At 33.9% G+C, this 279,088-nt stretch overlaps 1 protein-coding gene and 4 pseudogenes across 1 annotated transcript; 3 read left to right on the top strand and 2 right to left on the bottom strand.

Moving 5' to 3' along the window:
- Positions 1 to 53,987: 53,987 nt before the first annotated feature.
- On the bottom strand, positions 53,988 to 202,265 carry LOC149534435 (cytochrome P450 94A2 pseudogene; annotated as a pseudogene).
- LOC149534436 (cytochrome P450 94A2 pseudogene) lies at positions 135,379 to 141,789 on the top strand (annotated as a pseudogene).
- A 15,429-nt stretch (positions 202,266 to 217,694) lies between the features above and the next one.
- Positions 217,695 to 219,061, bottom strand: LOC149534434 (DELLA protein RGL3-like). Its single transcript, XM_089806025.1, has 2 exons — positions 218,830 to 219,061; positions 217,695 to 218,743 (listed from the first exon to the last, which is right to left on the bottom strand). Exons 1-2 carry the CDS (start codon positions 219,059 to 219,061, stop codon positions 217,695 to 217,697), a joined length of 1,281 nt encoding a protein of 426 aa, XP_089662151.1.
- Positions 219,062 to 259,085: 40,024 nt separating this feature from the next.
- On the top strand, positions 259,086 to 274,310 carry LOC149534433 (cytochrome P450 94A2-like; annotated as a pseudogene).
- Positions 274,311 to 277,997: 3,687 nt separating this feature from the next.
- Positions 277,998 to 279,088, top strand: part of LOC149534432 (cytochrome P450 94A2 pseudogene) — a 1,687-nt pseudogene continuing 596 nt past the window's right edge.

The following is a 279,088-nucleotide window of genomic DNA, read 5'->3' as shown; positions in this document are numbered from 1 at the left end:
TACTTTTTGAAATTTGCTTTCAACTTCAAGCTTACACATAAAAATGTGTCTTCACACGCATCTTTCGAGTGAAACAAATGGTTCAAGTAAAATCCCAGAAATCAAAATGAAGATTCACAAAACCTTGATTTAGCTAAACCAAGGTTTGTAGAAATCCCGGTTTTCTAAATTCCACAAACCAAATAGACCCTTAGAGAATGCCTTCAAACTTACCTCCCCTCACGCTTCTAGTTTTTTCCTACATACATCTATGCATTCTTTGTTGAGCATCTAGCAATAGTGTAATATATTCTATATGGAACAGATTAGATGGTCCATCTTCTTTTTACCTTAATAAGTGTACTGAATGCAAGTCCTTTCTCTTTTTTTCCCAAGGTTTTTTTTTTTTTTTTTAAATAGAATTCTTTATTTATTTATTCTTTTGGTTTTATCTATATAAAAATATTTTGTACATTGACTAGTTACGATGTGTGCATCTTTTATTATTTTTCATTCTCTCCAAATTCAACATAATAGGAGTATTGGTATGAATAAGATTGTCTATTTATCTAGTTTAATTTGAAGAATTATACATGATAGTCTAATTAATTTTATCTATGAAATTTTATTTTGGTTTCTCAAATTATATGATTACAACATTACGTGCAACTACCTTAAATTTTTCTTGATTCTCACCCTTACGACTATATACCAAGGATTGTCTCATTGTACATATGATATATTATATGATCATAACCAATTTTCAAGGATAACTTTAGTGGCTAATATTCACCAATTGAGTAATCTCACTCATCAGGGATCTTGAATTTGGCAATTTTTTTTGCACTTTTGGGGTCTCCATGTCACCTACACTTTACCAAAATTAGGTCCCAAGCTTACACTAATTGCTAATAGTAGTACAAAACTATTTATATTTTAGTGATGACTTCGCCAATGGAATCTAATTTTTCTACATAGTAATTTAAATATATTCGCCTATAATTCTCAAAGCTTATCTTAATTGATGGTCATATTCACCAACATTTGGAAAACATTTAAGTTACACTACAAATTAAGTATGTATATTTGACATGTGTCTCTATTCAAAAGACTTTTCATGAAACTTTTTATCCTTTCTCACTTTTTCATGAAATAGATTTGATTGGGGACACATGTCTTTACATTGGGAAGTTTCTTTAAAACTTGGTATCCATTTAAAAGTTTGACTTGAAATAGAATTTAGGCCATTATTCTAGGATCATCCAATGGTTAAACATAATAGAGGTGCTTCCACCAAACCATCATTCAATAATTTGAAGGAAAACTGTAATGATAAAAGTGGGCTAAATTTAATCTTAAATTTTGATAATTAATTAGGCTCCATATAATAATAATAATAATAATAAAATCATTGTTTGTGTACTTTTTCCCATGATTTTCATCAATAATAAAAAGATTTACAAGGATTGTATAGAATTTTCATATGATTGAAAAATAATAGCCAATAAAATTTTAAAAATTACTAATTAAAAATAAAAATTTTCCCATAGAAATTATTTTTTCCCCCTTGAACTAATGTTCGATTCACCAAAGTTTTATACTTTTTTCTCAAGGGGGTTTCTTAAAGTTATGCTTGCCAATTTTGCATCATTTAAGTTTTTAATAATGTTGCTTAATCCTTACTTCTCTAGAAGTAGAGTGGAAGTTTTAATAGATGACATAAATGGTTCTAGAATCTTATGAACTTTTATCATTTTTGTTCATTTTCTCCAAACCATAATCTATTTCTCAATTGGTAATGAATAGTAAGTTGCAATATATATATATATATATAAGGTCCAAAGGACAAGTTATTCATTTTACACTTTATGTAATAAATAACAACAAACAAACTAGGGAATGGGAAATTAACAATAATATGGACATCATTTCACTATGCAATCATCATTTCATTACCCTAAATTGATAATAATGGGATATCCTAAATTTTCTCATGACTATATAGGGACTACCATTCAACATGATTTGTTAGATACAAAAAAAATATGAATAATCAATTGTAGCTTATATAAGTCAATAATTAGAATATTAGTACCTTGATCCAAATATTCACATTGACAATTATTGTGTCAAAATAATCTTATAATGATTATGAGAAATAAACATTCAATGAAACATTACAATCATCTATTATTTCTACGACGTATAATTCCATTTATTTATTCAATGACAGAGAAGCTTACCTAGTATATTTCAACAATCAAGTCCTTAGAAGAACCTAATTAAAATATTATCTAATTTGAACTTAGGGATTGCAACATATATTTTTATCAATGTTCAATTTTATTTAGTTAAGGTAGTTACAAAGTTCCATAATGTTAATTATTGTTAGTTGGACAACTATTATTTCTAACTTGGAAATAGCAGTAGTATTTATGGGTAGCTTGGATAGCTGTTCGTCCTTATCTATATATAGCAGCATTAGTTATAGGTAGTTTGGACAGTTATTTGTCCACTTGTCAAGAATTAGTAAATGGTTGTTGTAAGCATAATTATTTGTTAATTTAGTGATTCCCTTTTGGACACCTTGCAACCAATTCTGTTATTGTCTATTGAGTTGTCTTAATCCCATTTATTGGTTTGATTTAATCTTGTCCATTGGTTTTCCAATAGAGTAGTATAAAAAGGGGTCATTGGGTCATTTGAAAAGACAAGTTTTTTTTGGAGAAGCATTTTGTAGTGATAAGAAATTTTCTTGCAATGTTAGTAAGGGCACAATGTTAGCATGGGAATAATAGTGGGGAATATTAGCAAGAGAAATTAGGAGGTTTTCAAAGTTCTGCTAGTGAAAGGCAAGGAATTTTCTATCTCTTGATTTACTGAAGTTTAATATAATTCCTCATCTGTAGAATTAGTTTTCCCTTAGGGGTTTTTCTAGGGACAATTTGTCCAAAAATATTGTGTTCATTATGTTGTGAATTTATTTCTATATTTTTATTGGTGAAGTTGTTGTTGTATCATTTTTTGATATTAGTTGGGAATTTATTTCTAGCAGTTTAATAATTGTTTATGATAGGAGATTAATAAACAATGACTACAATAGTGTTAATTTTTACATGGTATCAGAGTAGTGTTGAGGGTAGAAGAGTTTTTCCCTAGAAAAGAAATTTTCATCTCTTTAGATTTATTATTGCTTTAATCCCTTAAGATGGCTTCAACTAGTTTGAGAGATCAGGATAGATTGGATGGTGCCTCAAATTTTGGTGTCTATAAGGCCATAATTTCTTTATTGTTGGAAGAGAATGGTATCAAGGATCATGCTACTAGTGTTGTACCTATACCAATGGATGCAACACAACTTACAAAACATAAGTAGGATGATGCCAAGGTGAGGAGGATTATCCTTGATGGTGTCAAGGATCATATTGTTCCACATATCATAGAGCTAGATATAACAAATAAGATGTGGGACACCATTCTGAATCTATACCAGAATACAACCACCAATAGGAAGTTGATTCTCAAAGAGAAGCTAAAGAATACCTAAATGAACCAAGGAGAAGATGTTACAAGTTACCTAACTAGGCTTGGACTTTTCAAGGATGAGTTAGCAGCTATTGGAGATAGTCCCAGTGATGATGAGCTAGTGAGAATAGCCCTAACTGGGTTTTCTAGTTGTTAGTCAACAAGATACTTTATCAAGTTGGGATTGACTATGGACCAATTTTACTTAGGAGGAATTTAGACTAAGTCTCATCAATGGGGCCAACAAGAGTAAAAAAAGTGAGGTGGAACATCAAAATGTTGCCCTAGCAGGTAAACGGAAAGCAAAGAAGGGATCTAGCAAAGGATCGAATTCACAAAGTGAGAAGAAGAAGAAGGACCTTTCTAAGGTCAAGTGCTTTGGATGTCACAAGTTTGGCAACTATGTTGGTGATTTCCTAGAGAGGAAGAAGGGTAAGAAGTAGGTGGCAACTTTAGTAAGTGCTAAAGAACTCTCAAGTAGAATAGAAGATGAGTTTGCACTCATAGCTTGTATGGTTAGCTCAACCTCATTGTGTGTTTGGTATATAGATAGTGAGGCGTCATTTCATATGATATAAGTTAGAGATTACTTCTAGAGTTACAAGGAGGAGGAAACCAACATCCAGTTATCTATGGGAAACTTGTCCAAACTCAACCCAATTGGGAAAGGGACTGTTCAGTTTTAGAGGGAGAATGAAAAGATAATTCCACTTCATGATGTGTTGCATGTGCCAGGCTTAGGTATGGATTTGATTTCTATATCTATTCTTTAGAATAGGGGGTATAATATACTCTTTAGGGTGAGAAATTATTGGCATTATGTTGCATTTGTCATTAATGACAACACTTATTCAATTATGTATGATTACCAAGCTTATCACTCAGTCTATAGTTTATACTGAGCATTCAGTGGTTGCCAAGTAAGATCATCAGTTAAGCAGTTCACATCAAGCATTCTTGAAGCTACTGAGTGAGTGTGCAGTCCAATAGTGTTTACCAAACCTAAAGTGTTCACTGAGCAGATAGTGGTCACTGAGCTTCATAGTGTCTATCGAGTGATGGATGTATATTGTTTATTGAGTGAAAGCAAGGTAAACAAATGATTCAATATCTACTGAGTAACACTATATATATCAAGTCTCCAATGGTTACATAGTTTGAAGCTATGTTGTGTGATTAGTATGGACTGAGCTTCTACTTTTACCAAGTGCATGATGATGCCGAGTAATACAGTGGATGTCGAGTATTAGAAGTTTACCAGTCAGCTTACAGAACCTAAGTTTCTACTATTTGGCTGACTCAGTAATATTTTGTTTACTTGTGTTTTAGCCGACCTTGTAATTATAAATATTGGAATGGTATATATGTAGTGTATTGTATCATTTGCAATATATGGATAAGTGTATCAAGGAATGGATATGTAATGCTTTGAGAAGAGTGAATGCGAATCAGCAATAGAGTATAGTATTCAGCAAGGTCTACAAGGAGTAGTAAAGTTATATCAATCACAAGAGGTGATCTATACTTCAAGGATCTAATCAACAATAAAGTTGTAAGTTAGATCTACTATTTCATCTTGACAGGTGAATCCATTTTCTAAATTCTTTAACAGGGTAGACTGAATGGTTTTCTTGTAAATCTCTTAATAGAGTGCATACTTCATTGTATGTTTGTAAAACCTCTAATAAGGTGGATCTAGTAGTCCAAATTTCTCTTAACAGGGAAGATCATCAGAAGTGGTCAATGTAAGCCCTAACAGGCCAACTTTATATTGTAGTAGTGAAGTTTTGTGGGTATCATCCCTACCCTAGTTTTACTTTCTATTTGGAAGGTTTCTGGGTCACCAAAATATTGTGTTCATGTGTTATGAATGTTTATCTTTTCTTATGCATGTAGTAGATTAGATGAATGAATGATGAATGGATTAAGTGCTAAATTAATTTAAAGTTTTTGAGGTTACTGATTCACCCCTCCTCTCTTAGTAGCCTAGCTAGTCTTGATTATTTCCAACAATTGGTATCAGAGTTTTGTGGTTCTTAGGATAAAGTTTGATAGCTTGATCAAAGGTCAAGGACAATGGAGATATTCAAACTTAACAAAGCTATTGATAATAAGAAGCTAGATCTGGAAATGGCCATAGCCCAACTCAAGGAAGAAAAAGAGCATTTTTCCCAATCCCTAAAAAGAAGGAAGGAACTTACAAAACAAATGAATGACCACTAGTATGTTGAAGAAAATATTGAAGACTTTTTCCCTTCAAGTAGTTCAAATGAAGCAAATGAGGCAATCAAAGAACTCCTAGAAAAGAATGGCTCTCTACAAGAAGAGATAAGAAAATTGAAAAGAGAACAAGAAATTCAATCAATAAGACTGTGTGAAATCTTGGAGAAAAGGAATAAGGCAAGTGAAGACTTGGAGACAAGAAATAATGAAACTCAAAGTCAATCCCTTCAGCAAGAAATTCTTATCAATGAACTCTCTAATGCAAATGAGGAAATCATGAATCTGAGATCTGAAAATGAAAGCTTAAGGAATGATTTAATCACTGAAAGACTGAAAACTGATCTAATTTCTGAAAAGCAACTCAATGAAAAGATAAGAAATCTCAAGCAGACATGGATCAATTGAATCAACAAAGTGAGCAGAATCTCTATAGGCAAAAAGGTAAAGCAGGACTTGCATACAAAGAAGAAGGTGAATCTTCAAAACAAGGTGCCCAACGAAATCAAAGACCTATTTGCAATCATTGTGGTAAGTTAGGTCATACATCAAACAAATGTTGGAGCAATGGAAAGGAAAAATTCAATGGAAAATGTTACAATTGTAGTCAGTATGGTCATATGGGGACTACCATTCAACATGATTCGTTAGATCTAAAAGAAGTATGAATAATCAATTGTAGCTTATATAAGTCAATAATTAGAATATTAGTACCTTGATCCAACTATTCACACTCATAATTATTGTGTCAAAATAATCTTACAATGATTATGAGAAATAAACATTCAATGAAACATTACAACCATCTATTATTTCTATAGCGTATAATTTCATTTATTTATTCAATGATGGAGAAGCTTACCTAGTATATCTCAACAATCAAGTCCTTAGAAGAACCTAATTAAAATATTCTCTAATTTTAACTTAGGGATTGCAACATATATTTTTATCAGTGTTCAATTTTTTTTAGTTAAGGTAGTTAAAAAGTTCCATAATGTTAATTATTATTAGTTGGACAGCTATTATTTCTGACCTAGAAATAACAGTAGTATCTATGGGTAGCTTGGATAGCTATTTGTCCTTATCTATATATAGCAACATTAGTTATGGGTAGTTTGGACAATTGTTTGTCCACTTGCTGAGAATTAGTAGATGGTTGTTGCAAGGATAATTATATACTAATTTAGTGATTCCCTTTTGGACACCTTGCAACCAATTCTATTATTGGTTGTTTAGTTGTCTTAATCTCATTCGTTGGTTTGATATAATCTTGGAAATTGGTTCTCCAATAGAGTAGTATAAAAAGGGGTCATTGGGTCATTTGGAAAGACAAGTTTTTTTTGGAGAAAATTTTTGTAGTGATAACAAATTGTCTTGCAGTGTTAGCAAGGGCACAATGTTAGCATGGGAATAACAATAGGGAATATCAGTGGGAAAAATTAGGAGGTTGTCAGAGTTCTGCCGATAAGAGGCAAGGAATTTTGTATATCTTGATTCTATGAAGTTTAATATAATTCCTCATTTGTAGAATTGGTTTTTTCTTAGGGGCTTTTCTAGGGACAATTTGTCCAAAAATATTGTGTTCATTATGTTGTGAATTTCTTTCTATATTTTTATTGGTGAAGTTATAGTTGTATTATTTTTTGGTATTAGTTGGGAATTTATTTCTAACAATTTAATAATCATTTACAATAGGAGATTAATAACCATTCACTGTAATAGTGCTAATTTTTACATGGTATCAGAGCAGTGTTGAGGGTAGAACAGTTTTTCCCTGGGAAAGAAATTTTGATCTCTTTAGATTTATGATTTCTTTAGTCCTTTAAGATGGCTTCAACTAGTTTGAGAGAATAGGACAGATTGGATGGTGCATCAAATTTTGGTGTCTAGAAGGCCAGAATTTCTTTATTGTTGGAAGAGAATGGTATCAAGGATCATGCTACCAGTGTTGTACTTGTACCAATGAATGCAACACAACTTGCAACACATAAGAAGGATGATGCCAAGGTGAGGAGGATTATCCTTGATGGCGTCAATGATCATATTCTTCCAAATATCGCGTAGCTAGATATAACGAAAAAGATGTGGGATGCCATTCTGAATATGTACTAGAACGCTACCACCAACAGGAAGATGATTCTCAAAGAGACACTAAATAATAACTAAATGAACTAGGGAGAAGACATTACAAGTTATCTAACCAGGCTTGGACTTGTCAAGGATGAGTAAGTAGCTATTGGAGATAGTCCTAGTGATGACGAGCTAGTGAGAATAGCCCTGAATGGGTTTTCTAAACAATGGAGTGTCTCTGTTCAAGTTGTTAGTGGACAAGATACTTTATTGAGTTTGGATCAACTATGGATTGATTTCACTTAGAAGGAGTTTAGACTAAATGTCATCAATGGGGCCAACAAGAGTAAAAAAAGTGAGGTGGAACATGAAAATGTTGCCCTAGCAGGTAAAGGGAAAGCAATGAAGGGATCTAGCAAAGGATCAAATTCAAAAAGTGAGAAGAAGAAGAAGGACCTTTCTAAGGTCAAGTGCTTTGTATGTCACGAGTTTGGCCACTATGTTAGTGATTTCCCAGAGAGGAAGAAGGGTAAGAAGTAGCTAGCAGCTTTAGCAAGTGTAGAAGAACTCTCCAGTAGAATGGAAAATGAGTTTGCACTCATAGCTTGTATGGTTAGCTCAACCTCACAGTGTATTTGGTATATAGATAGCAAGGCATCATTTTATATGATAGGAGTTAGAGAGTACTTCTCCAGTTACAAGGAGGAAACCAAAATCCAATTATCTATGGGAAACTTTTCCAAACTCAACCCAATCAGGAAAGGGACTATTCAATTTTATAGGGAGAATGGAAAGATAATTCTACTTCATGATGTGTTGCATGTGCCAAGATTAGGTATGAATTTTATTTCTATATCTGTTCTTCAGGATAGGGGGTATAATGTACTCTTTGATGTAGAGCCACACCTTGGAAAACTTAGGAGGAATCAGTCACTCAACTAAGTTACTTCAAGGGGCATCTACAACCTTCAGGATCACACACTAAAATCAGATTCAATAAACAAAACTTTGAAAATAAAATCTCCCAAAATATCTTCTTGCTGCCTTCGGACAGACCAGCACTCAGACATTAATAACTTTTGAACCAAACAATATTTTCTCAATCTAACCATTGATATTTTGCATAACTAGGTTTCAAACAACATATAAAAATTTGAGAGAAATCCAACAGTGCATTTGGGAGATATTACCCATGCACTGAGACTAATTTTCTGCAAACATACTGAATTCGACCCAAAACTAAAACTTTTTAATCTTCTGCAAACTATCAACTTGTTTCCAGTGAGAAGATAAGAAAAATTCGTTCAAAACTCAGACCATCGAAAACTTGCACAAAGACAAAATAAAAAAACATTCCATATCTCTCCAAATTCGATTCTTTTCTTACATAGCTGACTGGCTCTCATTTTAAAACTGACTTTCTTTTTCCTAATTAAAGGATGTGAAACGTTTTCTTCTTATTTAGAAAAGAACGTCTTCTATCCAAAAAAAGGATAAGAATCTGAAACTTTTTTTTGACCAATATTAGACAGTCATTTTTTAAGTCAGGAATATTCGAAAAATTGCCTACTACCTATTATTGGATTTTAAAAATCATTAAACACTCCACCTACGAACTAAAAAAAAACTATTCTAATTTAAGATCCACACACCTGGTCCTAGGTGGCTATATCTGGAGAGCTTATCGAACTGCTACTCTAGGTATGCCACCACATGTAGGATGTTATTACAAACTTCAAAAACTGAAAGCATTTAAAACATAACATTAAATTCCCTATTACATTTTCAACAATGTTGCCTCCTATAGCGTTTCTCTTCTCTTCCACTGCAGCACTCTTTAGAGGGACAAATGTGTTGATTAAGCACAAGGATTGGAAATCACCCATAACTATTGGAGTTAGGAGTGGTTACCTTTATAGGTTGTAGTTTGATACTCCTCTGGTATTCATAAGAAACAATAATCCTAGAGATCTTGGAGAGCTATGGCATAGGAGGATGAACCATATTCATCATGGAGCACTTAAATTGCTTAATAAGACAGTGACATGTGTGCCAAAAGTGAGCACAGAGCATGATGATGTATGTAAGGGATGTGTGTTGGGGAAGTTTGCAACATCATCATTTCCAAGGAGTGACACCATATCTAAGGGTGTTCTTGATCTAGTACATTTAGAGGTTTGTGGACTAATGTTGATGAAATCTCTCAAAGGATATGAGTACTATGTTACTTTTATTGATGATTTCTCTAGAAAGACCCGGATATACTTCTTGAAGACCAAGGATGAAATTTTCAGTCAATTCCAAGAGTTCAAAGCTCTTGTGGAGAATTCGATAGGAAAGAAGATAAAGGTTCTTCAGTCAGAAAATGGAGGTGAGTACAAAGGGAATGTCTTCTAGGAGCTATGTACTAGAGAAGGAATCAAGAGAGAATGGACTATTCCTTACAATCTACAACAAAATAGAGTTTTTGAGAGGAAGAACCGTTCTATATCGGTGGCAACAAGGGCTCTGTTACATGACCAAGACATGCCCCATTACCATGTAGTATAGTAGTCTACATTCAAAATAGACTTCCACACAAGGTGCTAGGGAAGATGACACCAGAGGAGGCTTTCACAGGGACGAAGCCATATGCTGGTCAAATTGGGATATTTGGGAGTTTGGCATATTGTCATATTCCTAGAGACACATGTAAAAAGTTAGATTAGACTATAGAGAGGGGGTACTTTTTTGGGTACAGTGAGACCTCAAAGGCATATAGGATTTTCATTCTAGGGACTAAAAGAATTATTGTCAAATGTGATGTCAAGTTCATGGAGGACAAGGCACTCAAGAGTTCTAGAGATTTTCCTATAGATGATTAGAGTGAGTAGCCAACAAAAGCTCCAAAGCCAAGCCAAGGGCAACAAAGCTCAAGTATAATTACCAATACAAGTGTAGGCTTAGGTAGTGAAGATTCACAAATTATGGAGTAATAGGTGCAATAGGAAATACATCTAAAGAATTTAGAGGTTGACATTTGACCATTTATAGCTGGCAGATGAAACCATGAGGTTCCAGATACACAAAGGGAGACTCAGGAGTTTGTGGGAGCTCTTAGGAAGAGTATTAGATAGTGTAGACAACCAACCAAGTTCAATGACTATGTGTCATTAGTTAGTCAGTTGGTAGATAGTGAGCCTTCTAGCTATTAGGAGGCTATAGAGCATCAGGTATGGCAAGATGATATGGTTGAGGAGTATTCCTCAATAATGTAGAATGATGTGTGGGAGGTAGTTCCTAGACCAACAGATAGAGTAGTAGTTGGATCATGCTAGATCTATAAGATAAAGCATTGTGCAGATGGTAGCATTGATAACTACAAGGCGAGGTTCATGGCCAAGGGGTTCTCTCAAAAGGAGGGAATAGACTATGAGGAAACATTTGCTCCAGTGGCTAGGTACACCTCTATAAGAGTTGTGATCTCGTTTGTAGCATAGATGAGATGTCAAATCCATCAACTGGATGTCAAGACAACATTCCTTAATGGTGAGTTAAAATAGGAGGTATACATAGAGCAACCAGAAGGTTTTGTAGCACATAACAAAGAGAACCACATGTGTAGATCAAAGAAATCTTTGTATGGACTCAAGCAAGCTCTTAGAGCATGGTATGAGCGCATTGATACATACTTGTAGGGAATGGGCTTTGTGAAGATTGAAGTAGATGCTAACCTCTACTACTTGGTGGTTAGGGGTAAGATTCTCATTCTTGTTCTTTATGTGAACGACTTGTTTCTTACAAGTTTACTAGGGCTCATAGAGGATTGCAAGAGGGACCTTGCTGAAGAGTTTGAGATGAATGATTTTGGACTTATGTATTAATTTCTAGGCATGGGGCTGTGGTAGACTGATGGAGAGATTTTCCTAAGTCAGGGAAATATTGCATTAAAATCTTGAAGGGATTTGGGATGGAGGATTGCAAAGCCATGTCTACACCCATGATCATGAATTGGAAGAAGGAAAATACAACTAAGGAGAAGGATGTAGATCCCACCTTATATAGATAGTTGATTGGTTCACTTATGTATTTGATCAAAACTAGGAAAAATATAGCATTTGCAGTAAACTCTCTTAGTTAGTTCATGGTAGAACCAAAGAGAATGCATTAGACAGTGAGAAGCATGTATTGCATTACTTGCATGGTACACTTGAGCATGGGATCAAATATGTTCGAGGTGAAGGTATCAAGTTGATAGGCTATACTGATGCAGATTGGGTAGGAAGTACAATAGACAAAAGGAGCACTTTAGGGTGTTATTTCAATTTGGGATCAGGAGTTGTATCTTGGTTCAATAGGAAGTAGAAGTTTGTGGCTCTGAGTTTAGTAGAAGCAGAATACATAGTAGCTAGAATAGAAACATGTGAAGCTATATGGATTTGAAAGTTATTAGTAGCCTTGTTTGGTCAGAAGGTTGAGAATACTATGATACATTGTGACAATCAGAGTTGGATCAAGTTGTCTAAGAATCCAGTGTTTCATGATAGGTCTAAACATATAGATATTAGGTATCATTTCATCAAGGATTGTTTACAATGAGATATTTTTTAGCTACAATACATACCTACAGAGGAGAAGGTAGCAAACATTCTAACAAAGGCTTTTTGAAAGGCCAAATTTATCTTCTTTAGAGATAAGATGGGTGTCATGTAGAATAGCTTCCTCACTAAGAGGGAGTGTTAATTATTGTTAGTTGGACAGCTATCATTTCTGACCTGAAAATAGTAGTAGTATTTATGGGTAGCTTGGACAACTTTTTGTCCTTATCTATATATAGAAACATTAGTTATGGGTAGTTTGGAAAACTATTTGTCCACTTGCCAAGAATTAGTAAATGGTTGTTGCAAGGATAATTATTTACTAATTTAGTGATTCCCTTTTAGACACCTTGCAACCAATTCTATTGGTTGTTGAGTGATCTTAATCTCAGCCATTGGTTTGATTTAATCTCGACCATTGGTTTTCCAATAGGGTAGTATAAAAAGGGGTTATTGGGTCATTTGGAAAGACAAGTTTTTTTTGGAGAAGCATTTTGCAGTGATAGAAAATTGTCTTGTAGTGTTACCAAGAGTACAATGTTAGTGTGGGAATAGTAGTGGGGAATATTAGTGGGAGAAATTAGGAGGTTGTTAGAGTTATACCAATGAGAGGCAAGGAATTTTGTATCTCTTGATTTGCTAAAGTTTAATATAATTCCTCATCTGTAGAACTAGTTTTCCCTTAGGGGTTTTTCTAGGGACAATTTGTTCAAAAATATTGTGTTTATTGTGTTGTGAATTATTGTCCATATTTTTATTGGTGAAGTTGGAATCGTATTACTTTTCAATAAATTTATTTCCAATAGTTTAATAATCATTTACGATAGGAGATTAATAATCAGTGACTGCAATAGTGTTAATTTTCACACATAAATTGTGTGATCTTGTATCTTATATAAATCAAGTCATTCATTAATAATCACCATCGATATATTCTTTTCTTATAATTTAGTATTAGAACCATTTCTTCCTATTAGACATGTGCATTAAAGAACATAAGAATAAAGTCCCTCATATAATGAAAAATGATGTTAAGAACATAGGTGAAATGTCTAGCAAGATTTTAAATATCCATTCATCTTCTTTAAGAAATTAAAATCAAACTTCCACTGTACTTTTTTATAAAATGATAAAATAAAATAATTCAAATGTAAACGTTTAATTTAATCTAATTAAAAATATGAAACAAAAGATATATCAATAAAGTAAAATAAAATAAAATAAAGTAATACTTAAATATTTATAAACTAAAACTAATATAGATCATTGAACTATACAAAATTATTCCTTGCCATCAATATTGCATCCAAAAATCATTCCCTAATTCTATTAAAATACCCATTTCCCATTTTCCACTATTGTTTTAAAAAATAATTTATATTATTTAGTAAAGTAATCTACTACTTATGTAGTTATTAAAAAATAAATAAATAGGGTTACTTTTTACTTTTCATAAATAAAATAAATAAGAATATAAACAAATATTTCATGGAAATCATTCATTATATCTTTTTTTACTCATTTGTTAATATTCAAATATAATATTTAAACTTCAAAGACTAGTTATCATCACTCTCTAAATCATTTTTTGATTATTTGTAGTTGGAGAAGGTTGTTATCACCTTAGTGAATATTAACTATCCTCTATGATCAAATCCTCATCATTTGCATCTTCATCGAACTAGTCATCCTCCATAAAAACATTAATAAGTTCCAAATTCATAAGTAAACATTGTGGATTTTAATAGTTATCATATGTTCACATGTATACCAAAAGTTAAGACATTGATACAAAACCAACATACAACATAGTTTTCGTATAACATACAAAGAAAATCATGATGTTTGATTTTTACATATGATAACAAGACTTGAAAGCAAAAATTTTCTTATTATTAACTTATTTAATATTGTTTAACACTCAAAAATATTTTAGATATTAGAAATAAGTCAAGAATGGGTGCAATAGTAGAATTTTGGCAAATAAATGAATATGTGACTAAAATAATTAGTCACATGACTAAAATAATTAGTCACATGACTAAAACTAATCAAATTATACTTTTTAAAAATAATTCACAAGTATAAATAATCAAATAAATGACTAATTTGGCCATCAAACAAAATCACAAGGCTAGATAAATAAAAATGACTAGATAGATGATCAAATAAATGACTAAAAATTAGTCACACAAACAAATATAAATAAATAAATAATTATTACTCTTTTATACTAACATCTAATAATATCATAGGCTTATATTAATGCCATCAAATTTCCACAATTTATGAATTAATTGCTCATGTTTCTATATTTGATTATGTATAAGTTTTTGTATAAACATTTTGGGTCACACATTATGATCTATCATTAGGATGAGAAAGAGAGCACAAAGATAATGAAAGATAGTTTTATTGCAACTCTAATAGGATATAAAGAAAGGTGAGAATATGTAAGTCATAGGGACACAAAGTGAGAAAAGAACAAAGAGTAAAAGTTGACTAAGATAAATGAGAGGAATAACGCTAAAAATTAGAAAATAAAAACAAGTGCATGAAAAATCAAGAAAATAGAAGGAGGAAAGGTTCAAAAGAAAAAGGAAGAAAACCATATAAGTAAACAATCAATAAAAATGAGAAATAAAACAAAACGGAAAGAGACAAGTGAAAGGAAAACATAAAAAGTAAAAAGTAAATAATGATAACAATAACAAACAATGAAAACAAATTAACAAAATAAAAGTTCCAAAAATAAAATAAACACAATTAATAAAAATAAAATAACCTTCAAAATAATAATTTTAAAATGAGATTAATACATGCAAAACTAAAGCCCCCTTCTATCAAAACAAAAATCTTACAACATGACAACTACCTATTTGTATATCAATGTATTTTAAAGATTTAATATGTAATAGAATAGTTAATTATGTAATATTATAATAGATAATAAAATCTTTAAAATTTAACACTAATGCAATTAAAAATAGAAATAATATAATCATATTATCATTCAATTGATATATATATATATATATATATATATATATATATAATTTATCAAATATTATTCTTTGGAAATATATTTGACAATTCATGTATAACATATATATCTTAAATAGACGATAATGTGATTAAATTATTTGAATATTTAAATAAATGCAAAGTAAAAAAATTGTTATTGCATGTACCATCTCTTTTCCAAACAAGGTAAAATTTAGTACATATCTTATGCAATTATGCATAGGGTAGTAGATAAAATCAATGTTTGAATCCGAATAATAATATATAATACAAATTTAAATGAGAATAGCTTTTGGTTAATGTATTTTTGTGTTTTTTATTTCTTTCTAATGCTTCCTCTTCATTATTATGATAGATCAAAAAGTTTAATCAAATATTTACACAATTGAATCTAGAAGGAACATTTTCTTTTATAATAAAGTTTTGAATTTTAATAGGGATTTGGTGATCTTATTTCAACAATTTAAAAAAGAAATATGAGGTGTAGTAAACAAGTTAATAAAAAATTCACAAATCAAGTTAAAGGAGAGATTGATTGCAATCTATGCAATTTCAAATTCAAAGATTTGTGACATGCAAAAAACTCGTCCAACATAGGATGAATTTGTTAACCTCATAATGGCTTTTGACACTTGAGTTCCAATACACTTAACCACTTTTTATATTGAAGCCAAGTACACCATGTATGTTGAGCCACAACATGTGTCGAGTTAGGAAAGACTTCAAGTGCCGAGTAGCCTCCCAGTGCCGAGTGAAGATCAGTTGCCGAGCAAAGTTCAAGTGCCAAATGACTTTAGGTGTTGAGCATGATACAAGTGCTAAGTGATATTTAAGTGCTGAGTCATAGATGATGCTGAGCAATACAAAAATGCAACAGGAGTTGAGTAAGCCAGTTTATTATTAGTGCCGACCATCTGAAATTAGCAAGTGCCGAGTAACACAGAATGTACATATGAGTTTGTAACTTCATTGATCCATATGTAAACCATTTTCATGGCCGACATATGACAAATCTTGAAGGATTAAATGATAAGATCGAATATTCTGTATTTCCTATGCAATTTACATGCAGCCAATTAGAAAAATGGAGAAGGCATGCAACCAATAAGAAAAGTGCAAGGAATGAGTGGGAAGCAAAGATTCAATATGGATTGTAGATCCATAGCTAACCCTAAGTCTTTGAATATCTTTATAAGGAAGACAAAATATCATTAGAAAGAGAAGTGGATGTACAAGGGTGTGGAAGGAACACTATTTCAGAGTAAAGAGTATCAGATCTCAGAAGATCAAGATTAGAGAAAGTATATCAAGTGCCTGTATTCAACAATCAAAGGATTGCAAGCTATCAGGTTTATTGTACCTAATACTCTCTAGCAATTGTATTAGAATGAAAAACCCTATGGTGATAGGTTAACTTAACAACTATTTTATAGATCCTTTAAATAAGTGATTAAATCCTTTAATAGGGTGACACTTCATGTAAAGTGCTTGTAAATCCTTTAACCAGGTCACTATTGATATAGTGTAAAGCCTTTAATAGGGCAGACCATCAGAAGTGGTTAAATATTATTACTGCAGTGATTTTGTGGGTATCATCCCCACCCTAGTTTTACCTTCTTATTTCTAGAGGGTTTCTAGGTTACCAAAATCTCAAGTGTTATGTGGTGATGCTTATGTGCTTTTCATAACTGTCTGATATGTTCATATGCATGCAATCTACTTTTAGTTAAAAGGTTTTAATGGTTAAAATATAGTACCTCTAATTCACCCACCCACCCACCCCCCCCTCTTAGAAGCATTCTTCCTATTTGAATATTACAAAAATTGGTATTAGAGCAAGGTTCTCACAAGAAGAAGTTTAACAACTTGGAAAAAAAGATCTAAAGATGGAAGTCTTCAAACTTGGGAAGATTATTGACATTCAAGTGATTGATGTGCAACTGGCTTTACAAAAAGTAGAGGAAGCAAGGGAGGAATTGAGAAAATCCTTGAAGAAAAGAAAGGATATAGCCATAGCTAAAAATGATATAAACTACAAAGATATTGATACCAAAAAACCGTGTGCCAATGGAGACACCAAAGAGTTTGATGCAGCAATAGTAGAACTGATGGAGAAAAACAAAGTTCAAGCAGAAGAGATAAGATCTCTCAAGATGGAACATGAATCACAGGCCATAATGTTATGTGAAATCACTGAACAAAAGAAAAGAGTAGTTGAGGACAAATTCATGATGGAAAATGACAAAAGAAATCTTGCAAACAGACTTGAAAAAAAATGTACTGAATTATCAAGGATCTCAAACATGCAGATGGATACACTTGCCCAAATGATGAACCTTCATCATGAACTCAATATGAAAGATATTGAGATTTCTACTTTGAAGATGCAAAATGAACAACTAAAGAATGAATTAAACAGAGAAAAAGAGGTAGCAGAGAATCTCAACAAGTCAAGTGAAGCCATCAAGTATTTTGAACAGTTGCTGAAATCCCCAAAATCTACCCATGATACATGAAGACTTGGATACAACAACACTAAAGTTGGAGAATCGTCAAAGAGTGTTGAGCAAATAAATGACAAAGGTAAGGATTCTAAACCCACTTGTCATTATTGTAATAAAAAGGGACATAATACTAATATTTGCAGGAGTAGGAGATTCAATCAGACAAATACACCCAAAAGAAAGAGTTACTATCACAAGTGCAACATGCAAGGACATATAACACAAGATTGCAGATCCAATGCCACAAGGACTCAAATATTTGAAGGACATTGTAATAATTGCAAAAAGTATGGACATAGAGAATTTGAATGCAGATCAAAGCCTATGTGGACATCAAATCAACCAGCAAAATCAAAAGGAAATGAAAGTCACTATCATGGATTACAACACTAGGTATAGCTATCATTATTGTCAGGAATATGGATATACACCACAGAATTGCATAAGAACACATTTCAAGGGAAATTATAAAAGATGGTTGAGCCAAACTACATGTTTTAGTTGTTTGAAAATTGAGCATACCAGCAAAAACTGTCCTACAAGGTCAAAGGCACCCAAGACTGAAGAAAATAAGGGCAAAGAAAAGATTGATGTTGAAAAGGTAAGGGGGAAAATGAATAAGATTTGGAAAAAGAAAGATGAGTATAACATATCAAGTGGAGGGATCACTTCACCCGATGGAACAAGTTATCACCCTTCATCAAACTAAGCATGAGAAGTATATGGGACTGATATACAAAGTTATATCACACATTGGTCCCAAGACAAAGAAGCAATGCAAAGTATAAATCTGCATGAGACAATATGTCAAGACAAAATCTAAATGATGTTGCCGAGCTGTCTTTGGATGCTGAGCTAAACTCCAACACATGTCGAGTTCCTAATAGCGATCGAGTTGATAACTGATGCCGAGTTGGTTAACTCCAATGCAAGCCAAGTAATGTTAAAATCCATCAGAAGCCAAGTTGGCAGTTGAGCATTTAATGCGATGAAAATAGGGTATATTATCATGATTCCAATTAGTTTTCCTCATCACAATCAAGAAGAAAAGAAGAGAGAGAGAGCAGAGCGACTTCATAGTAGAAGATTCAACATTTCAAACAACATCTCTCAATGCATTTTCATAGATCTTGAGGTATTTTCATTTGTGCCGAGTTACGCAATTTCATATTTCATAAAAAAGGGGAACCCTAGTTTGCATAAATGGCATTAAGTTCCAAGAAAATTGAGGAGAAAGATTTGTTTGAAGTTCAGTTAGTGTCAAATGAAGTCAAGCAACCTGAGTTTCATCCCATCCCTGAAGTTGCATACAAAAATGACCCAGCCAGAGCTCTCTCCCAAATACCCCCAAAATTTATAATGGTTCAAGACATAAGAAGATGCTACAATTGTAAGATAGGAGCCCTAGGCGATATGGAGATAAGACAAGCCTATGAAAAATTGTGCATAGATGGAGTCTTAAAAGATGAATTCAAAATTGTTGAAAGGAAGGGTTTGACCCGAGTTTTGAGCTTTCCCACCATATTCAAGACATAATGGGTTAAACTTGTGTTAAGTAGAATTCATGGTGGAAGTCTTTGGTTGGAAGATATTCCCATAAAATTAACCAAAGGAATCATACATAGGGTAACTAGGTATCCTACCCTAGATCAGTTCAAAACCTTGAAAAGTGAATCGAAGGAGGTTATTGAAAAGAACACTGGTGCTCAGTGGAATAAAAGAGGAATGACAATTCACACCATCCAAGATCCTCTAGTTGAGTTTACTGTTAGCGTCATAGCCAATAAGTTCTATCAATCTAGTAGACTCAACAGTGTGTCATGTATTGCAATAGATGTAGGTTACAAATTGGTGAAAAAGGATCATACTTATGATCTTGCAGAAATGCAACTACAATAGATTACTGAAAACTTAGCTGCCATAAGAAGGACAAAGGGTGCTCAATGCAAATTTGGAGCAATTCTAGTTTGTATATTCTTTTATGTTCAGAATGAGTTTCCCTCTTTCGTAAAAGTTACATGGAGGAATGATAAGACTATCATTGCCCAAATCAATGAATATATAGAATAGATGGGAGAAAATTTTGATACACTGATGATAAGTTATTTTGAGGATTTCAAGAAATCCATGAAGCAAATTTCAAGAATACATGTTTCCTTAGTGGAAAAACATACTAATGATTTGTGCTTCTTAGTTGACATTGATTTTACCTATATTCAAGCAGTAATTCCAAGAGTGAGATAGCTAAGGCCATTTGAATATGAAATCAATATAGATGAAGCTTCTGCAGCAATAATTGCATTATTGGCAGAAGAGATAGATAAAAGTGCTCTACACTTTGGCACTTATGATGTGGTAAGATCAAAGATAAATATGGAGCTAAAGACTGCCTCCACATTAAAGAAGAAAGACAAATTGTTAAAGAAGATTAAGAAGAAATTTGGTGAAGGAATTGAGGTTGAAGTAGAAGAAGATGAAGATGACAATGATGATGATGAAGATGAACAAGAACAAGGCCCAATGAAATTGACCCAAGGCCTAGGTGAAGACAAGGAGGAAGGTGCAGAGGAAGAAGAAGCCAAGGAAGCACCAACTGATGATAAGTCAAAGAAAAGGAAGGCAACAGAACAGCCTCCAGCTCAGCAAAAATCAAAGAAATCTACTATGCCATCACCTCAAAAGCCAACAACTTGAGCTACAACAAGGGCCTCCACAAAAAGGGCTACAGAGGAAGCTACAAAGAAGAAACCAATCAAGGAAACATAGGAAGAGCCAAGGAAAAGAAGAAGATATGTGGCTCAACCTGATACTGATGAAGAAGATCAATCTGAAAAGGTAAGCCATTTTTTAGTCGATACTTTATGTAAAAAGATTGGAAATGGTGATTTAAGCAACTTAAATAAAGTTGATTTCAATAAGTTTACTAAAGAATAACATAATAGGATAGAGGAAATAGTTTATGGAATGATGGCATAGTTCAAATACACTCTTGAACTAGATGGACAATTTCCAAAAGAACTGTCTAAAATTGTAGAAGACAGATGGCATTTTCATTTGAAAATGGAGAAGGAGATGAGGGAATCAACCCTAGCAAGTGTGTTTCCTGATTTGACCTAATACTCTCTAGCAATTGTATTAGAATGAAAAACCCTATGGTGATAGGTTAGCTTAACAGCTATTTTGTAGATACTTTAAATAGGTGATTAAATCCTATAACAGAGTGACACTTCATGTAAAGTGTTTGTAAATCCTTTAACCAGGTCACTATTGATACAGTGTAAAGCCTTTAACAAGGCAGACCATAAAAATAAAAAGCAGGTGTATGTCTAACCACCTTAATAAAGATCAAATGAAAATATTTTTAAATATAATATAGATATAAAAATTAGAGTCATTCCTGAATGTGATGCATAATTTTGGGTATTTTTAGTCTCATTTAGTGGGTTAAAAGGGGTCATAGGGAACCCTCTGAGCCCATTCAACCCATTCAAGCACATGATGTATGTCCCTAGGATTTCTAGAACCCCTAGAAATATATGTTGTCATATAATGGGTCAAGATAGGTCAGAGCATACCCAATGGACCCTTTTTATCCTTTCAAACACATGATATATGTCCCTAGGGGACCTAGTAACCCTAGTAACATATGTTCTCATATAATGGAATGGAAGACCCTATGACCCCTTTTGGTGCATTTAAACACTCAAAAATCTCCCTAGGAATCCTAGTACTCCTAGGAACATATGTTGTCATATAATTAGTTGAAAGGGGTCATAGGATGCTCTATGACCCCTTTCAACTCATTCAAACAAATGCTATATGGTTATAGGGATCCTAGAACTCTAGGAGCATATCTTATAATTTAATGTGTCAAAAGGGGTTATAGGATACCCTATGACCCCTTTCAACTCATTCAAACACATGATTTATGTCCCTAGGGGTCAAAAGGGATCATAGGGTACTCTATGTCCCCTTTTGACTCATTTGAACACATAATATATGTTTCTAGGGGTCCTAGGATCACTAGGAACATATGTTAATCATTTAATGGGTCAAAATGCCATATGACCCTATTCAACTCATTCAAAGGAATAATCTATGTCACTTGGGGTGTTAGGATCCCTACAAACATATGTTATCATATATTGGTTTGGGAGGGTTCATAGCATATGCTATGATCCCTTTCAATCCATTTAGACACACGATGCATGTCCCTAGGGGTCCTAGTACTCCTAGGAACATATGTTGCCATATAATGGGTTGAAAGAAGTCATAGGGTACCTTATGATCCCTTTATATCCTTTAAAACACATGATGTATGCCCCTAGGGGTCCTAATACCACTAGGAATATATGTTGTCATATAATAAGTTAAAAGGGGTCATAAGGTAATCAATGACCCCTTTCAACTCATTTGAACTCATGATAAATGTTCCTAGGGGTCTTTTGACCCCTTTGAACATATGTTATTATATAATGGGCCAAAAGGGGTCATAGTATACCCTATGAACCCTTTCAACCTGTTCTATGACAACATATATTCCTAGAGATCATAGGAATCCTAGGGACATATGTGTTGTGCTTGAATGGGTAGAAAGGGGCCATAGGGTATCCCATGACCCGTTTCAACACATTACATGAAAAAATTATTTCATAGGGGTACTAGGACTCCTAAAGACATACACGTTATGTTCCAATGAGTCCAGTGTGGTTAAAGTATATCCTATGACCCCTTTCAACCCATTGGATGACAAAATATGTTTGTATGGGTCCTAGGACCGCTAGTCCAACAAAACTATTTTGTTTGGGTGGGTGCACCAAGATAGTGTACAATTTAGTGGACACCATAGAAAATAAAAATAAAAATAAAAATGTGAATAACCTAATTCGGTTATATGAAATTTTGAAATGTGGCTAGGCTTGGTTGCATTAAAAAAAAACCTAGAAAAAGTACCTTAAAAACAAAACCCAATCAATCTTTGAAACCCAATTGGGTTATTCAAAACCCGATCAAGTTGTTTTGAGGAAATAAAAATAGGCTTCACTACAGAAGCCATAAATTTCACATGAAAAATTTGATTGACTCTATTTGAAATGCGTTGGAAAGATATTGAAGAGATCTATAATATAATACAACTAAAATAATAGAAGGAAATCACAATTTTATTTTCCATCCATTATAATCAATCACAGTCTAAAATAAAAAATTATTATTTTCCAAACATGGAGTGAATAGGTAGGTAAGAGTATTATCATAGTTTTTATGTTTCCATCATCTTTCTCACTCCCTTTATCTCCACCTGACACATAGAATCACTCACTCATTCACACTGACTCCTAATCTCTCTCTCTCTCTCTCTCTCTCTCTCTCTCTCTCTCTCTCTCACACACACACACACACACACACACACACACACACACACACACACACACACACACACACAAAATCTTAACCTCTCTCATTCTCGCACAAACTACCTCTCTCTCTCTCTCTCTCTCTCTCTCTCTCTCTCTCCATCCTATCCCATTCTCTCCATATTTCTCACTCTCTCTTTCCATGTCCAATCCCCTCTCACACTCTTCATCCTATCCCCGTATCTCTCTCCCTCTCTCTCTCTCTCTCTCTCTCTCTCTCTCTCTCTCTCTCTCTCTCTCTCTCTCTCTCTCTCTCTCTCATCCTATCCCCTCTCTCTCTGACCCCTAATCCCTAACCACCACCCCCTCTCTCTCCCTCTGACCTATGATCCTTGAAATGGGAACTTAATGTACAGAGAGAGAGAGAGAGAGAGAGAGAGAGAGAGAGAGAGAGAGAGAGAGAGAGAGAGAGAGAGTAGAGGGGATTAGGGATTACTCAAAGGGAGACAATGCTTAAGGGTAACAAGTGAGATAGAGAGAGAGGTTGGGAGTTAGTAAGAGAGATATCTTGGGAGATAGTAAGAGAGATATCTTAGGATTTATTTAGTTAGTTTGTGAGTGTTTTTATGTGTGTTTGAGAGGGATATAATTAACAATATGTTAGCTTTCGTGTTTATGTATTGATTACACATTTAGAAAATAATGATTACTTATTTTAGATTATAATTATTTCAAATTGAGGTAAAATTAATATTTTTATGGTGTATGATTGATTTATTTACATGATGTTATAGATCTCTTCAACAACTTTCCAATGCATTTTGAATGGAGTCAATCATACTCCGTATGTGAAATTTATGGCCTTCAAATTAGACCCTACTTTTAGTTCTTCAAAACTTGATTGGGTTTTCAATAACCTGATAAGATTATTTGAATCCTAGAAACCCGATTGGGTTATGGCTTGGTGATAGCATATGGAAATGACCCAAATGCTTGGGAGACTATTTTTCCTCCAATTTTTTTTCCTTTAGACATTTTTCGATTTTCTCAATTGAATTCTCATCTTTGCCCTCATTAGGTTTGCTAATGGTGAATTGGGTATCTCTAAAATTACTACCATAATATTACATGTCTTCTTAGCTTTCTAACCATATAATTTTTTTTTCTATTTCTGGAAAATATTAACAATCCAAACTTTAATTACTTTTACACATGCCTTAACATTCCACACAGATATATGTCTACCACTTTTTTATAACTTTTGATATGATTAACCAAATTCTAAATAAATTATATAGTATTTTTCTACACTTGATTCTATACACTTTAAAAAAAATAAGTTTCCATTTGCGATTGTTTTGGTGCAAGTTATGCCCAACACACAAATATGTACCAAAAGTTTAGGATGTAGTCAACACAATAATTCATAAAACAATAAAGTACCTCATCAGAAAATTACAAAAAGGTACAAAACTTCTAGATACAACTCTTAAATATCATCCTACCAAAGGGTTATACAAAATACTAAATATAAATATGTTTTTTGTGTTGCACACGAAAAAAACTTTGCTATGTTTTCTAAAAAATTCAAGAACTATTTTTCGTGTGTACAGGGTTTGACCCACCTAATATTATCCATTTTGTACAAAATATAGTAGTTTAGAAAGTAGATTCAAGGCACTACAATTTATATATTTTATACATATTATCATTTTGAGTGGATGAACTTGAAATGTCTCGTCCAAGTTTAGATTTACCTAATTTCAGAAAAAGGTCCACTTATACCCCCCTTCTTGTACACCATCTTGGTGCACTCACCCATTTCAATGAGTTGAAAGACCTGTTATAGGATAACATATGACCCACTTCAACCAAATACATGACAATATATGTTCCTATGAGTCCTATGACCCCTAGGGACATACATGTATTCTAATGGGTAGAAAGGGGTCATAAGGTATCCTATGACCCCTTTGGACCCATTACATGAGAAGATATGTTCCTAGGGCTCCTAGGACTGCTAGGGACATGCCTATTTTATTTTAATGGATAGAAAGAGGTCACAGGGTATTACATGACCTCTTTTGATCCATTACATGACAACATATGTTCCTAGGGGTCCTAGGATCCATATGACCATACATGTTGTGTTCCAATGGGTCGAAAGTCTCTGACCTCTTTTGACTCATTAAATGATAACATATGTTACTAGGGGTCCTAGGAGCCCTAGGGCCATGCATGTTGTGTTCCAATGGGTCAAAAGGGGTCATTAGATACCCTATAACCCATTTTGACCCATTACATGACTATATATGTTCCTAGGGGTAAATATCATTTAATTCCTAGGGAACATATGTTGTCATGTAATAGGTCGAAGGGGTTATAAGACACTCTATGACCCCTTTCAACCCATTAGAACACATGTATGTCCATAGGGGTCCTAGGACCCATCAAAACATATGTTATCATTTAATGGGTTGAAAGGGGTCATAGGGTACTCTATGACCCATTTTTACCAAATGGAACACAAGATGCATGTCCTTAGGTGTCATAGGACCCCTAAGAACATATTTTGTCATACAATGGGTCAAGAGGTGTCATAGGGTATCCCATTACCCCTTTTGACCCATTGAAATGCAACATGTACATGTAAACCTACTTTTTAGAGTCAAGGTTAAAGAGACACTTGACTCTCTAGAGAAATAAAATGCTTTATATAAATATTTAAAAGCTTAACAAATCAAATGCTATAGATAAATATATCAAAGCTTAAAAAATTGAATGCTATATAAAAATATATCAAAGCTCAAAATTCTGGCATTGTCAAATCATATTTTAATCCATCTCCCTTCCTCAATCTTTTGTTTCCTTCCCTATTTGAGGGTCTAGTTCCTTTGGTTCAAGGTATTTTCCCTTTTTGTAGATAATGTTCATGGAGATTCTAGGGATTTATTACCTAAGTGACTCTAACCTTGCTTGTGTTATTTTGTTTTGCTAGGTGACTTGGTTGGTAGTTGAAAAGGGGATTGCTTTGATTGTACAATATTCATGTTCAAAGGTTTATCTTGGTAGTGCCACCTCCAATTTGTTCATAGATGGGCATTTTTTTTCTTATCTCTCTTTTGGTATCTATAGTGGCCTTGTTATTTCTTTTTTTGAGGGGATCATTCTATTTTAGTCTTCCTTTTTCATGAATTCTATTAAAGTGGAGTTATCCTTAAAAGAGATTAGGATATTCTTGCTGTGTGAGATTGAATGGTTCTCTATGCTTCCAAATGTTGGTTTTGACTACTTGAAGATGTGATTGGTTTGTGAGTATTTTTTCTAACCTTTATTTATCTTCCTTACCTATTTCTATTAAGGTGGGATTATTTTCTACTAGTGCATAGATAAGTGGGTAAGTACACCAAGTTGTGGAGCCAAAAGGGGGGTATAAGTGGACACCTTTTTCCTGAAATCAAAAAATTTTGGACTTCAACAAGAATTTGAAGATAGTTACGCTCATAATTTTAAGATATGACAAAAAACAAAAGTCATAGTCCTTTGAATCTAGTTTCTAAACTACTATTTTTTTTTCAAATGGTTTAGTTTTAGGTCCTCAAAAAAGAGGGCCACAGAAAGTGGTATTGTTTATTCCAAAAAAACATAACATAGTACAAAGTGTGGCCCCCCTAAAATTTTAACTTTTTTTTTTGAAATTCTTTAATCACTCTAGTCAAAAGTTACCTAACAATATGTAGTTTATGCCAGATTTTTCGAGTAATTTTATAATGTGTATTTTTTTAAAATAAATTTTTTAATTAGACCCATCCCAAAAATGTGAAATATCTGTGTGCTCCCCCTAGAAATGATTGAAAACTAATATAAAATCAAAACTTCATTTTTTCAAAGTGTGTAGAATGGAGTCTAGTTTTTAAAAACTAAGTTGTTACAAAATTCGATGAATGAGCTAAAATCTACAGCCCAATTAGTACATAGTGGTTTTTGACAAAAAATGAACATACATTCAAAAGAAATTATAGATGAAAGACTTAAAATATTTCAAATTAAAAATAAATTATATGGTTAGATAGCTAACACAGAGACCTATAATGTTATGTAACCTGATCTTATCGATACCCAACCACGAGGAATCTTGAAGGAGAGCCCATAAGAAAAATCAATCATTTTTTGTATGTTTGCTGGAAAAAATGTCTTAGACCTATTTATAAACTCCAAACCTTTGGGTTGGATCTCCAAGGAAAAACCAAGCCTTAGGCTTGGTTTTAATGCAAAGTTTTGAATAGCACATGCGCCCTATAGCGCGCACGCACTATTAAAACACTATTGAATTCGAGGTAGTGCGCATGCGCTATAGTGCACACACACTATTGAGACCTAAATTACAAACCAAAGCCAAGAGAGAGCTAGGGGGGTGGGGCGAGGGAATGGCTATTTGTGTGTGTGAGAGAGATAGAGAGAAAGTAGCGGATGGGAGAGGGGAGAGAGGAAGTGAGAAAGAGTAGGGGTGGCAGAGAGAGTATAGGATGGGAGATAAAGGAAATGTGAGAGAGTAGGGGTGGCAAAGAGAGTACAAGATGCAAGAGAGAGGAAGTGTGAGAGAGAGAGTAGAGGTGGCAAAGAGAGAGTACGGGATGGGGGAGAGAGATTGAAAGTAGGGGATGGGAGAGAGAGGAAGCGTGAGAGAGAGTACAAGTTGGGAGAGAGAGATTGAGAGTAGGGGATGGGGGGGAGAGAGAGTAGGTGGTGGGAGATGAAGTGGGAGAGGAAGAACGAGAGAGAGGAGGATGGGAGTGCATGTGTGTGAAAGAGAGAGAGTAGGGAATGCGAGAGGGGGAAGATAGAGTAGCTTGAGAGAGAGTAGGGGATGGAAGAGAGAGTAGGGGATGGAAGAGAGAGTAGGCAATGGGAGAGGGAGTGGGAGAGGGAGAGAGAGAGGGGGGATGGAAATGTGTGTAAGAGAGAAAGAGAGAGAGTGTGAAAATGTGAGAGAGGGTAGTGGGTAGCAGAGAGAGAGTAGAGAGGGAGAGAGAGAGAGAGAGAGAGTGAGAGAGAGTGAGAGTACGCAGTGGGAGAGGGAGAGTGAGTGAGAGAAAAAGTAGAGGATGGGAGAGGAGAGAGGGGGATGGGTGTGTGTGAAAGAGAGAGAATAGGGGATGGGATAGAAACAGAGTAGGCAATGGCAGAGGGAGTGGGAGAGGGAGAGAGAGGGTGGATGGAAGAGAAAGAGATTAGGCAATGGTAGAGGGAGTGGGAGAGGGAGAGAGAGGGGGGATGGAAGTGTGTGTAAGAGAGAAAGGAGGGGATGGGAGAGAGTGTGAGAGTGTGAGAGAGAGTAGGGGTGGCAAAGAGAGAGAGTGAGAGTAGGGGATGGGAGAGAGAGGGAGAGAGTGAGAGAGAGAGAGATAGTAGGCGATGGGAGAGGGAGTGGGAGGGAGAGAGAGGGGGAATGGAAGTGTGTAAGAGAGATGGAGTTGGGGATGGGAGAGAGTAGGCAATGGGAGAGGGAGTGAGAGAGAGAGAGGGGGGGGAATGGGAATGTGTATAAGAGAGATAGAGTAGGGGATGGGAGAGAGTGTGAGAGTTTGAGATCGAGTAGGGGGTGGTAGAGAGAGCTTGTACAGGATGGGGGTGTGTGTGTGTGTGTGTGAGAGAGAGAGAGAGAGAGAGAGAGAGAGAGTAGGGGATGGGAGAGAGTGTGTGAGAGAGTAGGGGATGGGAGAGAGAAAGTAAAGAGGGAAAGAGAGTACTTGAGAGAGAGAGAGAGATAGTAGGTGGTGTAAGAGGGAGTGGGAGAGGGAGAGAGAGGGGGGATGGGAGTGTGTGTGGCAAATCTAGAGAGTAGGGGATGGGAGAGGAGAGAGAGAGGGGGCGATGGGAGTGTGTGTCTATGAAAGAGAGAGAGTAGTGGATGAGAGAGGGGAGAGAGAGAGTAGGGGATGGGGGAGAGAAAGTAGGAAGTGGGAGAGGGAGTGGGAGAGGGAGAGAGAGAGAGAGGGGGAATGGGAATGTGTGTAAGAGAGATAGAGTAGGGGATGGGAGAGAGTGTGAGAGTGTGAGAGAGAGTAGGTGGTGGCGGAGAGAGCTCGTACGGGATGGGAGAGAGAGAGTGAGATTAGGGGATGGGAGTGTGAGAGAGAGTAGGGGATGGGAGAGAGAGAGAGTGAGAGTAAGGGATGGGATGGGAGAGAGAGAGAGTAGAGAGGGAGAGAGAGAACTTGTGAGAGAGAGATCTAGTAGGCGGTAGGGGAGGGAGAGGGAGAGACATAGGGGATGGGAGTGTGCATGAAAGATGTAGAGAGTAGGGGATGGGAGAGAAGAGAGTGGTGGGATAAGAGTGTGTGTGTCTGTGAAAGAGAGAGAGTAGGGGATGGGAGAGAGCGTGAGAGTGTGAGAGAGAGTAGGGGGTGGCAGAGAGAGAGTGCGGGATGGGAGAGACAGAGTGAAAGGATGGGATAGATAGAGTGAAAGGATGGGAGAGAGTGAGAGAGAGAGTAGGGGGCAGCAGAGAGAGAGAGTACAGGATGGGAGAGGCAGAGTGAAAGGATGGGAGAGAGTGGGAGAGAGTGTGAGAGAGAGTAGGGGATGGGAGAGAGTGTGAGAGAGAGTAAGAGTAGGGGATGGGAGAGAGAAAGTAGAGAGGGAGAGAGAGAACTTGAGAGAGAGAGAGATAGTAGGTGACCTGGGAGAGGGAGTGGGAGAGGAGGAGAGAGAGGATGGGAGTGTGTGTAAAATCTCTAGAGAGTAGGGGATGGGAGAGAAGAGAGAGGGGGGATGGGAGTGTGTGTGTGTGTGTCTATGAAAGAGAGAGAGTATGGGATGGGAGAGAGTGTGAGAGTGTGAGAGAGAGTAGGGGGTGGCAAAGAGAGAGTACGAGATGGGAGAGACAAAGTGAAAGGACGGAAAAGAGTGAGAGAGAGAGAGAGTAAGAGGTGGCAGAGAGAGAGAGAGAGTACGAGATGAGAGAGATAGAGTGAAAGGATGAGAGAGAGTGTGAGAGAGAGTTGGGGATGGGAGAGAGTGTGAGAGAGAGTTGGGGATTGGAGAGAGAGAGAGAGTAAGAGTAGGGGATGGGAGAGAGAGAGTAGAGAGGGAGAGAGAGAGAGATAGTAGGTGGTGGGAGAGGGGAGAGAGAGAGAGAGCAGCCCAAGAGAGAGAGAGAGAGTAGTGGATGGGAGAGAGGGGTGGATGGGAGTGTGTGTAAGAGAGAGTAGGGGATGGGAGAGAGTGTGAGAGAGAGTAGGAGGTGGTAGAGAGAGAGAATGGGATGGGAGAGAGAGAGAGAGTGAGAGTAGGGAATGGGAGAGAGAGTGTGTGAGAGAGAGTAGGGGATGGGAGAGAGAGAGTAGAGAGTAGGGGATGGGAGAGGAGAGAGAGATGGGGATGGGAGTGTGTATTTGTAAAAGAGAGAGTTTAGGGGATGGGAGAGAGAGAGTAGCAGATGTGAGAGTGTGAGAGAGAGTAGGGAGATGGGGGAGAGAGAGAGAGAGAGTAAGAAGTGGGAGAGGGAGGATGGGAGTGTGTGTGAGAGATCTAAAGAGTAGGGGATGGGAGAGGAGAGAGGGTGAGAGAGATAGAGAGAGTAGGCAGTGGGAGAGGGAGAGCGAGAGAGAGTAAAGGATGGGAGAGGGGAGAGAGAGAGAGTGTAGGGGATGAGAGAGGGGAGAGAGAGTAGGAAGAGAGAGAGAGTAGGGAGAGAGAGAGAGAGAGAGAGTAGGGAGGGTGGAGAGTGATGTGTTCTCACATAGTGAGTACGCGCTATAGCATGTACGCACTATGTGAAATCACCTAAAAGTGGTCAAAAAGAAACTTTGGAGCCTGTTTCATTAATTCTCTGCTTTTGTTCTATTCTACACTCTATTATCTTGACAGAAATCACGGGTTTCAACACAACAAACACTCTTTCAAGGTGGCAAACACTATTTCAAGCTAACAAACACTATTGGAAGCTAGCAAACACCAAATTCAATCATTGGATACACAATTCGAAGACTTTTTGAATATTCCTTGTATAGAAAAGGTTAGTGCAATCTATTTTAAATATTGTTTTTTGATATATAGATACAAATTTGATTATAATTTGACATGTTGTTTAATATATAGTGAATTCATTGAAATTTGTATGTTTCAATGAAATGTTATTTTGAAATGGTTAGAAATTTGACAAATCATTTTATATATATATTGTGTATTCATTAAAATAATTATAATTTTTATATGTATTTGAATAATTTGTAATTTACACATTTTAAATAATTCAAATGTTTGAATAATTTGACATGTAGAAATCATCATCATGCCAAGGAAGAAACCAAAAAATCGAACAAATGAAGATAGGGAGAGAGATTTGGAAATTAAAAGAGATAAAATGAAATTACTACGTGAGCAAAGAAAATTGCAAAGCAATAACGAAGAATTAATTTTCGAAGACGATCAAGAACCATCGGTATCAAGAAACAAAGAGGAAGAATTGGAAAGACAAAGAGAACGAATGAGACTATTACGCTCAAGAAGACAATTGAATTGTGAAGCTACACCATCTTCTAATGTTGGAGTCATATCGTCCGCTACACCATCTTCCAATGTTGAAGTCATATCGTCCTCTCATGTTGAAGAGACACTGATTTGTAGATCCGACGATATACACACTCCATCATGTCATGTTGAAGGCACAACATCAACACATCAAGTAGGTGATATTCCATCTCTTGCATCTTATTGCCAAGGCACATCATCTTCGATTCAAGGTACGCAATACACTCAACCTTATGTTGATGTTCAAAATGTTGAGAGAATTGAAGAGATTATAACACCTTCTAGAATTCATTTTAGAAGACCAAAATATTTGATTGATATTGATAGTAACATTTTGAAATCAATGCCTGACAAGATTAGCAAACGTACTTGTCAAAGAAAAGTTAATTGTATGTGGAGATTATTTTTTGATGAATTAAATATTACAGGTCAATGCCAATTATTTGTTGAAATGATGAGGAATTTAAAATTTAGGCCTATCATGAAGATTCTTGGGCTAATAACGATGGATGATTCAAATGAAAAAAATATTGTAAAGAATCTAATGAATTCTTATGACAAAGTGGGTTCTAAATCATGCACCAAAGATAGTAATATCGAGATGAGTACTTACATCGACAATAGTAAGTAGCCAAATGAAGAAAGCTCGACTCATGAGAAAGACAAGTAAAACATTAAAAATTGGTAGAGGTACTCTAAGGAGAGCCATGCTAAGGTGTGAGAGATTGGAAGATCCAACAAAAAATGAGTTATGGACATTTAGCGGTAGACTACCACGAAAGGATAAAGAAATTAGTGAAGCCTTGAAATCATTGATCAAAGATTTTTGGAAAAATAACACACATGTTTCCCCTAATCAAAGAGATGTTGTAAGAAGGAGGATTGGTAGCCAAAATCGCGAGCCACATGCGAAACATTTTTTGGACACAACTCAGACACAATTTTTTGCAAAATTTATTGGTATGTATCCTCAAATTTGAATAAGTCAAATATTTTTTGAGATGGGTAAACCTTTTTATGTGAAGATAAATCACACACGCTCAACTTGTTGTTGTAGGATAAATATTGAATTTTTTAAACATTTTGATATTTTTAGGCATATATGCGTAATTTTGCATTCTCAGTTTGTTTTGCAGGATTGTGACATAAATGAGCCACCAAGATCTTCAAGGGAATTCATATCCAACATTTTATGTGAAATAAGGGATGGCCAACAATTTTACAAGACATCGTGCTTGGATGGTACATGCTTATTTTGTGGTTCTTTGCAACTTTTATCAACTTGTCAACATATGGATAGTACACATGCAATTGGAAATGAAATAGTAGATTACGGAAAATTTAAGACAGTTACATATGCTCTAAAAGATGGGAAACATGGTAAAAGATGTGATTTAGTCATTGAAAAGATTCCAGTGTATGAGTTTATGAATATTTTTCGTGAAAACATTATTTACGAGTATGCAAGGCATACCCATAGAGCTCGATGGCTGAATTTGCTATTCAAGTTGTGCAAGGATTCGTTTCCAATGGATACCATTGTTTTGGTTGTAGATTTCTCAAAGAACTACACACTACAACCACAAAATGAGGTGCAAGCAAAGTATTATACTTCTCAACAGGTTTCCATATTTTTTCACATAACGTTCATGCATTCAGCTACAAGTACAGAGGATGACAGGGAGATTTTGAGGGATTACCATTTTTACATCAGCGATGATCGATCACATTCTATAGAGTTTGTACATGGTTGTTTCAAACTATTTTATGGAGATTAGGCTAACAGGGGCATCAAATATCGTCAGCACATTATTTGGTCAGACAATTGTGCATCTCAATTCAAGAATGCACGGATGTTCTATTGGTTGAGCAGGATGCACAAGTTGTGTAGAATTCAATACATGTGAAATTTCATGGAGCTTGGTCATGGAAAGGGAGAGCACGATGGTGTAGGCGCATGCATCAAAAGAGCCTTAGCTCATAAAGAACAAAAGTAAAAAGATAGAGCAATATTGACAGATGCAAAATCCATCGTCTAGTGGTGTAACGCTACAATGGGTCCAGGTAAGGAAGGTGAGTCTACAGTTTGTAGATTTTTTTGGTTGATAGATAATACTAACATTGCACCATATCAGGATTGTTGCACACTAACAGGATCCAGTGAGTTGCACTCTTTTAGAAGCTCTGATGAAGGTTCATGGAGTATCCACACATGAAAAATGGCATGCTATTGTCCATCATGTGCAGAGGAAAATTGGGATGACTGTGAGTCGACTGAATGTGTGGACAAATGGGATATACGAATTTTGTACCAAATTAACACCTATCATCCCCCACAAGCACTGGAAATGGTACAGATGGAATCGTCTATTGACTTTGACCGCTTGTCTTATCTAGTGCAACCTGGTAATATATATATTTATATATCTTTGTAATTTCAATATGTAACTTTATAACTTTTACGCAAGTATTTTATGAATTAATGATTGCATTTTGTACATTTGTCACTATAGGCCATGTTTTTTGATGTTATTGTACCTGAAGACAATGAAGAAGGGACAGATTATTATTTGTGTTGTTATGTTCAAGCCAAACAAAAATTGGATCACTCGGTTATAGATGGTCAAGGTTTAGAGTACCATGTCGGTGCGGTGGTTGTAACCGGCACATGGCTTAGACAATATTCTATGAAGAACCCTAACTTGTGGTTATTCGAGGATTGGAAAACAGAGAGGAAGATTCTTCATTATTCAAATCTTGTTGTCGCATCAAATGTCCACTTGATAAAATATGTTGGAAAACCACATAATAAGAATCTTTGGAAAGTTCGCGAGTCAGACCATGAGGCAATACTTGAGACATTAAAATGTCGAGAAGATCCAATTGGCTCATTAGATTGAATACAGAGAGAGGGAGAGAGAGAAAGAGTGATCAACTGGATCCAAATACATTGTTGCAGCCTCTTCCCCAAGACTGTCCACATGACTAAGGTGGACCGTATTGTTATGATGCGTAAGTGATGAGATTTAGTTTAAATCATAGATTTTATGTTTTGATTTGTTTAGAATCTAGATTTTATGTTTTGATGTCTCCAATTTTTTTAAAGCTAGAACTATATTTTTCATATTTTCTTATTGTGATGATATTTTTCTTTCATTGCATGTTCTCTTGGATGACAGGAGGGAGAGAAGAAAAATAAGTAGATTTCCAAACAGCCAGCCACCCTTCTTCATGTAATTTATTCATTTAAGGTAAAAGTCCCATTTCCTTTGTTTGGCTTTGGTATTTGGTTATTTAAAGTCATTATTCTAGTTGGACCTTCGTATGTTTGAATTTGGGATTGTTTAGTGTCTATTTGTTATGATTATACTAAATTATTAATTCTATGATGTTTCTATTATTTAATTATTTAAAATAAATTAAAACTTTTTGTATAAAATTATTATTATTTATTTCTATCTATTTGTTATGATTATTTCTATTATTTAAAATAAATTAATTCTATAATATCTCTATGATGAACTATTTATATTTCTAAACTTTACATATTTTAAATTAGATATCTCTCGACTTAATTTACCAAAAAAATTAATTAAAATTTTAGGTATGCTAGTAGTACACCATGACCAACAATCAAACTATTATAACAATACAAATACATTTAAATAGTAATGTACGAATGGTTTAGTTCACATAAAAAATAAGTCTATCTTAGATATTCTAAATACATCACAAAACTTTATCGCTTCAAAAAAATTGGAATTTCTCCAATCTACTTGAGTTCCCATCAATTGTCCATAAAACTGGGAAAGGGAATAGGTGCTATGCTCCCAATCCCAACATCCTCCTGTCCACTACTAGGAGATGTGTGTAATGTAGGATTCAGCTCCATCAACTTAGTCATTTTTTCACTAGTTGATTGGGACTCTCACCATTTGTTGCCAACTATGGTGACAATGCTTGGGGTTATATTTATTAAGTAAGAATATTTCCTAATCTAGGGATTAGAGCATTGAACATATCAGAATGTGATTTATGCTATGGGAGAAGAGGTATTTTGGGCATACTAATTGATTCTAGGGCTAGTGCAATTACATCTCCTTCCACTAGTGTTGTAAATATAATCTCTATAGTTTTTGAAGGTGCACCTCCAATATTTGGTTTATATCTCTTTCAAACATTTAGATTATCCTCTCTTTCTTTCCTCTTCTATTCCTTTAGTGCAACCTTCTCCGCAACTCATTTTCCCCTCTCTATAGCATCTAAGATCTCATTTCTTGCAATCTTTTCCTCTCTCCCATCTTTCCTATCCCTGATCTTCTCCTTCATGTAAAGTGCATTAGCCTCAAATAACTTCTTAGTCTCTCTTGTTCCTTAGAATTTTGTATTCTTTTCTTTGGTAGCTATAGGAATCTACTGGGTAAATCATTATGTTGTTTTCTATCTAGTGGCATGTAACGTATAAAATCAACATCTCCATCATAGTCATTTTGGGCCTGGGTATCAAAAAATTGTTAACTATTTATTTCATCATGGTTGCCACCATTTGCAAAGCATTAGATGACATCCTTGGGGTCAACATGTGGTGGGGATGGAATTAAAAGGGAAACATTTTCATCCCCACAAGTATTTGGTTACCCAAGGTTTGTGACAACCTCCTACAACCAATCTAGTTGTGAATCTTGCATTAGCAAGCTTAATCTAATATCAATGTTTGTTGTATGCTCAAGGTTTTATCTCCTATAATAGTACACTAGCTGGTTTAGGTTTTCTGGTTGGGTATTTTTAGGTGCAATTGTACCTAGTCCCTTCATATTTTGTCCATAACTCCTCAACAAAGTGTTAATTGGTTCATCTAATAAGCCATTGATTTTTAGGAAGGATTCAATAGTGATTTCCTCCACCTCGCTTTACAATTCATCAATATTTGCATCATCTACAGTAGTTGTTTCTTCTGATCCATTACTTGTGGTTTGTGGTTTAGATCCCTATTTCCCATCCTCATCAACAATGAAGCACTTTCTTGGGCCTATATCATTCACAAAAACCTCCCTATTCAAAGACCATATCCCTATCCTATGGAAACCACTCATTATATTATTGGGTGTAAGTGCCAAATTGGAGGCTTTGCTAGATAACATTCCTAACTCCTCATGACCAATATTGATTTGAGGGTTCCCAGCCAACCACACATTCCAAATATGTTTTAAGTAAGATTTTAATGGTGAGAAAAAACTAACATCCAATGATTGACACCTATAGATGGTATACGCTACAAGTGACACACAATCTATTCCCAACTTCTTTGCTTTATCAATTATTTTCCATGTCATATGGATTCCATGATCATCAAATACTAGAAGACATCTTTTTGAGAGAAACACCCCACATGGAATTGTTCTTACAAAGTGGTCTAGCCAATTCAAGAATAATTATTTCATCATCCATCCATGTACTTGGACTGATATGCAGGCCTTGAGATCATAATTGAAAATGTAGTTTTTTATATGTCTCTTAGCCTTGAACAAATAAAAATTAGAATTCTCTAACCAACAGTAATGTAAGGAGACCCACCGTGCTAGTTTGGGCCACTATGCCCAAACTAACCAATGACTTCTTCTGATCCTATAGGGTTTCTTCCTAACCCTATTCCCAAGAGGATATCTCCCAACTATCCCCTTCCCTAGGATCTATGCACACCAATTGACTATGTCAACTTCAATCACCCCAATATTCAAATGAAGGCATTTTCTCTCTACTAGGAAAAATTGGGCACAAACCCCAATGCAATATCTAGGGTTATTATATGGTCCTCAACTTGATATTTCCAAACTCTCCTAATCATCACAAGACTCTACTCACCAACCCAAATCATAGATGTCCTTTTCTTTCTTACTTGACCTACTAGGCCTAGAGCCCCAATTAGGCCAAAATTTTCAAACTCACTAGGTGCTCTTGCACCATTCTCCCCATGTGACAAAGAACTCATGGTGGATAAATCTGAAGCAATTTCGTAGGGATACCTTTCTTTCCAAAATCACTCTCATCTATCCATGTTACTTAAGATTCTAGTTGATCCTTCCATTTGATAAGATGCTCCATATAGGTGCCATGACAAGTCTTCTTCTTGATTCTTGAATCCATAACCTTTTCAGCTTTTGGCTGAGATTATAATGGGATAATGACTTCTTCAACCTTTAATTTTGTTTGTCCTTCTATGAATGTAGGCCCTTTATATTGAACTTAGTCCTTGACATTTAAGATAAGGTAAATTTCCAAGTTTGGTGGGAGTTCTATTTTGTCGGCATTAGAACCATAATTTGCAAGTATCTTACAAGGTCCTATCCTATGCATTTGTAGCTTGGTTGGAACACCCTATGCAAGTACCAGAACTCGTCCTTGGAATCATATCATGGCCTCAACACCTTGGATCATCTCAAAACATCTCATCTAACATGTTCCAACTCCTTGCACACTCTCAGCAACTCATCTCTTACACTTTCTCAATTTTGCCACTTCTAGGCTTGTTCCAACTAGCCCTTGCCAGTAACTAATTTGTTGTTTTCTCCAAAATTTTCCATAGAAATTCCTAAACTATTGGGTGATTAAAATACCCTTTTTCTCACTCTAAAACATACTCCAAAACCAACTACACTTGTTTTGTAAAATATCACTCAAAACTGGCTATTTCAGTCTGCCAACTAGGCCTAGTTTGAAGCCATTTACAAAGCAACTCACAATCCCTTGAATTTTGGAACTCCCATGCCCCAAAAAGTCTCAAGACACGACTCAAATGCAAGGATTCTTCTATTTTTTTGGTCTCATGATCAACTTTACAATGGTTTTTACAAAACCCTCCTTTCTAGCTCCTTAACCCTAGGGCTTTCTAGAACTCTTACTTTGCAACATCTCTAGAACCCCAAAATGGTTCAAACACCTTCACTTTGGTTATATTAGATGACTTCAAACATAAAATGCAACTCTTGTTTGGAGAAAACACTAAATCCACCTTGGGAGCAATCACATACCCCTTTTTATGCACTCAAATTTTAGGGAAAACTATGCAAATACTTCTTAAATGGTTTCAACACTTGAATTTTAAGTTGGAAATGGTTATTATAGACTCAAAACAACAAGAAAAATCCCAAACTTGAGGTTTCACAACACTCAACAATCAAATTTCAAAACTGTTACCAGCACTTACTACTAGGACAATTTCTAGTTTTAATGGTCAAACTCCCAAACCATACAAAGGACCCCCCACTATTTTTGCATTTTTAAACACTCTTTTTGGAGAACTATAATAACCTCTCTCACTTTTTGGAGATCACACTCCATTTTCATTTTACGATGCCATCTCGGTTGATGCTGAAACTTGCAATGTCGGCTAGTACAAAGTTGCCAACTGCCAAATCTCTCTCACCTTTCCTTGTGGGATCAAACTGTCTGCTCCATTAGCTCCACTTGGCTGAGTAAACCCTATCCCCAACCTCATCCTATCCCCTTCAGTGCTTGAACGTTCTCAGGCACGCCAATCCAGAATGTCCCCAAGGGTCACTAAATGCCATAGGGCTGCGATCTTTGACGGGGCATATCTCAGAGCTCGTGTGAGGTATGGAAGCAATTCTAGTTCCTACAGGACCTTTTTTTAGAGACCTACAATAACCTCTCACAATTTTTGGAGACCACACTCCATTTTTGTTTTACAACGCCATCTCGGGTGATGCTAAAACTTGCAGTGTGGGCCAGTACAAAGTTGCCAACTGCCAAATCTCTCTCACCTTTCATTGTGGGATCAAACTGTCTGCTCCATTAGCTCTGAGTGGTCGGGTAAACTCTATCCCCAACCTCATCCTATCCCCTTCAGTCCTCGAATGTTCTCAGGCATGCCAATCCGAAATGTCCCCAAGGGTCACTAAATGCCATAGGGCTGCAATTTTTGACGGGGCATATCTCAGAGCTCATGCGAGGTATGGATACAATTCTAGTTCCTACAGGACCATGTTGCAGAGACCTACAATAACCTCTCTCACTTTTTGAAGATCACATTCTATTTTCATTTTACAATGCCATCTCGAGTGATGCTGAAACTTGTAGTGTTGGCCAGTACAAAGTTGCCAACTGCCAAATCTCTCTCATCTTTCGTCATGGGATCAAACTGTCTGCTCCACTAGCTCCGAGTGGCCGAGTAAACCCTATCCCCAACCTTGTCTTGTCCCCTTCAATGCTTGAACATTCTCATGCACGCCAAACCCCAATGTCCGTAAGGGTCACTAAATGCCACAGGGCTGCGATCTTTGACGGGGCATATCTCAAAGCTTGTTCAAGATATGGATGAGATTCTAATTCCTATAGGACCGTGTTGCAGAGACCTACAATAACCTCTCTCACTTTTTGGAGATCACATTTCATTTTCATTCTACAATGCCATCTCAGGTGATGTTGAAACTTGTAGTGTTGGCCAGTACAAAGTTGCCAACTGCCAAATCTCTCTCATCTTTCGTCATGGGATAAAACTGTCTGCTCCATTAGCTCCAAGTGGCCGGGTAAACCCTATCACCAACCTCTTCCTATCCCCTTCAGTGCTCGAATGTTCTCAAGCACGCTGAACCAGAATGTCCCTAAGGGTCACTAAATGCCATAGGGCTGCGATCTTTGATGGGGCATATCTTGGAGCTCGTGTGAGGTATCAATGCAATTCTAGTTCCTACAGGACCATGTTGCAGAGACCTACAATAACCTCTCTCACTTTTTGGAGATCACATTCCATTTTCATTTTACAACGCCATCTCGGGTGATGCTGAAACTTGTAGTGTTGGCCAGTACAAAGATGCCAACTGCCAAATCTCTCTCATCTTTCATCGTGGGATCAAACTGTCTGCTCCATTAGCTCTAGGTGGCTGGGTAAACCCTATCCCCAACCTTGTCTTGTCCCCTTTAGTGCTCGAACATTCTCAGGCATGCTGAACCAAAATGTCCCTAAGGGTCACTAAATGCCACAGGGCTGTGGTCTTTGACAGGGCATATCTTGGAGCTCGTGTGAAATATGGATGAGATTACAATTCCTACAAGACTATGTTGCAGAGACCTACAATAACCTCTCTCTCTTTTTGGAGATCACATTCTATTTTCATTCTACAATGCCATCTCGGGTGATGCTAAAACTTGTAGTGTTGGCTAGTACAAAGTTGCCAACTGCCAAATCTCTCTTATCTTTCATCATGGGATCAAACTGTCTGCTCCATTAGCTCCGCATGGCCGGGTAAACCCTATCCCCAACCTCTTCCTGTCCCCTTCAGTGCTCAAACATTCTCAGGAACGCTCAACCAAAATTTCCCCAAGGGTCACTAAATGCCATAGGGTTACGATCTTTGACGAGGCATATCTATGGGCTATCAATACTTTGACTATACGTTAAGTCAATGATTATCAATATGTGAAAAAATAGAACTCTTTGTATTTTGAAGTACTGAGAAGATGGCCTTGCCCTTCCCCAGGAGTTTTAGAAATGGGAGACATTAGGTAAGAGAGTGAAAATGTTACTATCGCTTCAACGCACATGACGCAATTGGAAATGAAAATTTTGATGGTAATCATTTTGTGATAAGGAAGAGACTAGGGATGATCATTGTTTCTATCTCTTTAGTAGTGGAATTTTTTTTTCTCTTGAATTTGGTGGTGGGGGATCAGTGGTAAGTCTCCTTGGATATTCCTTCTTATGATGTTAGTGACAAGTGTTGCTCTTTGAAAACACTTGTACAATCTTTTTTAAATTATTAGATAAAAATAGAGAATTGTAAGTATTAAAAAACACATAATATATTATGATAACCAATAATGTCGTATATGAACAAACATATCATATATTAACCAATAATGTCATACATCAAATATGTCATACATCAAATATAGAATGTCATATGTACATCAAATGTGTATCGAATATGTCTCTCAGATGCCTATATATATACATGGGGAAGGAAACAAGTCTATATATATATATATATATATATATATATATATATATATATATATATATATATATATATATATATATATATATATATATATGTATCAAATATCTCAATTACATCTTTTCCTTCCCACGAGGGGAAGGAAACAAGTCTCTCAACGTCCTCTGTTGTCGTGTGGAGTGAGACAGTGGAGATGACGGGGCCCTCCTGATACGCTCACTTGACCTCTTGTTGAGGCTCTTCTCTAGGTCCAACTGATACAAAGAAAGTAGATATGAATAAATATTTATTATACATTGAAATCAAATATATGTACTCACAAAATCAATTATTTTCTTACCGCCAACAAATAGTCACTCTGTAAGTCCACCTCAAATGCTCGTGGACGATCAGGTGTGACAAGACCCTATAATAATTCAATAAATATAATCACTTATAAATAACATTAGAAATTTTGAGATTAACTATTATAAACAACAACTAAAATGAAGAAAATTCTTTCATACCTCCATTAGTGGCTGTGAGCTAGCCACAGCTGCGGCCACTCCACTATCAACAGACTGTCGCAGATGAGGAGGTGTGTCCGACATCATGAGCTGCATGTCATACAATACACGTTATATCTAACATGAAACATGGAATAAATATAATCAAATGAAAAATATTTACATGAAACAACTGTACCTATGTGAAGCTTGTATGATGTCTCTACTCTGCGTCTGTGGTAAAGGTTGAGGGTCCTGTGGAGAACTGATGCACATGCATATTTTTTTTGGTCAATCCTTAATATGATTACATAATAAATATATGTATTAATTAAAATGATTAAATTGATACATACCTTAGGACTCGTCGAAGGGACAAAAAATGGTCCTGGAGGATCGCTACTAGGCCCAGGAACACTTTGACCCTAAATTTTGAACAATGTCAATAAATCCTAATTAATTAATCATTCACTATACGTATGAAATGTGATCAAATTAGTAATTTACCTGTGTGTCAATGCTAAATGTCTCGTTCAGGAATTGATCGGTGACAAGCCCATCATCTGCACCATCTCCGACATGAGTGCCAAATATGCATAGGGATCCGCATGAAGTGCACATGTGACCACGACGTATAGAAGGATCCCCCTCAACTAATTGGCTCATGGAATGGATGAGGGTCTGTGTCAAAGCATTAATGGTCCCTAGAGTGCTGGCGTCTACATGTTCTCCACAACTGAAGGAATAATCACATGCTCGTGTTGTGGATGGACCACAGCTGCCCTAACTACATTAGGGTCACAACATGCTCCTGGCCTCTCAAATGATGACCCCCCACCTCTACCCTGGGAGTCTAACCTATCAAAATAATTGGGGATCTCCCCAAGGACAAACTCACAATATAATTTTTTCAAAAAATACATGGGGACCTCGTGATTGTTGCAAGGAGGGGCATCAAAAACCATCCACCATCTATCCCAAAAATTATTTCTAATAGCATCATGTATGCACCAATGGATGGGGAATCATTTAGTACCCTCTCTAACAGTATTTTTCTCACTGGGTTTTCTAAATAATGCACATATACTACCTTTTGGTATTTCCATTTTTCTAACATCTTCATATGACAATTTATTTGTATAAAATCTTTTTTGTTCATCCCTCTTAGCCCGCCAAATATCTAACTAACCACTAACTGAGGCTATCTGAGTGTTAATGGATTCGAGTGATGATGCCAATTGAGCCCTCATTGGATTGGTTTGTCTGGATTCTTTCAACTGAGCAATGATTCCTTCTAATTCAGTTTTGCCTCTCTCTATTTCATTTCTTATATTTTCTTGTGTGCCTGGTGGAGGTCTTGCAATTGGTTCAGGTTGTGGAATTTGTTCTTCTTCTTGAGGAGGGATTTGGTTTTGGGGTTCTTGAGGGTTTTGATGTTCTTGTGGATTTTCTGGTTGATTATGAACATTTCCTAATAAAAAATCAATTGAAATTCAAATAAATAAACAAATCTAAATGAAATTTGTAAAAACCCTACAAAAGAATATAAAAAACTTACAAAAAAATATGAAAAATATATCAAACAATGTAAGGTTAGGTTTATATCACTTACGGCGTCGTCGTGGGTGCGCTTGTGGTCTTGGATTTCGTCGACGAGGAGGCATTTTGGCAAATGGTGGTGCAAATGTTGAGTCTTCAACTTGCGTACGCCCTGCTTGTTGTAGGAGTAGAAGAAAATGCTGATGAAAATGATGCGATGCAGGTTTGTAGCCCATCATATATACTTTTTATTTTTTTTAAAGCGTGTATGTGCTATATAATAAGAAAATAAAATTTCCTTGTCACCTTTTTGGCACCACAACTCGGTGCATATGTCGAAGTATTGCAACTCAGGAGGGTTATTTCTATTTGGAAGATCTTGTTGGCCATTGCCACTTTATATTGAGTTTCTATTTAAAGCTTAAAAAGGTTATGGGATCCTTATTAAAAAACAAGTGCAAACACAAAGTAACTAATTTTAAACAATCTATACTATAAAATTTATTAAACTCCCATTACAATTTTGAATAGTCTTAAAACATTTTTGGGTAAGAGGTTGAAGCCAAGATTAATTATTATAATGTGTTGTGATTAATTATTATTTATTAAGATCAAATAGATTCAAACCAAAAACCTTTCAGATAAAAGGCTCACAATTTACCATTGTATTGTAGGCTCTTATGTTATATTTACATTACCTTTTCTTTTAGATAGAAGGCCCTTTTACGACATGCACATTAATCATTTTGTCATGATCCCCCTAAAATGGAAACCCATAATAAATAATGATGCGTATACTAATTAAATATCTAGTAAAACTATAAATTACACACACACACACACACACACACATTCTATTAGAAGATGATAACAATAATAATAATATTACATACATATTGAACTCTATCTAAATATACCTCTCTAATATTACTAATATATATTTTTCTCTCAACAAATGCTTACTATATCCCCATGATTGGTGGGACCATATAAATTAAGATAATGCCACCTCACTTATACAGTTGCCAATTCCCAAGAGGGACCCACATGAGGAGGCATGGCATTACACAACATACGCTACCATACTTATAGTCTTGTGGGTCTTAATCAATTATATTGGGAGGAAATAACATATGAATCTTACTAAAGATAAAATAGTTCATAGTGGAAGGGCTATCTATGACATCTTAGACCATGTAACCCCAAACAAAAATAGAGGAAAGAGTACATTGGGAAGACCTACCATGTGATAAGACCCCACCTTTTTATATGTATGGGTCAAACACATTAGATGAAGAGATAAAGTGATTGGATGTAGGGGTAAGGTATGTGTGAAGAAGAATTAGGGGTTCTTTAATTATATAAGTAGGGTAACTAAAAATTAAGGAAGTAAAAAGAGGGTTCACTAATAAAGTAAGACCCATTCTTTCATAAGAGGGGTGTTTAAAGGAATTGTGAGGAGAAGAATAAAGTAAGAGGGTGTTTATAGAGGACATACCAAAAATATTGTCATGGTAAACATAGAAAATATTTATGATATTACAATTATTTTTCATATACATATATATGTGTTATTTAAGAACTAATATATCTTCAGAGTGAGCATAGAATTCATATATTTTCAAAGTATAAATATGTTCAAAATAATTCATAGTATAAATAAGATCCACCTTCTTAGAAATTTAAAGTGATTGAAGGGGAATTTAGAAGGTATTATTACTAGTCATCAGAGCATTATCCTTCCATCCTATGAGTATATGATTATGGAAACTCAATAGGGAAGAAAAAAAAGAACTACCATGAATAACCTAGAAAATGAAATGAGATCCTACATGGAACAAAACAATCAAACATTGATTAATCAAATGGAAAAATCTAACCAAGCACATCTCCAAGCATTGCAAAGTATGGGAAATTTAATTAGTATTAATATGAAAGGAGAAAACCTACTCATATAAGAGATACTAGCTCAAATCACTTAGAGATATTTAATTATATGTCTTCCAGGGCCGAGGTACCACAACTTGCTTTCTTACTTAGGGGACACTAATTTTGAGAGGAAGAAGGATAGAACAACCCTTGAATCAAATGGAGGATATAGCAAAATAATATGTCAAACTAGAACCACATATTAGGGTAGTGGTATCATTTTGGGAATTTTATGAAGATAAGAGAAAGGGAACACCTAGGAAACATGTTAACAAGGATCTTAAGTAGAAAGAAAAAGAGGTGGATGTTCCAAATTATGATGGATCAGAAAAGATCATGACATATGTGATTGGCTACAAAGATTAAACACTTACCTAACATTTGACACCATGATTGAAGAAGATGCACTCCAATTTGGTATTCTCCATCTAGCTGGCATAGCACAAGAATGGTGGTACCATGGGAAAAACACATAGGGCCATGATAATATCACCTCATATAAATAATTCACCCAAAAATTTATGAAAATATTTGATAGCAAAAACTCTTCAAAAATATTTCAAAAGACTAACACATATTAAACAATATGGGACAGTGGAAAGTTACATTAATGGGTTTGATAGAATATCAATATGAGTGACGAGAATGGATGAAGATGGAATCACTTACATATTCCTAGATAGGTTGAAAGAACCGCTTAAAGGGTCAATTAGTGCCCTCAAACCAAAAAGTATTGAAGATTCCTTTGAAGCAACACTAAATCTAGAACCTTCAGCAAATAATACAACAACAAGCCACATAGAACAATCTCATGATAGAGATAAACAACATACAAAGGAGTTTCCAAAAAGAAAATATTTTCATTGTAACGAGAACTTTGTACATGGAAACATATATTGAGATGAAAAATCATAAAAGAAATGAAAATAATTGAGAAAGAGAAAGTTATGTTTCGATGTAAAGAATCTCGGGAACCAGGACATCAATGCATAAAAGAAGTCAAATTCATGCAATATAAGAAGTACTTGAAATAGAAGATAAATGAACACCATCAAAGAGAATAGGGTATGATCAAGTGAATCTCAACAATAGTGAAGGAACAAACATATAAGGAAGCCAATGAATTTTCAAGGAAGTTCATCATGATTTACAATAGTAAGTCAAACCATTATTATTGGTAGTGTATTAATAACTTATTAATGTATCCTAATTTTTATCTTGTTATATTTGTGAAATAAGTAAATTGAGCTAAAGAGATTCAATCAAGGAAGAATTTCTTTGGCACCCTATTGTTGTGGAAGATAAGGGAGGACTATTGTAAAGACATTGTGTTGTTACACAATCAAGGGAGAATGGCTAGGGAACCCTGTTACATGTAACTTTCCTATGAAGTATACAATTAAGGGAGAATTGTGAGGGAATCCTATCACATAATAGTTAGGGGAGAATTCCTAATGCACCTTGCTACTTTGTGATTAAGGGAGAATGGCTAGGTTGCCCTATTGTAGTACTAGCTAAAGGAAAGACAACCTAATGTACCCTAATGCAAGCTATCCTATGGAGTCTAAAAAGGGGAGTACAACTATGGCACCCTATTGTAGTACTAGTTAAGGGAATGATGCTAAGAGAATATTTCAAAGAGGATATAAGACCCAAATAGAAATAAGTAATAGACTAAGTAGACCACTCATGTGGATGCCTAACACCTACCATCGGGGCTAAGGGGGCCAAATTTATGCCCTTGGGATCAGTATGAGATTGACTTAAACTAACTTATCATGAATCAATTTGTATTCTTCCTTTAAAGATTAAATATGTGTATTTATTGATGTTCACCTTGTGATGCTAGGAGTCATAATAAAATGCATAAAAAAAGAAGAGAGTTAAATATAAATAGGATGATCATATTTTGTGTTTACTTTATATGTTTATCTCTATATGCTTGCATTTCTTGATGTCACAATATAAATCCTTGTATACAATATAATTGCTCAAGGACAAGTGATCTTGGGAAGGTCGGACTATCATGACCCCCCATAAAATTGAAACCCATAATAAACAATGATTAGTATACTAAATAAATATCTAGTAAAATTATAAATTACATATATGAATGATAATTATTCAAGCATTTGAAAGAATCATTGATATATATATATATATATATATACACACACACACACACATATACATACATACATACACAATGATAATAATAATATTATATACATATTAAACTCTATCTAAATATACCTCATTAATATTACTAATATATGACATGCTCTCAAAGAATACTTATTATATCCCCATGATGATGGGACCATGTAAATTAAGCTAACGTTGCCTCACTTATAGAGTCCCTGATTCCCAAGAGGGACCCACATGAAGAGGCATGGTGTTATACATCATACAATACCATACTTATAGCCTTGTGGGTCTTAATGAACAACATTAGGAGGAAATAGCTTATGAACATTACCAAAGATAAAATAGTTCATAGTGGAAGGGCTATATACAACTTCTTAGGCCACTTAACCCCAAACACAAATAGAGAGAAAGAGTACATTGAGAAGACCTACCATGTGATCAGACCTCACCTTTGCATATGTACAGGTCAAACATGTTAGATGAAGAGATAAAGTGATTGGAAGTAGTGGTAAGGTATGTGTGAAGAAGAATCAGAAGTTCTTTAATTTTATAAATAGGGTGACCAAAAATTAAGGAAGTAAAAATATGGTTGGGTAATCAAGTAAGATCCATTCTTTCATAAGAGGGGTGGGAAGAATAAAGTAAAAGGGAGTTTATAAAGGACATATAAAAAATATTGTCACATTGTTAGAAAATATTTATGATATTACAATTATTTTTCATATACATACATATAAGCATCATTCAAGAAATAATATATCTTTAAAGTGATGAACATCTAGTTCATACATTTTCAAAATATAAATTAATTCGAAATCATTCATAGTATAAATAAGATCCACCTCATTAGAAATTTGAAGTGATTGAAAAGGAAATAAATTTGAAATGATTGAAAAGGAAGTAAGATGGGATCATTACATATTTATATTAAAAAAAAAGATCATTATAATTCTTAATAAGTTCATATTTGTTTATTAAAATGAAGTTTTTTTTTTTTTTCTTTTTCTTTCTTTCTATTTAAGACATTTATGTCACATTGCTTTTAAGAATAAGAGACTTGATTGAACTAAATGTTGCCTTCGTTAAATGATTTGAATGATGTTGACAAAGCCACATAATCATTTTTAGATGTATGAATGCCTTAAGAAATCATCTACAATTTTCCAATAGAATGATCAAATTTAATCAATTCATAATGGGCTATGACAATAGGCATCAACTTAAGGAACACCACTCACAAATTGGGTACAAACTTGGATAACATGATTTTTTTTAGATAAACAATATAAAATCCTGCCAACATATTCCACCACAAGTTTGAACAATTCTTCAAATATTTGGATGAAGGGCGTGAACCATAAAATTTTACATTTAAGTTGATAGGCTTCACTCCTTGTGAATCCTTCACCAATTTGTTTAGATTTCCCAGCTATCTTACATCAAAAAAGAAGACTTGTACAACCACTGAAAAACTTTGTTGTATGTATAGAAAAGAAACACAATGTCAGACTAATAGAATAGAATAGAAAATCTAGTTCCAGCTAGGATGACAATTATGAGTGTCAGAAACGGTGATTCTAATTGGTGGATTTTCAGGCAGTTTGTTTGGGCCTATCTACACATATCTGATTGTTAGATGTCTCTGCCCATTAAAGCATGACAAGTTAGGGAAGATCGGTAAATAATGTATTTAGATCACCAAGCTCTTGAGTGATAGTCTTTGTCACATAGACATTCAAAGAAAAGGTTGGAACTTATGCAGAAGGGAAGACTAGGAAAATCGTCAGCCTGGGTGATCAAACGTTCAAATTTTGGTAAAGATGACAACATATTAGAGGGCGATCTTTCTATGCTCAAATGAAAGGGAATGACTTTTGAATATGATGGCTGATGTTCATTGACAAGAACATTACTTTTCAAAAGTCCATTGCATAACAATTCACTAGAAGGGATTGGAAAAATGGGTAAACTAGCCTCATAAGGAGTTCTGAAAATGACACCAAAATATAAAGTGAAAAAGAAGGGAAAAATTGAAAAGCATCTTGAAAGTGATCAGATGACATCATTTTTTGAAATAAAGGATTCTAAGATAGATTATAAATTCTCATCTACATTCACACATATCAACAAATGGGAAGTAGATGATCCTATTGAAGAGGCACCATATACCACATGGAAAACTAGAAGTAGGACAAGAGTCAGTGGCTTTGAAACATCTTTCAGTAACACTAAAGAACATGGATTATAGTATTATAGGGTTTCCATTTGTGCAAGGGGTCAGGATCTATGTGAAGTGTTATTTGCAAACATAGACGTGACAAAATGCTAGCAATACTGTCTCTTCGATTCATCTTCTCTCCAATAAAAAACATGTCTATACTAATACATTTGCTCATGTAATATATCATTCTTAACTCTTCCCAACTAATCATAATACTCTTGTATCTCATGATGTATCACACTTACCTCATAAAAATAATAATGGGCTACTGGAGGCTAGAGAAAAATGTTAGATAATTCCATGAAGCACATTTACCTAGCAAATTTTGTGGCAGAATGGATGGTAAAGTTATGGAAAGCTAATGTTGAGATATTGCACTTTTCTATGAATGTTTAATTTTTTTTTTTATCATGCATCAATCAATATCACAATCAAGGGAATATAAATGGTTGTCAGTTCATCCATGAGGTATTTTGCCATTAAAATATTCAAATTTGGCTCAAAATAACTACAAAGAATGAAATAATAAAGAAAACCAATTTTGGAGGATAGAAATAATGTAATGTAATGATTGGTATCATTGTTCCAATCTATATACAATGTAATTTCTCGACTTCCTATTAAACCCTGATTTTCCAAGTTCTATTACAATAAAATAAATATATAAACCTAAAAACACACCTTAAAGCATCAAGGTTCTAAAAACTAGAGATCATATTTTTTTAATCCTTGGTCAATCTAATGATTTTTAAAAACCTTGGTCAACCTAATTTAATTAAAACTTGTACAGGTAAGTGCATCATAGCAAGGTTACTTGTAACATTGGTAACTGTAGCATCTACCATTGTCTTAAAATAGACATTTTATTAAGTTTATTTTATTATTATTGTTCATCAAATAAATATTCTTATTAGAATACTTATATATAAATGGTGTTTTTAAAGATTTTTTTGGTATATAACTTTGAAGTGTTTTATAGAAAATTATGTTTTAATAATTAGTAGTATCTTGATTAGATAAAATAGAAAAAGAAAGTTTCTTAAATATATACTTAATATCTAAATTATTTGCTTGTCATTTAACTTTATTAATACTACATCTTTAAGAAAAAAACTAGTTGATAATTAGGAGAAATTTTCTACAACTTGAGTTAAATTATGTTTTTGATATTAGGATTCAAATATCATATATCATGAATAGGGGTTCATAATATCCAAGCTCTCATTAGAATGAATGGAGTAGTCAATACTCATTCCACTCATGTTCAATGTTCATAAAGGTGAAGCACCCATCTAATATTTTTTGAATGCATTTATAATGGAACCATTGAAGATTTCACACAATTTTCCATGATTTTCCCTAATTTTATCTATGACATCAAATAATGAGATAGAGACAAAGGGATATACCAAGAGGAAATATGGATAAATCAACATAGAGATGCAAATATATATACATAGAGAGAGAGAGAGAGAGAGAGAGAGAGAGAGATTTTAAAATACTAGGAATATAGTAAATATAAGAAAGGATAAGAGGAGATGGGGGAGAATGACTAAAATGAATAATAGAAATAGAAAAGAGAGATAAAGAGGCAGAGAGAATGGTAGAGATAAAAATAGGGATGGTAACATAAGGAGGGAGGATATGTAAACAGATGAACCAAAATCGAATATAAAAGTTAGGGGTAATCATAAAATGAGATGAAGAGGGTCGAAAGGAAAATGTAGAATGATATAGATCTATGCACATTATATTTAACTCATTCAACACTATTATCGTAAAAGACCCATGCTTACTGGGAAAGTAAAGTGTAAACATATATAGAAAGGAAATGATAACAATAATGAAAGAAAATGGAGGAGAAAAACAAACTATTCTAACTATGTTGTTGGTTCATATATTATCAGTTTTGAAGAGATTGTGAAGATGTTATCCAAGAACAAGCTACGAGAAATAGTGCAAGAGTACAGAAGCTTGTACACTTCTTAGGAATGCCATCCTATTATGAATTATGTCTATTTGTATGTCTTATTCATTTCATGATAGCCAAGGTTAATCTTAGGAATGCCATCCTACTATGAATTATGTCTATTTGTATGTCTTGTTTATTTGACGATAGTTGAGGTTATAAGGGTTCAAAAAATGTAAATTATGTACTTAGTGCATCTGCATTTTCCATTTTCAGTCAAGAGAAATCATAAGAACAATGCACACAGGTGAATTTCACTTGCAAATGCCTCCATTTCAGTGTTATTGATGGTAGCCAAAGAAATTTGCATAAAACCCACAATACGTTTTCATCTCTAATTTTACAACCAAACTAGCCCCCATAAAAATAGAGTAAAGATGAAGCAAAAGTATCATGAGCAGTGAGGATAACGATATCAATGCAAAGTGACTCCTAGACAAAGTTGTTCAAGACAGGTTGAATGACAAATATTGTGACTGTCTAATTTCTCTATTGTTCATTTATTGGTGCCATACAAGCAACAAAGTTGTCACCATCTCTTTGTTTTTCTGATGGACAAGAATTTTTCTTAATACTATTGTATGGAACATGGTAGGCTAGCAACCAATCCAAATTGAGAACTGTTGAGCAGCTACCCCACTAATTTGATGTGCTGAATCAAATTTTCAATTTATAGAAAAAGAAAGTTAAAATATTTTTAATATATAATTATAAATCATATTTTTTTTGATCGGAAAATAGCCAAAGCCATATGTTATATTGAATAAATTAAAATTGAATTTATAGAATTCTCCATTCAAATGGGCACTGGTAGGAAAGAACAAAGCAAGGAAATCTCTAGTCTTTCCTAGGGCCTAGGTATTATATGATATATTTAATATTATAACTATCCATATATCTAAAAATATTAAAATTAATTGGTTTGTAAACTTTGGAAGACAATTTCTTATAACCCAAATAAAAACAAAAACATCGATAAACAAATCTAGTGACAAGTGTAATTTCAACAAATCACAAAAATAATTCAAATTCTAAAATATTCAAGGAATGAAGATTTAAATTAATTCAATAATCTTTGGCTTCTCATACACCAGTTTCATGATTCTTATATACTTACTTTTGATTTTGATATATTTGTTTATTTTGGATAAGATTACATGTGCCTTAATAATCCAATTCTATATTTATTAAATGACATTTTATAGGGCTGAGACAGAAGGCGTGCCCATTCATTCCCATGCGGAAGGAGTGATTGCAATGAAAATGGAAGGGTAGATATAAAAGTGTTAGGCATCTGGCCTCATATTTTTGCTCATCCTGTTGCATGAAGAGAAACACACATTTTGCGTAAGCTTACATTAACACTTCTATATTATTGTTTGTTTATGCAGAAAAATGGTGTGTGGAGCTCTCTTTACCACCTACCTCTTCTATCTTTTCTTGCATTTACCTCTTCCCTTGTTCACATAGTGCAACTAAATTACATTTCAATGATTCCAATGGAAAGGGAGAAACAACAATCATCATTTGTTATATAATTTCCCTTTATCTCTTAGATTTGTTTCCCTTTATCTCTGAGGTTTTTTTTATGTGTATTGGTTTTAATAATGTTACTACAAATTTTTAAAATTTAAGATTCAACAATTTGGGAGTTTTATGTGGAGGAAAGTAATTAAAAGATGTAATTATTTCGCATTCATGAAGCAAAACTAAATAAATATATCACTATCAACATAACCCTATAAGAATTAGTGAAAAATCACCTTATAGTAAATAATGTAACATCATCTTACTTATCAAACTATCAGCATTATCCTTGCACCCTTCAAAGGTACAACTGCTAGCATATCTATATCCACTAAACCATCGTGTGTATCACAAAGCAAACAAATAAGTCATAGGTAAAGATGAATGAGATCTATTCTACTGTCAAATCATGGGTGTCGTGGAAAAACAGTAACCAGCATTCCTCCCTTCATGCGCATGTTAAAGTCGAGCGTATAACTGGGGACAAAACTTTTATCGACCTGCAGAGTAAAAGTATGAAGAATAGAAGCCACAGTTGACTTCATTTGAATGAAGGCCATTTCTTTCCCCAAGCAAATGCGAGGCCCGGCGTGGAAAGCAGTGAACTTGTGCGCACTTTCTCCTACAAATTTCCCATCCACCAACCATCTCTCGGGCTTAAACTCGAGGCAATCTGTTCCCCAGATGCTTTCCATCCTGCACATGGCATAGATGCTGTAGTCCATACTCCACCTTTTTCCCACATAACTACCGTCCGGTAAAACATCATCTTCCACCGCTGCTTTGGAATCAAATGGCACTGGAGGATACAAGCGGGGGGACTCAGATACAGCAGCATGAAGGTATTGCATGTCCCTCAATTCCTCGTATGTGAAAGCAGTCCCTTTTAATGCTTCTGCTTCTTTTCTGTCTGAAAGAATCTGCGTAATCTCATGGCGGATGGCCGATTCCACTAGCGGATGTAATGAAAGCACCCAGAAGAACCACGTCAGAGCAGTCGATGGCGTGTCTCTTCCAGCTAGCATGAAATTCACTATCATTTCTCTCAGAAAAACATCGGATTTGTTTTTCTCCTCACTTTCAAAGTCAGCAGCAGCTGCCATCAATCTGGAAAGGAGATCGTTTCTTCCCTTGAGTTGATTCTTGCAGGCGATCTGTTTCCTTCTCGAGCGAATTATATTCATGGCAAACTCATCCACCATGTCAATCGCCTCGCGCAGCCGCCTTTCAGAGCCGAGGTTAAAAAGACGCTTGAATCTCCAGAGAAAGGGGAGGCTGTAAAGAAACCTCCCGAAGCTTAACTCTGTGGCGTTGCTGAATTGTGTTGCAAGAGGTAACTGGGGAAGAGAGGGATGGAGATAAGCCGGATCTGCAGCGAAGCCAACTCTGCAAATGTTGTGAAAGGTGAATCTCTGCAAAACATCTTGCAAGTCAATGGAGAGCCCTTCATCCGAGGCCTTGGAGAGCACAGGAATGAGGCGCTCAAGAATCTCTGATTGCACCGTCTGCACTACGAAGTTTCTGAGGGACCTGGTGTTGAATTCATAGCTGGCAACCTTCCTCTGCCTCTTCCATGCCTCCCCGTTAGCATTGAAAATCCCCCTGCCCAGAACGTCGTGAAGAATGAGGTTGAACTGCTCTCCCTTCCTGTAATTCTCGAAATTGGTTTTGATCACATTTTCCACAGTTGCAGGATTGGCTGTGAAATACCCTTTCAATCCTCCTGGCAGATGGTACTTGAATGTATTGCTAGGACAACTTAATAGCAACTCAGTAATCCAGTCATGGAACCTGTGGCGGTTTTTTATCAAAGGAAAGAGGATGCCGAGGATTGGGAGGACAGTGGGGCCTTCACTGTTAATTATTGTTAGTTGGACAGTTGTTATTTCTGACCCGGAAATAGGAGTAGTATTTATGGGTAGCTTGGACAGCTGTTTGTAAGCTACCTGGGTATGCTAACGAATTCTGGGTATTTGCAGATATTTTAAGAGCCGTCCATAAAAGTTCTGAACATAGCATTGCACACTTATTTCCATACACAGGTATTTTTAGAAACCCTCTTTGTTTCCCTGCATAGATTGCTTGTATGTGCATATTTTTATTTATGGTAAACAGTACAATTCATTTTGATGATGTTTATATGCTTCATTATAGCTTCGCTGCCGATACATCTCCATTTGGTAAAACCCCCAAACTAATTCCGTGTATTTAATATATGACCGGCCTTTTGTTATTGAAAATTTCATTAGTTTTGATTGCTTCATTACACTTGTAAAGGAAGAAGATACAGTAATGGCTTATGCAATCTTTTCATGATTGTTACTGCAAACATATGATCTTGGCAGCATTTGGGGATGATGGTATCTGTCTCTTTTTTTGTTTTTTTCTGTTATTTGATGCTTGAAAGGCTAACGTACTGATGGTTGATAGAATAGGCATAGCTAACATCTATATTTGGTACTTGTTCGGCCTGTGATTGTTGTTTATTGTGGGGCCTAGAGACACCTGCCAAACTAGTCACTCAGCGAGCCAAGTATTTAGTTTTGCAGCTTTAAATAATTGACTATCAACTTCGTCCCATGTGCTCAACTTTAATAGCTTCCTACCCCAAAAGAGATGCAAACACCTTCTATCTATACTCCCAATAATTTCGGTGTTAAAATAGATTGGTGCATGATCAATACTACCCACCTATGACTGGGCCCTTTCTTTGTTATGTGCTTACTTTTGGTATTAAATGGATCCTTAGCTGAGATTCAATTTTAAATGAGAAGCTTGTCCATCATATGTATCTTGCTCCCAAATATTAATGTTGCTCATGTATATACCTATCTCGGTTATGTCCACACGATTTGATGACTGCCTGCACATCTAGATTATGTAAGCAATTTGCTCCTGATTAGTGAAACAACTAGCTATCAAGACTTCATCAGCATTATGTCAAACACTTTGACACCTTCCCTCTTAAATTCATTCAGTATCTCTAAGTAAGAGGTACATTTAACCACAAATGCAATTGATTGATATAGCTCAAATAACTCATTACCCAGTTCATCTGTTTAGCCTGCTTCTTATACACAAATCCATATGTTCTCATCTCAGTGGTAGTAGCAACATCTTCTAGGGCCTCCCACATTTAATTTTAATTAGACCATGACATTCCATACATCATAGAATATTCCTAAGAGTAGTAGCAAGTCCATGTTCATATTCATATATAGGTTTGAACTTTTGAAATGTAATACCATCACTTCTATTGCTATAGTTAAATGCACCTGACAAGTAATCTATTGGGCTAAATGAATGCATACTTAATTAGTAAAATCATACTTATTATATTTTATTGAGAATTTTAAAGCTTCAGACCTGATAGATAGTAACTTTATTATGGTTACTATAGCCACATATTATATTTTATTTACCTAAACCAGAATATATGCAACCCACTAAGATGGGACAAAGGTGCCCAGAAAAGTCTCAATAGGAGTAAATTTACGCAATTAATGTCATTGTGTACTTTATTGAGTTTAATTGTTTTATGCTCCTCTGATTTGAAAACAGTGACAAGATATGCTTTTACAATCAGAACTCTGTTCATAGTAGCAATATCATTTTCATTCTCTGTCAACTCTATTATGCTTCTTATATTTTCTTCCACTCTTGCCAAAACATTGTTAACTTGTAGCAAAGATCAAATTTTTGAGACAAGGGCTCTTAAGTGTGTTTTGAATTATAAAGTGTCATTGTGTAAGTGTCTGCACTAATTACAGTTTATTGCATTTATCAATATGAATAACATATATGAGCTTTAACTAAGTACTTTGAGTTAGGAGAAGAAAAAGTGATAGAAAGTTGAAATTGTCATGGACCTAACCCCTGAATTGTGCTTTTGATGTCTAGGTTTTGCTATCAATTTGTAATAGTTGTTACTTGTTAGTGTCTTGTACTCGTGTTGCTTTAAATTTATGGGAATCTTTGCTTGGATCTGTTGATGTTCATGGTGGTTGTAGACTTCAAGTCCAATTCTGCTATGCAAAAATATTTGGGTTAAATGTTTTTTGAGAACAAGAAAAATGGTTATGACTGCTTTGTAGATTGCCTTGTTTAGTGCCCTAGATTGTGCTTGGTTGGTGGATGTAAGCATCTCTCACAGGAATTTATCCTCCATGCCTTGTTTCTTCACAAGAATTCAGTTTGCCATGAATATTTATCAATCTTTATGCCTAGGCAGCTCCCACCTCCAAGCTAAAGTTAAGTGACCTTGCAAATTTGATTATTCTGGTTTGTAACTTCAAAAGGCTCCCTAGAAATATGACCATGCTCAACCAAGATTGAAGTGATCACCATTCTTATAAATGTTCATGTCTAGCTTGTGCGATCACTTTCAAGTGGTTCAACCCCCTTTAAATGCTCCAATCTAATCATACTCAGTTGCTTAGTCCAATGATTTAAAGCTTACACCCTATAGACTTAAATGAAATAAATATCCAAGTAAAACAGTTGTTCCCATGCTTAGGTCCCAGTTGAGAGTGACCAACGCAAAATATTTTATATAATATTGCCATTGCAATGGAAAATAGTCTCAATTTTATTCCTTTGAATCATGCTGGCTGAAAATCTCTTCTTACATATTTCTTTTGTTTTGAATTGCTCTGGAACATATTCAAGACAAAAATAATAAAGAAAAAGAGGCTCTGATAGAGGGATCTGTTTAAAATAATGTGAAAGGTTAAATTAAATGTCTTTATATTAGTGCTTGAACAAGTGATCTTGACCATGGTAGCATTTCACTTACACAACATGGAGTGTCCAAAATGTGAATAGAATTTAGTTTGAAGTTTGAAATGAGAAAACCCCTCAAGAAACTAAAGAAAACAAAAACTAAAAAAATATTTGTAAGAATACAGGAATTAAAACTAAATGATATTTCGTGCCAATTAGAGCACACCCAGAGTAATATGAACATATTATATATATAAGTCTGATATAAAAAGACAATTGGGCTTTATGTTAAAAAAATGTTGTGCTGGTCTAAAATGGCAAGCTGTGTTATTAATCGCAAATATATTAGAGGCAGCCCTCTGATTTTCTTCCTTAAAACCTTACTAGAGTCTAAATTTAGAAACCCCTTAAAACCCCCTCGTCAAGTGTAAAATTTGACTTCGAGAGTAATTTTTTGATTTTCTTGTCCTCTATATTTTTCTAGATCTTCAAGTTTTCAGTAAACTAATTCAGATTTTTTTTGAGAGACTTAGGAAACAACACAACAAGTACTTGATATCAATTTTAAGATTTTTGATGCGAACTACTATGACTTGAAATTTCAACAACCCTCCTACTAATGAATTTAATAATATAGCATATCTTAACATCACAAAAAATTGCACCTACTGATTATTTCAGAACGTCAATCATAATATAATATTTCAGGGCTAGCCCCATGTTTTCTAGATTTACTATGTAAAACCTATTAGATTATAAATTTTGAATTCGCCTTTAGGAGTTTAAAATTAAAACTTTGACCTTGGACGTAAGTTTTCAGTCTGCTTCTGCTCTATATTTTTCTGCTCCTCTAGGCTTATAGTGTGAAGAATGCAGAAATATCCAAAATCATTTTTGAGAAACTATGGAATACGAAACAACAAATGTGACAAAGCAATAACTTGTGATCAATTATCAATTTTTTAAAAGCTCTACTATCATGATTTCATCAACCCTCCTGCCAATCAGATCACATCTAAAATCATAACAAATAAATATGAAGCTTGATTGACTCTAAATTTCAAATGATTTTCATATAGGCAAAAAGCCAAAATCTTGACTTTTGTCTATTCCCAGACTCTATGGTATTTCTTTGAAGGTATTACATCTTGTAACAATGTGAAAAGTTTTGAAACAGATGCAAGAGAAATTCAGAATTCTTTATTTTGTCTATTGGCCAGCATTCTACTAAATTCATTTCAAGATAATATAATCTTATATGATTGCGGTTGCCTATAAATATTTTTAGCATATGTATGAATGTAATACTTCTTTAGTCAATGTATATGGTTGCACATCTATTGAAGCATATTTTTCAATCAAACATTCAACTAAAACATGTCTAAAATATGTTAAAATATGTGTAAAGTATTTTAACTCTCAAAATTTGTTCATCATAGGATTATTTGTATTTTACTAATTTCATTGATCTAATAAAATCTGTCTCTACAATGATTTTAGGTTGATGATGGATTTAATGAAAGACAAAAACATTCTAGGTCACATTGCTAGGAAGAGAAGAGTCAATTGTGCTCTTGTAGTTGCTCTGGCTGCCTTTGCTACATCTATAGCAGCGTTTGTGAAAGAAGGTAGAAGATCAATATGTAAGCGCAAACGAGGTGAGATTCCCTTTTATAAACGCATTGTCTATTCTAATGAGACTGATTGTCATGATCAAATTCGAATGAGTAGAGGAGAATTTTCTCACCTAGCAACTATTCTTAGAGAAAAAGGTAGCATCACAACTACAGTGCATTTGACATTGGAAGAACAACTAGTGATGTTCTTGCACACCCTTGGCCATAATTTGAGGAATCGTAAGATTGCCCATAACTTTGGTCACTCAGGAGAGACAATCAGCCGATACTTCTACAAGGTTTTGACAGCAATCTTGGCACTCCATGGTGATTATCTTTTGCCACCTGATCCAACCACTCCTCTAGAAATTAGTGGCAATGATTGTTTTGATCTGTACTTCAAGGTAGATATCATGTTTGTACAATTTGATTTCTAGACTCTAAATCCTATTATTGCATGTTTGTTTGATTATAAATTTGCATACTATAGGATTGTGTGGGAGCAATTGATGGAACACATATTCCAGTCACTATTGATGTTGACATTCAAGCTCCATATCGTGATAGAAAGGGAAACTTGTCATAGAATGTAATGGGTGTCTCTTCATTTGATTATAAGTTTCAATACATTCTTGTTGGATGGGAAGGATCAGCAGTAGATAGTCGTGTTCTAGCATCAGCTTTGTCAAGAGCTGATCCATTAGTAGTTCCCCCAGGTATGTCAAATATGTTTATATAGTGATGCATGTTATAGTTGTTATAAAGTTATATTTTAATATATTTTTATTGTATGTAGATAAATATTATTTGGTTGATGCTGGATATCCCAATGTGCCTAGATTTCTTGCGCCTTATCGATGCACACATTACCACCTAAAAGAGTTCTCAAGAGCAAAGCCCATAAACAGTCCTGAAGAGTTGTTTAACCACCGCCACTCATCACTTAGGAATGTAATAGAATTCACATTTGGTATTTTGAAGCAACGTTTTCCTATCTTGAGGCATGCAACTTCATATCAAATCATGACCCAAACAAAGATAGTTTTGGCGTGTTGCATATTGCACAACTTCATTACCATTGAAGATGGCATTCCTTCCGAAGTAGAGGTTGATGAGGAAGATGATCATGAGGGGATACATGTACCAATACTTGTGACATGTGGGAAGGCTCAGCATGATAGAGAGGATTGGAGGAAGTTTAGGGATGAAATAGCAAAAATGATGTGGGATGATTACACATCTCGATCTTAGTTGTCAAGGCATACTATTTAGGATTAGCTATAAACTCCACTTTCTTTATGTGCATCTTGTTAAAAAAATCAGCTATCCTCCTCTTTGTTGGGATATTACATCTTTCTTTGTATTATTCCTTGGGTTTCCAATTGTATTTGACTGAATCAATCCCTATTGTATTTGACTGCATTTATCTTCACTTAATCATAAAGTAGTTTTTTGGACATATGAATTTATTTGAATTTTTGGACAAATGAATTCTAAATTTTGAATGTCATTATAACTCAGGGAGGTCCAAATGGCAGCCCCCACCTCATGATTGCTTACATTGGTGTATGCCTGTTCTAGCCCACACATGAAATGAGCTTGTCTTTGAAATTGTGAAAAGGAATCCAAATGCCAATGATGTGTGAATAATTGAAATGCCCCCTATTTGTGATATTGACTTCCATATATAATTTGATGTGTATGTCATTGATCATTGCTTTGTATTCGTGACCAAGGTTTAATAAATTTATAATTGTTTCTATCCTTTAACCTAGATAGTTTTCTTTGCGTGTGTTAGTGAACAACCATAATGGATAATCTAGTTTACCATTTTATTTGTATAAAAAATTAATTCTTGAAGTGTTTTTGTTTATTCTATGCCACTTGAAGCATACAACCATATCTATCTATGACATTTTAAACAAGTACCTCTAATGACCTTGAGCATTATATCATTATTTCTGGGTAAAATCGTTGATTTCTTATAATTATTGTCTACTCATGTTGTTGTGTATTATCTTCGTATGCCACTATTATTTAACTTCATAATGTATTCCCATCAAACTGTTCAATACTGTCACCTTCATCCATTTTCATAATCTGTGCACTTGTGGATCATTTTATAATTAATATTTTTGTTTTTAATTCTAGTAACCATTATTTGTATGTTTCTTTTGTATTTAACATCTGTAGACCTTCATTTTCTCATTTCATTTAACTTATAAGTTGCATTTCAAACGTGGAAGTATATGATAAATTTAATAAAGTGTGGTGGCTGCAACATTTTTATCAAGATTTGGGGTTAGAGTGAAACTTTGCATTGCATTGAATATGACAGCAAGTTTTGTAATGATACTTAGGAAATGCCTTGCAAATCATGTTGTTAATAGATGATTCTTATTGTCCATTTGGATTTTTTTTTTCCTAAGTACAGCTGAAGACATCAAAATAAAAAATAAATCCTTTGAGTTGAGAGGAGGAGATAGAATGCTGAAAGACAAGTCACCAGTTTTGATCTTGTTTTTAAATATTTTTGTCAACTGGACCAGCAAGTTCACAACCCATTTTATATCATAGCCATTTTTCATATTCATAGACTTGAATGGTTTGTTTCTTTCCATTATTTTGGCAAGTATACTTTATGATTTATTGAATTGCTTGCATAGTACTATTTTTCTTATTTCATTGTATTTTGAGGCATTCGCTTTTATGTAGGAGGTTGTAGGCTGCAAGATCTGTATGTTTTGTTTTTGCTTAGTTGAGGATTGATTTGGGCATTATTTCCATATGAGCAAGCATTTTATGCATTTCTTTTGTATTTGAACAAATAAAACATTGTTTCAGCTCATACTATTTTCATTGCGATTGTTTGTGAATAGATTAAACATGGTTCAACATTGTTGATGTCTTTGTTCCATTGTTTTAGCTCATGCTATTTTCATGTCTTTGTTCCATTTTCTGTAGTATTGTTGATGCCATCTACAACATTGTTGATGAGCATGGACAATGACGATGTTCATTTCGCTGAAACACCTTCTATGAATCAAGTTGCTCAAACACCTTCTAGCAAGAAAGTGTTTTGGAAGCCACTGATGGAGCGTAAGTTTTTAGACTTGCTTCATGAACAAGTCACTCTCGGGAGGAAAGAGGAGGGAGGATTGAAAAAAGAAGCGTGGACGGCCATTGAACAAAAGTTCAATGCAGATTTGAACATGAACTTGTCTAAGGACAATTTTAAGAACAAGCTAAAAACTTGGAAGCAAGGCTACAGAATAATGAAGGAGCTGAGAAATACTAGTGGGTTTTCTTGGAACGAGGCAACACAATCAATGGATGCTGATAATAGTGTTTCAGAAGAGTTGTTGAAGGTAACATGCACATTCAATTTTTTTGGTACTTATTTAAGTTATTAGCAGTGATAGCCAAATAAGTAATTCAGTCTTTATGCCAACATGCAGAGGAAAGAGTTTTAAAATGCCAAAGTATTTAAGAGGCAATCATTTCAGTACTATAACGACTTAGCCTCAATTGTGGGGAATGACATGGCTAAGGGTGCTACTGCTGCAACAGCACAAGAAACAGAAGAAGGGCACACTATGGATGAGACTGTGGATCTTGATGATGATTATGAAGATATGCATACACCTATTCGGGCTGCTATTGATTTGGATGATGAAGATATGGATATTCCTATGTCAAATCAGTGTAGTGTGGCAAGTGGAAAACATACCCGATCAACAACTTCATCAAGGAAGCCGAAGAGGAAGAAGGCAAGTATGGCTAGTTCTATGGATGGGATGTCTCATTCAACTGATAAGCTAAATGAGACCCTCCTCAAGCCTCAAGTTATAGAATTGGGTGAAGAACATAAGCTAAAAGATTTACAAGATGTCTATGATGCACTAAAAGTGACTGGTGAACTTGGTCTTACTACTTTGATTAGAGCATTTGACACCTTTGTAGCTGATCTCGATAAAGCCAAAGGGTTCTTGATAATGAACCAAGAGGAGAGAGTGGAATATGTTCGAATAAAGTTTCTAGGGATTTAGTTCCTTTAATTATTGTTGTTCACATACTTTTGAGTTCACTTTTATTGTTGCTTATTTTGGTGGATATGAGCAAGGTTTCATATTTTTGGCAATCATTTGTCAGAATTTTTGGATCTAAATATAGAACATATATTTCTGTAAACATTGTTAAGATTTAATGATTTGAATAGTCGTACTATTTGAATATATTCATATGCTATCTGTGCATACATATTTTGTATCTACACTACATACATTGCTATTAGTGTTATTTATGAAATGACATATGACCTTCTCAAATATCCTTCATCTTATTTTTACTTACTTACAGTTGACTTTTAGTTACAGTTGGCAGCTAAATGGGAAAATCCTTTTTCATATTATATTATTTTGACTTAGTTCAATTTCTCTTCTAGCTCTTCTAACAACTCCTACAGATGCTTACTTCGTATCAGTTTTACTAGTATTGTAGTTTTAGGAATGGATACATGTATCTTTCTATCACTATGTATATGTGTATTTATGAGCAGTCCTTCAAAAATCAAGATCTATTTGGGGATTTGACGTGTTCTGGAGTTTGCTTTTTGATTTCTTATTCAGAATGGTTATAAGGCTACTTATGCATGACTACAAATGGATGATGTAAATGGAATAAAAACAAAAAATAGTCTTCATTGGAATGGATGGATTAGATTATGTAGTATAATTAGATTTTATACTTTTTTTATAAATGGATTTGGTTGTAGATATATTAGTTTGATTCCATATTGTGAGCACAAAATCATTTAATAGACTGATAATGATTGTTAGCTGTAGATTAGTGTTATAGAAGTCATTTTTAGTTCTCTCTCTACTTTATTTGTTACATAGTTTCAGTTCATTTAGCTAGAGCCAATAAGTCAATGCTTAGTCTACTCTTAAATTGTAGTAATTTTTTTTTATCAAGTTGTAGTATTTTTTGGTAAAGTATAGCCATTAATATAAATCTGAAAGTTATATGCTACTTGTTTTTTTATCTCTTATCTTCATGTGAATGCAATTACTTTAATATCAGTCTAAAATTTAGATGCTACTCATTTTCTATATCAAGTGTCTTTGATGAAGGCTGAAAACACAATTTTTACAACTATTAATGCATTATGAAAATGGATGGCTGTATACATTTATCCATGAAAATGGTTGGCTGTATAAATTTCTACATGAATCTTTTCAATCCATGTACTTTATGTGAATATTAATGCATTTTGAAAATGGCTGGCTGTATAAATTTATCCATGAAAATGGCTGGCTGTATACATGTAGTTGATGGTATTTTTGTAAGTATAGTAGCCAATCACATACTTACAATATCAGTTTAAATCCAGAATTTGAAATTTCATTTTTGATTCTACAAGTTCAAAATTGTTATTCATGAACATTTATGCTATCTTTATTGATCTAATTACAATGGCGGGCAATCATGACAATGATGTCTTGAAGCTATTGACTGGTTTTATTTAAAAGTTGATTATCACAAATGAATAGTGCTTTTTTTTTCATATATCCACTATCAATTGAGATTATACAAGATTCATTCTTTGTTGATACAAGATCCATTCTTTACAAGATTCATGGCTTTGAGAGTTGCGTCAAATCATGATTGTCCATGTGGTGCTAGGCCGTGCATATTAAAAGTGTCGTACACAAAGAAAAATTCTGGGCGTCAGTTTTGGAGTTGTTCCATGAGTAAAAAGGTTATTAATGACTTGTTATATTTTGTATGTAACTTCAAATTAATGACATGTAAATCTCTATGAACTAATTTATATTTTGTATTAGGGGAATGGTGGTTGTAGATACTTCAAGTGGGTTGATGAGGTCTACTCTACAACAACACATAATGAAGAAAATGAGTGGAAAATGTGTAAGACATGAGAGGTGGCCACAACTGGCATTGCTTCAACAACCAAATATGAAATGTATGCTGAAGGACAGAAGTGTAAAATGTGTGAGGCATGGGAGGCTAAATTAATATTTTTACGCTGCCTTCTATGCATAATTATTGGCCTCTTATTTGGCCTTGTATTTTGGAACCTTATGCGACAATGACCTTATTACATTAGTTACCTCAACATGTTTATTTTGTAATGTCACGATGTTTAATTATTGGCCTCTTATTTGGCTTTGTCTATTGGAACCTTATGCAACCAGGAACCTCGACATGTTTATTTTGTAATGTCATGACAATATATATATTAATGTAGTTATCTTTTTTTGAGGTGCATATTTTCCATGTCTACCACAATATTAATGAAAATAAATTAAATGGCTTTAAAATCATATAATGTGTAAGGTAAATTTTAATCACATTTTAAATCATGCTAAAATGATGTAAAAAAAATAGGTTTCATTCATCTTTAAAAAATTATTAACAAAAAAATTCTTCTTCACATTGTTATTCCAATTCCAAATCCAAAAATGTGCAACCAAACGGAGGAATGTGTATTCTCATAATGAATTCTTGGTGAACCAAATAGTCCCAAATCAAATTCTCAAAACCATAATCTGGATTTGGAGTTCCAGAATCCCAAATCAAGGATTCTGAATGCTAATTTTGAAATGATATTCTAGCAACCAATCGGGCCCTTAGGATATGAAAAACAATGTTTTCGTCTTTTGCTTGGTATAAAATAAACAAAATATTGTGATAGAAACAATGTTTTCATCCTTTCCTTCAAAGGAAATAAACAAAATAGTCAGATGAGATAAATTTGATATCAGCTGGTTTATGGTTGGTTTAAACATCACATACTAAGTTTCATTTTAAAACTAAAAGTGTTAAGTAGTCAAATTTAACTTATTTTTCGGAAGCTTAATTTCTTCTTAGTGTATGATGTTTAAGAATAGTCCTCGTTTGTTCACTGGCCTGCATAGCTACATAATTAAGACCCAATTTTTATGGAGGGTATTTATTTAAAAAAACCTACGATGTCTACAATTGAATTGAATTTTGTAATGGTATTGATCTTATGAGTATAATACCAAATTTGAATATACATGATTGTTGAGTTAGAGATATTGTTTTTAAATGTTAAGACAACTTCTAGCATTATAGTAAAATTCGATTCTTTGTGGGACTTCTTGATGTTCAAAATTAGAAGCATAAATATTACTTAAGATTGCAAAAGTAAATATTCAAATTGTTAATATTTTTCACTCTAACTAACATGAATTTATTATTTATAGTGCACTCAGAAAATATAGGACTAAAAAATGCATAGTCTATAATCCATTTCTACTTAGATTTTAGATCCTTCTATTTTAATGTCCTAATTATGTATTTCTATTTATCTAAATTTTGAAGAATAATTTGAGATTTTTACAAATATTCTTTAAAATTAATTAATCTTAAAGTAGTAATTCTTATGACATTTAAAAATAACAATAGAACTAATAATACATTTTTAAAAATAAATAGTGAATTACTCGAATTAATTTTAAATTCAACTATTATAATTATTTGCTATAAAATTCATAACTCTTAATTATACTAATTAGGTTATAGTATTTTGTCTCCTCACAAGAATAAACAAATTTATTTTACTTTTCTTTACAATGTCAAATTGAGATTTTCGCACTTCAAGATGTTAACTTTCTCGAATTATATTATTTGTATTTAATATTCAATGGTCATTTGAATTCAGCCTTGAACACCTTAGATAAAGTAAATACAACATATAAAAACCTACAACATCCATTAAGAATGTTGGTTACTTCAATTGCTAGTGTTCCCTATAAACAAGGCCTAGACTCTAGTTGACGCAACCAAGGATAGTTAAGCTCCAAAGAAGATGTCCAAGCTTGTGACTAGAGTAAGAAACCATGGAAATGTACCAACAAACTTACAAGAAATGAACATAGTTGAGGTAAATATCATTGGATTATTTTCAAGTTCACATGCAAATATAGATCTTACATTGCCATTATTATTATTGAATAGCTAACTAACAATATACATTAACTATCCTCATTAACAAGTTCACAGTCGACCATCCATTAATTTTTTGTAATAGACCTGAGTTATTCTAGTTGCTTGCTAGACTAATCTACCTCCTAATCATGTAGCATGAGTTTCATTTCTTGTAATACCTCTCACTGCCTAAAACTAGAACCTATATGCTAATTACATACAACATCATCAACCACATGTCAACTTATCCAATGATTAAATTCCAAGATTAAAAAATAATATAGGTTAGGATAAAAATAATAAGAATGGCCCAAATGAATATTCCATGTTGTATAAACATATATGAGGGTCGAAGAAACTTATTATATCATAGAACAATGTTCCATTACATGTTACATGTGATGAATCTCCATCACAAGTTGCAACTTGTCATGTTGAACCTTAGAACAAGTAATCTAGTATAGGACCGAACCAATCTTAACATTACTTCATTTGAAAACATTAGTACACCATGCCATGCTAGACACATGATCACTATGATACCTAGACCATGCCATAAGGATCTCATCACAAAATGAGCCTGCTGGATCTATCATAACGTAAACAATAGGAGAATTGCTCAAATGAATATTAAACATATAAACTAAAATTGAATTTCTTTTGGGTAATGCAATATTTCCAACAACACAATGATTCTTGTGCATTAGACACCTTCAGTAAATAGAAGATGCCCCATAAAAGGAATTTAACAACATCTAACAAGATTCAAAATGTAGAGGCCAAGTTCAATCTTCACCCACTTGTCTTCTCTATATGAAGAACTAGTACTAATCTAATTCTTGCCATGACAATTTATAATATTATTGATGCAAGTATTCCTAAAATTTTCAATATATTAGTTCCCTCTCCATTAGATATCCCACCATTACTATCACTGCAGTGACCTCTACTATTAATTGTTCCATTTTCCTCTACCTCTTCTATCACTACAATAAGCATCTTGTATCTATATTATTTTTGGTTGTTTGGCTCAACCTTTGAAATTATTCAACTTTTTCTTAGCCTTCAATCCACACTCAAGGTTATGGTACTCACATAATGTAAAACCCTTTTAACCCTAATAGATTATTGGTAGTGCCAAGACTTGAAGTTTGAGACATGATAGGTTTTCTTGTTATTGTTGTTCCTAAATTTTATGTTCCTTGGTTTAACTTGATAGTGATATTTATAAAAGAGAAAGAGAATGTGCTACTATAAGATTGATTTTAGGTTTACTTATTTGGACCCCCAAATATTCTTGGCACAAAATAATCTCTTGTAGTATATACAGATTCTCGTATCTACTTGGTAACATTCTATATCGATGAAAGTATCTACAATGAGATAAAAAATCATATTATTTTGTTAGGATTGATGAAATGAATAATAAATTAGAGATATGATCAGATAGTACACTCATATTCTTGTGATATAACATGCTAATAATTTAGGCATATCCCTTTCATTGATGCCACCTTTGTGCCACTACTATGTGATTTGAATTTGCATATGATGTTTGGATCTTCTTTTGTATTGTGCATTAGATAATGTTTTATATAATGCTTCTATGATGCTCTAATGATACTCTAATGAGCTAGTTATCTCATCATGCCTTATATCTGTATTCTCTTCTTGGTATGCCTTTGAGATGAGGGGAGGCCATTATAGTCGATCTAACAGTAGATCTAGATGATGTCACACTCCTCCTTCCTTTCCTATCATTGTTTATGTGTCTGTGTGTGTGTGCGCGCACACACACACATATATGTATATATTCATATATGTAAATATGTATATATTTATATATACATGTATATATACATATACATATATGTATATATATGTACATACACACACATGTATGTATCTATGTGTATCTAAAAATAAATATATTAGTGTATGTGTGTATATACATATATGTGTGTGTGTGGTATAAGTTGTTGGTTGGAATGGAGGTGTGTGAAGGTACTAGACATCAACTCCACTTATCTATACAGGTTTAGGATCTTCTTAAAATCCTTGCATAAGTTATTGTTGATAAGGAGATGGCATCAAGATCCATATAGGCATCTTTGTATCCTTAGAAATCTTATAGAAGTTGAATCAACTCATCTAGGGGAATATGTGTTATCATCTTGTTTGATGGTTTCATTAGTGGAAGTTAGTGTCTAGGATCATGTGTTCATTATTATGACCATGGTAATTAGTTAATTTTATTATGATTTTTTGTGTGAAAAAGTGTGTTAAATACTAAAATAATAAAAAATAATTTATAAGATAATTATTAAAATAGCTCATTATCCTACCCCTACAAGACTTCCATCACTAACCTCCAGATTGTCAAGCTATTAAACTATTAACATGATACTTGTACACTTTGATATTAGAAGTAAGAAAAGCTAGTTTTGGAGTAGGTATAGGGTAAAAGCACAAACCTATGCCACCTTTTATAAAGAAAAATGATCTCAGAACTTCAACTCTTCAACTTTAATGACATAAAAGTGACATTTGTCTTTAGAATTTGAAGATGATGTAAATTGATGAAATGTGTAAAATTAGATGAAGTCTTCATCTTTAATTTTTTAATAAAAAAATAGAGTAATTTTTTTTATTTAAATTTTTTTTAAAGACTACATATTAATTATTTAAAAATATTTAAAATATAGAGGTTGTTCCTACCAAACAAATATATACAAATGATTTTTTGCTCCAATTTTGTAACATGTTATAGTTGACATGTATAGCTAGTGGTTAAAAAAAATTGATTTTTGATATATACTTATCATTACAAGTGTTCAAAGTCGAACTTATTAGAAATTGGCAGTATTTTTTCCTACTTAACTTTTCCTATCAAATCTACATATTTTTAAAATCAAATTTTATATACTTGAAGAGGACTCTCTTCCCTAGAGGTATGTATAAATCTTAAATTGTTTGGACATGTTTTACTATTTTTTCCATTTTTTAAGTGACAACTTCTTGAATGTTAAAATACCTACTTCAAATATTTTAAAATTATAATATATTATAACTACATATTATAACTATAGATATTATAACTACATAATTTATAAATACATCTATTATAAGTAAATAAATATCAATGAAATAAAATAACTAGACATTCTCACTTTGCAACTTGGCCCTTTAGCACCCATATTGCCTTACCCTTCAGCCCTCATTGTCTCTTGACCTTTTGACCCTCCTTACATTCTTCTTTTGATGTCCCTTCAGTTTGGCTGCCTCTCCTTGTCAGTCATGGGAATTTCCCAGACTATCCTTTGGTTTCTAGAGACCTAGTTATTTCTGAGCTGACTTTTAATGCTCACCCTTCTTGCAAGTCACTGCTGAAGAGAGATAATGTCTCTATTGGTGGTCAGTCTTTTGGTATTTCCTTTGTGGTTAAAGTTTCAAAGGTTGGCACCTCTCCCCTGACCCCCTCAAGGAAAAAGGTTCCTATGTTGTTAAGGGAAGTACTATGTACTATTCTTGATGGTATTATTGAGGAATCAGTGAATGATATTAAGCTCTCCCTAGTTTGCAGTTTCCTCATGTTTAGGTCATCCATCATTATACCCTTGTTTTTGTCCCCCTTTTGAGCTTGAATCTTGGAGTTTAATCTATGCAAATGGTTCTAATGTTTGAGTTTAGGTTCCCTCTTATGATGATTTCTTCTCATCAACCTTGTCCAACACTTCATGTAGGACTTATACAAATCAATTGCACCAAGGCCCTTAGTTGTCATAGGTTGGCTAGGATTGTTGTAGAGTATGTTCCCCGATGAGAAGAAAATCTAAAATTCATTTTTAACATTAGAATTTTCCTATTTTTGCATCAAATCAGAACTTCCCCTATTCATCTCCTCTTTTTCCAGAAGCAAAGCTTGCCTAAGGAGTTTTTGACATGTGAAGAAAGGTCACCTCCAAAAGAAGAGTTTCTAAGGAATATGAATGGAAATGTTAAAGAGTGCCATTTTTGAAGAAAATGAGTCCCTTAATCTTCCCAAAAATGAAGAAGGACTTAGCATTTACACTGAGTCATAATTGCATCGCTATCATTGCTCCCCCACCTAGATGAGTAACCTCTAAGACACTTTTTCAATACAGGAAATAGAAGCACATTTTTGTGATAGAATGAAGGAATATGCTTATCAAGGATTCCATATAGTGCTCCTTTAAGAAGGGAAGAGTTTCTGAGGCTTCCCAAGGTGAAGAAGATACTAAGTGGTTGACAGTGTCGAAAAGAAACTATTTTTGGTTGCCCTAGCTTCAAGCAAGGTGATTCTCCCATTTTCCAAAAGTACAAATTTGGAAGAATGCATGCAGCGTACATATAAATATTTCACCTTTGAAAGGTACTTAGAGGATTCTTGACATAAGGTTCATCTAGATCAGAGAAATTTCATCTACATGTATGCCTTTTCAGAGTTTCGCTTCTCTGGCTATGCCTCTAACTGGAAATGCACCCTAAGTGTTTCCTCTGTGATAAATGAAGATAAATTATTCTTTTGGGTAGTAACTCAATTGTGAAAAGGGATATTCTTGTGGAGATAATTATGTGATGCTTCCCAAGAGGAAAAGTAACCAACTATAAAAGAAGTGTGGAAAACAAGAAGGAAAGCTTCTCTAGTGCCAAAGTAGAAGCCTAAGTGCCACGATCCTAACAAAGGTAAAATAGATAAGTTCTTCAACTTGTCAAAAGTGTAAAGGTGACACTACTCCCATGACTTAACCAAAAGCATGTATATTTCTCCATAAGCCAAATTGTCCCATGAAGTGGATCTCCTCTAAGGATCAAAATACAAAAGAATTAGACAAGTGAATTCCTTGCTACTACGAAACTTAAAAGGCAAATCTCATAAAATCTATTGTATGACCTAATAGGAGTAAGTTTAATATGAATGAAACCAAAAGGAGTCATTAAGCTACCATCTTAATGGTAAATCCAATCATTACACCATTAAAGGGGATTTCTATGTTAATGGCTCACTCCTCACTCATGTGATCTAGGAAATTTGAAACCCAATGATTAGATTTGAAATCAATAAGACCAAATTCTTGGTGAAAGAAATTTTCAGTTTACAATAGGAAATTTTATATTGAGTGTGAATTGTTTCTTTTTCTGTCCATTATATAGTGATGGCTATTAGAACTGGTATGCACAATCATCTGCCTAGTCTTGAAATAAAATTAAAGGATTTCATTCTTTTAGGTTTTATGATCTCCTTGACTTGCATAGGAGATTGGATGTGCAACCCATCCACCCCATCACATAGAAGCTTAAGGAAAGTGGATTGGTTGAAGCTTCAAGGTTCCCAATGGTGGTTTAGGCACTAGAGTTAGTCCATGAATTCATTGAAAGATATGATCTAAAGACATTGAAAATTAAAATGCCAGATGATTTTGTCTTGCTCACTTTTGACAAAGGTGTCATACAAAATGCCTTTGGGCTCAAGGCCAAAGATGAATATTGCGAGATAGAATTTGGATCGTCTACCTCCATGTATAATGAAAAGAATACCTTACAACAAGAAAACATCATAGGGACTTGGTTCTAGAGCCTTAGAAGCAAAAAAAGAAAAACTGTAAAGACTCTCTTTGGAACTAGATTAAAGATGGAGATCATACATATTATGGCCCTACTACTGAGATTGAAAGGAGAAGAAGTCATAAATTTTGTTGAGTTCCATTTCTTTTTGTTGCATACAGTATGTGTAATGTATAGATGGGAAATACATTGGTTGGCCCCAGATTATCTATGAATGAATTTGGCCAAAGTATTCAAGCAATTTTACATGTCCTCATACCTAATATATGTTCTAGAAAACCAACATTTGTGGTTAGGACTACCTTTCATAATAGATTTTGATGAGACAATGAAGGTTTATGATTTCTATCCCTTTTGTCAGCTCAAGAGGAGCTTTGGGGATTTCATAAAGGTTAATGATAGCTTCACTATGAGATTGTGTATAGAGTTATAAAGTTGCCTAGAGAGGAGATTCTCACCAAAGGATATTTTCATGGTGACCTATTTTCGAAGTTTCTTCATCCAATTCCATTCCTTTGAATATATTAGAATTTTTGGTTTTGACAACTTCTTGTGGAGGTTACAATGGTATCTTGATGATAAAATTGTATCATTTGAGATTTGTATGAAGATATTGGAAGTAAACACCTTGTGGGAAGCTATTAGAACGGCTAGAATTGTCAAAAACAATATTCCACCAAGATAACTAAGAACTGGGGGGTGGCGTGTGTGGGCGTGTTTGAATCAATTATCCAATAATTAAATCATTTATCCACCTTAAATAATCTTAACCATTCAACCAAAGTAAATAGCAACCATAACAAGATGCTATTACACCTTCTCAATTAATTATTATAGGGCCCCATTAAGAATGCATTACACTTAGCGATAACATTAATCTTTCACCTTGTAACTTGAATAACTTTCTATACATGTAACATTATGACCAGTGAGCTTAGCTACACCATCTTTAGAATTTCTTTTTCACATTTTAACTTCGGCTTCTTAGAATAACAAATTTTCTTAGAGATATAACAAGTTTACCAAAACATGCTTCTGTAAACTCTATCTGAGAATAGTCTTCACCAAAACTTACATAACTTCTTCTAGACTTAATATCTTATGCTTCCAAGGTTAGCTAAATATACTAGACACTCAGTATTATCTCCCTTTAATCTCACTTAGTCAAAGCGCTCAACAATTTGTCTATACCAACTTGATCTTTTTCATTGTTCTTCTATTAGATACCATAGAAAACTACTATGTTGGCATCAATAGAAAACATAGTCATGAATGTAACATATCATCATGATAATGATCTAATCATGTTTCTAAAGTACTCCCCCCAAGAAGTATCATTAGCATTCATGCTTCCAACAGGAATTCCTTTCATAGTCACTATTGGACCATATTCATGCACATCTAGGTTAGATACCAAGAACTTGATCAAATCCTTTGAAAGAAAATACAAAATGGAGGATTATGAAGTGATACAGCCCCAATTTGATGTAGTGGATTATGTGAAGAACAATTTTTAGCTTTGTTTGAGCTATAAGAATGTGCCTAACATTAAAGATTATTGGGCTGACTATTATGCCGAAGTCTAGACTAGGGATAAATTCTAGTCTAGGCTCACTATTTAAAAAATCAAATTGTATAAGGTGATTATCAATGTTGAGGACATAAAAAATGATGGTTCTTATTTGAGGTACTCTTCTTATGAAAGGAAATTAAAGACACACCTATTGTGTCTATTCCACTAAAAGGCCCTACAATTGACAAGATGGAGATCCTAATCGATAGTATCATAAAAAGGGCTAACAAGTGGGTGGAATGGATGAGAGAAAGGAGGAGGAGAATTGGAGCTAGTGGTTCTTCTATAGAGTAGCCTCTGGAGCAACTCAAACATCATGTGTGGCCACTTTCAGCACTATAGCAACTACATCTACCTCTATGGGCCCCTCTCAATTAGTGGGTGGAGGAGGAGGTTACAAGCCTCTAGAAAATAATGTTGAAGTCACTCCTACATGTGGAGGAGGCTCTCTCCTAGATAATAGAAATGTTGGAGAGATGGAGAAAGTGAAGGAGAAAGAAAGGGAATAGTAAGAGGATCAATCAATCAAGAAGGACTCCTCAACAATTCCAATAATTAACCTAGATGGATATAGTAATTAGGTGGAGAAGAACCTACCAAGTGATGGCCCTAATAGTGATGATCAAGATCAAGGAACACCATTGCTTCAACGAAGAGGAAGTGACCAAGGTAATCCCCCTTCTCATTCAGTGACTAAAACTATGTCTTTTCCATTCACAAACAAGAATAAGGTGACTTCTTCAATCATGAGGAAGTTATTTGATGCCTCTGCATTATAATCCACATCAAAATTTCCTCACAACCAAATCCTGGTTGGAAGACACCACTGAAAGGAAGAGGAGAAGAGTGGATCAGAGTGTACCTCCAAAGAATCAAATTTTTGAGGCCATACAAAAACAACCCCTTCCTATGAGACAAATAAGTTGAGAACTCTAGCAACTTTGGCTATAGATATGAACAAAGGATGATTGGTGATGGAGATTGAAGAGCCACAAAAGGAGGGGGAAATTCAATGAAGGTCTACGGTCCTCCCTTGATTGAGAACCTAGGAAACTTGATAGTGGATGTAACAAATTTGAGAGAGACCATGTCTACTCATTGGGTCTATATGGAAATAGAGTCTGAGACGCTAACAGAGTTGTTATCTCTATTATAGGAGGTAATTGAAATGAAGAGTGATGTTTCCATTAGTCATAGAATTTTGAGGACAGGAAATGAGTCATTGCTTCATTGGAAGAAATCTATGGAATTCAAGAAGGAGATGTTAGTGAAGTCAGAGAAAGAGTTGAGATATGTATATAAATCTATGAGGAAACTATACCTAAAGGATTTTCATACTCAATCGCACGTGGCTCCAAAAAAGAAGTTGGTAGATATTGAGCTAATAAAGACAAAATTCCTAGGATTCATTGAGGAAATGACTAGTCCATCCAACTACTAGGAATCAAAGATTTAGGAGCTTACTACTATTGATGGCATTCTATTGAAGGCATTAGAGAAAATCCAATCCAAGGTAGCCACAGTGCAAGAATTGATAGAGGACCATGATTACTAGGTCGTTAGAGCTAATATTTTATACATCCAAGGTTTCAAGGAGCTTAGAATGGCTCTTGATTCTATTTAAAGGTGCATAAGGCCAAGTTAGTGACCCCAAAGAAGAAAAATAGATAGAAGCCAAAGCATTACATTCTCATCATGATGATTCCTCAACTGAATTTTGACAAAATCCCTGTAATGTTCCCTTTTAGGACATTTGGTTTAAAAACCCTAATTGCATAAAAATTTCTATTTATTCTCCCATGCCTCTTACCAATATTTTTTTCAGTTTATATTTTAATAGCAAGAGTTACAACCTTTCATAATAATAATATATAATTATATTAATAATAATATAAGAGTACTTATAAAATGTTATTATTTTAATATTATAATAAGTATGATTATAATATAATCTATAATTATATGATTACAATATAGTATATAATATTACTTATAAATATTATTTTTATATAATATTATTATAATATAATATCATTATTTTAATTATTAGTATTACTTTATATAATACTTATTTGAATTATATGTCAAAATGGAAACATCACATCCTCCCCTCTCAAAATTTGCTTGTCCTCAAGCAAAATAATTCATACACAACTCCTTCATAGACACAAACATATTTTCATATAAAGCCTAAAAGATTTATGAGATATACATCTTAATAAATGAAAACATGATGTAGACAAAAAGTAAACACAAGGCAAACACTTGAATGCATGAAGACACGAAGTAAACACAATGCAGATAGTTGAAGAGAGGAAGTAAACATGATGCCGATAGTTGAAGGCATGAAGTAAATATGATGCAGACAGATGAAGACACATGTTATACAATTCTTTGATTGTGAACCTGCAACCACAAAATATTATTAGTACACATTATATATATAAATTTTCCTTTTTAGGATTTTCTTATATCAATCCTTGACAAGGTATTTATGGTCTCAATTTAGTGACTTGTCAATTAAAAGTATAGTTCATTTATTAACTTGTCATTTCCCAAGGGAGGAGAAACTATAATAGGGTGCCCTGCTACCCAATCATGGGCCTCATCGTTCTCCCTCATTATTGTTATCTCTCTCCAATCATCATCTCCAAAATAGTGCCTTTGTATGATGTACCCTAGGGTATTGTCTCCACTATAGACCTTACCTAGTACCTTTGGATGATGCAGCCCAACGCCCATCTTACCACATGCCTTACCTAGTATTTCTGAGTGGTGTCACCCAACCCATTCCACCACAAGCCTTATGTTATCTTGGAAGATGATAACCTTATTGATTTTACCTAATAATATTATTTGTGATAATGATTACAAACTAATCTCACTTAGATTTAAAATTTAATTATATTCAATCATTATTTAATGGTAAATATATAATTCGATTATAATTTGATCATTACCTATCAACTTTAAAAATCAATTTCATTTCATTGTAACTATTAATTAAAATCATTGATAAGAGATATTAGACTATTCAATATCATAATAATAATATAATATGTCAATAATAAGAAAGTTACTAATAATTATATTTCATATTAATAATTTTTCAAAATAACAATATAAAGAAAATATCTAACTTACCTCATACCTTGTGTGATAGGGTGATGATTTAGAAATGGATGATGGTCTTGCTCTCTCTTTCCACATTGAGGTGTTTATCCCTTAATCATATACCATTTTACCATTTTTTATATTAATATGATTTTTATTTCCTCACAAAAGATAATATGTTGTTCACAAATAGGATCTTCTCTCAATCTTCTTTTTCTCTCTCAAATTGAAATATGGTAGATGACTTATGAATGTGTTCAAAAATTCTTATATTCCTTCTTAGCTTTGCAGAGGTTAGCTTCCTCGCATTTTCCTTTATATTAAAGTTTTTGATGTAATTGTTGCTTAATAAATTTTGGTGGTGTTGAGTATATTCCCTCCACAAGACTTTCATTACTTTATTTGGTCCCATGTCATTCAAATTTTTATATCCATGATACTTTGATATAATCAAACAAATATTTGGGATAATATAAATAATTTTAATTTCCTATATGTTGTGTTAGTTGTTTTAACTCTTGGTACACCTCACGTCATATCCAACTAAGGGGTTGGCTAGTTAATTTTTAATATGTTTCACACTCTATAAGCCACATATGATAGTATGAGAGGTCTAGGGTTAATCTATCTTCATTGGCTGGTTTGAGGAATAGGGTTAATCTATCTTTATTAGCTCATTTGAAGAAGAGGAATATTGAGAAAATCTTTATTACTTGGCAACTGACTCCACTGTGAAAACTATGTATAGTGCAAAGATTTTACTGCCATGGACACTGTATATGTAATGGGTTGCACATCTGTGTGTTGCGAACGATGTTATCTTATGTAATAGTTATTAAGAGGTAGACAAGTTTTTGTATAGAGTCATATTATTATTATTATCATGTTCACCTCTATTTTGTGCTATACATTAGAAGAGTTTAGCTATATCAATGTCCAGTGAAGCTTCTATTGATGTGCACCCCACTGAAGTTTAGAAGGCTACACCAAGGTAGTGTTTTATAACTTTGACATTATAGATTTCACAATTCTAGATTTATAGCTTTCACATTAATGATCATAAACTCATTTTTGTAAGGGATACTATGCATAACAAATTCAATTTCCTAATGGGTTTTTCTTCCTAAATGAATTTGTATTTGTAACTATTATGCAGAAGTTTGGAATTGTTCAAAATGGGAAGGTGATGCCAGTGTTCGGATATAGGGTTCCTTTTTTAATTTTTTTTTTCAAAGGTGAAACCATGCAATTCTAAATTGAAAGTTACCTTTCATTTGGCCACAGATGTTGTAGTTATTGACAATTGTTAAAAATCATGATGGCCCCTTTAAAATATTGTACAAGCCAGTAGTCATATCTGCAATTCATTATTGCCTTTCCAAGATTTATAGTGTTGATACTTGCAGACCCCTCTTAATGAGATATGTTATTCCAATCTTCGAAACACAAGAAGAAAGTGTCACTTCGTCCTTCTTTACTTCAATATTCTCTGAATATAGAATCACATTCCCATCATTTTATGTCAGATATGTTAGGAGTTACTGTGTGCTCTGCACATTTATACTCCTCAAGGATGAACTTTTGATCAAAATTTATCATTATTAAGTCATATGGTAAAATCGCTATGGTTTAGGCCTTTCTTTTATATGGTTCTTGTTCTTCAATTTTCCTTAAATACTTAATTCACTGTGCATAACCATGGGTCTACTATCAATATATTCTTCTTCATAAGAGTGTCAACCTTGTGTTTTATTTCTCGTTGGAGCATTGGAGATGCTACCTTTTCCCTTTATTACGACAAGATGCCAACAAAGTGAGATTCTTCATGTCATATGATGATATTTTTGATAACCAGAACTCTTCCATTGGTATGTTTTGAAGGTTAAGTGAATGAGAAATCCGTTAGTTCTTCATATATTGTCACAAACTCTTGTAGTCTTATGTTGATACAAATTCTTGTAGTCTTCACAAGTTGGCAATATCGAATGCTCTGATACTTATACTTGTAATGTCCCCTTTTAGGACATTAGGTTTAAAATCCCCGAGTTCATAAAAATTTATATTTATTCTCCCATGTCTCCTACCAATGTTATTATTCAACATATATTTTAATAGCAAGAGTTACAACCTTTCATAATAATAATATAGAATTATATTAATAATATAATTATATTAATAATAATATAAGAGTACTTATAAAATGTTATTATTTTAATATTATAATAAATATGATTATAATATAATATATATATATATATAATTATATGATTATAATATAGTGTATATTATACTTATAAATACAATTTGATTATAAAAGATTATATGATTGTAATAAATATAATATGATTAAAATATTATATGATTATAATATAGTATTTATAAATCTAATATGATTATAAAATATTATATGATTATATTAGTATTACTTATAAATATTATTTTAATATAATATCATTATTTTAATTATTAGTATTACTTTATATATAATACTTATTTTAATTATATGTCAAAACAGGGACATCACAATCTCTCTCTCTCTCTCTCTCTCACTCACTCACTCACTGTGTGTGTGTGTGTGTGTGTGTGTGTGTGTGTGTGTGTGTGTAGCATATGGGCATTCCCCTTGAATGTAATATTTTAATGGATGAATCCTCTCCTTATTCTTGCTATTGCTCTTCACCTTCTCTGCAATGATCAAGGTAATAGCCATACTCAAAAAAGGGTCTAAATATGTAATTTTGAAAGTTAATACAAGGACTGACAACCTTTGTCGTGAATTCACCCATGTAGCTGAGACTATTGAGTGAGACACTGAGTTTACTTTGAAGTTTTCTTGTTTAATTAGTTTTGATATACATGGAAATGAAAGACATTTTATTGTGAAAATTTTAATGTCATGATGACCTAAGTGTTATTTTTGTATTAGCAACTTAGGAGTAATCTAAGTGTTGTTCTCATTTTCAATTATGCTTCTTTTCCCCCATTTCATTGCATTCGGTAGATTAGTTTGCATGCTAATTTATTAATGACTAGAATGGAATATATTTAATGGTAAACTAATTAAGTTAGGGTGATCTAAGTGTTATTGTTTCTTGGTAGGGTAATTTGAGTGTTACAATCCTTTAGTATATATATTTTTCTTTATTGTTGTTTACATCTTTGTAGTGTAGCCATGCATATAAAAGTAGTGGATTAAATTCATTGTAGGTGTTAGACTAAGAGTTGGAAATTGGTTTGCATGTATTTATAATTGTGGTGTTGTGGGCTATCATTTCCATTAATCTCCCTGGGTTACTTTTGGCTATGGGTAGTCTAGTAAATACCTTTTCTTCTCTTTGGTTAAGAGAATATCCCCATTTATAATTAGGATCTATTTAAAACATCATCCATTGTAAATATTTGCAAATAGGGGGGTTGTACCCTTCTAATCAGAGGGCAGTCATAGGGTCAATACACCAACCCATCTACTATTAATAGTCTATTTTCCTCACCACATCAAAAAACTTAAGAAACAGGCCTCCTCCACTTAGGCCTCAAAAGGTAGTGCTTAGATCACTACTCTTGTCAATGGGTTGTTTGTTTTCTCCTTTGTTATTAAGGAAGATCTCACTTCTCTCCTTACTCATGGACCTTTGTCTTTGGGATCCAACACTTAAAATATTCTTAATGTTCACAAATAGAAACCTAAGCTAGACCCATGAATGAATTTAGGAGTAGTATCCCCCATGTGGGTTAGACTCCCAGGTTTTCCCCTAGAGTTATAGAATAACAAGGTTTTGAAAGGTATTGTAGATTATTTTGGTTCCCTATTGTCAATGGGTAAATTTACCAAGGAAAATTCCCTCCTTATTTTCTTCAAGATCTATGTTAGTGTAAAAGTGAACAAAGTTCTTCCTACTTTTCTTACTTTATGCTCCAAACTTGGCTCTTATGTTCAACCCTTGATCTATGGAAAAGGAGAATTATTCTGTATAAGGTGTAGGAGATTTGGACATGTGGATCTATCTAAACCTATTATTTATGACTAGAAGGAGGATGTCTCAAATAGTTTAGAGAAGATCACTTAATGTGTTGTCCCTCTCCCTCTTTAGTTGGTAAAAAACTATTTGGTTTTTCCCAAGTCTCACATCGAGAAAGGGAAGCCCCATGTTCAATAGCCCCATCTTAATATTGGTAAAAACTCACTACTTAACCCTACTCATAAATTTTTTTTGATGAGATTGTCTTTAGCTCTATTTTTGCCTTTGTAAAATAGTTATAGGCCTCCCATAATATTCCCACTATTTTTGGTACTAGGGTTAATCTGGCCCATAAATCTAAGTCTAGGAATGTTGTGCAATCTAACCAACAAGAATACATTGTGTAAATTTTAGATTACTCAACTTTTGGCTCTTCTTGATCTACTAATTTGTCTTGAGCCCCTAAGAACTCCACCCCCTATTATGTCCCAACATACGCTCCACTTCCTTTTTATTACCCTTCCCTAAAACCCATCTTAGTTAACATGATGATCCCCATATTCCTTGGTCTTCTTCTCCAAATTTTTTTCCCAAGGATGTTGATTGATATATTGATCTTGAGGCTCTAGCCCTCAAGTCATGAATTGTGCATTTATCATAATAGACTCAAAGTTATTTCCAAGTGGCTTATGTTTTAGCTTCAAATAGAATGAAAACATATTATCAATTTGAAGGTTCTTAGTGAAGCTAAACAAAATGTAGATGACTAGACCAAAGCGAAGAGGGATGAGGCATTATGGGAAATGATAATATGTTTTGGGGAGAAGTTGCATACCTAGAAAATTTTAGAGTAGAAGAATTTGGAGATCCTATATTTCACTTTGCCTTTAGAGGAAGAGAAGAATGAGATCCACATTACACTAGTGTCTATGAAGGAGTCCCATGTTTATGTAATCAAGGATTTGACTATTGAGTGGAGAGAGGACTAGGAAAAAGTGGAAAAGGTCATTGGTGGGATTCAAGGTGAGCTAGAGGAAAGGAAACCATAAAGGAAAGGGAGGTAAAAATTATGTGACAAAGAGTAGGGTCTTCAAATAGTTCCTATCGATGCAACTTTTTCTAGATCTTCTAAGTAGCCGTCCTTCCTAGAAAACATCAAGGAGTTTAGCAAGTAGTAGACATGTGTTGTAGTGTTTTTATAGTGTAGGGGATCGCTTTTTTTGTGTGCCTATTGGTTTTGATTTGTGTTGGTTGTTGATTTTTCTTCTAGTCCATTTATGTTAGTAATTTAATTTAGGGTTTCTAGTATATTTTGTAGGGTCTCTCTTCTTCTAAACCTTTATCTTAATCTCCACTAGAATTGGTGTTTATTTTTTCTTTAGGATTTAGTCCTTATGCCTCTTTATATAATCAAAACATCAACTTTTTTCTATTAATAATTAATTATATTTATCAAGTAATTCATATTGATTAGTTATTCTCTACTATATATCACTTAATGATTAATGTGGATTATTATTGGTGTAGAAATTATAAAATGCTACACTTTCATTGAATATTATTACTGATTAGACAATGCATGTTGTGGATTAAAATATCTATTATTTGACGTCTTTGAATATCTATAGTATTTATCTTTATTCATTAATATTTTTATGACCTTTGACATCATTATTATTATCTATGATTATTATTATTATCAATAATATTCACATCTTTATTTGTATTACTTGATTAATATTGCTGGCAAATTCATTTAGATAAGGAATTAATTCATGTTTCATATTACCATATTTTAACATATGGTCATTATATTATATGACAAGTGCAAGGATAATTATGAGGGTCCAAAAATTGGGAAAAAGAGTTTGGACATGAGACACTATTTTAAACCTTATTGATGCTTACCTTGGGAAACATAAGTCGTGTATGTGTAACACATGGAAATGATACATTTTGTATGGTATTAGGAAACCATAAGTCATTCCCAAGTTGTGAGAAACCTATAAAATGAGGACTTGTTGAGGTGGCTAAGAATCGAGTTTTGTTTCCAAGATCAAGTGTATAGTTTAGGGTTACTGTAAAGTTTATCCAAGTTTGAGTTGAGATGATACTCTTGTAAGAACATGCATTACAAAAATTTTGTAATCTTCATTGATTTGATAATACATTATATAGTTCTTATAGTATGGGTTTTCCTATTGTAAGGGATTCACCATGATAAATCATTTTGTCATATGTTCATTTTTGTCTCATTTGTGCACTTGTTTAACTCTTGAAATATTTGTAATAGATAAGTTGAAATTTGCATTATTGCCTTCTTAAGATGAGTGTATAAAGTGATCTCACATATATTTTAATCATTACAATCAAGACTGTGATCACAAAAAGTGATTCTCATTTTATAATATGTGAGATCTGCATCATGAATAAAGTCACGGTACAATCCATTGTATAGTTGTTTTGGTTAGTATACATAATTATGCATCATGTGAAAAGGTTATCATCGCATATCATAGATGGACAAAAACCTTACCTAATCTATATGGACTCATTCTTAATACCAAGTCCATGTTGAAAAGTTAGCTTAGTGTCAATGAAATTTACATGCCTTGGGATTTATTTCATAACATGGATACTTTATTTTGTAAAGTAAAATCTAATTTTAAGGGTATTATGTTTCGACACACATGATGGATCATTATTCAGGAATAATTTCTACATCCATGTATTCTTCTAATCCTATAAGATCTAGATTTAGTTTATCTCATTCTACTTAATGATGTGGATTATATTTCTTACAATGACCCTAACATGTAGAAGATTAAAAATCTTGCATTCCTTGAGAGCTATGATCATTTAATTTCTCAACATGTTGTAGCTTCTATTGGAATTCTTTAGAATAAGTTGGGGTGGAGGGGGGGGTTTGTGAATCTGTTATCTAAGGTCTAGATGTGCAAATAAAACTTTTCCCAGCTTAGTGAACCCATATCCATAAAACATTTTCATCATGCATGCATCAATTAGATTATGCAATCACTTAAACTTGTAGGTTAATGTCAAATCAATTTCTAGAAATTTAAACATGAATCATAAAAAATTCAATAACACATTTGACACAATGATTTAACATGGAAACCCAATTTGGGAAAAACCACCAGTAGCATGCTACTCATTCTCACTCTTCTAAAGTCATTCCCTATGAAAGGACAACCCTGTTAAAGGTTACAATGCACACTATTAAATGTGACCTAGTTAAAAGATTTCGATAACCCTGTTAGGAGTGAGCCTTGTTAGAGGACTTCAGATCATTCACTTGGAATGTCACCTAGTTAAAGGATTTACAAATGACTATTAGGTCAACCTTAATCCAAATGATTTACCCAAGACTGATATAATGATTACAGAGTAACAGTAAGGCTTGATCTGATAACAACTTACAAGACACTTGCATATTACAAATCTCTATTTTAGTCCTCCATTTTTCTTTCATTTCACACTTTTTAGCTTTGATAGCTTGTGCACCCTTCAAACATCCATACCCTTGATCCTTCTTGCTTTGTTTTCCAATGCAGTCTCCTTACTTAGGTCACTAAATGAAGCAGTACCCTACGCTCATTGTTTTCTTTAGGTTCTCACACATAACAACCCTTACTTCTGTCTAGCCATCTCTATAAATAGAGTCTAATTCAAATATTTTTCTATTCAACCTCTATCGTTCATTTTAGAGTTAGGTTAGATTAGGTAGGATTCAATGATTCTACCCCTCATTTCATTTTATTCCCTTCTAGAAGCTTCTCCTTCAATCCTCTTTGAATTTTCCTCAAAACGGTTCACCAAGAATTCTATGCCACCAGCTCATCAACCTTATCTTCCACATGGTTTGTATAATGCAAGAAATTAAACTTGTTGGTTCAGATTCATTGAATTCTTGATCTTTCGCATAATGTTGACACTTAGCATTAACTAGATTCTGATGCTCAGCACAAAGTGTGTTTCTTGACATCCTTTATCAAATCACTTGGCATGAATTAAAATTTACTGGTGCTCAGCATCAACTAAACTTTACTCAACTTACATTGTTTCACTTGGCTTACACTAAAATTGACTTTGCTCGACTCCAACCAATTTTCTACTTGGGTTGCACTAACTTTTCTTGTCACCCACTATGTAGAATGTTAAGCTTGGAAGACAAACTTCATTTAATTTGTTCTTCTAAACTTAATCAGTGTAACCAACCTTTGTGATCTTAAGTAGAGTATTAATGCACTATAATATCACTATCTCAACTAATTCTTGTACTCCTTTTTATCTCATAACTCAATCTTTCCTCTAGGGGCTATTGTTACATCATTTGATCAAATCCTCTTCATCAATAAAATAAATGATAGTACTTAAATCATGTAAGCAATTGTCTTACTAGCAACTAGTAGGTTTGAGATCAGTGACAAAACAATGATTGAAACATATTTATCATACTTGTATCAATCTATTTTCAACAATCTCCCTCTTTGGTATTGATGTTAAAACCAACTGACCAGACTTAGTCAATAAGACCAACAAAATACCAAAAAGAAAATAATTTCTTGTATTGAAATCTCTCCCTCTATTAGCAACTATCATCTCCTGAATAGGTTACAAAATTTTGTTCTGACCAATAGACAATCAATCCGCTCATCCTTATGACTCCCTCTTGATTAGTTCTTATATCTCTACCAACATTATCTCCCTCTTACTAGGTAGATGTAATCAATTGGTACACTTTATCCCTCAACACACTTACTCCCTCAATAGTCAGGATTAGGCAGATCGGGATTTCTCCTTCATCTCCTTCAACTTTCAGTACACTTTAAGTCTAGGTACGCTTTCTCCCCCTTTGACAAAAATGCCAAAGACTTCTCATCTTTATATGTAGATATGAATATTTTTAGTTTCTCCCTCCATCACCTTGCTTGTGATTGATTTTTAGCTCTAGTTCTTTGATTACTTTTGGCAGCTCCTAAAGTAAGATCCATTTTATCAATGTGTAGCATATGTCAATCAACTTGTTTGATGTAGGAAACTTCTCATGCTTCTTGGATATTCTTTGATAAGGGTATCACCCCTATTTTACCTCTTAGATACTCATGAGCATCATTAGGTAATGCTTTTGTCAGCTATTTTCTCTTTTGTGTTAACATATTCCATCTCTCACCTCTTTAGCTTGAACTAATTCTCTCAAGTAATGATACTTGATTGCAATGTGCTTAGTCTTTGTACACATAACATGACTCTTTGATGTAATTATAGCACTTGTATTATCACAATAAAGTATCATAGGTTTAGTGATTTCCTCCTTTATACCTTTCAGTAGTTGTTTGATCCATACAATGTTTGTACAATTTACCGTAGCAACAACATATTCAACTTTAGCAGTAGATTGAGAAATGTAGTTTTGTTTCTTGTGAGTCCATGTAACCAACCTTTTTCCTAATAAAAATGCTCCTCCACTCGTTCTCTTTCTGTCATCAATATTTCTAGCCCAATCAGCATCAGTATAGACTCTCAATTCAAATTTCTCATTTTTCTTGTAGTATAGACCATAGTCGTCTATTCCTTTTAGATATCTCATTATTCTCTTAATAACCATCAGTATAGAATCTTGCAACTATCCCTATACATAATGTAATATCATGTCTGATATGTACTATACATTGTAATTTTCCAATCATAGACCTATATAATGTTTGATTCACCTCAACTGAATCATCATTCTTTGACAATTTATGTCATATCACCATAGGTTTACTTACTAGCTTGAAATCCTTCAGTCCTAAAGGCTTTAGTATCTCCTTTACATACTTTGACTAAGTGATATATATACCATATTTCATCAAATGTACTTGCAAAACCCACAAAGAACTTGATCTCTCCAAACATAGACATCTCAAATTCTTTTTTCATTTCATTTGAAAAAGCATTACATAAAGTATCTTGACCTCCAAATATGATATCATCAACAAAATTTTTAGATAACAAAATGTCTTTCTCTATCTTTAAGTACAAATTGTATTTTTATCATCAGTCCTCTCAAATCCAATCTTTAGAAGATAATTATGAAGCCTTTCATACCATGCTCTTGGTGCTTATTTCAAACCATAAAGAGTTTTCTATAGTCTACATACCATGTTTTTGTTGTTAGCATCAAAAAATCCTTCTAGTTGTTCTATATAAATCTCTTCCTCCAATATACCATTTAGAAATATAGACTTAACATCTATTTGATAAACTTTGAAACCATTGTATGTAAAGTAAGGAAGCAAAGTTCTTACTTCTTCCATTCTTGAAATAGGGGAAAATGTCTCTACATAGTCTATCCCTTCTTCTTGTGCACATCCTTTGCAGACTAGTGTTGTCTTATTCCTTATCACTTCACCATTTTTATCTAACTTGTTTCTGTAGACCCACTTGGTACCAATCACATTTTTTTCTTATGGTTTAGGAACTAGAGTCCATGTCTTATTTTTCTCAATTTGTTCAATCTCTTCTTCCATTTCTTTACTCCAGTTCACATCTTCTAAGGCATCTTTCACTATTTTGGGTTCTTGCATACTCAGCAAACAGCTATCATTTCTCAACTTGTTCCTTGTCATTGGTCTAGTGTTTTTATCTCCAATGATTTGTGCACCAGGGTGATGTCTCTTGGCATACTTAGACAATCTTGGTTCAACTTTGGCTTCTACATTTGCTCTCTCAACTTTTGAATCACTATGTACCTCTTTGTCAAGTAGTTTAGCATCTCTTTCATATACACTAATCTCAAAATCAGAATGTGCCTCAACTTCATCTATAACTCAGCACCTAAATGTAGGTCAGTTCTTGAATGCAACTCGACATTCATAGTATGTGACTCGGTAGTCACTGAGACTTGATGTTACTTTGCAACTTGATTTACAACATCTTAATCAGTAATCATACCTTCATAAAAGTATACAAATGATTTGTATTTTGCTGGTTCCTTCATAGGTTCAACTTCATATACTTCTGTATATTCATCAAATTTCACATTTGCAATTTCCACAACTTTGTTGGTGTTAGTATTTAAATAGTTATAAGCTTTACTTCTTATGGAATAACCAAGAAATATACCTTCACTTTATGTATCTAGTTTACCATTGCTGAAATCTTTGAGTATATAGCATTTTCTTTCAATACCTTAAAATATTTTACATTGAGTAAGTATGCATACCAAAGTTCAAAAGGTGTTGAATGAGTACCTTTCTTACTTGTACATGGTTCAAGGTATAGACAATTGTACTTATAACTTTTCTCCAGTATTTCAAAGCAACAATTTTCTCCATCATGAGTGTCCTAGCACAATCCATTACAAATCTATTCCTCCTTTCAGTAATTTCATTTTGTGGAGGGGTTATGTCTATCTTTTGATTCCTCCTCATTACAAAACATCTCAAACTTATTTGATGTAAATTCTCCTCCTCTATCAAATCTCAAATATTTCAAACTTTTACCTATTTCCATCTCAAATCTTTCTAAGTACCACTTAAACATTTGGAGAGCATCAGATTTCTATTTTAGAAACATAGCAGTCATCATTCTAGAATAATCATCAACAAGAAACATAATGTACTTATATCCTTTATAGCTTTGCACTTTAATTGGTCCACATAAGTTAGTATGAACAATCTCTAATATTCCTTTATAGGTGTGCATCTTACTCTTAAAATTTCACTTTGTCATTTTGCCTAACCGACATTGTTTGCAAATTATATTGTCAAGCTTCTTCAACTTAGGTAAACCTTTGTCTCTTCTCATGTTACTTATACTAACCAAGCTATCAAAATTAACATGACATAACCTCTTGTGTCATAGCCACACATCATCAAATTCTATAACTAAACAAGTAGCATCCTCTATATCAAGGTAGAATAGATTGCCTCTAGTTTGATCACCCTTTCCAATTAGTTTTCTATCAGTGTCATATATCTTAGTTTTGGTCTCAGATTGGTTTTGATAGTCAAGTGTCAACACACTTAATAAATTTCTAAGTTGATGTCAAGTATAATATAGAAGTTGAGCTATAGTATGTGCCAAGCAAAAAATTCAACAAGTGCCGACCAAGTTTCAAGTGTTGAGCAAGTTTCAAGTGTCGAGTGACAATTGATGCTGAGCTATTAGACGTGCTAAGTAAAGTATATAGGTGCCAAGAAAGATAGAGTTACTATAGGAGCCAAGCAAGATAGAATTCCTATGTGTGTTGAGCATCAACAATCAATAAGTGTCAAGTAACATAGAATCAACATAAGAGTGTGTGCCCTCACAAACTTAGATGTAAACCATTTTTGAGCTGACTCACGATGAATGTTGAAGAATCTAAAAGATAAGATTGAATCTATTACATTCCCTATGCAATCAACATGAAACCAATCAAAAAAATGGAAAGAATTAAGTAGGAAAAGATGGATGAATCTCAATCATAGTTCATACCTAACCCTAAGTCTTGAAACCTTTTAAGGAGGTTGAAACTGCATAATTCAATGTCATATAGAGTCATGTAGATTGTATGGAATGCAAGGAGAGAATGATAGCAAAGTTTTAAGGGGTGTAAAGACTTAGAAGAGGAACAACATTGTAGAATCAAGTTGATCAGAACAAAGTATTAGCACTTCGAGCAAAATTATATCAAATCAAGAGGTATTACATTAGATTGGATAGAACAAGGATCTAGAATCAGAAATTGAAGATTTTAAGTCATTAGGTCAATACATTCTACTATACTTTCTAGCCATTATATTAAGAGAATGAAAATCCTATGATGATAGGTTGGTTTAGCAACCATATTGTAAATCCTTAATAGGATGATAGATCATTTAATAGGGTGACATTCCAAGTGAATGTTTCTAAATCCTTTAGACAGGTCACTTTTAATAGGGTCTAGAACCTTTAATAGGGTAGGCCTTTCACAGGGTAGACCATTGATGGTGGTCAAACTTTGTAACCTTGACAATTTACATATTGTTGCAGTGATAAGTTGTGGGTGTCATCCCCACCTCAGTTTTACCTTCTCATTTTGGAGGGTTTCTAGGTGATCAAATCTTGTGTTATCTATTTTCATGCATGTCTTTACTTTCATGTCGATTAGATGTGTTAGATGCATGTGATTGATTTCAGTTAAATAAGTTTTAGAGGTTAAAGCTTGGTACTTTTGATTCACCCCTCCCTCTCAGAAGTATTCTTCCCACTTGTAAATTCCAACAACTAGTATTAGACCTAAGTTCTCACAAGGAGAAGCCTTACATCTTAGAGAAAAAGATCTAGAAATAGAAATCTACAAACTTGGGAAGATAATAGAGAATCGAGAAATTAAGATACATCTAATTCTACATTCTCTGGAAGAAGCCAGGGAAGAATTGAGGATCACTTCACCTAAAGGTTCAAGTGGTCACACTACAACCAACTAAGAAAAAGAAGGTATGTGGAACTAATATACAATACCTTATCATACATCAGTTCCAAGACAAGTTAGTATTGGAAAGGAGAGATCAGCATGAATAAAGATGAAAATTTAAAACTTCAAGTTTTTACAAGTTTGTCGAGTAAGGAAAGTTGCCTTCAGATGCCCAGTAAAATCCTAGTATATGCTGAGTTGTCTATCAAAGTCAGTAGAAGCTTAGTAATTAGTTGTAGCCAAGTTAGTAGTCGATGTCGAGTGAAAGGAAATTTGTATTGAAGCTAAGTAAGGGAAACTACAGTGTATGTCGAGTGTTGGAAAGATAATGGAAATCTAGTAAAGCATAATTGCTTAAGGAGCCGAGTAGACAGCTATAAACTTACTAAGCATTAAATGCTATAAAATAAGGGTATTTGATCACATTTTGAATCATTTTTCACCATTGTGAGCAAAGAGAAAAAGATGAGAAGAGAGCATAATGATTTCCAAGTAGAGTTTGAAGCATTTGAGCAAATTTCAATAGAGATTCAACATATTTTCTTCGAATTCAAGGTATGTTAGTTGTGTCAAGCTATGTAGTTTCAAAATTACTTTGTGTTGAAACCCTAGATTGCACAAATGGCCTCTAGTTCTAGAAAACTCCAAGAAAAAGAGTTGTTTGAAGTTCAATTAGTGTTAAATGAAGTTAAGCAACTTGATTTTAGACCTATCCCTGAAGTTGCATATAAAAATGACCCTATCAGAGCCTTGTTCATAATTCTTCCTAAAGTTATAATGGTTCAAGATGTTAGGAGATTCTACAACTGCAAAATTGGTGCTATAGGAGACCTGAAAATCAAGGAAGTGTATGATAAATTGTGCGAGAATGAAGTCTCAAAAGAAGAGTTCCAAATCATTGAGAAGAAGGGCTTAACCCATGCCCTAGATTTTCCTACCGTGTTTAAGACCAAATGGATTAGAATTGTGCTAAGTAGGATACATGATGGTAGTTTTTGGTTAGAAGATGAGCCAGTCAAAATATCAAAGAGGATTATTCATAGAATAACAGGGTATCCAACCCTAGAATTGCCTAAAACCCTAAGGAGTGACTCAAAAGAAGCAATTGAGAAGAATATTGCAGCTAAGTGGAACAAGAGAGCCATGACAATTGATAACATTAAGGATCCTCTTGTTGATTTTGTTCTCAGAGTCATATCCCACAAATTCTACCAATCTAGTAGACTCGACAGTGTTCCATATATTGTAGTGGATGTTAGTTATAAACTTGTTAAAAAGGATCATACTTATGATCTAGTTGAACTGCAATTACAAAAAATCAATGAGAATTTTGGAGCTATAAGAAGAAAAAAGGGAGCCCAATGCAAATTTGGAGCAATTTTGATATGTATATTCTTTTATGTACAAAATGAATTCCCTTCTTATGGAAAGATAAGATGGGAAACTAATGGGTCTATAGTAGCCGAGGTGAATGAATACATAGAACAAATGGGAGCCAATTTTGAGACTATCCTGACTAGATATTTTGAAGACTCCAAGAAATCAATAAAATAGAGTCTTACAATTCTAGTCTCACTTATGGAACAACATATAAATGATATTTGTTTTCTTGTTGATATTGATTACACCTACATCCAAGCAGTCATACCAAGGGTAAGATGGCTTAGGCCACTTAGTTATGAGATAAATATTGATGAGCCATTTGTAGCAATTACAACACTGCTTGCAGAAGAAGTAGATAAAAGTTCCCAACACTTTGGCACTTATGATGTAGTAAGATCCAAAGTAGATATGGAATTGAAGACTGCTTCTACACTCAAGAAAAAGGACAAATTAGTCAAAAAGCTTAAGGCTAAATTTGGAGAAGGCACAACAGGAGCAGAGGAAGAAGAAGATGATGTTGAGGAAGGTGAAGATGAAGAGAATAGGGGCAAGGACCACTAGCACTAACTCAAGGCATGGGTGAAGATGCTAAAGAACAAGAAGGTGTCGAGGAAGAAGAGGAAGCACCTAAGCCACAACCCAAGAAGAGGAAAGCATAGAAACAACCTACTACATAGCCTAAAGGAAAGAAGAAAGCTAAGCCAAGCCCAGCAAAACTTACCACTAGGGCAGATACAAGGGCTACAACAAAGGTGGCCAAAGAACTAGAACAAAAGAAAGCCATAGAGCAGGGAGGAACAAAAAAGAAGAAGCAAATGAGAAAATATATGGCACCTCCAAAGTCAGATGAGGAGAGAATTGAGTCTGATATTAACAACTAGTTTAGAGTGGTAAGTCACAGCACTAAATCTAATTTGGAAAAAAATTGTGACAAAATTAGGGACAATGTAGATTTTTTAGGACTCAAAGGTATTGATTCCAATAAGTTTACAAGAGAGGAGCAAAGCATGGTGGAAGAATCAATATACACCATGATGGAAAAGGTCAAGAATACTCCACTTGAACTTGATAACACTATGCCTAAGGAGTTATACTCTATTATAGAAAATAAATGGCATTATTGTGTAAATATAGAGAAGGAAATAAGAGAGTCAACATTGGCTTGTGTGATGCTTGAACTCACAAAAGGTCAAATAATCAAGGCTAATAAAAAGCATGGGAGAAAATTTGCACCCAAATATAGAGCCCTTGGCATATTGCAAAATAAAATTGAGGATGTTGTGAAGAAGTCCACACAAATGTGGAAATTGATTTATGGGCTATCTATAGTGAAAGAAGGATAAGAAAACCCCTTTGATTGTAGAAATAATGAAGAGGAAGAAGACAATGATAAGGGGGAGGAAACAAAGAAAGACAACGAAGAAGTTATAGTGGAGAAAGACACATAAGAGAGTGAAAAGGCAACTGCTAAGGAGCAGCAATAGGAACAGAGTGTGCAAGACACACAAATGCCACCACCAAGTCCTCCACATGTAACACACACACACCTGTAGAGACAATAATTGTGAAGGATGTTCTTGACAACTCTTGTCAAAACATCAACCCATTGAATATAGAGGATCTTAAAAATATCCTTCACCAAACTACTTTACAATCATAGATGTGTACCAATCTAGTTTTGGTGAGTGTGGAGGAACTTTAAAAAGTTGTAGCTAAGATAACAATGGAGAAGGTGAATCCACAAGTACCACCTTTAAAATTTCCAATAGCTACAAGTGGACAACCAAAAGAGAAAGAAGCATAAGATGCATCAGCGATGGTTGATTCCACAGTTACAGTCAAATGACTTCAACTACCAAGGAGTCAGAAAAGGAAAAAATAGGACTGAAGGATACCTCTATCATTACAGCACAAGGACAAGGTGCACCTCCTTAGGTCACAATTATTGATCAAGGCAAAACTAAAGAAAACAAGGAAGAGAGCCCTAAGGAGAAAGAACAAGAGGCAATTCCAACATTGATAAACATTCCTACAATAGGGAATCCTATAGGAACAACAAAACAACCCAGCACTGGGGTAGTACCATTTCAAATATCAAGCTCAGACTCTACCAAGGTTGCAAGGGTACTTCACTATGGACACCCTACTCTTGATGAGGAGATAGTCATTCCAAGGTATGACTATAAAACTATGAATATTGATCAGATTAATGAAGTGTAAGAGGCACTAGAGAGGAAGAAGAAACAAGAGATACTCAGGAATGAGTATAGGCAAAGGAAAGCATTGATAGAAATTAAGGACATCTTTCTTGATGCATTCATCTTGCAAGTGCCTAATGAGACAAAGCCCATAATAAGAAATTATCCAACATAGTGGACCAGGTATAGAATGAAGACCGAGACACTAATGTCAAATTTCTTGAATGGTCTAAAAAGAAATTCCAGATGAAGGTGAATGAGAAAATATCTGGTGAGATGGCACTTTCTCAAGTAGAGCTAGCAATGAAGATAGAGAAGGTAAAAGCAGTACTTGAGAATTTATTCTCACTGTATTCCAAACTGTGTGATTCCTTGTACTTCACACAATAGACCAGCTAGAGGATATTGAGCTTGGAGAGGAACCTTAAAGTATCTAGCATGTAGCTACCAAAGGATCCAACTCAAAGTGAGAAGCATTTTCCTACAATGCTTCACACACAAAAGGAATTAGTTGTACTCATAGAAGATGAGGAAAACACCAAGGCCAAGCTAATACAAATTTAGTCTACTATAACCCCTCACATGGAAGTTTTGTACAAAGAGCTGGCCTATGTAGAGAATGTCTTGAAGAAAGATCCCAATCTTTCTACATTAGAAAGCCCAGTACACCTTGTAGTAGAGACAGCCATCCAACTCAAAGCACTGGAAATTGCATTAAACAATTGGGATGTTGCTTTGAAGATCATAATGGAGGTAAACAAATCCTTTTTGGCTAAGTATTCAATTAATACATAGAACCCTTTGATATAAGTATCAAAAAGGGGGAGATAATAAATAAGGAGACCCAAAAAGGGGGAGATACCAAAAGTGGGAGATATAAAAAATTGGGGGAGATAATAAAATTTTGGGTTTTGAGGAGATAAGGAGATAAAGCCAAAAGGATATAAAAACTACAAGGGAAGATGTGTGAAAGGGGGAGTAGAAATAGAGAAGAGTAGAATGATAAGGTAGAGCATGGAAATAGCATGAGTCAAATCTAGCATAAGGAGTTTTGAATATAGAAATGGCACATTAGCTCAAGGGAAGTTACAAGTTTTGAGGTATATAGTCTTCTACAAAATTTTGAACAATTTTTTGAAGTTTTGTACATATGTGAAACAAGATGTATATTATACTCATAAAGATCATATTCATAATGTTTAGTTAAGTGTTTTTGACACTCATGTCAAAGGGGGAGAGTGTTAGTCTCAGATTGGTTTTGACAATTGAGTGTCAACACACTTAAGAAATTTCTAAGTTGATGCCGAGCTACAATATGTGCCGAGCTAGAAATTCAACAAGTGCTAAGCAAGTTTCAAGTGTTGAGCAAGTTTCAAGTGCCAAGTGACAATTGATGCTAAGCTAGCATATGTGCCAAGTAAAGTATAGGTGTTGAGCAAGATAGAGTTACTATAGGAGCTGAGCAAGATAGAATTCCTATGTGTGTAGAGCATCAGCAATCACTAAGTGCCAAGTAACACAAAATTAATATAAGAGTATATGCGCTCACAAACTCAAATGTAAACTATTTTTGAGCCAACTCAAGATGAATCTCGAAGGATCTAAAAAATAAGATCGAATCTATTACATTCCCTATGCAATCAACATGCAACCAATCAAAAAAATGGAAAGAATTGAGCGAGAAAAGATGGATGAATCTCGATCATAGATTCATACCTAACCCTAAGTCTTGAAACCTTTTTAAGAAGGTCAAAACCCCATAATTCAATTTCATATAGAGTCGTGTGGATTGTAAGGAATGCAAGGAGAGAATGCTAGCAAATTTTTAAGGGGTGTAAAGAAATAGAAGAGGAACAACATTGTAGAATCAAGTTGATCAAAACAAAGTATCAGAACTTCAAGCAGAGTTATATTAGATCAAGAGGGATTAGATTAGATTGGACAAAACAAGGATCTTGAATCAGAAATTGAAGATTGCAAATCATCAGGTCAATAAATTCTAGTATACTTTCTAGACATTTTATTAGGAGAATGAAAATCCTATGATGATAGGTTGGTTTAGAAGTCATATTGTAAATCCTTAACACGATGTTAAATCCTTTAACAAGGTGACATTCCAAGTGAATATTTGTAAATCCCTTAGATAGGTCACTTTTAACAAGGTGTAGAGCCTTTAATAAGGTAGGCCTTTCACAAGGTATACCATTGATGGTGGTCAAACTGTGTAGCCTTGACAAGTTACATATTGCTGTAGTGATAAGTTGTGGGTGTCATCCCCACCCAAGTTTTACCTTCTCATTTTGGAGGGTTTTTGGGTGATCAAATATTGTGTTATCTATTTTCATGCATGTTTTTACTTTCATGTTGATTAGATTTGTTATATGCATGTGATTGATTTTAGTTAAATAAGTTTTAGAGGTTAAAGCTTGGTACTTCTGATTCACCCCCCCTCTCAGAAGTATTCTTCCCACTTGTAAATTCCAACACTTAGCAATCTTGTTTTCAAACTCAAGCTTACATCCTAAATTATTCAACTGTGACACACTCAACAAATTATAGTTAAGTCCTTCAAAATAGAAAGCATTGTCACATAAAATCTTTTCTATGAGCTTGATAGAACATTGTCCTTTTATCAGACATGGTGCATCATTACCAAAACTTACACTATTTTCATTATAATAATTTAGGGTAACAAACTTACTTTTATCTCAAATCATGTGATGTGAAAACCCACTGTTAATGATCCATCTATCTTTCTTGTTCACAAAAGATACTAATGCAATTGCCTCATCCTCATCAAATTTATCCTTCATTGGAGCATACACCACTTCATCATCATGATCATCAAATCCATCTTTTGTTTCATTACCAAACCTTACACTATTTCCATCATAATAATTCAAGGTAATGAACTTAGTTTTATCTCAAGTCATGTGATGTGAACACCCACTATCAATGATCCATCTATAATTCTTGTTCACACAAGACACTAATGCAATTGCCTCATCCTCATCAAATTTATCCTTCATTGGAATATACACCTCTTCATCATCATGATCGCCAAATCCATGTTTTGTTTCCTCTTCAAAAATGTAGCAAGACTTCTTGCCTTTATCTTTGTAGTCATTGTTGTCTTCACCTGTTCTACTTTTGTACTTGTCACCACCCATGAAATTCTTCTTCTCTAGACATCTAGTAGCAATATGACCAACTTCATTGCAATTGAAACACATGATAGGTAACTTACCTTTAAGCTTATCTTTACCTTTATGAAATCTCCTTGCTAATAATGCTTCAAGTTGATCTACATCTTCCTCATCTGTATCACTGTCACTGGACACATATTTTGTCTTTTTTCTTCTTCTTCTTCTCATTGGGTTCCTTTATTGATAGCTTAGCTTTGAAAGTAGATTCAATATTTTCAAGTTTGTAATTATCAAAGTTGGATAGCTCAAAAGTATTGATCCTACCTACCATACCTTCAAGAGTTAGATCATTCCTTGGCATACATCTGAATTCTTGTATTGCAGAAACTTTAATAGCATAAATGGGTAGCAGTATTCTCAAAAAATTACTTAATACAGTATCATCATATTTTACTAGTAGCTCCTCTTATTCCATTAACAACATCTTTTATCCTAGAGCAATATTGAGCAATATTTTCACATTCATGCATTCTCATATTATCAAATGCACCTATGAGACTTTCAGCTTTGGCTCTTAGAACATTCTTGTCACCCCATAGATAGTGTGTAAATCATCTCACAATTTCATCGCACTGACACAACCTTTGATATCATCAAACTCAACATAGCTTAGGGTAGAGGAAATATCCAACATTGCCTAGTTGTTTTCTTTCTTCTTTTTCAGATCTTTAGCAGTTAGGGCTCCAGCATGATCAGCATGCTCAATAGCAATGGTAGATTGTGTATGATCTCAAAGACCTCCTAGGTGTAGCTTCATCAAACTTTTCCTTGCAAGAAATTTATCTCTATTAAGCTTGGGTACTTTTATTTTTGACTTCTTGATCTTTTTGCTTCTAGTACCTTCAAACTAGTCCTCTTAAAAAGATTGCTCTTATACCAATTTTTGGAATTCTTTAGAATAATTGAGAGTGGGGGTGATTCATTTAACCAAGGTACAAATATAAAAATAAAACCTTTCATAGAGTAGTGAACTCATATCCATAAAACATTTTAATTATGCATGCATCCATTAGATTATGCAATCACTTAAACTTGTAGGTTATTATCAGATCAATTTGCAAAAATGTAAACATGAAACATAATAGATTCAATAACACATTTGACACAATAATTTAACATGGAAACCCAATTTGAGAAAAACCACCAGTAACATGTTACTCATTCTCACTCTTCTAAAGTGATGCCATGTGAAAGGCCAACCCTGTTAAAGGTTACAATGCACATTGTTAAATGTGACTTGGTTAAAGGATTTCAATCACCCTATTAGAAGTGAGCCTTGTTAGAGGACTTTAGATCAATCCCTTGGAATGTCACCTAGTTAGAGGATTTACAAATGATTTTTAGGTCAACCTTAATCTAAAGGATTTATCCTAGACTGATACAATGATTAGAGAGTAACAGTAAGGCTTGATCTGATAACAACTTGCAACACACTTGCAGATTATAGATCTTTCTTTTAGTCCTCCATTTTTCTTGGCTTTCACACTCTTTAGCTTTGATAGCTTGTTCACCCTTCAAGCATCCATACCCTTAAGTCTTCTTGCTTTTCTTGCCAATGTAGTCTCTTTACTTAGGTTACTAAATGAAGTAATACCCTAGACTCCTTGTCTTCCTTAGGTTCTCACACATGACAACCCTTGCTTCTGACGAGCCATCTCTATAAATAGAATAAAGATATTTTTTAGTTCAACCTCTATCGTCCATTTTAGGGTTAGGTTAGATTAGGTAGGATTCAATGAATCTAACCCTTATTTCATTTTATTCTCTTCTAGAAACTTCACCTTCAATCCTCTTTGAATTCACCTCAAAATAGTTCACCATGAATTTTGTGCCACCAGCTCATCAACCTTATCTTTCACATGGTTCACACAATCCAAGAAATCAAACTCGTCAGCTCAAATTCATCTTATTTTTTTTATCTTTCTGATAATCCTAACACTAAGCACTAACTGGCTTTTGATGCTCAACACAAATTGTGTTGCTCAACATCCTCTATCAAATCACTCAGCATGAACTAAAGTTTACTAGTGCTCAACATCAACTAAACTTTACTTAGCTTATACTAAAATTAGATTTTCTCAGCTCCAACTAATTTTTTGCTTAGCTTGCACAAACTTTTCTCATCACCCACTATGTAGAATGTTAAGCTTGGTAGACAAACTTCATTTAATTTTTTCTTCTAAACTTAATCAGTGTAACCAACCATTACAACCTTAAGTAGATTATCAATGCACTATAATATAATTCTCTTAACTTATTCCTATACTCCTTTTCATATCATAAGTCAACCTTTCCTCTAGGTGCTATTGTTAACTCATTTGATCAAATCCTCTTCATCAGTCAAATAAATGATAGTACTTAAATCATATAAGCAATTGTCTTACCAGCACCTAGTAGGTTTGACATCAGTGAAAAAATAATGATTGAAACACATTTATCATACTTGTATCAATTTTTTTTCAATAGATTCTATTTCTCCAATAGAGATCACTCTTATAGTTTATCTTGATGATGCTAGTACTACTACAACCATAGTTTGTTGTGATTCAGTGAAGTAGGATACTCCTTGTGATTTAATACAAAAGGCTAATCTTTTTCTTTCATTTATATTTCCTCGGGGTGACTTCTTGATATATATTGTAGGTTTATTTGTGTAGCCCTATATTAAGTATTTTGGAGATATCATGGATGATATTTATCCTCTCTTTGTTGAGGATGATCTTTGGAAAATCTATGTAAAAACTAATTTCTTTGACACCCATGTTTTGGCAATATTATAAATTTTATTTTAACCTTTTATTATTTTTCTTGTAATTTTTATCACCAACATTAAATACATTTAGATTTTTTATTTAATAACTTAGGGGATAATAACTCCATGAGTAAGGCTATCACTAGCTTTAAGAAGAAACCCATTGTCAACCCTGCTCTACGTGAGGGATTGTTGCTGCTACTACACAAGTACTTCAAATCTCAGATGATTAGCAACAATCCTTCACTGGATGTAGAAGAGGAAAATGGTAGCTCTAGCTACTCTTTTGACTTTGATGAAATTCAAAGCATAAGCTTGGATGAGGTGGGGAATGTTTCTTTTGGAAAGAAAATTAAGGGTCATGTTAAGAAGCAATCCTCTAATTTAACCCCTAGAAGAAAGAGCCCAAGGGACCACAACCAAACCTTTGGTAAAGATGATATGGATTATAATGAGGATAAGGAGGACATGGCTTCTGATGATGAAGACAAGGAGATGGAAGAGGAGATTAAAGAGGAACATGTTGGGAAAAAATAGAAGAGGGATGATGTAGATAATGAGAGGGTTTCAAACCAGGGACTAGATGTTTCAATTCTCCCCTTTCCCCTGTTCATCCCCATCCTCAATCTCACTCTAAGGAGAAGGAAAAGGATAATATTGGTGCTCAAGAGGGGGAAGTACTTTTCAAAAATAGGAGAAAAGCTTGGAAGAATTTCAATGTTAGGACTGCAACATTGGGAATTTAATGAGAAGCTATGAATCCTCGGATTCTAGTGGAAAATTAGGAAGAGCCCTAGCTTGAAGAGCTCATTGATCTAGCCATTATGGCCATATCTAATAATGCAAGGGAGGTGGGTATGAACCTTCTAAAGAACACTCGTAATAGCATGATTGATGATTTTAGATCAATCAAGTGGCTATAACATGAGCTGGAAGAGGTCAGAGAGAAGATTTGTCAGTTGGAGGATGACAACAGGAAGAGTAAAAATGAGATAGGAGGATCAGAGCGATAGAACCAGTCTAGTTGAGAGGAAAATTAAGAACCTTGAAAACTACAATCATAATTTGGCTAGTCAGATGATCTCTCTCCTCAATTTGATCAATGAAAATATTCTCTCTTTAACTAGTTTTTTCAAAGACAAAAGCCTACTGGTAGGTGAGGATGGAAAGGATAGAGAAAGAGTCAGGTCTGATGATGATATGGCCACTGACATCACCTTTACTAGTTTGGAACAAGAAACAAAGAAAGTATAGGAGCAAAAGGCCGAGGAGCAACAAAAGATTACAAGGCTACCCAAACCATGCAGGGCTTCAAGAAGAAGAATGAAAAGTAGCCCTCTTGTTCTATCTTTTTGTGTTTTTGTTGTTTCTCTTTTGGCTTTACGTTCTGGCTTTTGCTTAGTTATGTTAAAGATAGTTTGATCTGGCCGTTTTGTTGGCATTTTTTGTTGGCTAGGCCTCATGCTTATTATCAGCCAATAGACTCATTTTTTTTGGTTGGGCTTATTTTCTTATTATCAACCTTGGTTTGTAGCTACTTTTGGGTTTCAAGGTCCCTATAAAACCTGTTTATCTTATCAAAAACTTAGAGGATAATATAGGAAATATGAAGATAATGAGAGTTACCAATAGTTAATCATAGTTGGATAATGTTTATTATTATGTAATAATCATAACCAGTCATACATATTATACCAATATTCCCCCTATAATACCTTGACCTTATCGTCATAAAACTCACCTTGTCCTAGGAACCCCCCCTTATGGGTAACAGAAAATGAATAAAATTATTGATTACATAATATGAATATAGGTATTGAGAAACTATGGCATGGAAGGAACTAATAAAAATCAAGTGGATTGCCACATCTCCAAAATATCATAAAGATGACGCCTCAAGATGAATCATTGATCTCTCATTCAATATCATCAAATCATAGACTTTTAGTTAGTCTTGACCAAATAATTGACACTAAAATCCTCACACAGAAAGCTCCATCATGGTCTCCCTAACCTCATTAGTGTGCCAATTTTTTTAATATCATAATCTACTATTCTCTAGAAAATAATTCACACTCAATCTCTTTGTTGAACCCCAAACCTATATCCAAATATAATATATTCATAAGACATATAGTTTTCAAATAATTCAACATCAACAAAGAAAGAAAAGATGGAAAACAAATCTCAATAAAGAATTATGTCTTGAAGAGAGAAGCTAACTTGATATGGTTGGAATTTATCTATCCTCTAGTGTTATCAGCCTCCAATACAATTTTTTCAACCTCAAATTTATCCCTATTACTAGAGGAAGTGATGTAGTGTCAAATAATCCAATAAAAGAAAATCATAGGACTCTTCCCTTAAATAACCTTAGTGACAATATTAAATTAGGTCTGAATAAAAAATATAATAATTTCTTGATATTTATCAATATTTAAAACTTTAATTTGAACTAAGAAATATCCTTGTCCATTTTATAAAGTATAGATGTGTTAATATTCAGATTTTACAATTCAATTTTCATATATATTATCTCCCCAATCCATATTATATTTAAAAACATGACTAATTGTTGAAGATGTTTTAAAAGTTTCTCCTTAAGTATTGAAGGATATTCAATTCCATATGCAGTATTAGGACCTTTCAAATGACACATTGATATATTCCCATTATTACCAAAGATTTAAAATAAATGATACCTTCCATGTTTTCCCTAGCTAAAATATTCAGGCATTTCCAAGAAGGGTTTACCAATTCATGAACAATATCACCTCACTCCTTGGTAAATTGACTAACTCCAAAGGATAAGTCTAGAATATATGAAGCCTTGTGAGGAATGGAAAAAAGAGTGAGAGTCACCTTCCTATGAAATGAATCCTCATAATTATTTCTCATGCCCATATCTTGGCATTCTTGACTGGAGAGAAGTGACCAATCCAATGCATTAATAAAGCTTGCAAGTGAAAAATGAGTCATGTGAGGGAACACTATTATTATATTATAAGTTTTGAATTAACAAGTATAGAAAAATATTTTTAATGATGTCCTTGATATTATATACAAAATGTCTCAAATGAAATAAAATATTTTTTTGTTACCCACATAAATAGTCTCCATGAATGATTTGCGGTCTTATATATAGTTTTCCATGCTAACCTTATATAATATTGTTTTAGCTCACCATTTTTTGGTCAACCAATTCTCTTATTGTAGCTTGTATGTTTTGATTTTTTCTCCATTTTTGAAAAGTTCTTTTTATATGGAGCCTAATTGATATCAAAGGTTTTGTCTTCTCTACTTTTATTTGCTTAGTTTGGGTTTTGGTCAGCATCCCTTATAGGGTCAAGATTCTTTGTTTAGTGGATGTAGCATCAAATTGGGTGAACCATGTTAAATTTTGGTATCCTCTTGTTGAATTTTTGTGTATTTTTTATTCCTCTACTCTATTCGTTAAATTTTCATTTAACTATTAGATATTCTGTGTGATAATATTTGATGACAAAGGGAAAAAAATTCACTTTTTATCTACATCAGTGAATAAAAAGGTTAGCCTATATCTAAAAATTTCTAGGCTATTCTCCTAAATAGATTCAAAATTGTTTACGGAACTAGGATTTTCTTTAAAGAAAAAAAATATGATTCTTGATTTTGTTTCTAACATTCTTGAGATAACTTGTAACATAGCTTTCATATCATTAACAAGTTAAATGATAATATTAGTCTCAATATTTGTGTCAACAAAGGATACACTATCACTCAGCATTCTATGTTTTTGATTAGAGGAGAAGAAAAATATTTAAAGGGACATGAAAACCCTTACAAAAAGATTTTAAAAGGGATCAAGAACCCCATAAAGATGAAACTCTAGTGTCAAGTAAATAAAAAAGGTGTAGCAACCTAAAATAGATAAACACACAATAACCAAGAAAGATAAGATAGTAGAAGAGCTAGCTTCTAAAGAGAAGACAACATCCAACGTTGGCCTCACTATAAGAAACAATTCTCTACACAAGAGAGATCATTGGAATTTTGAGGTTCCCAAAACCATAACTCAGAATGATCATGGATCATTGAGACATTATAAAAAGTTATGAGAGTCCCACAAATAGGTTATGTCAGAAGAACTAGACTGCCACTTGGAGATAGAACATCCTAAAACTTTCCAACAAAAAATAAAATAAAATAAACATCCTACAAAATGGGTCCTTCAAAAATATCAGCAACCATTTGGTTAAAAAAAAGGAGCTTAAATAGGCTCCAAACTAGAGAGTAGAAATAGAAGAGGAGTAAAGATCAGAACTCTTGATCAATGAAACCTTTCAACTATCTAGAAGGTAGATGGTTCTATCATTAAAGGATGGATGAGGAGAGAAAAGAATAACCTAGGAAAAATCAAGATCTCACTCAACCTCCATCAAATACAATATGCTAAAATAAATAGGATTAAAATCACCAACATAGAACTTAGGTTAGTAAGAAATACCCAAAACCAAATCAAGGTCAAGAATGACACCCCAAACTAGCACATAGGTAGTCACAAGATATTGTTTAGAAAAAATAATACAATGCTAGCCTCCAAACCAAGGAAGAGGGCAACCACCAGTAGCTAACAACCACCACATTCCTTGTGTAACAAGCCTTATAGGATATAAGAGGGGTCTCCAAACCAAACCTTTAGGTTATACCATTGGACCCAAAAGATGAACCCATAACTACCTCAAAATAATGATCATCAAAGAACCTAAAGAACTTTAGTGGAAAGAGAGACTCCCTAAATCAAACTAGGTATTTTTCAACACTAAGTCATGTCCAAGATGAAACAAAGTTTATCACATAAAATCTTTAATCTTCACTTTCCAAATATCCACAACGTCCTCAATAGGAATGGATGTCATCTCTAAAAGATTAAAAAGAAAGAGTAATCGAAGATCAGTGGAATAACCCCCAAAAGTAAGAAAGACAACTACCCTGACCTCAATAGGGACCAAATCCCTTATATTAGAAACCCAAAGAGGCTAAGACTAACCCTAACCAAACAATTTGACAAAGTCAAATTTATCAAAAAATTTGGCATTAGCCTTTAATAGAAAACAAAATGATTGAAGGCATCAAAAATTATCACTGAGGATAACAAAAAAGATTGTCAAAAGGAGAGAAATCATAAAAATCCTAGAAGGAGACAAACCCTTAGCACAAAGGGACACCCAAAAGAAATAAAATCCAACTAAAGTACAAGGCCTAGAAGTAGAAATCACCCACAAATCATCCCCAACAAGAGATGAGGAAAGTTTAATCACAATCATAATCACTAAAAATCTAAAATTGAAGGTCTTCTAAGGGAGGAGAGACCCAACATGACCTAAAAACATAGAGACCCACACCATCCAACAACACCACTACAAACTAGAAGGGGCACAAAGTACCTCCAACACCCACCATAAATGTGGATACCACAACATATAAGAGGTGTAGACAAAGTAATACCCCATGGGGAATTGTCTTGAGAGGACAAAGACATTAGCAAAGAGAAGACACACCAATAACCCACCCCACTAAAGGCCCCAACATTGCAATAAGGACATCAATAGAAGATCCAATAGATATGCCCATAAAACCCATCTAGATCTTTTTCATTGTCATATTTTTCCTTCAATTCCCCATTGAAACTTGAAACCCTGTCCGCTCACCCACACCTTATAGAAGCCATTATCAAACATACTCAACATTCTATGGTCCAACCATTGTGAAACATACTCAATATTCTATGTTGAGTGACATAATTTTATAAATTGTTATTGAAAGAATATAGCTTTCTCAATAATCCTTGACATTTGATTCTTTAAATAAATCAAACTCATTATGATGCTTGTCTAAGCCTTTATCCCTCACTAGTTTAGATTTTATTTCTTTCTTCTTAATATTTAATTTTATGTCAAGTCCCATGGTTTTTCATTAGATAACTAATGCATAAATATATAGATTTTTCTATGAGCATTGAATTGAATTTTCCTGCACATTTTATGTGAAATTTAGTTTTAGATGCTAATTAAATAAAAAATTATCTTTGGATAGATGATCTTTTATTGAAATATAATGTCAAGTGTGTAGCACTTCTTTCTAAATCATTAGTTTTGGATCACAGACATACAAACCAATGTCAACCACTTATAAGAAAACATACATATAATCTATTGTGTTATAATTTGAGAGATACATTGTTCAATTTTAAATAAATCCCTTTAGTACTTATTGACTTTGAACAATTAATAAATACTTCAAAACAAGAATGTAAATTTATGTGATTTTGGATTAAGGTAAAAATTGGTTTTTAGGGAAGCCAAAACCTCAATCCATAAATTACAAATACAAAATATTAAATAGAGTCCAAGTTGAAGAACTATGTGGGAAAAGATAAAACCTACTAAGCTATCCAGTAACCAAAAAAACTAAAACCAGCACTACAATGAACCAAACCCAACAAAAAACGTAGAAGACAAAAAGACAATACAAAGGAAGGTCAACCCAAAACTAGACAAGCTCCTTAAGATCTTTAGCCGCCTATATCTTTGACATGTTAGGATTGTATCTAGTATTTTTTTGAGCACCAAAGATGGTATCTTTCTTCCTACTGAGTTTAACTCTGGTCCTCTTGCTCAACCCCTCTATGATCTCCATCTCTTTTGCTTTGCCTCTCAGATGAACATCAAGCTCAATACCTTCCCTGTTTGATTTTCCTTTGTCATTCATCATTTTCAAGAAAGAAGTATGGATTCTATCATCTCTATTCTAAAGGATTTTGTGAATCCTTTCCTTGAAATCCTTAAGTTGAGATGATGTGTCCTCATTTTTTCCTTTCATCTTCCTTCTTACATCACTTTCTTCATTGAGTCATTTCTCCAAATAGAAAACTATGTTTATTAGATAATAGATTTTATTGTAAGTCCAATTCTCAATGACCAAAGAAAGGTCTTCTTTGTCCTTGGCTTTGCTAAGAAACTCCAAGGAAGTAAAGGAAATGTTAAAATCATAAGTCACATAATGCTTTTTTATCTTTCCTTATTTGAACAACCTCAAAGTTTGAGGTAAGATAAACAACTTTCTTGACTAGAGAAGTTTCCTTGCTGATATCGGTCTACTTTTGCTTTTTCCCATGGGTATCTTCATCTTTCTTTAATTTCTTTGCAGGGGAAGGGGAAACAAAATCCTTGTGAGATTTAGCAAGAGGAATGTTCTAGTGCATATGGGAAGGATTCTTCCTATCATCGTCTATTTCCATGTCATCCAATTTGTTGTCCCAACAATCCTCTATAGCCCTATCATCCATAGATTCTTCTTCTTAGGGGTTTTCTTCATCACCCATATCCATCCCACTTTTGTCAAGCTCTTTCATATTCCTTTAGTACCTTTAACACTCCAATAGGGTTTCCTCTTTTTCCCACTACCATCTTCCTTCTTAATGTTCTTCAAGGCATATTTGGGATTCCAAACATTACACTAATCCCCAAACCAAAGAGTGAGACCTTCATGGAGAATGGGCAACAAGGACTTAATGACTTTTTTTTGTGCAAATTTATACAATTAACCAATAAGAAATCATTTAATTTTTTAAAATAATAGAAAATTAAAAAATATATTTTCAAATTCACAAAAGATATAACTTAATAAAACAATAATAAATTGACTAGAAACAATATTATTATAATTGGTTGAATGTGTCATACTTGAAATGTCATTATATGTAAAAGTAAGAAAGAAACAATAAAATGAAAGAAAATAAATCAAATTGTTTAAAAACTATTAAAATGGCCAATAAAAATTAAAAATATAGCATTTGCCCCTCGCTGCTACAGTTCCCGTTACGAAAGCGAGCATTTAATAAGGTTGATTGATTGGAAAGATTCGCGTTTTTATAGAAGATGCCTCTAACGGGTTGGTAGCTGTTAAGATCAAGCCGGCCATGGAGAGAAATAGAGATACACTCAATAATTAGATCAAGTAAATTGTTGAACGCGTTCATACGGTAGATCTAGAGCAATTACATCTGCAAGAGATATGATGTCTCTCCTTATATTTATTGTATATTATTAGTTTTGACTCTTGAGTCGAAATGTATGGCAACCTTCTAAAATTCAAATAATTGTTTACACGCAATCTAACAAATCTCTCATCCGTTCACAACAGGCAATCTCACATATACCCCACCTCTCGGATCCTTTCATGTTATTTTACCTCGCCATTTCATGGCCGGCCAGTCACTACGGGATTCCTGGTCCACTAAAAATGCTCAGTCTAGATACCCTCTCACAATGAGTTATACTTTCATTTGGAACATCCATGAATAAGCTACTAGCTGTACGCTATCTACCTTCCCGTCTTAGCTATCGTGTCTTTGTCATCTCCTCGGTGGCTGCTTTACGTTGTTTAAAAAGCTGTCTTCAGCGGATTCCATGAGCCGACTGGATTCCCCGGATGTGAAATAATTACATCATTCAATTAAGTAATAAATTACAAGACAACTGTATTGTTATCAAGTTAGGACACAACTCCATCTTTATTATAAACTGGTCTGAGTTTTAAATTAATTAATAAATTAAAATGAGGGTCACATCGGGTGCATTTCTTCGGCTATTTAGCCACGGGCATTTCGGAAAGCCATTGCATCGAGTTGAGAAAGAATGAGTGCATTTAATGATGGGAATCCACGAGCTCTGTCAGATTGCTCAGTTAATCCATTTCTGGTGGAAAGAGATGGTCGTGAATTTGCTCTGCCAGACGATCAAATGCTTTCTTTCGGAGAGGATCCCATGGAGGATTTTTTATTTCAAACATTTCATTCGAACAATGAAATTGTAAATAGTGATATCTTGCCTTTGAAGGTAGAAGATTTTTGTGCAGTAGATAATTCCAGTGATGCGCCTGAAAATTCCTTCCATGAAACACAAATTTTTAATGAGATGGTACCAAACTGGACTGATCAAATGATGAATTCGCACGGGGCTGTTGAAGGTGGAAAATGGTTGGGGGGCGAAGAGAAAAAGAGGCTGGAATTAGTTCAGCTTATGTTAGCATCCGGTGAATTGATAGGCAACGGGGAATATGAACACGCTGCCCTGCTTGTGAGTAAATGCAAGAAGTTGTCTTCCCAGTTAGGAAATCCTACGGAAAGGCTCGCCTATTATGTCTCAGATGCTCTACACCAGAGAATCCTGCTTATCTCCACGAACGCAGCTCTATCAGATCCAAATCGTTTTGGATTCTGCGATATCGACTCTCAATTTGACAGAAAGTGTATTGTTAGTCTCGCTGCTTGCTATATTAGTGCTCTGCCGTATACCAGACTGCTGCAGTTCACTGCAGTGCAGGCAATAATAGACGCAGTGGGGAATGAGAAGATAATCCATGTAATTGATCTGGGTATACGAACTGGGTCACAATGGACAGTTTTAATGCAATATCTTGCACTCAGAGCAGGTGGTTATAATATTACATGTAGGCCTCAGATTCTGAAGATTACAGCAGTGGGAATGAATGGCGAAGAGCTTAGGAAAATTGGGAATACACTTAAAGAGCTGGCGATGTCATTGGGTATTCGCTTCTTCTACAAAATGTTGGAGATCCAAAACATGGAGGAAATCAAGCCAGGTATATTTTCTGTACAGGCAAACGAAGTGGTTGCCGTTTATGCTCCACTCATCCTGAGAAATTTGTTGTATAGCCCAGTTCTGCTGGTAGAAGTTCTATCTGTTATCAAGCAACTAAGGCCTCGGATTATGGTGACTGTCGAAGGAGAAGCGAAGCTTAATTCTCCATCATTTGTGAATAGATTGAGTGAGGTGATCTACAAATACAGTGCCTTGTTTGATTTGTTAGATGTTACTATTCCAGACAGAAATGATAATAGGAGGGTACGGAATGAAGAATTAATCGAAGGAAATGAGATAAGAAATATCATAGTCTATGAAGGGAATGAGAGGAGAGTTAGGACTGTTACAACTGGGTGTGGAGGGTTTTCTTCAATGAAGCGGGGTTCACGCAAATGAACTTCAGCTTTCAGGCCTTGTACCAGGTGAGATTGTTGATGGAATATGCTTCCGGAAATTATTATACTCTTGAACCTGCTGGCCATGCCATCGTTGTAAGGTAGAAAGGAACGCCGTTATTTGCACTTTCGGCCTGGACTGTTGGTAAAACTAGAAAGAGAATAGAGTTTTAAAAGAGTGTCGTGCTCACAGAAGGCGAATAGATGCTAGAATTAGAGTGTTCTAGCATTCATGCACAGGTTTTAATTTCTATTTCCTGAGTAAGTAACATTCCAAGCTGTTCTTATATATAAGATTGTATGGTTACATAATATCTACGGTTCCAATAATTAGGGTTTGTGCTTTGGTCTCATTTTTGCTCCTTAATTTCTGATGGCTCCCCTGTCACAACTTGACGTGGTTTTTAAAGAACTTTAAGTCCCACAATATTAAGTAATTACACTGTTAGTTCTGATCAATTCTTCCTTGTCATCGGACTGTATGCGTATAATCTGAACTTCTGTTTTGATTGTGAAATCAGAGCACCTTTAAATAGTAATATATATATATAAATATATAGATACCAAATACTAATTCTCGATGCTTTTACTCTTCAATACATCCAGACTGATTGAAGCGCTGCTAATATTTCTACTACCTAATGGTGCAATATGCAACGGGGACAATATTTTGCGTTGGCTTCTGAATCGACAAAAATGTTACAATTGCGTAACTTTGTACAGCAAAATTTACACTTAATTCGCAAACAATGACATCCCATTGACAGATTGAATGATAGTAGAAAAGGTATGAAGTCGGTACAGTAATCATATAATCTCCATGAAACAATATTTTGCTGATTAAATAGTATTTCTACTGTCCTTACCCACTCTTCGGGCTTCGGTCAGCATGGTCTTCATTTATTCGGACATAGCTTCCTCCTAAACTTTTTCATATTGTGTACCTGTTCCAAACCACTCCTCACGTTTTAATTACATAGTCCAACAATTCTCCAACCCTATCTTGTTCGCTGTTTGAGATTGCCATTTTCAGTTGCTTTAATCTCGCTGAAATTTTCAAACTTGTTTCCATGATTTTTAACTGCCCATCAGATGTCCAACTCAAACAAAAAGATTTCCTAACATTTTTCATTTGGAGTGGCCTGTATTAAAATGGGAGCTTCGGAATAGAGTGCATGGACGTTTGTCATTTCTACTGGAAATACATTGGCAGACACGCATGCAAACTGTGGAAGGGTAGACAAGGCATGAGAAATGTTTGACAGGGTGTTGTTTTTACTACTATTATTGCGAACGGCTTAAACATCACACACTAAGATTTGATTCCTAGAGTAAAAGTGTTAAATAGTTAAAGTTTGACTTATTTTTTTAAGATTAATTTCTTCCTTGGTTTGTGATGTTTAAGGCTGGCTGATTGTAGTTTATGCCCAAAATGTGTTGTGGACAAGGATTCATAAACTCTCTCTCTAATCTAATTGGCAGGTGTTAATCCAGAGGTCACAATCTTAGCTAGGATCCTCTCTCCATATATCAAAATGGAAGCTTTTGAATGTTGCATAGACTTCTACGAAAAGAAGGGATTTTCCCAGATGCTACAGACATGTAACAAAATGTGGAAGCATAGACAAGACACTTGATCTAACTAATATTTAATGTCTCGAATAATTATTTACATAATACCATTACAGTACCATATGCAAAATACGTGCACCTGAACTGTTTGGCACACTATTGTAGTGGAACATATGTTTGTAGGATATTAGCAAAAAATTGGTTTGCTGAAAAAGATTTAAAAACTTTCTTTGGTGAGCCACATTGGGAAGCCAAGACACTTCTAGGGGTGATTATAGACACTGAAGAGATGTCCTTAGCCAAAAATAATTTTTAGCTAATATCAACTTTTTATCGAACCATTTAATACCTCATGTACCCTGTGTTTTGCCAAAATGGATGATTTTTTATGTTCCGTATGTCATACATTTTATCAAACAAAAATGCAGAATGTTGAATGAACAAAAAGGACTTCCTACAATGTGCCAAACTTATTCAGCCAACTCTTATGATGCCTAAAAATGCATGATAATAGTTAAGTGTGGTTGGAAATGCTATTACATCATCGTAACAAGATTCCTCTTCTTTCTCACAGCTTTGTGGTCATGCACAAAAGGTCATAATTTTGACTTTTGCATCATCACACTAAACTAGTCATCCCTTCAAGTTGACCTTGCGATGTCATGCAAGCACATAAAGGAACTGGTGCAACATTGCAACATGATTTTTCATCCTTCACAATTGACTTGCAATCCTATGTAGACACAAAAATACAATGGCACAACTTTGCAAGGAGAAAGCTCTTCTTGCACAAAAGACTTGTGATATCGTGTAGAGTAGGAAAATACACTTCAATTTTGGGCATCATATGAGTTTACTTGTCATATGAGTCCTTTCTTTCTCATTTGACATCAGCAAGTCAAAACCACAGTGCATTTTAATGTCTACGCATGATCATAGGTCAAATTGCTAGAGGAGCTTTCTTAGTGTGATGTCATGCAAGTTAGAATAGTTGTGCATTTTTGTGCATTGAATGAGTTTGGGCATTGTAGGAAGATAATTATGCTCATTTGACATATTTTTCTTATTCAATGCATGCGTAGGTCAAAACTATAGGATATTTTTGTGCTTTCTTGCATGATTGCATGCATGTGTTCAAGAAGGAAATTTATGTTGTGATGTTGCATTATAGTGTAGTTTTGTGCTGTACGACATCGCAAGGCCTATGAGAGGAAAGATAAGTCTTCTTGGGATGTCATGCTAAAGTGCATTTTTGTGTTTGCACATGATCAAAGGTATGTTGTGAACAAGGGGATTCATCTTGTGATCTCTCATCAAAGTGCATTTTTGTGATTCCACAACATCACAGGTCTTTTGTGTAGAAGGAAAAATGTAGTGCGATGGTGCATAGGGCAAAAAAGTTGTGTGGTTTCATGCCTACATTATTCTTTTATTCACATAAAATGAGAAAAAGAGACTTCCTTTTAGAGTCAAACTCATTCTGTGCTAGCTTTTATGATTTCCGCAAGTCAAAATTATTATGTATTTTCATAAAAAAATTCTCGACTTAGTAAAAAATTCCTATCTTATATGATTTAAAGGATGGTTAATTTTTTAATAATGTGACACAATTTTCATTAGAATTGCTCACAAATCTAGTGACATTGATTGCATACCATAAAAATTTCTTATTTTGCTGCCTCTTATATAAAAATATTATGTAGATCATGGTTATTTAACTTATATAGTAACAGTTAAATGTGATTGTAAAGGGGAACAAAATAACTAATAAAAAAGTACAAAAGACTAAATGGGAGTGAGAGGGTAAATAGAACTGGGCCCACATCCACCATAACAGTCAAAGCTTAGTGTGTGATGTTTAACAACAGCCAATGTCTACGGACCTACTTGAAAACTATGTTTTACGCAATCCCCCTCAAGATGTTGCATTTGGTGCCCTTTACATTCCCATTTCGATGAAACATAATGGCAAAAATATTGAGGAATTTTCTTTGGAATTGAAGGCTACAATCTCTCTCTCTCTCTCTCTCTCTCTCTCTCTCTCTCTCTCTCTCTCTCTCTCTCTCTCTCTCTCTCTCTCTCTCTGTCTATCTCTATGTACATGTACAAAAAGTGTGCACATCACATATTATGTAGTTCATTTTATTTTGCATGTCATTTATAATTTTTTTATGTTTAGCATGTTAGGATTTTTTGAATTTCATGTATCTTATAGAACAATAAATTGGTATTTTATTTATGGATTTTATGAAGAATGATATTAATAAATAATATTAAAATAACAAGAGTTGTCTACAATAGCCACCCTTAAACATCACACTAAGGAAGAAATTAAGCTTGGAAACATAAGTCAACTTTGACTATTTAAGACTTTTAGCCTTAATGTGTGATGCTTAAGCAATCATGTGTGCAATAGAACCCTTGCCTAATTTAAAGAAATAAGAGAAAGTGTAAATTGGTTAGGGACTTTGGAGTTGGTTCAAAGTTCCATCCCATGGAAAAAAATATCTAATGGCCAATAGTGATAAAAGAATAGTTGAAACATAAAATTTGATATTCGACATTTCTCTCAGTATTTGGCCATCTCCTTTAAAAGGAAGCCAAAACATTGATTTTTACTATCTTCCTTTTCATTTTATTGAAGTAATAAGACAAGCCTTTTTTCTTTAATTGTTAATAAAAAATTAAAAAATTAGGTATTTTAGTGCAAGTATGATCTAGGGCAATATATACACTGTGTTCTTAGCCCTAGACATGTCTCTTAAAAAGAGTTCATGGACCTCTTCCAACAAGTATTTAGTTGTAAGTATAATATCATGATTTGTAAAGATATGTACATCTTGCATGCCTAACTCTCACACACATTAGTACTGCAAGATTCAATATTGAGTTTAAAATAGAAAAGATATTTCTATTTTCTAATTTTGATATGGGTATCTTTCTAGAACTTCTATGACTAGATGACTTTCTATGACCAGATGACTCTCTATTCCATAAGCGTGTGTTAATATTGTTAATGTTTTATTTGTGTTTATGCAATCAAATAATGTTATATTCCATATGAAAAAGGAATCCTACAGATTAACCTTCTCCATGGTTCTTTTACATTATTGACACATTTGTTTGACATATGAGATCATATACTTTTTCTTTTCATCAACTCACAAAATATTCTACTTTATATTCATATTGTAGTTATCGTGATCAACCAATAACTTTCTAAATGCATGATTTACTTGTCTTAAGCAATGAATGAACCTTTACATTTTGAAGCTCTATTTCATATGGTATCACTATTATCATCATTCTTGTTTTTTTATTGCACTTCTTAGATCATGAACAATCTGCTCTAAGTAATTGTATAGAAGCACAAAATTGGTTAAATATTACTCAATGTTTTGGAAAACATTATCATTTGACATGCTTAATGATTTGAGTAACAATAATATAATCAACAAAAATTGATAATTTTAGCATTGATATCTTTGTATCTTCACAATAGACTAAACTCAATAAAGAAACCATGGGACCTTGATATATCTTTTTGATATGTTTTTCTATTTAAAATCCACATGTTGATCATTTATTTCTCATGAGTATTTGATGCTAACAATTTCTTGGAATTAGATCTAGTTCATCTTCATAATTCTTAAAATAGTGCAAGGAAATAATAGTATAAGTGCATCCAATCTTTCATTTTCTACCGCATATTCATGGTTCTCACTATACTTTAGAAAATGTATGTTCACTTATTATATGGGTTACTACAAGAAGTGTGGTCTCACTTTTGGATAATCAGGTAAGAATTATACTGAGCATAGTACAAAGTGAATATATGTGGCTTGAAAGACCCTATAAACTCACAAAGAAAGTCATCCAAAGGATAAATGGATTTAATGACTCTGGAACAAAACTAACAATAGGTAAGGTTTTGCTTGATGAAGCTATGAAAGTCACTAGAGAAAGAAAGGAAGGATGATCAATTTCCATCAATGACATACCACACTGTAAATTTGAGTTTTTATATAATGGTGATAGCCTATCAAATCTACTGCTCCAACAAGGAGAACAATGTACCTAGTGGAGAATTCTTTGGCACATACCAAATTATCTACAACCGTGCCCTATTTTATATAAGTGAATAGATGTACAAATATATGATGATTAACCTAGTACTGAAGAGGAAATAATACTACAAGTTACATCCATTCAAGTTGTTGGAAATATAAGAGGAGTAACTGAGAGGGGAGGGTGAATCAATTACCACCAAAACAAATTCTAGATCCCTCAGATGACAATACAAATAAAAACTCTATGAAAAATGAACTTTATTGTAACTCAACAAACACACATGGAAAATGTTGTAACTTGATAAACATTGAAATAACTCAACAAATGTTTAATATGAAAATCTTAAGATATTATCTATGGTTAATCTTACTTTAACTCAGTTACATACACATAAAAGAAATAGAAAGAACACAATTGACACCAAGATTTAACATGGAAACTCAAGTTGGAAAAAACCACCAATTGCAACTAATTATTGATTTCCACTCTTCTAAAGTGAGCCATGTTAGGAGCCAACCCTATTAAAGGTTAGAAAACACATTATTAGGTGTGACCCTATTAGAGGATTTAATCACCCTATTAGGAGTGGCCTTGTTAGAGGTCTTTAGATACTTCAATAGAAATGCCACCTTGTTAGAGGATTTACAAATAGCTACTTAAGCCACCTCTGTTAAGATATTTAAATCACTGATACAATAGTTAGAGAGTAACAATAAGATGACTTGATTTTTGATGAAACTAAATTGCTGATTATGGATCTAAATTCTAGTTTTTGTACTTGATCCTTACTAATCGAATGTATCCATGCAGTTCAACAAGGATATTATACTCATCCTTCTTATTCACTTGCTCTAAGTATCATCAAATCTTCAATTATGTTCCTCACATTCAATCATACCTTGACCTTATATTTATATCTTACCCATTGTCAAGTCAGCTTGAATACAACTTATAATAATTAATATTCATCTTCTCAGTCGACTAGAACCAACAAAAAATTCAATTGAACTCAATATGCCAAAACAAGAAAATCCTTTGTTAGCCAACCTTGCTCGATAGATACTAAGTCAATGTGATTTTCCTGTGTTAACCAAGTGAACTTGGTTAACACTACACATTCACAAAGTTCCTTTGATAACTAAGTGAGCTTGATTAATAGTGGTTCTATCCAATATTTCCTTCATTAATCGAGTGAGCTCAGTTAACACTCAACTTTTGCAAACTTTCCTTTGTTGCATGAGTGAACTTGGTAGACACTGTCCTCTAAACTAGGAAAAATTGTGAATGTTTGGTAGACACATGAAACTATCTTCAATGCCTGAGTTGATATATACTAACTAGAAATGATATGACATTTTTTGTAACATCAAAGACAATACACAATTAATTAATTGTTTCCAACAATCTCCCTATTTCATTTTGATGGAAACACACCATGTCATAATGCAATGAAATTTTAGACCAAGAATAAAATAAGGAACATATTCTCAGTTTCATTCTAATTCTCATCCATGAGAACTCCCTCTATCAGTGTGAACTCTATCTTCCTTCAATTTCTCCCTCTGTCAACAAACTTTGCCTTCAATATCTTCTTTTGATAGGAAACTTTGTCTTTGATATCAGACCAAGTTCATTCTCCCTTTTTGACGTCTCTTTCTCTTTATCTTTATAAAATTTCTATAAGATATGATTGCAAACTTCTCCCTCTTTCACATCTCATGCCAAAGACACTATTTAGTGAACATCTAATGTACCTATACCAATTCATTTGCAATGTTCCCTTGTCAATACTACATCAACCAACTTATCTTCAACATGCTCTGGTTGATGAATCATTAAACTACATTTAGTGAACTTTAGACAAGGGGATGACCCATAACTTACCTCTTAGATACAGAATTTCATCCTTAGGTAATGGCTTAGTGAATATATCTACAATTTGTTTTTTAGTATTCACATATTTCAATCCTACCTCTGAATCTCTCAAAAAATGACATTTTATAGCAATATGTTTTGTTTTGGTATGCATCACAGGATTCTTTGATATATTAATTACAATCCTGTTATCAAAATTTATAACCACTAGATCCTTGATCTCTATCTTCATACTTGCCAACAGTTACTTGAACCAAACAATATTAGAACAATTAACTACTACTGCCACATATTCTGCCCCTATTGTGGACTAAGAAATACAATTCTAATTCTTGCTTGTCCAAGAGACTAGTCTTTTACCAAGAAATAATGCTCCACCACTTTTGTTCTTTCTGTCATCAACACTTCCTGCCCAATCAGCATCTATGAATACTTTCAAATTCAAATTGCCTCCCTTTTTGTACCATAAACCATATTCTTTAGTACCTTTCAGATAAGTCTCATGATTTTGTTGATTTCCACCATATGATTTTCCTTGGGATTTGCTAAGAATCTTGCCACTATTTTGACTGCTAATACAATATCAAGCTTTGTATGCACTACATACTACAATTTTCCAATCATTGACCTGTATGTGGTCTAATCTACCTCCTTGGAATCATCATTTTTGGAAAGATAATGTCTTGTAGATATAGGATTTCCAACTGGTCTTGAATCTTCCATTCCAAACTTCTTTAGTATCTCCTTGATATATTTAGATTAAGTAATGTAGATACCATCTTTCTTCTATTGGATCTGCAATCTAACAAAGAATTTTATCCTTGGACAAACATAGACATCTCAAATTCTTTACTCATTTCTTCTAAAAATGCTTTGCATAAGTCATCATTTCCTATGAATAAAGTGTCATCTACAAATATTTCTACCAACACAATCTTCTTATTTGGTCCTTCTTCAAGATATATAGACTGATGTTATCATTTGTTCTTTGAAAACCAATCTTTATCAAGTAGTTATGAAGTCTTTCATACCAAGCTTTGGGAAGTTGCTTGAGACTATACAATTTTTTGTGTGATTTGCAGACCATATCTCTTTTGCTAGGATCTACAAAACCTTTAGGTTGCTCTATGTAGACTTCCTCATCAAGAATTTCATTCAAAAATACAAATTTTGCATCCTTTTGATGAACTTTAAATCTTTTGTGAGTTGCATAAGCTAGTAAAGTTCTAACACCTTCTAATCTTGTAACAGGAGAAAAAGTTTCACCATAATCAATACCTTCTTCTTGAGAATAACCTTTACATACTAACCTTTCTTTGTTTCTAGAAACTTCTCCATCTTCATTTAGCTTATTTCTGAATACCCACTTTGTGCCAATTACATTTTTATCCTTGGGTCTTGGAACAAGAGTCCAAATCTTATTCTTCTCTATTTATTCTATTTATTCATTTATAACTTCAATCCACCTTTCATTATCCAAAAGATCTTTAACATTTTTAGGTTCAAATTCAGCAAGCAAACATGCACCTTTCAATTTTTTTCTTGTCATTGTTCCATCTAACTTGTCTCCAATGATTTGGTTAGGTGCATGATGTCTTCTAACATATCTTTCTAACACATGTACTTGGGTTTTGGAGTTTGTTCTACTGAACTCTTCATGATCTTCTATATTAAGCTTGGGTCACACCATCTATAACTTGGGTCCATCAAACTTAGTTTTCTCTAGCAATAGCTTAGTAGCTTCTGATTGTGACTTAGTTCCTTCAAACTGTGACTTAGGCTACATTGGTTGCTAATCAATAGCCTTTGGAGATTTTGGGGACTTAGGAGGTTGAGCCTCCTGACTTCTAAATAGATTAGGTACTATATTAGGTTCAAAGTAAATAAATCTTTTGTAATCCTTAGGTTCTTTGTTCCTTGCTTCTTCATTCTTTTATGAAAACTCATCAATTCTCACATGTGCACTTTCTATAATTTTATGAGTAGAAAAATTCAAGCATTTGTATGCTTTACTTCTACAGGAGTGTTCTAGTAATATACCTTCATCACCTTTGACATCAAATTTACCTTTTTGAAATTCTTTCAAGATATAACGTTTGTTAGCAAATGCCTTCAAGTAACTTACATTAGGTTTGTAACCATACCATAGTTCATAAGGAGTTTGATTTGAGTCTTTCTTCAACTATACTTTGTTCAAGGTATACACTGTAGTACTGATTGTTTCCTTCTATCATTTGATTGAAATATTCTTTTCTATAATCAATGTTCTTGCACAATCCACAATGGATCTATTCCTTCTTTCAGCTATATGACTCTGTTGTGATATACTAGGGGCTAATACTTGTTTTTTAATTCCTTTTTCAACGTAGAATTCATTGAACTCATTGGAAATTAATTTAGCATCTCTGTCTAATCTCAAACATTTTAGTTTCTTACCTATTTCCTTCTCTACTCTTGCTAGATACCACTTAAATTTTGAAATGCTCTAAATTTTTTTTTAAGATACATTACAATCATCATTCTAGAATAATCATCAACAAAAGAATGAAAATCTTATCTCTAGAATAAATTTTTATTCCAATAGACCCACATAAGTTTGTATGTACAAGCTCTAAGGCTTCTTTAGAATGATAGTTCTTGCTTTTGAAATTACTTTTTCCCATCTTATCAATTTGAAAATTTTTGCATAGACCCATATCAAGTTTCCTTAGATTAGGAATACCTCTTACTCTTTTGTTTTTTCTTATCTTGACTAGATTTGCATAGTTCACATGAAATAATATTTTGTTCCATAACAATTTTTCTTCTACTTGAGCAATAAAATATGAACTCTCACTGAGATCTAGATAGAATAGATTACCTTTAGTTTGTTTGCTAGACCTAACCAGATTTTCTTTTCCATCCAGTAGTTTGGCCTTCCCATCCATGAATTCTACCTTGAATCTAATACTATTCAAATATGTCACACTCAGCAAATTATGCTTTAGTTCTTTAACCCAATAAGCATTGTGACATCTAAGTTCATTATTTAGTGAGATGCAACCTTTTCCCTTTATGCAACAAGGTTCATTATTTCCAAATCTCACACTAACACCATCATAATGTTCCATGTGTTTAAATTTTGTTTTATCACCAGTCATATAATGTGATCAGCCACTATCAATAATCTATGTATCATTTTTTCTAAAATGAGAGATAAGTACCATTTTATCTCCTTCATCATCAAATTCATCTTTAACAACAATATATACCATTTCATCTTCACTGTTATCAAAATCTTTTGTTGTAACACAAGATTTCTTACCTTTTTCCTTGTAGTCCTTGTAGTTTTTGAATTCCTTCTTGCATTTGAACTTTTTGAGCTTCTTTCTATCTTTACATTTTCTCTATTTGGGTACCTAGCAGCAATGTGTCCAACTTCTTCACAAGAGAAACAAATTAAAGGAATCTTACCTCTATACTTTCCTTATCCTTTGGAATATTTCCTTGTGAGTAGGGCCTCAACAACTTCAAGATCACTGTTTGAACTTTCTTCCTCTTCTTCACTTTTTGATTGATTGCATTTTGATTTCTTACCCTTTTTTTAACTGAAAGCTTGGCTTCAAATGCAAACTCAATACCTTTGGAACAAGGGACATAGTTATCATAGTTATCCAACTCAAAAGTTGTCAATCTTCCAACTACAACATCCAAAGTTATATTTCTATTTGGATCACATCTCATCTCTTGAATAGAAAATACTTTAATTGCATAGATAGTAAAAAGGGTTCTGAGTACCTTTCTTACAACTATTTTGTCATCAATGTCTCCTCTAGATGCTTTGATTGCGCTCACACTTGCTTTAATTAGCTCAACATATTTTGCAATGATTTCATCTTTTCTTATGTTCATCTGATCAAATTGTCCACTAAGACTTTCAACTTTATCTATTCTTACATTATCGTCTCCTCCATAGATGGCTTTTAGTTTGACCCACATATCAAAAGTTGTAGTGCAACTTTTGACTTCATCAAATTCAACATAATCAAGAGTAGAAGCAATTTCAATCATCGTGATGTTATGATTTTTCTTTTCAGAAATTTTTTCAATTGATAATGTTCCTATAGGAGTCTTTTATTCACTTTCAAGATATTTACAACCTGAATCACTAGTAGTTGCTAGATGTAACCTCATATTTCCTCGTCATGCTGCAAAATTGTCTCTGTTCAACTTGGGAATCTCTCTTTTGTAAGACATCCTAATCTTTAGCTTCGGTTCTTGAAACCTTCTCTGCAAGCACCAAAAACCTATGATACCAATTGTTGAAAATATAAGAGGAGTAACTAAGAGGGGAGAGATGAATCAGTTACCACTAAAATAAATCCTAGATCCCTTAGATGTCAATACAAATCAAAACTCTATGAAAAATGAACTCTACTATATCTCAACAAATACATAGGCAGATTGTTGTAACTCAGTAAATATTGATGTAAAATGTTTAACATGAAAATATTAAGATTTTATATGTGGTTAATCTTAATTTAACTTAGCTGCATACATATAAAAGAAATAGCATGAACACAATTAACACCGAGATTTAACATGGCAACACAACTTGGGAAAAATCACAAATTGCAACTAGTTACTAATTTGCATACTTCTGAAGTGAGCCCTATTAGGATCCAACCCTATTAAAGGTTACAAAATACACTATTAGGTGTGACCCTTTTAGAGGATTTAATCACCTTATTAGGAGTGGCCTTGTTAGAGGTCTTTAGACACTTTAATAGAAATGTCACCTTGTTAGAGGATTTACAAATAGCTGTTTAAGCCAACTCTGGTAAGAGGTTTAAATCACCACTACAATGGTTAGAGAGTAACAATAAGATGATCTAATTTTTGATGCAACTAAATTGTTGATTATATATCTCAATCCTGGCTTGTGTCCTTGATCCTTCTTGATCGAATGTATCTTTGAAGTTCAACAAGGATATTCTTCTTATCCTTTTTACTCGCTTCCTCTAAGCATCATCAAATCTTCAATTATGTTCCTCACAGTCAATCCTTAGCTTGACCTTATATTTATATTTTATACATTGTCAAGTTGTCTTGAATACAACTTAGAATAAGTAATATTCATCTTCATAGTTGGCTAGAACCAAAAAACAATTCAATTGAACTCAATATGTCAAAACAAAAAAATATTTTTATAATTCAAAGTGATTTTCTTGTGTTAACCAAGTTAACTTGGTCAACACTACATATTCACAAAGTTCCTTTGGTAATCAAGTGAGTTTAGTTAATAGTGGTTTCATCCAACATTTCCTTCATTAACCGAGTAAGCTCGATTAACACTTAGCTTCTGCAAAATTTCCTTTGTTTCCCAAATGAAATTGGTAGACACTGTCTTTTGAACTAGGCAAACTTTGGAATATTCGAAAAACACAGGAAATTGTCTTCAATACCCAAGTGAGCTCGACATACACTAATTGGCAATAATATGATATTTTGTGTAACATCAAAGACAACACACAATCAATAAATTGTTTCCAACACAATTATGGATCCATTTTGCTATGTGTTTTATTTAATTTCAAAAGATAATATCATGGATGGACATTAATCCACTATTTTAAGGATATTCCAATCTATAAATTTTTTTGAAAAAATGTATATGTCACAAGGAGAAAATAGAGATGATTTTTTAAGTCACATTTTAATGGATTCCAAAGGGTTATGTAGAGAAGGGAAAGGATAATCTTTACCCTAGTGGGATAATATAAGAATGAATTATGTTTTCTAGCATATACAAAATATTGGATGATACAAGTAGTAAAGCCATGACACATTGTCTCAGGATATTATAGTATGAATTGAAAGAGAAAGAGGCAAGGCCCTCTATTGAGTTACTTATGTCAATGCATGTTGACCCTAAGCTACCAAAAAATTACATAAGAACAATGAGAAGGAGTGTGGTCATCAAACTTGAGAAAGATAAGGATCAAGCCATGAAGGAGGAAAGAAAATCAAGCACAAAGAAAGGTTAAACAAATCAAAAACTGGTGCAAGAAAAATGATGAAGGTCATCAGTAGAGAGACAACAAGCCTACAAAGACAGGGAGAAGTTGAGATGAATATTAACTTAGGATGAGAATCATCCTCCCCTAAACTTGAGAGGATCATAGAGGAAATAAATCCAACAGAAGAAGAATGAGAATGAAGCAAAGAAGAAACAACCACCTCTAGCCTCTAAGAGATCTAACCCATGGTCTATGAGAGAATGATAATCAAGGACAAATAGACTTGTGAAAAGAGGTACAAATTCACCCTCTCTACTCTCAATTGAAGATATTACAAATGATATAGTGCATAGTAGTAATTATAATAGAATAAAGGATAGATATCTACTCATGAGTGAGAAATTAAAAAATATTATTATTAGTGTTGTTCTACTTAGAATGAGAACTTATCTAGTACAGGACACCAACAAATATAAAAGATGAATTACCAAAGGAATTAGTGCCTATGATACTAAAAAGATGGAAAGTTGGATTTTGTAGACTAAAATGAATTCTAGATGATGCACTAACCAAGGCTAGAACAGAATATGCACCATCAAAGAGAAGAACATATGTAGAAGCCTACATTAATGAATTTTCTATTTAGCAAGACATTGCATTGGTTGCCACTATGAGAGAGAAAGGATAATTTAAATAAGAAATAAGGTGACTAAAAATTATAACACAACAAATGGAAATAACCTATGCAAGGAGGATGAGAGAGAAAGACAAAGCTCATACACAGATTGATCCAAAAGGAAAATGAATTTAGATACAAGAAAAGAAAAAGATAATTAAGCTAACTAGATCCAACAGAGCACTTGAAAATGAGGGATACATTGAAGAATTCTCAAACATACATGTTAACTTCAACCCTCTCACATAACCAAGGAGATATCAATATGAAATTTTTCCTAGTAGAGTTTTACTAGAGAGGAATAAATCACTTGAGCTAATCAATCTGCTATTTATTTTAGTAGTAATTGAACAAACATATAATAGGAAATAAAATATAGGTCACTCAAAAGGGACTACTGATCACTTAAAGAAGGAAAACTTGCATGTTTGGAAGGAACATAGGTTCACTCCATAAATTCATAGGCACAAGAAATTGTACTACAACAAGTAGTTAGTGCATATGCTATTGTTACTAAAGACAAGAAGAATTCAAAATAAGAAACGATAGATACAGTGGAATAGGATCTTGTAGAAGGTGTTATACAACAAGAAGATGATCCACTAGTAAATCATGTTACTTAGGACAAGTCAAGATGACTACTAGCAGCACCCAAAGGTCTCAAAAATTGATAAAGCTAACATATAGATAACATAAAATCTATCTTGATAAGGGTAAAATAGATAAAAGAAAGGAGAAAAGGAGGAAAAGACAAAGATTGTGACCTTCAAGATCTAAATATGAAGGATCATTATTTGAGAGAGATACATAGGAAGCAAAAGACCTCAAAATCCAATAAGAAATAGACAAGAATGCTAAAAGACTAAAGGAGATTAAAGCAATAAAGAACTTGATTGCCATTACAAGATGGTTCAAAGATTCAAGACATTAAGGCTTTTGAACAAGAAACAAAAATCATGAGTTCAAATGGTGATAAAATTATGAGAAGTTGTCAAAGGACTGGTTATTATAGCCAAGTAGAATACTAATGCAAATCTCATAAAACAACTTGAGCAATTACTTAATAATACAAATATTGATGAATCAACTAGTGACATTGGTATAAAAAAAGAAAACCCAAAGAAGCTCACACAATTGATTGAGAAACACATAAAGAAATTTGTTAAAAAAAAGGTATGGTAGTATAATTGCTAAAAGGTGTTCCAAAACTCTATAGAAGATATCAAACTCCTGAAAAGTTACATGACATATTTGGATAATAGTTTGAAGATAGAATGTAAAGAGCTATAGGTTACACAAACCTTGTTTGACATCATTACAAGCTTGAAAACTTTGTATATAGGTAAAATATAGGAAAAGCTCAATATGATTAATTGAATCAAGGATGACCAACATAAGAGAACTTGTATGCACTCTGAATTGTGATGCTTCTTATCTAAAATGATAAGAAGTATCCAAGAGCATATAAAAGAAGCTCAAATCTTACTATCCATTGAGCTCATAGACACCATAAAAGAATTGGAGACTAGACTACCAATGGTAACAAGCCTTACCTTGTAACTCAAAAATCCAAAGCTCATGGAAGGAACATTTTGGCTATTACAAAGACAAGGTACCCAAACATCCTGTGACCTTTTTTAATTGATGATAAAAGGGGGAGAATACTTAGAAAAAAGGGGAAGATATTCAAAAGAAAAAGAGATTAATTATCAAAAAATACATTGGAAGAGAATAAGCATGAGGGGAGAAGGAAATGGATAAAGTGGAGTGAATAAAGTACAAAAAGAAGTCAATAAGGGGGTAGTATATAAATACAGAGAAAAGAGAGAGTATATGGGCAAGACAAAAAGGGAAACAAAAATGACTAAAAGAACACAGGAAGAGATGAACAAACATATGAGGAGTCACAAGGACAAGAGTGATGATAATAAAATATTCTATAATTTTGGTTAAGTCCATCTTGTTAGGATAAACCACGGACAGAAATAAAAAAAAACTACATGCAAATATAACCAATAACAAAATAATAGAACACACAGAAATGAACACAAGGCACCAAGATTTAACGTGGTTCACCCAATCCCTGGGCTACATCCACCAAATAGCAAGTCCGATCTTATTACAATCCAGTGATTACAACCTGATTACAATCTGTAATCCCTTACAGCTCAATACCACCGCAAGAACCAATTTCGTATCACCACACATAAAAAATACCCAACCAACAGTACTTTCCTGATCAGTCACCACAATCTAACAATCTCCCACTTGGGGACTGATCAGGCTCCACACTAAACAACAATCTCCCACTTGGAGACTGATCCTATAGCAATACAACTACCACATGGGGCTCCCACTGGATCAAACCACCCTGGACTCTGCTGTTCTTTTATTCACATTTAGTCTAAAAGACCAACTGAAGCTGAAGAGGAGTTCAGCTTCTCCCTTGTGACAACCTTTGTCAACATATCTGCTGGATTTTCATTGGTATGTATCTTCTCTAGCTTTAACTGTCCATCCTCCAAAACGGACCGAATGAAATGGTACCGCAACTGTATGTGTTTGGTCTTAGAATGCAGAGCTGAATTCTTAGCAAGATGAATGGCACTCTGACTATCTGTGAACAAATAATTATCCTTTTGAGGATGTCCCAATTCTTCCAAGAAGAACTGAAGCCATATCATCTCTTTGGCTGCCTCTGTAGCAGCAACATACTCTGCCTCTGTAGTGGAGAGAGCATTAATCTTCTGTAGTCTAGAAACCCAGCTCACGGCTGCCCCACCAACAGTAAAGACATAACCTGTAGTACTCCGCCTGGTATCAATATCCCCAGCCAAATCTGAGTCAACATAGCCCTGTAAATCAGTAGTAGAGCCCCCAAAGTGTAAACACTTATTGGATGTTCCTCTCAAATATCTGAGAATCCACTTGACAGCATTCCAATGCTCAAAACCTGGATGACTCATATACCTGCTAACGACTCCTACTGCATGTGCAATATCTGGCCTAGTGCATACCATAGCATACATCAAACTTCCTACAGCTGAAGCATAGGGTACCTTGGACATCTTATCCTCTTCTTCCTGTGTCTTGGGACACATCTCCTTAGTCAATTTCAAATGACCAGGTAAAGGTGTGCTAACAGCTTTAGCATTCTCCATAGAGAAACGTTGCAACACCTTCTCAACATAATCAGCTTGAGATAGCGTCAATATTCTGTTCTTCCTATCTCTGCAAATCTTCATACCAAGGATTTGTTTTGCTGCCCCCAAATCCTTCATAGCAAATGCTTGTGCTAACTGGCATTTTAGCCCCTTAATATGATGCATGTTAGACCCAACTATAAGCATATCATCAACATATAGACATAAAATAATGTAGCTATCATCATCCAACCTCTTAAAATAAACACAATAATCTAAATGACACCTGTTATATCCATGCTCATGCATAAAACTGTCAAATTTCAGATACCATTGCCGAGGTGCTTGCTTCAGGCCATATAAACTTTTCTTCAATTTGCACACTAAGTTCTCCTTACCTTTGACCTCAAAACCCTGTGGCTGAGCCATATATATTTCTTCATCCAAATCACCATGAAGAAAGGCTGTTTTAACATCCATCTGCTCTAAATGCAAATCTTCAGTAGCCACAAGACTTAAAACAGTACGAATAGAAGTCATTTTAACAACAGGAGAAAATATCTCATCAAAATCAATTCCCTTTTTCTGTGCAAATCCTTTTACAACTAACCTGGCCTTAAATCTTTTCTTACCTCCTTCCTCTTCTTTCAACCTATAAACCCATTTATTTTGTAAAGCCTTTTTACCTGCAGGCAACTTGCACAAATCCCATGTCTTATTTTTCAGCAAAGAGTCCATTTCATCTTTCATTGCAGACTCCCACTGAATCTTAGTATCCACCTGCACAGCTTCATCATAACTTTCAGGTTCACCAGCATCAGTAAGTAAAATAGAATACAAAGAGGGAGAAAACCTTTGTGGAGGTCTAATTGGCCTTGTTGACCGTCTAACATTCACAGGTGTGTGTGGTATTTGTTGTTGCAGTTGTTGCACATCATGAGTAATGGCTAGAACATCAGCTTTTGGAGTATCATCCAGCACTACATAATCATCTTCTTTCTTCTCATGTTGCTGCAACAGATCTTTGTACAACACTTTTTCATTGAATATGACATCCCGGCTTCTTATAATTTTATGATTTTCAAAATCCCAAAGCCTATAGCCAAATTCATTAATGCCATATCCAACAAAGACACATTTCTTTGATTTTTCTTCTAGCTTGGTTCTATTTTCAGAGTCTATATGAGCAAAAGCTTCACAACCGAAGGTCTTGAGAAAAGAATAACTCACCTTCTTACCAGTCCATGCTTCCTCTGGAATACCACAGCCCAAAGGAGTAGAGGGACCTCTATTAATCAAATATACTGCAGTATTGACAGCCTCTGCCCACATGTGTAAGGGCAACCCAGCATGCAACCTCATGCTCCTTGTGCGCTCCATTATAGTCCTGTTCATGCGTTCAGCCACTCCATTTTCCTGTGGAGTCCTTGGAACAATTTTTTTTCTATGAATACCATTAGTGGAGCAATAATCTTCAAATTCATGACTGCAATACTCACCACCATTATCAGATCTGAGACATTTTAATTTCTTACCAGTCTCATTTTCAACCAAGCATTTCCATTTCTTAAAAGTTTGAAATACATCAGATTTCTGTCTAAGGAAATAAACCCATACTTTTCTAGTTGCGTCATCAATAAATGTAACATAATAATGAGAGCCACCAAGGGAAGATACCTGAGCCGGTCCCCATACATCTGTATGCACAAGCTCTAATTTCTCCTTTTTGTTTTCCTTCCCTGTCTTTACAAAACTCACTCTCTTTTGTTTTCCATACACACAACTTTCACAGAAATCCATATTCACACATTTTAGACCTGGTAAAACTTTCCTTGAATGAAGTACTTTCATACCTTTCTCACTCATGTGCCCAAGTCTATTGTGCCACAGCGCTGTATCAGAATCTACAGTAGCTATTTGTTCTCCCTGCTCAACTGCAGTAATTGTTCCTGAATATTCATTTTTCTCTGAAACAATCAAAGTAGAAGGAACAATATGACCTGTACAAAGATATAAGGTGCCTACTTTCACACCTTTTGCTACTACAAGGGAACCTTTTGAAACCTTCCAATTTTTATCATTAAAAGTAATTACACAACCCTCATCACCGAGTTGCCCTGCTGAAATTAAATTCCTACTCAGCTTTGGAACATGTCTTACCTCATGTAGTAGCCAATGATTCCCATTCTGCAACTTAATCTTAATTTTTCCCTTTCCAACAATCTGACAGGGTTCATTATCCCCCAAATAAACAAGCCCAAAATCCCTTTGGACATAATCAATGAAATAACCTCTATGAGGTGTAGCATGAAAAGATGCACCAGAATCTAAAACCCATGAATCATCAACACTCTCTAAAGACAGAAGCAAAGCATCCTCTTCGGATTTATTACTTACCACATTTGCCTCTTTGTCTCCATCTGATTTATCTCCTTCATTTTTCTTTCGAGTCCAGCAATCTTTCTTTTTGTGCCCTGGTTTCCCACAGTACCAGCAATCATTTGGTCCTCTCGATTGAGACCTCCTCCCCTTTGACTTTCCTCTTGATTTCCCATGATTTCCAGAGTTACTTCCTCTTTCAGTCGTTCTACCCCTGCTTTGTGCATTTAAAGCACTTCCTGATGTTGATCCACCTGAGGATTTTCTACGAGTTTCCTCACTTAAAATAACACCGATCACATCATCATATTTTAGGGTACTTGATCCAGGAACAGAATTACTCACCGCCATTACCAAGCCATTCCAGCTTTCAGGCAAAGAACACAAAATCAAGAGAGCCCTAATTTCTTCATCAAAATTGATACCCACAGAAGATAATTGACTAGTAATAGTATTAAACTCATTTAAATGATCTGCAACAGATCCACCTTCTGCCATTTTCATATTAAATAAACGCTTCATGAGAAATACCTTATTTGAAGCGGAGGGCTTTTCATACAATGTCTCTAGGGTTTTCATCAAATCTTCTGTCGTCTTTGCTTTTGTAATATTAAATGCCACCGATGGTGCCAAGCATAACCGAATGCTTCCGAGTGCCTTTCTGTCCAAAAGATCCCATTCAGCCTCTGACATAGTTCCCTGATTCTTGGCTTTTCCTTCCAACGGCTTCCATAAATCCTTCTGATATAAATAGTCTTCCATTTGCATCTTCCATAACTGGAAGTTCTGCCCATTAAACCTATCAACCCTCATCTTACCATCATCTGCCATTGCTCCCACTCAACCGTGAGACTCCCACTTAACCGTGAGACTTTCCTGCAGAGGATAACTGAGAAACAACTTGGCTCCGATACCACTTGTTAGGATAAACCACGGACAGAAATAAAAAAAAACTACATGCAAATATAACCAATAACAAAATAATAGAACACACAAAAATGAACACAAGGCACCAAGATTTAACGTGGTTCACCCAATCCCTGGGCTACATCCACCAAATAGCAAGTCCGATCTTATTACAATCCAGTGATTACAACCTGATTACAATCTGTAATCCCTTACAGCTCAATACCGCCGAAAGAACCAATTTCGTATCACCACACATAAAAAATACCCAACCCTAAGCCCTTTTTATACAAGTATTAAACCACTTTAGGGTTATAACATGTCGGCCATATGTCAAGTATGTACAGTACTTTCCTGATCAGTCACCACAATCTAACACATCTACTAGTATAAATCTAAAAATGTTAAAACACAAAGGTGAACATAAGTTGAAGGATCATAAGTTTTCCTATCACTACCAAAGGGGGAGATTGTTGATCCTACAAGTCTCATTGTCATAAGAAAGGCAGTTGATGTTGTAAATATCTAGCACACCAAAGTGTTGTCATTGACTAGAACCTAATTGTAAATGAAGTATACCATTTCATTAATCTTTGACCTAGATATCCTCACTGTTCTACATGGAGATGAGGAATGTTACAATCAGCATGATGATTCATCACTATGACATGGCAGAAGTAGACATGGTATGCATTGCAATCAAATTAGTATTCTAAAAAAATAATGAAAAGAAGAAAGGAAAGAGAGCCTAGGGTTATACTTAGACCACACTAGTAGGGCTACTAGTCTAGACCCTATAGTATAGGTGTCACAAGTTATCCATGGACTACCAATACATGCAATTCAAATTTTGAATTCATTGTTTTGGGTGAGATTTTTTTTTAGGGTTTCGACATCCTAAAATGTAAGGATGCATATAATCAAAAAGTGTTTAACAATATGTGAATGGAAAAGAGAAAAAAATGGAGGAGAGATGAAAAGAGAGAAAGAAGAAAGACTTGTTGATCTGAGAAAGAATGAAGATGAATATTAAGATAACACAGCTTGTTCCACTACAGGCAAGGGCCAAGGAGAGAAAGAATGTGGTGATATGGAAGCTATCAAGAAGATCAGCTAACATCTTATATCAACTAACATTTTATTTCATTTTGGTTTCAATTTGTAACATCTTATATGAGATAGTAGTGGACCTAAAGAAATTTATTTTGGATCTTTAAATACTTCTTTTTAACCTTGGCATATAAGTAAATATCAAAGAAAATTATTTTTCAATCTTGTGACTAGTATTATCACCTCGATTTCAATTCTATTGTATCACACAATACATTTCCATTCAAAATCTAGTTCTCACCTCTTACACAATGTAGGTACTCCAACTCAACTAGAGCTCTTGTTTCAGTCAAGTTTATATAGTTAGCCATTTAATATCAATTTACTTGTTTATATATATTGAATAGTTTTGACTTGAGATGATATTTTGGTTAGTAAATATGTTATTTATTTGTAAGCTTAATTTATGTCTCCAACTCAAACTCAATCAAATTTCTCTTCCAAATTCTTCCTAGTATCTAGTAAAGAGACACTTTTTTTATGGCTTCACACTCATCCTTTTTAAGGAGGAAAATAATATCAAACAAGCTATCTAATATGTAGACAATTTTTCTAGGTTTCTATCTTCAAATTCTAGTGGAATAAGGAATTGTCTTATAAAGAATATTTCTTTCCCAACTTGAATAATATTGATAACCTTGATTAGAATAAGATTGATCATATGGGCAGATTTATATTTTCTAGGAATCTCTTTTTCATCCCATGTCGTTGCTTCAAAATATTGGTGGACTAGATTCTAACAATTGAGAGTAAACTAAACACTAGACTTCCAAGGCTCATCCTTTGACAATAAAATTTTAAGAATTTCGCTAATATCATGACATCAACTTCAATGAATCATTCTTCATGTGGGATTCCTTCCAAGACTTCTTATTTAAGGGTTGAGAATCTTCTTTGAGTTTTTATGGGCTTGTAATAATCCACACCAATGATTCCATTGTGTCATCTTTCAGATCTCTCAAACCTACCCCCATTTCTTGACACACAATTTTGAGATTCGTCTCATCTTCCATTGATCTAGCACACTTTCATGTTGGAAATATTTTTCTATATTTGAGAAAATCAAAACAATGTTATCTTTCATCATTGTGTTTTTAATTAGCGTTTTTTCTTTTACAGTGAAGCTATAATTTTCTGTAATGCTAAATTTAGGTGGAAGCTAAAAAATGCTACGGTTGAAGCTATTCATCTAGCGAAGGAAATAAACTCATCAGGAAATGCTACCTACATTATTTCTCAGAATCATCCAATATGCACCTTCTCTCGAGGAGGTTCGTGTGTACTTAGGGATTGAACTAGGTGTGCCAAGGTGCTTGTAGAAGTCATCGAGATTTTCATTTTGATTCTTGTGGATCCTTTCTTCAAACTTCAATGGAATTTGATGCTCTTGGACTATAGTTGGAAACTTTCTGTTGGCCATCTTGGAAGTTAGTTTCTGACTAATTACACATTGGTGACTTTACGAGTCTATAGCTTGTCAATTTTGTAGTCTATTTCAATAAGCTTATGAGGAGAATGGAGACGACATAGATGCTATCACTAAATTGGAGTTTATTTGCTTTTTTTTAAACTTGACATTTAAAACTTTACAGGTGTTGCCAAACATTGTAAATAGAGAGTCTTCATAATACTTCTTTTTTAAGAATGTTATACTATCTCTTATCAATTAATATTTAACATTGAATTAAAAATGCTGAGTTTATCTTTTCTAATCTTAAAGTCTAAATATAATTTATAATATAAATTAAAATTTTATTTAAAATAAAATTCATTCTTAATTTCCATCCAAACAGTTGCAATGAAGTCATTAATTCCTTCAGAGTACCTATAACTAGAAAATGATTGCCTCATACAATATTAACAATATTTATTGTGTTGTCCATAGCTATACCTCCTAAGGGAAATGACAAGTTTCTCAACATAAACATCTATGCAACAACAAATATGCATCTGATTTTATTGTTTTGTAAATTTCTTAATTTAATTAAAAATCTTAGTAATTTTCAAATTAATTTAATAAAGTAAAGAAATGGTCAAATGAAATAAGTGTATATTTTGGACTGTTTAGCCAAAAGTTTTCTGGACGGCCAATGTTGATGGTCCAATCAAACTCAAATTTCTAGTTTTAGGTGAAATGTATCACTCACATTTAGTCACCTTTACCACCAAGCTCACTATATGACTGAGAGCTTGTATAATCACGGAAAGATCTCTGTCTCTCCACTGTAAACGCGCGATTCTTATTCCAATAAATTGCATCTGATCGAACCATCGAGTATCCGTATGCATTGCCAAGACCACAAATAAGTCATTTTTTTCCCTTGTACAATCCAATTAAAATATCTATGGCGCCGTTGATTTCTAGTTATGTATTATTAACGTCGCTTCTGTAATTGCGGGACCCCCAAACTCGATATAACCGTAAGACGTCAAATAATCACTCAAAGCATCTCTCGACTGTAAAACGCCATTGCCTTTGCAAACACTCTGCTAAATGGATGACAGCATGCTTTCTCTTGCTCTCCTCTTGTTTATAGTTGGCTATATTTTGCTGTGTTCTCTGAAAGGGAAAATATTAAACAGATCCTATAAAGGCCCTGCTATCTATCCCATTGTTGGTTATGCCTTGGAGGTCGCTGCAAATCGCCACAGGTTTCTGCAGTGGCTCACACAAACACTCCAAAAAATGCCATCCAAGACCTTTCTGACCAAACGACCCGGCGGACTAACGGATGTCTGCACTGCGGATCCTGCAAATGTGGAGTACATGCTTAAAACCAACTTTAAAAACTATCCAAAGGGTGAACGCTTCACAACTCTTCTCCATGATTTCTTGGGCCGAGGTATTTTCAATGCCGACGGAGAGCTGTGGAAGATGCAGAGGAAGACCGCCAGCTTCGAATTCAACACAAAATCCCTCAGATATTTCGTAGTCGAGACGGTGCAGTGGGAGATTCGGAACCGGCTGGTGCCAGTCCTCAGAAACGCAGCCGAAACGGGTGAGTCTTTAGATTTGCAAGACGTTTTGCAGAGATTTGGATTTGACAATATTTGCAGGGTTGCTTTTGGGATGGATCCAGCCTGCCTACTGCCCTGATGAATTAAAACAGCAGCACAAAGAATGAAAACAGAGCATAAAAAACAGAGCAGCAAAAAACAAGACTCAAATATATCAAAGAGCTATAAAGTTTCTTCATATTATTACAGCTGAAAGGAATGCTCTATTTATAGAGCTCATACATATTTCTAGAGGGTTCTTAAGAAGCTTCAAGAAAGGAAGCAATTTAGAGATTTCTACATAATTTTAAATTCACATTTTGCACAAAGAGAGAAGCTCCAAAAAGCAAGTAGAAAGTTCTGGACTGTGCATTAAATGCCCAACTACTATAATAAACATTATTTTTAACACCCCCCCATAATGTTTATTTAGAAAGTGTAGGAACATCTTTGAGCTGCAATAGATCTCTAAATTTCGTAGATTTTACAATAGACAATGCTTTTGTAAATATATCAGCAAGTTGATCTTTTGTTCCGCAAAATTGAAGCTCCACCTCTTGACTTTCAATTAGATCTCGAACAAAATGATGATGCACTTCTATATGCTTGGACCTTGCATGATATACCGTATTTTTTGCTAGCTTGATAGTACTTTGATTACCACAAAATATTGTTGTTGGAGAGACTTGTGGATGATGCAATTCTTCAAGTAACCTCCTAAGCCATAATGCTTCTTGAGATGCCTTGGATAAACAAATATATTCAGCTTCTGTAGATGAGAGTGACAATGTTGATTGCTTCTTGCTACTCCACGAAATCGGTCTTGATCCAAGATGAAAGATATATCCTGAAGTTGACTTTCTATCATCAATGTCATCTGCATGATCAGAATCCGTATATCCAACTAAGGTAGGTTCTCCTCCATATTTGTATTCAATGCCAAGCTAGTAAGTACCCTTAATCTATCTTAATATTCTTTTAGCCGCTTTCCAATGTTCAATGTGTGAATCTGTCATGTATCTCGATACAATACCAACTGCATATGCAATATCTGGTCTAGTTATAGTAAGATACAAAAGATTTCCAACAAGCTGCCAATATAATTTTCCATCCACTTTCTTTTGAGTAGAGTTAGCACCTAACTTCACTCCTATTTCACATGGTGTATTACATGGTTTACAATCACTCATATTGAATTTTTTAAGTACATCAAGAGCATATTTAGTTTGAGAGAGCATGATTCTTCCTTATTCTTGCCATACTTGCATACCCAAAAAATAGTGCATTAGTCCTAAATCAGTTATTTCGAAAGCTTGTTTGAGTTGATTTTTAGTTATCTCAATATCATGTGTGTGATCTCCTGTAATAATCAAGTCATCCACATACAATACAATGATAACAACCTTATTATCACAATATTTTACATACACATTTGGATCAGCACTACTTCTTTTAAATCCAACTTCTAGGAAGTACTTATTAATTTTTGAGTATCATTCTTTTGGTGCTTGTTTGAGACCATAGAGTGATTTTCTTAATCTACACACCAAATTTTCTTCTCCATACTTAATAAATCCTGGTGATTGTTGCATATAAATTTCTTCTTTTAAGTCACCATGCAAAAATGCACTTTTTACATCCATTTGAAAAATTTTCCAACCAAACTTTGCAGCTAAAGCAACTATTGTACGAATGGAAGTCATCTTAGCTACTGGGGCAAAGGTTTCAGTATAGTCTATACCTTCTTCTTGTGAGAAACCTTTAGCCACTACCCTTGCTTTGTATTTTTCAATAGCTCCATCTGATGTGAATTTGGTTCTATAGGTCCACTTGCAACCAACCACATTTTTGCCTTCTAGAAGTGTTGTTAGTTCCCATGTTCCATTCTTCATCAAAAAATTGTATTCTTCCTGCATAGCTACTTCCCATTCTTCTTTTCTTTTTGCTTCTTCATATGTGTTTGGAGTGTCAACCTGCATCACCTTAGTCATAAGAGCATAATTAGCAAATATATATCTAGGACCTTCTTGATAAATTTCTTTGATGCTTCTAAATTTCTTTGGATTTTCATTATCACTTTCTTGAGTCTCATCCCATGTAGTGGTTTGCACACCTTGACTTTGAGTATTGGTAGAAGTAGAATTTTCTTCATCAATCAAAATTGGAAAGAAAGATAATATTGGAGAATTATCATTCTTAACATCTTCATCAAACCATACATTTTTTTTAATATAGATTTCATTAGTTCTAGGATTGTATAACCTATATCCTTTCGATTCCTAACTATATCCAACCATTATGTACTTCTTGCTTTTCCTTTCAAGTTTGCTCCTCCTTTCATCAGGAATGTGAGCATATGCTTTACAACCAAAAATTCTAAAATGAGATACTGTAGGCTTTCTTCCACTCCATGCCTCTTCTGGTGTTATGTTCAAAACTGCCTTAGTAGGTGTTCTATTCAAGATATATACGGTAGTATGAACTACTTCAGCCAAAAATTTAGCTTCTAGATTTCTAGAATGAAGCATGCACCTAGCCATTTCTATTATAGTTCTATTTTTCCTTTCAGCAACACCATTTTGTTGGGGTGAATAAGAGACAGTTGATTCCTTTTTAATGCCATGTTCTTTACAAAAATCTAAAAGAGCTTTATTCATGTATTCAGTCCCTCTATCAATTCTTAGTATCTTTAAGTACTTTCCACTTTGTTTTTCAGTCAAAGCTTTAAACTCTTTAAACTTTTGAAACACTTCATCTTTCTTTTGTAGAAAATACACCCAAATTCTTCTACTATAATCATCTATAAAAGTGAGGGCATACCTTGATCCTCCAATTGATGATCTTTTGAAAGGACCCATTACATCACTATGGACTAAATGTAGAGGAGTTTTTGCTCTCCATGATTTACCGTGAGGGAAACTTTCCCCATGTTGTTTTCCCATTGCACATCCTTCACACACCTTAGGGCTTAATGATATCTTTGGCAGCCCATGCACCATTTGTAATTTCTCCATAAGCTTGAGACTTTGAAAATTGATGTGCCCCAAATGCTCATGCCATAACCTGCTCATATCATCATATTGGGCAATAGCACACATATGTTTATCTCCACATTTAGAAGTAAATTCTTGAAATTTATATAATCCATTCTCCATTTTACCAATTGCAATGACTCTATAATTATCATTGACATCCTTGATTAAGCACTTATCATTGTAGAATTCTATTTTATGTCCTTGACTTGCAATTTGAGATACTAAAAGCGGATTTGTTTTTAATTCGGGGACTAATTTCACATTGTTGACCAAACCATTATCAACTTTGACATTACCAATCCCTTTAACTTCTAAAGCACTATTATCCCCCAAATATATTTTCTCTATATTATTTTCACTTATTGATTCAAATTGATTCTCATTATGAGATGTGTTGTGTAGCACCAGAATCAATAACCCAATCTTTTTTGAAAGTATTTTTTTTTAAGTGCAACACAAAATGCATTTCTTTTAGAATCTCCTAATTTTGGATAATTATTTACTTTCTTTTCTACATCTCTTTTCTTCTTGAAACATTCATTTGCCTTATGACCCATTTTACAACAATAATGACATTTCCATTTACTTCTATTATGATCTATATATGAAATATTCTTATTTTCATTTTTCCAATTTCTTTCTTTAGATTGATTTTCTTGTGACTTCTTATAATATTGTTTTCCTTTTATTACAAATGCTTGAGATTCACCATCAAATGATTCTTTTTCTTTAACTTGTCTTTTCTCTTCTTGAACCAACTTAGCACACAATTCTTCTGATTTAATACTTTTTAATTTATCTGATGTATCTAAACCCCTTATAAATGATTGATAAGATCCTGGAAGACTTTGTAATATAATTTGCACAAAATCTTTATCATCTATATCTTTTCCAAGAGAAGCAAGCTCATTTTTCTTTTCCTTTAACTTACTTAAATGTGGGACTATCTCTTGTGAGCTTGATAATTTCAAATTGTATAATTCAGTTGTGAGAGATAAGATCCATACATCACCTGAATTTTGATATAAATCTTTCAAAATCTCCCAAACTTTGACTCCACTTCTCTCATTACGAACTTCTGAAAAAACTTCTTCTGAAAGTGTAAGCTTGATTAGTGCTGCTGCCCTCTTGTCTCTTTTATCCCAATTATCTTGATCATTTCTTGGATTTGTAGGCCTTTGTTCACTACCAGTCACAATATCATAACAATTTTGAAGGGTTAGAGTGATTTCAACATGAGATACCCAATCATAATAATTTTTTCCATTTAATTTAACTGTAGGAAAAGTCACACCAAGTGATTCCATTGTTAAATTCTTTCCTTTTTTTGGATGAGAATGAAAGATATTTAAAAACTTGAACACCCAAGCTTGAAACTGAAAAAATCTCACCAATTTGTTGAAGAAAAAACTTTTTCTTTTGCTGCAATATCCTTCCTTTGATGTAGTTTTTTTGTCCCAAACCAAACTGCTGTTCACTCCTTAGTTATAGCCTGCAAATGTAAAGATTCACACAAGAAAAACACATATATTCATTCCAAAAGCATCATATTTTCACAACCCAAAGAACTGAAAATGCTCTGATACCATGATGAATTAAAACAACAGCACAAAGAATGAAAACAGAGCAGCAAAAAACAATACTCAAATATATCAAAGAGCTATAAAGTTTCTTCATGTTATTACAGTTGAGAGGAATGCTCTATTTATAGAGCTCATACATATTTCTAGAGGGTTTTTGAGAAGTTTCAAGAATGGAAGCATTCTAGAGATTTTTACATAATTTTAAATTCACAATTTGTACAAAGAGAGAGGCTCCAAGAAACAAGTAGAAAGTTCTGGACTGTGCATTAAATGCCCAGCTACTATAATATACATTAATTTTAACATGCCCTCCATGCCCACGACTTCACCTTTTGCAAAGGCTTTTCACAACGCCACAGAGCTTAGCGCCGGCAGATTCTTCTATGCTGTTCCCTTTCTGTGGAGAGTCAAGCGCATGCTAAACATCGGCTCCGAAAGGCGCTTACGTAGAGCACTTCAAGTAGTCCACGAGTTTGCTTCTCAGGTGGTAAGTTGTAGAAGGGAACAGATCTCCGTGGAAGGTCCTCAAAGAAATGATCTTCTTTCCAGGTTCATCGCACTTCTTTCAGATAATTCAAATCGAATCCACGGAGATGTTCATTTTGAAGGTGATAAAGAGTTCAGTGGCAGGATAGATATATTTTTGAAGGAAATGGTGGTGAACTTTATTTTAGCAGGCGGGGATACTACTTCCGTTGCTCTCACATGGTTTTTCTGGCTGCTATCTTCTCATCCGACCGTGGAGGATGCCATTCACACTGAAATCTTACATATATTGGGTAAGAGATCATCGCAACCCACAAGTGCTAATGAAGAAGGGGTTAGTTTCCGCTTTGAAGAGTTGAAAGATATGAAATATCTGCATGCTGCTCTGTGTGAGTCAATGCGGCTTTATCCTCCTGTGCCCGTGGATACTAAATGTGTCAAAAGAGATGATGTTTTACCAGATGGGAGTTGTTTGAGAAAAGATGGAATTTGAGTTACAGTAGCTATGCGATGGGCAGGATGGAAAGTATTTGGGGTCCTGACTGCTTGCACTTCAGGCCTGAGAGATGGTTGAAAGAAGGGGAATTTGTGAATTACAACCCATACAAGTTTCCAGTATTCCACGCCGGGCCTCGAGTATGTCTCGGTAAAGAGATGGCATTCATACAGATGAAATCAGTTGTGGCGTCTGTTGTTCATGGCTTCAGTTTTAAGGTAGATGGTGGGATTACATCTCCAGATTACGTGGTGTCTCTGACCATCCGCATGAGAGGAGGGCTACCTGTTGCAGTAGAATGTCGGTGACCTACCAAGTCTGGTGGATTACTGATCAGTAATGTTTAGTAAACCTATCAACAACCTACCTATATTTATTATTTATTTGTGTTTTTAGTAATTGTAATATATTGGCTTATCAATTAATGTATCAATGTATCAAGCAACGAGGTCGGATCTAAATTTGTGTTGTCATAATTGTAATATATTGGCTTATAACTTAATGTATCAAGCAACGAGGTTGGATCTATAGTTAAAGCAGGATGTATAGTGTCACAAATCTGCTCATCGGAGTGGTGACTTGTTTTGAAGTAAAATGATTTTATTTTTCTTTGTTATGATATTTGAATTATGTTAATAGTATACGTTTCATTAAATTCATTCTCAAGTTTAGTTAAAAAATATAGTTCTATTAATTAAAGTAGAACATGAGTCTCAAGTTTAGTTACTTTTTTTTTTTTTTGGTATTGATTAAAGTTGAACATGAGTCTATGGTAGTTAATATTTAAATAGAAATAAAATAAAAGGTATTGTAATTTCTTTTTAAAATGGTATTGTAATTTCATTGTTCATATTTTAAAAATATTAGAAAATTTGAAAAGGAGCAAATATTGTTTTGAAAATTACAAGTAAAATTTATATTATTTTGCATAATTTTATTGTATTTTAAAGTTCTTTTTATATGCAATTATTATAGTCCATGAGACATCTCTTTCAAGCATTCTATTGAATTTTCTATTGTATCTTTTATACATTGATGGATGTTTAGAGGCATTGAGGATGCTGGAAAAGGTCGTGAAATTTAAATTCACACTTGCCAATTACACTTGCTTGCATGCTTCTATAGCATCCTCAACAAATCAATTTTTTGAAAAACATGAAATAATTTTAGTTTGTGAGGACACATCTCTTTGAGACATCATGCCAAATAGTGTATGTTCCTCCTCTATGTTTCTACATGTTTTGTACTTGTTCAACCCAACATTTCTAGTCAAAATATCCAAACACAACTTAGGACCGCAGTTTATGGCCTCTTCCTATCAAAGCGCTCACCCAAATCAGTCAAAGTTTTGTTTGGGTTTCCAAATTAGTCCACGACATTTCTATTTTGGGATGAAGAGGTTATAAGCTACCTTAACTACATATTAGTGCATATTTCAATGCATATGTTTGTATAAATTTTTAGTTATATATGTTTTTAATATGATGATACATACAAAAGAATTCAATTTCAATAAAGACATTAATATGATTAAAATTCAAACCAAATTATTTAATATATTATAAATTTGATGCTCAAATTTTAGAAAGCTTGGTGATATTTAATCAACTAAGCAATTGTAAATATTCCATTGTAGGTAGATATACTTTTTGAATTGATTAATTTTGTCACTTCAATATATCATCATATCTATAACAACATTAATAGGGTTGAAAATTTTACCAAAAAACTATTTGATAACAAAGCCAAAAAATATTAAAATTGGATGACGGTTCATTTTTTGAATGGTTACTTCTCAAAATAACCAATCTAATATTACATAGAAAACCCAAATTAAATGACAATTCCAAAATAGATGACATATACAATTGTTTCAAGTTTGAACCAATTAATGAAGTTGACATTCAATGCAATGAATTAAATGAATGAAGACATCTCATTTATATAAAAAAATTGAGAGCTTATTTTTTTTTCTTTTTTGAATTTCTAATTATAACCAATACAAAGACAAATGACTAACATTATTAAAACTATCGAAACTATAAACTTAATCAAAAAGATATTTTTTTAATGGAGAATAACAAGATGATTTTAGATCCCCACTACTAGCTTTGTTATCAATTCCTTGATAATGGAGGTAGGTGTAGGAGATATTAAGTGTCAAAAGAATAGGTGTTATAAGAATGGTAGTTGGGAGTAAATTTGGAGGATGGTAAGATTTTGTGTCCCTTGCAGATGGTCTAGGTGGACCTAGGAGGTAATATTTCTATTAATACTTGTCTAAATTAAAATCATGTCTCTGCTTTTAATGAGGGGTGTTAGGTTTCTTATATTATTCCCACTTATTACTTTGTTAAGTTTATACTAAGGTTAGGTAAGAGGAGAAGAATACTATTAATAATTGGGCATATCTCTTTTGAGTTAAGCCAACTACTAGATTTACTTTCCCTTCTATGGAACAAATCACTAAACTAGATTAAAAAAATGATCCCGTATCAAGTTATTGACCACAATATTTTCTTTATGAATTTCTTCCTTATGGAGAAATTTATTGGCTCTAGACTAAATATAGAGACTATCGAGGATTTTATTCTTAAGAAATGGAAGCTTAAGGAGAAGGTGAAGATTGCAACCCTTACAATATGGGTGCTTTTCCATCACCTTCTTGTGTAAGGAAGATCCTACTGGTGCAATTTGTAGCAATCCATCTTTAAGTTATAAATAATTTTTCATCTTAAAAATCAACGTACAACTTTTTGGCTTGCCATTAGAATATTGGCATGGGGATAACTTTAGAAGTATTTTGATTTCTTTTGGGGATCTTCATTCTATAGATGCTATCACAACCATGAGGAAACATCCAATGTATGAAAGGATCTATGTAGGGGTGGTAAACTCTACAAATATTCCTATCTCTATTGAGATATTACCTAATCTAGAAATATGGCACCAATTTGGTGAGTAAAAAATTTATCCCCTTTGTCTATTTTTCATGTAAGAAATTAGGTCACTAGGTTAATGATTACATATATGAATCTTGTAAGTCTAAGCAATCTAAAGTTGTGGAAAACAAGAGGTGGGTAGAGAGGATGATGCTCAAGGTAAGGACATTTTTTTCCCTCGTCCATAGGAGTAGATCAAAGAGGTGAATAAGGAAAACATACCTTGTGATTCTCTCCCTAATGCTAAATAAAAGAAATAGATTCCTTGACAAGTCCTAACGCAAGATTTTCTTCTAAAGGCCCCTCCTAATATTGAACGGACTAACTTGAGTCCCCTAGTCATTGAAAAAGTTGTAGAATCTACCTTCCCAAAGTTTGAGGAAGAGCACATAATTTTTGATAATATTTTTTATAGTTTTAGATCAAAATAGTGTTGTAGATGCTTGGGTGGGATGTAAAATCTAGAGTGTTAGGAAATATTCTCAAAAGGAAAAGGAGAGGTGGGTAGAGAGGGTGATTCTCAAGGTAAGGATCAAGTTTGTTTAGGTGTTCAACAATGTCCTTCACTATCCCTTGGTACCTTTTGGTCATATCATCAGTAATCTTTTATACTTTATCAATTCTCTTTAGGCTAAGAATAACATTATTCTTTTCACTGGGCTCCCCTATTTTTTCTATCTCAATAACATCCTACAATTTACTCACAAGTTATTTCATCTTTGCATTCAAGGATCAACAGTTAATGTTTACAATTTTAATAGAGTTGAAGGACTACTTTTCCATATGGAAAGTATATAGATAATTGGCTTTCATACTCTGCAAAACACCAAGGGTAGGTTCAACACTCAAATCCTTAAGGTCATATTACAAATTAGCTTTACATTGACCTCATCCACATCAATAGTAATGGTCATGGTATAATTCCTTTTGTTGTTTTCCTTTTCATCACTGTCAAGCTCTTCATTCATCTCTTTCAAAGCCAATACATTAGGAGAAATATAAACATCATGATCTATCATCTCAAAAATGTCTTCAAGGAAAGGAACTTCTTTATCAAATTCATCCACATCCTCCTCTTCATTTACCTTTTTTTTCTCCTCACTCTTATCATTGTATGAAAGGCCTTTATTCTTGTAAGAGTGAATTAAAATAGGGGATATCCAATTATTGTGAGAGCTATACATATTCTCCACTAAGCCACATGAATAATGACTTTCCCTTTGTTTTTCCATCTCCAAACTCTTCAGTTCATCCTCACTCTTTCGTTTCGACTCCATTTCAATCTCCTTGTAATTCACAATTTTCTTATTCCTCTTAATCAAAATAGTCTTAGCTTCACCAATATAAGTAATAATGCATTTTCCCTTTCCTTTTCTATTTCCAAGACTCTTAGAGATATTTTCCTTATTGATCACCATAGTCCTTGGGAATGACTCTTTCACATTATCCATCATATACTTAAAAATTAAACATATCATCCCTTCATGTAGAATGAGTTTATTGTGCTTCTATATATAAACCTTGATACTATTAGGGAAATAACAAAGAAAATAGAAGGAAAAAAACACTTTTTTTAAAAAATACATAAAGTGATTCAGAAAGGCAAAATGATAATTATAGGCTCTATCATAATGTCCATCTAGAGTAATAAACTAAATCACAACCTCAAGTACCTTCTTCCATAGGGTTTTAATCAACGAAATCGCATAAGAGCCTCCTTTTTCTTTAATTAGTACCCAATCATTTTTCTTTGTAATTTTTTTAACTTCTTTAAAAAATTATTTGTTATGGTAAAAATGCATAACTTTAGTTTTAAGACAAGTGATGAATGGCATAATTTTAATGTTTAGCTTTAGAAATCTTCCTACTACTTTCACATTCCTCACCTCCCAATCATGGATAAATTATTCCAAAATTTAGGCTTTAAATACTTCATCCTCTCCATAAATGGCACCTTTGGTTCCTCACTCCCTTTGTTATGTAATTCCTTGGTTCTCTCCTCTTCAAAACACCACTGCTGTAGGAGCATCTAGTAGTGTAAGGGCAATCCTATATCACCCCAAAAAAAAATGCTTAGTGTTAGTTTCTATTTAATGTGTCTTTATTTTTGTATACCCATTTGGGTCAAATAGACATTCCAACTCTCATAGTTCCACTATTGGTCTTTTGCGTTAGAGTTTTTTAGGGCCTTGGGATACATGCCAATGTTGAAAATAGGTTGTTTTTGTAATTGAGCCATAACTATGATGATTTGGAGGGTTTAAGTTTGAGAGATGATTATAATTGTAATTTAAAGCACTCTAGAAAAAAGAATTAGGTCAAAAGGCTTTATGGTTTGAAATTTATTGCAGTTTTAAGTTGCCTGGAGACCTCCTAAGAATGCTTCAAAGTCAGATTTGAGGCATTAAATGGCCTTGTATAGGCATGAAAAATGGAGAATCAAAAAAATTGGTCCATAGGGCTATAGAGCACTTGGAGACGTTTCAAGAAATGTAAACAATTCATCACTTGGAGTTTCGGATAAAAAGTTATGCCTCCCGGGAGTTGGACTACCATTTCTAGATTCTTCTAATTTTACACCAAATTTTGACATGTTTTCCTAACCCTATGGAATATTTTAAAATGTATTCCTAACCCCAAACCTAATTTAGGTTACTTAAGACCATTTTTGGCATTGTAAATACAATTCTTTTGGTGGGGTTTGGGAGAAGGTACTTTGAGAAAGGTTTTTCTCCAGAATCTAATAACATTCTAAGCCATAGGACATGTCATTGAGTCTATTTTCATTTTACTTAATGCCATAGCATATCACTTTTGATAATAATATTCCCCTTTTCTTGTTGTGTTCATTTTGTCTTGGGTTGTGCCCTCATTAACCACCCATGATTTTAACACTAAAAATAACCCTTTGAAAAATATCACTTAACACAAAATACACATCACACAATAGAAAGCCAAGAAGAAGTAGTTGCAAATATAATGCCCACAAAGCTTGGTAATAAATTTGATTATTACACTTCACACTTATGAAAGCACCACAATTATTAAAAATCATGTCCCCTATACTACCTTTCATAATTAGAAAGATTTTTAATATAATTAAATTTACTAAGAATCTTGTCATGATTAATGAGTTAGTGTCATCAAATGAATGGAAGAGGTGTCAACAACCACCATGTTGGCCAACATGCTAGTGACCTTATTGGATTCTCTATACAGGTGGTTGTTATGGGCCTTTTCAAGATTGTTAATAAATATGTTTGCCTCTTGATTTATATTGTCTATAGTGAAAGATAAAATTTACCTATTATAAATATAATTGAGAATATTCTAGGAGTCTCTCTTAGTCCATAACCATCTACTACTACATTTATCCATCAGTCTTAAACCCTAGAGTAAAACAATCACCTTAGCCAAGTGGTTGATCTTGATCCCAAGAGGGACAAAAATGACATTAATTATATTACGTCTTTTATTTCTAACAATCGTACCACAACTAACAAGACAAGGGCCCCCTTTGACTACCTCATCAAAATTCTTATTAAGCCAACCCTAAGGTGGGAAATTCCATCTTGCACTATCCTATTTCTCTTTATTTAGCACTTTTTTATTCACCCTGACTCATTCATGTTTACCATCATAAAAATGAAGTTTCTCCTAAAGGCAACTATGGAGATTGTCAACAACATTGGTTTTTATCCTTTCAGCTAGCAATGGTAGAAAGATGGAAGAGTCCCTAAACACCCTATTATTTCTTGACTTCCATAGATTCCACATAACATGAGAGATGAGAAAAATCCACAAGTCGCTATTCATGACAAGGTTTATGACCTTTTGACATCATCCAAAAATCCATTATCTTCTCCATAATAGGCTAGCACAGATTCCACCTCTATGGAATATACATCTAAGTTTCCCATGCAAAAGGGCATTGCAAGAGAATGAGGTCCACAAATTTGAAATGGCCTTCACAGAGAAAATACATGTTTTCTTAATAAGTAATTGATAGCAACCAACAAGACAAGGGGCTGGCGCTGAAGTACAAAAAGGCTAAAAAAAATAGTTGGAGGTATCCTCCATAATAGGCTATCCTCATTAATAGTCACATCCTTGTCCCCGTCCTCACCTTTCTCTTTAATCAGTTTGTCTAGGATGGTTTTTAACCAATCCTTAGCTAAGAACCTATAGATGGAATGAGTTTTCTTAGTGATTTTTCCCAAGTCCATTTCCTCTTTGTTGTCCTGCAAAAAATAAAGCATGGTGGCCATGGAGTGCATGACCTTGGTGGAAAACTCGACCAAGGTTTTGAACCTCTAGTAGATAGTAGTTTGGTTGTTGGCCAGGTCCCTCATGAGATTCTCTAGCCTTTCTAGTCTCACCTTGCTATGGCTATGCTTTCCCTTCTTCCTTGCACCTTTGGGAGTTTATTTTCTCAGCGAGGTAATATCATCCCCCAACTCCTAGCCAAGGTACACTCAAGAATGTCAAAGACATGGGAGGGACCTATAGGGCTTGGGGTAGGTTTTTTCCTAAGGCATTCTCTTCTTTTTAATAGGTATAAGATAAATTCTAAAGGAATCATAACTAGAATTATGCATTGGGAGGGACTTAAATTTTTCCATCTGGAGGCATTTTCTGGACCTCCTAGTGCTTTGCTTACCCTGCCTAGTGTTTGACTCCTACTCAATTAGGCTTATTTTAAACTCTAGGTTAATTTTAAAATCAGGGGCAGGGGTTTTCTTGAACTTCTCATGGCCTAAAATGTGGGCACACTTCTATGAGTCATTATATGCAAGATTTCTCAAGAATGAGATCTCAAATGGTGGCTCATAACTCTCTATTCATGGAGTGCATGGGTTTGTAATGGAGGCCCTCAGTTTGACCTAGTTTATGCAAATGCAAGTACACCATGAAACAAGAGATTCAAGGATCCAAAATGCATGCAAATGGAGATTAAAACTAATATATATGATAACAACATAAAAAAATACAAGAAAGAAAATGTAATAACAATGCAATACTAATCTATGAAAACAAATATGACTCTAAGATAATATGAAAATGCAAGGATGGACCATGATGATGGAAGCCATGTATGCATGAGAGAAGAAGACAAGAAGATATAAGTTCTGCACAAATAGCTTTAGTATTCAAACTCAAAAAATCGCTCTCCAAACCTATAGCATAACAATAGTATAATAATGGATGTCAAAAATGAGGAGAGGACTCTCCCTTATAAAGAAAAATGTGGATGTTGGAAGCTTCTCATAACCAATATGGGATAATAGAGTTTGATCCATGTGAGACAAAATTCCACCAATGAGAAAAGAGGAGAAAAATTAAATGAGGGAAGGAAAAAGAAATTTATTTAATTGTTACTTATTTCATTTCCTTTTTCATGTGGAATTTATTTAATTAAAAGTGGGCAAGTTCTTTTAATTAAATAGGAAATATTTAATTAAATTAAAAGAGGGGTTTTTCTCTTAATTAGTTAAATGTAGATGAATTTAATTAAAGGAGAGGTTTTCTTTTAATTAAACGAGGACTTATTTTATTTAATTAAAAGGGAGATTTTCTTTTAATTAAACAAGACTTAGGATAAAATGATCAACCTTAGAAAAAAAAAATTGAATTTGACCAAGGAAATTGGTTTAATAAAATATTGCAAAACATTGATTCAAGAAAATTGATAAATTGATAAATTGAATAATGGGGGCCCATAGTCTAGGCAACCAATTTAGGGTGCATACATTTGCCCCTCTTTGACTAATGTGTGATCGATTTGGGAACACATGTAGTCAAAGAAAGAAATTGAAGTGTGAGATTGATTTGGGATCACAAAACAACCTAGATGTGTGGTCGATTTGGGAACACATGAGGACAAAGAATATAAATAAATTTTGACTTAAAAAAGTTCAGGATAAAATTGATAAAACTAACTCAAGGATTGAATTTGATAGGTATTTCCCCCTCATGATTGAAATCAAAATGAGATAGAGGAGAAACAAAAAATTGATAAATTTGATCAAATTGAAAAAAAGATAAAGTTTTTGATGTAAGATGAAAGATATAAGAATCACAGAACCAAGGTAGATCATCAAGAATGAAATATTATGCCTCAAAGTTGAATTAGAAGAAAAGAAGCAAGGTAAAAGAAAACGGAAGAGATGAAAAAAAATAGAAAGAAGAAAACAATTTTTTTCATAAGAAATAGAATGCTCCTGATGAAAGAGCATCTTGGGTTTGGTCAATGACTATTTTGGAGTTCATGGGAGGAGGCTTGGTAGTTGCTTTGGTGGGTGCTTGGAATGGTACTTAGTCAACAAAGGACTAGTGCTCAACATCCTTTGGGAGCTCAGCATGGTCTATGGAGCTCAACATGGTCTTGGAGCTTGGCATGGTCTAGGAGCTTGACATGCTCTAGGTGCGTGACATTTTTTATCGAGCTCAGCATGGTCTTGGAGCTCAGTATGTTCTATGGAGCTCAAAATTTTCTATGGAGCTCGACATGGTCTTGGAGATCAACATGGTTTGTGGGACTTAGTGATGCTTGGAATTACTAGTGCTCGGCTTGGTTTTGCTGACACTTGGCTTGGTCTTGGTTTATGTTGGTGCCGAGTTGTCTATGAGCTGACTTATGGCATTTAATTTGTGTATGGGTTATTTAATTAGTGTTTTAGTCGAGTTGTGGCTCGACCTATATTTAATGTGAGGGGTTTATTTTAATTTGTAATTTCTAGGCTGACTTGTGGCTTAGTTGGGTATAAGTAGGGGGTCTTGTGGAGTCTTTTAGTCATTCATTTAGAGTGATTATTCATCCATTATGGAGAAGAGGAACACTTGAAGAGCGAGTTTTCCTATGTCTATGGATAGAGCACTAGATGTGAGGCAATTTACAAGAGGATTGTGATGGAGTTGTGAATGTGTGGATAGAGCGCCGAACATGAGGTAATTTACACTTGGATCTTGAAGAGAAAATTTAGAGAAGACCTAGTAGCTGCGGCTTGGAAAGCAAGGAGATTTCTTGGAGGCTTGCGAGCACAAGTTGAGATCTTCCTTGGGGGTTTCTACTAGAGTGTGGATCTAGACTAGTTAGGTTTGGATTGGATCTTGAGGGATCTTGTAGAACTATTATTATAATTGCTCTTGTATTTGGCCATAACTGGGAAGGCCTTATAGCTCAACACATTGCATGTAATAGTTATATTTTATAAATAAAGAATTGTGATTTGGTATCTAATCTTGTGTTATTGCTTCTTGCTATTGTGTTTCCACTGCGTGGTTATTTTCTAGGGGCTAGGACATCTCCTTTGGGGATTCTCCTACCTTGCACTGTGTCAGCTCCAAAATCAATCAACTATTTAAGATAGAAATTTTGATTGGGATCACGAAAGAAGATAAGGAAATGAAGATCAAAACATGACCATAGTTGATTAAAATTCCACAAGAAACTTGAAGGGAGAACCCTCTCAAATTCATAATATAGCCTAAAAATGCAAACTAAATGAAGTCTAATAATGCAAGCTACATAAAAATGCAAAGGTGTACTTGCAAAAGAGCAACTGTAACATAGGATTTTGTGTTCATCATTCATTAGAGAATGTAAAAGAACTTATTTTCATCATTGGGCCATTATTAATGGACATCGAAAAATCACACAATCATCACTAGCTAGTCACAAGCGCGACTATGAAAATATGTTTGTGATTTATATTGGATCACAATGTGAAAAGATTCTAACATAACCATCAAAGACATAAAGGTCAAGATGGCTATGATGTTAGCTTACCCAATTTAATGTAACAAAACCATGCTCACATCAAGGCATAGATGCTAGGATGACCATAAGAATGGTTGTACAAAAGTAGTCAAGGATGATACCTCAAATGTCCTAAGTGTTTTAAGGAGACAACAAGAGACACTCTAGAGTTTTAAGACCACACCCACAAGTAGAAAATAAATAAAACATTTCCCATGCCCCAAGTCCTCTAGCTATGCATCCTAGAGAGACTTATTAAACAAGGAAACTCAATGAAAAACAATAATAGTCAGTACACAAAGAAAAGATATTGACATAAGTAAAGCATTAAGTGTTTGTGTTAAAAAAATTTAAGTGTGTTAATTGATACCGATTTCCAAGGATAAGGATCAAATGCTTGCAAGTAGGGAAGATTACATGACAAAATTGGGTAAGACCAAACCAATAGGTGTTGAAAAACACTCAACGTCAGGGGTTGTATTGAAAAAAATATAATTGGGGTGGTGTTGGAAAACACCATTTGCAAGGTGTCCTAAAGACTAATGCAGCCAAGAGACCAAAGCTAACATAGTTATGCCCCCTGGACAAAGACCAATTCCAAACCAAGGCAACAAGAACAAGGCATGATGGAGAAAGGCTAAGTGTCGAGGACACACACTAAGAAACAGGGGTGCAAAGGTCTCAAGTAGTGCCCATTTCAAGGTTTTCACCACTTGAAATTTTTTTTTTTTAGGACTATTTTTTTATAGTTTTGCTACCAAGGCGCTTGTTTCTAGGTTTCGCCGAGGCACTTTTATTTTTATTTTTTTGAATTTTTGAATTTTCTGAATTTTTTTGTATTTTTGGAATATATAAATTTTTTTTTGGATATAAATCAAAGTGCTTATTACTAAGATGGTCTTTTTTTTAGGACATTTTTCAATTTTTAAAATTTTCACAATAAATTATTTTTTTGAATTTTTGAAATATATCATTTTTTATATTTTTCATGATCAATAAATATATACAAATGATATACAATGCCCCTAGAAAAAAAACAAGGACCAAACTCTCAAGCAAAATCACATTGTGCAGTCCCAATGTCTAGGAAGGTGGAGGACAAGAGTGATTAGCAAATTGGTGGAACAAATGAAAGATAAGAGAATGAAGGAGAATAAAGGGAAGAAATCCTCAAGGGAAAACTCCTCAACAGTACATAAGCTAGGAAAAAATTATCAGGTAAAGCACATTTGGACAAGAAATGAAACACCAACATAAGATAATTCACAAAAGAATAATGTAAAAGTGGAAAAGATGAAATCCAAAGGAGTAGACATGTCAAGAGGCTTCATAGCATCATATTTTACTCTTTTTTTATTAGATCAAGACCAAAGGGTTAAATGAGAAAAGATTAGCAAAAGACTAGAATGAAACGACGAAAATAAATATGAAGGCTAACATGAAAAGAATGAAAACAAGATCATCATAAGATAGCTCACAAGATAGCCAAATGTCTGTGTATAGGTCAACATTGTCAAGATCAAAGAGAGAAGACAGAATGGATGAAAGATGTAGAAGAACTATGCATGATGCCTGATTGTCAAGTTTTCATCATAGTATTTATCCAAGGTGCCACAAGGGAGTGGTTTTCACCATAGGACAAATTTATTTCTCTTTACTTTTGCTACCAAGGTGCCTGATTATCAAGTTTTCACCAAGGCACATTTTTAAATTTTTCATTTTTTTCTTTCTTTATTTTTTTTTCAAATATTTTTTTTTTCAATTTTTTTGAATTTTATTGGAAGAAGTCAAACTTTTTAGATAATGCTCCTTGAAATTTTAAACCATGACATGCAAAGGAGTTGAAATGTTATGCTCAAAGATGTTGATAGGGAAAGGAAGATGGAAGACAAAAATTGAGGGTATGGCTTTATGAAAAGAAAGTGACATTGGAAGAAGGAAATAAGGGCAAGATCAATGTCAACGCACAACTTAAAGGGTGGTGAGAGGATGGAGAAAAAATGAATGAAGGAATACATGAAAGAACATGGTGAGTCAATAGAAGAGGTTTCAGTTTAGGTGCATGGAATGGAAGAATACTTTCGGAAGAAGATGAAGTGAAATTCTTTGGAAGCTTGAATGTCAACTTAAATTATTGTTCAACATTAGACTCTCTCAAGAGAGACTTTGGAATCCATACAGCTATAGGTCTCTTTTCATTTCTTTTTGATGATCTAAAGCTAATATCTTCAATGATGGATTTTGGAACCCGTACTTGTCTTATAATTTTTTTCTTAGATATCTCTTTTGACTTTATGCCCCCATGTCAATTAGAGGAGACATGGTGGTCTTATTTTTTATATGGATTTTTGAATTGTTTCTTTTTCTTATATTGAACATTCAAGTTACTTCCAAAAGACTTGGGACTTGTGAAAAAAGAAGGATGATATGACTAGTTTAGGTGATTGGGTGGATGAAAAGGATTCAAAGATATGCATCTATGTTGATCTTGAGGAAAGATAGGAGAGGGAGCGATGTAAGGACCCAAGATGGATGATGAATTAGAAGAGTTGCGAGGGGAAATTGAAGGGGCATAAGGACCCAAGATAGAAAGAAAATGTGAAGCATTTAGTATTGGTGGGGGAGGTCCAAGGATGGATGTGGAAGATGCAAAAGGGTAATCAATAAGCTCATCAACATCTATATGAAAATCAAAGAAATCAACATCTTTAGAGTGAGCGTCAGGATTTTCAATAGGATCATGAAGATCTTGAATAGGAACAACTTCTTTGATAGGAGTACTTGAAGCTTGAGAAGACTTAGGAAGAGTAGAAAGTGGAAGGGAACATGGAGTGGTAGAACAAGAAGATGGAAGATTTTGATCTTGACAAGGATCTTTGGATAGCATAAGTGTAGAGTTTTTCTCTGGATTTTCAATAGGCTAAGCATTGGAAGTAACAAAACTATTTTTAATAATATTAATGGAAGTATCATATTTGGAAGGTGCAACTATATTAAGGTCATTTGGATTGTCAATAAGCTCAGTGGTGTAAATAATAGCTTGATCTTGCTTAGGAGAAGACTTAAGACATGGGGGAATAAATGAGAAAGGGCCTAGAGGATCAAAAGAGCCATGACATGGATCAGAGACATCGTGAAAATAATTGGATGACATGGAGGGTTCTTGATCTTGATCTTTCTTTATATTCTTTTATTTATCATTTTTAGAGTCCTCTTGACATGAAGCCACTCCTAACGAGAGGGAAGCATGTTGGAATTATATGGAAGACTTTGGAATAGAGGATGAAGGACTAGTTGGAGTAGGAATTATAGTTCATGAAGGCTTAGGTTCTTTAGGTTTAGCATTATCAAAAGTATTCGTAGTGAGGTGAAGGTTAGCTTGAGTTTCTTTAAGAGGTAGCCTTTGAGGATAACTATAGGGAATCACATGAAAACAATTAGGATCTACGTTGGATGAAGGATTGGTAGAAGATTTGAGAGACTCAAAATCTTTAGGGGATGTATGGATAGTGGAGGAAGTAGAAGATGGAAGGTGAGCATCAGAAGACAAAGGTTCAAAATTAACATGATCTTGCTCAAGAGTGTAATCTTTATTTTCAGCATGAAGGTTCTTAGAAGAGGAACTCTTATGCCATTGATGTTTTATTTCAGTGCAAAAAAAATGCTTTCTCTTGCTCAAAAAATACAAATTTATCATTTAGGTATTGTTCACAAAATTTATCAATGTTGTTTTCAATATTTGACATATGGATTACCATCAATATCTATTTGTGACTCATCCCCTTTAAGCACAAGCATAGGACTAGGATGAATTTTAGGACTCATAGGAATATAATAGCCATCGTCATCATAATCATTGTCATTATAGGCATTATAGATAGGCATATCACAAGACTTTTCATGTTGTTCATTATGGTATGTCTCAATAAGAGGAATAAGACTCTTGGTAGAAGTAGAAAAAGAATGATATTGTGACGAAGAGGTAGGTAAAGACCTACATGAATGATATTTAGAAGAATCATGGTAAGACTTGGAGTATGAAGAATGTAAATGATATTTAGAGGAATCATCATAAGACTTAGAAGATGAAGAATGTGAATGATATTTAGAAGAATCGTGATAAGCCTTTGAAGATGAAGAATGCGAATGATATTTAGAAGAATCATGATAAGACTTAAAAGATGAAGAATCTAAACAATATTTAGAAGAATCATGATAAGACTTAGAAGATGAAGAATCTGAATGATATTTAGAAGAATCATGATAAGACTTAGAAAGATAAAGAATTTGAACAATATTTAGAAGAATCATCATAAGACTTGGAAGATAAGAAATATTTGGAAGAGAGATATTGTGATATGATATTGCGTATGATCTTATCAAGAACATTTGATTTCTTCCCTTTTTCCATGATTTTTGTCACAAGGTTGGCATCCGTATATCTATTGGAGTAACAACACTTTTCAAATTCAATAAGGAGGTCAAGTTCATCTATGCTCAAACAATGGTCCTTAAGAAGATATTCAAGATCCATGGTTATAGAAGAAGAAGAATCAAGAATGGAAGAAGAGAAAGGATGAATAGAAGAAGGTAGACTATATGATAATGGGAGGAAAAGAATAAAAAAGACAGCAAGAAGAGGAAGAATGGAAATGGGAGACTAGAGAGACATGGAAGATGAAGAAGAAAGAAGACCAGGGGTCATTTTGTGAAATTTGATACCATTTGAGTTCATTTGAGTGTTGAGCAACATGTAATAGCACTTGTAACCAACACGAAAGAAAAGGTACTAGTTGATAGGATAACCCTAAGTAACGTTGGGACCAAACTAGGATAGAAAAAGCACACTTGTCCAAGAGAGAAATGATAAGATAAAATATTGCAATAGGCATAAACCAACACTACCATAGAGGTGCCCACAACTATGGGTGAATACCATAGCACATATGGACCAGGAGGATGATTTACCCAAATTTTAATTAATTAAAATTGAATTTTGATCAAAGTGGATGGACAAGAGATTACTAAGACTCTCCAAGAGTAATATCAAAGAATCCAAGGTATATCTTTCTCAACAAGGATGGTCTCTAACTTACCAAACCAAAACAAGTTCTCTTGTGAAATCAATTATTACTAATTAAAGAGGTCAAAGCACAATAACCTGAGGTGGAAACAAGCTTTTAACGATGGGCTAATTAGCATAATCTGAACTAGATCAACCTAGGGAGAATGAAAATAATAAGACAACAAAGCAATTTGATTGTAAAATCTCTACTCAAGAACTCAAATTTTATTCATTTTAAATGTCTAACTAGGTGTATCAATAGGTTTTTAATTGTGAACTAGGCATGCAAGAAAAAAATCAGGGATTTCAAGAAAATGTCTTCAAACAATGAGCAAGGGACAAAGAAACATTGCACATGAACATGAATTGTGTCATAGTATCAATCTAATCCCTAGAACCACTACTATGTATGTTCTCAAAATGATTTTCAATCACGCACATAGTCCTAGAAAAGATAATTTGGCATCACTATGGTTCTTAGTAATGTTCAACTCTATAGCTTTTGCAATCTAGAGCGGGTGAAATCCAATCTCGGTGCACTAGGGTTTTGACATATTCTAAGAATTTAATCAATCAGAGATACTGAGGAGATTGTACAACCTAACAAAATACTACACACATGAAGATTTCCTCCACATGGACATTTATATGGTTGTCTTCTTTTTTATATGGATTCTTGAATTGCTTCTTTTTCTTGTATTGAAAATTCAGGCTACTTCCAAAAGACTTGGGACTTGTGGAAGAAGAGGGATGATATGACTAGTTTAAGTAAGTGGTTGGATGAAAATGATTCAAGGATATGCATATATGTTGATCTTGAGGAAAGATAGGAGAGGGAGGGATGTAAGGACCCAAGATGGATGATGAATTAGGAGAGTTGAGAGGGGAAAGTGAAGGGGCATAAGGACCTAGGATGGAAGGAAGACGTAAAGCATTTAGTATTGGTGGAGGAGGTCCAAGTATGGATGTGGAAGATGCAAAAGGGTAATCAATAAGTTCATCAACATCTATATGACAATCAAGGGCATCAACATCTTTAGAGTGAGTATTAGGATTTTCAATAGGATCATGATCATCTTGAATAGGAGCAACTTCTTTGATAGGAGTATTTGAAGCTTGAGAAGGCTTAGGAAGAGTATAAAGTGGAAGAGAACATGGAGTGGTAGAAAAAGAAGATCGAAGACTTTGATATTGAAAAGGATCTTTGGATAGCATAAGTGTAGAGTTTTTCTCTTGATTTTCAATATGCTCAACATTGGAAGTAACAACACTATTTTTAATAACCTTAATGGAAGTATCATCTTTGGAAGACAGAACTATATTAAGGTCATTTTGATTGTCAATAAGTGAAATGGTGTAAGTAGTAGCTCAATCTTTCTTACGAGAAGACTTAAGACATGGTGGAATGAATGAGGAAGGGCATAGAGGATCAAAAGAACCATGAAATGGATCAAAGAAATCATGAAAATAATTGGATGACATGGAGGGTTCTTGATCTTGATCTTTCTTTATATTCTTTTCTTTATCATTTATATAGTCCTCTTGACATGAAGCCACTCCTAAGGAGAAGGAATCATATTGGAATTAAATGGAAGACTTTGGAATAGATGATGAAGGACTAGTTAAAGTAGGCATTATAGCACATGAAGGCTTAGGCTCTTTAGGTTTAGCATTATCAAAAGTATTTGCATCCAAGTAAAGGTTAGCTTGAGTTTCTTTAAGAGGTAGCCTTTGAGGATAACTATAGGGAACCACATGAAAAGCATTAGGCTCTTTGTTGGATGAAGGATTGGTAGAAGATGTGACAAACCCAAAATCTTTAGGGGATGTATAGATAGTGGAGGAAGTAGAAGATGGAAGGGGAGCTTCAAAAGACAAAAGTTCAACATTAACATGATCTTTCTCAAGGGTGTAATCGATATTCTTAGAATGAGGGTTCGTAGAAGAGAAACTCTTATGGCATTGATGTTTTATTTCAGAGGAAAAATATCCTTTCTCTTCCTCGAAAAATTTAAATTTATCATTTAGGTATTGTTCAAAAAATTTATCAATTTTGTTTTCAAGATTCGAGTCAAATGGATTATCCTCAATATCTATCTATGACTCATCCCCTTTAAGCACAAGCATAGGACTAGGAGGACTTTTACGACTCATAGGAATTAATAGTCATCATCATCATAATCATTGTCACTATAGGCATTATAGATAGGCATATCACAAAACTTTTCATGTTGTTCGTTATGGTATATCTTGATAAGAGGAATACAACTCTTGGTATAAGTAGAAGAAGAATGATATCATGAAGAAGGGGTAGGTAAAGACCTACACGAATGATATTTAGAAGAATCATGGTAAGACTTGGAAGACAAAGAATGCAAATGATATTTAGAAGAATCATGATGAGACTTAGAAGATAAGAAATATGAATGATATTTAGAAGAATCATGACAAGACTTGGAAGATGAAGAATCTGAATGATAGTTAGAAGAATCATGATAAGACTTAAAAGATAAGGAATATGAAAGATATTTAGAAGAATTATGATAAGACTTAGAAGATGAAGAATCTAAATGATATTTAGAAGAATCATGATAAGACTTAGAAGATAAGGTATATGAATGATATTTAGAAGAATCATGACAAAACTTGGAAGATAAGGAATATTTAGATGAGGAATATTGTGATATGGTATTGCATATGATCCTATCAAGAACATCTGATTTCTTCCCTTTTTTCATCATTTTTGTAACAAGTTTGGCATCCATATATCTATTGGAGTAACAACTCTTTTCAAATTCAATAAGAAGGTCGAGTTCATCTATGCTCAAATGAGAGTCCCTAAGAAGATATTCAAGATCCATGATTCTAGAAGAAGAAGAATCAAGAATGGAAGAAGAGAAAGGATGAATAGAAGAAGGTAGACTATATGATAATAGGAGGAAAAGAATCAAGAAGACATGAAGAAGAGGAATAATGGAAATTAGAGATTAGAAATACATGGAAGATGAAGAAGAAAGAAGACCAAGAGTTGTTTTGGAAAATTTGATACTATTTGAGTTAATTTGAATGTTGAGCAACATGTAATAGCACTTGTGCAATAGGATATAATATTACAATAGGTGTAAACCAACACTACGACAAAGGTTCCCACAACTTTGGGTGAATACCCTAGCACATATGGACTAGGAGGATGATTTCATCAAATTTTAATTAATTAAAATTGAATATTGATGAAAGTGGATGGACAAGAGATTACTAAGACTCTCCAAGCGTAATATCAAAGAATCCAAGGTATATCTTTCTCAACAAGGATGATCTCTAACTCACCAACTCCAAACAAGGTCTCTTGTGAAATCAATGATTACTAATTGAGAGGTCAAATCACAATAACCCAAGGTGCAAACAAGCTTTTAGCAATGGGGTAAGTAGCTTAATCTGAACTAAATCAACTTAGGTAGATTGAAAATAATAAGACAATAAAGTAGTTTGATTATAAAGTCTCAACTTACAAATATAGATTTTGTTCATTTTAAATGTCCAACTAGGTGTATCAATAGATTTTTAATCATGAACTAGGCATGCAAGACAACAATCAGGGATTTCAAGAAAATGTCTTCAAACAATGAGCAAGGGACAAAGCAACCTTGCACATGAACTAAAATATTTTCATAGTATCAATCTAATCCCTAGAATAACTACTGTGTATGTTCTCAAAATATTTTCCAATCATGCACATATTCCTAGAAGAGAAAATTTGGTAGCACTATGGTTCTTAGCAATGTTTGACTCTGCCACTTTTGCAATCTAGAGTGGGCAAAATCCAATCCCAATGCACCAGGGTTTTGACATGTTCTAAGAATTTAATCAGTTAGAGATACTAAGGAGATTTGACAACCCAAAAAAAGACCACTCATGAAGATTTCCCCCAAAAAGACATTTATATAGTGGTTGCTACTACCACATCAAAAATGGCTATTACCGCTTGAAGTTCCATCCACGTGGTTGACCCAATCCACTATGGTTTAACCCTCTCTAATAAAAGAAGACTCACAAAGTTGTACCACATGGGCACTTGGTTTGGATTCAAGGGTTTCAAGTTTTGATGTGCCCAAAAGGGAATAGAGCATACTCCTCTAGCCTCTTCACCTTACCCAAACATAGCAAACAAGATTCTTTGACATGCTAATTTGAAATCACCTCACCAAATTTTTAGAAAATCCAACAAAAAACACCACCAATCTCAAAAGAGAAAGTACTAATGGATGTTGAGGACAAATCCAAGTGAAATAGTGAGATAATAACAAATATCCTTCCCTACATACAAGGGGATCCATCACCAAGAGGAGCTTCGCATGTAAAGAAAGTGAATGAAGCTCAGTCTCTCAAGATCTCCCAAATTATGTTTATAGGGCCTAATTACTATGTGAAACATAGATGCATAAAAACATAACTAGATCTAATTTTAGAGCACCAAATGAAGTGTGAATCTATGAAAGCATGTAAAAGCACTCAAGCCAAACACATGAGAGGGTTCATTTTACTTCCAAATCCAAATGTTATAGAGATCTAAAAAAATACCTAGTAATCCTTGCAACACATATTTTTTCTATTGTACCTTTTGTTTACGTTTGAACACTCGCTCACAACGAACAAAGCAACAAGAAAAACAAGTAAACACAAGATATGCAATATATATCCAACTTATGCAAAACTAGGGTTAGATCTAAAAATCTAATTTTTAAGGGTGATAATAATTAGAAAATAATCCAAATAAAAGCTCACATCATGTATTGATCCATTGTAAAAATTAAATGTAGGCTATTCATTAAATGCCTTTTTTATTAATTTTTTTGACCTAATCATCAAGATTGGACCTATATGATATGAATTTGGATCCAAAACCCTAAATTAAAAAAAAGTGAACCCTATAAAAAATTAGAGAGCTTTCCAAAAATGTCAAAATTTTGAAAATATCTTTTCATTTGTGCCCTAGGGAGCCATTTTGTCAAAATAAAAAAGTTTTTTGCAAATCAAATTATTGAGACCTAATATGTTCTCTAAAATCAAAACACAAAGAATCAACTCTTTTTAAAGTTTAGAAAGCTTTCAAAAAATGTATACTTTTCCAAAAAATTTGCTAATCTTCTCCTTAAAATGATTTTTCATTAAAAATAAAGAAAAAAAAATTGAAAATACCTCAGAAAAATCTGAAAATTGGATTAAATCTTTTCCGATATGTTGTCACCTTGCCAAAAAAAATTCAAATTAAAATACCTAGCTATTTGCGAGATATGATAAAATCTTTCAGATCTAGGGTTTTTTGTCTCCAAACAAATTTGCACAAGGGGCTTAACTCCAAAAATATCTAAAACCAAAAAATAAAGGTGGGTTGCCCCATGGTGGGCACCAAAAATGTATGCCTAAAATGTGGGCACACTTCTTTGAGTCATTATATCCAAGATTACTGAAGAATGAGGTCTTGAATGGTGGCTCATAGCTCTCTATTCATGGAGTGCAAGGGTTTGTAATGGAGGCCCTCAGTTTGACCTAGTTTGTGCCCATGCAAGTACACCATGAAACAAGAGATTCAAGGATCCAAAGTGCATGCAAATGGAGATGAAAACTAATATATATGATAACAATGCAAAACAATACAAGAAAGGAAATGTAATAACAATGCAATACTAATCTATGAAAACAAATATGAATCTAAGATAATATGAAAATGCAAGGATGGATCATGATGATGGAAGCCATGTATGCATGAGAGGAGAAGACAAGAAGATATAAGGTCTCCACAAAAAGCTTTAGTATTCAAACTCCTTCAAAAATCGCTCTCTAAACCTACAACATAAGAATAGCATAATAATGGATGTCAAAAATGAGGAGAGGGCTCTCCCTTATAAATAAAAATGTGGAACTGGGAAGCTTCTCACAACCAATATGGGATAATAGAGTTTGATCCATGTGAGACAAAATTCCACCAATGAGAAAAGAGAAGAATTAAATGAGGGAAGGAAAAAGAATTTATTTAATTTTTATTTATTTCATTTCCTTTTTTATGTGGGATTTATTTATTTATTTTTAAGGGGTAAACACTTTGACTTGGAGCTATGAACCAGTGAGGCCACAAATGGGGGACCTCATCCAATTAGATTTGAACCTTGATGGCAAGGATAACAATGCAACAACTTAACCATCACAACATGCCACTATTGGCGTGGGATTTATTTAATTAAAAGGGAGCAAGTTCTTTTAATTAAATAAGAAATATTTAATTAAATTAAAAGAGATATTTTTCTCTTAATTATTTAAATGTGGATCAATTTAATTAAAAGAGAAGTTTTCTTTTAATTAAATGGGGACTTATTTTATTTAATTAAAAGGGAGATTTTCTTTTAATTAAACAAGACTTAGATAAAATGATCAATCTCAGAAAAATAAATAATCAAATTTGATTAAGGAAATTGATTTAATAAAATATTGCAAACCATTGATTCAAGAAATTTGATAAATTGATAAATTGAATAATGGGGCCCCATAGTCTAGGTGAACATTTTAGGGTGCATACACCCACCACACATTCTCTCTAGTTCCTCTTTTCCTTTGAAGAATTTTCATAGGCTATCTTCCTCATTGACCTTTACTTTCCTCCACTAGTTCTTTCCTTCCATCAAAAATTCACCAGCCCTCACAATGGTTTCTTCTGAAATATCAAAGCTCATCCCATTAACAGTCACCTTCCTATCCTTCCAAGTTTGGAAGAATTGCATCGATATAACCTCATCGCACTTTACCATATCCTCCTTATAATATAAAAGGCCACCTTCCTGCAAGTGCACCATCATTGCCTCACTGCTATAAATTCTATCTTCCACACCCACCAATTCTATTTGATCACCATTTCCCATACTATCTTCTAGATCAACCACTAATTCATTAGATGACATAGCCTTGTTGCAGTTTTTTGCATTGATGGATATAAATTGAAGAACCTTAGAAAATAAAATGAAAAGGCATTGCATGACCATCATAAGTCCCCAATGTTTCCTAAAAACCAAAAACCACTCTTCTCAGTATGTGTGAGAATTCTCTTTCCTTTTGTAAACAACTGTTGCTAGTTGTATCTTGTGCAAGAATTCATTAACCTATCATTTTGATCATTACTAGATTGCTCACTACAACTTGCCAAATCCACCCTTTGTGTCCTTTTACAAATTTAATTAATATTCATGACAATTGAAATCACAATGCAAATTAGTAAACAATCATGCCAAAAACTCCCTTTATGAAGCGTCTTGTTCATATGCCCACATGGAGAAAAGAAGGCCTACTACCTATTTTGGTTCTTCATATGGAATTAATGATGGTACACTCCCTTTTGATCACAAATTGAGTTGATGATGGTAACATTTTGACATCATACCCTTCCATAAGGCATGTGACACCATGGCCAAATTTACCTAGTCTATCTTCCACTCCATTTCCCTTACGATATATATGGGCTATGTGGATCTCTTGGAAATATTCCATTAACCTTTAGATTTCCTTGAAGATAAATTTAATGGACCAATTACTTTTTTCTTCTCCCTTAGCAGCATTAATGATTAACATTGATTCTCACTCAATATATAGCTTATTGACACCCTAAGCTCTCGCAATTCTTAGCCCCTAGAGAAGTGCCAATGCTTCGGCTTCATTGTTAGAGCCCCCTCATAGTTTCTTGTGCAGGTAAAAACCATATTTCCCATACTATTATGAAGGATGCCTCCTACGGCAATACTACCTAACACTACCAAACCATCAAAATTTAGATTGAGCTAGGAGTCAAGAGGGGATGCCACACCATCTTCATTTTGGCCAAAACTCTGGAATTGTCAAATTGAGCCACAATTGAGCCAACATTCTAAGACAAATCCTACATTCTTTTAGAAGCCTAGTAGTGATCTGGGCCACCCCCTAGTTGGTATTAGCTTGGAACCTGAAAAATCCCATTGTTCCTCTCCTTCTAGATATTCCATGAAATCTGTGGGTGTATAATCATCCATAAGATTTTGAGGTATGGGTGGTTAGCCTAACTATCCCAATGAGTGAATTGTTCCAAATCTCTATCCATGCACCACTGAACCTTTCATAAAGTAAGAATCTTCCTCCAAATGTCTATAGAAAAGGGGTGGTGAATAAGCATGTGAGTAAAAGATTCAGCTTCATTGAGACATAAAATACAACAATTAGCAAGTTCGCACCCGCTACGTTGGAGGTTGTCAATAGTGAGAATTGACCCATGCAAGGTTGTCCACCAAAAGAACTTTATCTTGGGAAGAATACAAGGGTGCCAAACTTTACACCAATCATCTTGTGCCACTCCTTCCTAGATTATAGGGGTAAGCAGACTTAACTGTGAACTTTTTTGAAGGTGTGAGTTTCCAAACTAAAGAGTCCTGCATAGGGGAAAAAGGAATCCTTGAATTCTATAGGAGGTCTTGCAGCTCACCAGCAAGGCCCAACTCCCTGGGTTCAAGGTTCTAGAAGGAAATCCATTGTTTGTTAGGGGTGATAAAGTTTTAGTCTAGTGCCATACATTCTAGTATAATCCTCCAATAGAGATAAAACTTAGTTTGCATGAGGGGCTTCTCATGAATCCATTAATCCTCTTAAAAGTCAATAGAATTACCATTCCCTAAAATCCAGTGACACTTTTCTCTTAGGATCTTACAGGTATTAACAATATTGTGCTAGATTTTGGACCCCTAGGGGAGAGTCTGAGCCCAAGGGAATTAGTGAGGAAACAAACTTTTGAGATATTTAGCTGATATGAAAATACATGTTTGTTAAGAATATATCTCTTTTGAATAGATTGTCAAAATTAAAGAATTTTTTTTTCAAGAGCCATCCAATGGAAGATATTGATTTTGGTATGAGAAGTTTAATCCTAATAGCTTCCCAAATAGGGGAAAAAAATATAGGATGCTTGTGTGCAAAAATAATCAATTCTACTGAGAACTTACCACTAACATTGTCATCCCAAATAAGTTGACCATCCTTTGTACTTCTAATAACTAGGGAATTAAGCTCAAGCACTAGTTGGGAGAGAATTAGATCAATCATTGAAAGTTTGACCTAGTTATCATTCTGCTAGTAGTCAACCATAGAAGACCCAAAAACATGGACACATATCTCCTTAAAGGAGGCAAATTCCACATAGGTAGAAATAGGTTTCTCAAAAATCTATTTATCCTTCTAGAATTCAATCATTTGACCATTACCAACTTTCCATCTAGATTTTAATTTAATAATTGACTTTTCCTATTAGATGTTATTCTAGTTCAACTCAACCCATGAACAAACACCTGACCGTCTATTAGATTTGGAAATAAAAACTTTATCCCAAGCCACTAAGGCTAGTCTTTGTTTATCCTCCACTCTTGTCCAAAGAATATTGGACTTTAAGTTTTCTTAATAGCTTTCACAAACTTGCCAGCCATCTTAAATAGTCTTAGAGAATACAATAGGAGATTTTTAACAATAGAATAAATTAGCTAACATTGAGTAATGCCCCTTTCTAACCCATTAATTTATGATTTAATCCATCCACTAGTGCCAACTAGAAATAATCTTGAGGTTTTATGCCTAAAGATAACTCAAGATAGGATGTTGATAGATTGTTAATTTTGGAACCCAAAATACTTGCTATCTTAATTTGTCTCTAAACTGAGGTATTGATGAAGTAAAGAGAGATACTTCCAAATTGATGAGCTAGCGTAAAGCCTTGGTGTAGACCAACTGGATGAAGTGATTACCAAAGCCAAAATTCCTCATAACTTTCATCAAGAAGTCTTGATCCACCCTATCATAAGCCTTTGATAGGTCTAATTTTAAAAGAATACCCTAGATCTCTGAGGTATTTTTATTGATATTATAATAAATTATAATTTAAAATATATATATATATTATTTACTTAACTTCTTATTGATATTATAAAAAATATAGAATAAAAAATATTATATAAATGAACTAAAATGTAAATTACTTAATATATTTTATCATATACTTCACATCTATAATGAATAAAGTTGACACATCATGTTTCTTACTCATCGTAGTTAGCAACACTAAAGGTTAGTACGGAGGCCATTGTCATGGTTTATGAATCAAACATGAGAAATAAATTTTGGACCAAAAAGTATAGTTGCACCATGACCTTAAGAGTTATGTGGTAAGGTGATTTTGTGTGTGTGTGTGTGTGTGTGTGTGTGTGTGTGTGTGTGTGTGTGTGTGTGTGTGTGAGAGAGAGAGAGAGAGAGAGAGAGAGAGAGAGAGAGAGAGAGAGAGAGAGAGAGAGATTTTATATGTGTAATTAAGAAAGATATATAGGTAGGGATCGAAAGATAGGTAGGGGGAGCAACAATTGACATTAGGAAAATAAAGAGGCAAAGATTGACATCTATAGTTTTATTTAGAGTAAAATCTCTAGATGTTTTATGTGATCAACCCATGTTTACTTTTGAAAAGTACCCCAAAAATAAAGAATAATCTATATACGATTATACAAAAAATAGTGGAATCTATCCTAAATCAAATGACACTCAGAACAAAATGTAATTATCATGTATGTACAAATCAAAAATATGAAATTATCCCATCAAATATTTTAGTGTATAAAAAAACATATTATGAACAAACCTTCTAGATCATCAATATAATGAGGTCATTTAATATATATAACACTATCAACATAACTCTTACAAGGCTTAAAGATGTGAATACTAGTAATATTGAGTGCACAATAATAATATCACCATCAATTTATTATTATAAAATCAACTAATTGTTAAAATTGTTGTCTAAATCCTAATTGTATTAATATTACATAATGACATGAGCCATGATCCAAATAGGTATTACTACAATGTGGAAGTCAGAACCCAAAGGGTTGTGACCCCACACTGGAGTCACACCATTGGCATCAGGGCTTCTAACTCCTCACATTTACAAGGTGTGAGCTCTGTGAATTTACAAAAATACCATCGATGAACACATTAAGGGCCCATTTGGTTGCTGGAATATGATGTGAATAGGAATAGAAAATTATATTATGATTCATATTCTTTGTTTGATGCACGGAATGGGAATGGAGAATAGGATTACAAATTCCTATTTTAGCCCAAAATGGGCTTTTATCCATTCCAAAAAAAACTTTTTATTGGAATGGGTCATTCCCATTCCCAATCTCACTTTCCAAAAATTTGGAAAAATGTATAATTGGTTGGGTCTATGGGAGCCTTTTACACAAGTCAAAAAAAGCTCTGCTCGTACTCCACGGATTCACTGCAACAGTTTAGGAGAATGATTTCGTTGTGATCAACGATAGAGTGAGAAGGCTATTTTCCTTGCATTTTTCTTGTATTCAAAGGTATGTTATTTTTCTTTATTAGCATATTTTGGATTCTTAGTAGCTTTATGGGTTATTTGTATGCTTGTACAACTCCCAAGTCAAAAGTTTTACTATGAAAATCACTGCCTAGAAAGTGCTACAAAACTTAGGTTACCACATGATGCAAAACTAAATCTGTTGTCCAATGCTTAAGAATATTTTGTCTATTTATTTTTTAAATTCTTTTAATAGGATTTTGTTGTATTGGGAAAAGGAATAGTCAAAGCTAGCAAAATAGGAATGTGGGCTTTAAACTGATTTGAAGTTTTATAGAGGAGGAACAAATTAATATTTGGCTTTAGTGAAAATGTTACTCGTAGTTCTAAATAGTGGTTAGGTGTTCATGACTTCATATAGATAAAACATTTTTTAGGGCATTTATTAGTTTCTCTCTCTCTCATATACCCTAGAGACAAAATAACAGTAGTTGTAGATATTCTAGGGTTTATTTATATTGGATAGTGTAGAACAAACCCTAGCACACTAGATATCATTTCATAAAGATGTTACCAGGTGTGTGAGCTATTTTCTATTCATTTCCTTTCTAAGGAATAGCTAGGTCTAGTGTAATTTGGTTTTTTAAGGAAATGGTTGTGTAGTCTTTGCTAGGGAGTGCTTTTTTTCCTAGATCTTTAGTTGTCAGATGAAGCTTCTCATTCCATTGCCCTTGGTATGTTAAGTTGCTCGTACATTATCTCCAAGTTCTCTATGCTGATAGAATCTATTCTAAACATGCAGGTATTCCAAGAATTTCTTTTTCCATTATCCTTCTAATAAAACATTATCATATGTAAAGAAATAAAATGTGATCAACCTAATATTGAGCCTGGTCAAGCAAGGCTATTGTATTCCCAAGGGTACAAACTAGTGCTTAGTTTAGATTTCAATCTTGTGTCTCAAGGGCCTAGAATTTTTAGTTGTCTTTAAAAAGGTCTACCGATCATTTCTCTATTGATAGAATCTATCCATTGAAAAATTTTCAAACCTTGTATAACTATCTTCTATCAACCACCCATTTTCATGGCCTTTTATAGTAGTTGATTGATTCTCTATTTCATCATTTGGAATCATTGAACAAATATATGAGTTTAAATCATTGATTTCTTTAACTCTCAAGATAATATGGTCCATACGCACAACTCAGGAATCTTCTACATAGTGGAGTTGTAAGTAGAAATTTTTGATCTCTAATAAGGTGTACTAATTAATTATGATATTAAAGTTCTACTATTTAAGTCTTAAAAGATCAGGATTTGAGAACTTTATATTTAGATAAATTTAGTATCATTTGAGAACCTTAATTTGGTGCCTTAGGCCAACTTAGCCATCTGAACATATGTTGATACTTGTCTTAATTATTTAATGTTATATCATAAATATTAAATACTAGCCATTTGTTTACATTTTTCTCTAACTAATAGCAGTTTGAAAATGTAGTGATTCCTCTTCTTTTTATAGAATCCCTACTCTATAAGAAATAAACTTTGGTGGATAGTCTTTTTAGTTTCCTTATTTCTCACTTGTCAACTTCACAAAACTTAAAAGGTTTAAGTCATGAGTTATGGAGAAATATAATATTCATAATCTTTTAAACTTCATTTATATGTTGTTACTTTTTCTGCTCACATATAGCTGCAATATTTTATTGTTGTAGCAAAACATGGTGTAGCTTTTCCTTTGACCCTTTCAATCGTATGTGTATATTCTTCATTATCCAATTCCAAAGTAAATGGAGCTTTTGGTTTTCTATAGGAATTTTTTCTTTTGATTTTTTGAGCTCAAAATAATTCACATTATTTTATTTACAGGACAAGTTATTAAAATCACTAATTATGGGTCTATGCTTTTGACTAGTATAGAGGTCACTATCTTTATGACTAGTGTTCCATTTTAGCACTATTGTAGAGTTGGCATATAGAACTACTAGGTCCTATTGAAATACATGTTACCCCCTAAAAACCTTCTGTAAGATGGATTAGTAATTTTTGCCCCCCTTGTGATCTTCTCCATGTACTTTATTAATACATATTTTCCCCTATACATACATTTCCACCCTTATCTTCATATACCCCCCGATCACATGATACATTCTTTGCCTTTGACAACAATGCCAAAGGTGCAAAAAATGAAAATATGTACAAGATATGAAGCAAGCATACATCCTGTCAAAAGTCACCTTTAATTTGTCTTTGCTAACTCTAAGTATGTTTTCCATTACATCTGCAAGTGACTCATGGCTGTAATCTACTCATGTAAGCTAGAAGTTGCCTCTTCCATATTGTCTAGAAATCTTATGTCTAGTAAAGAAATTATATATTTTTCCTTCTTCACATTCTGCTACATCCTATCCATTGTATGGTATAACTATAGCTCAAGTAGATTGAGCATTTTTCTATCTTGCACATGCTATAGATTCTTTATCTTGTGCAAGATTTGGTTCACCTGATGGTTGTAAGTAGTGGCTAAGCTTGAAATAGGATTGACCTAACCACTCAAGTTATCCATGTATTTTTGAGCTTGACCTCTTTGCTACTCCAAGTTTTTGACAAAATGAGAATAATTTGATACTTCGGTAAACAATTTTCCTTACTTCTTCAAAATTGATTTGCATTCCTTCATTAGTTCTATCAATTCATCCTGATCTATAGTAACCTTTTCCAAAAATTCACCTCTAATTTTATTTTCCAAATTTTCTCTGAAAATGTTGAAAAATATGACATTAGTTACAAACCTAATTAATAACTAGCTATTAGGGAATTTAGGGGGGGTGTAAATAGGGAAGCAACCAAGGTGGAACAACCCAATGGTTTAATAGATTGGTATGCTATAGTGGTAAAGCATTCCACTCTCACTAATATAAGATGTTTAGTTTTCTTGATGTGTTTTCAAAGAATGCCCGAACTTGTAATATGAATTCTTATAGTTATTTTAAAGAAAAATTTAGAAGATATGTTCTATTCTTGATCAAGGGAAGCAGTACAATTATGTCCAAAAAATTCATCCCTACTGATGGGTAATTACCTATCAATATTTAACAATGCTTAGGTGTATAAATAACCATCGATGTTCTGTACAATACCCAAATAATGTAGCATTATTTTTAGAGGATATTACCTATCAATGTTCTAAACAAAGCCTTGAACTATCACCTTAATATCTAACCATCATTTGTATGAATACAATTAGTTTCTTATGAAAATGACAATTAAAATCCTATGTGATGGTCACATGGTAGTGAAGAACTATGTATCTTAGTACATTGTTAGATTATAAGAATATTATTAGAGGAAAAGACTGATTCTAGCCAACATTAATTACTTATACCTCAATGCTAAATTTATCACACAGTGACCAATTTGATCATCTAGGGTGTATATTATACATAATAAATGGTCCCCTTAATACTTTTAAAGAGATTTTTTTTCTTTGAAATTCAAATTTACAGCTTGAAATATTTTTTTCTCGATAGATATCTACATATGTATCTATGTATCGATGTAGTTTCGATAGTTTTAAGTAAAAATTATTTATATATTGTTTATATAACTCTTAATAATAATAAGATTCATGTGACCTTGTTTCCATTGTAGATCATTCAAATGGATCTTATAGAAAATATGGAATTCCAAGGAGCCATAGTTAGGAAGATCAAGGTCATGCGCATACTTGTTTTTTTGGCCAGCCTTGTAGTATTGATAGTAATATCTTCCCAAGAGGCTAGAAGACATAGGGATAAGAGAAGAAGAGATGCATGCCCTTTTTATAAGTGTATTATCCATTCTAGTAACATAGATTTCCATGACCGAATATGCATGAGTAGAGTAGCCTTCTTTCACTTAGCCAAAATTCTAAGACAAAAAAGGAAGCATCCAAGATATAGCTAACATAACATTAGAAGACCAACTAGTGATATTTTTGCACAGCCTTGGCCATAATCTAAGGAAGCAAAATATTGGCTATAACTTTTGTCACTCAAGAGAGAAAGTGAATCGACACTTCCACAAGGTCTTGAAGGCCATATTAGCACTTCATAATGATTATCTGTTACCCCCTATTACAATCACTCTTCTAGAAATTGTTGGGAAGGACCATTTTGATCCATATTTCAAGGTAAATACTCTAGTGACATTTCTTTCTTTGCTAGAAACTTCATTATATTAATTTATATTTGTTAACAATATTTCTTATTATAGGATTTTATTGGTGTAATTGATGGAACCCATATGCATGTTACTATCGATGTGGACATCCAAAAAAACATATTGTGATAGAAAAGGCAATTTGTCACATAATGTTTTGGGTGTCTATTAATTTGACTACAATTTTTAATATATTCTTTCTGGTTGGGAAGGGCCTACTACAGATAGTTGGGTGCTTTTCTTTAGCTTTCTCTAGAGAAGATCCACTTTTGATTCCTCTTGGTATATCAATTCATATTTTATATGATAATATTATCATTATATTAAATCAAGAGTTATATGTTCTATTTTGATTATAAATTTATTTCCATTTGTGTAGGAAAATTCTATTTATTTAATGTTAGGTATCCAAATGTACCAGGTTTTCTTGTCCCTTATCATTGTACAAGTTACCACCTAAAAGAATTATGTAGAGAAAACCCAATCAACACTCTTGAAGGCTTATTTAACCACCGAAACTCCTCTCTTAGGAATGTAATAATGAGAATATTTTGGTATTTTTAAGAAACATTTTCCTATCTTAAAACATGCGATATCCTACAATATATTTACCCAAACACAGATTGTTTTGGCATGTGACATACTACACAACTTCATTAACATGGAGGATGGTTTTCCATCTAAAGTGGATATTGAAGAGGATGATGATCATGCTAGGATAAATGTGCCCATTCTAGAGACTTATGGAATGAATCAAATAGATAGAGATGATTGGAGGGAATTTTGAGATGAAATAACCCGAAGGGTGTTAGAAGATTATAATTCTCAAACTTTTTTGTAGGGTAAAAGCACAAAGCTCTGTCACTATTTGTGATATCTTGTACCATTTCAGCCATAACTGATCCAGCTGTACACACATGGCGATTTCGCATGCCTACGTGGCATGTACTGTTTCGACCGAAACATGTTTGGCTGAAAGGGTACCGGCCAAAACCTCGAGCCGGAATAAAACCCGGGGCAAACCTCTAGCGGCTATCATTGTTACTGTTGCGGTTCCTGGATGTTTGGAGAGCAAGTTAACGGTTTTGGCCGTAACTGTTTGGTGGTTTTTTCCTCCCCATTTTTTAATAGTTTTTAAACTTATTTTTTGATTAATAGATGTTAATCGTACTTAAAATAGTTGTTTTTGACATATTTTGTGAGTGAAATGCTTTAAATTGTTTATTTTTTAATATGTTTAAATTATTTTAATTATTTTAGATTATTTTAGAATGGTATTTAAATTAATTTTTTAGCAAAAATTTAGTTAAACATGAGATAAAAATGTAGAAAAACATTAATTAAAAGTGTAGAAAAACATTAAGTTAAAATATAGAAAAATATTAGGAAAAGCATTAGGGTAAAATATAGAAAAACATTAGTTAAAAGTGTAGAAAAACATTAGGAAAAACATTAGGTTAAAATATAGAAAAATATTAGGTTATGAGGTAAACATGTAGAAAAATATTAGTAAAAAATGTAGCAAACCTTTACGGAACATTATTTAGTTTCTAACACAACCTGATGGATCTAGAGGTGAAACAATAATATCTTATGGTGAAATTAATTTTGACATTAAATACACCTTCTAACATAACCTTATATTAACTACAATCATAACCCATACCACATTCTAACCATAACATAGGCCCTCTACTAACCGAATGAACCACACTTAGATATTGATGATGTTCATTTTAACAACTAGTTATTGTTAGGTAATAATGATTCTTACATTACCAAATGAAACATAATGACCTCATGATACATTTCTAGGTATTTTTATCCATATATATGTTAAGGGGACCTAGGGGCTCCTACTAGGTCATTACGTCTATTATAGGTTGTAATAGGTATTCATATGTTTACTAGCACGTAATAGGTATTTTCAGGTAATAATGAGTCTTACATTACCAAACTACACATTACTTGATCACTTATGTCAACTACATTTTTCAATACGTTATCCATACATGTGTGTCTTAAGGGGACATAGGAGTCGTAATAGGTCATACTATTTTTTTTAGATTCTAATAACTGTTAATATGTATTATTAGGATATAATAGGTCTTATTAGGTAATGATTATTCTTACATTATCAAATGACACATAACGACCTCATGATACATTTTTAGGTATTTTTATCCATATATATGTTAAGGGGACCTAGGGACTCCTACTAGGTCATTACGTCTGTTATAGGTTGTAATAGGTATTCATATGTTTACTAGCACATAATAGGTATTTTCAGGTAATAATGAGTCTTACATTACCAAACAACACATTAAGATCACTTATGTCAACTACGTTTTTCAATACGTTATCCATACATGTGTGTCTTAAGGGGACATAGGAGTTGTAATAGGTCATACTATTTTTTTTAGGTTCTAATAACTCTTAATATGTATTATTAGGATATAATAGGTCTTATAAGGTAATGATGATTCTTACATTATCAAATGACACATAATGATCTCATGATACATTTCTAGGTATTTTTATCCATAGATATGTTAAGGGGACCTAGGGACTCCTACTAGGTCATTACGTTTGTTATAGGTTGTAATAGGTATTCATATGTTTACTAGCACATAATAGACTGACCTTACTATCAACCTTAATAAAACTATATCCCATTTACTCTATTAACATTCTTAACTCTAATTCAAACTACTAAATTAAGTCATGAGTTCTAAAATGTAAACTAACATTTGCTAACTAAACTCATTTACTTATCTAGTAACAAATTTTTCTATCCCTATGTCCTAACTCTCATCTACACTCCCCATAATCATCAAAGCATTTAAATCAAAATTTAGATTTTAGTCAAGAATTATATTTTTTTATTGCATGTATGTACATGTGTACACTTAGTTATCATTTAATCAAGAAATTTTATTTTATTTTTATTGCATATACATTTACATGTACAAATATTTATTTTTCACATTTGCATGAGCAAGTTACAATGTACATTAGATATGGTCTCTAAGATAATTTGTTTTAAAATACATATGTATGTTACATGATTGTTCATTTAGCACCATACATTTAATGTTGTGTATTTATATGTACATGTGTTTCAAATTAAATTTAAATTTTAATTATTTTAATTTAAATAGACTTGTATGTTTATATTTGTATATATATGCATGTGCAGATCTCTAGATATTTATCACTCAAATTGTAGCTTCACATTCATATTCTCATATTTATTTTCATATATACATTATGGCATCCGGTTCTAGGGATCATGCTCCTGTATCCTCAGGGGATGCCAGTGTTCATGGTGGGGGTCAGAGTGTTGATTTTGGTACAACACGTAGATCGACCTCCACCCATGATAGACAGAAATTATTTAGAGATACAGTGGCAAGATTATCTCGTGCTATGCAGGTTTTGGATACCTCACTTTCCTCTTCTACCACCCTCCCTAATAGGGAGAAGGTCATAGCAATGCAAGAGGAGTTATTTTGTATGATTCAGACAGTTGAATCATACAACCCTTTTGATGATATGAGCATTGAGACATTTTATTCTTCTTTATCTCACAGTGTCACTGGCACTGTGAAGTACACACAAATTGATACTGAGGTTTCCACTGGCATGGTGAAAACCATGTTTCCATCTTATGTAGATTGTCGCAGAGTTAGAGGCTACTCTGTGATGAAGTGTACTGATCCACTCGTCACACCATTGATGTATCCTCGTTGGTTGGCTACTCATCATAGATGGCCACAGAAGGATGAGTTCCCCCTATATTTTTGCAAACAATTGTTTGCAGAATTTCATTTACACTATGATATTGACTATACAGATTATCCAAGGCATGTTGGACAGGGTCAGGGGAGTCTTTCTAATAGATTTAGACCTGCGGGCATTCCTGCACCCGTTAACAAATGGGCAATGGTGGGTCCAAACCTTTTGGGTATGCTGAGAGGTCCACAGATGGCTATTGCAGGTGAGAGTGTTCCTGATGATACAATTAGGACACAGATTTTTTTGAGCATCGCCACTGTCACCACACAGATACATGAGATTTCTTCTGATCGATGTAGTCAATATATGCTATGGTCTCAAGGTACCGCTCCCATAGCTGCATCATCTAGTACACCTGTTGATGATGATTATGGAGTTGCAGACATACCTTCTCCTGTAGAAATTTTTGCAGTCTTATAGGTGGATGCATTGCATCGTTTGGCATCATATTTAGCATCTGATCTTTTAGATGCATATCAAGCATTATCTACGCTCTCAGGGATTCCACTTCATGACATGAGCTCTTAGATTAGACATATTTTGTCACGTATAGTAGTCCCATAGGATTCACAGAGGCAGGAGGACATTCCTGCACCTTCTACTACTCCTACTGCTACATAGGCCCAGGCTACAACACCAGCCCCAGCTACTCAGGACCCTACACCACCCCCCCTACTCAGGATCTCAGTGGCACCACACAACCTGGTCTATTTACTTCCATTCTTTCAGATCAGGGCCGCACTATTGACCTGGATGCTGATACTATTTTTTCATTACATGATTCAGATATCAGTCAGATCGACAGAGCATTACATAATGCTATGGTAAATATCTCTATATGTTTAGATTTATTTTTATTATAGTAAATAATATGTCTATATGTTTATATTAATGTATATGTGTGTGTTTGTGTATGTGTTATAGGGTTTGAGTGATAGTATGTTACGTTTTGTTGATCTATAGACACCGACAGATCCTACACATCGTGAGTCCTAGGTATGTTACAATATATATATATATATATATATATATATATATATATATATATATATATATATATATATATATATATATATATATATATATATATATATATATATATATATATATATATATATATATATATATATATATATATATATATATATATATATATATATATATATATATATATATATATATATATTTGATTTATATACATGTAGATCTTGATATAATTTGTCTGTACACATAATTAAATGGTTCACTTGTTATCACTTGACACAGGGTTCAGATGCAACTGATAGACTCTTTTGGGGACAAGGCCCAGGATTAGGAGGGGGGATGTAGCTGATTAGATCATATGTGGCCTTTTATTTTATTACACACATGTTATGTCTAGATACATATTTATATGGACAGTTTGATGTTTTATATGTTATTTCCATATGCATACATTTTATATCTAGACACTTTGATATCTTATATGTTATTTTCAGATACATGGTTTATATGGACACTTTGATGTTTTATATGTTATTTCTAGATACGTGTTTATATCATGGACACTAAATGATGTTTTATATGTTATTTCTAGATACATGTTTATATGGAGATTTTGATGTTTTATATATGTTATTTCCAGACATTTGATCTACATGATCTATTTTTATACATTTGATATGGGTACATTATATTCTCCAGATATATGCACATGTATGTTATTGATCTTTTAATGTAGACATCTATTTTATTGATCTTTTGATGTCTTCATCTTTTATGTAACTTATGTATGTGTTATGCACATGTTTCTATATGTTATTCATATTTTCAATAGTCAAGTTTACATGTATATGTATAGTTATTCATCTTAATGCCTTAATCTAAGTGTAATTAACTATATAATTTTAATGGTCGATGTACATAACAATATAACATATATTTAATGACATGTCTTAATTAACTGTATAATTAACTATATTTAGTCTAATTATATTTAATGTAGATCATGTATTAACTATATTTAATGACATGCCTTAATTAACTATAATTAACTATATTAAATCTAATTATATTTAATGTCTTAATAATTAAGTCTATTTAATGACTTAATTAACTCTATTTAATGACATGTCTTAATTAACTATAATTAACTATATTTAACCTAATTAACTATAACTAACTATATTTAATCCTATTAACTATATTTAATCTAATTATATTTAATGTCTTACTAATTAACTCTATTTAATGACTTAATTAACTCTATTTAATGACATGCCTTAATTAACTATAATTAACTATATTTAACCTAATTAACTATAACTAACTATATTTAATCTAATTATATTTAATGTCTTAATAATTAACTCTATTTAATGACATGCCTTAATTAACTATATTTAACCTTTAAATTAACTATATTTAATCTAATTATATTTAATGTCTTAATAGTTAACTCTATTTAATTAACTGTATTTAATGACATACATTCTTAATTAACTATAATTAATAGCATTTAATTAATAAAATATAATGTACATGTAATATGTAACATAGTTCATATAACATATACATGTAAGAACATAACGATTATATACAAACATAAAGAATGTATCATATAAGAACATATAAAGATTATATGTACATACAAATACTAAAAAGGTTGTCTTAAGGGGAGGTCCTAAGAGACCTAGTCTTAAATGAGATATCCATGTCGAATTTAAATAAAAATAACAATGCATGTCTAATTTTGCATATGCAAGATAAATGATCCAATTTACAAAAAATTATAAAACAAATATCCTATCAATATTAAATATGAAAATATAAGAGCTATACATGCATAACTCAACTAGAGCTCGACAATAAGTACATAGGTAAACTAGAGCTCCACAAACAATGTATTGTTAGGATCCTCTCTACTTTTTATTATCTCTAGAAGTTTTTCATGTTCTTCAATAGGCAATTTCCACTTTTGATTTCCACGATGTCCTTTTCTTTGTGCTGCTTCAAATTGTAATTTGGTTGCTATAACATGGTTACTGTAGTGTAAAACCTTTTCTCCTGGCTTGTATTCAATAAATTCAATACCACTACCAATTACCCTTGTTTTTTGATAATATGTTCCTTCAATAACAACTGATCCAATTGGATATGACTATTCATCAGCATCTATAGTTCCTTTTAGCAACTTGTGTTTTGCTTTTGTGCATCTTAAAAGATAATAGTCCACATTTTCTGCATTATCTGGTAAGGCTTGAACTGCAAAAATATCTCCTGTATGTATATAAAACGATAAATATAAATTAATTTTAAAACAAATATACATGTATATTAATTTATATATATGTATATATGCACACAAACCTGCCACAACTAAATCATAAATGCGCTCATAATCAGCTGAATATACAGGATCATGAATGTCAATGTCAATGTCAACATCTTCAAAAGGAGGCTTTCTAACTATCTCCTTCAAATCCCAATGTGAAACATATCCATTCTCAATATTTTCACATGCACTCACTACATTGTCCTTAATGCAGTCATCACAAAAACATGTTTTCTCTCTTACTTTAAGTACTGGAGGTTTATGGCTTCCTGTAGTCATCACTTGATGTAAACTTCTAATTCCAGGAATCGTTTGACAATTGTAAGGATTAGATCGATCTATATCTGTTACAAATACAAAAACTAAATTTCATATTTCAAAATAAATATTTAATTAAAAACTCAACTTGATTTGAAAAAGACATTAAAAATAAATATAACTTAGTTCACCTTTCACCTCCCAAAAGTAACGCTTATTCTATTCAGTATCTCGAGTAGCAAAATGAACTTTGCACCATTCAACAATTTGATTTGCGCTCTCTATCCTATTCCCTATATGTACATAAAATATGCATGTATATATAAAATTTAAAATATATGCTATTAGAGTATTAAACATGTACATTTAAAAAATGCATATATTTACCTACAAGTTCATGTTGTTGAAGCACACGTTTTATACATCCTCCTGCTCCATCATGCTCCCATTTTCCATGTCCACTTTCAAAGAAATTCCATAAAAACTTATCATTGGTTCTAGCATGTTGCATTGCTAACCAATTAAATGCTTTTGTAGATTTGAATTGTCCTATGAACATGAAACATGATAAGTATCTACAATTATCCAAGTACATATATTAAATAGAAATAGACATGTCCAAATAAATACAAGTTAAAATAAAGTTAAATAAATGTGTAACTATTTCATGTATACTAACCTGCACATCCATCAAACCAAATCTAGTGCTCTGAAACATTTATTCCACAATTTTTGAGATCTTCAGAGAACATTGCAAAAAATGAGCCACATACCTCCTGTCATGAACTTTATCATCACTAATATAGAAATGAACCTCTTTGATGATGATGCATTCATTTTCATCCAATCTTTCTATCTGATCCACCTCAAATTGTGCATGTCTATAGGTCACTTGCACAAATATTGCAACTTGTTCAGAATGATAATATTGGCTTTGGAGCTCTGTATGAGGTGAAAATGTATAATTCTCAAAAAAATCTACAATTGAAAGTATACAACCAGGTGGAAAAAAAAATTTGGAATCACGAAACTGTTTAGCTTGCCATCGTGCACTATGACAAAGTTGGATATGTGGATATATCAATGGATGAAACTTGGCCATGAACTCATCATAATGCAATTCACTCTCCTTCAATACAATTTTTCTGGATTCATCCCCTCTATTATTTTGGTATGTCTCATATTCATATCTCATCCATGAAACTAGTGTGGATTCATTAATATTCTCAACTTGCATAATTTCAGAAAATTTGTGTAAATCTGCACAAACTTCACACTGATTTTTGATGCATTGCACTTTGAATTCATCTGAATCTTCTAATTTATCACATAATATGGACCTCACAAATTGTGTTGTACTGCTAGGGATGACCAAATTAGGATCAAGTATTCCCATAACTTTTTTAAATGATTGCAAGTGTAGACCAAATTCAACATGATTTCTACAACAACAAGTTTCTCGCACCTTATTTATGCATACAAAGGAAGGACGTAAACTCTCAAACATTCTCTAACATATTTTGACATTTGAAAATTCTTGTTTGAATGCTTCAAAAAGTTCACTTTGAGTTATATCTATGAAATGTTTTGGATGTTCAATTTTGGCCCCTATTTCTTGATCTTTGATTTGTATAGTATCACGCCTGTTGGAAGAAACACGAGAATGTGTGGTCCAAAATTCAATAACTTGTCTTTTTACTTCTTCAGAAATCCTGTCTTTTCGAGAAACTCTACAAATATTCACCCAGTTATTCTCAATGTTATAATCTAGCATATTTCTCCTCTTGATGTATCTCTGGATAGTTCTTCTAGATATATGTAGTACATCAGAAATTGCACATACCTATTTTCTATGTGTCAATTTTCTACTAGATATAGTAGTCATCAATTCTCTACGTGCATTACTCAAATCACCTCCTCGAGTTGTGTTGTCAATTTTGTTATAAGCATTTTGCAAATTTTCAACTATTGTTTTATTAATATTATGAGCATGGTTTTTCCTGTTATCAACACCCAACAACTCTAAGACAGGTCTCATATCTCTTCTCCTAAATAACTTGACAAATAATTGTGCCTGTCCAAATATACTTTTATCCTTGAAATATTCATCCCACATGTTCTGACAATGCTTTTTGATAGTGTTATCATTTATCATATCTTTAGATGGAATTTGGTTAAAAAATAGTTCTTCATCCAAATCCATCAAATTTTTTATGCTTTCTAATTTGTCTCTATCAATAGAACTGTCGATTTCTTCCTCTTCATTACTTTCATTTTCTTCATGAATCTCATCATGTTCAGGAATTTCAGTAGGTTGGTTTTGAGCATGTTTTGTATGGCCTTTCATTTTGTCATCTCTTTTTCTATCATATTTCCTTGATCTTTTCCTTTTACTACCCATTGAATATTTCAATCTATAGAAAAAAATAAATAAATTTAGATTTCACTAAATATCAGCTAATGGTTCAATATATAATACATAAAAATAAAAATAATTAGAAGAGAAAAAAAGCACCTTCAAAATATTCGATCCTTTGCAATATTGATTAAATCCGCAAAACAGTTGTTCAAAATTGCTTCAAAATTAATTGTTTTTTGCAAATCTTCTTCCAATTTTCATTTTCCCTGTATATTTAATATTTTTAAAAAGATAGAACAATATTTTTTTATATCAAAAATTCACACTAACCGCTAGCGGTTTCTCAAGCCAACTGGGGGTTTCGACCGGAACTGTTTCGGCTGAAACAGTTACGGCTGAAACAGTTCTAGCCGAAATAGTCTATGTGGCAGCCTATGTGGCCGCCAAACAAGCAAAAATCAGAACTTCTGTAAACATCTCACTTTGAAGGCCAATTTGACCTACTAAATTGAAGTATTTTTTAAAACTAAAAATATACTTTTGTAGTTCTCGAAGTCACGATTATGATTGTATAATTTTTTTAAAGTTTTGATTATGAATAATATGTTATAATTTGAAAATATTACAAGTAGGTATCTTAAGATTCAGGAAGATGTCTATTCAAAAATAAGAAAAAAAATAGTAAATCATGTTAAAAAATTAATTTATTTTTTATGATGCACTAGAGTAGAGAGTCATCTTCAAGAATATGTAATTTTTTTTTAAAAATATGTAGATTTGATGGAAAAATTTTGACGGGAGAAAAAAATTGTCTATTTCTGATAACTTTGACTTTGACCAGTTATAACTTCAAAAATATTAGCCGAATTTCAATTTTTCTTTTTCGGTGCACCAGGGATACATGTTAACTCTAACGTATTCCAAAATCAAACCAAAATATGAACATTTGCATATATTTGTTTGATGGGAAAAAAACTCTATATTTTTAGTATTTTTAAAAAATTCAAAAATACACATTAAAAATTCAAAAATAAATAAAATTTTCGCTTAATTTTTTTTAAAAAAATTATATATATAAATTTCATCCAATTTTACACATTTCATTAGTTTACATCATCTTCAAATTCTAAGCACAAATGCCACTTTTATTTCGTTAAAGTTGAAGACTTTAAATTCTAATATCACTTCTCCTTTATAAAAGGTGACATAGGTTTGTGCTTTTACCCATACTGTCTACTTTAACTAGTCCTTCATCATCTATTCCAAAGTCTTCCATATAATTCCAACATGATTCCTTCTCCTTAGGAGTGGCTTCATGTCAAGACGTCTATATAAATGATAAAGAAAAGAATATAAAGAAAGATCAAGATCAAGAACCCTCCATGTCATCCAATTATTTTCACGATTGCTCTGATCCATTTCATGGTTCTTTTGATCCTCTATGCCCTTCCTCATTCATTCCACCATGTCTTAAGTCTTCTCGTAAGAAAGATCGAGCTACTACTTACACCATTGTGCTTATTGACAATCAAAATGACCTTAATATAGTTCTGTCTTCCAAAGATGATACTTCCATTAAGGTTATTAAAAATAGTGTTGCTACTTCCAATGTTGAGCATATTGAAAATCAAGAGAAAAACTCTACACTTATGCTCTCCAAAGATCCTTTTCAAGATCAAAGTCTTCGATCTTCTTGTTCTACCACTCCATGTTCTCTTCCACTTTATACTCTTCCTAAGCCTTCTCAAGCTTCGAATACTCCTATCAAAGAAGTTGCTCCTATTCAAGATGATCATGATCCCATTGAAAATCCTAATACTCACTCTAAAGATGTTGATGCCCTTGATTGTCATATAGATGTTGATGAACTTATTGATTACCCTTTTGCATCTTCCACATCCATCCTTGGACCTCCTCCACCAATACTAAATGCTTCACATCTTCCTTCCATCTTTGGTCCTTATGCCCCTTCACTTTCCCCTCTCAACTCTCCTAATTCATCATCCATCTTGGGTCCTTACATCCCTCCCTCTCCTATCTTTCCTCAAGATCAACATATATGCATATCCTTGAATCATTTTCAACCACCCACTTACTTAAACTACTCATATCATCTCTCTTCTTCCACAAGTCCAATGTCTTTTGGAAGTAACTTGAACATTCAATACAAGAAAAAGAAGCAATTCAAGAATCCATATAAAAAAGAAGACCTCCATATAAATGTTCATGTGGAGGAAATATTCATGGGTGTAGTATTTTGTTAGGTTGTACAATCTCCTCAGTATCTTTGATTGATTAAATTCTTAGAATATGTCAAAATCCTAGTGCACCGGGATTGGATTTCGCCCACTCTAGATTGCAAAAGCTACAGAGTTGAACATTACTAAGAACCATAGTGATGCCAAATTATCTTTTCTAGGACTATGTGTGTGATTTCAAATCATTTGGAGAACATGCATAGTAGTGGTCCTAGGGATTAGATTGATACTATGACACAATTCATGTTCATGTGCAAGGTTTCTTTGTCCCTTGCTCATTGTTTGAAGACATTTTCTTGAAATCCCTAATTTTTTTCTTGCGTGCCTGGTTCACAATTAAAAATCTATTGATACACCTAGTTAGACATTTAAAATGAACAAAATTTGAGTTCTTGAGTCGAGACTTTACAATCAAATTGCTTTGTTGTCCTATTATTTTCATTCTCCCTAGGTTGATCTAGTTCAGATTATGCTAATTAGCCCATTGTTAAAAGCTTGTTTGCACCTTGGGTTATTGTGCTTTGACCTCTTTAATTAGTAATCATTGATTTCACAAGAGACCTTGTTTTGGTTTGGTAAGTTAGAGACCATCCTTGTTGAGAAAGATATAACTTGGATTCTTTGATATTACTCTTGGAGAGTCTTAGTAATCTCTTGTCCATCCACTTTGATAAAAATTCAATTTTAATTAATTAAAATTTGGGTAAATCTTCCTCCTAGTCCATATGTGCTATGGTATTCACCCATAGTTTTGGGCACCTCTATGGTAGTGTTGGTTTATGCCTATTGCAATATTTTATCTTATCATTTCTCTCTTGGACAAGTGTGCTTTTTCTATCCTAGTTTGGTACCAACATTACCTAGGGTTATCCTATCAACTAGTACCTTTTCTTTCGTGTTGGTTACAAGTGCTATTACATGTTTCTCGACACTCAAATGAACTCAAATGGTATCAAATTTCACAAAATGACCCCTAGTCTTCTGTCTTCTTCATCTTCCATGTCTTTCTAGTCTCCCATTTCCATTCTTCCTCTTCTTCATGTCTTTTTTATTCTTTTCCTCCCGTTATCATATAGTCTACCTTCTTCTATTCATCCTTTCTCTTCTTCCATTCTTGATTCTTCTTCTTCTATAACCATGGATCTTGAATATCTTCTTAAGGACCATTGTTTGAGCATAGATGAACTTGACCTCCTTATTGAATTTGAAAAGTGTTGTTACTCCAATAGATATAAGGATGCCAACCTTGTGACAAAAATGATGGGAAAAGGGAAGAAATCAAATGTTCTTGATAGGATCATACACAATATCATATCTCAATATCCCTCTTCTAAATATTTCTTATCTTCCAAGTCTTATGATGATTCTTCTAAATATTTTTCAAATTATTTATCTTTCTAAGTCTTATCATGATTCTTCTAAATATCATTCAGATTCTTCATCTTCTATGTCTTATCATGATTCTTCTAAATGTTGTTTAGATTCTTCATCTTTTAAGTCTTATCATGATTCTTCTAAATATCATTCGCATTCTTCATCTTCAAAGGCTTATCATGATTCTTCTAAATATCATTCACATTCTTCATCTTCTAAGTCTTATGATGATTCCTCTAAATATCATTTACATTCTTCATACTCCAAGTCTTACCATGATTCTTCTAAATATCATTCATGTATGTCTTTACCTACCTCTTCTTCACAATATCATTCTTTTTCTACTTCTACCAAGAGTCTTATTCCTCTTATTGAGACATACCATAATGAACAACATGAAAAGTCTTGTGATATGCCTATCTCTAATGGCTATAATGACAATGATTATGATGATGATGGCTATTATATTCCTATAAGTCCTAAAAGTCATCCTAGTCCTATGCTTGTGCTTAAAGGGGATGAGTCACAAATAGATATTGATGGTAATCCATATGTCAAATCTTGAAAACAACATTGATAAATTTTGTGAACAATACCTAAATGATAAATCTATATTTTTTGAGCAAGAGAAAGCATTTTTTTGCACTGAAATAAAACATCAATGGCATAAGAGTTCTTCTTCTAAGAACCTTCATGCTGAAAATAAAGATTACACTCTTGAGCAAGATCATGTTAATGTTGAACCTTTGTCTTCTGATGCTCACCTTCCATCTTCTACTTCCTCCACTATCCATACATCCCCTAAAGATTTTGAGTCTCTCAAATCTTCTACCAATCCTTCATCCAATGTAGATCCTAATTTTTTTCATGTGGTTCCCTATAGTTATCCTCAAAGGCTACCTCTTAAAGAAACTCAAGCTAACCTTCACCTCGTTGCAAATACTTTTGATAATGCTAAACCTAAAGAACCTAAGCCTTCATGCACTATAATTCCTACTCCAACTAGTCCTTCATCATCTATTCCAAAGTCTTCCATATAATTCCAACATGCTTCCTTCTCCTTAGGAGTGGCTTCATGTCAAGAGGAGTCTAAAAATGATAAAGAAAAGAATATAAGGAAAGATCAAGATCAAGAACCTTCCATGTCATCCAATTATTTTTACGATGTCTCTGATCCATGTCATGGCTCTTTTGATCCTCTGGGCTTTTTCTCATTTATTCCACCATGTATTAAGTCTTCTCCTAAGCAAGATCAAGCTACTATTTACACCACTGAGCTTATTGACAATCAACATGACCTTAATATAGTTGCACCTTCCAAAGATGATACTTCCATTAATATTATTAAAAATAGTTTTGTTACTTCCAATGTTGAGCCTGTTGAAAATCCAGAGAAAAAATCTACACTTATGCTATCCAAAGATCCTTGTCAAGATCAAAATCTTCCATCTTCTTGTTCTACCACTCTATGTTCCCTTCCACTTTCTACTCTTCCTAAGTCTTCTCAAGCTTCAAGTACTCCTATCAAAGAAGTTGTTCCTATTCAAGATCTTCATGATCCTATTGAAAATCCTCATGCTCACTCTAAAGATGTTGATGTCTTTGATTTTCATATAGATGTTAATGAGCTTATTGATTACCCTTTTGCATCTTCCACATCCATCCTTGGACCTCCCCCACCAGTACTAAATGCTTCATGTCTTCCTTCTATCTTGGGTCCTTATGCCCCTTCAATTTCCCCTTGCAACTCTCCTAATTCATCATCCATCTTGGGTCCTTACATTGCTCCCTCTCCTATCTTTCCTTAAGATCAACATAGATGCATATCTTTGAATCCTTTTCATCCACCCACTCACCTAAACTAGTCATATCATCCTTCTTTTTTCACAAGTCCCAAGTCTTTTGGAAGTAACTTGAATGTTCATTATAAGAAAAAGAAACAATTCAAAAATCCATATAAAAAAGAAGACCACCATGTCTCCTCTAATTGACATGGGGGCACAAAGTCAAAAGAGATATCTAAGAAAAAAATTATAATACAAGTATGGGTTCCAAAATCCATCATTGAAGATATTATCTTTAGATCATCAAAAAGAAATGAAAAGAGTCCTATAGCTATATGGATTCCAAAGTCTCTCTTGAGAGAGTCTAATGTTGAACAATAATTTAAGTTGACATTCAAGCTTCCAAAGAATTTCACTTCATCTTCTTCCAAAAGTATTCTTCCATTCCATGCACCTAAACTACAACCTCTTCTATTGACTCACCGTGTTCTTTCATGTTTTACTTCATTCATGTTTTCTCCATCCTCTCACCACCCTTTAAGTTGTGTGTTGACTTTGATCTTGCCCTCATTTCCATCTTCCAATGTCACTTTCTTTTCATAAAGCCATACCCTCCATTTTTGTCTTCCATCTTCCTTTCGCTATCAACATCTTTGAGCATAACATTTCAACTCCTTTGCATGTCATGGTTTAAACTTTTAAGGAGCATTATCTAATAAGTTTGACTTCTTCCAATAAAATTCAAAAAAATTGAAAAAAAAAATTTGGAAAAAAAAGAAAGAAACAAAAAAATGAAAAATTTGAAAATGTACCTTGGTGAAAACCTAATAATCAGGCACCTTGGTAGCAAAAGTAAAGAGAAATAAATTGGTGAAAACCACTCCCTTGTGGCACCTTGGATAAGTACTATGAAGAAAACTTGACAATCAGGCATCATGCATAGTTCTTCTACATCTTTCATCCATTCCGTCTTCTCTCTTTGATCTTGACAATGTTGACCTATACACAGACATTTGGCTATCTTGTGAGCTATCTTAAGATGATCTTGTTTTCATTCTTTTCATGTTAGCCTTCATATCTATTTTCCTCCATTCATTCTAGTATTTTGCTATTCTTTTCTCATTTACCCCTTTGGTCTTGATCTAATAAAAAAAGAGTAAAATATGATGCTATGAAGCCTCTTGACATGTCTACTCCTTTGGATTTCATCTTTTCCACTTTTACATTATGCTTTTGTGAATTATCTTATGTTGGTGTTTCATTTCTTGTCCAAATGTGCTTTACATGATAATTTTTTCCTAGCTCGGGTACTGTTGAGGAGTTTTCCCAGGAGGATTTCTTCCCTTTATTCTCCTTCATTCTCTTATCTTTCATTTCTTCCACCAATTTGCTAATCACTCTTGTCCTCCACCTTCCTAGACATTGGGACTGCAGGATGTGATTTTTCTTGAGAGTTTGGTCCTTGTTTTTTTCTAGGGGCATTGTATATCATTTGTATATATTTATTGATCATGAAAGAATATAAAAAAAGATATATTTCAAAAATTCAAAAAAATTATTTATTGTGAAAATTTTAAAAATTGAAAAATTTCCTAAAAAAAGACCATCTTAGTAATAAGCGCTTTAATGTATCTCCAAAAAAATATATATATATGCCAAAAATACTAAAAAAATCAAATAATTCAAAAATTCAAAAAAATAAAAATAAAAGTGCCTCGGTGAAACCTGGAAACAAGCGCCTTGGTAGCAAATCTATAAAATAAAAAAGTCCTAAAAAAAATAAAAAATCAAGTGGTGAAAATCTTGAAATGGGCACTACTTGAGATCTTTGCACCCTTGTTTCTTAGTGTGTGTCCTCGACACTTAGCCTTTCTCCATCATGCCTTGTTCTTGTTGCCTTGGTTTGGAATTGGTCTTTGTCTAGGGGGCATAACTATGTTAGCTTTGCTCTCTTGGCTGCATTAGTCTTTAGGACACCTTGCAAATGGTGTTTTCCAACACCACCCCAATTATATTTTTTTCAATACAACCTCTAACGTTGAGTGTTTTTCAACACCTATTGGTTTGGTCTTACCCAGTTTTGTCATGTAATCTTCCCTACTTGCAAGCATTTGATCCTTATCCTTGGAAATCAGTATCAATTAACACACTTAAATTTTTTTAACACAAACACTTAATGCTTGACTTATGTCATTGTCTTTTCTTTGTGTACTGACTGTTATTGCTTTTCATTGAGTTTTCTTGTTTAATAAGTCTCTCTAGGATGCATAGCTAGAGGACTTGGGGCATGGGAAATGTTTTAATTTATTTTCTACTTGTGGGTGTGGTCTTAAAACTCTAGAGTTTCTCTTGTTGTCCCCTTAAAACACTTAGGAGATTTGAGGCATCATCCTTGACTACTTTTGTACAACCATTCTTATGGTCATCCTAGCATCTATGCCTTGATGTGAGCATGGTTTTGTTATATTAAATTGGGTAAGCTAACATCATAGCCATCTTGACCTTTATGTCTTTGATGCTTATGTTAGAATCTTTTCACATTCTGATCCAATATAAATCACAAACATATTTTCATAGTCGCACTTGTGACTAGCTAGTGATGATTGTGTGATTTTTCGATGTCCATTAATAATGGCCCAATGATGAAAATAAGTTCTTTTACATTCTCTAATGAATGATGAACACAAAATCCTATGTTACAGTTGCTCTTTTGCAAGTACACCTTTTCATTTTTATGTAGCTTGCATTATTAGACTTCATGTTAGTTTGCATTTTTAGGCTACATTATGAGTTTGGGAGGGTTCTCCCTTCATCTTTCTTGTGGACTTTTAATCAACTATGGTCATGTTTTGATCTTCATTTCCTTATCTTCTTTCATGATCCCAATCAAAATTTCTATCTTATTTATAGTTTATTGATTTTGGAGCTGACGCAGTGCAAGGTAGGAGAATCCCCAAAGGAGATGTCCTAGCCCCTAGAAAATAACCATGCAGTGGAAACACAATAGCAAGAAGAAATAACACAAGATCAGATACCAAATCACAACTCTTTATCTATAAAATATAATTGTTACATGCAATGTGTTGGGTTGTAAGGCCTTCCCGGTTATGGCCAAATACAAGAGCAATTACAATAATAGTTCTACAAGATCCCTCAAGATCCAATCCAAACCTAACTAGTCTGGATCCAAACTCTAGTAGAAACCCCCAAGGAAGATCTCAACTTGTACTCGCAAGCCTCCAAGAAATCTCCTTGTTTTCCAAGCCGTAGCTACTAGCTCTTCTCTAAATTTGGTCTTCAAGATCCAAGTGTAAACTACCTCACGTTTGGCACTATGTCCACACATTCACAACTCCATCACAATCCTCTTGTAAATTGCCTCACATTCAGTGCTCTATCCATAGACTTAGGAAAAATCACTCTTGAAGTGTTCCTCTTCTCCATAATGGATGAATAATCACTCTGAATGAATGACTAAAAGACTCCACAAGACCCTCTACTTATACCCAACTAAGCCACAAGTTAGTCTAGAAATTAAATATTAAAATAAACCCCTTACATTAAATATAGGTCTAGCCACAACTCGACTACAACACTAATTTATACACAAATTAAATGCCATAAGTTGGCTCATAGACAACTTGGCACCAACATAAACCAAGACCAAGCCAAGTGTCAGCAAAAGCAAGCTGAGCACTAGTAATTCCAAGCATCACTAAGTCCCACAAACCATGTTGATCTCCAAGACCATGTCGAGCTCCATAGAACATACTGAGTTCCAAGACCATGTCAAGCTCCATAAAAAATGTCGTGCTCCTAGAGCATGTCAAGCTCCTAGACCATGCCAAGCTCCAACACCATGTTGAGTTTCATAGACCATGCTAAGCTCCCAAAGGATGCTGAGCACTAGTCCTTCTTTGACTAAGTACCATTCCAAGCACCCACCAAAGCAACTACCAAGCCTCCTCCCATGAACTCCAAAATAGTCATTGACCAAACCCAAGATGCTCTTGCATCAGGAGCATTCTATTTCTTATGAAAATTTTTCTTTTCTTCTTTCTATTTCTTTTCATCTCTTCCATTTTCTTTTACCCCACTTCTTTTCTTCTAATTCAACTTTGAAGCATAATATTTCATTCTTGATGATCTACCTTGGTTCTATGATTCTTATATCTTTCATCTTACATCAAAAAATTTATCTTTTGTTTGATTTGATCAAATTTATCAATTTGTTGTTTCTCCTCTATCTCATTTTGATTTCAATCATGAGGGGGCAATACCTATCAAATTCAATCCTTGAGTTAGTTTTATCAATTTTATCCTCAACTTTTTTAAGTCAAAATTTATTTATATTCTTTGTCCTGATGTGTTCCCAAATCGACCACACATCTAGGTTGTTTTGTGATCCCAAATCAATCTCACAGTTCAATTTCTTTCTTTGACTACATGTGTTCCCAAATCGATCACACATTAGTCAAAGAGGGGCATATGTATGCACCCTAAAATGGTTACCTAGACTATGGGCCCCCATTATTCAATTTATCAATTTATCAATATTCTTGAATCAATGGTTTGCAATATTTTATTAAATCAATTTCCTTGGTCAAATTTAATTATTTTTTTCCTAAGGTTGATCATTTTATCCTAAGTCTTGTTTAATTAAAAGAAAATCTCCCTTTTAATTAAATAAAATAAGTCCTCATTTAATTAAAAGAAAACCTCTCTTTTAATTAACTTCATCCACATTTAATTAATTAAGAGAAAAACCCCTCTTTTAATTTAATTTAATATTTACTATTTATTTAAAAGAACTTGCTCCCTTTTAATTAAATAAATCCCATGTGAAAAAATAAATGAAATAAATAACAATTAAATAAATTTCTTTTTCCTTCCCTCATTTAATTCTTCTCCTCTTTTCTCATTGGTGGAATTTTGTCTCACATGGATCAAACTCTATTATCCCATATTGGTTATGAGAAGCTTCCAACATCGACACATTTCTTTATAAGGGAGAGTCCTCTCCTCATTTTTGACATCCATTATTATGCTATTGTTATGCTACAGGTTTGGAGAGCGATTTTTGGAGTTTGAATACTAAAGCTATTTGTGGAGAACTTATATCTTCTTGTCTTCTTCTCTCATGCATACATGGCTTCCATCATCATGGTCCATTCTTGCATTTTCATATTATCTTAGAGTCATATTTGTTTTCATAGATTAGTATTGCATTTTTATTGCATTTCCTTTCTTGCATTTATGTTGTTATCATATATATTAGTTTTAATCTCCATTTGCATGCATTTTGGATCCTCAAATCTCTTGTTTCATGGTGTACTTGCATTTGCATAAACTAGGTCAAACTAAGGGCCTTCATTACAAACCCATGCACTCCAAGAATTAAGAGTTATGAGCCATCATTTGAGATCTCATTTTTTAGAAATCTTGCATATAATGACTCATAGAAGTGTGCCCACATTTTAGGAATATAGTAGGTTTTCTTAGGCTGCCCCTCCTAAGTGTTGGGACATCATCTGCTATGCCATCATGTGGTACATCACCTTAGAGGACCATTTTCAAGTACTATACTACTACTATTTCCCATCCTAAATCATTTTAGAAATTTGGACTACATCTCCTTCCCATTTTTGTTATTGCATTTGCTAGAGGATGGTATTCTTAAGGCAAGGAGGAAACATGAGGAGGGGAAAACCTTCTACTTCATCCACTAGGGGCTGATGAATAAAATTTATACCTAACATCTTTCCTTGAATCTGCTGATTAACTCCCTTGTCTCTGTTACCCCTGAAGCCTCCCTTGACCTGGCCTTGGCCATGAGAAGTTCAAGAAAACCCCTACCCCTAATTTTAAAATTAACCTAGAGTTTAAAATAAGCCTAATTGAGTAGGAGTCAAACACTAGGCAGGGTAAGCAAAGCACTAGGAGGTCTAGAAAATGCCTCCAGATGAAAAAATTTATGTCCCCCCCAATGCATAATTCTACTTGTGATTCCTTTAGAATTTATGTTATACCTATTAAAAAGAAGAGAATGCCTTAGGAAAAAACCTACCCCAAGCCCTATAAGTCCCTCCCATGTCTTTGACATTCTTGAGTGTACCCTTGCTAGGAGTTTGGGGATGATATTACCTCCCTGAGAAAATAAACTCCCAAAGGTGCAAGGAAGAAGGGAAAGCATAGCCATAGCAAGGTGAGACTAGAAAGGCTAGAGAATCCCATGAGGGACTTGGCCAACAACCAAACTACTATCTAGTATAGGTTCAAAACCTTGGTCGATTTTTCCACCAAGGTCATGCACTCCATGGCCACCATGCTTTATTTTTTGCAAGAAAACAAAGAGGAAAAGGACTTGGGAAAAATCAATGAGAAAACTCATTCCATCTATAGGTTCTTAGCCGAGGATTGGCTAAAAACCATCCTAGACAAACTGATTAAAGAGAAAGGTGAGGACGGGGACAAGGATGTGCCTATTAAGGAGGATAGCCATGGGATTGAAAATGGTAGCTAGCTCTATGTCTTTTTTTTTTTTTCCTGGTTTATGATTACACCTATAAACTTGGTACCCCATGATTTTTTTATGTTTATGTCATTTAAGGGGACTCATAGCAACAATTTTTGTAAAGGGCACTATTTTATTTTATAGTCTGCTATGCATATTAGTTTAAAGACTACTAGTACTATTAAGTTGACTATGAACTTCTTATTTTTGAAGTTTAAAGTTGGTATTGGATAGTTGATATGGAGGTTACCTCCAACTATTTTTTTCAGCCTTTTTGTACTTTAGGCCCAGCCCCTTGTCTTGTTGGTTTCTATCAATTACTTATTAAGAAAACATGTATTTTCTCTGTGAAGGGCATTTGGAATTTGTGGACCTCATTGTCTTGCAATGCCCTTTTTCATGGGAAACTTAGATGTATATTCCATAGAGGTGGAATCTGTGCTAGCCTATTATGGAGAAGATAATGGATTTTTGGATGATGTCAAAAGGTCATAAACCTTGTCATGAATAGCGACTTGTGGATTCTTCTCATCCCTCATGTTATGTGGAATCTATGGAAGGCAAGAAATAATAGGGTGTTTAGGGACTCTTCCATCTTTCTACCATTGCTAGCTGAAAGGATAAAAACCAATGTTGTTGATAATCTCCATAGTTACCTTTAGGAGAAACTTTCTTTTTGTGATGGTAAACATGAATGAGTCAGGGTGAATAAAAAAGTGCTAAATAAAGAGAAATAGGATAGTGCAAGATGGAATTGCCCACCTTAGGGGTGGCTTAAGAAGAATTTTGATGAGGTAGTCAAAGGGGGCCCTTGTCTTGTTAGTTGTGGTACGATTGTTAGAAATAAAAGATGTAATATAATTAAAGTCATTGTTGTCCCTCTTGGGATCAAGATGAACCACTTGGCTAAGGTGATTGTTTTACTCTAGGGTTTAAGACTGGTGGATAAATGTAGTAGTAGATGGTTATGGACTAAGAGAGACTCCTAGAATATTCTCAATTATATTTATAATAGGTCAATTTTATCTTGCACTGTAGACAATATAAATCAAGAGGCAAACATATTTATTAACAATCTTGAAAAGGCCCATAACAACCACCTGTATAGAGAATCCAATAAGGTCACTAGCATGTTGGTCAACATGGTGGTTGTTGACACCTCTTCCATTCATTTGAATGATGACACTAACTCATTAATCATGACAAGATGCTTAGTAAAGTTAATTATTTTACAAATCTTTCTAATTATGAAAGGTAGTATAGGGGACATGATTTTTAATAATTGCGGTGCTTTCATAAGTGTGAAGTGTAATAATCAAATTTATTACCAAGCTTTGTGGGCATTATATTTGCAACTACTTCTTCTTGGCTTTCTATTGTGTGATGTGTAATTTGTGTTAAGTGATATTTTTCAAAGGGTTATTTTTAGTGTTAAAATCATGGGTGGTTAATGAGGGAACAACCCAAGACAAAATGAACACAACAAGAAAAGGGGAATATTATTATCAAAAGTGATATGCTATGGCATTAATTAAAATGAAAATAGACACAATGACATGTCCTATGGCTTACAATGTTATTAGATTTTGGAGAAAAACCTTTCTCAAAGTACCTTCTCCCAAACCCCACCAAAAGACTTGTATTTACAATGCCAAAAATGGTCTTAAGTAGCCTAAATTAGGTTTGGGGTTAGGAATACATTTTAAAATATTTCATAGGGTTAGGAAAACATGTCAAAATTTGGTGTAAAATTAGAAGAATCCAGAAATGGTAGTCCAACTTCTGGGAGGCATAACTTTTGATCCGGGACTATGAGTGATGAATTGTTTACATTTCTTGAAACCTCTCCAAGTGCTCTATAGCCCTAGGGACCAATTTTTCTGGTTCCCCATTTTTTGTGCCTGTACAAGGCCATTTAATGCCTCAAATCTGACTTTGAAGCATTCTTAGGAGGTCTCCAGGCAACTTAAAATTGCAATAAATTTCAAACCATAAAGCCTTTTGACCTGATTCTTTTTCTAGAGTACTTTAAATTACAATTATAATAACCTCTCAAACTTACACCCTCAAAATCATCTACTTATGGCTCAATTACAAAAACAACCTATTTTCAGCATTGCCATGTATCCCAAGGCCCTAAAAAACTCTAACGCAAAAAACCAATAGTGGAACTATGAGAGTTGGAATGTCTATTTGACCCAAATGGGTATACAAAAATAAAGACACATTAAATAGAAACTAACACTAAGCATTTTTTTGGGGGGTGATATAGGATTGCCCTTACACTACTAGATGCTCCTATAGTAGAGGTGTTTTGAAGAGGAGAGAACCAAGGAATTACATAACAAAGGGAGTGAGGAACCAAAGGTGCCATTTATGGAGAGGATGAAGTATTTAAAGCCTAAATTTTGGAATAATTTATCCATGATTGGGAGGTGAGGAATGTGAAACTAGTAGGAAGATGTCTAAAGCTAAACATTAAAATTATGGCATTGATCACTTGTCTTAAAACTAGAGTTATGCAGTTTTACCATAACAAATAATTTTTTTAAGAAGTTAAAAAAATTACAAAGAAAAATGATTGGGTATTAATTAAAGAAAAAGGAGGCTCTTATGTGATTTTGTTGATTAAAACCCTATGGAAGAAGGTACTTGAGGTTGTGATTTAGTTTATTACTCTAGATGGATATTATGATAGAGCCTGTAACTATCATTTTGCCTTTCTGAATCACTTTAGGTATTTTTTTAAAAAGTATTTTTTTCCTTCTGTTTTCTTTGTTATTTCCCTAATAGTGTCAAGGTTTATATACAGAAGCACAATAAACTCATTCTACATGAAGGGATGATATGTTAAATTTTTTAGTATATGATGGATAATGTGAAAGAGTCATTCCCAAGGACTATGATGATCAATAAGGAAAATATCTCTAAGAGTCTTGGAAATAGAAAAGGAAAGGGAAAATGCATTATTACTTATATTGGTGAGGGTAAGACTATTTTGATTAAGAGGAATAAGAAAAATGTGAATTACAAGGAGATCGAAATGGAGTCAAAAGGAAAGAGTGAGGATGAACTGAAGATTTTGGAGATGGAAAAAGAAAGGGAAAGTCATTATTCATGTGGCTTAGTGGAGAATATGTATAGCTCTCACAATAATTGGATGTCCCCTATTTTAATTCACTCTTACAAGAATAAAGGCCTTTCATAGAATGATAGGAGTGAGGAGAAAAAATAGATAAATGATGAGGAGGATGTGGATGAATTTGATAAAGAAGTTCCTTTGCTTGAAGACATTTTTGAGATGATAGATCATGATGTTTATATTTCTCCAAATGTCTTGGCCTTGAAAGAGATGAATGAAGAGCTTGACAGTGATGAAAAGGAAAACAACAAAAGGAATTATACCTTGACCATTACTATTGATGTGGATGAGGTCAATGTAAAGCTAAGTTGTAATATGACCTTAAGGATTGAGTGTTGAACCTACCCTTGGTGTTTTGCAGAGTATGAAATCCAATTCTCTATATACTTTCCATATCGAAAAGTAGTCCTTCAACTCTATTAAAATCCTAAATATTAACTGTTAATCCTTGAATGCAAAGATGAAATAACTTGTGAGTAAATTGTAGCATGTTATTGAGAAAGAAAAAATAGGGGAGCCTAGTGAAAAGAATAATATTATTCTTAGCCTAAAGAGAATTGATAAAATATAAAAGATTACTGATGATATGACCAAAAGGTACTAAGCGATAGTGAAGGGCATTGTTGAACACCTGAACAAACTTGATCCTTACCTTGAGAATCACCCTCTCTACCCACCTCTCCTTTTCTTTTTGAGAATATTTCCTAACACTCTAGATTTTACATCCCACCCAAGCATCTACAACACTATTTTGATCTAAAACTCAAAAATTATTATCAAAAATTATGTACTCTTCCTCAAACTTTGGGAAGGTAGATTCTAGCACTTTTTCAATGACTAGAGGACTCAAGTTAGTCTGTTCAATATTAGGAGGGGCCTTTAGAAGAAAATCTTGGGTTAGGACTTGTCAAGGAATCTATTTCTTTTACTTAGCATTAGGGAGAGAATCACAAGGTATGTTTTCCTTATTCACCTCTTTGATCTACTCCTATGGACGAGAGAAAAAAATGTCCTTACCTTGAGCATCATCCTCTCTACCCACCTCTCCTTTTCCACAACTTACATGAAAAATAGACAAAGGGGATAAAATTTTACTCACCAAATTGGTGCCATATTTCTAGATTAGGTAATATCTCAATAGAGATAGGAATATTTGTAGAGTTTACCACCCCTACATAGATCCTTTCATACACTGGATGTTTCCTCATGGTTGTGATAGCATCTAGAGAATGAAGATCCCCAAAAGAAATTAAAATACTTCTAAAGTTATCCCCATGCCAATATTCTATTGGCAAGCCAAAAAGTTGTACGTTGATTTTTAAGACGAAAAATTATTTATAACTTAAAGATGGATTGCTACAAATTACATCAATAGGATCTTCCTTACACGAGAAGGTGATGGAAAAGCACCCATATTGTAAGGGTTGCAATCTTCACCTTCTCCTTAAGCTTCCATTTCTTAAGAATAAAATCTTCGATAGTCTCTATATTTAGTCTAAAGCCAATAAATTTCTCCATAAGGAAGAAATTCATAAAGAAAATATTGTGGTCAATAACTTGATACGGGATCATTTTTTTAATCTAGTTTAATGATTTGTTCCATAGAAGGGAAAGTAAATCTAGTAGTTGGGTTAACTCAAAAGAGATATGCCCAATTATTAATAGTATTCTTCTCCTCTTACCTAACCTTAGTATAAACTTAACAAAGTAATAAGTGGGAATAATATAAGAAACCTAACACCCCTCATTAAAAGTAGAGACATGATTTTAATTTAGACAAGTATTAATAGAAATATTACCTCCTAGGTCCACCTAGACCATCTGAAAGGGACACAAAATCTTACCATTCTCCAAATTTACTCCCAAATACCATTCTTATAACACCTATTCTTTTGACCCTTAATATCTCCTACACCTACCTCCATTATCAAGGAATTGATAACAAAGCTAGTAGTGGGGATCTAAAATCATCTTGTTATTCTCCATTAAAAATATATATTTTTCATTAAGTTTATAGTTTAGATAGTTGTAATAATGTTAGTCATTTGTCTTTGTATTGGTTATAATTAGAAATTCAAAAAAGAAAAAAAAATAAGCTCTCAATTTTTTTTTATAAATGAGATGTCTTCATTCATTTAATTCATTGCATTGAATGTCAACTTCATTAATTGGTTCAAACTTGAAACAATTGTATATGTCATCTATTTTGGAATTGTCATTTAATTTGGGTTTTCTATGTAATATTAGATTGGTTATTTTGAGAAGTAACCATTCAAAAAATGAACCGTCATCCAATTTTAATATTTTTTGGCTTTGTTATCAAATAGTTTTTTGGTAAAATTTTCAACCCTATTAATGTTGTTATAGATATGATGATATATTGAAGTGACAAAATTAATCAATTCAAAAAGTATATCTACCTACAATGGAATATTTGCAATTGCTTAGTTGATTAAATATCACCAAGCTTTCTAAAATTTGAGCATCAAATTTATAACATATTAAATAATTTGGGTTGAATTTTAATCATATTAATGTCTTTATTGAAATTGAATTCTTTTGTATGTATCATCATATTAAAAACATATATAACTAAAAATTTATACAAACATATGCATTGAAATATGCACTAATATGTAGTTAAGGTAGCTTATAACCTCTTCATCCCAAAATAGAAATGTCATGGACTACTTTGGAAACCCAAACAAAACTTTGACTGATTTGGGTAAGCGCTTTGATAGGAAGAGGCCATAAACTGTGGTCCTAAGTTGTGTTTGGATATTTTGACTATTGGGTTGAACAAGTACAAAACATGTAGAAACATAGAGGAGGAACATACACTATTTGACATGATGTCTCAAAGAGATGTGTCCTCACAAACTAAAATTATTTCATGTTTTTCACAAAATGGATTTGTTGAGGATGCTATAGAAGCACGCAAGCAAGTGTAATTGACAAGTGTGAATTTAAATTTCATGACCTTTTCCAGCATCCTCAATGCCTCTAAACATCCATCAATGTATAAAAGATACAATAGAAAATTCAATAGAATGCTTGAAAGAGATGTCTCATAGACTATAATAATTGCATATAAAAAGAACTTTAAAATACAATAAAATAATGCAAAATAATATAAATTTTACTTGTAATTTTCAAAACAATATTTTCTCCTTTTCAAATTTTCTAATATTTTTAAAATATGAACAATGAAATTACAATACCATTTTAAAAAGAAATTACAATACCTTTTATTTTATTTCTATTTAAATATTAACTACCATAGACTCATGTTCAACTTTAATCAATACCAAAAAAAAAAATGTTAACTAAACTTGAGACTCATGTTCTACTTTAATCAATAGAATTATATTTTTTAACTAAACTTGAGAATGAATTTTATGAAACGTATACTATTAACATAATTCAAATATCATAACACAGAAAAATAAAATCATTTTACTTCAAAACAAGTCACCACTCCGATGAGCAGATTTGTGACACTATACAAACTGCTTTAACTATAGATCCAACCTCGTTGCTTGATACATTAAGTGATAAGCCAATATATTACAATTATGACAACACAAATATAGATCCGACCTCGTTGCTTGATACATTAATTGATAAGCCAATATATTACAATTACTAAAAACACAAATAAATAATAAATATAGGTAGGTTGTTGATAGGTTTACTAAACATTACTGATCAATAATCCACCAGACTTGGTAGGTCACCGACATTCTACTGCAACAGGCAGCCCTCCTCCCATGCGCATGGTCAGAGACACCACGTAATCTGGAGATGCAATCCCACCATCTACCTTAAAACTGAAGCCATGAACAACAGACGCCACAACTGATTTCATCTGTATGAATGCCATCTCTTTACCGAGACATACTCGAGGCCCGGCATGGAATACTGGAAACTTGTATGGGTTGTAATTCACAAATTCCCCTTCTTTCAGCCATCTCTCAGGCCTGAAGTGCAAGCAGTCAGGACCCCAAATACTTTCCATCCTGCCCATCGCATAGCAACTGTAACTCAAGTTCCATCCTTTTCTCAAACAACTCCCATCTGGTAAAACATCATCTCTTTTGACACATTTAGTATCCACGGGCACAGGAGGATAAAGCCGCATTGACTCACACAGAGCAGCATGCAGATATTTCATATCTTTCAACTCTTCAAAGCGGAAACTAACCCCTTCTTCATTAGCACTTGTGGGTTGCGATGATCTCTTACCCAATATATGTAAGATTTCAGTGTGAATGGCATCCTCCACGGTCGGATGAGAAGATAGCAGCCAGACACTACGCCCGTGGCTATACAGCCACGAAAATGCACTTCCTTTACATTGTTTTTTCCAAGTTTTCAAAAAAAATTCTAAGTCCTCTCCTTCGTAAGAAAGTGCATTTAATTCTAAGTCCTCTCCTTCGTAAGAAAGTGCATTTTCGTGGCTGTATAGACGTTGCCCTGCAGAAACCTGTGGCGATTTGCAGCGACCTCCAAGGCATAACCAACAATGGGATAGATAGCAGGGCCTTTATAGGATCTGTTTAATATTTTCCCTTTCAGAGAACACAGCAAAATATAGCCAACTATAAACAAGAGGAGAGCAAGAGAAAGCATGCTGTCATCCATTTAGCAGAGTGTTTGCAAAGGCAATGGCGTTTTACAGTCGAGAGATGCTTTGAGTGATTATTTGACGTCTTACGGTTATATCGAGTTTGGGGGTCCCGTAATTACAGAAGCGACGTTAATAATACATAACTAGAAATCAACGGCGCCACAGATATTTTAATTCGATTGTACAAGGGAAAAAAATGACTTATTTGTGGTCTTGGCAATGCATACGGATACTCGATGGTTCGATCTGATGCAATTTATTGGAATAAGAATCGCGGGTTTACAGTGGAGAGACAGAGATCTTTCCGTGATTATACAAGCTCTCAGTCATATAGTGAGCTTGGTGGTAAAGGTGACTAAATGTGAGTGGTACATTTCACCTAAAACTAGAAATTTGAGTTTGATTGGACCATCAACATTGGCCGTCCAGGAAACTTTTGGCTAAACAGTCCAAAATATACACTTATTTGATTTGACCATTTCTTTACTTTATTAAATTAATTTGAAAATTACTAAGATTTTTAATTAAATTAATAAATTTACAAAACAATAAAATCAGATGCATATTTGTTGTTGCATAGATGTTTATGTCAAGAAACTTGTCATTTCCTTTAGGAGGTATAGCTATGGACAACACAATAAATCTTGTTAATATTGTATGAGGCAATCATTTTTGTAGTTATATGTACTCTGAAGGAATTAATGACTTCATTGCAACTGTTTGGATGGAAATTAAGAATGAATTTTATTTTAAATAAAATTTTAATTTATATTATAAATTATATTTAGACTTTAAGATTAGAAATGATAAACTCAGCATTTTTAATTCAATGTTAAATATTAATTGATAAGAGATAGTATAACATTCTTAAAAAGAAGTATTATGAAGACTCTATTTACAATGTTTGGCAACACCTGTAAAGTTTTAAATGTCAAGTTTAAAAAAAAGCAAATAAACTCCAATTTAGTGATAGCATCTATGTCATCTCCATTCTCCTCATAAGCTTATCGAAATAGACTGCAAAATTGACAAGCTATAGACTCGTAAAGTCACCAATGTGTAATTAGTCAGCAACTAACTTCCAAGATGGCCAACAGAAAGTTTCCAACTATAGTCCAAGAGCATCAAATTCCATTGAAGTTTGAAGAAAGGACCCACAAGAATCAAAATGAAAATCTCGATGACTTCTACAAGCACCTTGGCACACCTAGTTCAATCACTAAGTACACACGAACCTCCTCGAGAGAAGGTGCATATTAGATGATTCTGAGAAATAATATAGGTATCATTTCCTAATGAGTTTATTTCCTTCGCTAGATGAATAGCTTCAAGTGTAGCATTTTTTAGCTTCCACCTAAATTTAGCATTAGAGAAAATTATAGCTTTACTGTAAAAGAAAAAATGCTAATTAAAAACACAATGATGAAAGATAGCATTGTTTTGATTTTCTCATATATAGAAAAGTATTTCCAACATGAAAGTGTGCTAGATCAATGGAAGATGAGATGAATCTCAAAATTGTGTGTCAAGAAATGGGGTAGGTTTGAAAGATCTAAAAGATGACAAAATGGAATCATTGATGTGGATTATTACAAGCCCATAAAAACTCAAAGAAGATTCTCAACCCTTAAATAAGAAGTCTTGGAAGGTATCCCACATGAAGAATGATTCATTGAAGTTGATGTCATGATATTAGTGAAATTCTTAAAATTTTATTGTCAAAGGATGAGCCTTGGAAGTCTAGTGTTTACTTTACTCTCAATTGTTAGAATCTAGTCCACCAATATTTTGAAGCAACGGCATGGGATGAAAAAGAGATTCCTAGAAAATAGAAATCTGCCCATATGATCAATCTTATTCTAATCAAGGTTATCAATATTATTCAAGTTGGGAAAGAAATATTCTTTATAAGACAATTCCTTATTCCACTAGAATTTGAAGATAGAAACCTAGAAAAAATGTCTACATATCAGATAGCTTGTTTGATATTGTTTTCCTCCTCAAAAAAGGATGAGTATGAAGCCATAAAAAAAGTGTCTCTTTACTAGATACTAGGAAGAATTTGGAAGAGAAATTTGATTGAGTTTGAGTTGGAGACATTAAATAATCTTACAAATAAATAACATATTTACTAACCAAAATATCATCTCAAGTCAAAACTATTCAATATATATAAAAAAGTAAATTAATATTAAATGGCTAACTATATAAACTTGACTGAAACAAGAGCTCTAGTTGAGTTGGAGTACCTACATTGTGTAAGAGGTGAGAACTAGATTTTGAATGGAAATGTATTGTGTGATATAATAGAATTGAAATCGAGGTGATAATACTAGTCACAAGATTGAAAAATAATTTTCTTTGATATTTACTTATATGCCAAGGTTAGAAAGAAGTATTTAAAGATCCAAAATAAATTTCTTTAGGTCCACTACTATCTCATATAAGATGTTACAAATTGAAACCAAAATGAAATAAAATGTTAGTTGATATAAGATGTTAGCCGATCTTCTTGATAGCTTCCATATCACCACATTCTTTCTCTCCTTGGCCCTTGCCTGTAGTGGAACAAACTGTGTTATCTTAATATTCATCTTCATTCTTTCTCAGATCAACAAGTCTTTCTTCTTTCTCTCTTTTCATCTCTCCTCCATTTTTTTCTCTTTTACATTCACATATTGTTAAACACTTTTTGATTATATGCATCCTTACATTTTAGGATGTCGAAACCCTAAAAAAAATATACCACCCAAAACAATGAATATAAAATTTGAATTGCATGTATTGGTAATCCATGGATAACTTTTGACACCTATACTATAGGGTCTAGACTAGTAGCCCTGCTAGTGTGGTCTAAGTATAACCTTAGGCTCTCTTTCCTTTCTTCTTTTCATTATTTTTCTAGAATACTAATTCGATTGCAATGCAAACCATGTCTACTTCTGCCATGTCATAGTGATGAATCATCATGCTGATTGTAACTTTCCTCATCTCCATGTAAACCATTGAGGATATCTAGGTCAAAGATTAATGAAATGGTATACTTCATTTACAATTAGGTTCTAGTCAATGACAACACTTTGGTGTGCTAGATATTTACAACATCAACTGCCCTTCTTATGGCAATGATACTTGTAGGATCAACAATCTCCCCCTTTGGTAGTGATAGGAAAACTTATGATCCTTCAACTTATGTTCACCTTTGTGTTTTAACATTTTTAGATTTATATTAGTAGGTGGACTTAACCAAAATTATAGAATATTTTATTATCATCACTCTTGTCCTTGTGACTCCTCATATGTTTGTTCATCTCTTCCTGTGTTCTTTCAGTCATTTTTTGTTTCCCTTTTTGTCTTCCCCATATACTCTCTCTTTTCTCCGTATTTATATACTACCCCCTTATTGACTTCTTTTTGTACTTTATTCACTCCACTTTATTCATTTCCTTCTCCCCTCATGCTTATTCTCTTCCAATGTATTTTTTGATAATTAATCTCTTTTTCTTTTGAATATCTTCCCCTTTTTTCTAAGTATTCTCCCCCTTTTATTCATCAATGAAAAATGGTCACAAGATGTTTGGGTACCTTGTCTTTGTAATAGCCAAAATGTTCCTTCTATGAGCTTTGGAGTTTTGAGTTACAGGGTAAGGCTTGTTACCATTGGTAGTCTAGTCTCCAATTCTTTTATGGTGTCTATGAGCTCAATGGATAGTAAGATTTGTGCCTCTTTTACATGCTCTTGGATACTTCTTATCATTTTAGATAGGAAGCATCGCAATTCAGAGTGCATACAAGTTCTCTTATGTTGGTCATCCTTGATTCAATTAATCATATTGAGCTTTTCCTATATCTGACCAATATACAACATTTTCAAGCTTGTAATGATGTCAAACAAGGTTTGTGTAACCTGTAGCTCTTTACATTCTTTCTTCAAAGTATTATCCAAATATGTCATGTAACTTTCTAGGAGTTTGATATCTTCTATAGAGTGTTGGAACACCTTTTAGCAATTATACTACCATACCTTCTTTTTACAAGTTTCTTTATGTGTTTCTCAATCAATTGTGTGAGCTTCTTTGGGTTTTCTTTTTTTTAACCAATGTCACCAGTTGAGTCATCAATATTTGTATTATTAAGTAATTGCTCAAGTTGTTTTATGAGATTTGCATTAGTATTTTCCTTGGCTATAATAACTAGTCCTTTGACCACTTCTCATAATTTTATCACCATTTGAACTCATTTTTGTTTCTTGTTCGAAAGCCTTAATGTCTTGAATCTTTGAACCATCTTGTAATGGCGATCAAGTTCTTTATTGCTTTAATCTCCTTTAGTCTTCTAGAATTCTTGTCTATTTCTTATTGGATTTTGAGGTCTTCTGCTTACTATGTATCTCTCTCAAATAATGATCCTTCATATTTAGATCTTGAAGGTCACAATCTTTGTCTTTTCCTGCTTTTCTCCTTTCTTTTATCTAGTTTACCCTTATCGAGATAGATTTTATGTTATCTATATGTTGGCTTTATCAATTTTTTAGACCTTTGGGTGCTGCTAGTAGTCATCTTGACTTGTCCTAAGTAACATGATTTACTAGTGGATCATCTTCTTGTTGTATAACACCTTCTACAAGATCCTATTCCACTATATCTATCGTGTCTTGTTTTGGATTCTTCTCATCTTTAGTAACAATAGCATATGCACTAACTACTTGTTGTAGTACAATTTCTTGTGCCTGTGAATTTATGGAATGAACCTATGTTCCTTCCAAACATGCAAGTTTTCCTTCTTTAAGTGATTAGTAGTCCCTTTTGAGTGACCTGTATTTTATTTCCTATTATATGTTTGTTCAGTTACTGCTAAAATAATTAGCAAATTCATTAGCTCAAGTGATTTCTTCCTCTCTAGTAAAACTCTACTAGGAAAAATTTCATATTGATATCTCCTTGGTTATGTGAGAGGGTTGAAGTTAACATGTATATTTGAGAATTCTTCAATGTATCCCTCATTTTCAAGTGCTCTGTTGGATCTAGTTAGCTTAATTATCTTTTTCTTTTCTTGTATCTAAATTCATTTCCCTTTTGGATCAATCTGTGTATGAGCTTTGTCTTTCTCTCTCATCCTCCTTGCATAGGTTATTTCCATTTGTTGTGTTATAGTTTTTAGTCACCTTGTTTCTTATTTAAATTATCCTTTCTCTCTCATAGTGGCAACCAATGCAATGTCTTGCTAAATAGAAAATTCATTAATGTACGCTTCTACATATGTTCTTCTCTTTGATGGTGCATATTCTATTCTAGCCTTGGTTAGTGCATCATCTAGAATTCATTTTAGTCTACAAAATCCAACTTTCCATCGTTTTAGTATCATAGGCACTAATTCCTTTGGTAATTCATCTTTTACATTTGTTGGTGTCCTATACTAGATAAGTTCTCATTCTAAGTAGAACAACACTAATAACAATATTTTTTTATTTCTCACTCATGAGTGGATATCTATCCTTTATTCTATTATAATTACTACTATGCACTATATCATTTATAATATCTTCAATTGAGAGTAGAGAGGGTGAATTCGTACCTCTTTTCACAAGTCTATTTGTCCTTGATTATCATTCTCTCATAGACCATGGGTTAGATCTCTTAGAGACTAGAGGTGGTTGGTTCTTCTTTGCTTCATTCTCATTATTCTTCTATTGGATTTATTTCCTCTATGATCCTCCCAAGTTTAGGGGAGGATGATTCTCATCCTAAGTTAATATTCATTTCAACTTCTCCCTGTCTTTGTAGGCTTGTTGTCTCTCTACTAATGACCTTCATCATTTTTCTTGCACCAGTTTTGGATTTGTTTAACCTTTCTTTGTGCTTGATTTTCTTTCCTCTTTCATGGCTTGATCCTTATCTTTCTCAAGTTTGATGACCACACTCCTTCTCATTGTTCTTATGTGATTTTTTGGTAGCTTAGGGTCAACATGCATTGACATAAGTAACTCAATAGAGGGCCTTGCCTCTTTCTCTTTCAATTCATACTATAATATCCTGAGACAATGTGTCATGGCTCTACTACTTGTATCATCCAATATTTTTTATATGCTAGAAAACATAATTCATTCTTATATTATCCCACTCGGGTAAAGATTATCCTTTCCCTTCTCTGCATAACCCTTTGGAATCAATTAAAATGTGACTTAAAAAATAATCTTTATTTTCTCCTTGTGACATATACATTTTTTCAAAAAAAATTATAGATTGGAATATCCTTAAAATAGTTGGATTGATGTTCATCCATGATATTATCTTTTGAAATTAAATAAAACACATAGCAGAATGGATCCATACTTATGTTGGAAATAATTTATTGATTGTGTGTTGTCTTTGATGTTACACAAAATATCATATTATTGCCAATTAGTGTATGTCGAGCTCACTTGGGTATTGAAGACAGTTTCCTATGTTTTTCGAATATTTCAGAGTTTGCCTAGTTTAAAAGACAGTGTCTACCGATTTCATTTGGGAAACAAAGGAAATTTTGCAGAAGCTGAGTGTTAATCGAGCTTACTCGGTTACTAAAGGAAATGTTGGATGAAACCACTATTAACTGAACTCACTTGATTACCAAAGGAACTTTGTGAATATGTAGTGTTGACCAAGTTCACTTGGTTAACACAAGAAAATCACTTTGAATTATAACAAAGATTTTCTTTTTTTGACATATTGAGTTCAATTGAATTGTTTGTTGGTTCTAGCCGACTGCAAAGATGAATATTAATTATTCTAAGTTGTATTCAAGACATCTTGACAATGTATAAAATATAAATATAAGGTCAAGTTAAGGATTGACTGTGAGGAACATAATTGAAGATTTGATGATGCTTAGAGGAAGTGAGTAAGAAGGATAAGAAGAATATCCTTGTTGAACTTCAAAGATACATTCAATCAAGAAGGATCAAGGACACAAGCCAGAATTGAGATATATAATCAGCAATTTAGTTGCATCAAAAATTAGATCATCTTATTGTTACTCTCTAACCATTGTAGTGGTGATTTAAATCTCTTACCAAAGTTGGCTTAAATAGCTATTTGTAAATCCTCTAACAAGGTGACATTTCTATTAAAGTGTCTAAAGACCTCTAACAAGGCCACTCCTAATAAGGTGATTAAATCCTCTAAAAGGGTCACACCTAATAGTGTATTTTGTAACCTTTAATAGGGTTGGATACTAATAGGGCTCACTTTAGAAGAATGAAAATTAGTAACTAGTTGCAATTTGTGATTTTTCCCAAGTTGTGTTGCCATGTTAAATCTCGGTGTCAATTGTGTTCATGTTATTTCTTTTATATCTATGCAGCTAAGTTAAATTAAGATTAACCATATATAAAATCTTAAGATTTTCATGTTAAACATTTTACAAGTTATTTCAATGTTTAAGGAGTTACAACAATCTACCTGTGTATTTTTTGAGTTATAGTAGAGTTCATTTTTCATAGAGTTTTGATTTGTATTGACATCTAAGGGATCTAGAATTTATTTTAGTGGTAATTGATTCATCCCTCCCCTCTTAGTTACTCCTCTTATATTTTCAACAATTGGTATCATAGGTTTTTGGTGCTTGTAGAGAAGGTTTCAAGAACCTAAGCTAAATATTAGGATGTCTTACAAAAGAGAGATTCCCAAGTTGAACAGAGACAATTTTGTAGCATGACGAGGAAATATGAGGTTACATCTAGCAACTACCAATGATTCAGGTTGTAAATATCTTGAAAGTGAATAAAAGACTCCTACAAGAACATTATCAATTGAAGAAATTTTTGAAAAAAAAAATCATAACATCATGATGATTGACATTGCTTCTACTCTTGATTTTGTTGAATTTGATGAAGTCAAAAGTTATACTACAACTTTTGATATGTGGTTCAAACTAAAAGCCATCTATGGAGGAGATGATAATGTAAGAAGAGATAAAGTTGAAAGTCTTAGTGCACAATTTGATCAGATGAAGCATACAAAGCTTGATATTGTATTAGCAGTCAAAATAGTGGCAAGATTCTTAGCAAATCCCAAGGAAAATCATATGGTGGAAATCAACAAAATCATGAGACCTATCTAAAAGGTACTAAAGAATATGGTTTATGGTACAAAAAGGGAGGCAATTTGAATTTGAAAGTATTCATAGATGCTGATTGGGCAGGAAGTGTTGATGACAGAAAGAACACAAGTGGTCGAGCATTATTTCTTGGTAAAAGACTAGTGTCTTGGACAAGAAAGAATTAGAATTGTATTTCTCAGTCCACAATAGGGGCAGAATATGTGGCAGTAGTAGTTAATTGTTCTAATATTGTTTGGTTCAAGTAACTGTTGGCAAGTATGAAGATAGAGATCAAGGATCTAGTGGTTATAAATTTTGATAGCACCAGTGTAATTAATATATCAAAGAATCCTGTGATGCATACCAAAACAAAACATATTGCTATAAAATGTCATTTTTTGAGAGATTCAGTACAAGATAAAGAGGTAGGATTGAAATATGTGAATACTAAAAAACAAATTGCAGATATATTCACTAAGCCATTACCTAAGGATGAAATTCTGTATCTAAGAGGTAAGTTATGGGTCATCCCCTTGTCTGAAGCTCACTAAATGTAGTTTAATGATTCATCAACATTGACTTAGTATCTATCGAGCAAGGTTGGCTAACAAAGGATTTTCTTGTTTTGGCATATTGAGTTCAATTGAATTGTTTGTTGGTTCTAGTCGACTGAGAAGATGAATATGAATTATTATAAGTTGTATTCAAGCTGACTTGACAATGGGTAAGATATAAATATAAGGTTAAGGTATGATTGAATGTGAGGAACATAATTGAAGATTTGATGATTCTTAGAGCAAGTGAATAAGAAGGATGAGTAGAATATCCTTGTTGAACTGCATGGATACATTCGATTAGTAAGGATCAAGTACACAAATTAGAATTTAGATCCATAATCAGCAATTTAGTTTCATCAAAAATCAGGTCATCTTATTCTTACTCTCTAACTATTGTAGCAGTGATTTAAATATCTTAATAGAGTTGGCTTAAGTAGTTATTTGTAAATCCTCTAACAAGGTGGCATTTTTATTGAAGTGTCTAAAGACCTCTAACAAGGCCACTCCTAATAGGGTGATTAAATCCTCTAATAGGGTCACACATAACAATTTGTTTTGTAACCTTTAACAGGGTTGGCTCCTAACATGGCTTACTTTAGAAGAGTGGAAATCAGTAATTAGTTGCAATTGGTGGTTTTTTCCAACTTGGGTTTCCATGTTAAATCTTGGTGTCAATTGTGTTCTTGCTATTTCTTTTATGTGTATGTAACTAAGTTAAAGTAAGATTAACCATAGATAATATCTTAAGATTTTCATATTAAACATTTGTTGAGTTATTTCAGTGTTTATCAAGTTACAACATTTTGCATGTGTGTTTGCTGAGTTACAAAAAAGTTCATTTTTCATAGAGTTTTGATTTGTATTGTCATCTAAGGGATCTAAAATATTTTTTTATGGTAATTGATTCACCCTCCCCTCTCAGTTACTCCTCTTATATTTCCAACAACTTGAATGGATGTAACTTGTAGTATTATTTCCTCTTCAGTACTAGGTTAATCATCATATATTTGTACATCTATTCACTTACATAAAATAGGGCACGGTTATAGATAATTTGGTATGTGCCAAAGAATTCTCCACTAGGTACATTGTTCTCCTTGTTGGAGCAGTAGATTTGATAGGCTATCGCCATTATATAAAAACTCAAATTTAGGGTTTGGTATGTCATTGATGGAAATTGATCATCCTTCCTTTCTTTCTCTAGTGACTTTCATAGCTTCATCAAGAAAAACCTTACCTATGGTTAGTTTTGTTCCAGAGTCATTAAATCCATTTATCCTCTAGATGACTTTCTTTGTGAGTTAATAGGGTCTTTCAAGCCACTTATATTCACTTTGTACTATGCTCAGTATAATTCTTACCTGATTATCCAAAAGTGAGACCACACTTCTTGTAGTAACCCATATAATAAGTGAACATACATTTTCTAAAGTATAGTGAGAACCATAAATATGCGGTAGAAAATGAAAGATTGGATGCACTTACACTATTATTTCCTTGCACTATTATAAGAATTATGAAGATGAACTAGATCTAATTCCAAGAAATTGTTAGCATCAAATACTCATGAGAAATAAATGATCAACATGTGGATTTTAAATAGAAAAACATATCAAAAAGCTATATCAAGGTCCCATGGTTTCTTTATTGAGTTTAGTTTATTGTGGAGATACAAAGATATCAATGCTAAAATTATCATTTTTTGTTGATTATATTATTGTTACTCTAATCATTAAGCATGTCAAATGATAATGTTTTCCAAAACATTGAGTAATATTTAACCAATTTTGTGCTTCTATACAATTACTTAGACCAGATTGTTCATGATCTAAGAAGTGCAATAAAAAAACAAGAATGATGATAATAGTGATACCATATGAAATAGAGCTTCAAAATGTAAAGGTTCATTCATTGCTTAAGACAAGTAAATCATGCATTTAGAAAGTTATTGGTTGATCACGATAGCTACAATATGAACATAAAGTAAAATATTTTGTGAGTTGATGAAAAGAAAAAGTATATGATCTCATATGTCAAACAAATGTGTCAATAATGCAAAAGAACCATGGAGAAGGTTAATCTGTAGGATTCCTTTTTCATATGGAATATAACATTATTTGATTGCATAAACACAAACAAAAAATTAACAATATTAACACACACTTATGGAATAGAGAGTCATCTGGTCATAGAAAGTCATCTGGTCATAGAAGTTCTAGAAAGATACCCATATCAGAATTAGAAAATAGAAAGATCTTTTCTATTTTAAACTCAATACTGAATCTTACAGTACTAATGTGTGTGTGAGTTAGGCATGCAAGATGTACATATCTTTACAAGTCATGATATTATACTTACAACTAAATACTTGTTGGAAGAGGTCAATGAACTCTTTTTAAGAGACATGTCTGGGGCTAAGAACGCAGTGTATATATTGCCCTAGATCATACTTGCACTAAAATACCTAATTTTTTAATTTTTTATTAACAATTAAAGAAAAAAGGCTTGTTTTATTACTTCAATAAAATGAAAAGGAATATAGTAAAAATCAATGTTTTGGCTTCCTTTTAAAGGAGATGGCCAAATACTGAGAGAAATGTCGAATACCAAATTTTATGTTTCAACTATTCTTTTATCACTATTGGCCATTACATATTTTTTTCCATGGGATGGAACTTTGAACCAACTCCAAAGTCTCTAACCAATTTACACTTTCTTCTATTTCTTTAAATTAGGCAAGGGTTCTGTTGCACACAGGATTGCTTAAGCATCACACATTAAGGCTAAAAGTCTTAAATAGTCAAAGTTGACTTATGTTTCCAAGCTTAATTTCTTCCTTAGTGTGATGTTTAAGGGTGGTTATTGTAGACAGCTCTTGTTATTTTAATATTATTTACTAATATCATTCTTCATAAAATCCATATATAAAATACCAATTTATTGTTCTTTAAGATACATGAAATTCAAAAAATCCTAACATGCTAAACATAAAAAAATTATAAATGACATGCAAAATAAAATGAACTACATAATATGTGATGTGCACACTTTTTGTATATGTACATAGAGAGAGAGAGAGAGAGAGAGAGAGAGAGAGAGAGAGAGAGAGAGAGAGAGAGAGAGAGAGAGAGAGAGAGAGAGAGATTATTGTTGCTTGGGCTTCACAAACTATTGACTAAAGCAATTTACAGGTGTGACCTAAAAGATTGTAGCCTTCAATTCCAAAGAAAATTCCTCAATATTTTTGCCATTATGTTTCATCGAAATAGGAATGTAAAGGGCACTAAATGTAACATCTTGATGGGGATTGCGTAAAACTTAGTTTTCAAGTAGGTCCATAGACATTGGCTATTGTTAAACATCACACACTAAGCTTTGACTGGTATAGTGGATGTGGGCCTAGTTCTACTTACCCTCTCACTCCCATTTAGTCTTTTGTACTTTTTTATTAGTTATTTTGTTCCCCTTTCCAATCACATTTAACTATTACTGTATAAGTTAAATAACCATGATCTACATAATATTTTTTTATATGAGGCAGCAAAATAAGAAATGTTTAAGGTATGCAATCAATGTCACTAGATTTGTGAACAATTCTAATGAAAATTGTGTCACATTATTACAAAATTAACCATCCTTTAAATCATATAAGATAGGAATTTTTTACTAAGTCGAGAATTTTTTTATGAAAAGACATAATAATTTTGACTTGCGCAAATCCTAGAAGCTAGCGTAGAATGAGTTTGGCTCTAAAAGGAAGTCTCTTTTTCTCATTTTATGTGAATAAAAGAATAATGTAGGCATGAAACCACACAACATTTTTTCCCTATGCACCATCGCACTACATTTTTCCTTCTACACAAAAGACCTGTGATGTTGTGGAATCACAAAAATGCACTTTGATGAGAGATCACAAGATGAATCCCCTTCTTCACAACATACCTTTGATCATGTGCAAACACAAAAATGCACTTTAGCATGACATCCCAAGAAGACTTATCTTTCCTCTCATAGGCCTTGCGATGTCGTAAAGCACAAAACTGCACTATAATGCAACATCACAACATGAATTTCCTTCTTGAACACATGCATGCAATCATGCAAGAAAGCACAAAAATATCCTATAGTTTTGACCTAGGCATGCATTGAATAAGAAAAATATGTCAAATGAGCATAATTATCTTCCTACAATGCCCAAACTCATTCAATGCACAAAAATGCACAACTATTCTAACTTGCATGACATCACACTAAGAAAGCTCCTCTAGCAATTTGACCTATGATCATGCGTAGACATTAAAATGCACTGTGGTTTTGACTTGTGAATGTCAAATGAGAAAGAAAGGACTCATATGACAAGTAAACTCATACGATGCCAAAAATTGAAGTGTATTTTCCTACTCTACACAATATCACAAGTCTTTTTTGCAAGAAGAGCTTTCTCCTTGCAAAGTTGTGCCATTGTATTTTTGTGTCTACATAAGATTGCAAGTCAATTGTGAAGGATGAAAAATCATGTTGCAATGTTGCACCAGTTCCTTTATGTGCTTGCATGACATCACAAGGTCAATTTGAAGGGATGACTAGTTTAGTGTGATGATGCAAAAGTCAAAACTATGACCTTTTGTACATGACCACAAAGCTGTGAGAAAGAAGGGAAATCTTGTTACAATGATGTAATAGCATTTCCAACCAGACTTAACTATTATCATGCATTTTTAGGCATCATAGGAGTTGGTTGAATGAGTTTGGCACATTGTAGGAAGTCCTTTTTGTTCATTCAACATTCACAAGTCGAAAACATTTTGCATTTTTGTTTGATAAAATGTGTGACATACTAAACATAAAAAATCATCCATTTTGGCAAAATGCAGGGTACATGAGGTATTAAATGGTTCGATAAAAAGTTGATATTAGCTAAAAATTATTTTTGGCTAAGGACATCTCTTCAGTGTCTATAATCACCCCTAGAAGTGTCTTGGCTTCCCAATGTGGCTCACCAAAGAAAGTTTTTAAATCTTTTTCAGCAAACCAATTTTTTTCTAATATCCTACAAACATATGTTCCACTACAACAGTGTGCTTTGCAAACAGTTTAGGTGCCTGTATTTTGCATATGGTACTATAATGGTATTATGTAAATAATTATTCGAGACATTAAATATTAGTTAGATCAAGTATCTTGTCTATGCTTCCACATTTTGTTACATGTCTGTAGCATCTGGGAAAATCCCTTCTTTTCGTAGAAGTCCATGCAACATTCAAAAGCTTCCATTTTGATATATGGAGAGAAGATCCTAGCTAAGATTGTGACCTCTAGATTAACACCTGTCAATTAGATTAGAGAGAAAGTTTATGAATCCTTGTCCACAAACACATTTTGGGCATATCCTACAATCAGCCAGCCTTAAACATCACAAACCAAGGAAGAAATTAATTTTGAAAAAATAAGTCAAACTTTAACTATTTAACACTTTTACTCTAGGAATCAAGTCTTAGTGTGTGATGTTTAAGCCGTTCGCAATAGTAGTAGTAAAGACAACACCCTGACAAACATTTCTCATGCCTTGTCTACACTTCCACAGTTTGCATGCGTGTCTGCCAATGTATTTCCAGTAGAAATGACAACCGTCCATGCACTCTATTCCGAAGCTCCCATTTTAATACAGGCCACTCCAAATGAAAAATGTTAGGAAATCTTTTTGTTTGAGTTGGACATCTGATGGGCAGTTAAAAATCATGGAAACAAGTTTGAAAATTTCAGCGGGATTAAAGCAACTGAAAATAGCAATCTCAAACAGCGAACAAGATAGGGTTGGAGAATTGTTGGACTATGTAATTAAAACGTGAGGAGTGGTTTGGAACAGGTACACAATATGAAAAAGTTTAGGAGGAAGCTATGTCCGAATAAATGAAGACCATGCTGACCGAAGCCCGAAGAGTGGGTAAGGACAGTAGAAATACTATTTAATCAGCAAAATATTGTTTCATGGAGATTATATGATTACTGTACCGATTTCATACCTTTTCTACTATCATTCAATCTGTCAATGGGATGTCATTGTTTGCGAATTAAGTGTAAATTTTGCTGTACAAAGTTTCGCAATTGTAACATTTTTGTCGATTCAGAAGCCAACGCAAAATATTGTCCCCGTTGCATATTGCACCATTAGGTAGTAGAAATATTAGCAGCGCTTCAATCAGTCTGGATGTATTGAAGAGTACAAGCATCGAGAATTAGTATTTGGTATCTATATATTTATATATATATTACTATTTAAAGGTGCTCTGATTTCACAATCAAAACAGAAGTTCAGATTATACGCATACAGTCCGATGACAAGGAAGAATTGATCAGAACTAACAGTGTAATTACTTAATATTGTGGGACTTAAAGTTCTTTAAAAACCACGTCAAGTTGTGACAGGGGAGCCATCAGAAACTAAGGAGCAAAAATGAGACCAAAGCACAAACCCTAATTATTGGAACCGTAGATATTATGTAACCATACAATCTTATATATAAGAACAGCTTGGAATGTTACTTACTCAGGAAATAGAAATTAAAACCTGTGCATGAATGCTAGAACACTCTAATTCTAGCATCTATTCGCCTTCTGTGAGCACGACACTCTTTTAAAACTCTATTCTCTTTCTAGTTTTACCAACAGTCCAGGCGGAAAGTGCAAATAACGGCGTTCCTTTCCACCTTACAACGATGGCATGGCCAGCAGGTTCAAGAGTATAATAATTTCCGGAAGCATATTCCATCAACAATCTCGCCTGGTACAAGGCCTGAAAGCTGAAGTTCATTTGCGTGAACCCCGCTTCATTGAAGAAAACCCTCCACACCCAGTTGTAACAGTCCTAACTCTCCTCTCATTCCCTTCATAGACTATGATATTTCTTATCTCATTTCCTTCGATTAATTCTTCATTCCGTACCCTCCTATTATCATTTCTGTCTGGAATAGTAACATCTAACAAATCAAACAAGGCACTGTATTTGTAGATCACCTCACTCAATCTATTCACAAATGATGGAGAATTAAGCTTCGCTTCTCCTTCGACAGTCACCATAATCCGAGGCCTTAGTTGCTTGATAACAGATAGAACTTCTACCAGCAGAACTGGGCTATACAACAAATTTCTCAGGATGAGTGAAGCATAAACGGCAACCGCTTCGTTTGCCTGTACAGAAAATATACCTGGCTTGATTTCCTCCATGTTTTGGATCTCCAACATTTTGTAGAAGAAGCGAATACCCAATGACATCACCAGCTCTTGAAGTGTATTCCCAATTTTCCTAAGCTCTTCGCCATTCATTCCCACTGCTGTAATCTTCAGAATCTGAGGCCTACATGTAATATTATAACCACCTGCTCTGTGTGCAAGATATTGCATTAAAACTGTCCATTGTGACCCAGTTCGTATACCCAGATCAATTACATGGATTATCTTCTCATTCCCCACTGCGTCTATTATTGCCTGCACTGCAGTGAACTGCAGCAGTCTGGTATACGGCAGAGCACTAATATAGTAAGCAGCGAGACTAACAATACACTTTCTGTCAAATTGAGAGTCGATATCGCGGAATCCAAAACGATTTGGATCTGATAGAGCTGCGTTCGTGGAGATGCGCAGGATTCTCTGGTGTAGAGCATCTGAGACGTAATAGGCGAGCCTTCCCGTAGGATTTCCTAACTGGGAAGACAACTTCTTGCATTTACTCACAAGCAGGGCAGCGTGTTCATATTCCCCGTTGCCTATCAATTCACCGGATGCTAACATAAGCTGAACTAATTCCAGCCTCTTTTTCTCTTCGGCGCCCCCCAACCATTTTCCGCCTTCAACACCCCCTTCGAATTCATCATTTGATCAGTCCAGTTTGGTACCATCTCATTAAAAATTTGTGTTTCGTGGAAGGAATTTTTAGGCGCATCACTGGAATTATCTACTGCACAAAAATCTTCTACTTTCAAAGGCAAGATATCACTATTTACAATTTCATTGTTCGAATGAAATGTTTGAAATAAAAAATCCTCCATGGGATCCTCTCCGAAAGAAAGCATTTGATCGTCTGGCATAGCAAATTCACGACCATCTCTTTCCACCAGAAATGGATTAACTGAGCAATCTGACAGAGCCCGTGGATTCCCATCATTAAATGCACTCATTCTTTCTCGACTCGATGCAATGGCTTTCCGAAATGCCCGTGGCTAAATAGCCGAAGAAATGCACCCGATGTGACCCTCATTTTAATTTATTAATTAATTTAAAACTCAGACCAGTTTATAATAACGATGGAGTTGTGTCCTAACTTGATAACAATACAGTTGTCTTGTAATTTATTACTTAATTGAATGATGTAATCATTTCACATCCGGGGAATCCAGTCGGCTCATGGAATCCGCTGAAGACAGCTTTTTAAACAACGCAAAGCAGCCACCGAGGAGATGACAAAGACACGATAGGTAAGACGGGAAGGTAGATAGCGTACAGCTAGTAGCTTAGGATATGAAAAACAATGTTTTCGTCTTTTGCTTGGTATAAAATAAACAAAATATTGTGATAAAAACAATGTTTTCATCCTTTCCTTCAAAGGAAATAAACAAAATAGTCAGATGAGATAAATTTGATATCAGCTGGTTTATGGTTGGTTTAAAAATCACATATTAAGTTTTAAAAGTTTTAAGTAGTCAAAGTTAACTTATTTTTCGGAAGCTTAATTTCTTCTTAGTGTATGATGTTTAAGAATAGTCCTCGTTTGTTCACTAGCCTCCATAGCTACATAATTAAAACCCGAGTTTTATGGAGGGTATTTATTAAAAAAAACCTGCAATGTCTACAATTGAATTGAATTTTGTAATGGTATTGATCTTATGAGTATAATACCAAATTTGAATATAGATGATTGATGAGTTAGAGATATTGTTTTTAAATGTTAAGACAAGTTCTAGCATTATAGTAAAATTCGGTTCTTTGTGGGACTTCTTGATGTTCAAAATTAGAAGCATAAATATTACTTGAGATTGCAAAAGTAAATATTCAAATTGTTAATATTTTTCACTCTGACTAACATGAATTTATTATTTATAGTGCACTCAGAAAATATAGGATTAAAAAATGCACAGTCTATAATCCATTTCTACTTAGATTTTAGATCCTTCTATTTTAATGTCATAATTATGTATTTCTATTTATCTAAATTTTGAAGAATAATTTGAGATTTTTACAACTATTCTTTAAAATTAATTAATCTTAAAGTAGTAATTCTTATGACATTTAAAAATAACAATAGAACTAATAATACATTTTTTAAAATAAATAGTGAATTACTCGAATTAATTTTAAATTGAACTATTATAATTATTTGCTATAAAATTCATAACTCTTAATTATACTAATTAGGTTATAGTATTTTGTCTCCTCACAAGAATAAAAAAATTTATTTTACTTTTTCTTTACAATGTCGAATTGAGATTTTCGCACTTCAAGATGTTAACTTTCTCGAATTATATTATTTGTATTTAATATTCAATGGTCATTTGAATTCACCCTTGAACACCTTAGATAAAGTAAATACAACATATAAAAACCTACAACATCCATTAAGAATGTTGGTTATTTCAATTGCTAGTGTTCCCTATAAACAAGGCCTAGACTCTAGTTGACGCAAATAGTTAAGCTCCAATGACGATGTCCAAGCTTGTGACTAGAGTAAGAAACAATGGAAATGAACCAAAAAACTTACAAGAAATGAACATAGTTGAGGGAAATATCACTGGATTATTATTAAGTTCACATGCAAATATAGATCTTACATTGCCATTATTATTATTGAATAGCTAACTAACAATATACATTAACTATCCTCATTAACAAGTTCACAGTCGACCATCCATTAATTTTTTGTAATAGACCTGAGTTATTCTAGTTGCTTGCTAGACTAATCTACCTCCTAATCATGTAGCATAAGTTTCATTTCTTGTAATACCTCTCACTTCCTAAAACTAGAATCTATATGCTAATTACATACAACATCATCAATCACATGTCAACTTATCCAATGATTAAATTCCAAGATTAAAAAAATATATAGGTTAGGATAAAAATAATAAGAATGGCCCAAATGAATATGCCATGTTGTATAAACATATATGAGGGTCGAAGAAACTTATTATATCATAGAACAATGTTCCATTACATGTTACATGTGGTGAATCTCCATCACAAGTTGTAACTTGTCATGTTGAACCTTAGAACAAGTAATCTAGTATAGGACCAAACCAATCTTAACATTACTTCATTTGAAAACATTAGTACACCATGCCATGCTAGACACATGATCACTATGATACCTAGACCATGCCATAAGGATCTCATCACAAAATGAGCCTATTGGATCTATCATAACGTAAACAATAGGAGAATTGCTCAAATGAATATTAAACATATAAACTAAAATTGAATTTCTTTTGGGTAATGCAATATTTCCAACAACACAATGATTCTTGTGCGTTAGACACCTTCAGTAAATAGAAGATGCCCCATAAAAGGAATTTAACAACATCTAACAAGATTCAAAATGTAGAGGCCAAGTTCAATCTTCACCCACTTGTCTTCTCTATATGAAGAACTAGTACTAATCTAATTCTTGCCATGACAATTTATAATATGATTGATGCAAGTATTCCTAAAATTTTCAATATATTAGTTCCCTCTCCATTAAATATCCCACCATTTCTATCACTGTAGTGACCTCTACTATTAATTGTTCCATTTTCCTCTACCTCTTCTATCACTACAATAAGCATCTTGTATCTATATTATTTTTGGCTGTTTGGCTCAACCTTTGAAATTATTCAAATTATTCTTAGCCTTCAATCCACACTCAAGGTTATCCTACTCACATAATGTAATACCCTTTTAACCCTAATAGATTATTGGTAGTGCCAAGAGTTGAAGTTTGAGACATGATAGGTTTTCTTGTTATTGTTGTTCCTAAATTTTATTTTCCTTGGTTTAACTTGATAGTGATATTTATAAAAGAGAAAGAGAATGTGCTACTATAAGATTGATTTTAGGTTTACTTATTTGGACCCCCAAATATTCTTGGCACAAAATAATCTCTTGTAGTATATACAGATTCTCGTATCTACTTGGTAACATTCTATATCAATGAAAGTATCCACAATGAGATAAAAAATCATATTATTTTGTTAGGATTGATGAAATGAATAATAAATTAGAGATATGATCAGATAGTACACTCATATTCTTGTGATATAACATGCCAATAATTTAGGCATATCCCTATCATTGATGCCACCTTTGTGCCACTACTATGTGATTTGAATTTGCATATGATGTTTGGATCTTCTTTTGTATTGTGCATTAGATAATGTTTTATATAATGCTTCTATGATGCTCTAATGATACTCTAATGACCTAGTTATCTCATCATGCCTTATATCTATATTCTCTTCTTGGTATGCCTTTGAAATGAGGGGAGGCCATTATAGTCGATCTAACAGTAGATCTAGATGATGTCACACTCCTTCTTCCTTTCCTATCATTGTTTGTGTGTGTGTGTGTGTGTGTATGTGTGTGTGCATGCACACACACATATATGTATATATTCATATATATAAATATGTATATATTTATATATACATGTATATATACATATACATATATGTATATATATATATATACACACATACACATATGTATGTATGTATGTGTATATACAAATAAATATATTAGTGTGTGTGTGTGTGTATACATATATGTGTGTGTGTGGTATAAGTTGTTTTTTGGAATGGAGGTGTGTGAAGGTGCCAAACATCAACTCCATTTATCTATACAGGTTTAGGATCTTCTTAAAATCCTTGAATAAGTTATTGTTGATAAGGAGATGGCATCAAGATCCATATAGGCATCTTTGTATCCTTAGAACTCTTATAGAAGTTGAATCAACTCGTCTAGGGGATTATGTGTTATCATCTTGTTTGATGGTTTCATTAGTGGAAGTTAGTGTCTAGGATCGTGTGTTCATTATTATGACCATGGTAATTAGTTAATTTTATTATGATTTTGTTGTGTTAAAAAGTGTGTTAAATACTAAAATAATTTAAAATAATTTATAAGATAATTATTAAAATGGCTCATTATCCTACCCCTACAAGACTTCCATCACTAACCTCCAGATTGTCAAGCTATTAAACTATTAACATGATACTTGTACACTTTGATATTAGAAGTAAGAAAAGCTAGTTTTGGAGTAGGTATAGGGTAAAAGCACAAACCTATGCCACCTTTTATAAAGAAAAATGATCTCAAAACTTCAACTCTTCAACTTTAATGACATAAAAGTGACATTTGTCTTTAGAATTTGAAGATGATGTAAATTGATGAAATGTGTAAAATTAGATGAAGTCTTCATCTTTAATTTTTTAATAAAAAAATAGAGTAATGTTTTTTTATTTAAGTTTTTTTTAAAGGCTACATATTAATTATTTAAAATATAGAGGTTTGTTCCTGCCAAAAAAATATATACAAATGATTTTTTGCTCCAATTTTGTAACATGTTATAGTTGACATGTATAGCTAGTGGTGAAAAAAAAATTGATTTTAGATGTATACTTATCATTACAAGTGTTCAAAGTCGAACTTATTAGAAATTGGCAATATTTTTTCCTATTTAACTTTTCCTATCAAATCTACATATTTTTAAAATCAAATTTTATATACTTGAAGAGGACTCTCTTCCCTAGAGGTATGTATAAATCTTTAATTGTTTGGACATGTTTTACTATTTTTTTCGTTTTTGAAGTGACAACTTCTTGAATGTTAAAATACCTACTTCAAATATTTTAAAATTATAATATATTATAACTACATATTATAACTATAGATATTAGAACTACATAATTTATAAGAACATATATTATAAGTAAATAAATATCAATGAAATAAAATAACTAGACATTCTCACTTTGCAACTTGGCCCTTTAGCACCCATATTGCCTTGCCCTTCAGCCCTCATTGTCTCTTGACCTTTTGACCCCCCTTACATTATTCTTTTGATGTCCCTTCAGTTTGGCTACCTCTCCTTGTCAATCATGGGAATTTCCCAGGCTATCCTTTGGTTTCTAGAGACCTAGTTATTTCTGAGCTGACTTTTAATGCTCGCCCTTCTTGCAAGTCACTACTGAAGAGAGACAATGTCTCTATTGGTGGTCAGTCTTTTGGTATTTCCTTTGTGGTTAAAGTTTCAAAGGTTGGCACCTCTCCCTTGAGCCCCTCAAGGAAAAAGGTTCCTATGTTGTTAAGGGAAGTACTATGTACTATTCTTGATGATATTATTGAGGAATCAGTGAATGATATTGAGCTCTCCCTAGTTTGCAGTTTCCTCATGTTTAGGTCATCCATCATAATGCCCTTGTTTTTGTCCCCCTTTTGAGCTTGAAGCTTCGAGTTTAATCTATGAAAATGGTTCTAATGTTTGAGTTTAGGTTCCCTCTTATGATGATTTCTTCTCATCAACCTTGTCCAACACTTCATGTAGGACTTATACAAATCAATTGCACCAAGGCCCTTAGTTGTCATAGGTTGTTTGGGATTGTTGTAGAGTATGTTCCCCGATGAGAAGAAAATATAAAATTCATTTTTAACATTAGAATTTTCCTATGTTTGCATCAAATCAGATTTTCCCCTATTCATCTTCTCTTTTGCCAGAAGCAAAGCTTGCCTAAGGAGTTTTTGACATGTGAAGAAAGGTCACCTCCAAAAGAAGAGTTTCTAAGGAATATGAATGGAAATGTTAAAGAGTGTCATTTTTGAAGAAAAGGAGTCCCTTAATCTTCCCAAAAATAAGAAGGACTTAGTATTTATACTGAGTCATAATTGCACCACTATCATTGCTCCCCCACCTAGATGAGTAACCTAGAAGACACTTTTTCAACACAAGAAATAGAAGCACATTTTTATGATAGAATGAAGGAATATGCTTACCAAGGATTCCATATAGTGCTCCTTTAAGAAGGGAAGAGTTTCTGAGGCTTCCCCAGGTGAAGAAGATACTAAGTGGTTAACAGTATCGAAAAGAAACTATTTTTGGTTGCCCTAGCTTCAAGCAAGGTGATTCTCCCATTTTCCAAAAGTACAAATTTGGAAGAATGCATGCAGTATACATATAAAGATTTCACCTTTGAAAGGTACTTAGAGGATTCTTGGACATAAGGTTCATCTAGATCAGAGAAATTTCATCTACATGTATGCCATTTCAGAGTTTCGCTTCTCTGACTATGCCTCTGACTGGAAAAGCACCCTAAGTGTTTCTTCTCTGATAAATGAAGGTAAATTATTCTTTTGGGTAGTAACTCAATTGTGAAAAGGGATATTCTTGTGGAGATAATTATGTGATGCTTCCCAAGAGGAAAAGTAACCAACTATAAAAGAAGTGTGGAAAATAAGAAGGAAAGCTTCTCTAGTGCCAAAGTAGAAGCCCAAGTGCCACGATCCTAACAAAGGTAAAATAGATAAGTTCTTCAGCTTGTCAAAAGTGTAAAGGTGACACTACTCCCATGAGTTAACCAAAACCATGTATATTTCTCCATAAGCAAAATTGTCCCATGAAGTGGATCTCCTCTAAGGATCAAAATACAGAAGAATTAGACAAGTGAATTCCTTGCTACTATGAAACTTAAAAGGCAAATCTCATAAAATCTATTGTATGACCTATTAGAAGTAAGTTTAATATGAATGAAACCAAAAGGAGTCATTAAGCTACCATCTTAATGGTAAATCCAATCATTAGGCCATTAAAGGGGATTTCTATGTTAATGGCTCACTCCTCACTCATGTGATCTAGGAAATTTGAAACCCAATGATTAGATTTGAAATCAATAAGACCAAATTCTTGGTGAAAGAAATTTTTCATTTTGCAATAGGAAATTTTATCTTGAGTGTGAATTGTTTCTTTTTCTGTCCATTATATAGTGATGGCTATTAGAACTGGTATGCACAATCATCTGCCTAGTCTTCAAATAAAATTAAAGGATTTCATTGATATATATTTTAGGTTTTATGATCTCCTTGACCTGCACAGGAGATTGGATGTGCAACCCATCCATCCCATCACATCGAAGCTTAAGGAAAGTGGATTTGTTGAAGCTTCAAGGTTCCCAATGGTGGTTTAGGCACTAGAGTTAGTCCATGAATTCATTGAAAGATATGATCTAAAGATAATGAAAATTAAAATGCCAGATGTTTTTGTCTTGCTCACTTTTGACAAAGGTGTCATACAAAGTGCTTTTGGGCTCAAGGCCAAAGATGAATGTTGCGAGATAGAATTTGGATCATCTACCTCCATGTATAATGAAAAGAATACCTTACAGCAAGAAAACATCATAGGGACTTGGTTCTAGAGCCTTAGAAGCAAAAAAAGAAAAATTCTAAAGACTCTCTTTTGAACTAGATTAAAGATGGAGATCATACATATTATTGCCCTACTACTGAGATTGAAAGGAGAAGAAGTCATAAATTTTGTTGAGTTCCATTTCTTTTTGTTGCATATGGTATGTGTAATGTATAGATGGGAAATACATTGGTTGGGTCTAGATTATCTATGAATGAATTTGGCCAAAGTATTCAAGCAGTTTTACATGTCCTCGTACCTAATATATGTTCTAGAAAACCAACATTTGTGGCCAGGACTACCTTTCATAATAGATTTCGATGAGACAAGGAAGGTTTATGATTTCTATCCCTTTTGTCAACTCAAGAGGAGCTTTGGAGATTTCATAAAGGTTAATGATAGCTTCACTATGGGATTGTGTACATAGTTATAAAGTTGCCTAGAGAGGAGATTCTCACCAGAGGATATTTTCATGGTGACCTATTTTGGAAGTTTCTTTGTCCAATTCCCTTCCTTAAAATATATTAGAATTTTTGGTTTTGACAACTTCCCGTGGAGGTTACAAAGGTATCTTGATGATAAAATTGTATCATTTGAGATTTGTATGAAGATATTGGAATGACTAGAATTGTCAGAAACAATATTCCACCAAGATAACTAAGAAGTTGGGGGTGGGGTGTGTGGGCGTGTTTGAATTAGTTATCCAATAATTAAATCATTTATCCACCTTAAATAATCTTAACCATTCAACCAAAGTAAATAGAAACCATAACAAGATGCTATTACACCTTCTCAATTAATTATTATAGGGCCCCATTAAGAACGCATTACACTTAGCGATAACATTAATCTTTCATCTTGTAACGTGAATAACTTTCTATACATGTAACATTATGACCAGTGAGCTTAGCTACACCATCTCTAGAATGTATTTTTCACATTTTAACTTCGGCTTCTCAGAATAACAAATTTTCTTAGAGATATAACAAGTTTACCAAAACATGCTTCTGTAAACTCTATCTAAGAATAGTCTTCACCACAACTTACATAACTTCTTCTAGACTTAATATCCTATGCTTCCAAGGTTAGCTACATTTACTAGACACTTAGTATTATCTCCCTTTAATCTCACTTAGTGAAAGTACTCAACAATTTGTCTGTACCAACTTGATCTTTTTCGTTGTTCTTCTATTAGATACCATAGAAAACTGCTACGTTGACATCAATAAAAAAACATAGTCATGAATGTAACATATCATCATGATAATGATTGAAACATGTTTCTAAAATACTCTCCCCAAGAAGTATCATTAGCATTCATGCTTCCAACAGGAATTCCTTTCATAGTCACGGTTGGACCATATTCATGCACATCTAGGTTAGATACCAAGAACTTGATCGAAGCCTTTGAAGGAAAATACAAAATGGAGGATTATGAAGTGATACAGCCCCAATTTGATGTAGTGGATTATGTGAAGAACAATTTGTATCTTTGTTTGAGCTATAAGCATGTGCCTAACATTAAAGATTATTGGGCTGACTCTTATGCTGAAGTCTAGACTAGGGATAAATTCTAGTCTAGGCTCACTATTTAAAAAATCAAATTGTATAAGGTGATTATCAATGTTGAGGACATAAAGGATGATGGTTCTTATTTGAGGTACTCTTCTTATGAAAGGAAATTAAAGACACACCTATCGTGTCTATTCCACTAAAAGGCCCTACAATTGACAAGATCGAGATCCTAATGGATAGTAGCATAAAGAGGGCTAACAAGTGGGTGGAATGGATGAGAGAAAGGAGGAAGAGAATTGGAGCTAGTGGTTCTTCTACTAGAGTAGCCTCTGGAGCAACTCAAACATCATGTGTGGCCAGTTTCAGCACTATAGCAACTACATCTACCTCTATGGTCCCCTCTCAATTAGTGGGTGGAGGAGGAGGTTACAAGCCTCTAGAAAAGAATGTTGAAGTCACTCCTACATGTGGAGGAGGATCTCTACTAGATAATAGAAATGTTGGAGAGATGGAGAAAGAGAAGGAGAAAGAAAGGGAATAGTAAGAGGATCAATCAGTCGAGAAGGACTCCTCAACAATTCCAATGATTAACCTAGATGGATATAGTAATTAGGTGGAGAAGAACCCGCCAAGTGATGGCCCTAATAGTGATGATCAAGCTCAAGGTACACCATTGCTTCAACAAAGAGGAAGTGACCAAGGTAATCCCCCTTCTCATTCAGTGACTAAAACTATGTCTTTTCCATTCACAAGAAAGAATAAGGTGACTTCTTCAATCATGAGGAAGTTATTTGATGTCTCTGCATTATAATCCACATCAAATTTCCTCACAACCAAATCTTGGTTGGAAGACAACACTGAAAGGAAGAGGAGAAGAGTGGATTAGGATGCACCTCCAAAGAATCAAATTTTTGAGGCCATACAAAAACAACCCCTTCCTATGAGATAAATAAGTTGAGAACTCCAGCAACTTTGGCTATAGATATGAACAAAGGACAATTGGTGATGGAGATTGCAGAACCACAAAAGGAGGGGGAAATTCAATGAAGGTCTACAGTCCTCCCTTGATTGAGAACCTAGGAAACTTGATAGTGGATGTAACAAATTTGAGAGAGACCATGTCTACTCATTGGGTCTATATGGAAATAGAGTCTGAGAATCTAATAGAGTTGTTATCTCTATTATAGGAGGTAATTGAAATGAAGAGTGATGTTTCCATTAGTCATAGAATTTTGAGGATAGGAAATGAGTCATTGCTTCATTGGAAGAAATCTATGGAATTCAAGAAGGAGACCTTAGTGAAGTGAGAGAAAGAGTTGAGATATGTATATAAATCTATGAGGAAACTATACCTAAATGATTTTCATACTCAATCGCATGTGGCTCCAAAAAAGAAGTTGGTAGATATTGAGCTAATAAATACAAAATTCCTAGGATTCATTGAGGAAATCACCAGTCCATCCAACTACTAGGACTCAAAGATTTAGGAGCTTACTACTATTGATAGCATTCTATTGAGGGCATTAGAGAAAATCCAATCCAAGGTAGCCACAATGAAAGAATTGATAGAGGACCATGATTACTGGGTTGTCAAAACTAATATTTTATACATCCAAGGTTTCAAGGAGCTTAGAATGTCTCTTGATTCTATAAAGGTGCATAAGGCCAAGTTAGTGACCCCAAAGAAGAAAAATAGATAGAAGCCAAAGCATTACATTCTCATCATGATGATTCCTCAACTAAATTTTGACAAAATCCCTGTAATGTTCCCTTTTAGGACATTTAGTTTAAAAACCCTAACTGCATAAAAATTTCTATTTATTCTCCCATGCCTCCTACCAATTTTTTTTTTAGTATATATTTTAATAGCAAGAGTTACAACCTTTCATAATAATAATATATAATTATATTAATAATATAATTATATTAATAATAATATAAGAGTACTTATAAAATGTTATTATTTTAATATTATAATAAGTATGATTATAATATAATCTATAATTATATGATTATAATATAGTATATAATATTACTTATAAATATTATTTTAATATAATATTATTATAATATAATATCATTATTTTAATTATTAGTATTACTTTATATAATACTTATTTGAATTATATGTCAAAATGGCAACATCACATCCTCCCCTCTCAAAATTTGCTTGTCCTCAAGCAAAATCATTCATACACAACTCCTTCATAGATAGAAACATATTTCCATATAAAGCCTAAAATATTTATGAGATATACATCTTAATGAATGAAAACATGATGTAGACAAAAAGTAAACACAAGGCAAACACTTGAATGCATGAAGACACGACGTAAACACAATGCAAATAGTTGAAGAGATGAAGTAAACACGATGCCGATAGTTGAAGACATGAAGTAAATATGATGCAGATGGATGAAGACACATGTTATGCAATTCTTTGATTGTGAACCTGCAACCACAAAATATTATTAGTACACATTATATATATAAATTTTCCTTTTTAGGATTTTATTATATCAATCCTTGACAAGGTATTTATGGTCTCAATTTAGCGACTTGTCAATTAAAAGTATAGTTCATTTATTAACTCGTCATTTCCCAAGGGAGGAGAAACTATAATAATGTGCCCTACTACCCAATCATGGGCCTCGCCGTTCTCCCTCATTATTGTTATCTCTCTCCGATCATCATCTCCAAAATAGTGCCTTTGTATGATGTACCCTAGGGTATTCTCTCCACTATAGACCTTATTTAGTACCTTTGGATGATGCAGCCCAATGCCCATCTTACCGCAGGCCTTACCTAGTATTTCTGAGTGGTGTCACCCAGCCCATTCCACCACAAGCCTTATCTTATCTTGGAAGATGATAACCTTATTGATTTTACTTAATAATATTATTTGTGATAATGATTACAAACTAATCTCACTTTGATTTGAAATTTAATTATATTCAATCATTATTTAATGGTAAATATATAATTCGATTATAATTTGGTCATTACCTATCAACTTTAAAAATCAATTTCATTTCATTGTAACTAGTTAATTAAAATCATTGATAAGAGATATTAGACTATTCAATATTCATCATAATAATGAAATATGTCAATAATAAGAAAGTTACTAATAATTATATTTCATATTAATAATTTTTCAAAATAACAATATAAAGAAAATATCTAACTTACCTCATACCTTGTGTGATAGGGTGATGATTTAGAAATGCATGATGGTCTTGCTCTCTCATTCCACATTAAGGTGTTTATCCCTTAATCATATACCATTTTACCAATTTTTATATTAATATGATTTTGATTTCCTCACAAAAGATAATATGTTGTTCACAAATAGGATCTTCTCTCGATCTTCTTTTTCTCTCTCAAATTAAAATATGGTAGATGACTTATGAATGTATTCAAAACTTCTTATATTCCTTCTTAGCTTTGCAGAGGTTAGCTTCCTCGCATTTTCCTTTATATTAAAGTTTTTGATGTAATTGTTGCTTAATAAATTTTGGTGGTGTTGAGAATATTCCCTCCACAAGACTTTCATTACTTTATTTGGTCTCATGTCATTCAAATTTTTATATCTATGATACTTTGATATAATCAAACAAATATTTGGGATAATATAAATAATTTTAATTTCCTATATGTTGTATTAGTTGTTTTAACTCTTGGTACACCTCACATCATATCCAACTAAGGGGTTGGCTAGTTAATTTTTAGTATGTTTCACACTCTATATACCACATATGATAGTATGAGAGGTCTAGGGTTAATCTATCTTCATTGGCTGGTTTGAGAAATAGGGTTAATCTATCTTTATTAGCTCATTTGAAGAAGAGGAATATTGAGAAAATCTATATTACTTGGCAAATGACTCCACTGTGAAAACTATGTATAGTGCAAAGATTTTACTGCCATGGACACTGTATATGTAATGGGTTGCACATCTGTGTGTTGTGAACGATGTTATTTTATGTAATAGTTATTAAGAGGTAGACAAGTTTTTGTATAGAGTCATATTATTATTATTATCATGTCCACCTCTATTTTGTGTGATACATTAGAAGAGTTTAGCTATATCAATGTCTAGTGAAGCTTCTATTGATGTGCACCCCACTGAAGTTTAGAAGGCTACACCAAGGTAGTGTTTTATAACTTTGACATTATAGATTTCACAATTCTAGATTTATAGCTTTCACATTAATGATCATAAACTCATTTTTGTAAGGGATACTATGCATAACAAATCCGATTTCCTAATGGGTTTTTCTTCCTAAATGAATTTGTATTTGTAACTATTATGCAGAAGTTTGGAATTGTTCAAAATGGGAAGGTGATGCCAGTGTTCGGATATAGGGTTCCTTTTTTAATGTTTTTTTTCAAAGGTGAAACCATGCAATTCTAAATTGAAAGTTGCCTTTCATTTGGCCACAGATGTTGTAGTTATTGACAATTGTTAAAAATCATGATGGCCCCTCCAAAATATTGTACAAGCCAGTAGTCATATCTGCAGTTCATTATTGCCTTTCCAAGCTTTATAGTGTCGATACTTGCAGACCCCTCTCAATGAGATATGTTATTCCAATCTTTGAAACACAAGAAGAAAGCGTCACTTCGTCCTTCTTTACTCCAATATTCTCTAAATATAGAATCACATTCCCATCATTCTACGTCGGATATGTCAGGAGTTACTGTGTGCTCTGCACATTTATACTCCTCAAGGATGAACTTTTGGTCAAAATTTATCATTATTAAGTCATATGGTAAAATCGCTATGGTTTAGGCCTTTCTTTTATATGGTTCTTGTTCTTCAATTTTCCTAAAATACTAAATTCACTGTGCAGAACCATGGGTCTACTATCAATATATTCTTCTTCATAAGAGTGTCAGCCTTGTGTTTTATTTCTCGTTGGAGCATTAGAGATGCTACCTTTTCCCTTTATTACGATAGGACACCAAGAAAGTGAGATTCTTCATGTCATATGATGATATTTTCGATAACCAAAACTCTTCCATTGGTATGTTTTCAAGGTTAAGTGGATGAGAAATCCGTTAGTTCTTCATATATTGTCACAAACTCTTGTAGTCTTATGTTGATACAAATTCTTGTAGTCTTCACAAGTTGGCAATATCGAATGCTCTGATACTTATACTTGTAATGTCCCCTTTCAGGACATTAGGTTTAAAATCCCTGAGTGCATAAAAATTTCTATTTATTCTCCCATGTCTCCTACCAATGTTATTATTCAGCATATATTTTAATAGCAAGAGTTACAACTTTTCATAATAATAATATATAATTATATTAATAATATAATTATATTAATAATAATATAAGAGTACTTATAAAATGTTATTATTTTAATATTATAATAAATATGATTATAATATAATATAGTATTTATAAATCTAAGATGATTATAAAATATTATATGATTATATTAGTATTACTTATAAATATTATTCTAATATAATATTATTATATTATAATATCATTATTTTAATTATTAGTATTACTTTATATATAATACTTATTTTAATTATATGTCAAAACAGGGACATCACAATCTGTGTGTGTGTGTGTGTGTGTGTGTGTGTGTGTGTGTGTGTGGGGCATATGGGGCGCATTCCCCTTGAATGTAATATTTTAATGGATGAATCCTCTCCTTATTCTTGCTATTTCTTTTCACCTTCTCTGCAATGATCAAGGTAATAGCCATACTCTAAAAAGGGTCTAAATATGTAATTTTGAAAGTTAATACAAGGATTGACAAACTTTGTTGTGAATTCACCCCTGTAGCTGAGACTATTGAGTGAGACACTGAGTTTACTTTGAATTTTTCTTGTTCAATTAGTTTTGATATACATGGAAATGAAAGACATTTGATTGTGAAAATGTTAAAGCCATGATGATCTAAGTGTTATTGTTGTATTAGCAACTTAGGAGTAATCTAAGTGTTGTTCGCATTTTCAATTATGCTTCTTTTCCCCCATTTCATTGCATTCGGTAGATTAGTTTGCATGTTAATTTCTTAATGACTAGAATGGAATATATTTAATGGTAAACTAATTAAGTTAGGGTGATCTAAGTGTTATTGTGGCTTGGTAGGGTAATCTGAGTGTTACATTCCTTTAGTATATATATTTTTCTTTATTGTTGTTTACATCTTTGTAGTGTAGCCGTGCATATAAAAGTAGTGGAGCAAATGCATTGTAGGAGTTAGACTAAGAGTTGAAAATTGGTTTGCATGTATTTATAATTGTGGTGTTGTGGGCTATCATTTCCATTAATCTCCCTAGGTTACTTTTGGCTATGGGTAATCTAGTAAATACCTTTTCTTCTCTTTGGTTAAGAGAATATCCCCATTTATAATTAGGATCTATTTAAAACATCATCCATTGTAAATCTTTGCACATAGGGGGGTTGTACCCTTCTAATCAGAGGGCAGTGCTAGGGTCAATACACTAACCCATCTACTAGTAATAGTCTATTTTCCTCACCACATCAAAAAACTTAGGAAATAGGCCTCCTCCACTTAGGCCTCAAAAGGTAGTGTTTAGATCACTACTCTTGTCAATGGGTTGTTTGTTTTCTCCTTTTTTATTAAGGACGATCTCACTTCTCTCCTTACTCATGGACCTTTGTCTTTGGGATCCAACACTTAAAATATTCTTAATGTTCACAAATGGAAACCTAAGCTAGACCCATGAATGAATTTAGGAGTAGTATCCCTCATGTGGGTTAGACTCCTAGGTTTTCCCCTAGAGTTATAGAATAACAAGGTTTTCAAAGGTATGTAGATTATTTTGGTTCCCTATTGTTAGTGGGTAAATTTACCAAGGAAAATTTCCCTCCTTATTTTCTTCAAGATCTATGTTAGTGTAAAAGTGAAAAAAGTTCTTCCTACTTTTCTTACTTTATGCTCCAAACTTGGCTCTTATGTTCAACCCTTGATCTATGGAAAAGGAGAATTATTCTGTATAAGGTGTAGGAGATTTGGACATGTGGATCTATCTAAACCTATTATTTATGACTAGAAGGAGGATGTCTCAAATGGTTTAGAGAAGATCACTTAATGTGTTGTCCCTCTCCCTCTTTAGTTGGTAAAAAACTATTTGGTTTTTCCCAAGTCTCACATGCAGAAAGGGAAGCCCCATGTTCAATAGCCCCATCTTAATATTGGTAACAACTCACTACTTAACCCTACTCATAAGTTTTTTTTGATGAGATTTTCTTTAGCTCTATTTTTGCCTTTGTAAAATAGTTATAGGCCTCCCATAATATTCCCACTATTTTTGGTACTAGGATTAATCTGGCCCATAAAGCTAAGTCTAGGAATGTTGTGCAATCTAACCAACAAGAATACATTGTGGAAATTTTAGATTACTCAACTTTTGGCTCTTCTTGATCTACTAATTTGTCTTGAGCCCCTAAGAACTCCACCCCTTATTATTTCCCAACATACCCTCCACTTCCTTTTTATTACCCTTCCCTAAAACCCATCTTAGTTAACATGATGATCCCCATATTCCTTGGTCTTCTTCTCCAAATTTTTTTCCCAAGAATGTTGATTGATATATTGATCTTGAGGCTCTAGCCCTCAAGTCATGAATTGTGCATTTATCATAATAGACTCAAAGTTATTTCCAAGTGGCTTATGTTTTAGCTTCAAATAGAATGAAAACATATTAACAATTTGAAGGTTCTTAGTGAAGCTAAACAAAATGTAGATGACTAGACCAAAGGGAAGAGGGATGAGGCATTATGGGAAATGATAATATGTTTTGGGGAGAAGTTGCACACCTAGAAAATTTTAGAGTAGAAGAATTTGGAGATCCTATATTTCACTTTGCCTTTAGAGGAAGAGAAGAATGAGATCCACATTACACTAGTGTCTATGAAGGAGTCTCATGTTTATGTAGTAGATCAAATCAAGGATTTGACTATTGAGTGGAGAGAGGACTAGGAAAAAGTGGAAAAGGTCATTGGTGGGATTCAGGGTGAGCTAGAGGAAAGGAAACCATAAAGGAAAGGGAGGCAAAAACTATGTGACAAAGAGTAGGGTCTTCAAATAGTTCCTATCGATGCAACTTTTTCTAGATCTTCTAAGTAGCCCTCCTTCCTAGAAAAGATCAAGGAGTTGAGCAAGTAGTAGACATGTGTTGTAGTGTTTTTATAGTGTAGGGGATCGCTTTTTTTGTGTGTCTATTGGTTTTGATTTGTGTTGGTTGTTGATTTTTCTTCTAGTCCATTTATGTTAGTAATTTAATTTAGGGTTTCTAGTATATTTTGTAGGGTCTCTCTTCTTCTAAACCTTTATCCTAATCTCCACTAGAATTGGTGTTTATTTTTTCTTTAGGATCTAGTCGTTATGCCTCTTTATATAATCAAAACATCAACTTTTTTCTATTAATAATTAATTATATTTATCAAGTTGTTAGTGTAGTTTTTTATTTTTCCTATTTTGCTAGGTTTTTTCTACACTTTTAATAATCTCGCTTAGGTTAATAAAGCATGTCTTATTAGGTGAATGGTTGTGAGGTGTCACCTTCCTACATGTGAGCATCCATAGCTATCTTGGGAAGATACTTTGCTATCTTTAGTCTGATAGATGGTTGCTCCTCATTGGTTGGTGTTGCCACCTCCTCCCTCTTCCTAGCCTATATAAGCATGCTACCTAGGTTGTATTTGCATCTCTTATTTTTTGCATCATCTTAATGCTATTTTGCTTCAAGCATTTGCATTACTCTCTTGGAGACTAACTCTATGATGCTATTTTGATTTTTTATCATTTGCATTCATAGTTTAGATATTTATTCTTTGCACTATTTTTCTAGGTTATTAATCTTATCAGATTCTAACATGGTATCAGAGCTTTTCTATGTGCAAGAGTAGATTTTAGTTTCCTTATTTGAGAGCTTCGGGGGGGGCTAATAAACTTTATTGTAGTTTTTTGAAAAATGAAGTATGCTCTTCTCTTGCATCTTTGGATGATCCTGAGAATCAGAAATTTTTTGAAAAAACAATTTTTCTCTGGAGTTTCAATCTCAAATCTGACAACCAACTTGCATATTTGGAGTTTTCAATCAGTATTGCAGGTTCCAGCATGCCATTGATAGATTAGGAAGCTGATCTAGCATTTGCATGTCATATTTTGGTTGTTGGGGCCGATTTTTGATTTTTGGAGCCATTTTTTACTGTTAAAGGCATTTGATTTACACTACAGCAACATCTTTTGTACATCAAAAAGGAAAACGCTTTCTGGATTTTGTTCACAGCGCCGAAAAACCATCTGGGTATCTTTTAGATTTTGCATGCAATCTATATATTTTGTAAGATATAGCATGAAAAGCTACAACAATACCCCTCTCCATTGGCAGTCGCAGATTTGAATGCAGTTTTCAAATGTCTCGTTCTTGCTCATATGGACTCCAATTTTGATGATTCTTGTTATGAACTTGGCTATTTTTTTGTGCTATATCCACTAGTGGAGTTGTTTTTTGATTTTCATGCATGAATTCTTTAGAAATTGCAGATCCTCAGCCGTGACTGTGCACAGTTCTCATTTTGAAAACTTCGAAGGATCATAACTTTCTCATACGACCTCGTATCGAGGCGATTCTTTTTTGGAAAGTGCATGATTCTTTGAGTAGATCGCAGTGGTGCTATTTGTTTCCTTGATTATTGTGCCCAAGTTTCACTTTTAGCATATGATCTTCATGTGGGTATGTAATGCATTGAAATCAAGACCACTAAGTATTTCTTTCTAGTGGTAGTTGTAAATGCACTAAAATAAAGTGCTAAATCATTTTTTTTTTTTGGGGGGGGGGGGGAGTTCTTTGATTGAGTAAAGAGGGGGGGCATTGTTGTGGATGGGTTCTCTTCTTTCTAGCATTTCTTTTCTGCATTTCTTCATCATGGATCAAACAAATATGCCCATCCTAACTCCATACAATTACTTTGAGTGGAAATCATGCAGGACAATTCACTTAAGGAAAGCTGGATTAAATAGGATAACTATGGGACTTGAAACTGAACCTGCTAAAGGTGAAGATAAGCCTAAGTGGTTTAACAAATGTGATGAGGCATTTGGAACATTGTGTTTGTCTGTTTCTCTTGACTTGCTATATCACATTGAGTCTTTGGATACACCAAATGAAGTATGGACAAAGCTAGAAACACTATTTGGCACACAAGATTCAATGAGGGGTCATATGTTGGAAAATGAATTAATTAGTTTGAGTCTAGGCAATTTCAACACAATCCAAGATTTCTTCACCAAATTGAAATCACTAAGGCTGCAGTTAAAACAATGTGAAATTGAAAAGAAAGATGAACAACTAATTCTTTGTATTCTCTCTAAGCTAAGTTCATAATATTCTATGTTTGTCTCTACCTTCTATGCTACTAAGGGTGCACTTGGTACTCAATTCACCATGCCATCTTTAGATGATTTCGCTGTCAATCTCACTCAAGAATAGGACAAGCTAATCTATATGGGCATTCTTAAGTCCTCTAAGTCACATGCCTTGGCTTCCAACCAAGGCACAAAAGAACAACAAGGACAAATTAGTAACAACAATAGTAAGGACAAGAAACAAAAGAATAGCGAGGAGAAAAAGGATCAGATGTTGGTTTCTTCAAAAGCAACTATTTATACACCATCTTCCAAGGGTGATAAGCCTAAGAAAGAAAAGGTCAAACGTGCCTATTGTAAAAGACCTGGTCATGATGAACATAAATGTTTGCAGAAACAACTTGATCACTTAACATACATTCTTGAGAAGATTAATATCAGTGTTCTTGAGTCTATCAAACAAAGTTCTAATGAAGGGTCTAACAAAGAAAAAGAAAATAGCAATGGGAAAGGAAAGGGCAAGGCCCTTTTTGAATTTACTTCCTCACCATCCACTTGGGTTCTTGATTCGGGTGCTTCACACCACATTGCTTCATCTAAGGAAGAACTTGCATCCTTGGAGCCATGTACTATACCTTCTATGTTGATGGGTGATAACACTCCTATTGAGGTGTGTGGGAGAGGGTTTGTTGATATGGGGGATGGCACATTCCATGATGTTCCTTATGTACTCTCATTGTCAACTAATCTCCTATCGGTACACCAGATCACTCACATAGGTTTAGGCAAGTGGGTTGAGTTCACTCCTGATTTAGTGGAGATACGTGAGTTGCACAATGATTCTACAGTTGCAGTTAGGAGAGCAGATCATCAGTCACGACTCTATATGTTTTCTCACTTTGTTTTTGGTCCTCCTTTGACTGTTTTGCTCACTCACTTTAATGATGTGAGCAGATTATGGCATGAGCGGTTTGGCCATCGTAACTTTCACTACTTGCATTAGCTTAACCAGCAGAGCATTGTCACAAGGTTGCCTTCTACTTTGACATTGGAGTCACTTGGAATACATGATAGATCTTCTAATGGGTCAGATTCACTTGAGTAGTCTTCTACCTCCACTTTTGATGCAGAGAGTGATTCAGAGGACTCACCTCCTTCCTCTCCTAGTCATCATTCACAGGTTGGTGATTCTCCTCTAGATTCTCCATCTTTTGGTCCAGTTTGGGCTAGACAGACCTTGCAGTTTGCAGGTGATTGGGTTGGGGATCCATTAGAAACCAAGTAGACTCATTCACAATTCCAGGATGCTCTACATATCTTCATTGCTACTGCCTCAAATCCACAGTCCTTTCATGAGGCTTCTGGTATTTCTGACTGGGATACAACTATGCAAGAAGAGTATAGTTCCTTGATGAGGAACCACACTTGGGAGCTTGTCCCTTTTTCTAAGGGAAAAAAAATTGTTCGATGTAAGTGGATCTACCGGACAAAATTTGCAAGCTTTGCTGGGGGTATGGGATGCTTCATCTTTTGGGGGGGCCGCTTCCTCTCACTTGGAGTCCTAATTTTCTTTAGGGAGTCTCTTGTCTCTCTCTTTTGGAGGAATTTTATGTACATGGGTACCTCATCAGGCTTGACTTGTCAGGACCCATTTCTACATCCACCTAAGCTTTGCTTATGGGGGGTTGTTAGTGTAGTTTTTTATTTTTTCTATTTTGCTAGGTTTTTCCTACACTTTTAATAATCTTGCTTAGGTTAATAAAGCATGTCTTATTAGGTGAATGGTTGTGAGGTGTCACCTTCCTACATGTGAGCATCCATAGCTATCTTGGGAAGATACTTTGCTATCTTTAGTCCAATAGATGGTTGCTCCTCATTGGTTTGTGCTGCCACCTCCTCCCTCTTCCTAGCCTATATAAGCATGCTACCTAGCTTGTACTTGCATCTCTTATTTTTTGCATCCTCTTAATGCTATTTTGCTTCCAACATTTGCATTACTCTCTTGGAGACTAACTCTATGATGCCATTTTAATTTTGTATCATTTGCATTCATAGTTTAGATATTTATTCTTTGCACTAGTTTTCTGGGTTATTAATCTTATTAGATTCTAACACAAGTAATTCATATTGATTAGTTATTCTCTACTATGTATCACTTAATGATTAATGTGGATTATTGTTGGTGTAGAAATTATAAAATGCTACACTTTCATTAAATATTATTATTGATTAGACAATGCATGTTGTGGATTAAAATTCCTATTATTTGACATCTTTGAATATCTATAATATTTATCTTTATTCATTAATATTTTTATGACCTTTAACATCATTATTATTATCTATGATTATTATTATTATCAATAATATTCACATCTTTATTTGAATTACTTGATTAATGTTGCTGGCTAATTCATTTAGATAAGGAATTAATTCATGTATTCATATTACCATATTTTAACATATGGTTATTATATTATATGACAAGTGCAAGGATAATTATGAGGGTCCAAAAATTGGGAAAAAGAGTTTGGACATGAGACACTATTTTAAACCTTATTCATGCTTATCTTTGGAAACATAAGTCATGTATGTGTAACACATGGAAACGATACATTTTGTATGGTATTAGGAAACCATAAGTCATTCCCAAGTTGTGAGAAACCTATAAAATGAGGACTTGTTGAGGTGGCTAAGAATCAAGTTTTGTTTCCAAGATCAAGTGTATAGTTTAGGGTTACTGTAAAGTTTATCCAAGTTTGAGTTGAGACGATACTCTTGTAAGAACATGCATTACAAAACTTTTGTAATCTTCATCGATTTGATAATATATTATATAGTTCTTATAGTATTGGTTTTCCTATTGTAAGGGATTCACCATGATAAATCATTTTGTCATATGTTCATTTTTGTCTCATTTGTGCACTTTTTTAACTCTTGAAATATTTGTAATAGATAAGTTGAAATTTGCATTATTTCCTTCTTAATATTAGTGTATAAAGTGATCTCACATATATTTTATTCATTACAATCAAGACTCTGATCACAAAAAGTGATTCTCATTTTACAATATGTGAGATCTGCATCATGAATAAAGTCATGGTACAATCCATTGTATAGTTGTTTTGGTTAGTATACATAATTACGCATCATGTGAAAAGGTTATCATCGCATATCATAGATGGACAAAAATCTTAACTAATCTATATGGACTCATTCTTAATACCAAGTCCATGTTGAAAAGTTAGCTTAGTGTCAATGAAATTTGCATGCCTTGGGATTTATTTCATAACATGGATACTTTATTTTGTAAAGTAAAATCTAATTTTGAGGGTATTATGTTTCAACACACATCATGGATCATTATTCAAGAATAATTTCTACATCCACATATTCTTCTAATCCTATAAGATCTAGATTTAGTTTATCTCATTCTACTTAATGATGTAGATTATATTTCTTACAATGACCCTAACATGTAGAAGATTAAAAATCTTGCATTCCTTGAGAGCTATGATCATTTAATTTCTCAATATGTTGTAGCTTCTATTGGAATTCTTTAGAATAAGTTGGGGTGGGGGGGGCTTGTGAATCTATTATCTAAGGTCTAGATGTGCCAATAAAACTTTTCACAGCTTAGTGAACCCATATGCATAAAACATTTTCATCATGCATGCATCAATTAGATTATGCAATCACTTAAACTTGTAGGTTAATGTCAAATCAATTTCTAGAAACGTAAACATGAATCATAAAAAATTCAATAACACATTTGACACAATGACTTAACATGGAAACCCAATTTGGGAAAAAACACCAGTAACATGCTACTCATTCTCACTCTACTAAAGTCATTCCCTATGAAAGGCCAACCCTGTTAAAGGTTACAATGCACACTATTAAATGTGACCTAGTTAAAAGATTTCAATCATCCTATTAGGAGTGAGCCTTGTTAGAGGACTTCAAATCATTCACTTGGAATGTCACCCAGTTAAAGGATTTACAAATGACTATTAGGTCAACCTTAATCCAAACGATTTACCCAAGACTGATATAATGATTACAGAGTAACAGTAAGGCTTGATCTAATAACAACTTACAACACACTTGCATATTACAAATCTCTATTTTAGTCCTCCATTTTCTTGCCTTTCACACTTTTTAGCTTTGATAGCTTGTGCACCCTTCAAACATCCATAGCCTTGATCCTTCTTGCTTTGTTTCCCAATGCAGTCTCCTTACTTAGGTCACTAAATGAAGCAATACCCTACGCTCATTGTTTTCTTTAAGTTCTCACACATAACAACCCTTACTTCTGTCTAGCCATCTCTATAAATAGAGAATTCAGATATTTTTCTATTCAACCTCTATCATTCATTTTAGAGTTAGGTTAGATTAGGTAGGATTCAATGATTCTACCCCTCATTTCATTTTATTCCCATTTAGAAACTTCTCCTTCACTCCTCTTTGAATTTACCTCAAAATGGTTCACCAAGAATTCTATGCCACCAGCTCATCAACCTTATCTTCCACATGGTTCGTATAATGCAAGAAATTAAACTTGTTGGTTCAGATTCATTGAATTCTTGATCTTTCACATAATGCTAACACTTAGCATTAACTAGCTTCTGATGCTCAGCACAAAGTGTGTTTCTTGACATCCTTTATCAAATCACTTGGCATGAATTAAAATTTACTGGTGCTCGGCATCAACTAAACTTTACTCAACTTACATTGTTTCACTTGGCTTACACTAAAATTGACTTTTCTCGACTCCAACCAATTTTTTGCTTGGGTTGCACTAACTTTGCTTGTCACCCACTATGTAGAATGTTAAGCTTGGAAGACAAACTTCATTTAATTTGTTCTTCTAAACTTAATCAGTGTAAACAACCTTTGTGATCTTAAGTAGAGTATTAATGCACTATAATATCACTATCTTAACTAATTCTTGTACTCCTTTTTATCTCATAACTCAACCTTTCCTCTAGGGGCTACTGTTACATCATTTGATCAAATCCTCTTCATCAATAAAATAAAGGATAGTACTTAAATCATGTAAGCAATTGTCTTACTAGCAGCTAGTAGGTTTGAGATCAGTGAAAAACAATGATTGAAAAACATTTATCATACTTTTATCAATCTATTTTCAACAATCTCCCTCTTTGGTATTGATGTTAAACCAAACTGACCAAACTTAGTCAATAAGACCAAAAAAATACCAAAAAGAAAATAATTTCTTGTATTGAAATCTCTCCCTCTATTGGCAACTGTCATCTTCTGAATAGGTTACAAAATTTTGTTCTGACCAATAGACAATCAATCCACTCATCCTTATGACTCCCTCTTGATTAGTTCTTATATCTCCCCCAACATTATCTCCCTCTTACTAGGTAGATGTAATCAACTGGTACACTTTCTCCCTCAACACACTTACTCCCTCAATAGTCAAGATTAGGCAGATTGGGATTTCTCCTTCATCTCCTTCAACTTTCATCTTTCAGTACACTTTAAGTCTAGGTACGCTTTCTCCCCCTTTGACAACAATGCCAAAGACTTCTCCTCTTTATATGTAGATATGAATATTTTTAGTTTCTCCCTCCATCACCTTGCTTCTGATTGATTTTTAGCTCTAGTTCTTTGATTACTTTTGGCAACTCCTAAAGTAAGATCCATTTTATCAATGTTTACCATATGTCAATCAACTTGTTTGATGTAGAGAACTTCTCATGCTTCTTGGATATCCTTTGATAAGGGTATCACCCCTATTTTACCTCTTAGATACTCATGAGCATCAGTAGGTAATGCTTTTTTGAAGATATCAGCTATTTTCTCTTTTGTGTTAACATATTCCATCTTCACCTCTTTATCTTGAACTAATTCTCTCAAGTAATGATACTTGATTGCAATGTGCTTAGTCTTTGTATGCATCACAGGACTCTTTGATGTAATTATAGCACTTGTATTATCACAATAAATTATCATAGGTTTAGTGATTTCCTCTTTTATACCTTTCAGTAGTTGTTTGATCCATACAATGTTTGTACAATTTACCGTAGCAACAACATATTCAACTTTAGCAGTAGATTGAGAAATGTAGTTTTGTTTCTTGCAAGTCCATGTAACCAACCTTTTGCCTAAGAAAAATGCTCCTCCACTTGTTCTCTTTCTGTCATCAATATTTCTAGCCCAATTAGCATCAGTATAGGCTCTCAATTCAAATTTCTCATTTTTCTTGTAGTATAGACCATAGTCCTCTATTCCTTTTAGATATCTCATTATTCTCTTAATAACCATCAGTAGAGAATCTTGCAACTATCCCTATACATAATGTAATATCATGTCTGATATGTACTATACATTGTAATTTTCCAATCATAGACCTATATAATGTTTGATTCACCTCAACTGAATCATCATTCTTTGACAATTAATGTCATATCACCATAGGTTTACTTACTAGCTTGAAATCCTTTAGTCCTAAAGGCTTTAGTATCTCCTTTACATACTTTGACTAAGTGATATATATACCATATTTCATCAAATGTACTTGCAAAACCCACAAAGAACTTGATCTCTCCAAACATAGACATCTCAAATTCTTTTTTCATTTCATTTGAAAAAGCATTACATAAAGTATCTTGACCTCCAAATATGATATCATCAACAAAATTTTCAGAGAACAAAATGTCTTTCTAAATCTTTAAGTACAAATTGTATTTTTATCATCAGTCCTCTCAAATCCAATCTTCAAAAGATAATTATGAAGCCTTTCATACCATGCTCTTGGTGCTTATTTCAAACCATAAAGAGTTTTCAGTAGTCTTCATACCATGTTTTTGTTGTTAGCATCAAAAAATCCTTCTAGTTGTTCTATATAAATCTCTTCCTCGTATATATTATTTAGAAATATAGACTTAACATCTATTTGATAAACTTTGAAACCATTGTATGTAAAGTAAGGAAGCAAAGTTCTTACTTCTTCCATTCTTGAAATAGGGGCAAATGTCTCTACATAGTCTATCACTTCTTCTTGTGCACATCCTTTGCAGACTAGTGTTGTCTTATTCCTTATCACTTCACCATTTTTATCTAACTTGTTTCTATTGACCCACTTGGTACCAATCACATTTTTTTCTTATGGTCTAGGAACTAGAGTCCATGTCTTATTTTTCTCAATTTTTTCAATCTCTTCTTCCATTTGTTTACTCCAGTTCACATCTTCTAAGACATCTTTCACTATTTTAGGTTCTTGCATGCTTAGGAAACATCTATCATTTCTCAACTTGTTCCTTGTCATTGGTCTAGTGTTTTTATCTCCAATTATTTGTGCACCAGGGTGATGTCTCTTGGCATACTTAGACAATCTTGGTTCAACTCTGGCTTCTACATTTGGTCTCTCAACTTTTGAATCACTATGTACCTCTTTGTTAGGTAGTTTAGCATCTCTTTCATATACACTAATCTCAAAATCAGAATGTGCCTCAACTTCATCTATAAATCAGCACCTAAATGTAGGTCAGTTCTTGAATGCAACTCGGCATTCATAGTATGTGACTCGGTAGTCACTAAGACTTGATGTTAGTTGGCAACTTGATTTACAACATCTTAATCAGTAAGCATACCTTCATAAAAGTATACAAATGATTTGTATTCTGCTAGTTAATTCATAGGTTCAACCTCATATACTTTTATATATTCATCAAATTTCACATTTGCACTTTCCACAACTTTGTTGGTGTTAGTATTTAAATAGTTATAAGCTTTACTTCTTATGGAATAACCAAGAAATATACCTTCACTTTTTGTATCTAGTTTACCATTGCTGAAATCTTTGAGTATATAGCATTTTCTTTCAATACCTTCAAATATTTTACATTGAGTAAGTATGCATACCGTAGTTCAAATGGTGTTGAATGAGTACCTTTCTTACTTGTACATGGTTCAAGGTATAGACAACTATACTTATAACTTTTCTCGAGTATTTGAAAGCAACAATTTTCTTCATCATGAGTTTCCTAGCACAATCCATTATAGATCTATTCCTCCTTTCAGTAATTTCATTTTGTGGAGGGGTTATGTCTATCTTTTGATTCCTCCTCATTACAAAACATCTCAAACTCATTTGATGTAAATTCTCCTCCTCTGTCAAATCTCAAATATTTCAAACTTTTATCTATTTCCATCTCAAATCTTTCTAAGTACCACTTAAACATTTGGAGAGCATCAGATTTCTATTTTAGAAACATAGCAGTCATCATTCTAGAATAATCATCAACAAGAAACATAATGTACTTATATCCTTTATAGATTTGTACTTTAATTGGTCCACATAAGTTAGTATGAACAATCTCTAATATTCCTTTATAGGTATGCATCTTACTCTTAAAATTTCACTTTGTCATTTTGCCTAACTAACATTGTTTGCAAATTATATTGTCAAGCTTTTTCAACTTAGGTAAACCTTTGTCTCTTCTCATGTTACTTATACTAACCAAGTTATCAAAATTAACATGACATAACCTCTTATGTCATAGCCACACATCATCAAATTCTATAACTAAACAAGTAGCATTCTCTATATCAAGGTAGAATAGATTGCCTCTAGTTTGATCACCCTTTCCAATTAGTTTTCTATCAGTATCATATATCTTAGTGTTGGTCTCAGATTGGTTTTGATAGTCGAGTGTCAACACACTTAAGAAATTTCTAAGTTGATGTCGAGTATAATATAGATGTTGAGCTATAGTATGTGCCAAGCCAAAAATTCAACAAGTGCCGAGCAAGTTTTAAGTGTTGAGAAAGTTTCAAGTGTCGAGTGACAATTGATGCTGAGCTATTATATGTGCTGAGTAAAGTATATAGGTGCCAAGCAAGATAGAGTTGATATAGGAGCTGAGCAAGATAGAATTCCTATGTGTGCTAAGCATCAGCAATCAGTAAGTGTCGAGTAACACAGAATCAACATAAGAGTGTGTGCCCTCACAAACTCAGATGTAAACCATTTTTGAGCTGACTCAAGATGAATGTTGAAGAATCTAAAAGATAAGATTGAATCTATTACATTCCCTATGCAATCAACATGCAACCAATCAAAAAAATAGTAAGAATTGAGTAGGAAAAGATGGATGAATCTTAGTCATAGTTCATACCTAACCCTAAGTCTTGAAACATTTTAAGGAGGTTGAAACCCCATAATTCAATGTCATATAGAGTCATGTGGATTGTATGGAATGAAAGGAGAGAATGCTAGCGAAGTTTTAAGGGGTGTAAAGACTTAGAAGAGGAACAACATTGTAGAATCAAGTTGATCAAAACAAAGTATTAGCACTTCAAGCAAAGTTATATCAGATCAAGAGGGATTACATTAGATTGGATAGAACAAGGATCTAGAATCAGCAATTGAATATTGTAAGTCATTAGGTCAATACATTCTACTATACTTTCGAGCCATTATATTAAGAGAATGAAAATCCTATGATGATAGGTTGGTTTAGTAGCCATATTTTAAATCCTTAACAGGATGATAAATCATTTAATAGGGTGACATTGCAAGTGAATGTTTCTAAATCCTTTAGACAGGTCACTTTTAATAGGGTAGGCCTTTCACAGGGTAGACCATTGATGGTGGTCAAACTTTGTAACCTTGACAATTTACATATTGCTACAGTGATAAGTTGTGGGTGTCATCCCCACCCTAGTTTTACCTTCTCATTTTGGAGGGTTTCTAGGTGATCAAATCTTGTGTTATCTATTTTCATGCATGTCTTTACTTTCATGTTGATTAGATGTGTTAGATGCATGTGATTGATTTCAGTTAAATAAGTTTTAGAGGTTAAAGCTTGGTACTTCTGATTCACCCCCATCCCCCCCCCAACTCTCAGAAGTATTCTTCCCACTTGTAAATTCCAACAACTAGTATTAGACCTGAGTTCTCACAAGGAGAAGCCTTACAACTTAGAGAAAAAGATCTAGAAATAGAAATCTACAAACTTGGAAAGATAATAGAGAATCAAGAAATTAAGATACATCTAATTCTACATTCTCTGGAAGAAGCTAGGGAAGAATTGAGGAAATCTGTAAAGAGAAGAAGAGAGATTGCCATAACTGAAAATGATACACAGTACAAGGAGATTGACACCTCAAAAGTGTTTGTAAATGGAGATTCCAAGGAGTTTGATAGAAGAAAAGAGCTATTGAAGATAAGGCTTGATAGAAGAAGACAAGAGAAACCTTGCTAACAAATTGGAGAAAAAGTCAATTGAGCTTGCAATAATTTCCAATGTCTAGCTAGACACCCTAAGCCAGATGATGAATGTACACCATGAGTTGAATGTCAAAGACATTGAGATCTCCACACTGAAGATGCAAATTGAACAACTACAAAATGACTTGAGAAGAGAGAAGAAAATAGTAGAGAGCTTCAACAAACCTAATGAATCCATCAAGTACTTTGAATAGCTACTAAAATCACCAAGATCCAATAATGATACTTTAGGATTAGGATATGCCAGCACTAAGAAAGGAGAGTCATCCAAGGCTATAGAAGAAAGAAGTGACAAAGGTAGGACTACTAAACCTACTTGTCATTTTTGTGGTGAAAAGGGACATACCTCTAATGTGTGCAGGAGAAAGAATGCTAATCAGCATGAAAAACTCAAAAACATGGGTCCCTATCACAAGTGCAACAAGCAAGGACATCAGACACATGACTGGAGGACTCGAACCATTAGAACACCAAGATTTGAAGGTCACTACTAAAATTACAAGAGGTATGGACATAGAGCCTTTGAGTGTAGATCAAAGCCTATGTGGACACCAAATCAACTAGCAAAGACAAAAAGTCATGGACATCACTACATTTGGGACTACAATACTAGGAAAAGCTATCACTACTATCAAGAGTATGGACACATCCTTGAAAATTGCATGAGAACACATTTCAGTGGAAGCTACAGTAGATGGTTGAGTCAAACTACATGCTTCAATTGTTTAAAGACTAGCCATATCAACAAAAATTGCTCAACAAGGTCAAAGGCACCCAACTCAGAGTTCAACAAAGGAAAAGTGAAGGTAGATGTTGAACACATCAGAGGAGAGATGAGTAAAACATGGAGAAAGAAAGATGGAAGTAGCACATCCAATGGAGGGATCACTTCACCTAAAGGTTCAAGTGGTCACACTACAACCAACTAAGAAAAAGAAGGTATGTGGAACTAATATACAATACCTTATCATACATCAGTTCCAAGACAAGTTAATACTAAAAAGGAGAGATCAGCATGAATAAAGATGAAAATTTAAAACTTCAAGTTTTTACAAGTGTTGTCGAGTAAGGAAAGTTGCCTTCAGATGCCCAGGAAAATCCTAGTATATGTTGAGTTGTCTATCAAAGTCAGTAGAAGTCAAGTAATTAGTTGTAGCCGAGTTAGTAGTGGATGTCGAGTGAAAGGAAATTTGTATTGAAGCTGAGTAAGGGAAACTACAGTGTATGTCAAGTGTTGGAAAGATAATGGAAATCTAGTAAAGTAGAATTTCTTAAGGAGCCAAGTAGACAGCTATAAACTTACTAAGCATTAAATGCTATAAAATAAGGGTATATGATCACATTTTGAATCATTTTTCACCATTGTGAGCAAAGAGCAAAAGATGAGAAGAGAGCATAATGATTTCCAAGTAGAGTTTGAAGCATTTGAGTAGATTTCAATAGAGATTCAACATATTTTCTTCGAATTCAAGGTATGTTAGTTGTGTTGAGCTATGTAGTTTCAAAATTTCTTTGTGTTGAAACCCTAGATTGCACAAATGGCCTCTAGTTCTAGAAAACTCCAGGAAAAATAGCTGTTTGAAGTTTAGTTAGTGTTAAATGAAGTTAAGCAACCTGATTTTAGACCTATCCTTGAAGTTGCATATAAAAATGACCTTGTCGGAGCCTTGTTCATAATTCTTCGTAAATTCATAATGGTTCAAGATGTTAGGAGATGCTACAACTACAAAATCGGTGCCATAGGAGACATGAAAATCAAGGAAGCATATGATAAATTGTGCAAGAATGAAGTCTCAAAAGAAGAATTCCAAATCATTAAGAAGAAGGGCTTAACTTGTGCCCTAGATTTTCCTACCGTGTTTAAGACCGAATGGATTAGAATTGTGCTAAGTAGGATACATGATGGTAGTTTGTGGTTAGAAGATGAGCCAGTCAAAATATCAAAGAGGATTATTCATAGAATAACAGGGTATCCAACCCTAGAATTGCCTAAAATCCTAAGGAGTGACTCCAAAGAAGCAATTGAGAAGAATATTGCAGCTAAGTGGAACAAGAGAGCCATGACCATTGATACCATTAAGGATCCTCTTGTTGATTTTGTTGTCAGAGTCATATCCCACAAATTCTACCAATCTAGTAGACTCAAAAGTGTTCTCTATATTCTAGTGGATGTTAGTTATAAACTTGTTAAAAAGGATCATACTTATGATCTAGTTGAACTGCAATTACAAAAAGTCAATGAGAATTTCGGAGCTATAAGAAGAACAAAGGGAGCCCAATGCAAATTTGGAGCAATTTTGATATGTATATTCTTTTATGTACAAAATGAATTCCCTTCTTATGGAAAGATAAGCTGGAAAACTAATAGGTCTATAGTAGCTGAAGTGAATGAATACATAGAACAAATGGGAGCCAATTTTGAGACTATCATGACCAGATATTTTGAAGACTCCAAGAAATCAATAAAATAGAGTCTTAGGATTCTAGTTCGACTTATGGAGCAACATATAAATGATATTTTTTTTCTTGTTGATATTGATTACACCTACATCCAAGCAACCATACCAAGGGTAAGATGGCTTAGGCCACTTGGTTATGAGATAAATATTGATGAGCCATTTGTAGCAATTACAACACTGCTTGTAGAAGAAGTAGATAAAAGTGCCCAACACTTTGGCACTTATGATGTAGTAAGATCCAAAGTAGATATAGAATTGAAGACTGCTTCTACACTCAAGAAAAAGGACAAATTAGTCAAAAAGCTTAAGGCTAAATTTGGAGAAGGCACAACAGGAGCATAGGAAGAAGAAGATGATGTCGAGGAAGGTGAAGATGAAGAGAATAGGGGCAAGGACCACTAGCACTAACTCAAGGCATGGGTGAAGATGCTAAAGAAAAAGAAGGTGTCGAGGAAGAAGAGGAAGCATCTAAGCCACAACCCAAGAAGAGGAAAGCACATAAACGGCCTGCTACATAGCCTAAAGGAAAGAAGAAAGCTAAGCCAAGGCCAACAAAACTTACCACTAGGGCAGATACAAGGGCTACAAAAAAGGTGGCCAAAGAACAAGAACAGAAGAAAGCCATAGAGCAGGGAGGACCAACAAAGAAGAAGCAAAGGAGAAAATATATGGCACCTCCAAAGTTAGATGAGGAGACAATTGAGTCTAATATTAACAACTAGTTCAAAGTGGTAAGTCACATAACTAAATCTATTTTGGAAAAAATTTGTAACAAAATTAGGGACAATGCAGATTTGTTAGGACTCAAAGGTATTGATTCCAATAAGTTGACAAGAGAGGAGCAAAGCATGGTGGAAGAATCAATATACACCATGATGGCAAAGGTCAATAATACTCCACTTGAACTTGATAACACTATGCCTAAGGAGTTATACTCTATTATAGAAAATAAATGGCATTATTGCATAAATATAGAGAAAGAAATAAGAGAGTCAACATTGGCTTGTGTGATGCTTGAACTCACAAAAGGTCAAATAAGCAAGGCTAATAAAAAGCATGGGAGCAAATTTGCACCCAAATATAGAGCCCTTGGCATATTACAAAATAAAATTGAGGATGTTGTGAAGAAGTCCACACAAATTTGGAAATTGATTTATGGGCTATCTATAGTGAAAGAAGGATAAGAAAACCCCTTTAAGGGTAGAAATAATGAAGAGGAAGAAGACAATGATAAGGGGGAGGAAACAAAGAAAGACAACGAAGAAGTTACAGTGGAGAAAGACACATAAGAGAGTGAAAGAAAACGAAGAAGTTACAGTGGAGAAAGACACATAAGAGAGTGAAAAGGCAACTGCTAAGGAGCAACAACAAGAATAGAGTGTGCAAGACACACAAATGCCACCACCAAGTCCTCCACATGTAACACCCACACCTGTAGAGACAATAATTGTGAAGGATGTTCCTGACAACTCTCGTCAAAACATCAACCCATTGACTATAGAGGATCTTTAAAATATCCTTCACCAAACTACTTTACAATCATAGATGTGTACCAATCTAGTTTTGGTGAGTGTGGAGGAACTTCAGAAAGTTGTAGCTGAGATAACAATGGAGAAGGTGAATCCACAAGAACCACCTTTAAAATTTCCAATAGCTACAAGTGGACAACCAAAAGAGAAAGAATCATAAGATACATCAGCTATGGTTGATTCCACAGTTACAGTCATAGTGACTTCAACTACCAAGGAGTCAGCAAAGGAGAAAATAGGACTGAAGGATACCTCTATCATTACAGCATAAGGACAAGGTGCACCTCCTCAAGTCACAATTATTGATCAAGGTAGAACTAAAGAAAATAAGGAAGAGAGCCCTAAGGAGAAAGAACAAGAGGCAATTCCAACATTGATAAACATTCCTACAACAGGGAATCCTATAGGAACAACACAATAGCCAAGCACTGGTGTAGTACCACTTCAGATATCAGCTCTAGGCTCACGCTCTACCAAGGTTGCAAGGGTACTTCACTATGGAGACCCTGCTCTTTATGAGGAGATAGTCATTTCAAGGTATGACTATAAAACTATGAATATTGATCAGATTAATGAAGTGTAAGAGGCACTAGAGAGGAAGAAGAAACAAGAGATACTCAGGAATGAGTATAGGCAAAGGAAATCATTGATAGAAATTAAGGACATCTTTCTTGATGCATTCATCTTGCAAGTGCCTAATGAGACAAAGCCCATAATAGAGAAATTATCCAACATAGTGGACCAGGTATAGAATGAAGACCTAGACACTAATGCCAAATTTCTTGAATGGTCTAAAATGAAATTCCAGATGAAGGTAAATGAGAAAATATCTGGTGAGATGGCACTTTCTCAAGTAGAGCTGGCAAAGAAGATAGAGAAGGTAAAAGCAGTACTTGAGAATATATTCTCACTGTATTCCAAACTGTGTGATTCCTTGTACTTCACACAATAGACCAGCTAGAGGATATTGAGCTTGGAGAGGAACCTTAAAGTATCTAGCATGTAGCTACCAAAGGATCTAACTCAAAGTGATAAGCATTTTCCTACAATGCTTCACACACAAAAGGAATTAGTTGTACTCACAGAAGATGAGGAAAACACCAAGGACAAACTAATACAAATTTAGTCTACTATAACCCCTCACATGGAAGTTTTGTACAAAGAACTAGCCTATGTAGACAATGTCTTGAAGAAAGATCCCAATCTTTCTACATTAGAAATCCTAGTACACCTTGTAGTAGAGACAACCATCCAACTCAAAGCATTGGAAATTGTATTAAACAATTATGATGTTGCTCTGAAGATCATAATGGAGGTAAAAAAATCCTTTTTGGCTAAGTATTCAATTAATTCATAGAACCCTTTGATATAAGTATCAAAAAGTGAGAGATAATAAATAAGGAGACCCAAAAAGGGGGAGATACCAAAAGTGGGAGATATAAAAAATTGGGGGAGATAATAAAATTTTTGGTTTTGAGGAGATAAGGAGATAAAGCCAAAAGGATACAAAAACTACAAGGGAAGATGTGTGAAAGGGGGAGTAGAAATAGAGAAGAGTAGAATGATAAGGCAGAGCATGGAAACATCATGAGTCAAATCCAGCATAAGGAGTTTTGAATATAGAAATGGCGCATTAGCTCAAGGGAAGTTACAAGTTTTGAGGTATATAGTCTTCTACAAAATTTGGAACAAGTTTTTGAAGTTTTGTACATATGCCAAACAAGATGTATATTATACTCATAGAGATCATATTCATAATTTTTAGTTAAGTGCTTTTGACACTCATGTCAAAGGGGGAGATTGTTGGTCTCAGATTTGTTTTGACAATCGAGTGTCAACACACTTAAGAAAATTCTAAGTTGATGCTGAGCTACAATATGTTCCGAGCCAGAAATTCAACAAGTGCTGAGCAAGTTTCAAGTGCCAAGTGACAATTGATGCTGAGCCAGTATATGTGCCAAGTAAAGTATAGGTGTCGAGCAAGATAGAGTTACTATAGGAGCTGAGCAAGATAAAATTCCTATGTGTGTCGAGCATCAACAATCACTAAGTGCTGAGTAACACAGAATTAATATAAGATTATATGCACTCACAAACTCAAATGTAAACTATTTTTGAGCCAACTCAAGATGAATCTCGAAGGATCTAAAAGATAAGATCGAATCTATTACATTCCCTATGCAATCAACATGCAACCAATCAAAAAAATGGAAAGAATTGAGCGGGAAAAGATGGATGAATCTCAATCATAGATTCATACCTAACCCTAAGTCTTGAAACCTTTTTAAGGAGGTCAAAACCCCATAATTCAATTTCATATAGAGTCGTGTGGATTGTAAGGAATGCAAGGAGAGAATGCTAGCAAATTTTTAAGGGGTGTAAAGAAATAGAAGAGGAACAACATTGTAGAATCAAGTTGATCAAAACAGAGTATCAGAACTTCAAGAAGAGTTATATTAGATCAAGAGGGATTAGATTAGATTGGACAAAACAAGGATCTTGAATCAGCAATTGAAGATTGTAAATTATCAGGTCAATAAATTCTACTATACTTTCTAGACATTGTATTAGGAGAATGAAAATCCTATGATGATAGGTTGGTTTAGAAGTCATATTGTAAATCCTTAACACAATGTTAAATCCTTTAACAGGGTGACATTCCAAGTGAATATTTGTAAATCCCTTAGGCAGATCACTTTTAATAGGGTGTAGAGCCTTTAATAAGGTAGGCCTTTTACAGGGTAGACTATTGATGGTGGTCAAACTTTTTAGCCTTGACAAGTTACATATTGTTGTAGTGATAAGTTGTGGGTGTCATTCCCACCCCAGTTTTACCTTCTCATTTTGGAGGTTTTTTGGGTGATCAAATATTGTGTTATCTATTTTCATGCATGTCTTTACTTTCATGTTGATTAGATTTTTTATATGCATATGATTGATTTTAGTTAAATAAGTTTTAGAGGTTAAAGCTTGGTACTTCTGATTCACGCCCCCACCCCCCCTCTCAAAAGTATTCTTCCCACTTGTAAATTCCAACACTTAGCAATCTTGTTTTCAAACTCAAGCTTACATCCTAAATTATTCAGCTGTGACACGCTCAACAAATTATAGTTAAGTCCTTCAAAATAGAAAGCATTGTCACATAAAATCTTTTCTGTGAGCTTGATAGAACATTTTTCTTTTATCAGACATGGTGGATCATTACCAAACCTTACACTATTTTCATTATAATAATTCAGGGTAACAAATTTACTTTTATCTCAAATCATGTGATGTGAACACCCACTGTTAATGATCCATCTATCTTTCTTGTTCACACAAGATACTAATGCAATTGCCTCATCCTCATCAAATTTATCCTTCATTGGAGCATACACCACTTCATCATCATGATCATCAAATCCATCTTTTGTTTCATTACCAAACCTTACACTATTTCCATCATAATAATTCAAGGTAATGAACTTACTTTTATCTCAAGTCATGTGATGTGAACACCCACTATCAATGATCCATCTATCATTCTTGTTCACACAAGACACTAATGCAATTGCCTCATCCTCATCAAATTTATCCTTCATTGGAACATACACCTCTTCATCATCATGATCGCAAAATCCATGTTTTGTTTCCTCTTCAGCAATGTAGCAAGACTTCTTGCCTTTATCTTTGTAGTCATTGTTGTCTTCACCTCTTCTACTTTTGTACTTGTCACCACCCATGAAATTCTTCTTCTCTGGACATCTAGTAACAATATGACCAACTTCATTGCAATTGAAACACATGATAGGTAACTTACCTTTAAGCTTACCTTTACCTCTATGAAATCTCCTTGCTAATAATGCTTCAAGTTGATCTACATCTTACTCATCTGTATCACTGTCACTGGACACATATTTTGTCTTTTTTTTCTTCTTCTTCTCATTGGGTTCCTTTATTGATAGCTTAACTTTGAAAGTAGATTCAATATTTTCAGGTTTGTAATTATCAAAGTTGGATAGCTCAAAACTAGTGAACCTACCTACCATACCTTCAAGAGTTAGATCATTCCTTGGCATACATCTGAATTCTTGTATTGCAAAAACTTTAATAGCATAAATGGGCAGCAGTATTCTCAAAAAATTACTTAATACAGTATCATTATATTTTACTAGTAGCTCCTCTTATTCCATTAACAACATCTCTTATCCTAGAGCAATATTGAGCAATATTCTCACATTCATGCATTCTCATATTAACAAATGCACCTATGAGACTTTCAGCTTTGGCTCTTAGAACATTCTTGTCACCCCATAGATAGTGTGTAGATCATCTCACAATTTCATCACACTGTCACAACCTTTGATATCATCAAACTCGACATAGCTTAGGGTAGAGGAAATCTCCAACATTTCCTAGTTGTGTTCTTTCTTCTTTTTCATATCTTTAGCAGTTAGGGCTCCAACAGGATCAGCATGCTCAATAGCAATGGTAGATTGTGTATGATCTTGAAGACCTCCTAGGTGTAGCTTCATCAAACTTTTCCTTGCAAGAAATTTATCTCTATTAAACTTGGGTACTTTTATTTTTGACTTCTTGATCTTTTTGCTTCTAGTACCTTCAAACTATTCCTCTTAAGAAGATTGCTCTTATACCAATTGTTGGAATTCTTTAGAATAATTGAGAGTGGGGGTGATTCATTTAACCAAGGTCCAAATATAAAAATAAAACCTTTCATAGAGTAGTGAACTCATATCCATAAAACATTTTAACTATGCATGCATCCATTGGATTATGCAATCACTTAAACTTGTAGGTTACTATCAGATCAATTTGCAGAAATGTAAACATGAAACATAATAGATTCAATAACACATTTGACACAATGATTTAACATGGAAACCCAATTTGAATAAATCCACCAGTAACATGTTACTCATTCTCACTCTTCTAAAGTGATGCCATGTGAAAGGCCAACCTTGTTAAAGGTTACTTGATGCACATTGTTAAATGTGACTTGGTTAAAGGATTTCAATCACCCTATTAGAAGTGAGCCTTGTTAGAGGACTTTAGATCAATCCCTTGGAATGTCACCTAGTTAGAGGATTTACAAATGATTTTTAGGTCAACCTTAATCTAAAGGATTTATCCTAGACTGATACAATGATTAGAGAGTAACAGTAAGCCTTGATCTGATAACAACTTGCAACACACTTGCAGATTATAGATCTTTCTTTTAGTCCTCCATTTTTCTTGGCTTTCACACTCTTTAGCTTTGATAGCTTGTTCACCCTTCAAGCATCCATACCCTTAAGTCTTCTTGCTTTTCTTGCCAATGTAGTCTCTTTACATAGGTTGCTAAATGAAGTAATACCCTAGACTCCTTGTCTTCCTTAGGTTCTCACACATGACAACCCTTGCTTCTGACGAGCCATCTCTATAAATAGAATAAAGATATTTTGTAGTTCAACCTCTATCGTCCATTTTAGGGTTAGGTTGGATTAGGTAGGATTCAATGAATCTAACCCTTATTTCATTTTATTCTCTTCTAGAAACTTCACCTTCAATCCTCTTTGAATTCACCTCAAAATAGTTCACCATGAATTTTGTGCCACCAGCTCATCAACCTTATCTTTCACATGGTTCACACAATCCAAGAAATCAAACTTGTCAGCTCAGATTCATCTAATTTTTTTTATCTTTCTCATAATCCTAACACTAAGCACTAACTGGGTTTTGATGCTCAACACAAATTGTGTTGCTCAACATCCTCTATCAAATCACTCAGCATGAACTAAAGTTTACTAGTGCTTGACATCAACTAAACTTTACTTGGCTTATACTAAAATTAGATTTTCTCAGCTCCAACTAATTTTTTTCTTAGCTTGCACAAACTTTTCTCATCACCCACTATGTAGAATGTTAAGCTTGGTAGACAAACTTCATTTAATTTGTTCTTCTAAACTTAAATAGTGTAACCAACCATTACAACCTTAAGTAGATTATCAATGCACTATAATATAATTCTCTTAACTTATTCTTGTACTCCTTTTCATATCATAAGTCAACCTTTCCTCTAGGTGCTATTGTTAACTCATTTGATCAAATCCTCTTCATCAGTTAAATAAATGACAGTACTTAAATCATATAAGCAATTGTCTAACCAGCACCTAGTAGGTTTGACATCATTGAAAAAATAATGATTGAAACACATTTATCATACTTGTATTAATTTGTTTTCAATAGCTTCTATTTCTCCAATTAAGATCACTCTTATAGTTTCTCTTGATGATGCTAGTACTACTACAACCATAGTTTGTTGTGATTTAGTGAAGTAGGATACTCCTTGTGATTCAATACAAAAGGATAATCTTTTTCTTTCATTTATATTTCCTCGGGGTGACTGCTTGATATATATTGTAGGTTTATTTGTGTAGCCCTATATTAAGTATTTTGGAGACATCATGGATGATATTTATCCTCTCTTTGTTGAGGATGATCTTTGGAAAATCTATGTAAAAACTAATTTCTTTGACACCCATGTTTTGGCAATATTATAAATTTTATTTCAGCCTTTTACTATTTTTCTTGTAATTGTTATCACCAACATTAAATACATTTAGATTTTTTATTTAATAACTTAGAGGATAATAACTCCATGAGTAAGGCTATCACTAGCTTTAAGAAGAAACCCATTGTCAACCCTGCTCTACGTGAGGGATTATTGCTGCTAATACACGAGTACTTCAAATCTCAGATGATTAGCAACAATACTTCGCTGGATGCAGAAGAGGAAAATGGTAGCTCTAGCTACTCTTTTGACTCTGATGAAATTCAGAGCATAAGTTTGGAGAAGCTGGGGAATGTTTCTTTTGGAAAGAAAATTAAGGGTCATGTTAAGAAGCAGTCCTCTAATTTAACCCCTAGAAGAAAGAGCCCAAGGGACCATAGCCAAACCTTTGGTAAAGATGATATGGATTATAATGAGGATGAGGAGGACATGGCTTCTGATGATGAAGACAAGGAGATGGAAGAGGATATTAAAGAGGACCATGCTGGGAAAAAATGGAAGAGGGATGATGCAGATAATGAGAGGGTTTCGAACCAGGGATCGGATGTTTCGATTCTCCCCCTTTCCCCTGTTCATTCCCATCCTCAATCTCACTCTAAGGAGAAGGAAAAGGATAATATTGGTGCTAAAGAGGGGGAAGTACTTTTCAAAAATAGGAGAAAATATTGGAGGAATTTCAATGTTAGGACTGCAACATTGGGAATTTATAGAGAAGCTATGAATCCTCATATTTTTGGTGGAAAATTAGGAAGAGCCCTAGCTTGAAGAGCTCATTGATCTAGCCATTGTGGCCATATCTGATAATGCAAGGGAGATGGGTATGAACCTTCAAAACAATGCTCCTAATAGCATGATTGATGATTTCAGATCAATCAAGTGGCTATAACATGAGCTGGAAGAGGTCAGAGAGAAGATTTGTCAGTTGGAGGGCAACAACAGGAAAACTAAAAATGAGAACCGAGAGGATCAGAGTGATAGAACCAGTCTAATTGAGAGGAAAATTAAGAATCTTGAAAATTACAATCATAATTTGGCTAGTCAGATGATCTCTCTCCTCAATTTGATCAATGACAATATTCTCTCATTAACTAGTTTTTTCAAAGACAGAAGCCTGCTGGTAGGTGAGGACGGAAAGGATAGAGAAAGAGTCAGGTCTGATGATGATATGGCCACTAACATCACATTTACTAGTTTGGACCAAGAAACAAAGAAAGTATAGGAGCAGAAGGCCGAGGAGCACGAAAAGATTACAAGGCTGCCCAGACCATGCAGGGCTTCGAGAAGAAGAATGAAGAGTAGCCCTCTTGTTCTATCTTTTTGTGTTTTTGTTGTTTCTCTTTTGGCTTTTCGTTCTGGCTTTTTCTTAGTTATGTTAAAGATAGTTTGATGTGGCCATTTTGTTGGCCTTTGTTGTTGGCTAGGCCTCATGCTTATTATCAGCCAATAGACTCATTTTTTTGGTTGGGCTTATTTGCTTATTATCAACCTTGGTTTGTAGCTACTTTTGGGTTTCAGGGTCCCTATAAAACCTATTTATCTTATCAAAAACTTAGAGGATAATATAGGAAATATGAAGATAATGAGAGTTACCAATAGTCAATCATAGTTGGATAATGTTTATTATTATGTAATAATCATAACCAGTCATACATATTATACAAAAATTCCCCCTTTAATACCTTGACCTTATCGTCATAAAACTCACCTTGTCCTAGGAACCCCCCCTTATGGGTAACAAAAAATGAATAAAAATATTGATTACATAATATGAATATAGGTATTGAGAAACTATGCCATGGAAGAAAAAAAAATCAAGTGGATTGCCACATCTCCAAAATATCATAAAGGTGACGCCTCAAGATGAATCATTGATCTCTCATTCAATATCATCAAATCATAGACTTTTAATTATTCTTGACCAAATAATTGACACTAAAATCCTCACACAGAAAGCTCCATCATGGTCTCCCTAACCTCATTAGTGTGCCAATTTTTTTAATATCATAATCTACTATTCTCTAGAAAATCATTCACACTCAATCTCTTTGTTGAACCCCAAATCTATATCCAAATATAATATATTCATAAGACATACAGTTTTCAAATAATTCAACATCAACAAAGAAAGAAAAGATGGAAAACAAATATCAATAAAGAATTATGTCTCGAAGAGAGAAGCTAACTTGATATGGTTGGAATTTATCTATCCTCTAGTGTTATCAGCCTCCAATCCAATTTTTTCAACCTCAAATTTATCCCTATTACTAGAGGAAGTGATGTAGTGTCAAATAACCCAATAAAAGAAAATCATAGGACTCTTCCCTTAAATAACCTTAGTGACAATATTAAATTAGGTCTGAATAAAAAATATAATAATTTCTTGATATTTATCAATATTTAAAATTTTAATTTGAACTAAGAAATATCCTTGTCCATTTTATGAAGTATAGATGTGTTAATATTAAGATTTTACAATTCAATTTTCATATATAGTATCTCCCCAATCCATATTATATTTAAAAACATGACTAATTGTTGAAGATGTTTTAAAAGTTTCTCCTTAAGTATTGAAGGATATTCAATTCCATATGCAATATTAGGACCTTTCAAATGACACATTGATATATTCCCACTATTACCAAAGATGTAAAATAAATGATACCTTCCATGTTTTCCCTAGCTAAAATATTCAGGCATTTCCAAGAAGGGTTTACCAATTCATGAACAATATCACCTCACTCCTTGGTAAATTGACTAACTCCAAAGGATAAGTCTAGAATATATGAAGCCTTGTGAGGAGTGGAAAAAAGAGTGAGAGTCACCTTCCTATGAAATGAATCCTCATAATTATTTCTCATGCCCATATCTTGGCATTCTTGACTAGAGAGAAGTGACCAATCCAATGCATTAATAAAGCTTGCAAGTGAAAAATGAGTCATGTGAGGGAACACTATTATTATATTATAAGTTTTGAATTAACAAGTATAGAAAAATATTTTTAATGATGTCCTTGATATTATATATAAAATGTCTCAAATGAAATAAAATATTTTTTTGTTACCCACATAAATAGTCTCCATGAATGACTTGTGGTCTTATATATAGTTTTCCATGCTAACCTTATATAATATTGTTTTAGCTCACCATTTTTTGGTCAACCAATTCTCTTATTGTAGCTTGTATGTTTTCATTTTTTCTCCATTTTTGAAAAGTTCTTTTTATATGGAGCCTGATTGATATCAAAGGTTTTGTCTTCTCTACTTTTATTCGCTTAGTTTGGGTTTTGGTCAGCATCCCTTATAGGGTCAAGATTCTTTGTTTAGTGGATGTAGCATCAACTTGGGTGAACCATGTTAAATTTTGGTATCCTCTTGTTGAATTTTTGTGTATTTTTTATTCCTCTACTCTATTCGTTAAATTTTCATTTAACTATTAGATATTCTGTGTGATAATATTTGATGACAAAGGGAAAAAAATTCACTTTTTATCTACATCAGTGAATAAAAAAGTTAGCCTATATCTAAAAATTTCTAGGCTATTCTCCTAAATAGATTCAAAATTGTTTACGAAACTAGGATTTTCTTTAAAGAAAAAAAATATTATTCTTGATTTTGTTTCTAACATTCTTGAGATAACTTGTAACATAGCTTTCATATCATTAACAAGTTAAATGATAATATTAGTCTCAATATTTGTGTCATCAAAGGATACACTATCACTCAACATTCTATGTTTTTGATTAGAGGAGAAGAAAAATATTTAAAGGGACATGAAAACCCTTACAAAAAGATTTTAAAAGGGATCAAGAACCCCATAAAGATGAAACTCTAGTGTCAAGTAAATAAAAAAGGTGTAGCAACCTAAAATAGATAAACACACAATAACCAAGAAAGATAAGATAGTAGAAGAGCTAGCTTCCAAAGAGAAGACAACATCCAATGTTGGCCTCACTATAAGAAACAATTCTCTACACAAGAGAGATCATTGGAATTTTGAGGTTCCCAAAACCATAACTCAGAATGATCATGGATCATTGAGACATTATAAAAAGTTATGAGAGTCCCACAAATAGGTTATGTCAGAAGAACTAGACTGCCACTTGGAGATAGAACATCCTAAAACTTTCCAACAAAAAAAAAATTAAAATAAACATCCTACAAAATGGGTCCTTCAAAAATATCAGCATCCATTTGGTTAAAAAAAAGGAGCTTAAATAGGCTCCAAACTAGAGAGTAGAAATAGAAGAGGAGTAAAGATCAGAACTATTGATCAATGAAACCTTTCAACTATCTAGAAGGTAGATGGTTTATCATTAAATGATGGATGAGGAGAGAAAAGAATAACCGAAGAAAAATCAAGATCTCGCTCAACCTCCATCAAATACAATATGCTAAAATAAATAGGATTAAAATCACCAACATAGAACTTAGGTTAGTAAGAAATACCCAAAACCAAATCAAGGTCAAGAATGACACCCCAAACTAGCACATAGGTAGTCACAAGATATTGTTTAGAAAAAATAATACAATGCTAGTCTCCAAACCAAGGAAGAGGGCAACCACCAATAGCTAGCAACCACCACGTACCTTGTGTAACAAGCCTTATAGGATATAAGAGGGGTCTCCAAACCAAACCTTTAGGTTATACCATGGGACCCAAAAGATGAACCCATAACTACCTCAAAATAATGATCATCAAAGAACCTAAAGAACTTTAGTGGAAAGAGAGACTCCCTAAATCAAACTAGGTAATTTTCAACACTAAGTCATGTCCAAGATGAAACAAAGTTTCTCACATAAAATCTTTAATCTTCACTTTCCAAATATCCACAATGTCCTCAATAGGAATGGATGTCATCTCTAAAAGATTAAAAAGAAAGAGTAATCAAAGATCAGTGGAATAACCCCCAAAAGTAAGAAAGACAAGTACCTTGACCTCAATAGGGACCAAATCCCTTATATTAGAAACCCAAAGAGGCTAAGACTAACCCTAACCAAACAATTTGACAAAGTCAAATTTATCAAAAATTTTGGCATTAGCCTTTAGTATAAAACAAAATGATTGAAGGCATCAAAAATTATCACCGAGGATAACAAAAAAGATTGTCAAAAGGAGAGAAATCATAAAAATCCTAGAAGGAGACAAACCCTTAGCACAAAGGGACACCCAAAAGAAATAACATCCAACTAAAGTACAAGGCCTAGAAGTAGAAATCACCCACAAATCATCCCCAACAAGAGATGAGGAAAGTTTAATCACAATCATAATCACTAAAAATCTAAAATTGAAGGTCTTCTAAGGGAGGAGAGACCCAACATGACCTAAAAACATAGAGACCCACACCATCCAACAACACCACTACAAACTAGAAGGGGCACAAAGTACCTCCAACACCCACCATAAATGTGGATACCACAACATATAAGAGGTGTAGACAAAGTAATACCCCATGGGGAATTGTCTTGAGAGGACAAAGACATTAGCAAAGAGAAGACACACCAATAAACCACCCCACTAAAGGCCCCAACACTGCAATAAGGACATCAATAGAAGATCCAATAGATATGCCCATAAAACCCATCTAGATCTTTTTCATTGTCATATTTTTCCTTCAATTCCCCATTGAAACTTGAAACCCTGTCTGCTCACCCACACCTTCTAGAAGCCATTGTCAAACATACTCAACATTATATGGTCCAACCATTGTGAAACATACTCAATATTCTATGTTGAGTGGCATAATTTTATAAATTGTTATTGAAAGAATATAGCTTTCTCAATAATCCTTGACATTTGATTCTTTAAATAAATCAAACTCATTATGATGCTTGTCTAAGCCTTTATCCCTCACTAGTTTAGATTTTATTTCTTTCTTCTTAATATTTAATTTTATGTCAAGTCCCATGGTTTTTCATTAGATAACTAATGCATATATATATAGATTTTTCTATGAGCATTGAATTGAATTTTCCTACACATTTTATGTGAAATTTAGTTTTAGATGCTAATTAAATAAAAAATTATCTTTGGATAGATGATCTTTTATTGAAATATAATGTCAAGTGTGTAGCACTTCTTTCTAAATCATTAGTTTTGGATCACAGACATACAAACCAATGTCAACCACTTATAAGAAAACATACATATAATCTATTGTGTTATAATTTGAGAGATACATTGTTCAATTTTAAATAAATCCCTTTAGTACTTATTGACTTTGAACAATTAATAAATACTTCAAAACAAGAATGTAAATTTATGTGATTTTGGATTAAGGTAAAAATTGGTTTTTAGGGAAGCCAAAACCTCAATCCATAAATTACAAATACAAAATATTAAATAGAGTCCAAGTTGAAGAACTATGTGGGAAAAGATAAAACCTACTAAGCTATCCAGTAACCAACAAAACTAAAACTAGCACTACAATGAACCAAACCCAACAAAAAACGTAGAAGACAAAAAGACAATACAAAGGAAGGTCAACCAAAAACTAGACAAGCTCCTTAAGATCTTTAGCCGCCTATATCTTTGACATGTTAGGATTGTATCTAGTATTTTTTTGAGCACCAAAGATGGTATCTTTCTTCCTATTGAGTTTAACTCTGGTCCTCTTGCTCAACCCCTCTATGATCTCCATCTCTTTTGCTTTGCCTCTCAGATGAACATCAAGCTCAATACCTTCCCTGTTCGATTTTCCTTTGTCATTCATCATTTTCAAGAAAGAAGTATGGATTCTATCATCTCTATTCTAAAGGATTTTGTGAATCCTTTCCTTGAAATCCTTAAGTTGAGATGACGTGTCCTCATTTTTTCCTTGCATCTTCCTTCTTACATCACTTTCTTCATTGAGTCATTTCTCCAAATAGAAAACTATGTTTCTTAGATAATAGATTTTATTGTAAGTCCAATTCTCAATGACCAGAGAAAGGTCTTCTTTGTCCTTGGCTTTGCTAAGAAACTCCAGGGAAGTAAAGGAAATGTTAAAATCATAAGTCACATAATGCTTTTTTATCTTTCCTTATTTGAACAACCTCAAAGTTTGAGGTAAGATAAACAACTTTCTTGACTAGAGAAGTTTCCTTGCTGATATCGGTCTACTTTTGCTTTTTCCCATGGGTATCTTCATCTTTCTTTAATTTCTTTGCAGGGGAAGGGGAAACAAAATCCTTGTGAGATTTAGCAAGAGGAATGTTCTAGTGCATATGGGAAGGATTCTTCCTATCATCGTCTATTTCCATGTCATCCAATTTGTTGTCCCAACAATCCTCTATAGCCCTATCATCCTTAGATTCTTCTTCTTAGGGGTTTTCTTCATCACCCATATCCATCCCACTTTTGTCAAGCTCTTTCATATTCCTTTAGTACCTTTAACACTCCAATAGGGTTTCCTCTTTTTCCCACTACCATCTTCCTTCTTAATGTTCTTCAAGGCATATTTGGGATTCCAAACATTACACTAATCCCCAAACCAAAGAATGAGACCTTCATGGAGAATGGGCAACAAGGACTTAATGACTTTTTTTTGTGCAAATTTATACAATTAACCAATAAGAAATCGTTTAATTTTTTAAAATAATAGAAAATTAAAAAATATATTTTCAAATTCACAAAAGATATAACTTAATAAAAAAATAATAAATTGACTAGAAACAATATTATTATAATTGGTTGAATGTGTCATACTTGAAATGTCATTATATGTAAAAGTAAGAAAGAAACAATAATATGAAAGAAAATAAATCAAATTGTTTAAAAACTATTAAAATGGCCAATAAAAATTAAAAATGTAGCATTTGCCACTCGGTGCTACAGTTTCCGTTACGAAAGCGAGCATTTAATAAGGTTGATTGATCGGAAAGATCCGCGTTTTTCTGGAAGATGCCTCTAACGGGTTGGTAGCTGTTAAGATCAAGCCGGCCATGGAGAGAAATAGAGATACACTCAATAGTTAGATCAAGTAAATTGTTGAACGCGTTCATACGGTAGATCCAGAGCAATTACATCTGCAAGAGATATGATGTCTCTCCTTATATTTATTGTATATTATTAGTTTTGACTCTTGAGTCGAAATGTATGGCAACCTTCTAAAATTCAAATAATTGTTTACACGCAATCTAACAAATCTCTCATCCGTTCACAACAGGCAATCTCACATATACCCCACCTCTCGGATCCTTTCATGTTATTTTACCTCGCCATTTCATGGCCGGCCAGTCACTACGGGATTCCTGGTCCACTAAAAATGCTCAATCTAGATACCCTCTCACAATGGGTTATACTTTCATTTGGAACATCCATGAGGGAAGAGAAGTAATCCTGCCTATTTATAATGTAGGAGCTATTGTTGTTCACTCAATCCAAGTCTCGGTGAAAATGGAAATCATGGCTGCGCTGATCCCTCTTGGTTTTCTCTTTTCCTTTGTTACCTTCTTTTTCTTAGCGCAGCTTCTCTTCTCTCTTCAAAGGAAGAGTAAATCTAGTGGTGAAGGCCCCACTGTCCTCCCAATCCTCGGCATCCTCTTTCCTTTGATAAAATCCGCCACAGGTTCCATGATTGGATTACTGAGTTGCTATTAAGTTCTCCTAGCAATACATTCAAGTACCATCGGCCAGGAGGATTGAAAGGGTATTTCACAGCCAATCCTGCAATTGTGGAACATGTGATCAAAACCAATTTCGAGAATTACAGGAAGGGAGAGCGGTTCGACCTCATTCTTCACGACTTTCTGGGCAGGGGGATTTTCAATGCCAACGGGGAGGCGTGGAAGAGGCAGAGGAAGGTTGCCAACTATGAATTCAACACCAGGTCCCTCAGAAACTTCGTAGTGCAGACGGTGCAATCAGAGATTCTGGAGCGCCTCATTCCTGTGCTCTCCAAGGCCTCGGATGAAGGGCTCTCCATTGACTTGCAAGATGTTTTGCAGAGATTCACCTTTCACAACATTTGCAGAGTTGGCTTCGCTGCAGATCCTGCTTATCTCCATCCCTCTCTTCCCGAGTTACCTCTTGCAACACAATTCAGCAACGCCACAGAGTTAAGCTTCGGGAGTTTTCTTTACAGCCTCCCCTTTCTCTGGAGATTCAAGCGTCTTTTTAACCTCGGCTCTGAAAGGCGGCTGCGCGAGGCGATTGACATGGTCGATGAGTTTCCCATGAATATAATTCGCTCGAGAAGGAAAGAGATCGCCTGCAAGAATCAACTCAAGGGAAGAAATGATCTCCTTTCCAGATTGATGGCAGCTGCTGCTGACTTTGAAAGTGAGGAGAAAAACAAATCCGATGTTTTTCTTGAGAGACATGATAGTGAATTTCATGCTAGCTGGAAGAGACACGCCATCGACTGCACTGACGTGGTTCTTCTGGGTGCTTTCATTACATCCGCGAGTGGAATCAGCCATCCGCCATGAGATTACGCAGAATCTTTCAGACAGAAAAGTAGAAGCAGAAGCATTAAAAGGGACTGCTTTCACGTACGAGGAATTGAGGGACATGCAATACCTTCATGCTGCTGTATCCGAGTCCCTGCGCTTGTATCCTCCAGTGCCATTTGATTCCAAAGCAGCGGTGGAAGAAGATGTTTTACCGGACGGCAGTTATGTGGGGAAAGGATGGAGTATGGACAATGTGAAAAATCAAACTATTGCAGTTACTGATTATTAATCTCTTATCACAAATGATTATTAAACTGCTGAAAATAAATTTTCAGCTAATATCGAAAAATAACACAACTGCAACTTCACTTAAAATACGGAAAGAAATGCGCAACAGAATCAACACAATATTTTCGGACAAATTGTCCCTGGAAAAACCCCTAAGGGAAAACCAGTTCTACAGATGAAAAATTATATTAAACTTCAGCAAATCAAGAGATACAAAATTCCTTGCCTCACACTGGCAGAACTCCGACAACCTCCTAATTTCTCCCGCTGATATTTCTCACTGCTATCCCTGCGCTAACATTGCGCCCTTGCTAACACTGCAAGACTGTTTGCTAACACTGCAAACTGCTTCTCCAAAATGCTTCTTCCAATCCAAATGACCCAATGACCCCTTTCTATACTACTCCTGTTGGTAAACCAATGACCGAGATTAAATCTAACCAACGGCTGAGATTAAGACAACTCGACAGCCAATAATAGAATTGGTTGCAAAGTGTCCAAAAGGAATCATTAAAATTAGTAAATAATAACCATTTACTAATTTTTGGCAAGTGGACAAACAGTTGTCCAAACCACCCATAAATACAACCGCTATTCATAGATAAGGACGAACAGCTGTCCAAGCTACCCATAAATAGTGTTGCTATTTCCGGGTCAGAAATAACAGTTGTCCAACTAACAATAATTAACACTCCCTCTTAGCGAGGAAGCTGTTCTGCATGACACCCATCTTATCTCTGAAGAAGATAAATTTGGCCTTTCCCAAAGCCTTCGTCAGAATGTCTGCTACCTGCTCATCTGTAGGTATGTATTGTAGTCGAACAACTCCCCTTTGTACACAATCTCTGATGAAGTGATATCTGATGTCTATATGTTTAGACCTATCATGAAACACTGGATTTTCAGACAACTTGATGCAACTCTGATTGTCACAATGTATCACAGTAGTCTCAACCTTCTGACCAAACAAGGCTGCTAACAACTTCCGAAGCCATATAGCTTCACATGTCGCCATGCTAGCTGCTATGTATTCTACTTCTGCTGAACTTAGAGCCACAGACTTCTGCTTCCTGCTGAACCAAGATACAACTCCTGATCCCAAGCTGAAACAACACCCTGAAGTGCTCCTTTTGTCTGTTGTACTTCCTGCCCAATCTGCGTCAGTATAGCCTATCAACCTGATACCTTCACCTCGAACATATCTGATCCCATACTCGACTGTACCACACAAGTAACGTAGCACATGCTTAGCCGCTATCCAATGCATTCTCTTTGGTTCAACCATGAACTGACTAAGAGAGTTTACTGCAAATGCTATATCTGTCTAGTGTTGACCAAATACATAAGCGAACCAATCAACTGTCTATATAAAGTGGGATCTACATCTTTCTCCTTAGATGTATCTACCTTCCTCCAATTCGTGATCATGGGTGTAGACATGGCTTTGCAATCCTCCATCCCAAATTTCTTCAAGATTTCAATGCAATATTTCCCTTGACCAAGGAAAATCTTCCCATCTGTCTGCCACACTTCCATGCCTAGAAAGTAGTGCATAAGTCCTAAATCCTTCATCTCGAACTCTTCTGCAAGGTTCCTCTTGCAATCCACTATGAGCCCTAGTGAACCTGTAAGAAATAGGTCGTCCACATAAAGAACAAGAATGAGAATCTCACCCCTAACCATCAAGTAGTAGAGGTTAGCATCTGCTTCACTCTTCACAAAGCCCATTTTCTACAAGTATGTATCAATGCACTCATACCACGCTCTAGGAGCCTGCTTGAGTCTGTACAATGCTTTCTTCAATCTGCACACGTGGGTCTCTTTGCTATGTGCTACAAAGCCTTCTGGTTGTTCTATGTATACCTCCTCCTTCAACTCACCATTGAGGAATGCTGTCTTGACATCCATTTGATGGATCTGCCATCCCATCTGTGTTGCAAGTGAGATTAGAGCTCGTATAGAAGTATACCTGGCAACTGGAGCAAATGTCTCATCATAGTCTATTCCCTCCTTCTGAGAGAACCCCTTTGCCACAAACCTAGCCTTGTATTTCTCGATGCTACCATCTGCACCGTGCTTTATCTTATAGATCCAGCGTGATCCAACTATAGCCCTATCTGTTGGTCTAGGTATTACCTCCCACACATCATTCTGCATTATTGAAGAATATTCCTCAACCATAGCATCTCGCCATACCTGATGTTCTGCAGCTTCCTGATAGCTAGAAGGCTCACTATCTACCAACTGACTAACTAATGCCACATAGTCATTCAACTTGGTTGGTTGTCTTCGCTGTCTAGTACTCTTCCTAGGAGTTCCCGCAAACTCCTGAGTATCCCTTTGTGTATCTGGAACCACATGGTTCCTGCTGCCAACTGTAGAGGATGAAATGTCAACCTCTAAGTCTTCCAAATGCATTTCCTGTTGCACCTGTTGCTCCATACTCTATGAACCTTCACTAACTGAGTCTACACTCGTACTGGTAACTGTACTTGAGCTTTGATGCCCTTGACTTGGTCTTAGAGCTTCTGTTGGCTGCTCACTCTGATCATCTGCTGGCAAATCTCTGGATCTCTTGAATGCCTTGTCCTCCATGAACTTGACATCCCGTCTGACAATAACTCTTTTAGTCCCCGGAATGAAAATCCTGTATGCCTTTGAGGTCTCACTGTACCCAACAAAGTACCCCCTCTCTGCAGTCTGATCTAACTTTGTACGCGTATCTCCAGGAATATGACAATATGCCAAACTCTCGAATATCCTGAAGTGACTAACATCTGGCTTCTTCCCTGTGAAAGCCTCCTCTGGTCTCATCTTCCCTAGCACCTTGTGTGGAACTCTATTCTGAATGTAGACTGTTGTATTATGCGCCTCTGCCCATAAGTAACGGGGCATGTCCTGGTCATGTAGCATAGCTCTTGCTGCCTCCGATATAGAACGGTTCTTCCTCTCAGCAACTCCATTCTGCTATGGATTGTAAGGAACAGTCCATTCTCTCTTGATTCCTTCTCTGGTGCAGAACTCCTGGAAGACATTTCCTTTGTACTCGCCTCCATTGTCTGACCGAAGAATCTTTATCTTCTTTCCTGTCGAGTTCTCCACAAGAGCCTTGAACTCTTGGAATTGACTGAAAACCTCATCTTTAGTCTTCAAGAAGTATATCCAGGTCTTTCTAGAGAATTCATCAATAAAAGTAACATAGTACTCATATCCTCTGAGATATTTCATTGACATTGGTCCACAAACATCTGAATGTACTAGATCAAGAACACCCTTAGATCTGGTGTCACTCCTTGGAAAAGATGCTTTCGCAAACTTCCCCAACACACATCCCTTACATACATCGTCATGCTCTGTGCTCACCTCTGGAACACCTGTCACGGTCTCACGAAGCAATCTAAGTGCTCCATGATGAATATGGCCCAACCTCCTATGCCATAGCTCTCCAAGATCTCTAGGATTATTGTTGCTCATAAGTTCCTTAGGAGTATCAAACTACAATCTATAAAGGCGACCACTCCTAACTCCAATAGTTATGGGTGATTTCCAATCCTTGTGCTTAATCAACACATGTGTCCCTCTAAAGAGTACATTATACCCCCTATTTTGAAGAACAGATACAGAAATCAAATTCATACCTAAGCCTGACACATATAACACATCATGAAGAGGAATTATCTTTCCATTCTCCCTCTGAAACTGAACAGTCCCTTTCCCAACAGGGTTGAGTTTGGACAAGTTTTCCATAGAAATCTGGATGTTGGTGTCCTCCTCCTTGTAACTGGAGAAGTACTCTCTAACTCCTGTCATATGAAATGACGCCCCACTATCTATATACCAAACACACTGTGAGGTTGAGCTAACCATACAAGCTATGAGCGCAAACTCATCTTCCATTCTGCTGGAGAGTTCTTCTGCACTTGCTGAAGCTACTACCTGCTTCTTACCCTTTTTCCTCTCTGGGCAATCACTGACATAGTGGCCAAACTCGTGACATCCAAAGCACTTGACCTTAGAAAGGTCCTTCTTCTTCTTTTCACTTTGTGAATTTGATCCTTTGCTAGATCCCTTCTTTGCTTTCCCTTTACCCGCTAGGGCAACGTTCTCTTGTTCCACCTCATTTTTCTGACTCTTGTTGGCCCCATTGACAAGACTTAGTCTAAACTCCTCTTGAGTGAAATCAGTACATAGTCGATCCCAACTCGATAAAGTATCTCATCCACTGACAACTTGAACAAAGACACTCCATTGTTTAGTAAACCCATTTAGGGCTATTCTCACTAGCTCATCATCACTAGGGCTATCTCCAACAGCTGCTAACTCATCCTTGACAAGTCTGAGCCTGGTGAGGTAACTTGTGACGTCCTCTCCCTGATTCATTCGGGTATTCTTTAGCTTCTCTCTGAGAATCAACTTCCTGTTAGTGGTAGCATTCTGGTATAGATTTAGAATGGCGTCCCACATCTTCTTTGTTGTATCTAGCTCCGAGATATGTGGAACAATATGATCCTTGACAGCATCAAGGATAATCCTCCTCGCTTTGGCATCGTCCTTCTTATATGCTGCAAGCTGTGTTGCATCAGTTGGTACAGGTACACCACTGGTAGCATAATCCTTGATACCATTCTCTTCCAACAATAAAGAAATTCTGGCCTTCCAGACACCAAAATTTGAGGCACCATCCAATCTATCCTGATCTCATGGGTTTAAAGCAATAATAAATCTAAAGAGATCAAAATTTCTTTCCTAGGGCAAAACTCTTCTACCCTTAACAATGTTTTGATACCATGTGAAAAATCAAACTATTGCAGTTACTGATTATTAATCTCCTATCACAAATGATTATTAAACTGCTAAAAATAAATTCCCAGCTAATATCGAAAAATAACACTACTGCAACTTCACTTAAAATACGGAAAGAAATGCGCAACAGAATCAACACAATATTTTCGGACAAATTGTCCCTGGAAAAACCCCTAAGGGAAAACCAGTTCTACAGATGAGAAATTATATTAAACTTCAGCAAATCAAGAGATACAAAATTCCTTGCCTCACACTGGCAGAACTCCGACAACCTCCTAATTTCTCCCGCTGATATTTCTCACTGCTATCCCTGCGCTAACACTGCGCCCTTGCTAACACTGCAAGACTGTTTTCTAACACTGCAAACTGCTTTTCCAAAACGCTTCTTCCAATCCAAATGACCCAATGACCCCTTTCTATACTACTCCTGTTGGTAAACCAACGACCGAGATTAAATCTAACCAACGGCTGAGATTAAGACAACTCGACAGCCAATAATAGAATTGGTTGCAAAGTGTCCAAAAGGAATCACTAAAATTAGTAAATAATAACCATTTACTAATTTTTGGCAAGTGGACAAACAACTGTCCAAACCACCCATAAATACAACCGCTATTCATAGATAAGGACGAACAGCTGTCCAAGCTACCCATAAATAGTGCTGCTATTTTCGGGTCAGAAATAACAGCTGTCCAACTAACAATAATTAACAGACTATAGCATCTATGCCATGGGCAGGATGGAAAGCATCTGGGGAACAGATTGCCTCGAGTTTAAGCCCGAGAGATGGTTGGTGGATGGGAAATTTGTAGGAGAAAGTGCGTACAAGTTCACTGCTTTCCACGCTTGAAATTTAGAGTCAATCAAGCTTCATATTTATCTGTTATGATTTTAGATGTGATCTGATTGGCAGGAGGGTTGATGAAATCATGGTAGTAGAGCTTTTAAAAAATTGATAATTGATCACAAGTTATTGCTTTGTCACATTTGTTGTTTCGTATTCCATAGTTTCTCAAAAATGATTTTGGATATTTCTGCATTCTTCACACTATAAGCCTAAAGGAGCAGAAAAATATAGAGCAGAAGCAAACTGAAAACTTACGTCCAAGGTCAAAGTTTTAATTTTAAACTCCTAAAGGCGAATTCAAAATTTATAATCTAATAGGTTTTACATAGTAAATCTAGAAAACATGGGGCTAGCCCTGAAATATTATATTATGATTGAGGTTCTGAAATAATCAGCAGGTGCAATTTTTTGTGATGTTAAGATATGCTATATTATTAAATTCATTAGTAGGAGGGTTGTTGAAATTTCAAGTCATAGTAGTTCGCATCAAAAATCTTAAAATCGATATCAAGTACTTGCTGTGTTGTTTCCTAAGTCTCTCAAAAAAAATCTGAATTAGTTTACTGAAAACTTGAAGATCCAGAAAAATATAGAGGACAAGAAAATCAAAAAATTACTCTCGAAGTCAAATTTTACACCTAACGAGGGGGTTTTAAGGGGTTTCTGAATTTAGACTCTAGTAAGGTTTTAAGGAAGAAAATCAGAGGGCTGCCTCTAATATATTTGCGATTAATAACACAGCTTGCCATTTTAGACCAGCGCAACATTTTTTTAACATAAAGCCCAATTGTCTTTTTATATCAGACTTATATATATAATATGTTCATATTACTCTGGGTGTGCTCTAATTGGCACGAAATATCATTTAGTTTTAATTCCTGTATTCTTACAAATATTTTTTTAGTTTTTGTTTTCTTTAGTTTCTTGAGGGGTTTTCTCATTTCAAACTTCAAACTGAATTCTATTCACATTTTGGACACTCCATGTTGTGTAAGTGAAATGCTACCATGGTCGAGATCACTTGTTCAAGCACTAATATAAAGACATTTTATTTAACCTTTCACATTATTTTAAACAGATCCCTCTATCAGAGCCTCTTTTTCTTTATTATTTTTGTCTTGAATATGTTCCGGAGCAATTCAAAACAAAAGAAATATGTAAGAAGAGATTTTCAGCCAGCATGATTTAAAGGAATAAAATTGAGACTATTTTCCATTGCAATGGCAATATTATATAAAATATTTTGCGTTGGTCACTCTCAGCTGGGACCTAAGCATGGGAACAACTGTTTTACTTGGATATTTATTTCATTTAAGTCTATAGGGTGTAAGCTTTAAATCATTGGACTAAGCAACTGAGTATGATTAGATTGGAGCATTTAAAGGGGGTTGAACCACTTGAAAGTGATCGCACAAGCTAGACATGAACATTTATAAGAATGGTGATCACTTCAATCTTGGTTGAGCATGGTCATATTTCTAAGGAGCCTTTTGAAGTTACAAACCAGAATAATCAAATTTGCAAGGTCACTTAACTTCAGCTTGGAGGTGGGAGCTGCCTAGGCATAAAGATTGATAAATATTCATGGCAAACTGAATTCTTGTGAAGAAGCAAGGCATGGAGGATAAATTCTTGTGAGAGATGCTTACATCCACCAACCAAGCACAATCTAGGGCACTAAACAAGGCAATCTACAAAGCAGTCATAACCATTTTTCTTGTTCTCAAAAAACATTTAACCCAAATATTTCTGCATAGCAGAATTGGACTTGAAGTCTACAACCACCATGAACATCAACAGATCCAAGCAAAGATTCCCATAAATTTAAAGCAACACGAGTACAAGACACTAACAAGTAACAACTATTACAAATTGATAGCAAAACCTAGACATCAAAAGCACAATTCAGGGGTTAGATCCATGACAATTTCAACTTTCTATCACTTTTTCTTCTCCTAACTCAAAGCACTTAGTTAAAGCTCATATATGTTATTCATATTGATAAACGCAATAAACTGTAATTAGTGCAGACACTTACACAATGACACTTTATAATTCAAAACACACTTAAGAGCCCTTGTCTCAACAATTTGATCTTTGCTACAAGTTAACAATGTTTTGGCAAGAGTGGAAGAAAATATAAGAAGCATAATAGAGTTGACAGAGAACGCAAATGATATTGCTACTATGAATAGAGTTCTGATTGTAAAAGCATATCTTGTCACTGTTTTCAAATCAGAGTAGCATAAAATAATTAAACTCAATAAAGTACACAATGACATTAATTGCATAAATTTACTCCTATTGAGACTTTTCTGGGCACCTTTGTCCCATCTTAGTGGGTTGCATATATTCTTGTTTAGGTAAATAAATATAATATGTGGCTATAGTAACCATAATAAAGTTACTATCTATCAGGTCTGAAGCTTTAAAATTCTCAATAAAATATAATAAGTATGATTTTACTAAACAAGTATGCATTCATTTAGCCCAATAGATTACTTGTCAGGTGCATTTAACTATAGCAATAGAAGTGATGGTATTACATTTCAAAAGTTCAAACCTATATATGAATATGAACATGGACTTGCTACTACTCTTAGGAATATTCTATGATGTATGGAATGTCATGGTCTAATTAAACTTAAATGTGGGAGGCCCTAGAAGATGTCGCTACTACCACTGAGATGAGAACATATGGATTTGTGTATAAGAAGCAGGCTAAACAAATGAACTGGGTAATGAGTTATTTGAGCTATATCAATCAATTGCATTTGTGGTTAAATGTACCTCTTACTCAGAGATACTGAATGAATTTAAGAGGGAAGGTGTCAAAGTGTTTGACATAATGCTGATGAAGTCTTGATAGCTAGTTGTTTCACTAATCAGGAGCAAATTGCTTACATAATCTAGATGTGCAGGCAGTCATCAAATCGTGTGGACATAACTAAGATAGGTATATACATGAGCAACATTAATATTTGGGAGCAAGATACATATGATGGACAAGCTTCTCATTTAAAATTGAATCTCAGCTAAGGATCCATTTAATACCAGAAGTAAGCACATAACAAAGAAAGGGCCCAGTCATAGGTGGGTAGTATTGATCATGCACCAATCTATTTTAACACCGAAATTATTGGGAGTATAGATAGAAGGTGTTTGCATCTCTTTTGGGGTAGGAAGCTATTAAAGTTGAGCACATGGGACGAAGTTGATAGTCAATTATTTAAAGCTGCAAAACTAAATACTTGGCTCGCTGAGTGACTAGTTTGGCAGGTGTCTCTAGGCCCCACAATAAACAACAATCACAGGCCGAACAAATACCAAATATAGATGTTAGCTATGCCTATTCTATCAACCATCAATACGTTAGCCTTTCAAGCATCAAATAACAGAAAAAAACAAAAAAAGTGACAGATACCATCATCCCCAAATGCTGCCAAGATCATATGTTTGCAGTAACAATCATGAAAAGATTGCATAAGCCATTACTGTATCTTCTTCCTTTACAAGTGTAATGAAGCAATCAAAACTAATGAAATTTTCAATAACAAAAGGCTGGTCATATATTAAATACACGGAATTAGTTTGGGGGTTTTACCAAATGGAGATGTATCGGCAGCGAAGCTATAATGAAGCATATAAACATCATCAAAATGAATTGTACTGTTTACCATAAATAAAAATATGCACATACAAGCAATCTATGCAGGGAAACGAAGAGGGTTTCTAAAAATACCTGTGTATGGAAATAAGTGTGCAATGCTATGTTCAGAACTTTTATGGACGGCTCTTAAAATATCTGCAAATACCCAGAATTCGTTAGCATACCCAGGTAGCTTACGAACAGTTGTCCAAGCTACCCATAAATACTACTCCTATTTCCGGGTCAGAAATAACAGCTGTCCAACTAACAATAATTACCAGTGAAGGCCCCACTGTCCTCCCAATCCTCGGCATCCTCTTTCCTTTGATAAAAAACTGCCACAGGTTCCATGACTGGATTACTGAGTTGCTATTAAGTTCTCCTAGCAATACATTCAAGTACCATCGGCCAGGAGGATTGAAAGGGTATTTCACAGCCAATCCTGCAATTTTGGAACATGTGATCAAAACCAATTTCGAGAATTACAGGAAGGGAGAGCGGTTCAACCTCATTCTTCACGACTTTCTGGGCAGGGGGATTTTCAATGCTAACGGGGAGGCGTGGAAGAGGCAGAGGAAGGTTGCCAGCTATGAATTCAACACCAGGTCCCTCAGAAACTTCGTAGTGCAGACGGTGCAATCAGAGATTCTTGAGCGCCTCATTCCTGTGCTCTCCAAGGCCTCGGATGAAGGGCTCTCCATTGACTTGCAAGATGTTTTGCAGAGATTCACCTTTCACAACATTTGCAGAGTTGGCTTCGCTGCAGATCCTGCTTATCTCCATCCCTCTCTTCCCCAGTTACCTCTTGCAACACAATTCAGCAACGCCACAGAGTTAAGCTTCGGGAGGTTTCTTTACAGCCTCCCCTTTCTCTGGAGATTCAAGCGTCTTGTTAACCTCGGCTCTGAAAGGCGGCTGCGCGAGGCGATTGACATGGTGGATGAGTTTGCCATGAATATAATTCGCTCGAGAAGGAAAGAGATCGCCTGCAAGAATCAACTCAAGGGAAGAAATGATCTCCTTTCCAGATTGATGGCAGCTGCTGCTGACTTTGAAAGTGAGGAGAAAAACAAATCCGATGTTTTTCTGAGAGAAATGATAGTGAATTTCATGCTAGCTGGAAGAGACGCGC

This window comes from Cupressus sempervirens, chromosome 10 (genome assembly GCF_028749045.1).
Source record: "Cupressus sempervirens isolate cs-2001-9-10 chromosome 10, ASM2874904v1, whole genome shotgun sequence".
NCBI lineage: Eukaryota > Viridiplantae > Streptophyta > Pinopsida > Cupressales > Cupressaceae > Cupressus > Cupressus sempervirens.
The sequence above is the reverse complement of the archived record's forward strand: the minus strand, read 5'-3'. Positions and strand labels throughout refer to the sequence as shown.

Bases quoted from the DNA above. Each gene is read 5' to 3' on its own strand.
- LOC149534434 (XM_089806025.1), bottom strand. From the start codon at position 219,061: ATGAGTGCATTTAATGATGGGAATCCACGGGCTCTGTCAGATTGCTCA. The intron at 218,744-218,829 runs GTGATGCGCCTA...ATGAATTCGAAG, and splicing joins TTGTGCAGTAGATAATTCCA to GGGGTGTTGAAGGCGGAAAA.